Raw genomic sequence first — 242,470 nt, forward strand, 5'->3', positions numbered from 1 at the left:
TGTAACGAGACAGTTGAAGATTTCTAGTAACAGAGTTATTCCTTTTGCTACAGAGTGTACCTCCATGCAAGCAAGGGAAGAGAAAATATCTTTGTAGGTTAACTACTTGAGAACTTACTCCTTAGGTTTTGGACAGACTTTTTTTTTTTTTTTTTTTTTTTTTTTTTTTTTGTAGGTACAAGAACTTGGTCAGGGTCAGCAAAGACTGAGAATGCATCACTGAAGCTGATTTTCATGGTCCCAGTCTGCATGTGTAGTAGTAGTCAGTTGTATTATGATAACCCAGATGTATTACTATAACCCATGCCTAACAACATCAACAACAAACATATAGTTGCATTAGATTTACCACACATTTTAAAACCTCCAGTGTTACTGCATTATAAAGTACTGTGTATGCAGGCATTATTCACATAACTTATTTAAGTTATTAATTTAATCATATTGTTCATAGCATTGCACTGTAGTTAGCAACTAGGAATTTTGAAATGGTATAAATCTCTTGAGAAAAATCAGTTAAATCATACTGCAGATTTTCTCTGAAGTATACTGTAGCTTGCAAAACAATATTTTTAACATGTGTTGAATACTAAAAAACTCCCTCCAATAAAATCCCATTTTACTCTGTACTATACTTACTAGTAGAAAACTATTCACTGTGCAGTTAAACTCATGACTTCTGATTGGCATCAGTAAAGATTTTCTTTGAACTGAAAAGAGCTGAAAACTTTTTCAGATTAATTCTTCTGTTCCTGAATTGTACTTTTAAAGTTGGCCAGATTTGAAAAAACAAATACATGTCTATCAAAATTCTTACTAGATATAAAAGCCATATCTTTAACATTACAATTTTCCATAATGTTTAGGGTCATCAACGTTGTAATTCCTTCTCCATCTGGAGGTATTTCCCAAACATTCACCCACTTCAGGAAGAAAAAAATCTTTTCTCCCCTGACCTAAGCATCAGAAAAAAGTTCATTATTATAAATCCATATTAAAAACAAAAGAGAAGCAAGGTATTTCTTCATCATACACAACAATCCCTCAAAACAATAAGGTAACACCTTCCCCCACTTCTCCAACTCCATATTCCAGAAGATATAAACATTATAAATTAACACACTATTCTGCAACGGTAACCCAATGCACAGTCATAAGGCCAATGTAGAAAACTGCCAATACTATTATTATTACTACATGAAGTGAAATTGTCAGCTTTCACACAAACTGGATTTCAACTGCAGATTAATTAGATACAAATTTTTCATCATGCACTTGAAGGGTACTTAATTCTTTGCACATTTATGGTCACATTGTGGCCTTTGTTTTTCCCTAGTATTTCCAAGGGCTGAGTAAGCTCAGAACCTTCCTGCAGCAATGTGCCTGTCAAAAAGGTTTCTGAGAAGCATGTAAAAACATTAAAAGCACTCCTTTGTCTTCAGTGGAATCTGTACCTGTCTAAGAATAAACACCTAAATCACAAGGCTACTTGCCCATAAGGGGACATCAGAAGAAGAAAGATGCCCAGTAAATCCTGTCAAATATGTATGTGTCCAAACTTCTGCTTTGTTGGACAACCATTAGTAGAGTCCTGAACACCAGAATACAGCTGCCTGGAGCAACTGCTCCTCCTCTGCAGCCTACCAAGTCTTGAATCCTTTTGCTCCTTGAGGCTGCATGCAAGACAACAGGAAGGCACTCTCAGAAAGATCATCCCACTACCTACTGATAAGGATCTTCACATGGAGTAAGAGATGTGGTTTAAAATGTCCTCAGGCTGAGGAATGCCTGTAACTTTTGTCACGCTGGGGAGGCATTCTAGTAATCTACTTTTCAAAAGTAGATTAGTACTGGACATCCCACATTCTTTTGCAGCTGGGCTCCAAAAGGAGTGATCTTTGCTTGTTTTTCAAAATGAGCCTCTTAACACTGCTTTGCTACAACCTCCTAAATTCTCTTTCTTCTCTTTGATGGTATCAGTGCATGATTCCTTATCCTGGCCAACAGCATACTCCCTGTGGAAAGCACTCGTTCCCCTCCCACCTCTATCACCCAACCAGTGTCCAGAGCAAGTGTTGCAAAACCTATCAGTAAGATAGTGTTAGTTTTGAAGCCCCTTTGCAATAAAACATGTCAAGACAGATCAAGAACTTTCCATGGCTCTTCCAGCACCCATCATTTGGCTCAGCAGAACATGTGTACAAATATATCTAGTGTATCAGATGCCACACACATACCCGATGAGCATTAAAGCAAACACCTCCTTCGAACATTGAGCTGACCCAAATTACCTTGCTAAACCTACAAAAAATCTTGTAAAGTTTTAATGTCTGCTTCCAAAGCTGCTATGCATCTGGATGTTTTGGTTTCAATATTACTCTGTACACAGATTTTCCCACTTTCAAAACAGGAAATTCACTAGTCCAACAGGTAGCTCATTAGTATGAAGAGTCTATCCTAAGTTCCTTTGTGTTGGAAGCAGCTCCCACTGATGTCATTAAAAAGTTTTCTTGAGTAAAGGCTACAGGAATGGGTGTGCACTTAGCCACATATTTCAAATTAGTCTCTGTGAGCCATGCTATAGACATCTGCTCCTTTCTAAAAACCTTCCTCAATAGGCAATGGGTGTGCTACTGAATGACTAATAAGTTTTTGCTGCAAGCCCTGGATTAAAAGGAATGCTTGTTCTTGGCAGGGAGAAGCATTATGAAACTATAGTATACCATGTCTAATAAGTGGGTGTGCAGAGTATGCTGACCTATCTGTTGAGATAATGCAAGTGGTAACTTCTATGGTAAGAATAAAAACCTCCTCCTCTCTTTCTCCCCCTCTTGCCCTTCCCCCCCCCCCCCCCCCGTCCCCCCTCCCCTCCCCTTTTCCAACTTTTTGGAAAAGTTGCCCAGACAGGTTGTGGATGCCCTATCCCTGGAGGTGTTCAAGACCAGGTTAGATGAGGCCCTGGGCATCCTGATCTAGTGGGTGGCATCCCTGCCTATGGGAGGCAGGTTAGAAACAGATGATCTTTAAGGTCCATTCCAACACATGCCATTCTATGGTTCTGTGATTTTTTTGATCACTTAAGTCAACAGTTAGATTACACCTTGAGACTGTGAAGACTGTTGTATTATTGGGCCTCTCCATGACATAACATTAGTCAGTAATCAGTAATTAGTCAGTAATCAGTAATATTAAAATTTCATAGATGGATGTATTTATTAATACGATATACAAAGGTTTTTTTGATCATATTTACTTTGTGACTACGGTCTCTGAGTTTAAGATAAAACAAGATAATATTGGCTGCAGCTTGTTCTGCACAAAAGGTGTGAATCTGGTCTAATTAGCAAGAGGCATAGTCAGGAGGATGTTTCTGACTTTGGTGGAACTCCGTTCCTTTAAAATCATAGAACCATACTCCAGTTTGGGTTGGAAGGGACTTTAAAGGTTATCTAATTCTAACCTCTCTGCCAAGAGCAGCATTAGGTTTAGAAAGATTCCTGTGAGGTGTGGGGAGCAGCAAACTGGCAAGAAGTTCGCTGCCGTAGGGTTTCCTGCCCTGGTGTGCCTATTGTAGAGATATCTTTTAAATTATTTTTGTGGTATCTCTGCTTCTGTTTTCCCTGTTGTATCGTGAGTAGTGTGGGGTAATTTTGGGAACCAAAGGAACTTTTTATATATGATACTAAGGATTTCTTTTAATAGTTTCAAGTTCTACATGTGTGAATTAGTGATTTCAATTTCTGTCTTGTTGGTAGCTTGTTGGTAAATCATTGCATAATTAGAGTAGCTGAGAATAACTGCTTACAAATTTAACCAGCTACTTGCTCTTATATCCATTCAGGTTGGGGGAATTAAAATGCTTTTTGGTGGCGAATATAGTTCAAAGCCTCAGTAAACCTTACAGATTGGTTGAGGCAATATATGTTCTTTTAGATAATCTAGTATGACTAGTATGTCATAATAGCACACCAGTTTGTGTTTCACCAGGAGATTCTCCTCAGCTCTTCTGACTCATTACTGCATGACCTAGTAGAAGAGCTTCAGTTGCTGTCACACCCTTGTCTTTGTGAATAAAAGTGTTTTGTATTCTCACAATGTAGTCAGAGTAACTACAAGCTACTTGACCTGTTACATGAAATCTCCTCTTAATTCAATGAGGTCTTTATATCCAGTTTCATCTTTTTATATTGGTGTTTTTACTGACTTACAAGTCTCTTTAATTTGAATATAGACCTCATTCTGTACATTTGACGATAGTGCTGAAACATGTTAAGACATACTATGTATGTACATACATGGGATATAATTGCCATTCCTCCAGAACTCAAGCAGGAGGAAATTATTTGAGATCTGGATGCACAGCTGTTTCAGCTTGTGCATTGAGCTTTCATGCTCACAGACACACAAATGGTCACAGGTAGAACAGAGTGCTTCCAGGCACAGCAGATCTGTGCTTTGTCTTTGTCAAAACTCCAGTGTTTTTTAACAGTATGCTACTCTCATGTTTTGTCTGTCTTTACTTACTTTCTGCATTATTTTTTCTTTAGTGTTTTAATAAACCATTCTATTTCATAGAAAACCATTTGTTAAAGCATCACAAACTAGTATAAACATCTCCCCACCTTTCTGTGGCTGCATTTCTTCTTTATAATCAAGTGGAATTTAATGGGAATATTGTCAAACTTGAATTTCTAAAATTATTCACCTATAATGTCTGCTTAGGCAACAGAGTAAGTGACCTAAATTTCAAGGTGCTAAATATCCCAGTACTCTAATTAAAGTCTTTGGGATTTTGTAAGTGAACTGCAACTGACTTTCCAAATTAACTGCCACTGGAACATCTATACATTTTTCAGAAACAGCTGAACTATTACTGAATACATTATACACACTAAGTGTACTTCCTCTTTGAAGAAAATGCCATTTCAGTAGCATGGTAATCATTTTCTTAGTTTATTACCCAAGAGTTAAAATTGGCACACTGCTTTTCTTAAGGATTTATGGATCTGTCTTCCACAGATCACTTAAATCACTGAAATTATAAAATAATACTGTTTTTAGCACATATTATCCTCAAAGGTTATTTTCTCCTGGAGACATTTAAGTCCCTTTCAGGAGCTTGCAGTATCTGGCAAGAAAAGATTGTTTTGAAGGTTAGGTTGCAGCTGCTATTTCAGAAGTGGTTTAGACAAATTGATCTGGAAAGCAGCTTAGCAGAAAAAGCCCAAGAGATCCTGGGTGGCACCAAGTGGAACATGAGCCAGCAGTATGTCCTTGCCACAAAGTAAGCTATTGGCAACCTGAGCTGCGTTAAGAGTGCTGCCATCAGGTTGAGGTGATCCTTTCCCTCTGCTCAACACTGTCAAGCCTGCACCTGGAGTCCATTTCTGAGCTCCCCAGTACAAGAGAGGCATGGAACTACTTATGAGTCCAATGTAGGGTCACCAAGACAGTGAAGGGACTGGAGTACCTCTCCTACGAGGAAAGGCTTGATAGACCTGGGGCTGTTCAGAGAAGAGAAGACTTGGGGAGATCTCATCAATGTCTATAAATATCTGAAAGGAGGGTGCAGAGAGGATGGAGCCAGGCTCTTTTCAGTGGTGCTCAGGGACAGGGCTAGTAGCAATGGGCATACACAGGAACACAAGAGGCTCCATCTGAACACAAGGGAACTTACTTTACTGATTTTATTTATTTTGTTGTAAGGGTGACAGAACACAGGAACAGGTTACCCAGAACATTTTTGAAGTCTCTCACCTTGATGATGTGCAGAAAACTCCTGGACACAGCCCTGGGCAACCTGGTCTGGGTGACCCTGCTTGAGCAGGTGGGTTGGAACAGATGAACCCAGAGGTCCCTCACAACCTCAAGTTGTGATTTTGTGATTTTTGAGGAGTGCTGAGTTCAGAAGATTTCAAAATCCTCAATGTTAACACCATTAGATCAATTTTCAAAATTACATAGTATATTGACAATTCTTTGCCTAAGCCTGATCCACTTCACAGCACTGCACAGGTTGGGTTGTCAAATGCATGTGCGTATGCATTAATTTTTTATGTGGTTTATAGGGTTGATAACACTGTTAATTTTCCATACAAGTAGCTTCTAGGCATGCAGTGTTATATTTGCTCATTAGCTGTGTGTTTGCTGTTTGCTTGTAGAAATTTTGGAATTTTATACATCTAATCTGGTATTTTTTTTTCTTTCTTTTGGTTAGCTAATTAATTTAAAATTAAAATTCAGACACTGATTTTCAACTGGCAACACTTTCAGATGCTTGATTTTGTTAGCCTGATTCAGATGCATCTTCATGCAAAAATACCGCAAGCTAATGAGCTTTATAAACTTTGAAAAAGTATTGGAGTAGTGGAATGCTAATATTTTTAAAGAAAATCTAGGTTGTAAGGAAACAGGAAAGGAGGAACATTTTCTTCTTGTTTTGTTTTGTTTTTTTTTTTTTCTTCCATAGCTTTCTGAATGAGTGAGAACTTTTTGATGGGCTGTTATTACTGCTATGATAAAAACAGAGAGGGGAATATGTTGATCAGACAGTAGAGGTGAGGTCAGTCACCTTGAGACTTTTCCAAAGGCATTTATCTAAACTGATGCTTGTAAACATCTTCTATATCTGGGGCAAAACAGTTTTCTTTTCTCTGGGCAACCTGTTCCAGTGCCTCGCCACCCTCTGAGTGAAGAATTTCCTTCCAACCTCTAATCTAAATCTCCTCTCTTTTAGTTTAAAACCATTCCCCCTTCTCCTGTCACTATCTGATTGAGCAAACAGTTGCTCTCCATCTTTTTTATAAGCCCCCTTTAAGTACTGAAAAGTTGCAATAAGGTCTTTATCTTTAGGATGAACAGCCCCAGCTCTCTCAGCCTTTCTTTGTAGGAGGGGTGCTCCAGCCCCTTGATCATCTTCGTGGCCCTTCTCTGATGGAGGCCTCGATGATCAGTACTCAGTGGTTGTCACCCCTGTTCAGCTTGGAAACAAGGGATCTTTTTAATGCTGCTGATAGACCCTGGAAATGATTTTTCTTGTTGGTGTTACATTCTGGTGTTATCTGTAATGATGTGCAGGCAGATGTTTTCAGAATTGTTGTTAATCATTAAAAAGTAAAGAATCCTTTGCTCTCCCCTTTACAGGGAATACATTTTCATGCTTAAAGTATTAAAAACATAGCAAAAGCAGAAAGGGAAATAAATCAAAGCTTAACTTGCTGGAAGGAGAATAATTGTCTATAATTCACTGTGAGTTTTTTTTTTTCCTGTTTCTGCAATACAAAGTTACCTTCAGAAGCATTTCTCTCATCAAGTTCTTTTGCTCACTCAAAGATTATAGAGGGTTGCCCTCCCTTACCTTGTACAAAATCTAGGTCCTTCTACATCCAGACACCAAGGGCTGGGACTACACAGAAGCGAGCTGTTTCTTTAATTGCAAAAACATGAGTGAGCAGATCAGTTCATCATAAATCAAATCCTAGTAGGTTTACATCAAGACCATCATCCCACAGCTTTGTCCCTGTTCAGAAAAGTGCAAAAAAGGGGGTAAGCAGCTCTAGTTTATTTGTTTCTCCTAACAGTTTGGACTGGCCTGGTCTGGAGCCCTTTTAGCAGATTAAAAGTGGCAAGACCTGCTGCAGCCTCTGTCTGACAGGCTAAGTGGTCAGGTCCACAGCAAACCAGTATGAGCAGGAACTCCAACCCCACTGTTCCCAATTCTCATTCTTTAGCCAAAGAGCAGCCAGCAGAGGATTTGAGGAGAAAGCCAGTGACAGGTGAAGTCCAACCTGGACAGGTCTGCATCACCACCAGCAGAGACAGGACAAGCATGGGCAATGGTGACAGCCAGGGGAACAGCTTGTGGAACAAACCAGTGCCTGGGGATGGGAAAGCAGCAGCAAAAGGAGTGTAGAATGCAGCAGATCTCAGGCACTGGTGATAGATGGAAATGCAGGCAAAAGATGGTGTGAGAGACAGGGGAAATGCAAAGTATGAGATCTAAGGACTGCTACAGTCCCTTAACTTCTGTTTGACTTCAAAATGGTCAGGATATTTTTCACAATGAGATAGAGAAAATTAACTAGAATTATTTCAAATTTATTTATTTATTTCCTGACCTATCACTTTTTTTTTTTTTTTTTTTTTTCCTAATCATTACCAGCAAGACCAGAATTGGGCTCTCTGAATCTTAATGTTTTCAACATTAGGATTCATCACAGACTTTACACAAAGGTGAATGCGATAGAAGCACCATGCCTTTAAGGACCACACAACACAGTCTATCCTAGATACCTGATATTGCAGCAGGAGATGCACCATCTCTCAAGACAATGTGGGAGTATTCTGAGAGTAACAGGGTACAGCCTGGTACCATACTGTTAAATATTAACACAAGCGATAACTGATTTACTCAAAGTGAGTCAACTCTTTCCTGAGATAATTTTATCCATTTGGGTAAGGAAAAAAAAAAAAAAAAGAGAGAGAGAGAGAGAGAAGGAAGACGTGAAAAAATCAGAATTTTTATTTCATGGTTTGAAACAAAATGTTTTGTATCCAAATTTAAGCTTTTAATTGTTCCAGTTATTTGGACCAATCGAGTCATTTGCATTCAAACTGGGTTACTTCCATGCCTTTGGAAAACAAAACAAAGCAAGAAAAACCTTCAGCCTACACATGATATACCTCTGAAATAAACAGTGTCTCTCTGTGCCTTCCAATTGCATAGTAGCTAACATCAAATTTGAAGCAGAAACAGGAGCAAGAGTTTATTTATAGAATAGATTAACGGTTACCTAGCTTTAGTCACACTAGTAAACACAATAAAATTTCAGAACACATTTCTAAGAAAGAAAACAATAAAACAATGTATTATGTTTCCTACAGCTGTGATCCTGTATGTGCTTTTAGTATGGATGAACTGGCACAATCAATAGGCTCTCACTCTCAATTACTTATTTATTTTTGCTGGCATTTGGTTTTCAGCAACCAGTAACATTACATTCCCTACACAATGAGGTTAAGGGCCTATATTTATCTGCTCATAATATGGAACTTTATTGTAGTTCTCCACTTACTACTACACAGAAAAGCCTATCTTCCACCCACTTCAGAGTTACACGTACTGAAACAAAGTTATCCAGGAAGCAGAAAAAGTTGCCATGAATATAAAACCAATTTAACAGAGGCTGTTGCAAAACCTCTACTAATTCATTTATGGAAAAAAAATAATATATATATACATATATATATATACACACACACACACACATCTCCTCTCATTAAATGTAATCTGTATAATTCTTATTATGCAATAAAAATTAATCTGCTCTTCATTTCTTGTATAAACCTTACTTCAGCAAGAAACTCATCAGCATGCAGTCTTGTACCTTTTTTATGCCTTGTAATAGAATTTAAAATTAGAGTGGTGGAAAGGAAATCATGATTTGTGCCAACTTTGAGCACACCAGTGTTACAGTCCATCTATAAAACTGAGCATAACCTTTTCCTGAAAAGGAAATCAAGATTTTTGTTTCAGATATCCAGATTTTGAAGTTTTTTTCAGAAAAATGTATCTTAAATATTTTCAATAACTATATTCATAAAATGAAATGGCTCATGTCAAATCTCAGGAATAAAGGAAACAAAGTATAGAATATAATAGGAGACAAGCCTGTGAAATAGTGAACACATTCCAACTCTGCTCGTTACAGGATATTTGTATGTTATACTTGACAGCTATGTGCTTTCAGTGAGGAAATAGCTAATACTTTTTCAAGCTGGGACAAACTTTACATTTAAGCAAAGGGCTTTGGGGGAAAGTCATAACTATAAAAAAAGAACAGCTAGAATATCCTTTTGCTTTGTTTCAGCAACAGAGCCTTTGCAAACAGATTCTGCATAATGACAATGACTAGAACTATGTTAGAAGGACAGATGGAGCATACAGAGAGGCAAGATTTTCAGTGCCAAGGATCATTTGAAATTAATGTGGATGCTGTTACCAACAACGTAAGTCTACTCTTAGCCTCATGAATTTGTTAACAAATCAATAATTACCAGTCAAATAGCATGTAGTACAAAACAGTTAACATGCCTTATACCATCTGGATGTCTATTTACAGAGCAACCAATTTGTTGCTGTACCTAATGCTAAATTCACTACTGCAAGGTGATTTGGCAGAGATAGAGGAGTATAAATAATGCACCCCTCACATGAATGCTCTGAAAGCAGGAATAGATTGCTAATTATTTAAGCTTGCAAAAGCTGCAACAGCAAAGGAAGAAGTTAAGAGGCAAAGAGGTCGGGAGAAGCTGTAGGGGGCATTCTGTCCTCCCTCCACACTCTAGCCAAGATATGTGACCTAAAAAATGTGTTCATAATCTGATAGCAGCAGTAGCATGTAATGTCCTTGCCTCCATGGGATTTTCTTCGGATAGCATGGGGCTATCTGCAGTGAGTATACAGCTATCCTAACAACCAAGATTTTATATTACCTTTTTCAACTGGTTCATAAAAAGAACAGTTCAACTTTCACAGAAATGGTGAGAAATTAGACTTACTGTTGCATGATTTATCTCATTTCTTAATTTTACTTAGTTGTTAATTAAGAGATCAATAAGCAGAGATGAATATGCTCGTGTTTTGCTCTCAACTACAGAAGTGACCAAGAAATAAATTCACTGCAGATAAGGATGCAAACATGTAGTCACATATCGTCTATAATGATAAGCGCTACAGGAACCTGTGGAGCCTAATGTTGACATCAGTAAGCACTGATGTCACAAGGTCAAGCTGCTAGCAATTTGAGATATGGTGGGAAATATCATGCACTGTGTTAATGACATGAAGAAAGATTTCAGTAAGACAGTTCAATTCTGTCTTTCTTCTCCAACAAGTCTTCCCACAGAAGTCAGTGGGAACTGACATACATGCAGGATATGTAATTAGGTCTTCAATGCATAACTAAAAATTAAATATATTTATCTGAAAAATAAGGAAAAAACTGACAAATGCTTCCTTTAGCATTTCTTGATTCTAGCCATCAAAGCAGCTCAGCATGGAAGAAAATACTCTTCAGTCATGCAAATCTCCCTTTTGAACAGAATTCAAATAGAGGGAAGTTAAACAAATTGACAAGGAAATGTAAATATGGACTCTGACCCCTTTCTTAACAAACGTGTCTCCAGTGAAATCAGCACAGGAGATGGATTAGCCAGCTGGAAACATGGCTGTAGTTAAGCGTATGATAAATACAGAGTATTAAATGTCCCAGTGTCACAGCAAATGAATTAAATTTAATGTGCTATATAATAACAATTCTTATCATCAACCAAAAGCTGTACAGAATTGCCTTGAAGTACACAAGACATATAGCTTGGAAGATATGATCTCTTAACGAACTCTAAAATTTTGATAAATTTGATAAATTCAAAACCATAGCAGTCTTTCAAATTTGATCCAAAATGGGAATGGTCTTTATCCACTTCCACAGAGGAAAAAAAAAAACAGTGTTCCCCTCTTTTTCCACTCTGTCTCCCTACACAGTCATCAGTTTATGATCCGTAAGAAGTGCCCTCATTTCAGACAGGTGATCTAAAAGTAGAACTGAACCTATCCATGTCATCCAGGTATCAATAGCATCATATAAGATAAACATATTTTTCAGTGTATGAACTCTTTCTGGGGTTCATTATTTTGCTCTGTGACACATGAACCGTTTCTATGTAAGGAATTTTTAAGCAAGGATGTCCTTAAGGAAGATGCATCCCTTATAGAAAAACGGGTTGGAGAAGCAAGAGACAAGGAGCCACAAGTGTATAATTTTAGTGGAACATGTGAACAATTGAGCTGAACAATGCAAATGGAGGATACAAAGCCAAGAAGCTGAAACATAACTGGAGAGAGGCACTTGGTTCAAATAATGTGCAGTTCACATCTGACTGCCACAGTAGCCCAAATGGTGGTGAAGAGCCAGCATTCAGGAAATGCCATTTATCAGCAACACAGACAAGCAGTAGGAATTATTCTAGTTCCCCTTTGCTCTCTTCTCCTCCACTAAGTCTAGAAATAAAGATGAGAAAGAGAGATGGGTATTCTATGACAGGCTAAAAGCAATGCAACTCCATATAAATTTGTAGTATTACTCCTGCTTTATGTCTGGGGCCACTTAGGCCACAAGTTGTTCTCAGGTAGAGTGAGTTAATGAATTCACAGGAGGATTTTCCTCACAATTGCTTTGGTATCTAGCATGGGATAGGAATGCCCAGACTTTTTCTTTGACATTTACCTTCTGATAAGACCATGCTTGCATTATAATAAAAACAGGAGCAATCTTTAACTTCATGAGCACTGTCAGGGTCAGTGATGTTTAGAGTAACAGCCACAGCAGCACCTGCTGCATTGCCACCATTCTTTAAAGTTGCTGCATGAGAGAGACCTATCAAAATCTGAGCAGTTTGAATGTGCCCTTGAAGGGAGAGTAGAAGAAACAAACAAACAAACAAAAAGAATAAACAAGCAAAATAGTTCAGCCACTGCATGAATAAAGATTTGAGTGTTTCCAGATGCAAAGAAGCAAATACCACATTCAGAAACAGAAGTTGTGAAAACTTCCTATTTTAAAGATGTTCATTATTGTAGAAGACACAAATGTATGAGAATTTAGGTACATAGGGAGAAAGCAAGACAGACGTAAAAAAAAAAAAAAAAAAGTTTAAAAAAAAAACAATACAAGCATTAAAATCCACTCTTCGATGACTTTGTTGGAACTACTGAACTATTTGAACGTATAGACAAGATTTTACTCAATCAACAGTATTTTCAACTTCTCATGTTTTCAAGGCTTTACAGAACTTGTACAAATGTTGCTTATAACTTAAATTTTCTTGTGAAACAACAGATTCTATGACTGCTAGAGAAAGAACTAAAGTAGACCAAAGCATGTAGGACACTGATTTTAAGAGGGGTTAATACATATGGAGGCATGGTGTATATTGCTTCATTCTTCAGAAACGTACAGTGTCACAGTGAACACTACAAGGCTCTGAAGACATGTAATAAGTGAATGACAAATTATCACTCTGAGAAAGAAGCTACACAAAATCAAGAGGAGTGATAGCACCCAAAGAAGCTTCTCATGCAGGACAGAAAAGACATTCACTAGAAGAACAAAATTACCTGGAAAAAAAGATTAATCCATTTTGCAAAATTAAATGAACTGGACCATTTTTCCCAGGCTTTTCTTGCCTGCTTACCTAATTATTTAATGTCAGGAGGAAAAAGAAAACTTAAATGATGCTCAGCAAGAGAATGAAGGTACCAGACAGGAATTTGTAATTGTAGACAGTCACAAAACTGCAAATGGTTCTCAATTTGACACACACACACACACACACACACACACAAACAAAAACACAATCAATCAACAAAACAAACAAAAACCTATAAGGTACATACACCCCCCCACAGAAATAATTAACTTATATAACCCTAAATAAAATGGTTCCTTTTCCTATTTTGGTAATCACCCCTGGTGTTTGCTACTATCCCTACTAATTATTAAATGTACATGTATTTCAGTGGTGTTTAGATGGCTTATGGCAGCATTAAAGTTCTTTTATTTTTTTGCTTCAGGCATTGTGGTTTACAACAACCAACCAATCAAAAACAAAACCGAACAAACAATACCCACCCCCACCCCCCAGTTGTGATTAATTAATCACAAAACACCAAAACACCTGTTCTGCAGAGGAACAAAAATATATACCACAAGACTCAACAACTATAACAGTAGTAAAAAGAAGTTTTACGTAAATGTAGTTACATAATTTTTACCTACTTAAAAGTAACATCATAAATCAGAGAAATATCAGACATTGTTTAATGGCCACATGCCTACTTGCTACTGGTTGACAGTTACTTTTGGTCTCATGGTTAGATTATACCTTGAGGAGAATGAAGGTATGAGTTTATTAAAACCTTAACAGAAGAAGTTACATGTAGAGGAGAAATCTTGAAGACATTTGTGGGAAAGGTGGTGAAGTGGCAGTGGAAGCAACTTGATCTTTGGTAAAATGGAAAGCAACATAACATCACTGAAAAGAACAGCAAAACAGCAAAGAATTATAAAGCTGAGCTACAAAAAAGCTGTAAAAATCCAACTAGTTTCTGTAACATTTCACTTCTAATGTGAATGTCAGTAACACAAATAGTTCTGACATTGATGGAAATCAAAACTTCTTATCTAATATCTTTACTTAATGGGAAAGGACTAGGCTAACAGATATCATAATGATAGCAGGGAATAAAAACTTTACATAGAATAGGACATTAAAATTCAAGTTTCTTCATCTGACTTACTTCCATTCTCAAGCACAGGAATCTCTTATCCTAAGCTGGCAATTATCTACTTATAGTTTATACTCAGTCTAGATCCTTAACATCAAGCTGAAATCATAACTAAATTCAGAATACTGATGGCAGAACTGCCCACACAGTACATGAATCCAGGCTTATTTGGTTCTAGTATGCCCTCCAGCCCACTCCTCTTGTTTCTCATTAGCATACTTTGCTTTTCACAATGATATTCACAGTGATATCAATTTGCGACTTAAAATACCACCTGTGCCAAGCTACATCTGTCACAAGTTCTTATCTGAACAGAAACGTCAGGAAGAGAACAAAGGTCAAACAAGATACTAGGGAAACTGTATGTTATCATCCTGTCCTGATAGGAGAGCTGAGATGGAAGTTCAGCAGCTGGGCTGGGACAGGAAAACATTGTGAAAGGGAAGCCTACAGTACCTAGTTTCCTCTTGTCTACTTTCACATACCTCACCACACAGCTAGATGCCAGGACTGACAGAAATCTGTAAATAAAAAAGTGAATGTATTTCTCCTCTGTCAAAGCTGTGTACAGAGTTGTGATGATGTTTTTTACTTTGTGCAAACATGGCCATGGTAATTAAGCCCTGCACTTGTAGCATCTCCCCACTGTGTGTTCCATATCCACACATTTCATATAGAAGGGGTGGCTGCTTTGTATCATCAGACAAGAGGAATGGAGTCTGTCCTCTCTGCATGTCTACAATGACATCAGAGCAGAGAAGCTTCCCTGTGTTCTCTGAAGGAGGTTGTGCTAATGCAATCAATCCCTCACTGCAATGAAGATAGGGGTAATGTGAAGGAAGACATTTCTCAGCTCATTTTCCTTCGTATCCTTTCCAAAGAAAAGGGACTTGGTCCACAGTCAACCAGTCCTCAATGGAATGGCAATACACAAAAGAAAACAGAACACCATGTAAAGTGTTTCTGTAAAATGATTGTTTGAATCACTTAATGCAGGAACTTCCTTCAAGATTTCTTGCTTGTGATCAGTGTTTCACCACATATCTACATAAATACACACACACACAAATTTACATGCAGCAGCAGAGGCTTGAACAATCTTGTTTTCAGTTATGCTACTGCAAATCTAATCCTCCTTGTAAATTCTTAGCAAAATCCTCCCTGGTTTAACTGAAAACAGAATCAGAACTTCTAGTAGAAGTTTATGAAGCTCCATGTAGCCAAAACTACATTTAAGATATGGAAGTAGTAACACAGATCACAACAGCAAGAACTCATTGTCATGGGTCATAACCTTCTAATGAGATTAGTCATCAATGCAAGAACTGATCAAGACACGCTTATCTACAATTAGTATATCAGTAAGATTAGTAAGAAATGCAGAAATGCATGGTAACAACAGCAGAAAAAAAAAAAAAAAAAAAAAAAGAAGAAAAAACCCCTTCTTATGATGATTGTACTGGTGATACCCCAGGTGGCTATCCTTGGTACCAAAGACAAAGGTGTTTAATTAGTGTATGCTGCATACAGGATAATTTACACTACTATTCAGGTTACCATCTAAGCTACATTAATTCCTGTTTCAGCATCACTCATTCAAATCCTTTTGATTTCTCATTTATATCTACCATGTACTGTGCATTTTTATACATAGACACTAGGCATGTAGTTGTATTTACATGTATATTTATCCTTCACATTTATCAAATTCTCTGTTCCAGTCATTTCTCAGTCTCCATGTACTTTGCAGATCATTGTCTGACTAATTTTAAGAAGCCAGGCAAAGAATAAATATCAGCACTGCTTACATCTTCCTGAAATAACCAAAACTTTATGAGTAACCTTTCATTGTAATTATTTTTTCCATAGGAAAATATGTAATTTCATCTTTCTCTGCATAGCATGGACTCTGTATGACTTGGAAGATAAGGAAAGGAGGAAACACCCTCTCACAGGATGTCAGAAAGGAGTGCCTTCCATCGTGACTCCACAATTGTTAGGAAAATGTATTGCATGACACAAAAATTCAGACTGGCTCCACCCCAGTTGCCAGGCCTCAGAATCTCCACAATGGAGTATTGAAGGACAAGCAGCTGTGGCTAAAGCTTGACAATGTGTTTACTGGTCCTAAACCTAGATAGACGGACAGAGTTAAAAAGAACATGGGCTAGGATGGAAGTGAAAGACCTCCTTGAGGACTTGAGTGTGCAAGTCACTCAATTTTTCAATGGAAAAAGACTTGAGCCAATGTGAGTGTTTTCCAGCTCAGGCTGAATGCCATTTCCCCTTGAGTCATCCCTGCTGACACAGAAATGTAGCTTAAAACCTCACACAGATTTTGACAGTGCTTTAAAAATGCCTGGCCTAAATAAAAGTATAGTTGAACAGAGGAGTCTGCCCAACCTTCTATGCTATTGACCATGTTGGTGAGTGGAGTGAGGGTAAGAGTAGGACTGTTGCCCAGGTCAGTAGCCTCAGCTTGGAAGCGTGGTAAGGACTTTGTAGAAGACACCTGAGGTGTGTTGGGGTGACAGGGTGCTGGATGCAATACAGTTAAAACTTCTCCCTTTACTACAAGCCAGAATTCACAACAGGAAAAAAAAAAAAAAAAAAAAAAAAAGCCACATTCTAGTCTGACAGGAAAAAAACATAGTAAGATTTATGTTCCAGCTACAGCAAATATTTTCCTTATGTCTGCTGCTGAGTACATATGCCATAATTGGGAGCCAAACTACAAACACTCTCTACTCACTGGGAACATCATGGAAGTCTGTTTAACACAGTGCATGAAATATGGAGAGTTTTCAAGTTCTGAATATCTTTGCCACAGAGGCAATGGCAGGCCATAATAAATAAATAAATAAATAAATAAAATAAAAATAAAAATAAATAAAAATAAATAAAAATAAAAACTGCCTACATTGGCCTAATTCTGACATCTGACTGACCAGTACATGTAGACTGCTGTCTGTCATTCAGGACTTCATTTGTCCCTCTCTCTGCTTTTCTGTTGTGTAATAGTTGTCTTTCTTGGAATGAAATGTTCAATTAACAAGCAGGAGCTTTTCAAAATGTACTCTTGGGAAATTTCTTGACTAATAAAATATAAAATGGACTCTGTGATAACTTTGCTGTTAGTTGTTTGCATATAAGTTTGTATATAAGTCATAATGCCATATCTACTACACAGGATACAGTTTCCTGTATACTGCAGTATAAAGCTCCAAGCTGGTGATAACCAGTCTAGTTTATGTCTTTTTTTTATTTTTTTATTTTTTATTTTTCATCGCTAACATCAGTAGTGTGTGGTGTTTCTCTTTCTCATTCTACTGCAATTCAAAAACATTTCTGGATTTATGGATGAGTGTCTTTACATGTCTCATTATAATGTCTCATCTTTGTGTCAGTTGGTTTATCTACTATTTCAGATACAAAACCATCTAAAATATTGTGTAAGAAAACTTTGGACTGTTAATACCTAATTGTAACAGAAATAACTCATCAGTGGAAAGGAAAGGAAAGGAAAGGAAAGGAAAGGAAAGGAAAGGAAAGGAAAGGAAAGGAAAGGAAAGGAAAGGAAAGGAAAGGAAAGGAAAGGAAAGGAAAGGAAAGGAAAGGAAAGGAAAGGAAAGGAAAGGAAAGGAAAGGAAAGGAAAGGAAAGGAAAGGAAAGGAAAGGAAAGGAAAGGAAAGGAAAGGAAAGGAAAGGAAAGGAAAGGAAAGGAAAGGAAAGGAAAGGAAAGGAAAGGAAAGGAAAGGAAAGGAAAGGAAAGGAAAGGACAAAAAGCCCACCACTAGCCTTTATTCTAATATGTATGTACTTAACATAAATTTGACTCCTCTAAGACCTTTGATTCAGGTTTGTGCTAAAGGCAGAATATCAATTGAGAAGTAAAATTGAACTGAGAGCAACAGCTAATTTTATACACCCGCTAGCAACACTGTTACACAAAAATTTTTACAGAACCTCAGGTGCTGTAGTTGAATGCACGTAGCTAAACGGATGATAAAATCTCCACCTTGCCTTCCCCTGTGTGATTCACAAAAGACCTTGTACAGTCTTTATCTCACAGTCTTAGAACATATGACTATGACAGCTGCCTTTCAGTAGCACCCAGGATAATCTCCTTTTTATTTATTTATTTATTTTTTTTTCAGGATTGAGGTTATTTTAATTAAAGCAATAATAGAAATATAAGGAATTATTGATTAACCAGTCAAAGCCTTTGATATTTGTGTGGTTGATTCTCTGTATCTAGAGGATAACTTTTTGGAAAAAGTAAGATTTAACTGTAGAAATTGCTCTGCTCAAGGTGAATAATAAATGTGTGAGTTTTGTATCATATTTATATCAAATCACAATGTGATATTTTTCTTAGTCTAAGATCAGGCTCCCTGAAGTAAACATGAGCATCAAAAGTTTAATATTGTCTGACATGAAAATGGGTTTCATAGTTTCATCTTTTTATCAAAAAAACAAGACCTTGATCCTTTCTGCCTGAAGTTATACAGAATTAAGTTGTTAAGAACAATAGAAATATACCAAGTACCCATCTTGATTAGTAATAACTGATTTTCCTAAATTTTGGTGCTTATTTTGCAGCAGAACCCCAAACTTGCGGTCTCTCAGGGGCAGTACCTGTCTGTGTTCAATCATACTTTAAGACCTTTAAGAAAAATGTCAGTTAGTTCTCTCAGAAGTTAACCACCCTTCTAATTGCACTTTGCAACTCCTAGAATTATGTACAGAGATAAATATGATTTCTAGTATTACTACTGTCACTTAAAAAGACATTTCCCTAAGAACAACAGATCTGACGCTCCAGTCTGATACAACTGCTTTGTATCTTTCTGTTTCAGCAGAAAGGTAAAGTTAACTGGCCCAGATTCTGGTTCCAAATACATTTCTTCAGCATCAGTAAAGACTCAAGAGGTCCCTGTCCCTGTATTTTTTTTTTTTTTCTCTAGCTGCACCATTTCTGTAAAAAATGGTGGTCTGCTTAAACCAGCTTATTCAGCATTGCCACTTAACCTGAAGCTTCAGCTTTGCATATTTTCAGACAGTTTTGGACAGTTCAAGATGATGTACTTCATCATAGCACAAGTTTTGCAAGGCAATATACCAAGTCTAAGCATCCAGTGTCCATTAGAGAGCTGCAGGACTTGGTTTAACAGCAATACTTGCTCGAGTAAAAAGCTGCATGCTCTGCTTGAACTCAGAAGTTTGTCTGCCGCACACAGTACAATTTTAAATGTAAACTTCATCTGAGCACAGATGAAATGTTAGACTTTGATAGAACAAAAATGACAAACCATAAGAAGCAGGTCTGCTGAAACTTTTCTGACCTTTATTTTTATTTAGAGATACCAGCTGCAAAGCACAGCTTTCATATTAATTCATTATATATTGAAAATATGCAAGCTGTCTGTTTCAAAACATTAAATGACTAGCTCAAACTTCCCAAAGAAAAGAAAATTCACTAGAACTTTTCTATTATACACAGCTGTTACTAACATAAGCTGATTCATTATGTGTTTCCATGTCAGTCTCTACAAAGTAGTTTGTAGAATGAAGGACACTGTATTGTAAAAATGACGATCCTGAACTAAAAAGAATTTCTACCCACAACCTGAGCCCAGATAACCAAGTGTCTCATTCACATTAGTAAAATATTAACAAAGGTCATCGGTTGTCATAGCAAAATGAGCAGTTGCACTGAACGTAATTTCATTTATGGAGGTTCAGAAAATTGACATCATGGCTGTGAGAACGTATAAATAACCAGAATACAGCATTTCAAATCAAAGGCAGCAACGTCTCTGAAGGGAGCATTCTATAGGTTAAGTTTATCAAGAGGCACAGCAGAAACTGGATTTTGCAAAAGAAACTGAGAAGCTTTTTAGAAAACATTTCTGAGAACATCTGAGAGATTTTTTCCTCTGTCTTTAGATTTGTTTGCAATTTCTTTTTTTTTTTTAAAAAAAAAACCTACAACAACAACAACAACAACAAAAAAAAACAACAACATGTGCACTGGAGGCTGTGCTAAGTGCCTAGGAATCACTCTTATCCCTTTGGCTGTGCTATGTACACTTGCTAATATTTTGCTGTTTTTCCCTGGAGGAAAAGTGGTTGAAAACAACCAAAATATTACAGATGAGGTTTGGTACTTCGGAGGGATCTTAGGATCTGGTGTACTGGTGAGTATATAAATTCAGATATTACAGTCTTTTTTGTACCACCTAAACCATGACTTTTTATTGTTGAATTTTCTCAAATGCAGGCTCCAATACTGCAAATTCTTCTTTGATAAGCAAATAAGTTAAAAGTCACCCAATAGTTTAGCAATAAGTTACTTAATTTAGTGTCAAGGAAATAAAGACATAGAACTATTGCATTTAAAAGTAATTGTAATTTGAATTCATCCCAACTCAAACTGTATTTCTGCCTTTGGTAGATGATCTTTCCTGCTTTGGTGTTTTTGGGCCTTAAGAATAATGATTGCTGTGGATGCTGTGGTAATGAGAGCTGTGGAAAGAGGTTTGCGGTAAGTGAGAAGAAATGTGGCAAAAAAGTAAAAGATGTATTATTATCAATAAGAATATATACATCAGGGTAGACCTGTGTGGTGTCAAGAGTTGGACTTGATGATCCTTAAGGGTCCCTTCCAACTCAGGATATTCTATGATTCTATGGTTCTATGATCTTCTGCTCGCAATCATTGAGAGACTAGACAGATGCTCTCCAAATTGTAAGACGCAAATCTTACGTCTTGTCATTTGTTTGAGCACTTAAAGGTATAAATAGCAGGTTGTCAAAATGGTGTTGTACCTTTAATGTTGTGTCACAGGTACCAAATCTGTACTGCCTTGATATATTTAGCAATCACAACATACTAACAGTTGTGATCACAATTAAAATGAATTTCTGAAAGATCTGCACTTGGTTTTGCACAGCACAACAGTTCTCTCTTCAGCCATTTTTTTGCTGGCAGTTTTAAAAATTACTTTGACAGTTGGGCATTATATTCCCAGCTGATTGCAGGGCCATGCGGGAGGCTATGAATATCTTAGGTTCATAAGAAACTTCTGGTTGGAACAAGCCTTGGGAATTTACCTAACTCAACATCCTGCTTAAAGCAGTCAGCCCTAAACTGGGCTCTACTATGATTTACATAGTGGATGTAAATCCTTTCTCCTTTCACACCACAAGTGAAAAGTTTCAAATGGATACATTTAGCCACTAGTAAACAACTCAAGCATGTTATTTAAAAGATGAGATTAGATATAAAATCGGCATATTCCTCCGGGAAAGTCTGTCCTTCTGAGATAAATTGTTTGGCACAAATTGATCATTACACTCTTTTACAAAGGAACAGATATTTCACTTAAAAAAAAAAAAAAAAAAAAAAAGAGTCATGGCTGCGAGATTAACAAAGTGTTTTCCCTAAATTCCCTATGATTCTGTCTCCCTGCAATCCCAAGAAAACTCTTTAGGAAAAAAAATGGAGGCACATATTTCTCTTTGTCACACTGCATTACTAACTTTCTGTCAACAGTGAACAAAGCTTAGCTTTCAAGACCACATATAACTCGGCATCTACCAAACCACTAATGTTTTGCTGCCAGACTTCCACTCACCACCCTGCAATTCAGAAATTCAGATGAACTTGGAGAACATCTATAGAGACAGAGGTGACCCTCTGAGCTGTGAGCGCTCTCCACCTGTGGTCATGCTGGCAAACGTAAGATAAAGCATATGTAAGGATATTGCTGTTCATACAGCAACCTCCATTCCACAGTGCCATACCTTGCTGATGAATCCTGCTAGTGCTGTAGCTGTCTGAGTGACTGCGAATATTAGTACAGTCACAACACTATATTAAGAGTCCTGGTGGCCTTACCACAGCATGACTGAGAACTGAACTTGCTCTTGTATTTTAGCAGAAGTATCATTACTATGATGTCTACTACATTAATATAATTTTTGTTAGCCTCATCAGATATGCCAACATAAAAATGCATACCTGTCCATGTTTATGAACCATTTGGACAACTCCCTAATTAATATCCTTTGAGGATGGTTAGCCCTAAAGTGGTCAGGCAGTTGGACTTGATGATATTTGAAGGTCATTTTCAGCTGAACGGTTCAGTTCTGTTCTGTCTCAACACTCACAAAAGATCCTTGTGATGACATGTGTATAAGCACTCAGAGACTGGAAAGTACATTTCTTTTTTTCCCCTCACCTATATCACTTTGATCCAGTAAAAGATATCCCCTGTACCTACAAACTGCTGTGGCTACCTCTATCTACAAACAATTAGGGTTTGAATTTTAAGTGATTAAAAACCAAGTAGGGCATTTTGGATATATTTGGGCAATTTGCTTACATATTAGTGTATGCGAGAATGTACTAATGGAAAGCCAGAAAAATGAGGAAAGCCTTCTGTTAATTCCAATTGCACTACTAGAGCTAATGGCAATAAGTACCTGTGAGAAGATAAAGAAAAATACACTAATACGAAACCTGAAGGGAAGTCTCAAGAAGGAAAAATAAAATTACTTGGTCCAAATATGACTAAGATAAAAAAGTTAACTAGTAAAGGGTACTGTAGATTTTTATTTTATTTTTTTTTAATGCAGTAAGTGGTCCAATACTTCAGTCATGCTTATAATCTTCTGTGAAAGACAGCTTCTTCAGTGAAACACTGTACCTTGAACAAAGAAAATGCTTCGATACATACTGTATAAACGGGAAGAGTGCCATCTACTGTGTAGGTACCAAGTCCATGAATCTTCAGGCAAAGACTGTCCTCACCTAACTCTTTCAAAACTTCTAAATACCAGTGCCAGTATACATTATATATTTATCATGCAATTGCAAACTAAAACATTTCAGCTATTCAGCAGCTGACTGTTTTGACCGTTAAGAGCTGAGCTTAGGGAATGTACCTTTACATTAATAGGGCACATTTCATTGTTCGAATGAGAATAAAAATAACATAATTTTTCTCTGTCAGATGTTTTCCTCTATAATATTTGCTGCAGTTGGAGTTTTGGGAGCTGGATATTGCTTTGTTGTGTCAGCAGTAGCCCTAAACAGAGGCCCTAAATGTGATGATGGAAAAGATTGGCTCTATCCCTTCCAGGATGGGTAAGACAAGACAACAGGGAACAAATAAATAATTAAATAAATAAGTATGATTTAACTTTGTGATACTTTGTGATATTGTTAAACTTCCAAATCTATTGTATAACAATAGGAATTTTACTATTAATCTAAAAAATATGCTCTTTGAAGACCCAGCAATGCGCAGCAATACTAATTAAGCAACAAGAACAGATAGATGCGTAAAGAATACGATGACCAATCAAAATTATTGAGTTTCAAAGGAGCCAGTAAAGAGTACAGCACTCTAGTTTATTCTTGGGATTATAAACAGTATTCGAGGATAAATTCAGTCCCTTTGATTAGCAGTGACATCTTTTATTGAAATACAATGTTTTTCAAGTAATTCATGTTTATATCATTTTTTATCGTGGTTATGGAATTTCAAAGTTGTCTCTTCCTCCCACTACAAGTAAAACGTTTGCTATCATTTATATTTATCACTTCCACACAGATAGCATGAAGGAAAAAATCTAATGCTGTAACCAAAGAAAAGCCCGGGGTTTCTGCTAGAGGGGGAATTACAGAAGATGCCATATTCCTCGGGAAACCCTACGATTCTTCCATGCTTTGTAGGTCCATTTAATGCACCACTAGATGTCAGCACTGCTTCGTGCAATAGCAGAACTAAACCGACAGTAGGAAAGCCACTTGACTTCAGACAAGATATTAATAGGGATGAACATCATTTTGGAACATACTTGGCTATGGTTTCGTAATGTCTTCTTCCCAATATACCACGAACGATTAGATTGTATCTACCACATTATTATCTTTGATTGTGTTTTCTCTTTTCAAATCAATTACTTCAAATGATCTAGAAACTACAAAAACTAATGTTCTAAACAAAATGTGCTGTAATGGGAATACTTTTTTACAATACTGAAGGTAACAGAAATTCAGTCACATATTACAAGAGTCACAGCTTGTCAGCCATAACAGGTCACCACTTTGGGAGCTAACATCATCTCCATAACTGTTGTTTCCTTCTGCACAGGAATTATTTAGGTAACCACACAATATGGACTATGTGTAAATCACCTGCCACTATAGTTCCTTGGCACCTGACCCTCTTCGCCTTGCTGCTAGTGATGAGTGGGATCCAAGCAGTGCTCTGCGGCATTCAGGTTGTGAACGGACTCTTTGGAACGATCTGTGGGGACTGCAAATGTTGCGGATGTTGTGGGGTAAGCAACCGATGTTTTTCGCTCATTACTTTGTGTGCTGATAACAGCTGTATATGCACTTGATTGGCTGATGGTTTGAAAAACTAAACAAGCCTTCATTCACTTCACGGTGCTTCACAGCACCATCATCATGTTTTCTAAAGTACAGTTAAAATCTTACAGTGTTGTCAAGTGATGAAAATATGATCTCAGTCCTTATTTGTGGGGTTTATCTGACAGCTTCCTGTAGCCACTGGAAAATAATAAAATCCTTTGGACGTCACAAGAACATTACCCACCAAATAATCTCCATATTTTTGATCTTCTAGGGAGATGGAACTGTCTAAATAATATGAACAGTGCAGAGAACCTTCTCCTCTTGGGAAGCTCCCATCTGAAACTGCTCTGGAGAGCAGCCCTCAAGATGTGTTGCCTCTGGCTAAGAAGATCAGAATGAAGGCCACTTCGCTCCACTGATGTTACGAAGCCCTGACTTCCCTTCTAGCTAGCCTTCCTGAAACCTCGCTTCATGGAATAAAATAAGTGAAATTCAACTCTCACAATCATATTTATTTTTGTAAAACAGCTTCCATTTAATATTTTGCCTGAAAATACTCTTTTTATTTTTCTCTCCCAAATCAGATTTCTAACTTTGGATCACAAAACAGTGCTGGTACAAGTTCAGTTGTTATGCAATTTCATCTAATTTCTTTTGAGATTTATCAAACGGCAATGTCACAAACAAGTGTAACTGCTCATGATTATATGTTTATGTACATGGAAAAGCAAGGACTTCTCTCTTCCAGACTGCTATAATTAAAATGCTTTTTATAAAGAGACTCTGTTACAAAAAAGATTCATTAATCTCATGGTGAGGTCTCTTTTCTTGAGTGAGTCTCACTGATGGGTGTATTTAGCAGCACAACTGTGCCTGTCAGCATATGGTCAAAGCAATAGGCTGGAGAATAGACTGCTGTGGATCTCTAGTTGGCAGCATTATGAACCTGCTTGGACACCACTGTACCCAGCTTCAGGAATTCATTGAGAAAGGCCAATGCATAGCCATTTCTTAGCATGACAGGGTACTGACTTCTCCCAGCATTTTATTTCTCTGACCCATGATCAATTTTCACCCTTGAAGGAGGAAATATAACAACACAGCATAACAGTAGAAGATGAAACTGAAAACTGAGAGTATAAGGAAATTTGTAGAGAGACTTTCCCAGAGTACTTCCACAGACTAGAATTCTTTGTATTCCATGAATATCCTGAGAAAAAGGTTCCATCTCTGTATTTAACTCTTCTTGACAAATATCTTCTCCACAAAGCTGTCCAGTTGTTTCCTGAATCGCAATATCCCTTCTATACCTGAACTTCATGTTGTGGGAAGAATATCCTTTGTTCTGACTCTGCTGTCTGCTTATTTCATTTAGTGCCTCCTAGTTCTTGTCTGCAAGAAAGATTATACATTTTCCCCATGACACCTAATTTCACAGGTTCTCTCATATTTCTTCTTAGTTGTCTCTTTTTTACCCTGAGCAAAGTTGGTTTATTTATCCAATCATATAGAAGTTGTTTCGCTTTTTTTTTTTTTCCCCACTTTTTATTTTTTTCATCTTTCCCCATTATACTCTGAGATAGAAGGGACAGAGCAGCAGCATTTCTGATAGTCACACTGCCCTAGCAAATTTATTCCATTCTTTTTAGAACAAATTATACTTTTAAAACTTAAAAAGAGAAAAACATTTCCCTGAGAAAACAAGAAGAAAATATGGGGACTGAAGAAGACACATTTTTTCCCTAAAATTTCCTCCTGCAATAATAATTCTGTGCCCTGTGCTCAGGAGAAAAAAAAAAAAAGTTTTACATGCATTCTGTATCTATGCTAGAGATGTACAAAGAACTTCAAGGACTTAAAAGCAGTAAGAGGTGGTGAACACTATGCACAAATGTTAAATAGCTAGATATATACAAAGAGTTACATTAATAAAGGCAAAGGGGCCTTAATGATACATTGTGCAAGATTAAAAAAAAAAAAAAAAAACTCTTTAGAAACAGCTGTCTCTCCCACCTGTTCTACTGCATTGCTAGGGAATTTGAGGGTACACTTTATATCACCACCCACTGATGCAACCATCTTACATTTACTCTTTCATCTGTGGCTAGCAGCTGTCCAGCACCTCATCTTGCATTTGTCTTGTTTTATTTATATGAAGCCTTTGGGAATATGGAATGTTTTAGCATGTGCAATTGTCAACTGTTACACTGAGTAGAAATCCTGGTTGCTTAAAGGAAAAACACTATTGTTTGAGAAATCTCAGTGATGCATCTGTTATTTGAAACTTCATTACTCACTCAAAAACCTGGCTGCTCAGTGACTTGAGTGCTGAGAGTATGGTGATTTTGACATTGTGAGGCGCAGTTTCAGCTGAGAGTTTACATAAAAAGAAACATAGGTAATTTAATAACTCTGATTACATCATCTTGACCATGTGCATGTGATTTTAAGCCTGAACATTTCAGCTTTCACCTGACAATACCGGTGCCCCTGCAGGGCTAAATTGTGTACAATTGGAGCTCTCTTTATTTATTGTCTGCAACAAATGGCTTGTAACAAGATGATCACGAACCACAGGACAGTGTTGCCTGTCAGGGAACGATGCTCTAGCTGGCAACTCTTCGCAAAAAAATTGTTTCTAAAACTGGGAAATAGCATACACAAAGTTAAAACTTTTGTGCTTCCTTTATAATGTTCACATCAGCTGGGTGCAAAAGATGGTTTCTAGCATCATTCTATCCTTGAACATTCATCACCTGCCCTCAGTTCATCTTAGTTTCCCCTTGATGGCTTCTATGTTACTCAGCATAACTATCAACAAGGCAAACTGTTGGTGCAGCCTGTACTGCCCGAGAGTGGGGAACAATGATTTCTTCATGTCATAGATATAGGTGGGTTCTTTACCCCAGAGACATCACAGCGATGGCCACGAGTGAAAAGCCACTGTATTTGTGCTGCCTCCCTCATGCTGTGGTTCCATCTTTCTCCCTTCTCCATGGGCAGTTATGAGGCTTGGCAATGAAAGTTCCAAAGCTGAAGCTGAAATGAAGCAGCCACTGGGGATGGGAGCATTGGAACTGAAGGCAGTGCTGTTAGTTTGCTCCAGAACTCTTGCACTGTTGCAAAAATTGAGAAGATAAATATTGAAATTCTGCAAGACATGGTTTACAATAATGTTAGTTTTTAGAAGGAAACAAAACAAACACCCTAACCACAAGGTCTTGATTTTTCTGGACTACTGCACTTGAAAATAATAATCACATCGTAAAGAGTTAAAAGACAGCTGGGGGAACGGACACACATTGCTGATGACAGAGGATAGTGTGAGCTTTGAGGACAAGATAGAAAAAACGCCTAGCACTGCTTAAGCACTGCACTGAAAATAACATTGTCAGAATGCCCTCCTGACAGAACTCTATGGAGACAATGTTAGAAGTAAAGCTCCAAGAAGACACATGCACACTATTTATTCACCCAGTAGAAAACTGGCAGCAAAGTCTTCTGTAGATGTGCAGCTGTTGGTGTAGCCGGAACAGGCTTTCTGAACTTATGCAGGAAAAAAAAAAAAGAGAACAGAGGGCCCACCAGTGGCACTGTTACATTAAATTGTTGTCTAGGAAGGTCAGACTATTGACACTCTTCCTGCAAAATGGCTGGGCTTTTGAATTCATCACAATCACAGGAAGTTCCTCCCTAATGAACAGTTTTATTATAGCTCTTATATGACAAGACGCAGGGAGTGGCAATCTGCACAGAACACTGCTGACCAAACTGGAAGGAAGGCAGAGATAACTTACCAGCTGTGAGTCAGCATCATTATGAAAAAACTGAATGACCTTCATAAACAAACACACACTCAGCATTTCTGCCAAAGAAACCTGATTAGTATGCCTGAGTAAATTAAGAAATGTTTCTCAAAACAGGTTCACAATCTAATGCAGTATTATTGCCTAGGGACATGGTATATATCACTTATGTTCTATAAAATTACATACACAGAAGACTCTGGTTCTGTAGTTGATCACCTAAAACATCTCTTTAAGTCATCTTGAGCTGCATCAGCAAACCAGAAGATACATATAAATCCTCTGTAGATTTACATAAACTTCTTAGTCCTTCAGTGTTAAGAAAAGGGGCCCTGCTTTGCTGCAACTGATTGATAGGGAAAAAATGCATAAAGAGAGCAAAGAGTCTAATTTTGGATAAACACTCATTTTCAGTTTGGAGACTAGATTCATATACTTTCATGTATATGAAGGCCAGACAGACCAAAGTAAGCTGATAAAAAATTACATTTATATTTACACCTGCTAAATGTAGGAGATCCTCAGAAGTCTGTGTGATGCATCCTCCATAAAATGGGTGATTTCAGACACTATTTCTGAGAGCTTTGGTGCCCATATATAGCATACCAGTTGGCATGGTCCTGCATTGGGAGAGTGCTTTCCACTGACCAGTTCATTTGCAAACACACAACAGTGAAGTAAGTATATAAACAAAGTATTCCCATTTTATATGTGGAAAGACTCACTCAGAGGAATGACACGAACTGCTGAAGCCTCAGTAGTAAATCTGCAGCAAAGAGGACAGAACAGTTCCTTCATTTTCCCTGCCCTTTGCTCTTTGCCCCAGTCTGTGGCATATGCCATACATAACCTTATCCAAAAGCACTTTTTCATCCAACTGGAAAGCAAGTATTGCCCCATATTTTCTTACCCTAAGATGGGTGAAATATTTTGGCTAATACTCGTCTTCCATCTTTAATTTTTTATTTATTTATTTTTTTAATGAAGTAATACCATGTTCCCTTTGGAACAAAAAAAAAAAAAAAAAAAGGCATCTTAAAATGGATTTTTTTATAAATATTGCACATACTATTTACTATGAGGACCCCAAAGCAAGAAGCTGCAAATAGTTGTCCTTTTATTTTATTTTATTTTTTTTTAGGTTAAAACTAAAGTAAAATAAATTACTACCTTTAAATTTCTATTTGGTGGAGATTCCAGGGCTTTTTCACGTAGTAAGCAGAGGATATTGTTACAAGCATTCTAACAATTGATTAGAATAAATTGTGTTAGGAAATGATTCTAGGAAGAGTATTAAGTTTACTTAACAGTGACAGTTACATTGAATCTCAAATCACCTAAGAGCCATATAATTTTTTTCTACACGATATAAGAATTGCTATATAAATTAATCTGAATGTTGCTATTTTAGATGGTAGTTGTACAAAACTATTCTCAGGTAGGTTAAAAACACTAAGCAATAGACCTGCTTCCAAGAGTGTATTAGATTACTACCTGTATGTGGACATAAATCACAGCATGTGTTAGAGCACAGTAATTTATAAAATATACAGTGGCACACAGCTGATGTCTTGGGAACCCCAAAATGCCCATATTGGGTCAGTCATCCATGATTTAAAAGATTTTAAACCCAAAGACTGTATGTAGAACTGATGGGCTTAATAACCATAGGTGGGTGGCCTTGAATTGGGCTCTGTGGGAACCCCTTTATGGCACCTATGGGTGATGGATGTGTGCGTACATTAGCACATGCTGTAGAGTGGATCTATAGAAAAAATCAGTACCCGAGGCTCAATGTCCATGCTACACACATTTTGGTGGCTTTGTTTCAGATTAACTGCAGCTTGGGCTGTTGGCCTGATTTAGTTGTAAGGGCACAGTAGATGCACTCCTGAATTCAATGTTCTATATAAGTTAAATTTGAAGTGAATCCCATTAATGCAAACAAAGTAGATAGTTGAGAGATTCACTTCAAAATCAGTCTCCTGATCCAGAGAAAGGTACTAAAATATTTGCATTCTACAATTTAATTACATGCTATGGGACAAAATTCCCCTTTTTGTTGTCTAAAATCTACTACCAAACAATCAAATTAGGTAACTTTCATTTTTCATTGTTACCTTCCCACCGCATTCATGTTAAGGACCTTCCTAGTCTTGTCTAATATTGAAAATGTGTCATTATCTCTGATCAGATTGATGGCGTTTTTTAAAGATTTATAGAAGAACATAATTGTATTTATTTTCCTTCACATAATAAAGTATACAGTTCTGTAATTTGCTGTTTTTAATCCTTTTGATAACAAAACTAATCTCTTGCAGAACTAGACACAGTCACTTCCAAATTTCTTTACTAATCAATAATGGATACTTCAAAGCACAGCATTATTTATGCCTTGTTAGGCCTAATTTTTCCCTTAGACATTATTGCAAATTTATTAGTACATTTCAAATGAAATACAATGCCATGTCATTCTCTATTATGGAATACTTCCAAATGTCTTTGTGATAAGATTTAGCCTTCATTATACTGCATGATTTCATATCATCTGTAAAATTTTCACCTCACTCTTCACGTGTTTTCCAGGTCATTACAAGTACATTCCATAGCATAACTCCCTGTGCAAACTGTGGAAGAGACTGATACTACCTCTTTTTCACAGAATCACAGAATTGTCTAGGTTGGAAGAGACCTTAAGATCATCGAGTCCAACCTCTGACCTAACACTAACAAGTCCTCCACTAAACCATATCTCTAAGCTCTACATCTAAACGTCTTTTAAAGACCTCCAGGGATGGTGACTCCACCACTTCCCTGGGCAGCCCATTCCAACGCCTCACAACCCTCTCAGTAAAGTTCTTCCTAATATCCAACCTAAAACACCCCTGGCACAACTTTTTTGAGACAATATATCATTTTATTGCTGCTATTTACAGTGTTTCAAATCAGTCATCAATTCATAGGTGAATATTTCTATTTATGGTGTCAGAGTTCTGTTTCTGCAGCAGCCTTTTAAAATTTTATTGAAAATCTGAGTACACTTGATTGATTGGATCTCTTTTTCCGCATTTCAACTCTCATTAAAACCATTAAGCATCAACAGACTCAAGTTTAGGACATCTTCAGAATTATTCTGTAAAAGTAAAGAAAAGATATTCAAATCCAAGCCCATGATATTTAGGTTTCATGGCTGTTTCCTAGGAAAGAAGACTGTAATTTTCTTTATGCAGAATTTGAGAAACTTCTTGTTCTTTATCAGAGTGAGACCAATGCACTATTTAAGTCCTCCAAACAGAAATTAATGGAAATGGACTCTGTGCTGACTTTTCTGCTTAGTGAAAATTTTATTAAACAGATTGTAACCCAGCCATTGTGTTAGTGAATTACAAGGGACCACAAAAAGAAACAAGTAGTGGTGGCACTGGGAGCATGTTGGAAGTATTACATGTAAAACTGTAATTGTAACCAATGTCCAAAACAACTACTATTAAACTGAAACCGTAAAATAACATTTATTTTGCTAAGTGCCAATCATTTAATTTAATGTGTATCTTTTCCACAGAATAGATGCCTTTACCTTTATTACAAGCATGTACAGTTCTCCAGGAAGCATACAGTAAAATCCTCAAGGGAAAAAAAAAAATAATTAACAAACAAATACGTATCCAGAATTTTAAAATTCGTTTTATTTTTCAGGTACAACATGAAAGAAATAAAATAATAATAATAAAAAGCAGATTCAAACCCTCAATACAACAGTTTGATCTGATTGCTTTTGATACATACAATCGGTTGCGAGGTACTCTAAATTAATAACAAATATAACACGTCATATAACAAAATGGAAAAAGTAAATAAAAAGTTAAAGTATTAGCATGTACATGGATGCACTATATTAGGAAAGAAGTTTATTTGAACGCTCATGTTTTTCTGTATTCAAAATAGACATTTTAACCCTCTCCTTCCCCCATATAGCATTTGTTTTCAAAAAGTCAAACCCAGTCCCTCCCCAAATTACATTCTCATGGTATTACCAAAAACCAAACTGTAATTAACAACACTCCATTACTCTGTATCATCAACACTTCTGTATGCCACCCTCAGTGATGGTCAACAGTGCAGCTATACAGCTGGCACATATACTGCATTTATTCTACATTTAGATGGCATACATTTAGTGAAGTAACTGTTCAAAACCTGAAATAGTACAGTAAAATATTGTCAACAAAAATTAAGTTTCAGAAGAATTAAATGTGCTTTGAATAAAAGTTCTACCATAAGCCTGTTTAAAGCTAGAAACTGTTTTTAAAGAAGAACTTAAAATAGATTTTGCTGTTGCTGTGCTTCATCTTATATATCCTCTCCATTGCAAGAAAGAAAAGCTTACAGTATAAATAATGACTTTTAACTTAACCATGGTTTGGCTCATGACTGAGTGAAGATCCAACCTAAGATTCTGGTAGTTGCTTTACACTGACAATAACGTTTCACATAGTAGCACCTTCTTGTTTTATTACAGAATATGGAAAACACGGTTTCTGATTTTTTACCTCTTTAACTTTTTGAACGTAGACACCTAACCACTTGAAACACTTGAAAGAGGAATCAAATTTCCAGCTTTGTAATTCTGATAAACGTATGTGACTTTAACAGAAAACTGTATCAGTTTTCATTGTAAGAGCTGTCACCTCCATTTGATGAGAATCAGTGTAGCCAAACAGAAGCCAGTACAGGCTAGCTAATTCACACCAGATGAAATCTTGACCTGCTTGGAATATGATGTATTATGACAAAACTTAAATTTACAGTAGTACTTACTTACTAGCAAATTAACAAACTGCATTTTCTAAATATAATCTAATGATGAGCTTTATCAACTGAATCATACTGGAGCACTGATCTGCAGCTATTTTAAATTGTTCTAGCACTAATGTCTTTCAGTCTGTTAGGCAAATAATGCAGTGCTGAAGAGCTGACCTTACAAGTTGGCACCACAACCAGATGCCAAAACACCAAAAATTCTTTCACCACAGTTTTTCATACAGTGAGTTATGCCAAAGAAAAAGCCATTTTTCACTGTGGCTGACAACCTGAAGTAATCTTAAAAGAGATTAATCATAGCTACAGCAACATTGGTCAGCCCTGCCCGGTCCCTTGTTTGTGGAAAAGAAAATTCTGTTACCTCAACAGCACTAGCAGAAGTTAAAAAAAGAAACAAAACCAACCAACAAACAAATGAACAAACAAAGAAGACCCCCCGAAAGAATGAAAGAAACACAGTGACCATTCATAATTAAATTCTGTGCACACGTATCTCTGCTGTCACATTGCATTTTATATTAAAAAAAATATATATATACAAAAAGAGCTACTTTTCATTATGTAATACAACTCCATGACTGTAGGATGTTGCCTTCCCTCTCCTTTTTCTAAATTTTGATGTGAGCATTTTAGGTTTCAGCTTTTGGTATAATGTACACCCATCAGTTCATCATCTGCAAGGTAGTTTACTGTATCAAGTTTACTATGTCTTCTATTGAATGCTGGTGACTTATTTGGTGTGTATCCCATTTTGCAGTGACCCTTCCCAATATGGATCAAATTTTGTTACATAATCATTCTACTTCCAAGCCTTCTCATGCTCCCATAACTTCATCTCTGACCTTTTCACCTACGTTCATCCCACCAGATGGAAAAAAGTCTTTAGTGATCAATACTCTAGCTCATTGGTAGTATCTTACTAAGTGTTGTTAGATCTGAAAAACACACATTTACACTGAGTGCTACATCTCTTTCTCTCTCTACACAATCCAGATTAAGCTCAAAGAAAAGTTTTCACGCTTTTCATAAAAAGACATTTTTCAATATAAAAAGCTTAAACTCATAGATTATAAATAATATATCCTCAAAATATTTAAGAATTTTAGGACTTCATTTGCATTTCAGGGGAACTAGATGCTTAATGTCCTTGATGCCTTCTCAGTCCCAAACCTCTGAGAAAGAAGTATTTGTAGGATATACAATAGGTAGAAGTGCAAAGAGAACATTATGCCTTGTGTCCTGTACACAAATTACAGTAACTGAAAGACTTAAGAACTATGCAACTTTACAAGACAAGTAACAATACTGCTTAGCTTTGCCCTGATAAAGTTACCATCTTTTTTCATGTATACAACTACATGTACAGTTTGACATTGTCAGTTAAGCACATTACTGAAAACAGTATGAGCAAACACTTTTTCCCACTACATATGATATTACCAAGTTGTGCCACATTTTTCTGTCTTGATTTCAACAGCAGCTTTTTGCATTATTTGCCAGATTTTTATACATAAAAATTGTTTGTTCATGTGTTAATTTACAAAATTGTAGTGTTTAATATAATAAACATCAAAATCTAAGATCCATTAAAAATTGCTTTTTTGTAACACATTATTTTAAAAAGTGTGCAGTTAGTACCAGTCTGTTTTATTTTACAACACTATAGCAGTGTGAAACTGTTGCTGAACAATCCTGGTACTTTAAAAATGAAAGCATATTTACTATCTGAAAACTATACAGTAATATACTGAAAAAAACAAACAAACAAACCTGCAATAGTACTGTTTGTGCCTTTACAAATATATAATGAGAATTACTATGGCTGATATGGATCAGATTTAATCTATAGTCCACACAGCACAGTTTTGCTAATAAAAAATATTTTTAAAGCTTAAAGAAGTTGATAAAAGAGTCTCTGATAGTATTGTCATAAATATAGTAATAAAACTGCTTACATGGTCTGTTGCTGTGCTGGTTTTCTGAACCAAGTGACCTAGTAGTTAGCTTTTGTGATTCATTAAGGGTTTGTGATGTTAATCAATACCTAGAAGATCAAAGACATGCACAAATGACACCGAATTTCTGTCCTTAAAGTGAAACATTTCTGCCTGATCTGAAAAGTAAAAGAATTATACAAATGCGTAAACTAGTGTGTGCTCTTCTGAAGAGGAAGAAATACATATTTATGTATGATATTCATGTATGTGTATCCATATATGTATTTTACATTTAAGTTAGTGTCAATCAAATCCACGCAGAGATTAAACTAACAAAAGTCATTAAGGCAGTAATCTCTGAGGATTTTCAGATATTCTACCTCTATCTAAAGAGGAAAAAGAAACTCTGAATTACATTATAGGCTGAATCAGCATTGAATAATGGATGACTACAGCCATGTAAGGAAGGGCTCATTTTTGTTGAGTACTGACTCCACATCGTTCAGGATAGGGATCAAGTCTTCTGACTCTAATGTCCCAAGATCAACATTTGTTCCTGGAAGACAGTCGAGGAAATCAGGGAAACGTGTTTGTTGTGTATTTATGTTCATTGTTGTCTGTGCTATAGTTTCTCCTGGGAAAAGTAAAGAAGAATTTTTATACCAAACTCTTCTTTGAAGTAATTTAAAACAACACACTTGATATAAAAATTACCCTCCCCGTTTCCCATAAGCATTTAAAATAATGCCTATCCTCTACAAATGTTACCTTAAAAAATTACACAATTATAAAACATTATTACCTATAATAAGACATTATTAATATCATTATACTTTAAGGTAAATCAGGTTATTCTACCTGTATCCATCTCATCTACGTTGCTGAGGAAATCTTCAGGTGTTGTTGGTATACTGTAGCACCCTAATCCCAAACCACTGTCTGTACTCTGTTCCCTGGAATGGTATGGCCCACTATAAATAGAAACAGAAATTGCTTTAGAGAGACAACTTTAAAAGTGTAGATTGTCTAATATGGAGGACATGAACTTGCCTGTTCAAGAAAGGATCAGATCCATTATTTGTAACAGGTCTCATGTCTTGTGTCATGGCTGCTGTGCTCACAGCTGTTTGAACTGGGGTCATGTTTTCTGAGTCCATGGGAAGTTGCCTGCACAGTGCAGCTTCCTGAAAAGGCAAATAAATAAAAGAGAAAGGTTATTCCAACAGCTCAGAATCACTGCAGTCTCACAAAAGAGAACCTGCAATATATATACCTCTTTTTATTCAGGAAAGTAATTCTAAACAATGTAACTGATGACAACTCTACAGCTTTGCTAGCCACAGAGATAATAGCTACAAAGTCAAACTACCTATGTTGTAATTTAGGACAACTTGTATGTTGCCCCACCATAAACACTGATAGGTCTGCACATTACCACCAATTATTAATTGCCCGTCCATACTTCAAGGGCCAGCTAAATCCAATTGAGGGTTTTCACGTGTCTATGAGAGCTGTGCAACATTCAAATTATAATTTCAGTTTACTTTTCAGTGAGGTCGGCTACTCTGAGAGCTGAGTGTCCAACTACCCTCTCAGTGAACAACCTCTTCCTGATATCCAGCCTGACATTCCCCTGTCCCAGCTCCATGCCATTCCCTTGGGTCCTGTCACTGCCCCCAGAGAGCAGAGCTAGCGCCTGCCCCTCTGCTCCCCTTGTGAGAGAGCAGCCCGCCACCACAAGGCTCGCTCCCCTCAGTCTCCTCTTCTCTGGACTGAACAAATCATGGGACCTCAGCTGCTCCTCATAACATCTTGCCCTCCAGACCCTTCGCTATCTTTGTTGCCCTTCTGATGACAAACTAGATGATATAATTTGCTAGATACCAAAGAAGAATAATCCAAGTTGCAACCATAAAGTACTTAGCAAATTAGAAGAAAACCACTGCAACCAAGAATTTAATCCAATAACAAACCCTCTGCTTAATAATAAGTATCTGCCTAATGATCTGTCTCCTGTATACTGTCTTAAAAATGACAAACAAGCAATTAGAGCCAAAGGGAACTTTTTTCAACTCTTCCTGGAAGATAAATCCTCCTTGTTGTAGCTCCATGAAACAACCATGACATCTAGTGGTACAGAGTTCTAATACAATTATTGTTTGGCTCCACAGAGATGTTCCAAACATCCCAAGACCTTAAAAATACTGAAGCTGTATCAGTAAACCTGTTTCACTCAACCTAATCATTATTACATATTTTTATGAAATAAGGAAAATAAATGTTTTATTTAAAGTGTAGTACAAAACCTTTCTCTGCTGAATCAGTCACTCGATCATTCTCCCAAATACAGAAAAATAAACAATTTTTTGAGGCTAGAATGTAATGCTTTACTATGTTTGCAATTGATTTGTTCACTAAGGAGGACCAGTCTGGTCTCTGCATTAATAATGCAACCATTATGCATTGGGAACTAAAATCTATTGATGCCCATTATCATAATGCTTCACTTATAATCAAATTGCCGGTAACTGACTGATAAATAGTAATCTCCATTAGATTATGTAATTATTTAATAAATGCTAAAAATACACAGACTGAATAGTTTTAATAGTTTACGCATGATAGCTTATGTATGTCTGTGAAAATATACAAATCTCAGAAAATGGGCAGACCTGCTTTTTTAACTGTCTACATGAAGATGGTGAAAATACTTTTTTAAATATAAGAAGTAAATAGCAACTGCAACAACACAAGCAAAACTAACACTAGCAAGACAGAGAGAAAGAAATAGAGAAATAGAGAAATAAATAGAGGAAGGAAGGAAGGAAGGAAGGAAGGAAGGAAGGAAGGAAGGAAGGAAGGAAGGAAGGAAGGAAGGAAGGAAGGAAGGAAGGAAGGAAGGAAGGAAGATACAGGAAGAAAGATGAAAAGGAAGAAAGATGAAAAGGAAGACAGCGAAAATGATGCAGGACATACTTTGCCAAGATTTTTTTTTGTTAAAAGTCCAATCCAGAGATGAAGTTCATGTCTTTAATACTTAGGCATTGAATTTTCAAATCTTACTGGAAAGAGTTCCACGCTAAAAAAGGTAAGAATGGAACAAAAAGAAGAAATAAAAGCCTTTCCCCTAGTTTGACAATATGTAAAATACATGTTTGTTACCACTTGGCTGTCATTTCTAAAAATCAAATGCTATTACTAAAAATAAAGTAATAAAATTTTTCTGCGCAGGCTGTAGCATGCAAGTGACCTATTCTTGAGCCACAAAACCGTGATAAATTTTCATCTGTGTCCCCCCACACCACTCCTTCTACAGCTGCTTTTGAGCCCCTGTACCTTTCCATACACACATTCGTGGAATAGGATCAGGGGATTAGAAAGCTACCTATGAGATGCGTTGCTTTTTTGTGACTATTCTTGCCCTTCCAGACGAGCTGAAAGATGGCATTTGTACATGCAGAGAAGAGCACTTGGATATCTTTCCTATATGACGCTTTCAAAGATTTTTTACTGAAATCAACTCTAGTTACTTCAACTTCCAAGAAAGCTCTTCGGCAGCAAGCAGATTTCTCCCATTTCCTTTGGAAAGCTGAGAAAAACAAACCAGTAAGAAAGAAAACTCTTTCCGGAATGACAAAACTGAGCAAGGAAACTTTTAAATGGAAGTTCAGTCATACTGGCTTTCTGAAACACAACGCCCTTCCTGCATGCACTGAGTTTGCTGTTCTAGCGGCTTTACCAACTAATGCAGAGAAGGACAAAGCAGTAAACAAATCCCCTAAGCAGAGTGCCTCCAGGACCACATGCTCCTTCAGGCTGGGTGTGCTGCTCCACCCGAGCAGCTGCAGCCAGGAGTGGCTACAGGGAGCCAGCAGCTGCTGCCAGACTGAAATCGGATTTGTTAAAGACTGAAAGAATTCCTCCCCTCTTGCTCAAGCTCTCTGCACCTCCTTGGAGTCACCTAGCAGCAGTGCACACTCTTAGTCAGCATTTTTCCCTTAGATAGGTCACACTAAAAAAGCAAAACCAGTAGCAAAAGGGTCCTGTTCCAGAGTGATTTGCCACATTCTTAGATGCCAGGGTTCACTGCTATTCAGGCTAATGGCAGGAAGTGTACAAAGTTCTGTTGCAAAGGATAGATTTTACATCTTACCTTCCTTGAGTTGCAAATATGTTGTCTCCTAGAAGCTAACCCAGTTCTGGAAATTTTAGTAATGCAAAGTGATACTGTCCTGCTTTGTATAATGTGTATCTTAAACAAAGAGCATCAGTGCAGGGTGCTACACAGCATAATAAGCATAAGAAGTTGAAGACTTTATTAAGCACAGCACAGCTGCATAATGTTTTACAGGTATTAGTTTCAAAGTACAACAGTCAGCAGGGCAGGGAAACCAGCCATTATGTTAATGGTTCAACTGTTCTGAAGCTTAATTTGCTCTTGCTCTGGAGCAAAAACAGGTCCAAAGAAAGTAGAAATATCTAGCTGCATTATTAGCATGATGACAATATGACTAAACTCAGAGCAAATTAGGCCCACTCTCTTCCTATGGCCAGCACTATTATGTTCTGAGCTCTTGATAGTAAAGAATGTATGCGCAAGACTTGGGATTACTGATCAGGTCAGAGAACACTACCTTGAACGCAGTTATTCTGCACACACAGGTGATATAATGTAATGTAGCTCCCAGAAATTAAGGTCAATGGAAATTGAACATGGGCACAAGACATTGGTGTCGGCACAGTTTTTAGACTCAGGTCTGAACCATAAAAGTCAAATTCAGCCCTGAGACAAGTAGATAAAAAATTTCAGAGACATTAACGGACTTGTATCTGCCTTTCACATGCCTGTTCAGCAAGAGCACTGAGCACATGCTAATTTTGAGCGTGTACAAATATTCACCAAAGATGTTGGGAATAATCACATGCAAAAATAGGTGTTTCCTCAGGATTTATAAAAGGAACATAATTTATTTTTTTTTCTTTTTTCCTTATTTTCAAATGCTGTTAGATAGTGCTGTACAGATTCAAAAACTATAAATGAATTTTAATTAATTTTGTTAAAGAGAATTTCTTTAAGTTCTTATACATACATTTAGAGGAAGGAGGTAAAAGAGTGAAAATATAAATGTTGCAAATATATTATCATAAATAGTTTTTACAAATATTCTCACTAAAATTTTTGCAATTCTGCTTTTTTTTTCTGTTTTTTTTTTTTCTTTTTTTTCGTTTTTTTTTTTTTTCCAGAGAGGAAACCAAAACACTGGTCACTAATTCAAGATTTTCATAACTGCTGCTTATAAAATAAAACAAATTATTTGTGAGTATATTTCCCTTTTGATAAATCTACTCTGATCATCCAGATCTCTATTTCACACCCACTAAGTGGGTATGTCCCCTTTTCTCTGCTACTCTACAATGCCTGCTAGAGGTCATTTAGATGTTCCAGTCTGTTTTCAACACTGATATATTTTTTCTCACTCATTCTCCTCCAACTAGTCAGAATATGAATGAGTACCACTCTTCACTTACTTGTGGCTACCCATCCTTTACACAGACTCTGCTACTCTCCCTCAAAGGTCATCTAAGTGTGAGGATTTTTCTAAAGTTTCTTTTTGCATTCTACAGAAGTCACTACCATTTACAAAAATTACAGCAACTTAAGGTACTCTAACACATCAGAAAAGTTCAGCCTATTGTCATCTTTAACCTGGTCACAAACATGTTTTTACGTGCTGCCAAGACTGGTCACACTGTATTTATAAATACAGTATAAACAATTGTTACCCTGAAATGACCCAAAGGCAAAAGAGCTGCAGACATGAAATAGTAATTCCACAGAATTATTAATTTCATAGAGGCTGTCAGTGAGGACGGGTGACCAGGGAGGAATACAGAGACATTGTCCAAGCATGCAAATATGACATCAGGAAAGCTAAAGCCCAGTTAGAATTGAATCTGTCCAGGGATGTAAAAGACAACAAAGAAGGGCTTTACATATGTGACAAAAGGAAGACCAGAGGAAATATGGGCTCACTGCTGAATTACACTGGCCACCCAGTTACAGAGGACCTGAGAAAAGTGAGCTACCGAATGCCTTCTTTGGCTCAGTCATTACCAGAATGACTGGCCTTCAGGAATCCCAGGTCCTGGAGACCAGGAGAAAAGACTGAAGCAAGGTAGATGCACCCTTGGTGGAAAAGGACCAGGTCAGGGAATATTTATGCATGCTGGACATACTAAATCCATGGGCCCTGACAGGATGTAGCCATGAGTGTTGAGGGAGCTGGCAGATGTCATTGTGAGGCCACTCTTGATAAGCTTTGATCAAACATGGTGACTGGGAGAAGTGGCTAAAGACTGGAGGAAAGCAAATGTCTCTCCTAACATCAACAAGAGCAAGAAGAAGGACCCAGGAAACTACAGAGTGATCAGCCTCATCTTGATCCTTGAGAAGATGATGAAGCAGCTAATCCTGGAAAACATTTCCAGGAACAAGAAAATCATCAGCAGTTGTCAGCATGGATTCCCCAAGAGGGTCATGCTTGACCAACTTGATAAACAACTATGATTATGTGACTGGCCTGGGAGAAAAGGCAAGAACAGTGAATATTGTATACCTAGGCTTCAGTAAAGCTTTTGACACTGTCCCCTATATTTTCCTCACAGAGAGGCTGTTAATGTGTGGGCTGGATGAGGTGAGGTTTCAAAACTATCTGTATGGCTGAGCCCAGAGAGTGGTGACCAGTGGCATGATGTCTAGTCTGAGGCCAATTTGTGATTCTGTGGTTTTTGTGAAAATCACCATTTTCAAAGCTATTTGGACTTGTAATTGTAGCATTTACAAGGTCACTGGCCATAACGGTGATATCCTTGATAAAATTTACTTAGTTCACATTGTTCCTAATGGAAACAGGTTGTTTATTTTCTCTAAGGAAGCTGATTAATATACTGCGCAAAGCACAATATCATCAGTAGAGTGGTCCCTAGCAGAAAAAAAAGACTCTGTTTATTTCCTTAAGGCAGTGTAAAGGAAACTACCTATTTTATTCAATATGAGTCATTATACAGAGCTAAAACTTATGAAATAGAAAAAGAAACAAAACACCTACAGAAACACATCTCTGAAAAGTCAGCAAAATTGGGGTACTCATGTAATATATGAATGTGTTTTTATTTCACTTAAAGGTAAAGGTTGCAAATTATAAAACTGGGATCAGATTCAAGAACAAGCCTGTATGTTCTGCCTTATCTTCAATGAAGCATGAACATGGTCTTTTACGGAAATCAAAGTAGACTGAGAAATAATCAGTGATAGTTGCTCTAGATTTATAAACAGCTGTTAAACAGAATTTGGTCTTTACATTGCCATCATAGAGAGTAAGAAACAGTTGAGGCCTGTGACTCTTGAGTCTCTTTCCTTATACTTTGTTTTCCAAGAACTGCTATATGACATTTTGTGCTCTGCTCAATGCTAGTTGAGAGAAAAAATGAAATGTTCTCTGTTCATGAAGACTCTATTTGTATTAGTTTTTCGGTTATCCTTACCTAAAGCAATATTTAACCTTGACATAAATTAACAATGCTACTAATTGTACCTGCTAAAAATTTGGATGCATCAAACGAAAAGCTCTTGAACAGAATAGAAGCGTATCCTTGGTGTTACCTGTCGCAGTAACTCCTCCTGACGCATCCTAATTCGCTCCCTCTCCATTTGGATTCTCTGGAGCCTCAACTTCTGCTGCTGCTGCTGCTGTGTGGTCAGTGCACTGGGCATGTTCAACAGCCCTGGCTGTGGGGTCTGGGGAGGACGACTTTGCTGTGAGATAGCTGTGCTGTGTGTTATTTGGTGTTGGTGATTCATAACTGTGGGAAAGAAAAGAAATCAAGTCTGATTAAGAACAATTGTACTTTAATGTAACAGAATGCCTACGACACATATTGCTCATCTACCGTGAGTATAGCATCATTAGAATTATTTACTTCTAATGATTGAGAGAACTATGCTACCGGGCAAGATCTGATACTAGTAATTACTTAATAAATAATCTGAAATGTTTTATATGTGTATAAAACTTAAATACTTAAGATACAGCAAGTATTTAAAGTCATATTTTGAGTAATCCGATCCAGTGGAAGTTGTCCCTGCTCATGGAAGGGAGGTTAGAACTGGGCGATCCTTAAGGTCCCTTCTAACTCAAACCATTCTATGATTCTATGATCCTGGTATGTTCAAATATTTACCTAGTCATAGGTAGTAAATGATATGCAAACTTTTTAATTGAAAACTTCTCTATAAATGTGTACCTATAACATGCAGTGAGCTAGCTAGATGTTTTTGGTAATCATGCCACAAAGCCAAAATAATCAACTGGAGCTTTTACCAGGAGGTATCACTTGTACATAGAAACAGAAACGCCCCATCTCTCTAAAGATGTTTCCCTATTTGTAGTGGGGAAAAAACAGGAGGAAAATGAGACAAAGCAGGGTGGCTGCACAGCCTCTTTTGTACCTCCATTTTGTTGATAGTATGTGACAATGGTTAGTATTGGTAGAAAGAAAAGTAAGTTACTCTAAGAGTTAGGTTTCATTGGACCTCCATTTTATTTTTGAGTAAAATACATCAGTTCTCAGCAATGCAATGCCTTTTGTGTGCCATAGAATGAACAGTTCTTTTCTTCCTCCGCATTTCCAGTAAAAAATACATACAGTGCCTAAAGCCAGTCTGGATAACAAGTGATAGCCACATCATGCTTTAAAATTGACATTTGTGCAAGGATTCTTTCACTAGTGAGGCAATAATATAATTAACAAAGCTCTACTGTTTTAACAAGAATATCCCAGGTACTAAAATACTTCCTAAAAAAGGTACAATGTCTTTCTTTCCGAAGGACTATGATTTGTATTTTCCTTTTTGTCTTTCACTCATTGCTCTTACCATATGAAAACAGAAATCTCAACTCAGTTCTCTGCTTCTCAGACCTGGATATTAATGTTGTGCATATCACTGACCTTGAAGGATATGGTAGAGCAATCCCTCTTGAAAGTGTGCATTGAAAGAAATGGGTTGATGATTTTAAAGCCTGGATCAAATGTATGATACCCATACAATGCAACATATTGATCTTAACTCACTCTACTAGTCCCAAGTTAAAAAATTAAAAGAAAAAAAAAAAAAAAAAAGAGAGAGAGAGGTTGACTTCTTGCTAGTTAGTTTTTTGCCAAATTGGGTGTTGTTTGTTTTTCTGCAATTGGAATAAAGCAGGTACACAGGCATTGGGACAGCATAAACTTTGCCTTGCTTCATTTGACAAATTTATTGACATGTGCTCACATAGATCTGAACTGACTTTTAAATTCTGGGTGATCCAGCAACACTTAGGTCCAGCACTATGGAACCACTTGGGAGTGCAGCTGCATGACATTTTAGCTTCAGAAGCAAATTCAGCTCAAGAAATAATCCAAGCTAAAAGCAGCTCTGCAGCAATATAACGTTCTTACTGATTCAGTGTATGTGTGGCCCACAAACAGCTGCATCCACACAAATGACATCATGCTTCCACATGAAACCAGGGTTATTGACTGCAATCACCTCTTGCACATTCATCTGCTTCCTCCTCCCCATGTTATCCTTTTTCTGTGGTTATATTTCTAAGAAACAACAAAAATTCATGCTACTTCCAATAAAAGGGACTTACATCATCTGTGTTTGATAGAGCTACAGCTATGAGAATTTTTTACAAGTTTCAGTACAGGAGATATATAGAAGGCAAAGGACTAGGTAGGAGTGATCCTCAACCAACTCCATACCATTTGCGTTATTTGGCAATGCTCCTGTTTCTGTCAGTGCCTTTCTTCTCAGAGGTTTGTAGGTCTGAAACCTCTGGACATACGTCCAGAGAGAAACAGCTCTGTTCAAAACTGCCACTAATTGGAATGAGTTCTAAAAAGCCATTGAGTTGAGTAATAGGGACAAATTCACCAGATGTCATTTGAACCTGCTGACACCACATTTTTCTCCAGCATACGCTGCTTCAAGAAAAAAAGGGATTCAGGTAACTCTTCATTCACTTTCAATACCGGACACCTATCTTAGCAGCAGACTTTATGAATAGACTCAGAAACAGCAAATATAGAGAAGTCATGTGTCTGTGCTTTCAAATGAGTACAGATAGTTTTGTTAAGGTATCTTCTAAAGTACATGTATGACAAAATCTATCTTAAAATGTAGCATTAACTTGATACAGTGATAAAATCACTTTTTTTTCTTTTTTTTCAAAACCAGGTAATAAATGCACAGATGTTAAGGCCCAGGTTTTGATCTTATTAGCCACATAACAGCACTGTGCCACTTGAATTATTCTTGAGTGCATCACGATCACGTTGCACAGACAAATTTAGGACTCATTTAGGACCCAGGTGGTCTACTTTTGCAAAGACAGATCTAGTTTGTGTGTGCATGCATGGACACATAATGCAAATCAATCTAACCTAGCTCAAAACAAATATTAACTGGAAATAAAAATAGTGTAAAACGGTTATGCAACTCATTATAGAAAACAAAATGAAACTAAAATCTGGGACATTCCACAGCACTTTCCACAGCAACTGCTGCATTCAGCTGTTCTAAAAATATATCTGAAGGGTCAAAATGTTACTTGTACAGTAATAAAACAGCTGAGTCTGGGAATGAACTGATGTGTAATTAAATAACAGCAGGTTTGCAAGTGTTCTTCTGCTTCAGTTCAACTGAAAGGCAATATACGTTGTTATGAACAAGCCTTTAATGTGTTAGGTTTTAGAGCTTTTCTATACCAGCAGTTCAAATGCTATGGCATGTGGAATGTGTCTTCAATTTCCATGCTTAGCTTCTTCTTGTTCATAGTGTTAAGAATCGCATCCAGCATTGATAACATCCAGATAGGTCCGGAGTGAAATACAGTGAATTTTGAAAGTGCCAACCATAAGGTTTAGTCATGGTGCAGATTTATTTTATTACTTCTGCAGATCAGGACTAGCCATATCTAATAGGCATGGATTACTCATGTGCTATACCTAGTTTGGGTCTAGAAAGAGCTTTATTACCTGTAGGTGGTGCAAAGCCCACACTAGTAAATCCTTCCAGGGCCTGTGGAAAGCAAGCAGACATATCTAAACTTTCTTTGCAATGTGCTTCCAGAATCAGAAGTTCTGGAGAGTATAGCACAGATATGCCAGTGTGTCCTTCAATGTGATTTCTCCAGAGGCAATGTAGATGCCATCTGATCCCCAAGTAAAGCCTCCTGGAACCCACAGACTGCAGCACAGAGCCACCCACTTCATTCTGTGGAAGTGCATTAGCACCAGCTTTGAGAGGACCATAAGAGACTTGGGCTAGATCTTCACACAGTTTCAGATTTGTGGTTCGCTACATGATGCTCCTAAGTTAAAGACAGCTATACTACATGAATACAGACAGGCTTGTGCTGAAAACTGCAGCTTCCTACATCAACAGCTATTATCTGTAAGAAATTCTGATGTGAGAAAATCAGGAGACTTAAAGAAACATCCAGGTCAAAGAACATAAATTAAGTTTACCAACGATAAGTGATCTTTCCAGGTTCCCTGCAGACTTAGTGATAGCTGGAATACTCAAGATAAATGATGCACAGAAAGGAAATGCCATCATGTTACAGACAAATCCAGAGGCAACAGAGAGAGGCGCTGGCAGTACTAATGCAAAACTTCCAGCTCTCTTAGTCTTCCTAAATGAACTAACAGCCCAGAAATCCTGCAGTTTGGCAGAGCAGTTAAAGCTACTGAATGATCCATCAGAAAACCTAATGAAGTAGTGCTGTTCAAGCTGCAAACAATGGCATTTGCCACTGGAGTTTTGACAGATGAAGAAAGGGTAAAAGGACTTCTTAGTGGACTGAACAATTCCATTACACAAATAGTTGCATACAAAGCTTTGAGATGGTTCGCAGAAATGTGCATATGTTGCACATTGCATCTGAGTACATGGGACAAATACAACAATTTGGAGTTTACTGGGCAGGGGTTGTTCAATGTGTTCTGAATGTGCACTAAAGCCATCCAGAGCTTTGAAAATCACAGTCACCATGCTATGGTGGGTTGGCCACCCCCAGGCAGCAATTAAACACCCACCCTGTCACACCCTAGCCCCACACAACGGGGTGGGGGAAAGGATTGGAAGAATTAAAGCATGAACAAAATGTGCATTGAGATAAAGACAGTTTATTAAGTGAACCAAAGCTGTGCATGCAAGCAAAGCATAATAAAAAAAAATAATTCAGTATTTCCCATTGGCAGGCAGTTTAGCCACTTCCTAAAAAGGAGGGCCCCAGCACTTGCACAGGTTACTTGGGAAGACAAATGCCACAACCATTAATGTCCCCCCCTTCCTCCTCCTTTCCTTAGCCTTTTATGGCTGAGCACAAGGCCACGCAGTATGGAATGTCCCTTTGATCAGTTCAAGCCAGCAGTCTCCTCCCAGCTTCTGGTGCATCCCAGCTTGCTGGTGGCGGGGCAGCTGTGTGTGGTGGTGGGAAATAGTGGGGTTAAGAAGAAAGCCTCCATCCACACTGTGCAAGCTCTGCTCGGCAACAGCCAAAACACTGCTCCGTTATCAGCACTGTTCTGGTCAGGAATCCAAAACACAGCACCATACCAGCTGCTATGAAATTAATTCCGTCCCAGCTAAACACAGTACAAAAGCACAGCAAATGCATAAGACATTAATTGTTTCTGTCAAGTGCTGGACTTTCAGTTCAGGTACAATATAGCTGATCTGGTGTAGCCTGCAGCACCTTCCAGTCAGGACGCCGGAACTCATAATTCAAAACAAATATAAAAAAATCTTTAAGCTCTACCCAAGTGATGTCTGGATAAAAAAGGAAGCCAGATCTAGAGACAACTGGACATACTGCAACTCCACTGAGGCAGCTTCTCCACCGGAGATGAGGTTGCAGATGTTGTCTAATATCTCAAACTTTTTGACTGCACACAGTGACCATGGCAAAACAAATCTGGGCATAAACCGAAATAAACTAGCAAGTGATTTGCATTTTGCTAAATATGAAAAATTATCACCCCAAACCAATCTTCTTTGTTAGAGAAAACATCTTTATAAATTGTAAAGCTAAACAATCTGATCTTACTGGTCCTGTGTATGCTTCTCAACATTTTATGACAGAAAATATGACTGCCTCCTTTCACTGCGGCAAAAAAAACTATGGAAGCTCTGACATGATACATTTAATATGGTTGAACCTTCTGTAGAATAAATTAAAAGCAAGATTCAGTTTTGCTGGAAACTCTTTCTGTGACCTGTTTTGTGTTGAGCATCATCACATATTTTTACCTAATTTATGCTTGTGAAAATGACACTGAGGTTTACAAATCCATGCAAATTAAAACTGCCTTAGACAGGGCAATTCCAAAAGTCTCAACAGACTATTTGATTCTTGCTATTATTACACCCTAGTTAGTACAGTAATTAATAATGAAGCATGCTTTCATATATAATTACTTGCATCCTTCTAGACATTTTCTTTACAGAATCAATACCAATAAAATCTGTGGTCACATTTATCTACCATACAATTGTGGCAACACTTATGATCACTTAAAAATACGTCCCCCTCTTTTTCCTCTACAGCTTCCCTTCCCTACCCTCTTCCCTGCCTCGTATTTCCTGTTCAAAACACTGTATGTAACACCAGGTAGGTCTTATCCCACAAAGCTATCTACCTGGGCAAAAACCACCATCCAGACAGAACTCCAATCTCTTCAAAAGCAAAGTATGATCACATATTACAAGACAAAGAGTTCTCACTGCTTTCAAATTCTTACTATGTGAATTCTTCAAACAACAAGAAGAAAAATATTTTTGAGAAGAAATTAAGTTGCTTTTCTGAAAGGTAAGCTACAATGATATGCATAGGCATAACGAAAAATTACAGTACCTGAAAATATCTTCAGACATGTTTGGTATGTCTTATATTGCCTAGATTTAAAATTATTAGCGAATCTGTAAATATACAAGTTGGAATAAAAATAATCTCAACAATGGAAAAACCACCCCTGGGTGGTATATATGCAAGCTTATTTTGGGAAAAGTCTTTTACTTCACTGCTTTTCCTGGAACTAGCCCAAACTGTTACTGATTCTCTTTTACCATTCTCAAGTGAATTCCTGTACTGAAAAGTCCAGTAACACTTTTTTGTATGTAGCTGATAACTCTTTGTCAATGAAGGTTTGAATGAGCCCAGCCAAGTCAAAGGAAGGTCTTGTGCCAACTGCTGTGTGCAACGTAACAGTACAACAACATTCTACAAATCTCTGTTCCATAGGATATAATTGTACGCCACATTTTTGTGCTACTTACTTGGCTTTATTATTGACTGCTCTGTTATATTTGAATTCTGAATTTACATTAGAATATTATGAGGAACATAACAGAGTTTGAGTTAAAATAGAAGAACTTGCAGTTTAAGCTCAGACTAGGTTGTCCAATATGAATACCAATTTCAGTTCAACGACACATCTAATAAATAAGTAATGCCTTAACAGCTCTTTTCAGCCTGTGTTTTGGGAGGCCTTAGAACTTCTGGACTGATTCCGAGGGGTCCAAGGATAACTAACATCTTCAGAAAGCTTAAATTCCCTAGGCAGGGTTTGCTATTCCCACTGGAAGATTTCTAAGGTTCTGCAAACAAACAAAAAATTTAAGAAGAAACATTCTACCACCATATGGTAAAGGAGATTGGATATAACATAGCAGATCAAAAGTAGTCATCCTTATAGCAGACTGATTTAAGGTGCCCTTGAATTCAGTTCTCTTGGGAGAAACAAATTTGTTTTGTAATATGAAATAAGTCTTTTCATTAAACAGTTGTTACACAACTTTCTAGCTCAAATTAAAGTGAATAAAAATGTAGAGCTAAGTTCCAAACCTGGAGTATTTGGTCACAGTCGCACTGCAGTCCATGGAATTATGAAGACTTATTTCACATCTTGATTAGTCCTATGTAATTCCCTTTTTCCAGTTAGATGAAACATGAAACAATTATTTTATTGGTCTTATTTATTTTTAAATTAATAATGGTATTCTAGCAAATCAGGTTTTCTGGCATTGTGTGAGACCTTTCTGTTACATACTAAGTTCTGGGTACATACTAGGCAAGGATTATTTTGTGGGCAAGACAATTTGCAAGTCATGGAAGCCAAAACATGCAAGCATAAATTGTTTCTGACACACGTGTTGAACCGATTGTAACAACTTTTATGATTTTAGGGTCAAAAGTGTCTCAATGCAATTCAGGATCTTTTTCTCTACGCTGTTTACGGGCAGTCCAGAGACTAATTCATACGAGCTGGCCAGTGCCTGGTGTCCTTTACACAACACCGTTTGATGAAAACCACGTCTATAGAAGTGAAAAAAATACAAGAAAAAATAAAGAACCCAGACATATTACAATTTTGACTTAGTCACGATATTGTGAGGAAAAAAAGACTAGGCTCCCCTCCTCTTCTCTCTCTCTTTCTGCCAACAAAGAACTGCTTGTTTCACTTATTTCCCAGAAACAGCATTAGCCTTCCAACAAGGTCAGCAAAAAATGCTGCTTTTCAGTTCTAGTGCATTTTGTTCCAAAAATCTGCGAAGTATTAAACCAAAAAGTTGTACTAAGCAGTTGTACTTTCTTTATGGACCCAGTACATATAGAGTCCATTATTCAGATTTCTGGGCAGAAAATAGCTATGCAGAAATTTCTCACAGTTTGAATCGTTATGTTCATTTCTATGATATGCACATGTAACTACTTTTTCCTGTCTTCAATGTGTCAAGATTAAAAAAATAAAATAAAATAAATGCAGGTGCAGCATCAAAGCTATGATTTAGCAGGAAATTATTTCGAAGTTTACAGATTGACTCTGTAGGAACTTAGGTACTTCCTTTTAAATAACCTAATTAAAAACAACAAATAACAGTGGGGAATGCTTGACTGAGGAAGGACAGCATTGATGTTAACGACCAATTATTGATAACCTTTATTATTTAAAATATGTATTAAATATTTTTTTTTTGCTTTCAATTGTTTCATGAAATCTTTAGCTTTTACATTCCATCTAGTTTTCAACTGTGAAAATGACTAGTCTTTCACTAGCACGTTTAGATTATTACTAACCCTGAAGGGAAATGCTTACAACAACTGGAACCTCTTGATGTTGAAATTAAAAATTGCTAGATTTTTAAAAAAATACCAACATTTCTTAAACACATCAACTTTTAACATTTTAGATTTACTAGACAGTTGGCTGCTGGTGTAAAGGTCTTTATCAGTGTAATAGGCAGGAAAGGTTTATCTCACAGGGGCAAATGGGTTCTGGGACAGGAATCAGCAGGGTTCATTTGGAGAACTTTAAACCAGCTTCGAAGATGGATAGGGTTGTAGCTGGGCTTGCACCAGTGGGGCAGTGCTGTAGCACTGAGGGAGACCATGAGGTCTTAGGACCATGCGGTCCCTAGGGTGAAATCATCGTGCTCAGCTTACTCCCTGAAGTGCCTGTACACCAATGCATGCAGTATGGGGAATAGGCAAAAGGAGTTAGAAATCCATGTTCAGTCAGGAAATTATGATCTTGTGGCAATTACAGAGGTGGCAATTACATGGTGGGACAGCTCACATGACTGTCATAGATGGATATGTCCTGCTCAGGAAAGACAGGCCAGCAAGGCAAGGTGGTGGAGTTGCTCTTTATATGAGTGCTTACTTGTATTGAGTACTGTCCAGGGCCAGATGAGGAGTGAGCTGAGATTCTGTGGGTGAGAATTAAGGGACAGGCTGGTGTGGGTGATACTGTTGTGGGTGTCTATTATTACAGACCACGAGATCAGGATGAGGAAGTTGACGAGGCCTTCTACAGGCAGCTGATAGCAGCCTTATGATTACAGATCCTGATTACAGATCCTTGGGGATTTCAACTATTCTGACATTTGCTGGAAGGCCTACTCAGCCATCCATCTGCAGTCCAGGAGGTTCCTCCAGTGCATTGATGAAAAATTCCTGATGCAAATGGTGGATGTGCCAATTAGGAGAGGAGCGCCGCTGGATCTTGTCCTCACTAACAAGGAAGGCCTGGCTGAAGCAGTGAAGGTTGATGGCAACCTTGGTTACAGTGACCATGAGATGGTGGAGTTTGGGATCTCATGTGGCAGAAACAGAATACAAACCAGAATCACAACCCTGGAATTCATTAGGGCGAAGTTTGGCCTTTTCAACCAACTGCTAGGGGAAATCTCATGGGACAAGGTACTCAATATATTCATCGACAACTAGATGAGGGAATAGAGTGTACTGTTAGCAAGTCTGCTAATGATACTAAACTGGGAGGAGTGGCTGACATAGTGGAAGGCTGTGCTGCCATCCAGTGAGACCTAGACAAGCTGGAGAGTTGGTCAGGGAAAAATTGAATGAAATATAACAAGGGCAAGTATAGAGTCGTGCACCTGGGCAAGAACAACTCCAGGCACCAGTATAAATTGGGAACTGGCCTGTTGGAGAGCAGCATAGGAGAAAAGGACCTGGGGGTCCTGGTGGACAGCCAGATGACCATGAGGCAGCACTGTGCCCTTGTAGCCAAGAAGGCCATTGGCATCCTGGGGTGTATCAGAAGGCCTGTGGTTAGTAGGTCAAGAGAGGTTCTCCTCCCCTTCTGCTCTGCCCTGGCGAGACCACATCTGGAATATTGTGTCCAGTTCTGGGCCCCTCTCAGTTCAAGAAGGACAGGGAACTGCTTGAGAGAGTCCAGCACAGAGCCACAAGGTTAATTAAGGGGGTGGAGCATCTCCGTTATGAGGAAAGGCTGAAGGAGCTGGGTCTCTAGCTTGGAGGAGACTGAGAGGTGGCCTTATTAATGTCTATGAATATGTAAAGGTGAGTGTGATGATGGAGCCAGGCTCTTCTTGGTGACATCTAATGATAGGCCAAGGGGCGGTGAGTACAAGCTGGAACACAGGAGGTTCCACTTAAATATGAGAAGAAACTTTTTCCACAGTGAGGGTGACAAAACACTGGAACAGACTGCCCAGGGGGGTTGTGGAGTCTCCTTCTCTGGAGACATTCAAAACCCACCTAGAGGCTTTCCTGTGTGACCTGATCTAGGTGTTCCTGCTCCAGCAGACGGATTGGACTAGATGATCTTTCAAGGTCCCTTCCAATCCCTAACATTCTGTGATTCTGTGTGTCATACACACATCTGAATTTAATTTACCTGATATCGAAGTTAATTTCTGTTAATCTCTATAGCTGCTAGCCTCTGTCTTCAAAACACATGCAAATTCTCAAATTGAAATCAGTTGTTGGTTTTAATGATAAATAACAACAAAGAAAAGTCTTTCCTAGAGCTGTGATGTAAAACTGATATTCCCACAGAATGTACTAGTCCCCTACAACAATTCCAGCTCTCCTGTAAGAACTATTTTATTAACCAGAAGCAGGTGCCAAAATTATTCACATTGACCATAACTGGGTTGTGTCAGCTTCTTTCAGGATGTCCAGTAATTAAAAATGACCTGAAACAGGAAGCCTTTCCACCATGTAGGTGGTGTGTGGGTATGGGCTACAGAGGGGGAAAATGTGTTCCTGTCAATGTTACCTACTTGTTGCCACACTTCCAGCCAATGCAAACCATGTATTGCAAAATCTAGACCATTTAATGTATGATAGTTGTCACTAAAACACATACTGACTGTTTTTAAACACCTTAGGGGTTTCCTATCTCCAGATCACTTTGACACAGTAACCAGAACTGTATTTTATCATCTTCAAACAATAGTAGCTACACCTCTTTTATCCTGGCAGGATATGGAAACCTTGCTTCATGTGTTTATTGCTCTTAAACAGGTATACTGCATTGTTTTATTGGTTGGATTTCCTGGCTGACTCAAAAAAAAAAAGGAAAGCAGATGCAAAGTGCCATAAAACCTGTTTGTCCAGACCCAGTTCAATTACCTAGAGCAATACAGCTGAAAGCTAAACTTTTTAGATTTGTGGATGAATTTCTAGAACAGAAACAGTTGTCAGTGTGTAAGAGATTCTCCACATTAAACTCTATTGTGTAATACATAATGGCTTTCACATTACAGAACCAGTGTATTTAATAGTTAAAAGTATCCTGCTCATATCACTTGGATCATATCTACTGGTGGAATTTCATCACAGAATCACAGAATGGCTGAGGTTGAAATGGACTTCTGGATCACCTGGTCCAACCTCCCTTCTGGATCCCTGGTCCAACTATGTAGAGTTGATTGACAGAGTAAGCTTCTAAGGCAAGAAGCTTTCTCTTCTTCAGTAGGAAGAAAAAAAAATCAAACAATTCTCCATTTGGAGTTTAACTCAGTAAGTTAGTATGGTTCATCTCTTAGAATCAATGCATACGTTCACCATGAACAGAATAACATTGGGCCTTCCATTGTCTTATGCCTGAAAAACCTGACCTACTAAATGGAGATAATATTACCAGCTCCTACCACAGATGTGCCACGATGTTTTATTTTTCTTACAGTCTATATTTACACATTATATAATCAGGTGAAAGTGCAGGTATCAAGAGCAGACAAAAGTATATATAGCAACCTTCTCCCTCTGCCAGAAATCACTGTCTATTATTATGTACATATTACACATTCTAAAACTCTACCATCTAGTATTGATTATTCAGCACTCGTTTTATTTATGTTGCCAGGCTCCAGTCTAATGAAAGCTAAGAACTGCACCAGGAACCTCAAATCTGTCACAAAGGTTTTCAAGACCTGACTGCATGAAGTCTTGAGGAGCTTGGTGTGACCTCAAAGCTGACTGCTTTGAGCACAAGGTTCAGTTACAGACCTCTCAAGGCCCCTTCCCACCTGAATTGTTCTGTGATGGCTAAGGTTTTTAAGTAACGAGGTTTTTGAAGTAACTCACACCTATAAATTCAAGTCAATTGATACAGAAAACTATAAGCTTTTTGTTTTGTTTTGTTTGTTTTCAGAATAACTTGCAAACTGTAAAATTTAAAAAGCATTTAAATGAAGATCAGGCTGTTCTCACCAACCAGGCAAAACTACAATGACAAAAGAAATCTCTTTAAAACAGTCTGAAGGCATCAGGATGAAAATAAAAATGTTTCTGAGTGTTGCATAATGTAGAATAGAGAAAAACTACAAAACAATCAGAATTTAATTAAAAATAATTGCAAAAGACAAACTTTTATAAGGATCTAATTTTTTCCCTTAAATTTTGCTACACAAAAACAAACAACCAAACCAAACCAAACCAAACAAACACACACACACAAAACACATACTGCCATCTCTTTTCAGTGACTTTCCAGTGACTGCCATTAATGCAGACTAGCTTCCTTAGCTTGGACTTAGGCATTTACAGAGAACAGTTTAGTCCCTTAAGTGAGGCAGTAGTTTGATCATTAAACTGGGTGCACTGCAGCTGCTCTCTGCCTCCTTTCATTTACAGGAAGCCCATGGAGCTTAGTCTCCTAATTCAGGGATCTACATCTGGTGCCAAAAACGAGGCTGCACAAATACATCTCCTTCCACACAGGGTCTGATTCTAAAACACTGACGGAGCTGACTGGTAGTAGGTACATAATAGTTTATCAATCAGTTGGAAAAGGCCATGTTTTAGACTGGGCAGACAACATATCCACGTGCAGATTCAGAACTGAAGTAAATAGCATTTATGAAGCACTCATGAAGAAATAAAAAATGCAGTGCTTCTGGTTGTCTTCAGTCAGAGGCTGATCATTTTCCATTTGGCATTCCAACAAAAAAATAGTTAAAAGACTGCTGTTAATTTTGCCCTTTCCTTAGAAAAACAACAAAGGTAAAATATTTAAAAAGGTTAGACCGAACAAGTCTGAGTGTTTGCTAACCTGCAACAATATGCTTTCAGTATCAGAGACAAATTTCCCTTTCCATTCAAGAAACTTCACTGAATTTTGTGGTCTTTTGTAAGTAAACACAGAAACTCACCTACCATGTATTATTAGTTTTATGTAAACTTAACGTGATGCATCAAAGAAAGAAATGCCTTCAGATGCCTTTGTTATACAACATTTAAAAAGCAATGCTTTAAATGTTGGTGAGAAAACAAACACTGCTAATGTTATAAGAAAGCCATTATGTGTAGCTCAAAACAGAAATAATAGATCTGCAGTAAGAAGGTAGAAAAGTACAGCAGATTTTTTAAGGTATGTCTACCAATTTGAGTGAATTCTCACTACAGGTTTCTCTCTGTCTCAAGCATAAGCATATTACAATGTGGTATCACTTAGCCACGCTGTGCTTTTGACAGAATGTTTATAAGTGCCTTTGTACACTTCCCAGCAAGTATTGCTGAAAGGAGTTTATAAACCAAAGCAACAAGCTGTACAGAACACAAAGTATTTTCCATCTCTTTATAAGAAGAATACCAAGGAAAGCACGTGTTAGTAATTGAAAGTGCAGACCAGCATGCAGACCTGGAATACTTAGATCCTTTTCTTGTAGGTGGCACATCTTCAAAAGAAAACTTTTTAAATTCCTACAGTACCAAAAAATGTGAAGGCAAAAGACAGTTGCATAGACTTCAATTACTAAAAAGTTACAAATTATGTCCAGAAGAGTTTAACTTGTTATCCAGTTTCCATTTTTCCTCTGATGTCTGTAGGATGTTGGCACAATCACTTCTGGCTAGAGGTCTCACCACCAGACCAAAGAATTGCTGCTTAGTTCAGAGTCTGAGCAGACCCAAGAAAACAACTTCAGAAGTTAAACTTTTGTATCACAGAAGAGTAGAAAGGTATCTCCCCTCCTTTTGGCCAGGATAATTTCAAAACAGAGATGTTCTACTTTAACACCAGAAACTGCACTCATACATATTTTAAACAGTCACATGAATAATTGAGAAGCACTACATCCTGTACAGATATGTAAGTACTTATAAGTACACACAGAAATTACAAGATTGTGATGATGTATACGTAAGTGTTTATATATATATCCACAATTTCTAAATAAAATCTTTTGTTCTATTTAAAAAAAAAATAATGTTATACTTGGTATGTTCAAGCAGGTGGTGGACTGGAAAATCATGCACAGTGATGCTGAATTTAATAACAGGGTGCAGAAAGTGTTACTCTACTGCGTAACCAGTTTTTTGCTTCCAAAGAAGTGTCACAGCATTCCTTTAGAAAGCCAAAGGAACAAGGAAAAGCTCACCAAAACATGTTGATAAAATATTTTCTTGACTAAATAAATATGGACATTATGGAAATTTCTGTATCTTTGTAGTGGGCTAATGTTTAATTAATTCGGTTGCAGACCAGAACCACTATACTAAGCACCGTATAAATACCTAACAACAACAGTACTTTGTCTATAATGTGAAGGATACTGAATAAAATATTGTCTGTAGTTGATGTGACAGATTTTCAAGTCTGTGGAATTAACCCTGTTGGGCATCTGAAGTCCCTTCAAGAACAGACTCTTAATTAGGTATTGGCTTCTATTTCTAATCATTTGTATCCTGAGAAATACCCTCCTCCAAGCTTCAATATGCAAGTATTTCAGTACACAATTTGTCTTTGATTAACCTCACTTCACTTCCATTGATACATTGGGGGAAAAAGCTTGTTGAACAGCGTGCTAATTTACGGGACTTCCTCTGTTTCTTAATTATAGTGAACAGATGTCAATGTAAGCTGAGGAGATGGTATGAACAAACAAAAAAACACTGTCCTACTCTTACCTCTTGGCCATTTCAAAATTAGGATGGCCAGATCAACATAAAGCAGTTGTGGTTTGAAATAACGTGCAGACCAACTGTTAGTTTTGCCATGTAGTATGACAGCCTACAGTACACCCTAGCCTTTCATTCTTTACTTCGTTTTTTTATGATGACCACTCAGTATATGACCTGCTGCTATGTGCTGACTCACATAGCGTAACCAGCAATGCCTTTGTAGTGAATATAGACAAGCAGGACTGATGTTGAGAGAAAGTATGAACTAAAATGATCTGCTTCAGGGGACAACCTAGATATTTAGTATAAATTCAAGACATAAATAAAAATGCATTTTGTATTACTGCTATCGGTGACTATCATCAACCAAATGTTTTCTCAAGTTTTCTTGGTAAATGTGAAGACACAACCCCAATGAACTGCAAATGAGTAATCATGAAATTATGAGATCCACTTAACAAAATTAACTTGAACAAGAATCAGGTTTGTGGTTTTATGACTGCCTATTTGACCCAGTTTTGTGATCTTGAGCCTGTAAGCTGTCCTATCTCATTTTCTTGAGAGCTAGAGAAGTTAAAACTACTGGGCTTTGAGCTGCAGAAGCAAAAAATTACAGAAAAAATGTCATTCTTAATTATACACAAAAAAAGGCTTTCTTCCATTTACATTTTTTCTTTAATATTTTCAGAATTTTCATGGTTTTATTTTCACTAACGTTTATAACAGGCAACTTCAGATGAACATAAGTTGATGCTTAAAGTTAACCTTGAAGTGCTAAGCAGAAACACCAACAAAACCACACAACTTACAGAAGGTCTTCAGTTAATTCTTACTGCAAAATAAATTTCTAGCATTCTGCAAGTAGATTCCATTACAGAACCTAACTATGCAAAACAAACAACAAAAACAGCTACAACCTCTAACCTGAATAAACACAGGAAAGACTAGAGACAGATTTCTTAATGCAGGACTTCATGCAGTAAGCTTTGAAAATGATATAGTAGGCTTGTAGAGGCTTTATACCATCTCTGAATGAAAAAGCACAGGAAGAGTTTATTTTACTATATTCACTACTACATCAAAATTTTTTCACAGAAGCTCTAAAATAAAATGCATGAAATGTCAGAACTTCAAACACTTCAAGCAGTGCAAATTCACTTGCTGCCAATTCTGCAGAAGGAAAAAATAAGAAAGTAGAGAACATACTGTTTGGCTTGATAGCAGAATCAGAGCTATCCATTTTGGACCAAAAATTAATTTGGCAAACAAATTAGTAAAAGGTAGCCCTCCTTTCTTGTTTGAATTTCCACCACAGAAACGACATCCAGTACTCACCGAGATTTGGCTGAGACATTGCCATAGACCTTTGTGGTACAGGTGTGGAAGTAGCTGCGGGATGGTGGCTCATGTGATTCAGTGGTTGGTTCATTGTTTTTCGAGGATCTTGCCAAGTTGTAATTTTTTCTATGTGACTGAGAAAGTAAAGATAAAGCATAAGTTTAACACAAAATGCCCAAGTGTATTGCATACATGGTAATACATAATGCCATGAAAGTCCTATTCGTGTTTCTTATCCTGTATCTTTCTACCCTTATCTCACCCCAAACCATTTGAAATTATCTACCATCTTGTCATTTCTTTAGCCCTTGAACTTTTTTTTCTTTTGATCTTCTACCCTTTGCCATTCTAGTACTTCATATGCTACTCATGTATCAGTTACTTTTACTTGAACAAATGGGGATATCCATTGTGATTTTGAAAATCTGTAATAGACATTTATCTTCCAGACTATTTAATTATCCAAAAATTTTATTCCTGATCTAGCCATCTTTTTCTCATATACAAGGCCATTATTCATGAACCAATAGTTGGTCATTTTGCTGAGTACTGAAAACGTGTTTTGCTAGATCTGATTGCTTTATTCCTTACCAGCCCAGAAAAACTAGTCTGTCCTTACGTCTCCAAGAATATCTGAATATATTCTCATTGCCAAAAGGGGCAGATTATGTCCTATTGACTAATGTGTAACTGCTAATTTCTCTGTAAAGGCACTAACATTTTTTACTGAAAGATAGACAACGTGGGTCAACAATGCACCCACCACTCTAGTTACATAAAGCTTCATGTACCCATATTACACTGAAAAATATAGTGAGGTAATTAAAACCTGTCATTTCTACAATTTTTTTTTGCTAGAGAATAATTATTGTGAAGGGACTGTGTTTTCATTGAAGTGTATCAGTTTAGACAGTAACTTAACAGGACAAGGATTTTAAGTATCAGCATGTATTCGATTTGAAACAAGAGAAAGACAAATAAGAAAAAAAACAACAACAAAGGAATCACCTTAAAGCAATCACCAAATCACCAGTCTGGTATATACCTAGCGATGCTCTGTTTGCATGTGGTTCCATCTTGGCACATCCAGCCTTTTGCCCAACTGACTAACCAGGCAACAGATCACAAATTACTTTTTGTACTCAAATAGGTTTTCCTCTTTTTTTTTTTTTCTTCTAGAAAACTTTAAAAGAGGAAAGTCTTTTAGTAGAACATGTAAAAAAGGATAAAACTTTTAAATGCTCTGTGTATGGAAAACCATTCCAATCCACCTTTCATAAAAGCAATGTCTAACTTCATCTTTACCGAACTCTAACTCAAAACTTCGCATTGCTATTTTTACCTATGGTAGCACTGCCATTAACACTGTGACCACCTCAGAGCTTCAGACTCAGTTGGCCACCAGTATTTCACAAGCAAGTTTCCATCTACTGCCATGTTAACATATCCAAACTCTTTACAGTCAGTCTGCGGTATTACCAAATAATGTGAATTACAAGCAGGAAAAAAACGAAAAAATACAACCTCCCCTCAACCCAAGGCATTTTTTAAAGAACAGAAGAAAGCAACACGGTCTTTATTTAGTCTGTGGCCATTTCCTTTTCTTAATATTTTACATTTAATGAACAGTTACAAAATTGCAACCAAAGATCACACTTTCACTTCTCTGCTTGTCTAAACCCCAGCCCCTAAGCAGTTAAGTCTCTTCATTTCTTCATAGCTTCTGGAATATTTACTACTTGTTATCATTGTTATTATCATTGAAACCATTTCTTTTTTAATTTACAAGAATTCTTGTATCCCGCTCAATTAAATGATCTTTCATCCAGAATTATAAAATGTCATTCTGAACTAAAGATGCTGGTATACCAATAGACTGGACAATGTTTTCTGAAGTACTAATTGTGTATAAATGAGATGAAAGTTATATATTTTTTTTTAAGTTCCATTGTTTTGTTTCTCTGGCATTTTAATTCAAAAAAAAGAAGCTACACTTAATCAAAGCTATGAATTTTGGAATACCAACACAAATACCATAAACAAATATAATAGAAAAGATTATTCCCCAAATAGTGAAACATTTCTTTTAAGCATGAGCTTTAATGATTAAATAAATACTGCCTTTACATAGCTTGTATCAAAACAGACCTCTTACTCTCAAACATTTTTTACATGTAAACCCTGTTTAAATTAATGAAAAAAACATTCAAATTAAATCAGACTTTTTTTTTCTCCTGTAACATTCGTCTGTAGAAACTGAAAGTATAAATTCCTGTTAGGAAAATCTGAAGCACAAGTTAAAATATTTATTAAGCAATCAGTAACTTGTTTGAACATATTATTCACTCTAACTACAAATCTGAAACCTTTAACTACAACTGCCAATCACGTACAATGAGCAGTAACTGAAGTGCTCTTAAAAACACAACAGAATACCAAAATGGTCAGCTTTGAAATTCTGTTTTATCACCAAAGTTCCTTTCAGCTTTAACATCCTCCTATTTCATGGACATTAAAAGACAATAAAATATGATCACTCATTTTTTGATTTGGGGGAGAGCTATGAACACATGCAGTGTCATGCATGTGAACTTGTACTTACAATTCGAGGATCCTTTCATTTTAAGCATTTAGGAAAGGAGAACAAGACTACCCAGTAGCCCAAATATGACCCACGCTGACTTCAAAACATCCTTATCATTTTCCTGGACTACCTCCTGCTGAATAAATGGACAGTCACTTGCTCAGTGAAGAACTCCACACTGGAAGCTACACTTGTCTAGCCCTGAAGAGGCTCCAAGAAGTTCTGAAACACCATATTCAGGGATGCATCCAAGAGAAAGGGCCTTTATCTCCTGGGCAGAATGCAGCTGGGAAATCTGTTCAATGAACTCAGATGACCACAAAATTCATGCAACTGGAGTTAATGAACCACTAGAACATGCACTGTTTGCTCCAATGTTTCTTTCTTGCTACCTTATTTTCTGCACTTCATATTTAGTTACATGCAAGAATTGAAAGATGTTACTTATAACACAAAATACTTTATATATAAACATCTCAGTGCTGCTATTACTGTATAGAAAATGCAGCATAGAGAAAAGCAAAAAGTAATCTGCTGTTCTTTGTAAAATAGGTCAACGAATAGCAAAACCAGATATTGATCAAGAGATAGAAATCTTCACTTAGGCCTTGATCCTGAAAATGTGAAGTCAATAGAAATTTTGCCACAGATGATGATGGAAGGTGCACAGCCTCACAGCACAGCAGATATTTAGAAAAGAACATGATATCAGGAGTGCTTGGTTGCAGTTGGTAGTCAGTTATCATAACTACAATTTTTTTTGGTCTTGCATTTTTAATACGGGCTTGCTGGGTTCACTTTATTGAAATAATTAAAAAAAATGTATTTATTGAGTATCTTTAGAAAGTAAAAACAAGAACATACAGAGTTTTGTTGACAGAAGTCATTACAAATATTCTTCAGCAATACAGTTTACATAGTGCTGACAGTAAATATTATCATAAGCTCAGCAAAACGTTGCCCATATAGTGACTTTGAAAACAAAAAAATTATGAACAGTACCATGCTAATATACTCGAAATGCCACACAATCAAGCTATAGTTACTCTTTTATGAACACATTTGACCTAACACTGCATGTGGAAACACTTTGTTTCTGATCACCAAATTAGGATAAAATGAGCTTTAGTTCTGTAAAGGATTTTTTTTTCTATGTAGTACCATGAGCCAAGTCTCCATCCTTTCCTTTTTTCTTTTTTTTTTTTTTTAAATATTCCTACTCAAAATGTCCAGCCTATAAAGGTTTATAAGCTCTGCTATTTGCTTTCTCTGAAGTGTGTGTCTTTTCTTAGTTATAGGTATAGCAAGGCAGACAGAATTAAGGCAACACAAAAACATGGAGAAACACATCATTTAGCATCTATAAACAAGACAGTATTTTCTAATCCACTGTTTTCCTAGATTGTATATTTTCACTTTAAACAGAAGTTATCATAACCTGCAGATTTTATTTTTCATTTAAAGTAAAAATATAAATTCAAAAAGGTCTTAATAAATTCATGCAGCCTGTTCTGACAGGGAAATACTTACAAGAAAAGAGAAAAATGTCCAAATCACCATACAAAGCAACTGGTCATGAAATTGCAGTTCAAAACTAATACTGCTTTTGCTCAACACCTCTTTTCTCCTTTTTATAAAGAAAACGATCTGTACTGTAATCACACATGTAAGAAGCAGGGCAGCATCAGCCATTCGGCAATACTTCTTAACATAAAAAAGAACTGAAAAAAAGGTCAAAAACATAAGGATCATAGATCTATCTGCACAGATTTAACTGCATTAAAAACTAACAACATCACAGGAATTTTTCTGTGTAAACATGATAAGCTCTCAACAGCCATAGCTGGGATCCCCAAGTGGCTAACAACTTAAGAAAACAGAACCAGGAAACCAACAAAGCCCTAACTGAATGCACTGAGACTCTAAACTAAAAGGCTTGCTTACAGGCCAGAGCAGCCTTCTGCCCTGCCAAAATTTCCACTGTTTATGTAAACATTCTCCCTTTATTTCTACACAGGTATTGGAAAAGGTTACATTAAACCTTTGCAGAAATGGGTGCTGGCTCACTCCACTTCAAATTATTGGATTTATACTTTGATAACAGAATTTGGCCTAGTATGTTTTCGTTTATACAGGAGAATAAAATAAAATATTTTATTTTATTTTTACATTCTTACAGCCTCCTGGGTATTAGAACTGATAAAATTAAATTCAGAACCATCTCTTTTTCCTTAAAGGCCAGCAGGTAAAACACTGAACATTACAGATAGATTTCAAACACCAGCATGTAGAATGTTGCCCTAAAATTCAGGATCTTCACTGTTGAAATCCATCAACAGGCAGCCACCAGCCTAAGACCAGTAGATGACCCATGGCTCCCACTCACACGCCTACTATAAACATTCGGTAACTCTGCTATATGGAGCAGCCAGGCCAGATTCAGTCACACTGAGCAGCTGTAAACAGAACATCTAGCTCTGTACTGTCCACAGGACTCTTTTGCTTTTTTGAAAGTATGATGCTTTTTTGGCTAATAATTTCTTCTTTTCTCTTTTGCCAATTCTATTTTTGGTGGAACCTCATCCATTTAAGTGATTCTATACACAAAAACAAACAAACAACACTATGGAGAAAACAACTAAACATCCTTATCTGGGATTGTATCAATCCATCTGTTTCTTATTTTATTATTTCTAGAAATACTAATCCCATAAGTATTTTTTTCTTGGCATACATCACATAGCCTGTAACAATGAGACAGAAAACAAAGCTTCAGACAAAGGTAAATAATATATGCTAGAAATCTTGTCTTCATTGCTAAACTATACTAAATGGATGACAAGCCTTGGAAGACTACAGAACTTTTGCTTCTTCCAGAATCTGAGCTTTACACTGGTACTGATGAAAAATTAAGCATTTAACCTCCAGTATCACTGAGAATTAGGCACCAGTGAATTAAAACTCTGACCTAAGTATCCCCTAAGGCCTTGTCTGTATGATAGCTTTACCAGTTTTAACAATGGAATTATATTGTTATAAATCACTTTAAGCATTTCATTCTGGTGCAAGAGAATTAACCTATACAGAAAGATACTCTACTTGCACTCTGGTGAAACCTATAAAGAAAGACACTCTACTAAATCTGTCAACATTAATAAATACTATGAAAACATCTTTCTGTCATTCAGTCCTAATAGATATATTCTGTTGAAGAATCTGCCTTCACTTCCTTAAACAGCAACTATAGAAAAAATTCTTCTTCCTTATACTTTCAATTTTTGCACATTTGTCTGTGGATTATAATAAATTTTTAATTGATTAACGGTTTTCATAAAACAGCTCCAAAGTTATGTAAATTATATATTAAATTATATATTTCAATTTCTCTTGTAATTTTTATGAAAATACAAGATGGAACAATAACACATTTTTTGTTTTAAAATGTATATGAATAAAAAATGCTGATTGCATTCACATACATTTTCTTAAAAAGATATTCTTGTATCAAGTGCTCAACTAAAGATGAACCTGAAACTCAAGGTTGGAACAATTCTGAAAAAGATCAATTTTATGAGTGCCGCAATCCAATGCAATCTTCTGTTGCATGCCATTTTCTGTTCATCATCAATACATACTATCCAAACAGTCTAGGAGTTTGAGAAAGAATTGGTGAAATGGTTTCTTATTATAAATTGTGAAGATATATGTCTCCATTACCTGTGTATGAATCTAAAGAGGAAGAGCCCCAAACTCTAAGGATATCTTGGCTAACCAATAAAATTGAAGCTTTAGTATGAGATACAGAGAACTTCTAACCAGAAATGTAATGAACTTTAAAGGCTTGTTTTTATGGAATTTTGATTTGGGGAGCATTCAAGTAGCCCCAAAACACATGCTGAAATTCTCACTTTCAATTTTTTTTTCACAAGCAATCTTTGCTTTTCCTATCATTATAAATCCTACCGTCAGAGCAGACTATTTCTCAACAAGGTCTTTACTCATAATTAAGCAGAGTGGGAAAGAAGAGACATTCATTTTAACTTCTTTATGAATCACATGGAAGACTGATGGGGGTCTTTATTAGCAAAGTTTTGAAAATATAATTTTCAGGAATGCTTAGCTGAGAGTTAACACTTCCTACTGAAATCAGAGAAAGTAAAGTATTTACAACTTGAAAGAGATACCAACTATCTGTCAAGTATGACAGAGATATGACAAACACTGCCCCAAGTTGCCAAAACCATTTGCAACCACAAAGTCCTATGATGCACAAGCTTGGCAAGCTGTAAATTGCATCCTAATGGTGTCTCCTCATTAGGAAAAAGAAAAAAAAAAAAAAGCAATATTTCAGATTTAAGTAAATCCATATTTTACCAGGATTTTTTGATTCTGTTCTTCCTGTTGTACCTAAGGCTTTTTTTGGTAAATGTTTACTGTTTGGGTGTCTGCTTCTCACTCTGAAATGAGAATGTTCTTCAGAACTTGAGCTACTGCTGTGTATTGCATTTTTTAACTACTAGGTTGTAATACCAAATCTAGCATCTAATTCTACTAGGTATTATTATAATTATTATTCTACTAGATATTATCATTATTAACTGCTAGGTTCTAATATTTTATCTAACATCTAGTTCTACTTCATGACCGTATATTTTTCTAGTATTAGCAAATTCAGACCTAATAATCTAAAAAGGAGAATTGAAAAGAAAGAACTGATTTGAAATGTATTATTCCATAAGCGTGCTCTCACCTGAAATAACACAAACAGAGCTTAGCTAACACTGTAGTGCTTGTATAGAGTTCTTTATCAGGGCTTTGTCAAAGGGACTATGAGAGGGGATTTTTTGACTGAGTTACATCAAAGTAAAGCTGCTTCAGGGCAAGTGGGAAGTTGATGACTCATTAACATGAACAACCTGCATGTTCTGACTCATTAACTTCTCCAAGCAGGATGATAGCTCATACTGTGTTGGGGAACATCCAGACATACACTTCCAGCTACACCATCATTATTGAACATTGGGAAATCTGCTTACTTCACTCTACGCAGAACCAAATCATTGCCCAACTTCACTCTGTTGTCCTTTGTAAGCAAAAAAGAGGCAAAAAAGAAGTTTGCTCTCAAATAAGATTCCATCAGAAATGCTTTGTCACTGCATGATGTAGCAGACATACTTGAGCAGTTTTTGAATGGACAAATGGACAGTTCTTGAAATTTTAAAGGAATGACCTTGGGGCCACAGCATCCCAGTCTGTTCTGTGTTTGCTCACTGTACTGAAATGCAATTTCTGGCTATAGAACTACAGCCAGATCCAACCCACACAATATTTCAGCAACAAGTAGGATGACAGATCTAGCAGCAAAAGTGAAACTGTTTATCAGCTTTTGGTGCCTTAGAAGTTTGCTTTAAAGCACGCTTACAAAGAAAAAAGAAACTATTCACACAAACCAGACGTGCTCCTGGTAACTACAAGAAAAGCTTCCCATTTCTGCCCCACAGCTGACCTCACCCAGGCTCCAAAATTGTGTGACTGCTCTCCCTGGGAAGTCACTATTGTCTCTGGCCCCCTTTATGTGATCCTGGTAATTGCAACGACCAGTGCCAGGAGGCAGCTGACCCAGAACCCTGAGAGACCAAGACCCACAGCAGCAGCTGTGATCACATGTTCAGCATGACCCCAGTGCAGCAGAAATACAACTAACAAAGGAAAAATGATGTTCATTTTTGTTAATCTGGTGTAGGAACTTAACCCACACAGGTGCCAAGCATTCAGCCCTTCATATGACATGAGTGATCGAGCAGCGTTTCAGGTTATTGCCTGTCTGTAGTGTGCTTGGTGAGGCCAAACGTAACATCACCAACAGTTCTGCACCTAGCTCATGCCCATCCTCTGCTATCTCCTCAGCTCAGCTAGTACAATAGGTTGTTCAAAAATAAATACAAAGGAGATAAATGTAGGCTCAAGCAGTTGGATTTCCTTGCCTTTGAACATGCAAAATCCTCTCACCTATTTTTCAGCAACCATCTTTTATAATCTATTATCATGTGGTAAGGCAGAGATGAAATGAACCTGTATTATTACCATTTCTCTCATTTCCTCTACAACAGCAGCTGAGGTATGTCCAGGATACTTTGTGCTCTATGGATCTTTAGGCACCCCCTGCATAAATGGATAAATGGAGCTTACAATTACCCCACAACACAATGGGCAATTGCTAAGTGAAAGTGTGCTTGTATGTGCTCCTGAGTCCACAAAAACACATTTCTGTGGAGGAAAAAAAAAAAAAAAAAGAATCAAGAGAAACTCCTTCCAATTATTTTCTGAATTAAATTTATTTTAAAAATTCAGCCTAATTCAAATATTCAACAACTCTTTGACTGGGAAATGATTCATTACAGTACATTTACATTAAAAAAAAAAAAAAAAAGAATAGTGAATTTGAAAACCAAATTAAGACTTCATCTTGTATACACTGACTGAGAAATAATGTGTGGTGGCATGCTCATTAATTACGATGGTACCTAGTAGGTGCATCTCAACTTGGACCAGAAGACAAATGCCCATCGTTTCCTTTACACCTTAGCCCTGGTACATTCATGGCTCTCCAAAAAAATTTGTCAACTGCCTTAGCACAGACCATAAACTGCTACTGAAGGAGAGAGTCCCTCATTTCCTGTTCTACAGTGGAGTACTGAATTAGAGTAGTTTTCCTTCATCTTTTCAAGCACTTCTTCTATAGTAGTATCTTTTACAAGATCAGTTCTATCTGCAAACACCTTCACTGGTTTTCTGGTATGTCAGGTTCAGTTCAAAATTACTTCTTGTAACTTTAGTACTGTCAAAGTGCTCGAGCCAGCTACCACCACAGCAATTTCTCATTTTATTCCCCTTCCCATGTCCTTTTCTCATCTAACTTGTGCTTGAACTCTCTCTCTTCCAACAACTTGTGCCAAAAAGATAAGGCACTAGCTTTCTTCTTTCCAACTCTGTCCACTAAGATAAACATCCCATGTGGTTTTACCTTGTGAGCTCCCTCAAAACTCTTAAGTCACAATTTCAATTAGATTTTCTCCTTTGCTTTAGTTTTAAACTTATTTCACACTCTAGTCCCTTTCACTATGGTTTTGACTTCATGACTGAAAAAAAAAATCAGCTCTAGATGGCATTTAGTGCAGTTTATTTTACAGATCCTATGCAACTTGTTATGCTAAAAGGGAAGCAGCCAAACAGACTGGGGAATTTAGTCAGCTGTCTTGCAGATTGTGAGCTGGGAAAAATCCTTACTAAGAAAAATAAAGAAAAGATTTTTAAAAAGTATACATCTTGCATTCTCAATGTTCATAGGGAAGATCCTTCTTCTTGGACTATAAACTCTGGTTAGATTTTCACAAAGAGTTATATTTGAGAGAGTTGAAGAACAGCTGATTCAGGTTTCCACAGACAATGAATTCTGAAGAGTGATTTCACTCAGTGCTAAATAGACACTAGACTCCCTGTGTTAAAAGATACCACCATAAACATAAATATGTTTCTATATCCAAAACAGTTTTGACATAAAAACTTTTCAGAATAAATCTGCTTTATACTCCCTGAACTATACAAAATGTAGAATATTAAAAAAAAAATGCTCCTTCCAGGCTTCTTTCTCTCAAACATATACACCCTTTCATGCAGGTTGATGGAGATTAAAAATCCTTTTTTTGTACAGTGGGAACTAAAATAGATGAACAGAGGATGAAAGAATAGAGCCTTTATTTAGGCTATCTTGTGAATACACACGGGGCTTTGAGCAACCAGATCTAGTGGAAGGTTGGATCTAGATGATTTTTAAGGTCCCTTCCAACCTAAGCCATTTTATGATTGCATGAAGCTTGATTTAATGATTCAATTTTTAGTAAACAATGGGTAAAAGTTGTGATCCTCACAAACAATATTTAGCATATCCTTATCTTTTATCACCTGTAACAGCCATGTCAAATATGAATATTCTCTGCAGAATAAATATTTCTCCACTAGTCTGACATTTTTTCAATATCATATAAAAATGTTGACAGAACTTGTTCTGTTCCAGGTACTTGAAGAATAATACTATTTCCTTTTTCATTCATATATAAAAGTGGAGTAAGTGGAATACACATTTATTTTTAGATTGGCTTCATCCCCTATATGAAAATATGTGAAAAATAATGAGTTACTGTAAAAACACAGTGTCGGCTAATAGCAGACAAGAACCTAGACAGGATGAGTCAGACTCTGTTGGCAATGGAGTATGTATGTAAAACATATGTGTGTACAACACGCTCAGTACAGGCACAGAGAATTTGTCTGACATAGACACTGGCCTACCTCAAGTGCCACATTGCAGGCATATGGCACAGTGCTGGCTAGCAACGAATGTGTAAGATTCTCCTTTCATGGGACAATACTTTGAAGTAGGAAATTAAGACAGTCACAGTGTGCTTGCTTCTTAACACTAGTGACTTGACTAACACTGGTGTTTCTTGATGTTCCAAGCCCTTGGGTCAGACCATAGGACACGTGGACTACTGCAAATAAAATAAAAAAAAACAGACTTAAGGTCTGTTCTCAATTTCTGTGGTTCCAGATCACAAAAAATAAATGAGGCATCTTAAGGTCACAATTCAACCCCAGCAGGCTGGTTTAAAAAAAAAAAAAAAAAAAAGCACAAGCAGGTAGCCTCTGTTTGTCTAACAGAATAACATTGGCTTCATGGCCATCATAATATGGAAGGGGACAGCCCACCAGGTACTCAGCTCCAGGAACCCTCTCACCATTTCTTTGTGTCAGGCCTAATGACCATGCTGGGGCAAGGTGAAGTGACCAAGCCCTTCTGTCAACTTGTTGAACCTCTAGAAACAAACCCTGCTAATTATTTCTCAGCTGGATGAACAAATTGATCTGGTGCACCCTGCAACCCCAAGAATGCTAGTCAAAACAAAATGCAGAAAAAAGTTTGGAAATATGCAGAAGGGAATGTAAGGTCAGGCCTGGACTGTTCCTTTCAGCAGCACTCTGCAGTCAGAATAGATTGAACTGTGAAATAGCTGGGTTACTTTCAGTCTATTTCATACTCAGCTCTGGTCTAGAAATTTCTGATAGAGGGCAGAATGGGAAAGATGAATGAAAGTCAACAGTGACATTTCTGTTTTATACCAAAACCAGATATCAAAAACCACATGCTATACTAGTTTTTTACTACAAAAATCTCTTACAACTCCTCTCCCTTAAATATAGGAGATACTGCTTATGCCTATGGCACTCAGAGTGCTCACCAGCACTTCGGAGTAAACTCATTTTGTTAGCCCATGCTTATAGCCACTGCAAAGCACTCAGGGTGGCCCTTCTTGATATCCTCCAGAATGGCTGTTAAATATTGTTTTCTAAATTCAGCATTTTAATTTTTGGCTGGCAGTATTCACTGCTAATCAGGAAAGCAAAAAAAGTTCGTCTTATTAAAAACCAAAATGTTACTAATATTTTATAAAAGACCATACACACAGTATATACATGAGAGAACAGAACACCTATTAGGCTGAAGAGCTTAAAGCTGCATGTTAGTGATTCTAGTTATACTGCTTATTTCAACAGTTGGAAAGAAAAAGATTTTATCTTTCATGATAACACTAGAAGCACACAAACATATAACAATCTCATAGCTCAACCTGACGATTTAGTTAAAACATTCATGGCACTTATTTTTTCAGACATTGATACTGTTTCATGAAAATTTCATGAAGCTTTAATGAGGAGACACAATGTAATTATTAAATGGACTGAACGATGGACTTTGTTTCCCTGTTGCATGTTCATCATAATTTCTAATCTTGAAGCCGGAACATTACATAAGAATTTGAATATTTATTATCCCATGTTAAGTACTAATTAAAATAACTTTTTAATGACATGAGTTGCTCTTTTACTGAATTAGTTTCAACATTACTTGCTACCATGAAGAGAACTTTAAGAATGCCCTGCTAAGCTTCCCTGTAACTGACTGATCCTATTGTGAGTATACGCTGGGGACTTAAAAGACTTTAAACTAGTTATACAAATGGAAACAAAACCCCTTTGAGTTCTATTGACAACTTAACCTTTAGAATTTGGATGAAATCCCAGTTCTTGAGAGAAAGAAAAAAGGGTACTGAATGAAACTATTATAGAGAACATTGTTATGGGATTTTTTAATGTATACAATATATAATGGTGTTAATGCATATTTGCTTGCTTGACAAATGTCTGTATCATTCATATTTAAAGATACATATTAATGATTCTATTAAAAAACATATTTATTTTATTTTGGGAAATATGTATTAATCTGAAAACAAATGCTCCCGTGAAAGGGACACATGACATTTAAAGATTCATGAAGTTACAGAAATTTTTAAATAGGTTGCAGAATGAAAAATAATTTACTGTCCTCCACTTGAGCTAGAGGCCTGTAACCATCTTTTGTTGTGACTGCAACTCTTTACTTACCAACAGAAAACCTCTGTCAAAAGTTAACATATTTATGAGCAATCAGGGTATATCTAAACAAAATATAGAATGGTGCTACCTTGTAACAACAAAAGGAGGAGCCCAATCTAATAAATATTCTTTTACCATCAAGGTGGCATTTCTAGGCAAAACTTTAATATTTTAACATATTCTGCGCTCTAGTAAGAACAACCAAACCAAAACGAATCACTAACAACAAAAAGAATGCTCTGTATCTATGCAGAATCTCCTTATAGGAAAATAATCAAAATCTCCCTCATGTAAGAACAGATTGTTAGACAAACACCCTCAAACAAAACCGGACGTAAGAATAAATATCCTTTATGGTTGTATCGCACTGCATCAGCCAGAGGCAGAGAAATGCATGGCATTGCAGAATTCAGCCCAAGAGCTCCCTGCAGCCTAAACTTTTATTTCACGTTGTGCTTTCTGAGTCTGTCAGAAAATTCACCATTTACAATTCCAGAGCACTGTACATTTTGGGTGTACATGTATATTAAAATTTGGACTTTTTTCCTAGTACCAGTGTATATTTGACCAAAAAATATATGGGGTTATCTTTATAATTATCTTACCTATAATCCCAATAAAACTCTGGTATTTGTGCTATTTAAATAACCATCATGGACTGTCTTCTCTTTGTAATTTTAAGAATAACTGTAAAGCACTCCAAGGTCAATACAACTGATCTGCAAATCAATTGCACAAATGCAACTCATTCAAGCACACTTTTAAAGAAGGCTTTTAGCTACAGAAAAAAAGTAATTTCTACTCCAAACTTCACAGCAGGCACATCGGTGGTATCATCTTTGTTTTTGATACTGTACAACTGGGATCAGCATTTCATAAAAGGACAACAAATTGAGGTTACCACAGCCTGTAGAATTTCTTTTCACAAATGCTGAGCAGTTGTTCTAACTTTTTCCTATGACAAGATTTCTTCTTCCAGTTCTGCTTGGTCAGAGTTTCCAGATGATAACAAAAATTGGCTTGAGGGATACACTTCCCAAACAGATGATTTGCCTTCACTGGAAACAAAGCTCTGGCTCAAAATACACACATTTGTGCAAAGCAGTTCCTGGTACTGCAGCTCTCACTCAGACATCATTCTCACAAACTCAACTTTCAGGTCAGTACATTTATTAACCTCCAGAAAAAGTCAGAACAGCTTCTGCTCTTTGAACTTCATCTGCAGCAGTCTTTATATTTTAACACAGATGCCAATGGTTACAGCACAACAGATGCAGAGCAAAGCTCGGACCTAAAATATATTTTCTCTGCTGTCATGGCAGCAGTTTGTTTTCCCTTAAAGCCCCAAATCCCTAATTCTTCAGACCAAGATACACTTCTTGTCAATAAGACTTGAACTAGTTTGGCAAAATTGTTTTGGAAAGGGCATTTTCTCCTAAGACTTAGTTAGAAGAAGTGAAGAATGAAGAATGTTTCTCAACAAGCTTCATTTGTATATGTTCTTTCTAATCACAGATATCAATATTCAGCAGAAGAAAATTACTTTACATTTCTATTTAGCTACCACAATAGTGGTAAACAGGAAGCTAGAATTATATTAAATTTCAAACCTCCCTCAATCTCTCAGTATTTTAGAAGGTTTTTTTTTTTGTTGTTTCTTTTTTAATGAAAACTGAAGTGCTAAGGATAACTTTAATAGTAAGCACTGAAGTTTTGTCAACTTACCACTGATGAGATGCATCACACTTTTGCAGATTTATTTAATGAAAGAAGCAGACATGGATAAAAATGACAGCTCACAGTTGCATTACAAGATCACCAGCTGTTTTTGGAAGCAAATCCTTTGATTTCACTGGGAGTGAAGCTTTGGTGGAGTACGGAATTGCTTAGAGGGATAAGAAAGAAAGCGCGCTTTATGCTGTGAATCTAACCATCAAACTCTTTTTTGGTTCCTGCTCTCCTTTCAGTGTTGTACGATGTAGAATAAGAAGCATATTTTCAAGCCTACATGTCAGAAGTTGAAGTAACATTTCTAAATTTCTTTTATAACTTGTAAAATGTACATGCGGATGCAGACATCGAGTTATGTGAAAGACTTGTACAGCCCAAGCGTCTTTGCAAGGTTCGAGAATCCTTCCCTCCTACACCAGCATCTGTACTCAGATCAGCCTGCTAGTCACTAGCTAACTACATGCAGATGACAATCTTGCAGAAAATCACAGCCGGATTGGTGGAGGATGCATACATATTTAAAACAAACATACACAGACACACACCACCTCCACCCCCAAAAAAACAACCATACAACCCCCAAACTTTTAGATCGCATTCATATTGTTAAAAAAAAAAAAAAAATACTCTGGACAGTATGGGCAGAGAAAGAGGATATGAGGATGTCAGGACGTCTTTGCCATTTCCCCCTCAAGTGGGAAAGCCATCAATCAAAATCAACTTTTGTGTGATAAGGAAAATGGAGCATAACTCTTTTCTCTTCCCCCTAAGATTAAAAAAAAACAAAAAACAAACATTAGGACTCCTGGTGTTCAAGAAACACACCCATTTTCAGAATGTGAAGAAATTTTCCATTAAAATAATGGATCAAGTCTGGCTCTCATCAATATCTTCTCTACTATTCCATACTTACCCTTCTAGAAGGTGCCCTTGGAACACCGGTGAAGGGTTTATCTCTTACCTGAATGAAAAATCCCACTGCTTCTTCCAGTGAATTGACTCACAAGAAATAAATTAAAATTGGTCTAGTTTCTTGTAGCATCTTTGGATTTACATGTTTTTATTACCTCCTTGCTTTTAATTTTGAAGGATGGCTTGGAATACAAAAAAATACAAAATAATACAAAATAATACAAAATACAAAAGTACAGAATACAAAAAAAAAAAAAAGTTTAATAAATAAACTTCTTTTTGCATTCAGTTCTGATTATCCATTGTGTTCTGCTCACACAACTTCTAACTCACGGGTTATGTGCTGCAAGGTACCTCATTCTGCTACACAAAAATGGATCAGGTTCTAAATAGCTTTTTCAGGATTGTTTTACAAAAATTCCTAAAATTTCAGTTTCTGCTCTTCAGAACATTTAGTACAAAAAGGTCAGGAGCTGTCCTATTTCAATTACTTTTTTTTTTCTTTGTGATTCATGGCAGAGGAGGTCATTAGCTAGCAGATTAATTTTTCTTGGACCCTATTTCTACCTTCCATATGATGAGCTGATTAGTTCCCATGGAAGAAAAGGCCGTACAAATAACCATACTAATCGCTGGAATTCAGAAAGTTGTCCTTTTATAATCCAAAACTACTGTGTATCCAGGAAATCCTGCCAGACAGTCACTGTTTGCAAATGGTTGGGAAATGTGATTGTTTGCCATCAAAAACAGATGAAAAGCAGGATCTGGTTAAAAGACCAAAATCTCTGCCCGAGCAAAACCTTTCCAAAATAAAGATACGATGTTTGCTAGCTGATAGTTGACCTCAGCTGAAGAAGGCTGACAGTTCTGCACTGGTGCTCACTGGTGTATAAGTTGAGCATTTTAAAGTGACACCAGGGTCTGAAATAATATTTAGTTGGAAAGGAATTGTCAATTCTGACACTGTAATAATATTCCGATCATATACATTCTATTTGAAAGTAAAGCTATCTTTTAAAATTTTAAGTACACCTGTGGACGAGCAAGATTTATTTCCCTTAAGCTGAGAATAGTGTACAAAAATATCACTTAACAGCATAGGTGCATCCCACTTATTTATAGAGGAGTACACTGCTCAGTTAAGAATTACAAACCCACACTTTTTTTGAGGATTATTGGTACAACTCTGAGAAGCTGCATATATTTTCAAGGAATATACTGTGTTGTATGTAAAAAGAATAATGTGATACTGAAGCAGCATAGTTACTAAATTCTTATTAGTTAAGACTCGGATCCTAAGCCTATTTATTTCGTAAAGCAAAATAGAGTGACTGATCAGGTTATGTTTAGCTTACATATTAAACCTGGCTAACAAATGTAATTTCTAGGGAAAAGAAAATGAGAAAAAAGTTTCCTATACTCAGGAAAAATGTGACTATCTTTTGAACATTAGAAGGCCGTACTGCAGCTACAAGAAGTGCTGACACTAATTAAAAAAAATAAAATGAAAAGGCAGTGCTACAGAATTATGTAAATTTCCTAAAGCTGCAAAACAAACAAACAAACAAAAATTTGGTCTCTCAAATATGATTTTTAAAATATAGTAGGAATGAAGTATTTTGGATTAACTTCTTACCTGGAAAACAATCTCCCTGCATTTCAATTGGACTTCCTATTAAATAAAGGTGCAATTATGTCACAGTACAAATATTTTTGATAGACTGCATTTTAATTTAGTTCAAAGCCTTAAAATCCTTCGTGGTCTTTCAAAAAGACAAAGAATTTGTAATATCCAAATTCAGTAAAATATTACATGAACTCTTGACCAAAATTAAACTCCGAAGAGGCAAAAGAAACTTTGTGAGAATGCAAGTAAGGATATGCCCTGCAAGGAGCTCTGTCATCTTAGTAAAGGTTTGTGATGTTTTATTTGCATACTGAATTCAGAGGTGAGGAATAAAGCAGTATCTATTATTTTTTAAAATAAACTATTTTAAAACTATTTATAACTATTTTAAGATGTATCTGATAAAATCTAATGATTTGTTGGTACTTTCATAATTTACAGTAACAAAAGTGTTCAGAATGTTACCTGTCTGACGGGTAAGAACAATCATTCTGCATTAAATGACAATGCCGATCACACATAACTGGAGGGGCAGCATGCAGACACTGCCAACCAGACCACAAAATGGAGGAAAAAAGGCCAGCTTACCTTGTGCACCTCACTTAAAATCTGCTCCAGTCTCACCCATCTACTGGGCTCAAGTGACTATACACATTTTATTTTTTACTTTGCAATATCACAGTTATCTTCCACTACAAAGGAAAATATTGTGCTATTACTGTCATCAAAGTTGGTGTCAGTATTTATACTAACTCCTGTTAAGATAGACTGCATCATATAATACAACATTATGTACTAAGTTGTTGACATAAGGCGTATAAATAAAAATAGGTACAGGAAAGAAACCAGAATTGCAGTTGTTTTTTTTTTTTTGTCATGGCAGCTGATTATTTTCTGTTGCCACAAACTCCTGATCCTGGGCAAAATGGAAGCTGTAGATCCTCTCCCGGTCTTCCAGACTCTAAAGTCATAAAGGTCATTACATAACCCGAGACAAATAATAACTTTCCATACTATTTCCATATAATTATTGTTTCCCCCAAACTTTTCTGTATGCTCTCTGGAAACAGTGCAACAATACTCTGAAGTATAATAAACAAGTAGACAAACAAAACCCCACAATATTACACACCAAATTTTTTCTTACAGAAATCTTAAAAAATGGAAAACTGTATATTATTCTACCAAAAGTGAACATTTGGTGGGAAAAAAACAGAAGTCTTTTGTCCACGTTCAACGTGAAATGAACATTGCATGTGACAGCTTCTGCTGAGATCCCCTAGACTTAATGAACTATCTACATGCCACCCAATTACTTGACTTCAAATGTCTCTGCTAAAAAAAAAGGACTATTTTGTGCCTGTAATTTGCAACACTGTTTTGTCACCCACAAAAAAATATTATTTTAAATTAGAACATTTTTAAGTTTATAGTTGTCTGACTGTGCCCTCAAATCAGAAAGCCAGATGATTAATTCCTTTCTTACTTTACCTGAGACACTTGGAACCTCAAAGCTGAAGGAAAACTATAGATTCAATCATTGCTTCACAGGCAATCTCTCATAAAAAGAACTGCAAAAATTGAGAAAGTTTACAAGGCTATCCTTAGGACTGGCACAACTCACGAAAGGGCATCACAGAAACCAAATTGTAGTCTGCAGTTAGTAAGGTCTGAAAACACAAAAAGAGAAATAAAATTAAGTATCTTGCTGTATTTAGTTAACTGTGAACTCTTCATCTTGTACAGTGAATGAGTCAACAAGCCAGGGAAACAATATGCAAGAGCTTAACTAAAGACAGCTTTAGCTTTAGAGCTAAAGGATTTTACAAAGGGTCAAAATAAATGTTGCATAGGGAAATAAGAACTGGACCTAATGAAGCATCAGGAACTTTCATGGAAAAAACAAAAAAAGAGATTAATGGGTCTGGTTACTATAAACATAAATGACTGAGGTTCTTCTTGCTAGTGTTCAAGAAGCATTTGGATAATGCTCTCAAACATATGGTTTAATGTTTAGGTAGTCCTGTGTGGAGACAGGAGTTGGACTCAATAATTGTCACGGGTCCCATCCAACTCAGGGTATTCTATGATTATGTAAGAAAAAGGAGGGGAAAAAAGACGGATTGAGATGTCATAACGGTTCAGGCACTGAAATTGCTTGCAAGTTAAACACGCATTTCAAGTCCCCCTGTTCTTTTTTCATGTGGAATGCATGTCTGGCTTCAATTTCCCAAGAAACAAGTTGCTAGACATCTAGTATGTAAAAAAGGCTTAAAATGCCAGCAAGACTCTTCACAGTGTAGTCAGCTGAAGACCAGTAAGTTATTCAGTACACCTTGCAGCAAAGAAAATTAAACTTTGATGCGTTCAGTATGACCATGACTGTACAAGTTAACTCATTTACTGGTGTATTTCATAGCAGACAGTTAGCTTGCTAAACCTACAGAGCATGAAGCACTGCCTACAAGGATGACAACTACACTATGTTTCGCTGAGATACATCTGCCTCAAGAAATAATTCCGTTAAGAGGCATCCAACTACAAAACCCAAGCAGGAGAATGGCATCTTTGGCAAAAACGAACAGTTCTGAGTTCAGTCCAACCAATTCAGTTACAACTCTGTGCTCAGAGAACTAGTTATTCCTAGAACAAGTGATTTTTGCAGATGTTCCTACAGTACGTAGTTGTCTTAACAAAATGGTATTATTCAACATCAAAAAGAACCTGGACTCCACGTGCATATAATCATGTCAGAAGGCATGTCATTTATCAACTATGGATTTAAATTTGTAGTAATTTTTATGGCCTAATTTGACTTGATAGGCGAGGTTTGACCACACAGAAAAGAAAGGCCGGTCCAAATTGTGTGAACTGAATAACAAGGATGCATGCCTAGCCCATGTTTAACGTGATTGCCATCTTGCTTTACGTTAAGATTATTTTAAACAGATGAGCATTATGCAAAAGTAAAAGAGAGTAGAAGTGGAATGCTAGGATGCTTAATAATGCTAACAGATTAAGGACTAAGACACAGTCTAGTCATTACACCAAATAAATATGTAATTTCAACAAAAAAAAAAATGCTATTTTGATCTCACAGAGATGTGAACCCCCCAAAACACATCTGTTAAAGGTGACTCAAAATTAGTAAGAAAATGGATCATATCCATCGATTTCAGTGGCAGTTTGATAAAAATCCTGCAACCCAGTTACAACAATAAATAATCTCCCATTCACTTTCCAGTTGAAATAATCTTTCACTCACTTTCCAGTTAAATACCTCTGGGACTCAGCCAAATTCAGCTAGCTCCAGATCCCAATTAGTATTAAAATTTCCCAGTTTACCAACAAAAAGACTGGACATAGAGTGTTGCATTCAATCATCCTGCAATGATGGACTGGAATGGAATGCTGATCAGCTAGCTCTCAGTCCTGTTTTAACCACTGGAAACCAATATGCTAAAGTACATTATAGAATTTTTCACATTGGACTAACAATACGTTACAAAATATATTGAAAGATGTCTTTGTCATCAACTTCTTCTGCCAGGCAGAGAAGGACCTGGGAGTGATGGTGGACAGTCGGCTGAATATGAGCCAGCAGTGTGCTCAGGTGGCCAAGAAGGCCAACGGCATCCTGGCTTGTATCAGAAACACTGTGACCAGCAGGGCTAGGGAGGTGATCGTCCCCCTGTACTCGGCTCTGGTGAGGCCGCACCTCGAGTACTGTGTCCAGTTTTGGGCTCCTCACTACAAGAAGGACATCGAGGTGCAGATGGTGAGAAAGAGGTGAGCCTCTTTACAGATAGCTTAAAGGAGGCTGTAGCGAGGTGGGGGTTGGTCTATTCTCCCACGTGCCTGGTGACAGGACAAGGGGGAATGGGCTTAAGCTGCGCCAGGGGAGTTTTAGGTTGGGAAGAACTTCTTTACCGAAAGGGTTGTTAGACACTGGAACAGGCTGCCCAGGGAAGTGGTGGAGTCACCATCCCTGGAAGTCTTCAAAAGACGTTCAGATGTAGAGCTTAGGGATATGGTTTAGTGGGGACTGTTAGGTTGGACTCGATGATCTTGAGGTCTCTTCCAACCTAGAAATTCTGTGATTCTTATGCTTATTTAAAACGTTAACTATAAATGTGAGTTGGCAATGAGGATTTATGCGTGCTTTGTTCTTAATTCCAAACACATAATTAAAGTCAAAATTATCTTTATATTGGATAACTGGAACAGTATTTCTATTGCCTTCTTTGTGAAGATCCCTCTGGAATTACAGTGTCAAAGGAATACTAGGATAGAATAAGCCATTTGTAAACTGCTTATCTCTCAGCAGTGAACAAGAACTTTAAAAAGCTGTAATTTATGTAAAACTTCACTTATCGATTAAAATTTTAATGACTGTCATAGCTTTGTCTCAAAGAAAATATTTCCCTTCTGTTCTGAAACACTATCTATAAAAGCAAGCTGCAACACTGACATGCATAACATGCAAACAAGAAGTCAGGTCAAATGCCATTTCTGTATCAGGTAGAACTTTTGCAGTGATATGCTCTTTCCCTGTGACCCTAAGAACAATTTCAGTTAAGACATTTTTTCCTGTTGTTCCTTTTACAGTCACTAAGAAAAACAGACAAACAAACAAACAAACAAAAACTAGCCAAATGTATTTATTAGGAGAAAATTTGTGTTCTGTAGTCAAAAGCTTAAAAGCAATTTAGGAGCTTGGGATTAAGATGCTTGAGGCAGTTGAGCTGGCACTGGTCATGCAGGTTGTCAGCAGTTACAAACTACCAAATGTATTTGATTTATTACGTGCAATGAATCTTCAAAGACTGTAAGCCAAGTGGCATCACTCCTTATTTGAACACAAATCTAAAGTTTCTTGCAGCATTACCACAAAGGAAGATTTCAGATACTTCAGCTCATTGGATCAGATTAATTTCTGATAGCTTTGCACTTTGCAAGCACTCTTTAATTACAGTCAAGATGATCTTCCCACTGAGTATTTATCTGCAGAAGTAAAGACTGAATTTCATGCTTTCAATATATCAATTTCACTATAGCTTTTAGGCAGTTCACCTCGTATCTGTCAGAAGGTAAAACTATGACATTAACAGAAGTCTTTTAGCTTGACTTTTCTTAGGATGCATTCCTGTTACATTTCTAAGCTTCCATTCTCTGTCACGGGTATTAAACTAGAAGGCCTGATCTTTAAGTTTCATCAACACGTGTTACAGGGAGAACTTCCACCAGCACACACTGCAGCCGGGAAGACTACTGCCCTCGGGATAAAGAACAGTAACAGAGCTACTAGAGTGGAGGACCAGGCTATGCATTGTCAAGGTGAGGACAAGACAGGTACTGGTGATACCCAAAAGTATCAATACCTCATCACTTACTAATTGCATATACTTATCAGCATCATCCTAATGCAGTGGCTACCATAGAACATGATTTTTATATTCCACTTTCAGCATGCAGTCATTCTGCTTTTTACAGGTGCAAAATGTCAGTGGGTATTTCCAGCAGGTAGGAAACCAGAATAGCAGATTGGCAGGTTTCTTTAATGCAAATCTGAGAAGAATTTGCCTTTAGGATTGAACTTTTCTAAAAAGTTCAAATAGCAAAAACAGCTATACAGTATGTCATTAGTAACATGATTATTAATATGCAGGCTTTTTTCAGTCTACTGAAATTAGTTGGAACATCTTACTCATTAATCATGTAATTCCATTTCAAAAAAATCTCAAACTCATACATAGCCAGAAAGAATTGTCAACACAAATTTCTACATTTGGTGTTTTCTCTTGCTTTGAAAAATACTTAGTTATAGCCAGAATCTGTACCTGTCATAGTGCAGCTGTAGTACTGAACATCACTGACAGGTACCATAGCTCACAAAGAAGCAAAGACTGGATGTTTTCAAACCACATCCTGCTGTATTGAAGCTGCTTTAATTTGAGGTTTTCATATGTGCAGATCTTTTTTGTTTGTTTTCAACAAGCTCATCTTAAATTGTTTTTCACGTGAGGTTCAGACAGCAGGAGGAAAACAGTAAAACTGTAATATCCCATCAGTGCCTGACAAATAACATTCTTTTTTTTTTTTTCTTAAAAAATTACATTGTGAATAATAGCATGCATTTCTTTTTCAGTCTGTGTTCTTTACAGCTTCCTGTTTTTTCTAGGAAAATGAATCAGACATTTGTTTCTTCAAGATAAAAAAGACGACTGGAAATACAGTTCTTAATAGAGGCCATTCTGACAGAAAAAGGAAATGTTCATGAGACAATATCCTCAGCAAAAGACATCTGTTTAGAAAAGCATACCAGACAGTATCCCATGACTACTATGATAAATGCAAACATATGTCTATACCTACAAGAAAAGTAGCACAGAATGGTAACTGGCAGTGCTCCTGTGTCTTAATTACATCTTTATTTTATATGTAAGATTATGCTTCTTTCTCCAATAATTTTATTCACTGTTACAAGAAAGATCTGTGGTAACTGCTAAAAAATAGCATATCAAAACATCAAAATTTAATGGATGCTTTGGGAAGTTTTTGAGTCTAAATATATGGCACCAAACACCACAAGCAATTACAGTGCCCAAGTTTTGGCAATTGTTTGACAAGAAAATCAACACAGGTGGCTCCATATGATAATCTAATGTGTCTCTTAAATACAAGTTTCTTTTGCTTGTTTTTAAAAAAAAAGCAGACAATCAGACGTGAATAGCATTACTGCTTTTACCCTAGCACTGCCCCAGATCACAAAAGAGCTGCTTTCTGGATGTGTATAGCTCATGAAACCACTTCTGGTGCCATAAACTGTTCATACATTTTCATGCTGCAACACTAAATAGTGACTTGTCACAGAAGCATTGAACTGCATCAAATTGGTTGCCAATGGAATGCTATAATAATTCTGCTTCCATGAAACAATTCACATGAAATGGTAAATCTAGCTGTTGATATATGTAAACAGTATTTAAGGAACCAAAGTTAGATCGTCCCTCTGTCTTCAGAGAATATCCTACCACAGGAAGAAAATACACCTAATAATACAAATCATCAAGTCACTGCAGATGACTGGTTAAAAAAACATTCCTCTAGTTCCTCTATACATGTAGATTTGGGTGAGTACTAGCATGTACGAAGAGTTAGCCTCTCCTTTACAATTTATGGACTTGAAAAGAACTGCAAAGTTATTTGAGAAGCTGTCGTACACCGAATTATGGTATACAAGTAGAACATAAATTTGTAGGCTTCTATATCATAATGTAATATTCTCATTATGTACAAAAGGAAAGAGACTGTGAAAAGTCAGGATATTATCTTCCTATCTGAAGTTTCTGCAATTATCTTAACAGGAAGAGCAGGCTTAAAAAATTAAGCAGTTTTTATGAAATATAAGAATATATGTGTTATATGAAGGAGTTATCTCTAATAAAAGGGGACTGGACTAGATTCCAACTACATCCCATGTTTCTACAAAATGACCACAGTAAATCAGAATTTACATTAAATAGTTCCATAACATTTTTTTTTTTTTTTGCAAAATTTTGTCAATGAATGAGATTTCCCATTCCTAAGAACACAAGGTGGCTTTTTTGTTGTTATTTTTGTTTGTTTGTTTGTTTTGGTTTGCTTGTTTTTGTTTTTGGTTGGTTGTTTTTATGTATCGTCATAAGCAAATGAGGTTGACAAAACACTCCTGTAATTTGCTTACATGAAAAAAGAAGTTTTCAAACTTCTGGTCTACACTTGATTTTTCAGGAAGCTACAAAGGCCCCAATTGCTTATTTGAAATTGGATGACACTTTCCATTACACTCAAGTCAGTTTTAATCTCTTCTTGTCTTAGCACTGCCTTCAGTGTCTAATACATGCAGAAGAAAAGCAGGAGAATGTGCAGCTGTACGTCATAACGCCTGATGATACTGTGCTGATTTTGAAGATGGAAAATTTACATACCTTTTTCATTTTCATTATTTCTGCTTTAAAAGCAGTTGTCTTTCCAGTCAGAGAAACCTCAGCGAAGAAGCCCTTACAGTTCGGTAATTTTACCACACTTAAAAATTTGAATGGCAAAGACATGTATATGCTCACAGTTTGGATGACTAATCTTGGGGCAAGCAATTCAAGTTACTCAGACTAACTAGCTGCTGAAGCATTCTGCTTTTCATTAGCTTTCATTAAGATAATACAGCAGAATACGAGAATTTAACTTCACTCAAAAGCAGTCTGATGGTTGGCCCCATAACCTGCAGGTGCACCTCCAGGGTGAACCATGCTCCACGCCAGTGGCCAGCCTTAAACCCCTCTACACACCTGTATCACTGACTCGAGATTCTGCTAACAGGGGTCCAGACTTTATGTACTTCTCAGCGCTAAAATGGTATTTGCTCTTGAACCTAGAGAGTAAAACTTCTACACATATTTTTAATCTTTTTCATTTTATTTTTATTCTTTCTTACTCTATCTCATGCTCTTAAGAAGTCCAATATAATTGTTTCTGTTTAAAAGAAAAACTTGTAGAATGAATTAGAGTAAGTATTTCAATACTGTACCTCTCAATAGACTATTTACTTAATTATTAAACTCAGGAAAATTACCAAGCATTTATGAAGTCCCTTTTCAGTGGTCTAACACAACTACATTAATTAATTATAACTAGTTCCATGAAATCAGGTGCTCTGCCTATCCTAAAAGAGCAATGCTGTTCTCACGAAGCGCAATACTCCAAAGAAGAAAATATACATTTGTTATGTGCATACTTGCTATGTTTATGCGTTCCACCTCTGAAAGAAATCCACTGAAAATATGACAAATATAACCCACAGAATTTTGAGGTGAGAACTACTACAGCATCCTAAGAGTTGTTTTTTTTCCTCACAATAAAATCGAACCTGTGGAGGAAAATATCCTACATTGTAATCATTGTTGAACAGAAATTATCTAACAGCATAATACAGCTGGGTGAGACAAATCGAGGCATTGGTGAACAAAAACAGATTATTCATAATGTCAACAGAGTTATTTAAATTAACTTTAAAAGCCAAGCACATCTGGTTAAAGGCCTAGCCAAGATGTCTCCATGCTATGCTGGGCTGGCTACGAAACACATCAGTACAAAGATCTTCTTACTTCAGCTTCTTGTAGGAAAAAATAATCATTATTTTGGGTACTTAAAATGGAAATTCCAAAAATAAATTCACCGAAATAAACCTCTGTCTCATATTAGCAAGTGTTAAGCACTTGCAGTATGAACTATCACCTACAGAAGTCTTGGAGAATTTACCACCTCAAACCATGAACTACCCTCTGCAACTAAGAAAACCATCTAGTGATTAGAGAAGCCTTATTTGCATTAGATGAGGAATATTGGCAGTATCAGATAATAAACTGAAATAAAAGCTTGAACCAATATGTGGAATATTAAAAAAAGGTTAAAAAGTGCTTTTGTTGATCCTTCACAGCTAGTGGAGAAATACATTTTCACACAGTCTCTAAAATCATCACATCATTTACACACAAGACTCCAAAGGCAAAGCGAAGCATAAAGTGCACTGTGAGTGCATCTCCCACACTAGAGCACATTGGCATTCTGTCAGGGAACTGACAGGCTGGAATACAAATACTCGAAGGGCATTCCTGACTTCCACGTCACACTTTCTCTGCTTTTGGAGGGGGAATCAAAGTCCAGTCACGGTCACTGGCAACCAGCTAGGAAGCCAACTGCTCAGAACGCAGAAGGGAATGCTGAGAGCTGGAGCCCACAGGGGAGTCACTCCACTAGGGCTCTCCATACACAATTCTGATTTGTGTGCTTTGAGCTATGGTCATCTAGTGCTTCTTGAGTAAGGACACAAGTCCATCGATTCAAAACGTAACGTTACAAGACTTTTCTCCTTGGGAAGAGTTGAGGGGGACCTCTTTCTGTTAGAAGGCATATTCTCACTGACTCACATACTCCAAACAAAAACAGCAGCACACCAGCAGGGTCCTGACACACTGCACTGCCACATGCAGCATGACACCTCCCTGTCCTGTGGTCCCTGCACAAGAGACACAGGGCTGTGTCGGGCAGCGCGGTGGGGGCTGCTGTGAGCCCTAGCCACGGCCCTGCAGGGCAGCCTGTCCCTGCACAATGCACTCTTAGCTCCATCCCACCGGGGCCACCAAGCATGTTTTACATCATTCACTTCATGCCTTGGTAAAGCAGCAGGGTCTGGGTCCTCTCCTTCTGGACTCAATCTTGACAATGCATTGTTAAATTCCGACTCACAAGAGTAATCCAAGCCTCAATTATGGATCTGTAGGATCAAAATTCTCATTTCCAAGAACAGAAACTAGTACAACAATCACTTAGACAATTTCATTTCACAAAGCATCTTTTGCAAAAAGAGATGGTTTTGTACTGGCAAGTTACCTAATTCGGTATTTTGCAACACTTTTTTTTTTTTTTTTTTTTTTAGATTGTAGGCATGATAAAGACACTTAAAATACCTATCAGAACAGCTAAGCTCCTGCCTTTTCATTGCATCAACTTGTTTTTCTTCCATTGACTTATAAAATAAACAGTCATAAAAGAACAAGTCCAAAAGCACTTTTCATACAAGAAAGCTTTTTTTTTATTTGATTTTTTTTTATTTGAACTATTAATTCTAAAATAAAACATTTGTCCCGTTATGTGTGGCTGAGTGTAACACTTAAAAAATGATCTGTTGCTTGATGTCTCAGACTTTGCAGAGAACTTCATTTTCCCTGTCCAGATGTAAATTAAAAGCAAGGGAAAAGGAACAATAACAAGCATTCCCAAGGCTGGAAAAAAGTACAGAATTTTGGCTGGGTGACCTTCAGCTGAGGCTCCACTGCAGCTGATCACATCCACAGTCCTTGTAGCAACTGTCTACAGAGGCCTTCATAAGGTTGTCATAACAACTTTGAAACAGCCCTTTTAAAGCTCTGTTTGGGGGCAGGAGGGGACCTAGAGCAAATCATAAATGAAAAAAATGTAAACAGAACATAATCAAAGTAAAAGTGAAATCAGTACCTCCAAAAATTTTCATAACCGGGAGATTTATTTAATTGGAAATGTGCATGTTTTTCCCCCTCTCTTTTAATGTGCTGATTGATTGAAGATTTTTCTGTTTTCATATTTCATAAAAGACCTTCAGAAAGGTCTTTTTTTTTTAACCCTGGGAAACTCAGATCACAGAAAATGATCTTTCCTAGCTTTCAGAAGATACTTTTGCAACATACAAACCTTCACTGACTACCCTCAGTGTTGAATCTTCAACAAAACCTTAATTTCTCCTAAACATAATTTTTTTAATGTTCCACTTTCAGTGAGTTGTAAATAATCTCAGTAGAAATCTCTTTTATTCAGCTTTACATTGTCCACTCTTTCGCAGTGGCATAGTGTCATTGATTCTCCACCACCATGAAGTCTTTCAGTGGCAGGCTAAATCAAAATGCCTATTACGAAACGTGAACGAAGAAGCAGAACCCTTGGTCACCCTCGCTCCCTCCCCCACCAAAAAAAAAAAAAAAAAGTGTTTTGTCTAAAATTTGTCTACAATTTAACACTTGGGTGACATCAAGGCTGAGATACAGTGATGGCAGCATCTGTGAAAAATCATCGCTTAACTGGGGAAATCTTCACTAAATAACTAGCTGTCAGAAATGCCAGCTGTACCTGATGCAATATGAAGGGATGTCAAAGTCTTCAGCATCCTGATACCACTCCTGCTCACATGACTGCCCGCTCACTCGCAGGAGCTGCAGGTTGCACCTACATGCGTTTGTTCAATGCATGAAAATCTGGTTCATGGTTTTCACAGTAACTTCACATCACATCAAATCCTCATTTTTGATTTATGCCTGTGCAATTGTCACATATATTTGAAAAAAAAAAAAAAAACAAAACACCTCACCTCTCAAGACAAAAACCATTACACTTCTGTTTGAATACATACAGTAGAATGAGTAAAATGTCAGAAGTGATTATGAAAATGTAGTGCCAAAAACAAACATGAAATTAAAAAAAACACTTTTGTGAATAACTCCCACGCTAAATCCTGCTCTTGTAAGCTCAGAAATGTTGACCTTTTACTACACTCCCCACAAAGCTGTACAGTGATGACCACACAGTGCAGGCTGCAGTCATTTACTTATGCAAAGTCTGCTTTTGTGTGGTTCCCCAAATATCCAACCTACGTGAACCACGGCTCCGGCCAGAGGCTGAAGAGAAATGAATCCACACAATGTACCTACTGGAGTGGCTCTAAAATCACACAGAACAAATGCTGAGATTAGAGAGGCTACTTTTGTCCAAACTGTCCAACTAAGAAGACAATCCAAAGCCTTTCTAAGCGGTAATTACGTTTACTCCTGAAACCCTCGAAAATACCGTATTTTGAGAAAATTCTGAAGACAACATTTGCATTTGCACCTTGACATATGCAAAAGTCTGCTTAGGCAAAACAGTTACACATAATGGATTTTGTTTCTTTGTTTCCTTCTTTTTTTCCTTCTCTCTTTCTCTCTTTTCAGAAAAGGAGGCTCCAAAAACACTAAACCAAAAACAAATTGCTTTTTAGGCAAAGTGACCTTTGAAAATACAGTCTGTAGATCTAACACACTGTAGTCAGTGAAGCTGCCTTCTTCTTAGGTCTGTAAATTCTGTTCTACGGAAGCTTTCGGGTATAGACTGTAGTTTGCACAAACTATTCATTTGACAGAAGACTGTTGCTTCGCTCTGTGACAGACCGTTGCTCATCAACCAATTGCTGAAAAATAGGAATGTAGAGCATTTAATAAAAATGACAGCAATTGAGAGACCAGGAAAGTTGAACACAGATGGGGAAAAAAAGGATTACTTGTAGTGTAGGGCAAAAACTCAAGACAATCCATGGAAGCATCCTTCTATGCATAAACCTGAAGGGCAGACAGCATATTGAGCCCAAAAAGGACTAGGGACAGATTGGTACCCGATGAAAAGAAAGGAGCATTCTGGCCAAGAAAGCAGTGAGGTACCCACAAATGGAACACTGGGTCTGGGCAGACAAAGAACTCCCCACTGCAGGCATGCTATGCCCAGGCTTCAGCCCTGCTCCTGCTACACGAGGCAGCAGCTGCCGAAGCACAAGCCACCAGCCGCCAGAAAGCACAGGACAGCCAGCTCCTTCCTCTTCACCTCCCTTTCCATCACTGTGCTTTAGGCACTATAGGCTTTACTTCAGTTTTAATGTGTCATGTTCTGCTCAGCTCTCTAAGCAGGCATTGCTCTGTCCCCGCCCAGCAGTTTCAGTCACACCCACCTTGGAAATGGCCAAAGGTAGGGAAGAGGGGACACTATGGTGCCGTGCAGCACCCTTGCATCCCACATAACATGAGTTCACACAGCAGCCGCAGGAATTAACTCTGGGTCTGGGCTTTGACTTAACCAAATGCAACAAAATCCCCCAGAACAAACAAAAACCTGACCCCCTATCACTCCCCCTCTCTCTGAAATGAGGGGGGAAATGCCACAAGACTGTATGCTGAAATTCAGCCCACATGACGTTTCCTTTGGATCTAATTGCTTCCACACAATTTGCATCTGCTAGTCACGCTAGGTCCCAGAGCACAAAATATTCTCTGTTACAAAGGAGCTCTTGTCCTCCTCCCACCTCCATAATCAGAGCAAAGAACATGTGGCTAAAACCAAGCAGAGCAAGTGAAATAAACAGGTTTTTACCTTCATCCAGAGCACCCAAGCCGTAGACAAGCCCAGGCCATACTGCTGACTCCCCCAGGATGTGAGGGAGCAAGCAGCGTGGGCTGGTGAGGACGGGCTGCGTACAGCAGGCAGGCTGAGAAGCAGCTGGCTCTGCATGCTGACCTCTATGCAGACTGTGCAGTGGAGATGGTTAGGGCAGGGCAGGTTGTCTTCTAGATGCCGCCTACAGCAGCTCACAAACAGCACGAAAGCAAAACAACTGGCTGTTCCTATGTGGAGCAGTCCAAACCATTCATAAAGCCAATTCCCTTGCAGAGGTTTCCAGAAAACATCTACAGGGGAAAAATGTTCTCATGATAGCATTAACACCTGATTCTACACCAAGATTCATTCCATACACCACAATTCTATCACATCTTTCTAAAGTACACTAATTGACATTCTTTTCTGATGATTTATGCATAAAGCAATTGTATTTTAATCTTATATTATGAAATGGATGTGTGATTGTTTGCATCTGATGCTGAGCTTTGGGTTTAAAACTAAGACTAATGGGTGGATTTAAGACACATTTCACTAAACCACTGCACTTCTCTGCATGCACAATAATTGTTCACTGATTAGCTTAAAAGTGTACATAAGTCCAATACAATAAATTTTACATCAACACAACAGTGTCTATAGAAGGGTTTTCATTGATTTCCTAAATTACTTAGGAGTATGTCTATTTAAATTTAATACAACTTTCGTGTCTGGACAACCCTTCACACAAGTTTCTTATATATTTCTTCAAAGGAACCCTTCTTGGCAACACTTCTAAAGTCAACACGGTCCTGCATTAAGCTTTCTTTGCTGACACTTTACAGCTGACTAAGTGAAAATGTAGATCATATCCTAATGCAGAAAACCCAGGAAGCTTGCAAAAGGAACACATCCCCAAATCAGTTTTATTCTAGATCCGCTTGCACCCTCAGACTTTATTAAGCGCAACATTTTAAGCAGCATACTAACCAGCAATTTTTATTAAGCACTGCAGCTGATGTGATTTTAGATTTTCAGAAAACAGCCTATTGATCATGAAAAGACACTATCTTGGATTAGAAAATTAATAATTATCAACTGTCATTGAAAACTGAACTGCAGCCATTCCTACTGTTTGGATGGTATTCCTACCATCCCCAAATTCAGAGGGAAAAGGTGACTTACAGGTCCTTAGTGTTTTTGTTTTTTAATTTTATTTATTTTTTCAAGAGGGGCTATAATGTCAACAGATAAATTAGGTTATTTTTTTCATTTCAGCAGTGTTTTATAAATTTATATCGAAAGAAGTTATTTATTTATCCATGTCAAAATTTCCTCCAGTGATTCAGTCTGATTTTAAACAATCTATTCCAACCTTTTGTAACTATCAATGGAGAGAGACACTTTAATTTCCACAAAGTTAAGTCAACATATGAATAACTGTTTTCTAACCTCACTGTAAATTGAAAGCATAAGCCTGGCAGATTTTCTTGTATTCAAAAGAGACACTTTCAAACAGACCATTACAATGAGTGTCAGTAAACACGATCCATTGCTTCAGCTGCAGCAGATCTGCAAGAATCAGCCTGCAATGCGATACCTTATAACTGTTCTTTTGACTATCTTCAGTCAAGATCTAAAATAGACACCTATCAGTCAGCAGGATGTGACCCAACTCTGAAAAGAACCATCCAAAGATCCTAGAAATAATTTTTCACATTTCACTGGGTTTCTGCTACAAGTCCATAGTTCTTATAACTAAAGCTGCATGCTTGACACATTTATGTACCTTTGCATATAATGACTACAAATGCAGTCACAGCCTAAAAAGAGTATTTGATCCAAAACGAAAAATTTGAATTCATAAGCCAAAATGTGGTCCATTTTTATGTTGTGTTTTTTTTATTTTATTATTATTTTTAATATGCATATGAAATTACAAAACTGTTAATCTACTAAACCACCGGTGTTTCCCCACTTAGTTTGAATGCACAAAGTTTTAAAAGTAATCCGAAAATACTATTTGTTGCCTCCTGCCAGCAAATGAATGCTTAAACTCGTTCTTGACTTTTGAAGTTACAAATACCATTTGGTTAAATAATGATCATAGTCCAGTAATTATTAAAATGTTAGCTAAAGAAAAATACAAAGATCAGATATTCTAACATGCATGGCTCAGATATGATGTCCTGCAACCAGCTTTTTAATTAGAAGTTTCACCACAGGATCACATCTCGTATGATAAGAGCCTGAAACTTCCTGTTAAATGGCAGGGCTTTCAGTTTACCGCATCCAGTAGAAGGTCAGTGAAAAGGAAAAACTCATCACTTCATAAGTTGTGCTGAGAATGATGGTACGGTCTCAATTTTGAGTTGCATCAATTTTACAACAGACATGATTTTATCTCCTTCCCAAAGTAGCGATATGCAAGTCCGAATATAGTCAAAACTTTTTCATACACCAAACGTGACTTTTGGCTTGATCACCAGAAAAAAAAAAAAAAAGGCTATGCTCCACTTCCAAGAAATAGGTTAGCAAGTGTATTCACTTAAGGGAAGCTGGACTTTAAAGATTATGAAAAATGCAAATTTTAACTAATGAAACAGTTCAGCCATTTTACTTTAAGAGAAGCATCTAAGAAGAAAAAACTACAACTGTCTCACTTCCAACAGCAAAAATTATCCAAGCTTGCACTTTGTTCATAAAGTAACAAAACCAAGTTGATTTAATTTATTGTCTATACATTTGTTACACCGTTTTAATTAACCTTTATTTCCGAGTATTTTTGCTTCCATATGCTCCTTTGATAAAAACACAAATATATTACATTATTACAAACTTTTTTAATGTGGAATCTATTGCAGGTCTAATATAGCACCAACTATGGAAATACATCTATTAAAACTTTCAAGTCAAAAAAAAAAGAAAAAAAAAGAAAAAAAATGTCATGTCAGTAATGTTCCATGATGTACTTAGGAGCTAGTCATACAGAACTTTTCTTAGAAAGTGTATATGCTCTGTTTAAATAAATTTATATATAGATATTCATATACACTCCAAATACAGTAATTAAATCTTATATAAAAAGTCAAGACATACATGAAATATGATTGCACTTCATACAAATATATTAAATTGAGAAACTTAAAGCTGTGATGGCTGAAATGCAAGTTCTGACTGGAATCATAGGTATGCAATTCTAATGAAGCAGAACAGCCTGAAAAGTAACAGCTCGGATATGGTCTGGTGTCTGTGGCTTTTATTAGTTTGTCCCAGTAATGACTTTCAGTATCAGCAGTCCTTTAATAAAACTTATTAAATATTCTTGTGATTACCGATTCTGCTTTTCTACTGTACTTTTAAAAAAAAATAGATGCCTAATTTTTGGAGCATATTCAAATTTAGTTATATGCCTACCTTATAAGAAGCTTAGAAATATTTAGCAGTGAAATAAGACAGTTATTCCTTAACAATGTATAAGGTGAATTTCTGAAATCCTTCTGTCTTCCGTCAGGCACAAATCCTATCAAGGACAATGAACTAACGAGCAAATTTCTGTTTTGAAAGACAGCTTTCAAATTCCATTGGTTTTCTTGCTTGCATACAGTACCAGAGATTACTAAATCAAATATACTAATTAAGTTATGATTCTGAAAATGTTTTTAGTATTTTTAGTATTTTTGTACTTCATGTATTTCAAATGTTCATTTGCAGGAATTGAATCACCTAATTGCATATGCCTGAAGAGTTCTGGTGTTCATCCTCCCTCCTACCTGGCGGCAGTAGAACTTCTCTAGACAAAGCCCAAGCCCTCACGCTTTGCCAAGAGTGAGGTCTAGCCCTATCTCAAAACTGAGAGGCCAAAATTGCTCCATACATCGTGTTGGCCCTGTATAAGAAGGGAGCCAATTCTCAGCTGCACAAAAGTTAAGGAAGTTCTCTGGATTTGTAACAACATTATTGAAACAGAATTTGAACCACGGACTCCAGTTAAAGGAGCAATCAGATAGCACTTTAATGTTGTCAATCACAGCTCATGAATTTGGTTTTGATGTGTACATCCCAAAACTCAGTACTCCCTAAGAATCTTTGAAATGAGGCAGAAAGTTGAGCTATAGTTGACTATCCATTAAACAAACTCGTATTTTGTTTACGTGGTGTTTTGGCTTATCCATTAAACAAAACTCATGTTTTGTTTTGTGGTCAGAGCTTGGACTCGATGATCTTGAGGTCTCTTCCAACCTAGAAATTCTGTGATTCTGTGTGATTTTATCACAGCTTTCCTGTCTGTTAAGAACTTTAAAAGTCAGTAAACGTATGCATCAATACCATACAGACGTCATTAGCAGCAATGCATCTCAAAACTGTCTTGTGCAGTATAACTTACTTTTAACAAAGGAATAGTGGCGAGAAGAGCAGTTTGGGCAGCAGATGTAAGGAAACCACCAAGACCCCACCTGAGCAACCACTAGGTACAGGGGAAAAACACTGCCCAAAGCATGCATGAAAAGCTTTAAAAGCTCTGTTCTTTTGCAAACACCTCTCTCCAACACACAACACCAAGAACAGCAAGGATGCGTGGCTTCTTGGTTGGCACTGTTTTTCTACCAGGACCAAGGAAACTATACTGACGTGAGCCCCACCTTCCGGGGTCTGCCTCCTGCCCATTAGTAGTTGGTCATAAATGCGGACCAATATTGTAAGTGTCATATGAATAGATGAAGGTGTCAAATTTTTCATCACTTTTCAACTCAGCAGGGTAATGGTCTTGTGCACTGTCCTTCCCGTCTCCCACCTGTACTGTATGACCAGGCTCCCATGGTGGAGAAGTTCCTCTGCCCCACAGCACCTAGCAAATCAATGTGAAAACGATCGCGACCCTGCAGAACTACCATGAACTGCTCTCATGGAAGGACTGCATTTAGAAACCAGCTGGGCACTTCAACTATTTTTTTTTTTTGGGGGGGGGGGGGGGGGGGGGGGGGGGAGGAAGTATTTCCATAGCATTTATATTATTTTTTGTCTCAATGTCCTGCTGAACCTGTTCAGTAATATAAAATTGACCATGCATCAAATCAAGCTTTTCCACCAACAGAAACTAGCAGGAAAAACTTTGAACAGGTCAAGCAAATCAAACACTGAAAGAGACTAGCCTTCTTCCCCCTTGAAGAGAGTTTCATTGGCAAATACGTCCTGGAATGGCAAATGTTCACTGTAACATTTGAAGAAAAACAACACTGTATTAAGGATAACAGCCGCAACAAGTTTCACAAATCTGTTCAGTGCAAACACCATACTCTCTGTATTCTGTTTACCTTCTGGAATGAAATCACACCCTGATCAAGAAGCACTGTACACACACTGAGAAAACATTAAAACGTAAGTCTTCGCATTTGAAATATGAGGTTGCAGCACCTAAAAACAAATTGGTAGAAAGTAATACTTGAAAAATTCTTTTCAGTGAATATGTGTACACAGCTCAGCATGTGGATCGATACGCAACTGATATTCCCACTTACCAACATAAGAGCTACACAAGGCAGTTTGCCTGTCTTTCCAGAAATCTTTTTTATCAGAAATAAATCACACTTAAATTTTTTTTTTCCATGCATGCACACGGAGAAAAATGCTTTAGATAACATTGCTGTAAGCGAGTGTGTGTTTATTAGTCTGTTTTCCATCCCCCACTTCTGTGGCTTGGTATTTAATTACAGGGTGGAGTGGTCCCCAGGCTACTTATGTTTCTTCCAGCCACGGCCAGAAAACTTCTGCAGGAACAGACATGCATGAGTGTGATCACGACAAGTCCCGGCTGGTTCCTGGTCAACAGCGCTAACCATGGCTCACCACTGACTGAGAGGACCACTGCTGCTTTCTTCTAGTAGCTCTTGGAAACATGAGCTACACGTTCAAATAAGAGAAACTGCTTGCTAAACTTCAGCAGACCTTAAAGGCTTTAACAGGACCTAGTCTGGCTATGTGCTCTTCATTTCTTTCTCAATTTTTTTTTGCTAATGACTATTGAACAAATCTTTATCAGTATGCTGGAAATAAATAACTGTTTTTTTTTTTTTTTCAACAGACAGCACCTCAATATAGGTATGCTTGGTTTGACCAGATAGGATTTTCAAACTCATTGTCTGATATGAACTCTACATAATATTGCACAGTTTTAAATGATGCTTTCCATTAACAATCTTAAATTTCTGCAGAAAATGCTATTTTCAGCTGAAAGACATTACATAGCTTGCAAAACACTGCAACTCAAACATGACCGTTTCATTGGTAAGTATTACCACAAAATGCACCAAGTAATAAATACATTATTCCAATTAATTTTTAAAGAAATGAGAAAAGTTCTGTTGGGTCAATGAAACTGGGGAAACTATATAGACTAAGGTAACAAACGACACACACTATTAAACCTTATTTTATATTAAAAAGGATATTGTTAATCAGAGTATTGATGTTGACAGGATTTGAGAAAAACAGGAAAGATGCTTTGGGGTTTTATCCATAGCTATTTTAACAAGGGACTTGCATTTTTTGGCCTAAGCAACAAGAATTCCGCAGTTTGGAAAACACCATCTCTGTGCCAGAAATGCGTAGCGGGTGAAGGTGAAACCATGTGCGCACGCTTCGATATTTGGCAAAAGCTGAATGGCAGATGAAGACTACGTTATCTGATCTTCAGTCAGAGTTTGAAAACGCTTGCTGGTGAAGCCCTAGGAAGAATTTATGTAACACACTAGTTTGTGAGCAGTCTGTCGCGGTGCTCCTACCAGCAAGCCTCCTCTTCTCTGTCGTGCTCTATGGAGAAAAGCGCGCCCAAAGTACGGAGCAGCAACGTCTCCTTTACGTGATACCCCAGCTCAACGAAAGCCTGGTAAATCCAGACCCTGGGGAGCGTGCTCCCGGTGCTACACACCACACACCGCAGCGTACGGAACGGCGGCACGGGGAGGAACGCGTTTTCGCGCTGTGCCGGCAGCTCGGGGTGCGAGAGGCAAAGACGCAGACTCTGTACGGAGCAACTCGAGGTCTGGGCTCCTCGCGGGTCCCGCGGCCCCCGGCCCCGCACTCCCCCGTTTCTGCCCCAACGAGCTCCCAGCCCTCGCGGGGCCGCCACGCGCTGCCCACGTGCCGGCTGTCGCGCCCGGCCCGAGGGAGCTCCGCGGCCCCGGCCCCGGCCCCGGCCGCTCGGCTGCCGCCGGGTCAGCGGCGCCCTCTCGTCCGCACCGGCGCCGGGGCCGGGCGCCTCGCCCCCGCCGCGGTCGCAAACCGTCTCCGGGCCTACGGAGCCGCTTCCCCCCGAGCTCCCGACGCCGCCGGCGGGACGCTCAGCCGGGGCCGCTCGGCCGCCCCGCCGCGCCCCGCCCGCACGGAGCCCCCCCCCCCCCCCGCCTCCCCCTCCGCAGCGGGACCCGGCCCGGCCCCGGCGCCCCCCCGCCCTCCCGCTCCGCCCCGGGGCGGCGGCGGCGGCGGCTCGGCGCCGCGGGCACTCACTTGAGAAAGTAGCGCTGTCCCGTGTGCGTGAGAGCCATCTCCCAGCCGGGCGGCAGCGGCAGCTCGTCCGTCACGTCGTAGGAGCGCTGGCGGAGGTGCCCGTGCTGCGGCGCGGCGGCCGAGCCCACGAGAGAGGCGGGCGAGGAGTGGGAGCGGACGTGCTGCGCGGCGGCGGGCCGCGGCGGAGGGCCGCCCGAGTCCGTGCTCGACTGCCGCGAGTGCGAGCCCGAGTCGGGCTCCTTGAAGAAGGACTCGGGCAGGATCTTCTTCCTCCAGGAGCTGGGCTTGGGGTTCATGACGGCGTTGAACAGCGCCTCGAGCTCCGTGTCCAGGTCCTGCGTGACGTGGATCACCTGCTGCCCCGGCGGCGGGGCCGCGGGAGCGGGGTTCATTTTCCGCCCGTCCGCCCCGACGGCGAGCGCGGACGCCTCGGCGCGCGGGCGGTCGCCGGGGCCGGCCCCGCCGCAGGCCGCCGCCGAGGACGCGACGTGCCCTTCGGAGCCGGCCGAGCTGCTCCCCGGCAGCTGCGCCGCGGACAATGCCTCCGCGTCCCGGACGGCGGCGGAGTCCCGGGCGGCCGACGGAGGGGCGGGCGGGTCAGCCCCCGGGCGGCGCGCCGCCCTCCCCCGCGCCGGGCCGGGCCGGGCCACGCCGGGCTGCGGCGGGGCGAGGGCCGCGCCGGCCCCCTCCGCCCGCCCTCCGGCGGCCCGGCCCTCGTCCCGCCCCGCCCCGCCCGCGGTTATGCAACGGCCGCGGAAACTTCGGGTCCGCGGGGTGGCCGCGGGCGGCTTCCCGGCGTGGCGGCGCAAGGCCCGAGGGGCATTCCACGCAGCCGGGCTCTGTCAGCGCCACCGCTCCCGCTCCGCTCCGCTGCGGCCGCCGCCTCCCCCGTCCCGCCGAAGTTCGCGGAGGCCCTCAGGAAGGCGGCGCCAGGCGGGGCCCCGCTGGGCCGCAACCCCGCGGCTCCGGTGCCCGCCGGCCTGGCCCCGACCCGCGGCCGCCGCGGAGGGCCCGCGGGAGCGCCTGCCCCAGGCCCCGGCCCCGGCCCCCGCAGCCCGCCGTCGTGCCACAGGGCGAAAAGCGTCGCCTTCGTGCTCAGGGAGCCGTCGGGCGTGTTGTCACCTTAAGGCCACCGAGAGAACTTCTGTCAACCTCGTTAGCTTTGTTTTTAACCCATCGTTCAGGACACTCACGGGCAGTATTATGTGAGCAAGACGATGCTTAACTAACTTTGCTCATAATAGCACGCATAATAAGCAAATCGTAGCATAATTTAGTGATCACCTGCCAATGGGGGCACGTAACAGGGGAGGGGGAAAAGGGAGCAAACGTTCGTGGTGACATGTACTACAAATCCTTTGTAAATGAGACAAGGTTTAACCCTTTGCTGACAGATATGAATCTAGCAGAGTTGTCTCATGAATCTTTCCAACTCTCTATCCATTGGTGATATTGCAAATGCAACTGTGATTCTGTTTGGGTCTGTTCTAACTACCTGCTCGCTGTCCAGTAAGTCCAAGCTAGAAGCCAAAGCTGTGATCAGTAATTCAGTAGCTGCATCTGTAAGGAATAATGTCACACACTTTACAACTTCAGTGCAGATTTTTACAATAGGAAGCACACAGTGTCTTTATGACTGCACATATAGAGATATCGCACATTGGATATACTTACATAGAACTTTTTTCAATAATGCATGTCTTCATTCATTTTGTTTCAGTAGTTTGGACAGAAACCAGGCTGTGCTGGTTAGTAAGAACTAAGAACACATCCTCCTCAATAATCAGAATCTATATTAGAAAAGTTTCAGGTAGGTCCTTTTTTTTCTTTTTCTCCTTTTTCTCCCTCTCTCTCTGTCTTTTTTTTTTTTTTTTTTTTTTTTCTGAACTGATCTTGTGTTTGTTTCTATACTTAAGAAGTATCAACTGTTCTGAAATTCACTTGGCTTCTCCAGCTTAGAACCTGTACACAGCTCTTGAATGTTCTTTGTCCCTTGATCAGTGTTACACTGAATATTGGAAACGTAGATTTTGAGATTCAGAGTGTAAGCCTGTACATAAACTCGGGATTAGGATCAGCTCTAAGGAACATATCTTGCTTGTGTGTTTCATCATTTCCTTGCTTTAACAAATATTCTGTCACTTATTTATTTTTTCTTACACTTCCTGTTCATGTTTCCATTGACTGGGCAGATCTCCTCCTTGTATTTTTTGCCACATCTGCTATATTTCTGGTCAGGAAATCCAGTACTCCTGAGACTTGTTTATGCTTCCCTTCCCTGAGAATTTTCCATGCTATCTTGTGTACCATTCTTCTAGTGTTTCCTTACTGGGCCACTTGCTAGCATTTTACTTGCTCGGACAGCTGTGCTAATTACAACACCTGCTCCAGGATTATGCAGATATTCCATATGATATTTTTTTCTGCAATTTCCTTGTTTAAAACCCTTGGATATTAGATGATTGCCTATGTGCATATGCGGTCTATTGTACAGATAATGATCTGAGCATGAGTGCTTTTTCATACAGCTTTTACAAGGGCTTTTATGCTTCCTCCAGGCCTCTGTATCCTTGAGTAAAGACACACCCATCTGCCTATTACATTCCTTTCCGAATGACATGTCTGTTCAAGGCAGTGCTCTGACAATCTCGTTCATGGTGAGATCTCATCTACATTAACTAGACCACTTCAATGAGACAGGATTGCATCTCAACAGTAAATATATGCCCATCTGTTTTAAATGTAAGAGGTATTTATTACAGCTAGAAAATTCTTCAGACAGATACTAGTATTTCAGTCGCACTTTTTACTGAACAGAATGATTAGCTGCTATTGTACCACTTGGTATAGGCCAAAGTATCTTCATTCACTAGTCTGAAAGTGATTAAAAATATAAGAACAAATTCTCATGGTGTTGTTTTTATTACTTTTTAAAAGAAGGATAACTTCCTTCTTTTGGCACAAAGATAGGATATGACCACCAGCACTTAAAGGAAATGATTCAATATGCTCAGGTCCCTGGAAGGCAATGGCATTTCAGTGGGTATGGAATTAAGTGACAAAGGAACCGAACCAAAAATACGATGTAGAAAGCCTCTTTATCATTACTTCTTTCTTCTAACTATAGAATCATACATCATAAAAATATAACAGCATACCATTATTTTATCTCAATTTCATGTGCTATCCAAATCTTTTTGAATTGTACAGTCATTTTCTTGTTTAACTAAAGGATTTATAAATGTACAGTCCTGCAAAAGTACCCTATCTGTAGTGTTTCTTCTAGCAGCAAATTCAGTCTATACTTCAGTGGAAAGCCAAGCAAACAGATCAGAAGAAGTAAGTGCACTTTCAAATGTACCATTAGGTAATGAGCATCTAATGACTTAAAGAAAATGACAATGTTGACATTTTTAATCTGAAGCCATCGCTGCTTTGTACCAAAGCCCAACATACATTAATTTTATTTTTTCTGAGAAAGACAGCATAGGTGAAGATCCATGTATGATATCTGTTAGAAAACTTTCAGGATTTCCTTGAAAAATCTGATGGTTCCTGGGTAACTAAGTAACAATTGAACACTGCAGACCAGGAAAAGTGTGTGCACTTCCTGCCTTCTGTTTGGGTATGTGCTGTACAAAGAGACATTAAGTGGTGATTAACTACATCTACTTGCTTTCATATACTTTATCAACGAACAGTCATACATAAAAAGAAAGCTTATATTCCTCCAAAGTAAATAAGGGAGAACAAAAAATAAAGTGAAACTAAATACATTACACAAAGTTTCACTACACAAAGGTATACATGCACTTAATAGGCATATATTTAAACTTAAAACATGTAGTTTGTCATGCAAATCAGTGTTTTTTATTTGCATTCATGGCAATTGTTTATGGTTTATTAGACATTTTTATATATTATGCTATTGCTGTTCTGCATTATGCTACTATGGTTCTACATTTACCTAATTTTCAAGGGACTTCTTGCTGCAAAGGTATACTTAAGTAAATGCATTGTGTTTTTTAACAAAGGCGTTGGTGCTTAAGATTCTGTTTTTATCTGTGTGTTCAAAACGATTTGTTTATCAGCTAGCTAACAGCTTTTAGACTTTGGTTGGTACCTCTGTACCTCCGTAGTATGTAATGCATAGCCTATGTAGCTAACTCTGAAGTGGTTTATTTAATACACAAACCTGGTATATATTACCAAGTTTCACCAGAACAGCTATGTCAGCGTATCTCCCCAGCCAGTATCACCAAGCCAGCAAATCCTATACCATAGACAGTCTGCTAGAAAGAAAAAAAAAAAGCTCAGTTCACGTTGTTTTGTAAGTTAATGTAATTTTACTGGCGAGAAAGCTATGTGAATATCTATAGTAGATGACTGCTCAGATATTCATTTCAGAAACAGCTATGCTAACCAAAAAATTACACCAATATTTGTATCTCAGAGGTTATTCTCCTTACAGCAAAGTTGGTGGAATGAGACATACAAACGCTGCTCATCCACATCAGTATGAGTCAGTCAAACACTTGAACAGTTTGGAACAGTGATCTGGAAAAACCTGTAGTGTCTAGTTTGCAAACAGCTGAAGCCATGTCAGATGTCACCACACTAGAGCTGCTTGTTTCAGCTTCCGTACTGAGGTTATCATGCCTCCTCCCAAGAAGATAGTGGAAGAAAATACACAGGCATACCATAATTGTTTTTTTTCAGGTAGCTTAAACTACTGATGAAAAGAGCTTTGCTAATACAGCTGACTTCATACTTAAATGAATTAGGAGACAAATTCACATTTGTGTAAATGGTGGTAATTTTGTAAGGATAGTAAAACAGCTAGCTTTTAGAAATTTAAGTTATTCAAGACAGATATGGAAGATGGTTTTTGTCCAAGTTCTATGGGATAAATAAATCCTAAAATATTCGTGTAAAATAAACTGACACCTGATCTACTCTGGGTGTTTCAGAGTAAGTGTCCAGAATTGCGGAAAGAAAGGAATTGTTTAACACAGTTAACAACCAGTATGATCTTACTGGTCAGCATTCTGGAACTGTTATGCCCATCTGGCTCCCTATGTGAACATTGATGATGATACCAGAATAATTAGCTAGTTAATGAGACTAAAATGCACAGGAGTAGTTATAGAGGAAGAAAAACTCCAGCCTGCAAACTTCAGCAAGAGAGTAGCATAGAGCAGTGTTGAGAATCATAACTGCAGGAAAAGTATTATTTTCTAGCATAACTAATTTAACTTGCAGAAAGATTCAGTAATTTTATTTTATTTTTATTTTTTTTTTTTGTAATAAAAACGGCATGTACATGGAGAGGATTGTCTGATGTAGATTTTGTTAGGAAACAAAGCAAATTGTTTAATCACAATCAGATTTGATATTTTAGGGGAGTCTTCCAGTTTGACTTTCCTGTGTCCAATAAAGAACACCTGTGATTTGCTGTAGCTCTCCTGGGCAATTTGAAACAGCCTAAATATTCTGACACCCTATTACTGCTTACAACAGGTTTTGTGTAAGCAGCAGCTGAGGGCTTTCTCTAAAATTTTCTTGAAACACATAGCCATGGCTTCTGCTACAACCAGACCTAATGGAACAGAAGTTTTTTGGGTTATCTTATGGTAGACCTATGAACACAGGATGGTTGAAAGGTCAAGTAGAGCAGTTCCTCAACTTCTGCAGTTCTGGTATTTTAAGTATGTTAGCAATATGAGGAATACTACTTTGAGTGTTCACACACAAACACACTTTGGAGTAAGATAGATTCCATAAAGTGAAATTCTGTTTTATCCTGTTTACTTAAGTTTTCATTTACCAAAAACCAAACGAAAAAGAAAACTAAAATAAATACAAACAAAACAAAGGAAAATTTTTGACAAAGCAATAAATAGGCAAAGGAAAAGAGTAAGATCAGTGGAAGGTTCTTACATATTTAATGATAAAAAAATGTATTTACCGTGTTTTGTAGGATATTTGGTTACTACAGTTAATATCTTAGCTTGAATATTATTAATTACATGTTGGGAGAACCAGGATGCAAACATTTAAAGTGGTGGTCCTCCTACAAACTTCCAGTAATTTGATAAATAGATTGGAAGATTGCCTGTCCTTATGTATCTAGCATAAGTTGTGCAGGTCATAGTGCTGATGATCTGGGTAATTCCTAAAATGCATTCTAAAATTCTATTAACACAGTACAAACTGAACTTTTATGCATGTAAAAGCAGTCTGCTCATTACTCAAGCTTCAGTACAACTACTGGTAATGTTGAAAAACTACCATATTACAAATAAATCAAACCACAGAACCCTACACCAAAAAATAGTGTCTTCTGTTGATACAAATAATCTGATGGGTGAAATTTCAGATTTCAAGACATAAGTGCAGTCCTCAAATTGACACAATTTACATTTATCTTGAAAATAGAACAAGCAACAGTATTAACAAAAATTGTGCTGTAATATGACAGACCCTTATCCCAAAGCCAAACACAGAGTGACAGGAGACTTCCTTCCGTTTATTTAGATAAGTAAAAAACAACAGTTTTAGTCATGGAGTTTTGCCAGGTCATTCCTAATCTTGGACTTCCCTTCCTATACACTATCCATTGTTAATATTACAAAGTCACAGTATAGGAAATGGGCACTCTTATACAAACTGGAACAAAATCACCATTCATATCTTTTAGTCTGTACGTGGACACATTTCATCAACAGTAATATACTTGAAACAGGTCTAGTACATTTCAATATTAAATTCAAAAGATCATTTTAAGACAAAATCTTAGAGCTTGAAAGGTTTTCTGTTAAATGAGAACCCTAGGCCTGATCCAAAAATCAGGTACTGATTCATGTGTGTTAATGTAAACCAACTCCATACCTGTTTAAACAAAAAGTTTCCCTCATACAACTCAAAATACAACTACTGAATTGGAAAGACAGAGGAAAGGTGAAAGAGTATTCAGTCTAGTACTCTAAAAGCTTGCAAGAAAGTGTGACAGAGACAAGAAGTACAAGAAAATAAATCTTGTAGGAGAGTCGAAATGTGCTTCACAGATTGGGGAATTGATTGAAACTTGGATCAGAAACTTAGTATATTTTAAAAAATGGACAGTGATCATACATAGTTCATTAAAAAAAGATTAAAGAAAAAAAGAGGAAGAACAGCATTGTTTCTTGAGTTTAATCAATGCTTAAAAGAATACAAATATATTACAATGCTGAACGATGTCATCCTGAGTTTAAAGAATTGGGTTATATTATGTTCTTGGCTAAATGTTTTAACAAATTCTTTATTAGCAGGTTCAAGAAAAAAGACAACAAACATACAAACATTAAAACAAACATACAAACAACAACAACAACAACAAAAAACACAACTAAACAGTACTTTTTACAGCCATTTTAAATACTGAAAGTTTTATTGTTTTCAGTTTAAAATTGATTGTGAATTTGGAAAACACCAGGTGAAGTACACTCCAAGCTGAGTCCTGAGACTATGAACAAATCTTAATGGAAAACAGGTCTTGAAATTGATTTTGTAGTGAAACTTCTCCTTAGTTGATTAAACAAACAAACAACTTTCTGCCCTCTGCTGTTTAGACCAGTAAAAAAATAAACTGAGGTATGAATGAGAAGCATAGAGCAAAGGGCTGAGCCTAACTCTGCTTTTCAGAAAGTTATTTATCTTACTCTTAAAATACTTGGACTTTTAGTTGTTCATGCATGCGAAAGTCAGCACCAGCACGAAGTTTACCTGAATTTAATGTCCTATCAGAAAAGTGCCAGGACCCATTCACAAGTTGCTTACTTCATAAAACCGTAAGTTACTTGATGTACGCAATTCTTTGAGACAAAGTTATTATTTAAATTAAAAACAAAACAAACAAAAAAACATTAACAAGTTCTGTAATAAGGATAACAGGTAATATCTTCCAAACTTAATAGGTTTCTAAAGATGAAATAGTAATACATTCAACTTCCTCACAGAATATTCAGAATTTAATTGATGCTTGTGAGTTGTTTTAAGGTTAAAATGCAACACCATCTACAAAACAAATCACAGAATCACGGAACTGTAGGGGTTGGAAGGGACCTCGAAAGATCATCGGGTCCAACCCCCCTGCCAAAGCAGGTTCCTCAGAGCAGGCTGCCCAGGTAGGCGTCCAGACAGGCCTTGAATATCTCCAGAGAAGGAGACTCCACAACCTCCCTGGGCAGCCTGTTCCAATGCTCCGTCACCCTCACCGTGAAGAAGTTCTTTTGCATGTCAGTGCAGAACTTCCTGTGCTCTAACTTGCAGCCATTGCCCCTTGTCCTATCACAACACACCACTGAGAAGAGGTTGGCTACATCCTTCTGTCCCCTACCCCTCACATATTTATACACATTGATGAGATCCCCTCTCAGTCTTCTCTTCTCCAGGCTGAACAGACCCAGGTCTCTCAGCCTTTCCTCACAGGGAAGATGCTCCAGGCCCCGTATCATCTTTATGTCCCTCCGCTGGTCTCTTTCCAGGAGATCCCTGTCTTTTTTGTATCGGGGAGCCCAGAACTGGACACAGTACTCCAGGTGAGGCCTGACCAGGGCAGAGTGGAGGGGGAGGATCACCTCCCTTGACCTGCTGGCCACACTCCTTTTAATGCACGCCAGGATCCCATTGGCCTTCTTGGCCACCAGGGCACACTGCTGGCTTATGGTCACCCTGTCATCCACCAGGACCCCCAGGTCCTTCTCCTCAGAGCTCCTCTGCAGCAGGCCGTCCCCCAGCCTGTACTGATACTTTGGGTTGTTGCTTCCCAGGCGCAGGACTCTACACTTGCTCTTATTAAATCTCATTTGGTTTCTTCCTGCCCATCTCTCCATCTGGTCCATGTCTTGCTGAATGGCAGCACAGCCTTCTGGCGTGTCAGCCACTCCTCCCAGCTTTTACCAGAGCGTGAGTTTCTCCAGTGTTCACCTTGCTTCGAAGCTTTATCTTGCCCATCCTCAATTCAGCTCATTTTTGTTAAACAACACCATTCAGGGTTGCAATATGTACCTGTATGCTATTGTAATAAGCTTCAAGAAAGGGAATTTGCAGGCTTTCTAATGACATACTGTAATTCACAAAATCCACTTGGAACCATCCATTTTGCACGTTATCAGCAATTCCTCTGGTTGCCTTCTAGCACACACTTCAGGACACACATATACAGAAATTATCACTATCTGCCATGACATCAACTATCTCTGACAACTAGTTGTCAGTAGTTAAAAAAAAAAAAAAAAAAAAGCTTAAGAAACAGAAAGACAAATGTGTTCATAGGATAATAGTGAGATAAGACATAAAAAGCTTCTAAGACTTGGATACAAGCTTTTATCTTTGCTGCCATGAGTTCCAAACTATGGCTATAGTAAGAAGAGATGGGTAAAAGGAAAACACATATAGTCCATTCTTGTATTTTACCTGAAAATATAGGTGAATTACATCAAAACAAACAAACGAAATATAATGATTTGGAAATCTCAAGTAAGGAACTTTTTATCATATTTATTTACCACAGACTGTATGTGAAGAAAAAAATCAACATATACAGATAGCACATGAAATGCATTTCTGATTGATGTATGGGAAAGGAGATTGTTCATACTGTAGACATGCTATGTAAACCACTAAGAGTAAGCAATGTTGCATTCTAGAAAACTGACTTTGTTAAGTGATAGTAACTGTTATTGATTACATCACTTTTGCCATTCAGGCTTCATTTGAAGCAGTGTTTCTTGAAGACAGCATTTCTAAATAGAGAAAATAATGCATTTGGGAATGCATTATGAATGCGGGAACCCAATTACACAGAAATTTAAGGTGTCACTATGGAGGCCAATAAATACATAGTTTCTGCCAGAATCTGTATGTTAAGGTTCTCTTGCCTATTTATGCTCTCCAATATAACTTACAGGATTTCTGATACTTAGTGACAGTAGAACATTAATTAGTAATACTATTTGACCTTAGTCACAAAAGCTACAAAATACTGCATTTGAATACAAACGAAAAGTAGTTTTTAACATAACCTTTTGAGATCTTTCCAAGAAATAGAAATGCTTCATTTACTAGCTAGTCTTCCTTTATAAGCGCGCTATCCAAGTAGAGGAAAAAACTGTTGTATCACAACAGGAAGATGTGATTTAACAGAAGTTAAACCTTTTCTTAATTGGCGTAATAACCAACAATTTTACTTTTGCAACTTTTCAGATCACCTTTATGTATAGAAATAATCAGTATGCTAACTTATGCTCGGGCCACTGAGTTTTCTAGAGTAACTGCTACCTTTAGAAAGCATAAGCTTACCTAGTAGAGCTTACAGCTAGCTTTGCTTAAATGGAAGTATTAGCTTGATTATGCTTTTTTTTTTGATATAATATTTTTTTTTAATATACATGAGTTTTCCTGAAGCGCGGGTCTTACCAGAAAGCCAGGAACTAAGTTTTCATGACATACACCACTGCTTCATGAAGATGTTTCCAAGACAATTAATAGGTGTTGGGCAGAAGAGAATGGTAGAAGTGGTTTAACAGCCAGCCTGAGTTGACTGAACCCTTTGGAGGACAAGGGTGGCAGTCCCACAGATTTGTTCTACACATACATGGGTCTAAATGGAAGAAGCATTCCTGTAAAGTATCATTCCCACCAGCATAGGTATTTTTATTTCAATGCAGTAGGAAAAAAAAAGAAAGAAAAAACATGCTTAGTAAATGTAAAAATAAATGCCCAGTCCCATATAATATTGAGACAGCTCTACTTAATATATAAAAGCTTTTTAAGTAGAGCTATACTAATTAAGAGATAAAGAAATTATTTGTATAACATTCGTATAACATGCTGAATTTCTACATGAAATTTCTATATGAAATTTCATGAATTTCTACGTGTAAGTAAAGCAAAAGCAATTACCTATCATATCAGGCAGGTGCGTAAAGTTAGCACCAGAGGATATTCAGCCTATAATTACTGGCTCAAGATCCTGGCCCAGGAAAGCATTTCATCTGATCCAGATGTTTATTTTTATTGAAATGTTTTTGTGAACACTGACTGCCTAGTAAGACTAGAGTCATGAATTAATACTATTTCATGTTTCGTGCTATTCTCCTACAATGGTTTGTCTTCATTTCCCCCAAAGCTTGTTCCAATTGCTGGATTAGGTGGACGAGGGTAGAAGGGTCAGTTTGTAACACTTGTGCAGTTTGGTCTTCATTCTGATTAAGGTGTAGCTTCATTGTCACAGCAGGCTTAATTTGTTGTCTCAAACTTCTGCTTGCAAGCTGCATATAGCATAGATGAAATGGGAGTAAGGATACAAATAACAACAACAAAAAAGAAGACAGTTATCAACTTTCATATCAACAATTCACAGCAGGTTTACAGGACCTGTTTGCAGGCCTGTGTAAAAATCTTGTATATTCATCCACATTAAAGATATACATTATCTATTATTTAATTATTCCGTTTTATCTTTAAGCAATACCGATCCACTTTAAGACCAAATATATTTTAGTATATGCTAACGTTCTTAAAGCTGTTTTAAATATATGAAAATACTGCTGCCTCTACTACTTTCAAACTACATAAATTCGTATCTTTATAGTTGCTTGTGTTGTTAAAAAATACAAAGTAAAATATACTGATTACCAATAAAATAATAGAAGTTACCTGCACATCTAGTCTCCATTCAAGACTATGATAGCTGGGAAGCTTTGGTGCCAGCTCACTAAGAATGCTTCTGATCTCTTTTCTATTATCAAGGTAAAGCTGAAGCAGTAATTTGTTCAATTCTTCTGAGAATCCCAGAACACGAATGGAATCTTGGAAATCTATCTCAGAAATCTGGAAATTAACAATTCAGGCCTTACTACAGAACTATGTAATAATCGTTATTTCTTTCTCAATAAATAAAACTGTAAGTAAATGCTATAAATATGGTACAGCGCAGTTACTTTCCTGCAGGAGTGTGTCAGGTCAAGTCTATAGCTAGGAAAATACAAATCATTCACGTAAATTGCCCATTTATAAATTTGAAAACAGAATGCAATAGAAGGGTCTGAACTTTGCCATAATAAAGCACATTTCTACATAATCAAATTATCAACAGTATGTTAATGTTATGTCGATACTCAAGTTATAAATACTCTGAAATGATTTGCATATCTATACGTGTAAGAAAGCACCAGGCACGACTTCAAGGCTTTGCATTGTATTAATTCAGGATAGTCCTCAGAAACTGATTCTATGCAGTCAATGTCTGTGCTGATGAACTCAGTTCATCACTGTGGAAGCAGCTATTTAGTCAATACAGAAAGTCATATGTTACAATACAAAAGTATTCTGTGATCAACTATATTCTACCATAACACCACTGCGATTTATCTGTCAGTCAAGTTGCCTTACTTCAAGGCAAAATTCTGCAGTATTTCATTCTCCTCCATACCTACTCTTCAGAGCAATGTCTGCTTGAGTTTAATTTGCAATTGTCTCTGCATCCCTGTTCCATGTACTCTTATTGATATAATGATACTCTACCGTATCAATAATAAGAAGGCATCCCAATGGAGTTATTACCCAGCTGTCATTCTTTTAACATCTGCTTACATCCACCTGAACTGCTGATGTTAGGAGCTCTCAAGCCTAATTTATCAGACAACAAAAGGAATACTTACTAGGGGGTTAGCATAGCACACACAAAAAACATCTTCACTAAAGTTGTGTTATGTAGACAGACCTTAATTGGGAAGTGTAAACTTCTCTAATACAGATTAAATTACTGAATGTTCTTGCTATAAACAGTCAAAATGCTAAGTTTTAGCGTCAAAGACACTGAATACAAATTCTGAAGTCATTCACAAAGATGTATCATTTTAGTACGAGATAGAAGAAACACCACTTCCATTAAAAAAAAATAAATAAATATATGTATCAGAATTTTGTACTGGATTTTCCCCATTCATCAGTATTTTTGAAACAAGAATTGTTTAATAGACACCACGTGAGTGTATTCCTGAATCTACCACACAACAGTATCCTTACCATAAGCTTGGAGCTTTCAGTAAGAAGATACATTAGTCCTTCTACCCCATGCTGTATGGTGTCAACACCAGTGTTAAGTTTTCCTGTAAAGAAAGCATAAACACCTTTTAATTCCTTACTAAGCCACCACAGTGACAACACACAAAACTGCAAATTTATCCAAAGCTAACCGGCAAAATATTTACAGGAAGAAATAAAAGCGGAGAGTTGAGCGCCCTTCAAGCAGTAACACAAGGGACCAGAAGTCACGTCAGGCACTCCCCGATAGAGAAGTAAATAAAGAATCTTACGGGATGCCATGCAGCACGCGCCCGCCGCAGCTCGCCAAGCCATGCATGGACGCGGATGGCGGCAGCTGCCGCGCTGCCCCTCAGGAGAGCGGGGCGCTGCACTGCCCCCGGCCAGGGCACCAGGCACTCGCTCCCGGCCTTTCAGCGCCCGGCCGCGGCCGCCGCCCCCGTTTCGTTCCTTCTTCGCTCGCCCGCCAGCGCCAGCCCCGCCGCTGCCCGCGCACTCGCGACCCGGGGCCGGGGCCGGGGCCGCTCCGGCAGAGCCGCCCCGAGCCTCGCCGCAGCCCCCGGCTCCCCAGACCGGGGCCCGCCCCCCGGCGCCCCCCGGCTCTTACTGGCCGCCGTCTCGCAGGCCCTGGGCGCCGCGCCCCGCCGCAGCAGCTCCACCGCCAGGCGCCCCAGCTCGCCGACGGCTGAAACGAGAGGACACGGCTGCGGCGCGGGCCCGGGGCAGCCGCGCCCGACCCGCCCCCGCCCCCCGCCCCCCCCCCCGGAGAGACGGGGGCGCCGCCGGACCTGCGGCGCCCAGGGGGGGCAGGCAGCCCAGGTGCCCCCTCTGCTCCTCCGACAGCACCAGCAGCATCGCCGCGCCCGCCCGGGAAGGGGAGGGGCCGCCCGCCGCCGGGGCCGGAAGGAGCCGCGCCCGCAGCCGCGGGGGAGGCCGCGGGGAGGCGGGGGGCTGGCGGCCCGCGGGACGCGCTCCTCCGGCCCGACGCCGCGACCGGGGGACCGGCGGCCGGGGGGCGTCGCGGGCCGGGCGCCGCAGGGCCTCCCGCGGCAGCGGGGCGGCGGTCGGCTCGCGGAGGAGCGCCGAAAGCCCGCGGCTCCCGCACGGCGCCCCGCTGCCCGGTACCGGCACGGAGCGCCCAGGCCTCCCCTCCCTGCCCCGGGTGCCGACCGCGGAGGGCGGGGGCGGGTCCCCGAGCCGCCGCCTCACGGCGAAGCAGCGGGGCGGAGCCACGCGGCAAAACGCAGGGAGCGGTGGCTCCGAGCTGCCCTGCCGGCCCCACGGGCGCCGTGAAACCGCTCCGGCGCGGCAGGCAGCGACGCGGAGCCCAGCGGGGCGCCGGCAGTTGTCACGCACCGCCCGCAGCTGCGGCGGGAAACCGCCCGCCGCGCCACAGCGCCCCGCCTGCCGGCGCGGGGCTTCCCCCGCACGACGCCCGGCAGCGGGGCTCGGCAGGACCCCGCCCTCCGCCGCCCGCCCCTCGCGCTGGGCGGGGCCTCGCTCTGGGCCGCGCGAAGCCCGCCCCGCAGCGTCCCGCGGCGGCGTCTGAGTGACGGCCCGAGCGGCCAATGGGCTGCCGCGAGCCGACGCCCCCTCGCTGCGCGGCGGGGAGGCGGGGCTTCCGCCGCGGCCGCCGGGCGGAGGTGAGCGCCATGGAGGCGGCCTAGGCGCGGCCGTGGGCTCTGCGCGCCGGGCCCCGCGCCGGGCCCGCAGGTGAGGGGGGTGGGGGGCGGCCGCCGGCCCCCTCCCGGGCCCTTCCCGGCGCCGCGGCCGCCGGGCCGCTTGCGGAGCCGTCGGTCGGTTGCGCAGCGCTTATTGCCTCCGCCCCGGCCGCCCGCTGCGGTGTCGAGCGGCCGGGCGGGGCCGCCGCACGCCCCGGCTCCCGGGCTTCCCGCGGACACCCGCGGCGGGGCCGGGTGAGCGGGGGGAGGCCGCTGCGGCCCCGCGCGCTCCGGGCCCGGCTGCCGCCGAGGGGACGGTGGCGCTGGGCAGGCCGCGGGCGGGGCGCGGCGCGCAGCGGGAGGGCGAAAGGCACCGGAGGGGAGCGGGAGCGGGCCGCGCCTCCCCGGCCCTGCCGCGCCGAGTTCCGTTTTGCGCGGGGGCTGGGTTCTGCGGGCAGGCCTCAGACGCGGGGGGTGGAGGTCAGCGACGATGCGGTGGCGCCGGGACACGGGAAGCCGCAGGCAGCGAGGTGTTCGGGGTGCCCGTGAAAGCTGTCGCTGGTACTCGGGTGACTTTGTGCTGGGCCCCTGGAATTTCGGGAGGTGCGCTTCGTGGGCTGTGTTTTGGCGTGGCAGCCCCGGCTGCCCTAGTGCTGAGTTTGTTGTGGGACGGAGTTCTTATCATCTTTGTTTGATGCTTGTAATAGCTTTAGGCTTCCTAGTCCCGTTTGATACTGAAATATAACTTCATTCTGGAAAATACAGATGTGAAAAATATATTTTTTTTTCCATGAAAGCGGAACAGCTGTTTTCTTGAGAGCTGAAGCATGAGCATAAGCACGTGGACAAGGAATTGATGTTTGTCGTGTTTTGCTGTGAAGTAAATTTTGAGTTGACTGAAAAATACACTTTGGAATAGTTGATGTTTGTATGCATTTGATGAAGCTTGGTTTAAGGGTAGTTGTTGAAAGCTCTGAATATTCCTGTCTGCTCTGTGTCCCAAAACAAGCAGTTTCTTCATGTTCTCTGTCATATGTTTACTTCCAAGGCTTGTTTATGTTGGTGGATACGAGACCAGTATTTTGACAGGATGCAGGGACTGTATCTAGAAGAACCTTTTTCCCTCAGGTTATATATTCTGCTATGGGAATGGGTGTATTGGTGTTTAAAAACTGCTGTTCTTAATGCAGTGAAATCTTGAGGTGAGAAGTGGTGTTATGCTCTACTTGGGTAAAAAGCTTAATCAGAAATTTGTTTTGCTGCCCTATCTTCAAGGGAAACGCCTTGTCTGAGGTATTCTAGGTTCATGTAGTTACTTAAGGTTGTCTTGCTGCCCTCAACACATTCCCCTCCTCAGTTCTGAGCTGAGGTTCCTGTTCTGTCCTGTGACGGTGGTGTGCAACTGCTCAGCCATAGTTTTGTGAGTTCTGGGATGCAACGTGGTAGGGGGAAAAAAACAAAAGCAGTCTCAGATGCCAAGAGTAGCTCAGAGAACCCTGTCAATAGTCTGGAAAATGTTTACAGATGTAAAGTGCTCAAGATTAATGCAGAAGTTTAACCTCATTTGTTTTGTTTACAATATAATCTTTAATTACATACACCTGTATTTCGCTGTGCTATAAGCTACTTTGTTCAATTAAGTGTCTAGTCTATAAATGAACTACGGAATTTCAGGAGTTGTAGGGCTTTATTGATTGTATTTGAGGCAATAGTTCTTGGGTATGTTTGTGTGGAACTGGTGGAGAAGGTTGCATGTGCATGTTTTTTGCATGAACAACTTAGTCTGGTATTTTGTAACAGCACTTATTATTCTAATGCGTTTTGTGCATTTTAAGGTATGTACTGAATTTATTGATTATAATACTGCAATAGTTTTAAGTGTTACTTCTGTCATATTTAAAAAAGATGGCTTTTTTTGGATGGGTGCCCTTCAGTTTCACTGATGTTCTGGTTGTTAGGAATGACACGTAAGAGAAACTGGTAAATCTTAATTTAGAAATAAAAATTCACAGATTTTGTAATTTATGACAACTTCCTGTGACTGTAACTTCTGTTCTCCTAACAGGTTGAAGGTTTCCCAAAGTATCACATGTTTAAATGGCGAAGTGAGAATCATAAGAGTTGTTTTCAAAAATAACAACTACTCCTTCCCTTCCAATAGTAATAATGCATTTTAATTCATTATTAAATCAAATTCGTTATTGAAGTCAACAAAGCCATGATTTTCAGAATGAGCTATTTTCAGTATGATGAAATTCACGTAAAACTATATAAAAAGCCTCACTTGGAAGGTTTTCAGCAATGATGTAAACAATTTGGGCAACCTAGTTTAATTATTTGTGAAGTACTTTGAATTCTGCTAATAAAACTAGTTAGAGGAGATCCAGATGTTCTGATAATGCTAATATTAAGCACATGCAATTTACTTTTATAACTTCTCTGAATTTCTGTTGTAACTGGTATAGCTGTACTGTATCCAGCGTATTTGCTGTCATTTTGTGTAAGGTTTGTACCACTCCTTTCGTTTTGTCATTTCAAGTAATTTCTTACTTTGCTAGAAGTGCTAGAGAGACTTAGACATCAGCGGACCAATGTAGCACTCAATTGTTGTTTGTTTTGTAATCTGAAGGAGGTCTGCTGGATCACATGGCTTTTGTTTTGTGTGTTGGAATCTTGAATGTTTTTGTTTGTTTGTTTGTTTTACTTCATTACATTTAAATGTGAGCCTTTGCAAGGGGAATAACGTGTTCCGTACTTCTGTGTTCTAAAGAGATTGCCTGCATGTGATCACGTTGTAGTTAACTCTAAGAGGAATTGAAAGTTCCTTGCTAAACAGCTGATCAGGGTCTGTTGTAAGACTGGTTGATCACCGTAGCAACACTGCATAAAGAAATTGTCAGGTGTAACTTGCCAGTGGAGAACGTGGGTCCCAATCTTTGGTGTCAAGTTGTGAATTTGCAGGGAAGGGCATTTAGAAGCGTAAGCTCAGGGCTCAGTTCCTCACTGCTTCTTCTGGTTCTCAGTGACTACTGTGTTCTCATGGGGCTATTTCTGATGTCAGATTTTTGGGGAATTAATGATGATCAGGCCGTACACACCTGTCTTCTTGTATCCTAGGTTAATGAGTGGAAGTCTGTTGTGGGAAGGTAATTCTCCATTATTTGTCCTTATGCTGAAGAGGTTTTTTGTTGTTGTAAAGACGGTCCTCTTCAAAGACTGAAAAAGTATTTAAGTGCTAAAACGTTGCCTCCCTCCGTTAGTAGCTTTGTTCGGAATATGTTTTCAATGTGAGAGAGTTCTGTCATTCTTTCTGAATATTCTGTCCAGCAGACAGTGTGTCAGTTGTTCAGTTGGATCATAATGCGGAATCCCATTGAGAATTTACTCTGTTTGTGTGCTTGTAGTTGTCCTTCTGAAGAAGTCAGACTCGTGCAGTCAGATTGTAAGAGGATGAGACACAGAAATGAACAGTAGTTGTCTCTTAGGTTCTGTAGCTGGAAGTGTTGCTGCTACATGGCCTAGGTTATAGCGTAGTTAAAATACGTTCTTTTATAATCCAAACCTAGCAAAGTCAGTTGTTCATAACGCTTTAAAAATGCTTATGCAGGTGAGGCTTTATTTTTGCGAGTCATAGGTACAGAACGTGTTATGCTGGCACTTTGGTGAAATGGTGCATTGATGATGAGTTCAGTTTTAACAAAATAAAGTTGATATTTGCAAATGTTGCTGATTTGTTCCATGTTACTCACATTTCTGTTTTTGTGAGGTTAATGTGATGTGGTAATTTCAATTACTTCAGTAAGGGTACATGTACTGTTGCTCATACAAGGAAGGCTTTCAGGCCCTTAACTTGTACTTTTAATATTTTTATGGAAGAAATCTATTTGTATGAAAAAGGAAAAATATCAAAATGGTTGCTTTACTTCTTAATGCTTTTCCTTGCTTTTTTTTTTCCTTTTGATTAATGATAAATCAGATGCTTTAAAGAAAGGTTTCTGTTAGTAAACACGCCCTTCAGTTTCCAAAGGGACAAGTTGTTGCTTTTTGCTTGTTTTTTTTTTTTTATCAACAAAGCAAAAATAACTTTCTTACAATGTCACTAGCTTATGAAAAGCATACAAGAATGCTTTAGAGAATGTCTTCCTTTTTTTAAAAGGTTTCAAAAACACACACTTTACAGGAGGCTGAATCAAACTGAACTCTGTTGCTGTCCAGATCATGAATCATATTTAAACATTCATGCATTTTGCTGAAGTTAATAGAATTAGTTGCTGTTTGTTACCTGCTGGTATTACACTGGTTTTGCAAGTGTTTATTTAGAATAAATGTTTTTAGTAGAATCACTCCAGGCACATGAGAAACTTTGCTGATTTGGGTTTATGTTAGAGGAAGCAAAGATTAAAATGAAGAATGTCTAAGGATGATTAACAACTTGAGAAGTTCATTCCTGTATACGGCTTCCATTGCCATAAGCTGCCTAACCCTTGTTGAAGTGTTACTATAACTTTTGTGTTCTTTGCATGTATACCCATAGAGGTTACATGCCCTTAGCAAAAGGGATTTCTCTCTCTAAAACAATCATCTAAATTAAAGCTTACTTGTCTCTCAAAAGTAAATGTAGAATAACTGTTTGCATAGTTTAGAAGAAATTGTAGTTGAGACCAATAAAATGACAGAGGAAAATATTTGCTATATGTCTTAACTCTTTTTGTTGTTGCAGGTATTAAAATATGCTGTTGTCAATAGGAATGCTGATGTTGTCTGCCACTCAGATATACACTATTTTGACTGTTCAGTTATTTGCTTTCCTGAATCTTTTACCAGTGGAGGCAGATATTTTAGCAGTAAGTATAAGAAAGTTTTTCTACATAGATGAAATCTCTGTAGAACTGAATCTTCTTCAAAACTATTCTATTAAGGAATTAGTACTGTAAATTTGATAACAGGTTGTTTAGAATAGAGTTGCTTTCATGCTTTAGCTTAATACAAAAATAGAATACGTTTTCAAATGAATTAACAGATGTTGTGTGCTCTGATAACATGTGAAAGCACTCCTTAAATGACTTTAAGGGAATTCCACTATGAACAGGTATTCTGTGGCATGTTATAAATCTCTTAAATGAATTCCACGCATATTTGATTTAGATGACATCCACACCTAAACTGAAGTTGCTATCTTGTAGGGTAACCATATACAAATAAAGTAATAAATAAATAAATAAATTCTTCCCATGGTTAGTATTATGTATGGCTGTGCTGGACGTGTTGACAGTAAATTTTTTGTGTATGCAGCACCTAGAGACATGTATTTTAAAGTAACTTAATTTCTGTGACAACTAAATTTTATATTAGTAGAGTTTTAAACAATCTTTGTGATGTAAGGCTGATAACAGTAAGGCAGTATAGTGACCGTAGTGGTAAAAGTGGTAAAAAAAAAAAATTGGCAATGTTCATTGCCAATGTAAAATATCTTGTATAACTTCCTCCAAAAAAGTACAAGTATTTGTAGGATTGTGCTCAAGCCGCTGAAATAATTATATCGTGAACAGTTAAATATTGCTGAGTCAGTAAAGAATTAATAAAACTTAACAACTGATACGCATTCAACTCATTGTATAATTAACTTTTTTGAGAAATTAACTTTTTAAAAAACTTATAATGAATGCGTATTTTAGCATACGTACAGTTTCAGCTTTTTATTGTATGGATTCTCCATTGAGTAGCCAACTCGTGTTGCTACAAAAGGTGTCACGAGGAAGCGGGAAAAAGCATCCCCAGATTTAAGGTCTTTACAGCATTCCGCTATTTGGAAATGAAAGCACACTGTTAATATAAAACAAAACTGTAGATCTAGTTTTCTGTTACTAACCTAAATAGATACCAGGGCATTGAGAGGGGATAACAACATATGGAGTTTTTTATTTGCCTACAATAAGCTACTTCGTAAAAGCTGTTTGTCCTTCTCTGTATACAGGTCAATTTAAAAGGGGAAAAAAAAACATTCAGTTTTTTACTTAAAGTTCTTTTATTCTATTCTGCAACTATGGTGTTATTGGAGTTGTAGACAGTAGAAAGAGATTTATCATACAGGGTTATTATTTACTAAATAACTTCTTGCTTTGACAACTACATAAGAATGATGTTGTTGTGTGAATGGAAGACCAGTGGAAGAAGTAATTCTGTGACTTCATTGACATGGTTCCACAAGGTCCTATGTCTGATAAATGTTTTCAATTTAAAAAAGTGATATTGTTTACTTGTATTTATACTTGTATATTTCCCTTTTGTTGCAAACCGGAATTTTCTTCGAAATTTATTTCTCTTAGTATAACTTTGAAAATGGAACCCAGACCTTTGATGATCTACCTGCCAGGTTTGGCTACAGACTACCAGCAGAAGGCCTGAAGGTATTTTATAAAACTAAAACACACAATCCCATAGCCTGTTCTTTGTGTCTACTGTACTTAATAGATCTCAAATGCAGTAAGATGTGTTGATGAATAAAATTCAAAGAAGGGAAATCAAGGTGAAATGGGAAAGGACTACTTATAAATAAGATTGAACAAATGTAGCATTATAGGCAACAATGTAAAAGCATGTTCTGCTTTTTCTGGATGGCTAAGGTAGTAACCGTTCATATCTTCTGGTGACAGTAGTAAATGACTGGTGTAAAGACAAACTCACTTTTATCTGAGTTAAATAAAACAGGAGATAGCAAATAATTTATTTAAAAAAAAAAGTATGTGGTGATGCTGTAAGCTGTTAAGCTAGAAAAGTGTTTACTAGCTAGATGAATATCAATTCAGTTATAGTCTGCATGTCTTCTTAGGTAAGTTTGTTGCTGAGAGTTTGTAGCTCAAGTATTTTGTCAAATACTGGTGTACTATGTTGAATTCAAGGAAAAAAAAAGACAACATACACTGCATTTTTCTCCATGCCTTACTTAAATGGAAATGATGTTGGTATTTGCAGAATTTCATACTTCTGTGAATCTTTCAACTGTAGCAAATTTCATGAGCTCTAGGCTTTGCATATCATGGTAAATCAGCTATTTTGTTTACTAATTTAGTGTTAATAGTTGATTTCACACATTAAAATACTGTGGACAGTAGTTCCACAGTATTAACGCAAGAGTAGTTCCTTTTTATAGTGGATTGTAGCGCATAGTCTGAGTTAACAACTTCAGATGATAAAATTGGGAAAAAATGTATTTTCTTCTTAGCTAATTCTTTGCAGAAACAAAATTTCTCATAAAAATAAGTAGGGATGTTGCAGAAATTTTGTTATTATAGGACTGATTTGATAGTAAGAATTTATTTAGCTGTTGTATGAAAATGTATGTTTTTCTTTCCGTCAGCTGTTTTGTTAAGCCAAAGAAATGAAGCTGACAATATCCTGTTACTGTTTTTCAGGGATTCCTAATAAATTCAAAACCAGAGAATGCTTGTGAGCCTATAGCCCCCCCTCCGCTGAAAGACAACTCAACCAGTGTTTTTATTGTGTTAATTCGAAGGCTTGAGTGCAACTTTGATACCAAGGTAAGGTGGTTTTTTATTTTTTTTCTTCTTCTTCCAAGGACTTTAAGAATTGTGCGTAGAAACCCCTCTCTGCCAGCAGGGTAGATATTTTATGGAGTCACAGTTGGTTGATGGGGAGAGGAGACAGTGCGCTGCCTGGCAGAAACAGGCAGACATAAACAAGTGGCAGGATGAGAATGATATTCGGTACAACAGCTAGATGTTATATTGTAAAGTATTGTACAAACTTTGATCTGCAGCTGAAGTAGAGTTTTTGCTTTTATTTTAAAAATACGAAATTAGAATGATTTGCATTTGGCTGTAATACATGATTTTCTTATGAATGAACCTGATGTATGGGGCGACAAAGTATGCTTTAAGAAAGAGATTTTCAATTTGTTGTTGATTGACTTTCATGAACTAAAAGGAGATTCAATCATACTTCCTGTTAGGTAATAGAAGAATAGCATATAATTATATGAGTGTAATAATTATCTGATTTTGTTTTGAAATGTGGTGGTTGTTTTCTAAGTGAAAATGTAACTGTGCTAATGTTCATAACATCCTGAAAGTCCACTTGTCTTACAAAGGACAGAGCAGTTACTGAGGCAGCATTTTGAAGCAGTATTCTTTCTAATAAGTACTCTGTATGGCTTACAGGTTTTAAATGCACAGAGAGCTGGATACAAGGCAGCTATAGTTCACAATGTTGATTCTGATGACCTCATAAGCATGGGATCCAACGACAGTAAGTACAGGTATCACTTCTTCTCTCCTGTTTGAAAATCATTTCTCCCACCAGAGCAAACAGTATTAAAATCTGTATAAAGTATTATGGTGGACTATGACTAAAACAACAGTAACAACAGCAAAAGCCAACAAAAAACACTTAACCTAAAGAAAACAAACAAGCAAACAAAACCACAAAAGCACACATACAGCAAACAAAAACTGCCCCAAACCCCAAATCCTCCTGCATTTAATGCTTTAAAATGGGAGTTCTTCGTATAAGAACATACATGTATACTTGTGTATTAAACGTAGCGTTGAGTTTGTATGTTCTCTGTGTCTTTGGTTTACCTTTAATTTGAATTTATGAGATAGATTTGTATGATTGATGTGGAAGATAGCAAATGTATTGTTAATTATTTGTTTTGACTATTAAGTAGAAATACAGGGGAAAAATACTGTTTTGGAAGTAAATGAAACTTCAAAATATGACTACTTAATGGTTCGTGGTTCCATTTTGCTATTGAACTGCAGAGTGCATTTTTCTGTTCCTTTGAACAAATGGATTCTTTTATTTCTTATGAATACTCCTTTGGAAATGAAATCTGCTTCTGTGGAGATACTCAAAACTTGCCTGGATGCCATACTGTGCAATGTGCTGTAGGTAATCCTGATTGGCAGGAGGGTTGGACTAGATGATCTTCCAAGGTCTCTTCCAACCTTGGCCATTCTGTAATGCATATCGCATGTATGTATTATTTCAGTTTTTCATTTGTAGAAAGAATTCAAAGATCAATGTGCCATTTTCTGATTTATTCTGATGCTAGCTGTTCTGACTTTATCCTTCTTCGAGTGGTTATGTTCAAAGCATCTTGCAATCTAGTCAAAATAATGATTTTGCTTTATGGTATGTTTTTTGTCTATAACACTCTTATGACTTTCTCTGTGGAGTTTCTTTATTATGTCTAGTGTCTTCAGGTTTCTGAATATGGAGCAAGAACATGAATGAGAACAAAAAAAATCAAAGTAGAAACACCATAGAGTGAACTAGAACATTAACTTTCATCAAAATAAGTGGAAGATGAGTAGCCCAGTAAGCTGTGTGGAAGTAGTTCTAATGAGTTCCCAACCCACATAAAACTTATTTTCAGGGTTCACTATGAAATCAAACATAGAGCAAGTTCACAATAAATACAAATTGGGGTATTGTGAAGTGACATTAAGCCATGCATGCTTTTGCATTGGGGAACCAGAATACTTCGATACGAACTTAGGATGCTTTTGACCCTGAAATTTGAAGCATAAGTGAGAGGTGCAAAATCAACACAAATTGAAGCCAAGGAAGAAAAAAATCTAGAATATGGTATTTTTCTTTCAATGGTTTTCATTTCAGTTGCATCTTTTGGGTTTATTTTTGCCCACATTAGTAACTGGGAAGGGGAGAGAAGACAGTTCCCTACAGTTTCTTGAGACTGAGGTAAAGATAGGGGATTTGTTTGTTCTTTTCTTTCTGCTTTTTGACCTTTCCAGGGTGTTCATTCATTTTTAGGGTGAAAAGAAGGGAAGAAAGATAGATTAAAATTTACTGTACCAGATCGTAAGTTCACAGAAATTCTGGAAATCATTGAAGCTATGTGATTTTATCAAGTCTCTAAGTAAGAATTGATGTTCTGGTTAAACTTACTGTAATGATACCTCTTTTTGTCAGAGTATGTATTCTGTGTTCCCTTTGTAATAGTATGCTCCCTTTGTAAGGTAATATTCTGTAATGAATTTTGATTTCTATACCTGCAATAAAGCTCATAGATACTCAGTAGGAAAAATAGTACCACTTTACTATATGACGTAAAGTAGTAGCATGCATGTGCATCAGTCTGTAACTAAATTAAAATATATCTTTATGTTGTGATAGTATCACGTTGTTCAAATCTTACATTGAGTGCCCTTACAGTGCCTGTGTAATACTGTTTTTCATCCCTTTTTTATACAGTTGAAATTTTAAAGAAGATTGACATTCCTTCTGTCTTCATTGGAGAGGCATCAGCAAATTCTCTTAAGGAAGAATTTACTTATGAAAAGGGGTAAGTTATCCCCCCGCATGCAGTCATGTTATTCTTTGGATTAATAGCTTATTTGAAATAAATATCAAAAGGAGGCAATGAGTTGTGATAACAGAGGCTGTGGATATTCTAGGTGAAACCTTGTGCCTGTAGAAGTAAATGACTTGATTTGCTGCTGATTTCACTGAATCTATAGTTTTACCTTCTGTTCTGTTAATGTGTACCTTAAGCACCCACTTGTTTATAAACATTTTAGTAGAGAGGATAAACTGTGACTATGAAATAAAAGTTCTTGGAACTGTCTACTGTCATTTGTGACTGCAGTGGTATTTGATTTCATACCAAAGATGAAATCAGTCCAATTTTTGTTTTTAATTTTTTTTGAAGAATATGTACTGAGTGCTGCTTATTGACCCCTTTCTTCCTGAATACTACTTTGATGAGCTTTTTGATATATTTGACCTTATTATTGCATTATCAAAGGATACTGTGTTTTGGATATTTTCTTTGAAGAAATGCCATGTAAAGCTAAATACAACGTTTCAAGTTCTCTCTCTTACATTTCCAGTTTTCTGCTTGCTGCGCTTCAGTCTTGTAAACTAGCAGAAAATTTCAATTTAAACTAACTCAGGATGTGAAAGTACCTTAGAAGCTACTTGGATTTGAGTGAGTCTGGGAAAAATGGAGAATCACAGTGAAATTACTCAGCCATTCTGTACTGCTCAGGGGTTGAAGGAAATGAACAGCCAAGTTAGATGAACCTTGCAGGGACCATGGCCTCTTTTGAGGGAACCCTGAATCCTGTTAAAAAGTAACATGAACAGAACTTTTGTTTGTGGATTACATGGACTAAAGAAACCTTAAGGTTTCTAGCTGCACTGAAAAAGCTACAGGCCTGCCACAGGGTTGCTGAACAGTATATGGTATCCAATTTCCTTTTTAGATTGGAAGTACGTATAGATAGAGATTTTGTATTGGAGGTACTTCTATCCCTTGGTTTTATCTGAAGGCATTGTTCATGAGAGAAACAGCATTGGTATTTATTTAGTATTGTGGGAGAACAAGGGATGATTAAAAGAAATACTATTTATTGTTGTTATTTATATAATTTTGCAATTGTAATAAGTTTATGCTGTTATGCATTTTTTCTGGCTGCCTAAGTTGTAAGAAAGATGTATTGACATTGTTTACTGGTCACTAGTATTTCAAAAATTTTAGAAGGATGTTTAAAAGATCAGATTTAATTACGTTTTAGTTTCTAGAGTATCAGCTACTAGCCTTTCAGGATCAATTTGTGAATATGCTCATGTTGAAGTATGAGAAATGCCAATTTAATATTAAAAACAGTAGTTTTACTGTGAGGATGTTTGAGTGCAGGAACAGATCGCCAAAGAGAAGTGGTAGAGTCTCCGTCCTTGGAAATGCTCAAAACCCAACTGGACACAGTCCTAGGCAACCTGCTATACCTGACCCTACTTTAACGGTGGGGCTGGACCAGATGATCTCTGGAGGTCCCTTAAAATCTCAACTATTTTTGATTGTGTGAAATTTCTTTAGGTCTTAAAAAGGTAGTTTTTTTCTAAGGTGAAGTAAATATCCTGTAATTTCCAGACTAGTACCGCGTTTTTTTTACTCCCTGATCCTTCTTCATTCTCTCTTCGCTGTTTACAGAATCACAGTCTCATTGAGGTTGGGAGGGACCTTTGGAGGTCATCTAGTCCAACCTCCTTGCTTGGGCAGGGCCACCTAGAGCAGGTTGTCCAGGGCCATGTCCAAGATGGCTTGTGGATATCTCCAAGTAGAGAGGTCCTCATGAGGCTACATAGAGATGGCCCCTGTCCAGCCTATGCAGGTGTCTCTGGATGGCAGCACAACCATCTATCTGGCAGATCTGTTCGTACTTCCAGTTTCTGCAGACTTGCTGAGAGTACACTTTGCCCCATCATCCAGATGATAAATGAAGATGTTATGCTCAACTGGACTCATTATTGACCCCTGGAGTGTGGAGCTAGTTAGTGGCCTCCAACTCGACTTCATGCAGTGTCATAAGAATGACTTGAACAAATCTTGGTGTTAATTGTTCTAGAGTATGCTCATAGTCCTTCAGAGGCTAATGGTGGTAATTCTACAGCAGCTCTGTGAACCTGAACAGATGGTGACATTTTAAAATGTAATATCTGATAGGAGAACCATACATTATAAAGGTTATCATTGATGATTATGAGCCATATAATTTTCATGTTCTGTTTCTGCTGTTTCTCTTTATTTTTTCTGTTGTAACAAAATCTGGTTATCTCTGAGTAATGCAGTCTGGTGAAGGAGTACACAGTTGCTTTTCTATCTTGTACAAAGTGAAACAGTTATTTTGTATTGTGTAGCCATTTAAAATGCATGAAAGCAAACTTTAATACAAAATTTTGATCTTTAAATAGGTGAAATTGTAGATAAATGTATGTGAATTGAGCCACAGTTTGAACTATTTCTGCATACATAATTTTCTGAGTGAAGTGCAGAAGCCTTCAGCATCTACCTATATTTGAAGAGTAACTCAGGATCTTGCAACTGGGGCAAAATATGTTAAAACCTTGAATTATGGAGTTATCTGTCAAATCTGAAAGATTCAACACCTTTTCATCTAGGCACTGTACCATGTTCATTTTTGGCAGTCTTAGAAGAAAATTAATTATCTGAGAGCAATGGGCAGAAAACTTTCTTTCCTGCAAGAGGGTTACCTTAATATTTATCATATGTTTCTCCTTTTATTTTCATATAACATTAATTATGTTAGTCTAGCCAATGCTCTAAAAATTACAGAGGTTTTTGTGAGTATACGTATTACAGACCTAAGGGCTCAATCAATTGTAAGAATACAATATGTTAGTTTCCTAAGCAAGTTAGTTTGAGCAAGTTAAGTGCTTATCTTTTTATTAAATAAATATCTTGAAAGCATGTTGGACACAATGCAGTCATTAAACTATTGATAAGACAGAATTGTATATCTTAATCTATTCTTTCTGTAGCATTCTAATGTATCTATATAAGCACTGAAATGGAGAAATTCATTGGTTGATAGCTTGAGTTTAAATGGCTGTCAGTTTAAACATTTTCAGTGTTTAACTTTTCTCTGACTTAAAGTGCATTTCTGCTCTGGAAGAGACACAGAAAAAAGGGATTATTGATTTCCCTGGTGCTCTCCACTGCATTCCTTGCTCAGAAATGTAGAAAGTGAATAGAATTTGGGCATCTTTCTGAGTACATAGGTATTCATAGTATAAAGTTACTGAAGCTTTTCTTCATCATCCTTAATTGGTAATATTCTGTGCAAGGTGAATTTGCAGGTTGCATTTGAGACTAGTCCATAAGGCTGCGTGACTGTTTGCACTGCTCTTTCCTGCTTTTGGGTTTAAAACTTTCACATGTTGTCACGATGTTTTTATTAAAAAATAATATACCTTGAATAGAATGGAAAAGATATATTTCGTATTAGTCTAATGATCTTGCTTTTTCAGGTCTCTGATGTCCTTCCAGTAACTTAATTGTAACAACTAGGCTGTATTATAAGTAGATACCTTGCTGGTGAAACTGCTTGATAAGAAACTATTGTGACTCCATATGAGTAGTAGTAATAGAATTGCTAACATTTGTATCCATTGTACATTCTCAGGTGTTTGACTGTTTGTGCCAACAGAATAATAATGGGAGTTTACTTCCTTATGTATCAATAAATGCTAGTATTCAGATATCTGGTTGCCAGCTATCTGAACATCAAATTATCTGAGAAAACTTTTGGTTGCTGTACTGTAATTTACTGACTCTCCAGAGGAAAAGGGTTTGTGTTTTACAATGCCTCATGAGTTGAGACCAAACCTGCAGTGTAATCCAAAATGTAAAGAATTTATTTTGAACATTTAGTATTGCTATGAGGGTGGTGTGGCAACTGGAACATGTTGTCCAGAGAAGTTGTAGGTGCCGCATCCCTTTTAAGTGTCTAAGGCCAGGTTGGATAGGGCTTGGGCAACCTGGTCTAGCGGAAGATGTCCCTGCCTGTGGCAGTGGGATTAGAATAAGATGATCTTTAAGGTCCCTTCCAACTCAAACCATTTTATCATTCTCTGACGATTCTATGAAATAAGAATGATCACAGTATCTGTTGATAATTGGGTTATATTTTCTCATTCTGCTGTCAACAAAGCTATGAGGTTATTTTGCTGGTTGCTTTAGTTTTATCTATGATTGAATTCATTAAATAGTTTTAACTCAAAAAAGTGTTCTAAGAAAGTATAAACTCAAAATGATAAAATAATCTATGTAAATATAAGCTGAATTCTTTGTTGTACACAGATGGACATTCCTTTAGTGTGTTTTGTGATGAACTTTTGTCTTTCATTGCATTTATTCTTTAATTCACTGTTCATTAAATTCTAACCTGTTTTAGAAACTGTTCTTTCTTTCTTTCTACAGTGGCCATGTTGTGTTGATCCCAGAGTTCAGTCTTCCTTTGGAATACTACTTAATCCCTTTTCTAATAATAGTAGGGATCTGCCTTATTCTCATTGTCATATTTATGGTAAGTTTCTTCTTTTAATAGTATCTTTTCTCACAAATAAATCATCATAGAGTGGTCACCTACTGAAGTTAAATAAAGGAACAACAAAAGCTTTGTGTACTGTATATACCAATACTGTGCTTACCTGTCTGTAATCCTTTATTTTTCTCAGTACAATAAATAAAGACGCAAACTTGTGGCAAAGGGATGTCAGGAGTCTCTAGGATGTTCTATCCAGCATAGAACTACTTCCAGAGAACTGTCCTTCCTGGTACTCTACCACTGCACAAGTTCTTCCCTTTTCATTCTATAAAGAGCAACCTGTGGTCTTGTACATTGAGAATGTGTCCCACTCCACCAACCTTGCATTTCTTGATGTTGATCCCACTGTTCTACAATGCAAGTCTCGCGCTGTTTTTTTTATCACAGGTATAGTAGTCAGACAGCAAGCTCACAATTTATTATAGTATGCTGCACATATCTTACAGCATATATATTATATGTAGGGTTGGGGACGTTTCCTATAAAAGGTAAAAGAACACAGCTGTGTATTATTTCAGAATACTTTGCACCCCACTTCTTGGAATTTCTGCTGATCTGACTTAATCATGAATTTACCTTTTGATAAAAATGAAGTAATGTGTCAACTGCTGTGTAAAACTTCTTGAAATGTTTCTCTCTGTGCTAGTGTTGTTTCTGCTGTCAGTTATGTATTTAATTAAAAATTCTGGGCACATTAGGCACAAGCAGAATTACAGCAGCTTTGTGGAACCAGCATAGAGACATTATCTACTAGAGAAAATGTAAAATCTACCAATATTTTGTCTGACCTTCTGGTGATAACCTTGATCATTCCTCATTGTCCCAGTTAGTTAGGAGAAAGTATAGCCCTGTCTTTGTGTTCTGAAGGTCAACAGATTGAGGGTTGGAGAGATGGTAGTTAGAAAGGAAGGGCAGACACCAGGGATAATGTTCTGTGAACATCTGTTGTTTTGATACCATTAGAATTCTGACTTGAGCTGCACTAGCTGTCTGCTTACAGTGCACCTGAGTTATAAATTCAATCAAGATACTGGTTATCAAAGGAATGGAATGAAGAAGAGTATCAAAGCATCTTATCAAAATACTGTGAAGCACTGATCCATCATTTTCCAAAATGATACTAATTACAAAATGAAGAGTCAGTAAGAATACTTATGGGACTTCTTGTTTCAAGAGAGATTTAGATTATATTTAAAGAAAAAAGTGAAGGAGGGGGGACATATGAGTAGTGTAGTCATGAGGAGTGGCAGCTTGACTTTTCTCATATGCACCATTGTGGAAACTCAGGAATAAGAGAGATTTGTTTTACTCTCAAGGTATTTCTTCATATTTTATTTCATTTTTTTTAAAACCACTTCAGCTGCTTTTGTTTTTAGGTGATGATAAATCAGTTGCAAAAAAAAATAACCTAATGCACTCCAGAGCTGTCATCTTCCCATCAGAAAATGGACTAAATTTTACACTGCTTTGCACCAATCACATTACCAAGGAACAAAAGCTACGTAACAAACACAAGGCTGATCCATCTGAAAGGTCACCTCTCTTTAGAATTGCAAATGCTTTTCCCTTACTGTGAAAATAGCAGTTGTCTGCATCAGAAGTGGCAGTAAAAGTGTTACAGGAGTGAGATAAATAAATTTCTATAGTGTTTGTCTTTAGGGCAAATAAGGAGTAAGTGAGCCATAAATACAGATTATTTTAAATTTGCCTTTTAAGAGCTTTTTTTCATCTGCATGCTACTACTCTGAATTAAAACAATTTTTCATTTAATGTGATTTTGAAAGTTGTACTTTACTGATAGTTCTTCTCTCTATATATATTTAGAATTTCTGTATGTGCAATCTAAAGGAAAGAAACCAGTGCTAGATAGGATTGGCTATGAGAAGGAAATAAATATTTGGTGAGGAAAATCAGAGGCTCTTAAACCTGTTTCTAATTTTCTTGCTTGTCCACTGTGAGGAAACTAAATAAAAAAGGGGGGGAGGGGAATGTCTGTAAAGTGTGATTAAAAATCTATTTTTCTAAATACAGAATTTGTGAAATATTTTCCAGTTAAAAGACTCTAAGAGACCTGAATTTCTCTTCTGTTAGTATCAACGGGTAGTCAGTGCTGAAAATGAACGGTCCTTTCCGTGTCTTAGAACCATATTATAAACGAAAAACAGACAGGAACCAGGAGAATATTATCTTGTATGTCTGCAAGTCAGGGCTGCCTGTACAGAATCACAGAATTGTCTAGGTTGGAAGAGACCTCCAAGATCACCTAGTCCAACCTCTGACCTAACACTTTGTATTTGGGACAGGTATTCGGATGTTTTTGAAAATAGATTACATAAGCTGTGTAGATGGGTTTTGATATTTCAAACTTATAATAAACTGTGAGGGAAAAAAAGGGGAAGAGGTAATTGAAAGTGTTTTCGAGAGTGTGCTGTATTATTTACAAATGTATACTGACCCTACATGCAATGTGAAATAATATCCTGTATGCTGAAAGGTTGAACAATATGCAAGTGTATTGAAATATTGAAATACTTTTCAAAGTAGACTTAATAAAAGCACCCCTTAGGTGTTCCCATGTGAAAAATACTTTGGTTGAAACCTGTTATGGAATCTCAAAAATAATCTTACTCAATTCATTTACTTAATGCAGACAGTGAACTTGATCTCAGGGAGATTTCAGGTAGGATCTTGTCCATGTTCACTTGTGGTTTCTGCCCCATTTCTTTTCAGGAAGTTTTGTTTTTAACTAAGAAATCAATGCAAAACTATCTCGTTGTTAGTAAGTGAATTATACCGGAAAGACTGCAGTCTGTATGTGTAATTCATCATGTAGGCGAGGTAAAAAGAACCTGAGTGAACAGATTAGTTCCAAATACGCTTAAAAATGAAGGACAGGTATAATGCAGAAGGATAAATAAGTTATTTGTTCTCCCCTTCTCCCTCCCAAGAGTACCTTTATACTTAACTGTCTTTTTTTAAATCTTTTGTGAAAGCACAACAATGCCTTTCAGGGATTCCTAAAGTGAGAGAGATTAATGCTGTTTATGATGTTAATACTCACTCGGTGTTTACCTTATCCACAGTGTGGTCAAGTGTGTGTAGTACCTCTCTAATTTTCAAAAGACTGGTCAGTGTGTATGCATAGGTTAAGGCCACTTTGCTGTATTTGAAAAAAAAATAAATAAAATCATTGTGTTAGGACTAGAAACCGAATGGAAATAGGCTTAAGGACTATAAAGAAAATGGAAAACAGAATCTTTAGTATGGTTGAAGACAGCAAGTGACATGGCTTGAAGTAAACCCCTTCCCTGCTTCCCAGACTACTTGTGATACTATGAAAACAGTTCTTATAATAATTATTTTCGAAGAAAAATTCTTTTCTATAATTACTCTTTTCAAATAATCTTCAAAAAGAGCTGTAATAATCTAAAACTGCCGTAAGTAAAACCTGTCAAGCTTAATGGATTGTGTTTTGCCCTGAAATGTGCCATCTATATGTGGACCTCAGAAGGGGATCGCAGCAATGGCTATTATTTTATGTATTGAGAACATTCTTATCTTTTTCTTCCCTTTCCTAAAAAGATTGCATGTCACTTCAGTTTCAAGTGCTGTGGTAATCAAGAATGTTCTTTAGGCTTGTTTGGCTTCATCCTTGAGTCCATACTCGAGAAAAGGGAAGCGGTGGTTCAGCTTGAGCCACGGTTCCCTTTTAACTAACTTACAATGAAGGCTCATAAACAGAAACTTTTACAGTTCTTCTATTGTTTTAAGTTACTGTTCACATTGTCTAACATCTGTTTCCAGATCACAAAATTTGTGCAAGACAGACACAGAGCAAGAAGGAATCGGCTTAGGAAGGATCAGCTTAAGAAACTTCCTGTACATAAATTTAAGAAAGGCAAGTGTATTGTTCTTTGTCTAATTAGAACCCACTGTTATAATACCAAATATCTCTAAATGGAGGGGTTTTGGAAATAATTTTGAGTATGCTTGAAATAATAGAGTTTGAATAGAAAGCACACACAAAAAAGTGTTTTGGCCCTGCTCTCACTCAAAGTGGAGTTCTAACATTTTGTCACAGAAGCAGAGTGGACATCATATGCAGAGTGTGGGTAAAAAAAATGAAAACATTGCTTAAAATGTCAAAAACTCATTACAGAAATTCCCCAAAACTTCTTTGCAGCTCTGTCATTAACAGTGATGGCAACAGTCACTGTAGTGTATCATACCTATAATTTGTCTGGACTTAGATAAATACTAATGGCATGTATGTTGCCTGATGTGGCAGAGATTATAAAAGCAAAGATATCTTGTGGGTATAATTTACCTGCTTATCTGGAGTGTTCCCGTCATTGAATCACAGGGCTTCTATGAAGGCAGAGAGATATAAATCGAACGCCAAAATATTTGTTGTTGTGATTCTTTTTAATAATTTTTTGTATGCAATATCTAATGACGAGATCAGAAATAAAGCTGTAGCAAGTTAATTTATTGAATGAAATAAAAAAAAAAAAATGCACCGAGACCACCTCTATTGCAGTCTGCTTCTTAAGAGTAGAAACAATCTTTCTTCTCCATTTTGATTTTTAAATGTTACCATCGTATCATCCAATTGTTCATTCATAAAAACTGTTACAAGAACTAATGCTGGAAAGACTACTAAATTGAAATGATTGATTACTACAAGTCCTCGGAGATTTGTTGAGGTATGAATACCGTGTTAGGGGACATGCTTGGATTCAAGGATAGAACCACTTACCAGTCTTTGCCCTTGATAAAGACAACCTACATTATTAATAATATTGCTGTCTGTGCAAAACAGATGTTCAGTTTGAGTGGATACAGTTTTTGTGCAATGTTAGTCAACCTTATTTCAAGGAAACAAACAAAACACTTTGTCCTTTGCAGGGTTGACCAAATTGCTATGGATACAAAATTAACTTGAAAAAAATAATTATCTTGAGCCAATACAGTTAATATTATTTTTGCTTTCTTTTAGTGATTCCATGTGAAATCTAATTGAAATAAAAATACAAAGTGGGAGAATGTTCGGGGGGACAACACCAATGCATGGCTTTGAGAAAGCCAGTTAATGCATTTTTCAGTTAATCATACGCATGTGTGCACCTGTAATTACTATCTCGACATTACATGAGTGAGCAAGTGCACGAAGACACCTTATTTGTTGTTTTCCATATTCTTCTACCTCTTTCCCCTTGCTGAATCTTACACAAAATCAATTGTTAGGAGCTCAGTCAGTCATCCTAAAGCAAACCTGTCTTTGACTATCCAGCTATTCATTGCATTTAGTAGCTTATGCAAAGCAGAACGATAAGCGTGTTTTACTTCAGAGCTTCTGCACTAGGCCTATGACATTACTAGCAATACTTTCTTTTTTGCTGATTTCAGTAGGCTTTAGATAAGACACTTTACATTTCTATACTATGTAGAGTCCAGTAACAAAAATGGCATTGACTCATTGACTGTCTTTGCATAGAAGTAGCTTTTTTTCCTTTTTTTTAACCTCATAAGTATGTGTCATCTGTGCAGTAGCTTCTGTGCAGTTCTAGTCAACGAGCCTCTCACCTTTGAGTAATCCCACAGAATGCAATGCATGCTGTGTCCAAAATCTACTTTTTACACTGAAGGTGTTTTGTGGCAGTTGCGGTTCTTCCCTACCAAAAGGACTACATTTTGGCCATATAAAAGTTAATGGGAGTTGATACACTTTGTGATGTTCTTACAACAAAAGTGAACCTAGGGAAAAAAAAAAAAAGAAACCCGTATAATATTCCTATAATTTCATCATTAGGAAACCTGAATACTCTGAAGAATATTAGTTTAGAAATGATATAGGTTAGAAATGTTGTGAGTTGGTATGTATTGTAGAATACAACTTATTTTCAGAAATATATTATTTCCAAACTACTTTAACTTTATACTAAAATGAAATTTAGGCCAAGAATGAAAAGATTTTAGATCTTACCAGCAATGAAATGATAGTGTAACCATTCACACCGGCAGAATAGAAGGTATTGTAAGAAGATAGACTGCTGGAAAAGAAAGAGATATGCAGACATACTATTAAGAAATTAAAAACTCATTAAGTTAGTTTTCCTACATTCAGTGTCAAAGGTTAGGATCCTAAATGTGTGATAAAGTATCCAGAATGTTGGAGTTGCTCTGTCTATGAGACTTAGTGGAGCTGTTTGGTTAAGTGCTTAAATATGAAATGAACTTAATCGCAGGCAATCGGCTGCCCAAAGTTGTATACATGTATATGCGCGGGGGGGAAGCCCCATGCGTGACAAATAATAGGCTGTAGGAGTACATATAATTTTAAGCAAAGACATTTTTAAGTGTGATGGATATTGAATTTTTATGTATATACATCTATATGATGTATACGCATGTTGATGCATACGATTGAGAAATAATGGGTAGTAGTGGTATGTGAATGTCTTTTAAAAATCTGCTCCAGAGTATGCATGGTTCTGCAGTTTACTAGTTATTCCTAAGCTTTTTTTTTTTTTTTTCTGGAAATGGGATTATAACTGATCTAATTACTGTTCGTTACTGACCCATCTGCCTAACTGCATAGTGCAGTGTAGGTTTAATAGACAAAGCAAGTCCTAAGGTCTGCTAGAGTCTTGGCAGAGTTTTTTCTGGTGTTTTTTTTTTTTCATTTTAAATTGTTCATAAGTGTACAACTATGTATCCAGATGGATAATTCTGTTTCTGAAAACACTGTGTTTGTGTCAAGTAAAAGAGAATTTTGCTGACTGAAGATGTTCCACTTGCTTTATCTAAGCAAGATACTTCATTTTATGTTGTACTTTACATCTTATTATGTAAAACCTTACATTCTTTGAGAGGCACATAGTCATGGAGGTAAAAATAACTTGGAAACTAATTAACTAATTTAGTTAACATAGTGTTAACTAATTTAGTAGTAGAGGCTCCAAGATGCACAGAGAAATCCTATGAGTCTCAGAGCGCTGGGGAGGGCTGGCAGTTCTGGTCTTTGCTACTGTGTAGGCTTGTCTTTCTGCCCCAAGCCAGGATGAGAGCAAGAATCAGCACATTAGTTAATTTCTCTAGTAACTTGTTGGGGAAATGGAGCAGGTGGACTGCACCTGATGGAATCCGGTGGATGCAGATGAAGCAGTTGCGTAGAGGACCTGTTCAGATCTGGTGTGCAATTGAAAGATGGGACCCAGACGTTGGGATGGGGTAGGCCTTGAGTACAAGCCCATGGCAAGAATCAGGAAAATGTTGCAGTTAGCCAAGGCGGTGTCAGATAGTTTCATGGCCTCTGTATTTGAGAAGTTCAGCATAGTCCTTCCTGAGAAAACTTTTTTTTTTTTTAACTGGCCTGAAAGTGGATGCTTTACCACTGTGTCTTTATTAATAAGAATGAGAGAATATTACAATAATTGTGCTTCACACAGTTGAAAATATTTTTATTAACCTGAATGGAAAATGAATATAGTCCTAATAAGTAAAGAAATATAGCAAAGTCAACAGTATAGCTTCAAAGATAGTATAGTCCATTGCAAGGTCAGGGAGGAACAATAGTTTCTTCATCCCATGAAACCAACAGAGAACCTATATGCATGTGTTTGTCTGTTGCAAATTTTTTATAGTTAAACATATTCTCAATTATGTGCTGTAGGAGATGAATACGATGTATGTGCCATTTGTCTGGATGAATATGAGGATGGAGACAAGCTCAGAATCCTTCCATGTTCTCATGGTAAGCAGCTGTATTTTAGGTCTGGTATTTGCATTAAAATAGCTATCAAAAACATCATGCCTAGAAATTGCAGTTGAATATGTTTATTGACAAATCTATAAATTTTTTTCATTTGCTAATATCCCTGAGCACATACACAAATTGGGAAAAGAGTAAACTTTTTTTTTTTCTTTTTAAAAGGAAAAAAGGCTAGGATTACCCCTCTGCATTTTTCTTTGGATATGCATATGGAAAAAATAAAATAAAAATCTGGGCTTGACACTGTCCCCTAAATGTCTGTTTTTAATAGGGAAGTACATTTCAGAGTTCCCTTTTACATAAAACTAAGCTTTTACTTTCTCCAAGACAATTAATCCATAAAACTTAATTTAGTTGATTACTAGTGACATAGACAATGTGGATGAATGGGTATAGTCTGTCCTGTAGCCTGAAGCTATACAAATTATTGCCTTGACTGCACTTGAAAGCCAGTGTTGATGATTTTATCAAACATGGCCCATTGCAGGGCTGCTCTCAGATTGATTCAACAGAGGAAATGGGTATTTACTGCAGTATTTGTCATAGTGTTAACGGTCAATAATTAGGTCCTAGATCCTAATCTATTAGGTGTTTTGTACATAAGGATATACAGTCTACATGCCAACAAACTTTTAAGTAAAATTCTCAATATGAGTTAAATTCTAAGATATTTATGTTAATTAAAACAAAAACAATTTAGCAGGTTTAATTGTCCTTTTGCCTTAGATAATAACGTACTTGTATTTTGTTTTCTAACAGCATATCACTGCAAGTGTGTGGACCCCTGGCTGACAAAAACAAAAAAAACATGTCCCGTTTGTAAGCAGAAAGTGGTCCCTTCTCAGGGAGACTCTGACTCTGAAACAGACAGTAGTCAAGAAGAAAATGAAGTATCTGAAAATACCCCCTTGCTTAGACCATTAGCCTCAGTTAGTACTCAGTCCTTCGGGGCTTTGTCAGAATCTCACTCCCATCAGAACATGACAGAGTCCTCAGAATATGAGGAAGATGACAATGACAATATTGATAGCAGTGATGCAGAAAATGGAATAAATGAAGAAAGTATAGTGGTTCAACTACAGCCCAATGATGAAAGGGATTATAGAGTGACAAATATTGTTTGAGACTACTATTGATTAATAGTGTATGAACAAAAGAGTTCTTAAGGTCATACTTCACAAACATTTACGTAGGTAATACATTTTAATTTGTAATCCATCTGGTTTCTTCAATAGCGGTTCATGTAGTAGTACTATGGTTTAATCATTACAAATAGATTTATTTTTGATTCAGGTATTCAGTCACGTGTTCTTTAACAGTTTAACTGGATTTCACAATGCTAATGAATAATGTTAATAGTTTATATAACTAGAAATATTACACAGACTACTTTAAATGTCAGTGTCTGTTGAAATGGGATTTAGCTGGAAATAATTTTCATCCTTTTTGTAGCTACAGCTGGGTCATACCAATAGCAATATTTATTATGTGTATGGTATGTGTTAACCCTTAAGCCCAACAAAAACTGTATTTGCATGTTTGTATAGAGTTTGCCTAAAAGCTGTCACCACTACTGAAAAAAAAAAGGTAGAACAGATCAATATTCTGTATGTTGATGTATCAAACGAAGCAGAAGAAATTCCACTTTTATCTCAAAGCACTGATTCCAAATAATCCTTTGGAGTTTGCCACTCTAGTTGAGTTTAAGCAGTCCTGTTGAGCAGTTCGTAGGATAAGGAAACTTAGAATATATATATGTTTAGTTTTAAGTGGTTCACAAGGTAAGATTCATCTGTAACATGTTAATTTAGCTTTGTTTGCTACTATGATGTAATCTGGTTTTCAGTGATGATGTGGGAGCTGGGGAGAGGGTGACTAAAACAGGGAAGGTTTTGTTCCAAATAGAATTTTAGGTAAGTATTCTATTGATCCTCAAGTCATACACCTCTTACTAAAGAGCATTTTGTGCTACATTAATCTGCTAAATTATGTATATAGAAAAAAAAATTTTCCTTTCAAATACCTGATTTGAAAACAAGTGCTTATAACTATTAAACAGAACTCAGTACTTACCAGTGTATCATGAAAAAAGTAAATTATATATAATACCTCTGTAACTATGTAGAAAGTAACAGCACATGTATAATCAAAATGCAGAGATTTTTTTTATATGGCCTTGAATAAGGAAAGCTTGACAGAATGTTAATAAATGTTTTCCACTTTACGTATCAAAAGGATTTTATTTAACTTACGCCTTACATTCATTGTGTACTTACACATTTATTACCATGTAAGGTTAAAGAATTTTTAAAGATCCAGAACATGGAATTGTGAACATCCCTTAGTAACATTAACCTTTGTTGTACTGTGTATCACAGTACAAATCTTATACTGATCAACACTATGCAGTGGAACTAAGCTACATCGTAAACAGTTTTTGTTCATTTAGTTTGATGAGAAGCTTGAAACAGTCCAGGTCTATACATGTAATCTATATGGGGGAAATAAGGCCAGAGTCCTATTCATTTTTCCTGTCTGCTGTGCCAACACCTTTACAGCTGAAGACTAAGTGTTTGTGTTCTGAAAGTCAGAAAGTGCCAAATTCTGGGCTGAGGAGATCACAGGTGAGGTGTTTCCATTTGTTATTTCTGACTTAATGTGCAGTGCAGCTACATACCCTCCTTCCTTACACCTGGTAGTGGAAATCAATTCTCTTGAACTGGTGAACAGCAAAGAGGGTTTCATTTTCGGAATGAGGCATGGGAAAAGGATAATGAAGAATAATGATTAATATACAAACCACTGCCAATCCATGGGGTAAACATAATGTATTTGATTTTGCTGTGTAAAATTCCACCTCAAATGGCATATGTCTAGTTAAGACCAAATATGAAAACCTAAGCTGTAAGATGTTTCTTAAAATAGGTTTCCCGCTGTTAATATGTAATAAGTGCATGTGTTTATTCATAATTGCATTTCAGGCACCCCAAAACTTGAAGAGATGCAGAACCATGAACAGAAGTCAACTTTTTAACATATGCTACATTTAACACTGAGTGTAGTATTTGCTGCAATGACAAAAAGTGAAAGGAGACTTTAGTTTGCCATGCTCCATCCTATACAGAGAAATGCAGGCAGCAAGAGATACTCTGTTCCCATCCCAAACCTGCTGTATGTTTCAAAAAAAAGTCCAATTTCCTAATGCTATTAATGTAAATTTCATTTCAGCAGGCCTTGGTAGTAAACACTGAGATGGCATTTCTCCCCCATGCCCCTCCTCCTGCCTTGCACCACAGATAGTTTACTCATCTGTTGCCATTGCCAGTGGGGATGTGAATGAAAAGAACAGCACTTCATTAAAGGAATCGCTGCATTTCTGAGTATAACTTGTATATTTCATTAAAACTTGCTGGATAAATCTTCTGTCCCAAAAGGCAGTGTCTTCACAAACCTACAGGAAGAGATAAATATGGATTTTTCTTTGGACTATGACCTCCTCGTTTACCATGTGAAGGAGCATAGTTTCCTCACCTTGCCACAAACAGCTGACTACCAGTTGCTGTTTTTATATAATTTTTTTCCTCCCTTTATTATAAGCCCATCAATCCAACTTCAGTCTCTAGCTATGTTCCAAATAGCACACTGGTACTTGAAAGAGGTTCATGCTTGGTTACCTAGCTGAAAAAAAAAATCTAGTAGATAGCTACATGTATAACTAGTGTCTGAATTTAAAATACTTCATGAGTCCTCTGAGGTGTATGTCTACATAAAATAGCATAGTATCATTGACTGTTATCACAAAACGTAATTATTTGTATGACCAGTATAAATAGCTTCTTATAAGTTTGAACCAAACCTTTCATTTACATAAGGAGAATAAACTACTCTGAAAAGATGCCAAAGACAGGAATTAAAACTCACCCTTGAAAGGAAAGATAAGTCCTCATATTTTCAGAGGTGGGAAGAGTACAGGAAAAAGTGACAAGTCTAACAAGTGTTTTTCTTAACAGGTCACCAAGGAACAGAGAAAGGATTTAATGAGCAAAACAAACCAGTACATAATACTGGAAGAGCTCCAGGGCAGTGTTTGAATGAACAGAAGTAATGGGACAGCTAGGTGTAAAATAATAGAACAGGGTATTAAAACAAAATGCAATTCCTTCTGTAAATAGTTAGAATTCAGTAGAGGCAAGAAACATCTAACAGAATTCTAAGTAGCATTCATTATAAAAAAAATGAATTTAGTGAGAAATCAATATAATGACCATCTAAAAGGCTAAGTCCTAGTGGCTGGTATAATTGAAACCTGCCAGTGAATGATTAGGATGGAGAAAGTGAACACGCTGGCATTTAACTTCAGAAGTGTTATTTCAGGGAAAGTAAGGGACTAATTAGAATGGCCTGGAAGTTAGCATTACAAGCTTGTAAACTCCTGGTAGTCTGCACATAAATCCAGCTCTCCCTTATCTCCCAGTGTGTGCCATACAGGGGCATAAAGAACTAGGGATAGAGGAGGGAGAAGTGAATCTTAAAATAGTGAAGCAGTTTGGTCAGTAGTGAATTATCTTCCTTCCTGAGTTTGGGAAGAGAGTGAACAACTTTAGAACTACCCTTAAAAACACCCCCACACCCACCCCAACTTTAAAGCAATTCTGCCTCTTCTCTGCATTAATTTTCCTGAGTGGTGAATTGTGAGTAGTGGTATGACCTAATAAACTGTTACCTCAGAACTGGCTGGAGCAGGACTATATTGAGGAACATTACACTGTTCAGGGTCTAGCCTGCCAGTTAATGCTGCTAATCACCAAGAGAAGGGCAGTAAGTACATCGCTGTGCATGTGACTTTGTTGTGTCAATAGAATTAAACTGATAAAGTCTAAGATAAAGTATTTTATTGTAGCTCTTTTAGTACCTTTCTGCAAGGAGGAAAAAAACCCAACAACTTTGAATGCGGAATGAACCTCTGTCAGAAATTAAGCTCTTAGCATTGGAGAATTTAAGTTGTTTTTAAGTTGTATATAATCTGGAAATTAGTAGAGGGGTTAAACGTGATGGAGTCAAATTTGATGAGCATTCAGGCTATTCAAGAAATATACTTTAGGTAGATTCTGTTAAATAATGTGTGCAGACACCATTTTGCTGTGGAAATCGAACAGCATTTGGGAAAGTAGTTTTAGCAATGATTTCTCACAAGAAGTAGTAGCTATAGCTAGGTGACAATGTAGATGCCTCTGGACATGTGCTCAGAACAGGGGATTGAGCATAAAGAAACGTTAGGTTGAATAAGGAATGGGAGGGTAAGTACTTGGTATGTGCTTATGTTACTCCTGCCTCTGAGGTGCCATTACAGGTAATTCCTGATGTGATGGCCTCATTATTGAAAAATTTCCATCAAAAATAAAAATCCTGTAATCAGAATGTAAGTGCAATTTTAAGTTTGGTTTAGGCAAAATTTAGATACAGAGCAAAACACATTCTGATATAACAATTTCACTGTAAAAGTGAGAGGTTTGCATCCTCTGTATTAGAAACTACCAAAAGTGAACTTGTTCTGGGCTGTGGGTTTGTTCTAGTCTGTTTCAATTTTAGCACTGTAACAGACATTAAAGGTGGAAGGTACAGCTCAGACCCTAAGCCACTCAAGCAGCCAGAGGAGATAAATATTGCGTACGTGAAGGCTTCAGTTAGAGGGGGCGCTAGGAGCAAAAGTAGGTGCAACGGTTACACTGAAGATTAAGATGAAGGGAGAGATAGGGGAGAGCAATGCCATCTTGATGGTAACATCCAAGCAGCAAGTAACTGGCACTGTCAGGACTAGGAAAAGCATCACCTTAGCTGAAGATTAACCTCTATCTAAGGTCTGGGCTTTTCTTTCTTCTCCCCCTCCCTCAAATTCCCATTGTTTACTATCAGATCTTAAAAGGCACACTGCTTTCACCTGACTCTTGCTTTCAAAGTACTTTGGTAGCAGACACACCAGAAGCCTCATAGATGCTGTTTAGCTGGCAGACCTTAAGCCTCTTCCCTACCAGAGGGGAACAAGCTCTAATCCTACTGAATAGATTGTGTGGCAGAGGTCTCCTCTTGCTTCTGTTTTTCCTCTTTTTATTTTTTATTTATTTTTTTTTACATTTTCATAGGATGGGAAACGCTGTAAAACAGCTGGGAATGCACTCCCTCTTTTGTCTGGTAAACGCAGAGGTAGCCAAAAGGAATCTCGTAATTTAGATATATCTACATTAAAGGCCTTTTATAAAGGCTTAGAATTTTGTCCTTTAACTAGAGTGGTATTATCATACTATTACTATTTCACAAACCTTACAACTGCACTTTGATCAAGTATTAGAGTAGTCAGCCATGCAATGAGGAAGGGCTTCAGAGGATAGTTGGAGGGGGAAAAATTACAAACAGTCTTGTTTTGTTTGGTTGGAATAAATTTATTTCATCTGTCTGTAAACAAGGTGTTTTTAATAGTTATGGCATTTTTTGAAATGCATATTAAATCAGATGAGTTAGACTGTATCCCAGATGTAACAAAGTGCAGGGAAAGAAATGGACAAATCAGCAACAAGAATTTGTTTAAATCTGTACATTATCCACAAGGCCCAACAATAGAAGCAAATACTAGAATGTCCCTAAAGTAGTGCCATTCAAAAGAAACCCTTGTAGTCAGTTAAAATCCATCTCACAATAGCAACAGTTCATTTTTTTTAAACAATAGTATGGCACAGAATACATATTAAAAAATTCATCACAAGACAGCCAAGTCAGTTATTCCAACCAATACCATCTCCCATTTATTCTTTTGTATACAGAGTTCTGCAGTTCTCTTTAAATGGACATACAAGTTAGTACCGTGCCTGAACTGAGAGTTTGGTTACAGACATTTCAAATGACTAGTGCACAAGGCAGTTCACTCCATGATTTCTGCAGCAAGGGTGTGACAGGCCAAATGAAGATTTTAGATTTGAAATGGCATCATTTTGACAGGTTAGCTTTCAAACTACCAACCTTCATCTGAATAATGGCTTCAGAGCAGCAGAACTCTTTAACCAGTAACTAATCTGGCAGAAAGACTGGAGTCAGTCAGCACTCCCAGAATAGCTGAAGGTGGCAGTTTTCCACAATGATATTGCAATTTAATTTAAAAAAAAAAAAAAAAAAAAAAAAAAAAGAACAACCCAAGCTGCAAATTAAAATTGGTCCTATGAAAAACTGAAACCAGACACACTCCAGATGGTTATGTTGGGATATCTAATGTCCATAATGGCAGCCTTTTACAATTTAACTACAGAACAGGAGCTGGCAAAAAAAAAAAAAGTGCCTGAGCTATTGCAAAGATGGAATGTCCCTGGGGATTCATTTGGGATGGTGGTTGTAAGGTCATGGGAGGAAGTGCATCTGTACCCTTTGATAGTTTTGCGATTGCACTTATTAAGCAGTACAAGCTTCATATATCATGAAGAAAAAGTGAGACTTAAACCTACAGTGAAGTGCAACAACAAAACTAATTTAACATTAATAGCTTTTGAGTGGCAAATTGGTTAAACAAACCAGGCACTATAAAAATAGGTGTAAGCAAACATACGTGGATTAAAAAAAAAAAAAAAAAACACAACAAAAACACAAGAGGGGAAAGGGACAGAAATAAAGATATGCATGCACTTTTTCCTCCCAACCATGCTCTATGAAAGGAAGACTAGTGAGCTGTGTAATTGCTCAAAGTGCTGAAGAGGCATCGATCAAATTAGATTGTACAATCGGCACCTTGTTTAGTATTTAAGTTGTTTTAGTTGTCAATACACACTAATTGCTAAGACAAAGCAAAGCCTACACTTGGCATATTCCCCTCCCAATAGTTTTTCAAGGTATCATGCATATCATCTTTGTGGTGCAGTAATGGTGCCAGATACGGGATTTGGTTACACACAGTGGTTAACATACAAATGAACAAAGGGTAACTGGAATTATGACATTAGAAAATGGGTAAATAAAAAACGCAAACTACCATCTACAGTCTGGTAGCACTGAACACAACTGGATGGTGATGAAGACAGTTGCTAGCTGGATGGGGAGAGGCTGCTTAGACGTCAGACCTCCTCAGGTATAAAGCCAGTTCATATGCTTTCTTGTTGAGTGTCCCTCCATGGACACCTTCCTTTCCCATGACTATAACCAATGCTGGAGTACACAAGGAAACAAAACAGAAATGAACAGAGTTAAAGAAAAAAAAATAACACCTTTCCCCACCAACAAAGGGATACAAAGGAGACACAGGTTCATACCCCATCACCCTGCATTGCTAATAAAGTTTCCAGAATGTAAGGTTTAAAGCTCACCGCCAGGAAAGTTTAATAGCAATCTTCCCCTAGTACTTAACAGTCTGCCTAGCAACTAGAACCCAGAGTCTCTCAAGTATTTTGCCATTGAGTATGCCTTCTTATTCAATCCGCCTCCATGGACCCCTTCTTTGCCCATTACAAAGACCAAGACTGAAAGAGAAAAGAAAAAAGTTTTAAAAAGTGCGTGTTAGACAAGGAAATAATGCAAGTTTTAGGCAGCGCAATAAACACACTCAAATTCAAGATCTAGTACTTTGGTATTAAGCTAGTTTTACAGGAATCTTGTAAAAAATACAGATGTAGACAGGGCTGGGAGAAGGCACAGGTTATTCTTCGGGTAAGCCATGAATTCATCACTTAAAAAAACATATAAAAATTTAAGAAATGCCACCAACTACCTCAAAAAAGAACTGTAGTGCCTATCCACCATCTGCTATCGCCCAGCCAGGAAACCCTGGCTACATGTTAAAAAACAAGGGGGAGAAAAAGTGGTGTCAGGGACAAAAGTAGGTGTACACGTAGAAGAACTGTGACGCTGAGGAGCACAAAAGGTAATAGTCATGTCTGTAGTGGACACTGCCAGTCAGTCTAAGAACCAGAATAACTCTTATTGCTAGCAAAAAAATCCATAGGGTCTGACCTGGACTAAGACTTAATCGTGCAATGATATGACTATAAAGCATGCTTCACGTTTTGCATAAGACAAAGATTTTAATGCTGACTCCAACTAATCTCAAAACTCTGGTGATGAAGTGTCCCAGCTGTCTTGCCAACAAGAACATGGTAAGGCTCTTCAGCAGTACACACCATCTGCAAGTTGCCAGCAGATGTCACTAGCAGGTACACAGACACACTAAGCACTGTTCTCTCAGAAGCCCAATTGTTTCCCAAGTTAAGCACAGTGTAATTGGAAATCCTGCAGTCAGCCTACCTACAGGTGATTGTACATCTCCATAGCAATTCACTCAGAAAAGGCTTAAGACAGACAGTTCTCACTAGCATTTCATAATTTGCAGCAAGGAGTCAGAACTCTGCTCGTTTTATTTAAGTGCTGCGAACACTTGCCACCTGGCTTTAACTTACAGACAAATTTTGCCTTTTTTTTTAAAAAAACTTTATACGCAGAAGTCCAGTAATCAACAATTTATTCTACAGCCAGATAAAAAACACTAAGCTAGGTATTCTGAACACAATGCATACTGCTTGTAGCCAGTATTTTCAGGCTCTTTTTTTTTTTTAAACATTCGAGTATAATGCCTTCTCAGTAGCATGTTTTGCTGGAATTTAAGTGAGGAGCACAAGGAGTAGACAAACTAGCATAAAGCAAGTTTCTCCCTGATACCAAATTGGACAGGCATTTTTTCCCCAAAGACAGACTTCAGAGAGCTCAATAGTAAGTGCAAGAAGAGTTAGTGTAGAACTTGTTAAAAGGCAAGTGGAAGTAGCTCATACAAGAAATTCACTTCTGTGCAGAATAAACTTTCAGTTGAGACATGTTCAATGTAAAAGCTTATTTCACTATAAATCGTTAATGTGTCCCTATGGTATTCTACTGTAAACTTCAGTTGCTGGAGTAAATTTGCCAACTATATTGCAATAACCAGGTCCTTCTTGCCTGAGATCTCGTCAACCGTTTCACAGCCTAGCACCCAACCGTGATCACACATGGGGGAACCAGGACAAGTGTTTAATCATAGGCAAAAGTCTAGTTAATCAGCCAGACCACCGCCACCCACCCTGATTAACCATTAAATACAAGATTTTGGATTTAGTAATCGGAGCCTATGCCCATACTGTTAACTGAATGATCTACGAGTGAGTTAAATCCCGCTTACCTCGGCCAGCTCTGCCTACAGCAACGTTGTATGTCGGCTCACCACCTTGACTCTTTGTCCTGATGTCCATTGTGCAGTCACCATCAACATACAGGCTATCTCTGATCACAGAGCACTTCTTTGCACCAAGGGTCAGACCGTTGGTGAAGAAACCCTCTCGGTCTTTTCCTACAATCATATCTATTTCTACTGGCTGTCAAAGAAAAAAGTCCAGAGTTAGTGCTCCTTTATCTTATCGCCCAATCTCTATTTTAAAAGCGTCCTGTCCCTGGCCGAGAGAATTAGACAGAAAGCTTCCCCTCGTTCCCACCAGGAAGTACTCCAGCACACACCGCTTTGTTAGCAGCAGTATGCACTGCGCTGCTCTGCTGCCCCTGGAAGCGGTGGAACTGCTGTCCCGAAACCCTTCATGGCCTACGCGGTGCTGGGTACCAAGGCGCCGTCAGCGGAAGCACCGGCGGCTGAACTTACGGAGTGCCAAACGCGTTTCGGTGCCCGCAGGAGCCGGGTCCGACCCCGAGCACAGCGCGGGCGAGCCGGCCGGCCCTCCGCCCCTCGCGGCCGGAACGCCGGCTGCCGGCCCCCGGCGCCTGCCCTCGCCGAGCGGCTGCCGCGGCCCCTGCCGGGCGGGGCACGGCCCCGCAGCGGGGGCAGCCGCGGCACGGCCCGGGAGGGGGGCGCCGCGGGGGCCGGGCCCCGGCCGCGACACGAGGCGGCGGCCGCCGCAAAGTGCAGAGTCACGGCAGGCCCGGCCCAGCCGCCCCGCGCCGCGCTCGGCCCCGGCCCCGGCCCCGACACCGGGCCCGGCGCGGGGCGGGAGGGGAGGGGACGGGAGGGGGCCACGGTGCCGCAGGGCCCGCCCCGCGCGGCGCCTCCGCACGGGCAGCGGGAGCCGGGCCCGGGCCCGGGCGGCAGCGGGGGGAGGACGGGCAGGGCTGGGGGAGGGGAGGGAGGGAGGAATCAATGGCAGTGCGCCATCTTGGCGATGGAAAACATGGAGCCAGCGGCGAGGTGGGCATTCACCAACGCCGCCTACGCCGCGCACGTAAGCCTCGCCGCAGCGCCGGGCCCAGGCGCGGGCAGCCCTACGCGAGCCCCGCCGCGCGCGGCCTCTCCCGCCGCGCCGCCGCCTCCCGCGGCCCCCGCGCGCCGGCACCGGCCCCCGCCCCCGCGCCCAGGCCCGGCTGCCACCCCCGGCTGCCACCCCCGGCTGCCACCCCCGGCTGCCACCCCCCGCGGCCGCGGGCGGACGGAGACAAAAAGGCGGCGCCGCGCCGCGGCTCCCCCCCCCCCCCCCCGGCCCGCCTCAGCGGCTCTGCGGCGCGGGCCTGCCGCCGCCCCCCCGCCTCTCCCCCCCCCCCCCAACACCCCGGGGCGGCCGCCGATCCCCCCCCGCCCCCCGCAAGGTGCCCCCGTCCCCGGGCCCGCCCGCGGGCGCCCCATCGCCCGGCGCCGCCGCCGCCCTCACCGTGATGCTCTGGAAGATGCCGCCGGCCGTGGCTGCCCAGACGTACTTGGCGTCGCAGTACCCCACAATGGCGGCCTCCTGGCAGCAGCCATCGCACATCAGGTTGTCCACGTAGCTCTGCCAGCCGGCCATCTTCGGCGCCGGGCGGAGGCGGGAGCGAGCGGGGCGGCGGCGGGCAGCGAGCGGCGCGGCGCGGGCCGGGCGGCTGAGGCGAGGCGAGGCGCGGCGCTCCCTCTCCTCTCCCTCCTCCTCGGCGAGCGGAGCCGAGCGCTGCAGCGAGCGGCGCGGCGCGGCCCAGCCCAGCCCAGCCCAGCCCAGCCTCCCTCCTCCTCCTCCTCCTCCTCCCCCTCCCCTCCCCTCCGCGCTGCCGGCGCCGGGGGGCGGGGGCAGGAGGGGCCCGGCCCGGCCCCGCCCCCCCCCCGGCGGGGCTGCGGCGGGGCTGGGGGGGGCCGGCACCCCGGGGGCGGCCGAGCGCGGTGCCCCCGGCCCGGCCCGGCCCGGCCCTGCGAGCGGTGCAGCCCCGCTTCCGCCGCCCGCAGCCCCTCGCCGGCGCTCCGAGCCGGGGAGCCGCGAAGGCTGCGCTGGCGCCCCGCGCCCCGCGCCCCGCGCCCCGCCTCGGCACGCGCGGTCGCTGCCGGGGTGAGTGCCCGGGGCGGCCCCGGGGCTCCGCGCGGTGCCCGCTCGGAGCCTGCCCGGGGAGCGCGGGGGCTCCGCGGGCCCTGCCCCGCCCTGCCCTGCCCTGCCCTGCCCTGCCGGCCGGAGCGCCGTGCTCCCGGCGCCTCGCCTCGCCGGCAGCAGCTGGCAGCGTCCTGCGGGAGAGCGCCGCCGCCCCGTGCCGCCGCCCCGTGCCCCACCGCTGGCTGCGCGTCTCGGTTCTGTGTCGGGGGGGTTCTGTGTCGGAGCGTTGGTGCTGTGCGGAGGCGGCGGGCTCCCCACCGTAAGTACTAGCGTGGCGTATTTTATTCCTGCGTGATTTTGTAGGCGGCGGTTTGGGGTTGTGTTCCTCCCTCCAGGTTGCACCGAGTTCCTGTAGAAGTAATGTATTTTCCAGCTTTGTTTAGGAGAGGCCCAGATTTATCGCCACCGTTGGCGTTTGGCTGCTCAGAGCCTGCCCCGCTGGAGGCTGCAGCGGCGTCCTCCGAACGGGCGTGCTGGGGCGGCTCCTGGGTCGTGCCCGCAGTCGAAGTGGGGAGGGTGGGGTGGCGCCTCCCTGCCGAGCGGGGCAGCCCGGCCTTCCCTGGGCTCCATTGGGGTTCCTGGGAGGCTGTTGAACTATGAAGTGGCCTTCCACGCCGTTTGCTTTGGAGCTTTAATTCAGGAAGTTGGAGCTCATACCTGAATTTCCCGAGGCATAGAATACAGCGATTGAAACTGTCTTTTCCTGTGGCTACATCTCCCAGTAAGAATATTCACCAGCTTTTTACAGTCAGCATACCTACAACATACTTGAGGGTGTTCTTAGTCCTTTTAAAACCTAATTCAGTTGTCATGAGATTGACTGTTGTTCAGGTACTAATAGAGTTTGCTTAGATTACTAGATACTTCTAAAAAGAGCTTATTTTGCATCTTTTAGCTTAATTCCATAAACGTTTCCTCTATTTTATTTTCACAGTGCCTTTGCCCCTCTGAATTTGGACCACACCAGAACTTTGCTTTATACTTTTCCTGCCATCCATGGGTACCAAAAATGTTTTCATGGCCTTGCATGTGCTAGCAATGTATAGACTGTAAATTTGCTTTTGGCTTTTTAAATAGCTAAAACTTTCTGTGACGTTTGGATGGATCTCATCATCCTCCCTCCTGATTCTTTTCATGGGAGGGAGAGAAAGAGAAAGTTTTCTTCTGTTGCTGTTGAGGGCCACTTCTCATTTTTTGTGCTCCCTTCTAGGAGGTTAGGAGGTCCCAGTTCAGCTTTATTACCTGCATAGAGAGAATGCATCATTCTTAAACGAGCAAGAGTTGCCTCAGTTGGTTGTAGTGTATGTTAGCTTATGTAGTCATTATGGTGCTGTTTTTATGGATGCTACTGCAAGAGCACATTTAAGACTGTTGGGTTTAAGAAAATGAGGATGTGCTCTATGTGTTAAAGACTAAGCGAGAGGATTTCCAGTTCTATTCTTTGATACAAGCATAATTTGAATCTTTGACCTTGTTCATTGTTAAATGAAGAATATAGATATATTAAAAATATCATTAAAATTGGTAGATGTGGATTGTTTTAACATCAGTATCTGTATGTATGAAGTGGTGCCATCTGACCATAAGCTATATAGTTAGGCTGAATAGTAGCTAAATTGTGATTTTCTGTGCACTTGTCTCTTTTTGCATTCAACCTGGTAGTTCTACTTTCTGGAAAGTATTTGCACACTGCTGACACGTTTTTTTTTATGCAGCTTGTAACAGTTACTAGTCTTCAATTCAGAACTTCGTCTAAAATTTATATTGGACCACATCAAAGAAAAATAATCATTTGAAATAGTTTGAAAATATAGACTGTATTTAACTAGAACACATGATTTATAACTTTGTGAGAAACTTTACTTTTATATCAGTAATGTAAAAGTTGAAAATGACCAAAAATCTGAAGCAGTGTGTATATTTTGTGAGTAAAATAACGTGCAGTGTTCTATCATGCTTTGTAACTACCAGAATTGCTGCTGTGCTCAAAATGGTTGGAGAGCTAAAGGTAAGACTTCTTGTGATATCCCTCATTCTTCCAGTTTTTCACCAAATTGACCCACCTGGAGAAAACATTAAACATCACTTATTTATAGACAGGAAGAATAAGTGGCCAGTAAAAGCAAGATCGTCTTCTGTGTGAAAATTAAACCTTACAGAGCTAACAGAAAAATATCCAAAATATAGTTTTGCTTGGTTTTTGTCATTTTTATTTTCATTTTTAATACAGAATCTACTGAGATACAGAATTTTCAAATGAAAAGTTATTTTCAAAGTGATTGTCTTACTGCTGTTAATCGAAAACTTAGCATTCTGGGGGAAAAGAATCACGGCTACAATCAGTCTACCTGAAATCATGGAAAGAAGATTCCACACCATGAATTTCCAGTGGCTTGACAGCGGCATTTCATGTAGGACCTGTGAGCTAGAGTTCATTCAGCATTAACAGTTACAAGATTAGCTTGTGGTACTGCTCTTGTCACTTCCTCTCTAGACCATATTGTGTTTCCTGTGGCAATCTTTGTCTTCACCACAAGTGCTTTCGGAAGTACAGAGGGTAGAACTGATTTAAAAGTGTTATGAGTTAGCAGATTCAGTTCTGTTGATTAAAAGCCAGGCAGCAAGAAGTATGCTGCCTCGTGACCTTGTGGTGATAACCAGAGAGCAGTGTGCAGAGTGCTTCCCCAGCTAATTAAGTAACTTGGCTAAAAAACAAGGAAGCCGCCAAAGGCTGGGATGAGTGTTAACTGAAATAAATGGTAGAAAGTTAATATTAATGAGATGAAAACTTAAAGCTAACTTTGAGAAAATAGGGTGTTACAAAATGCAACAAAGGTTAGATTAAGAGTACAATGCAAAGTTGTTTTGCGTAGCTACATCTGCACTTAAAGTCATATCAAATGCTAGCATAGTTCTACTTGCACTAAGAAGAGCCCTGTGTAACAGCACTTGAAACCATCCAGAAAGATCTGCAAAAAGAAAAAAAAAATTCTGGCATCTCCTGCACCATTTGGGAAAGATGGGTTTAACTCCCTGTACAGATGTTGGTTTCTTTTTTGTAGATCAGGCTTGCCTGATACAGCTTTACCATGTAGGTACCTCAGCAAAACCTTTGTCTTGCTAAGGATTAATTCATTAGGTAAGAAGTTGAGAAGAATTTCTCTTCTTTGTCGTTTACTCAGCCATCAAATTAAAAAATAACAAAGCTAACATGTAACTTCTAAATCAAATGCAGGCTTAGGGGTGCTTGCGATGTCAGATGATAGGGGTATGAGATTGCTTCTATTTAAGTTGCTTCCAGAAACAGTGGCTTTAAATCTGAGGACAATTCTTTGTGGGCCAGATTTATAGGCTGTCTAGTCAGGGAACTAAAAAGTATGTCCAGAATCATGAAACTTTGCACAGCTTTTGGATTTTTAAGATAAGTTTGTGATCTTGTCAGCAGCCAACAAACAAAAATCCTTAATCCTATAATGTCTTTTGTATGTAAATTCTAACTTGGGTGTGTGAAATTTTGAAATCTGGTCAGTTTATAGGTAGCTTGACGCAGGTGAGGGAGAGTGGGAGCATGTTCCGCTGAAGCTATTTTATTTTATTTTATTTTATTTTATTTTATTTTATTTTATTTTATTTTATTTTATTTTATTTTATTTTATTTTATCCAAGTTCATTGGTGATTCATTTCATGCCTTTGTTAATTGATCTTTTCGGTGGGTGAAAGGTTGTGTAGAAGTGATCTGAAGAATGCAAACTAAAACTAAGAAATGCAGTAGGGAGCTGGAAAAGTATGAAGTAAGAGAGAAAACAGAAAATTAGAAAATGGAACATAATAAGCATGGGTTCTAAAGACAGTTGTTTTTTCATTGTTTGGGGTTCAACAAGAGTATCTAACTTATCACTGCATGAAGTCCATGCCTCCACTCTTTGTGTAGAGCACTGACTGAGCTGAGAAATGATGTTAGATGAGAAAGAACAGCATTTAAGTCTTCCCAGGCTTCATCTGTTTGTTTGTTTCCCTGTCAAAGTTAAATGGAAGATAATTCTGCCTTTTTAACAAATCTGCATTTTTGCACTGTTAGCAGGCATTAAGGAAAAAAAAAACAACACACTTTTCCTAATGCAGCATTACACTGAGGGTGCACTGCAGTAATGCCAGGACTCTTTCATGCTTAAAATGATCCAAACGTCAGCAGCAGCTTCCTGGCAAACCATGTATTTGTCACAATCTGGCTCCAGTTTTTGGCTGTCTGTGCAAGGTCATGTTCCAGTTACTGAACTGACAAAACTTTGTTTTTCTAGCTCACAATTTCTTTATATGATTGGTTTTGCACTGCTTTCTGCTGCTTTTTCAGTCTACTGCATTGCAAACTAGGAAATTTGAAGTTTTTTTTCAGTACATTATTTCCTTCATTGAGCTTTCTTTCAGTAAAAGTATCTGTAAATATGTCTATCTGGGTGATATTTCCTTTTATGATCATAAATAATTTTTCTGTTGATGCTTGTTATTTGTTAAAAGTGCAAAGGGTTTCTGGATCACAGATGCATACATTTGTTTATCATATGTAATGTCTACCCAAAACATTCACTGTCTACAAAAGCACTTAATAATTATTCTGTAGTACGGAAAGCAATATTTTTCCCAGATAAATTACATAGTTACAACCTTACACTGCTCTGTAAAATTACGAATATATATTATTTTTGGAATAAACCAGAAACTACTAAATGCTTTTTTCCTGCAATTCTTTTTTTAACTGAGTACCCAAATTCTCTCTAGCCAGAAAGTACTTCATTTTAGCTATGAATAGCAGTCAAACTTCCTGCTGTCTGTTCACCAAAGAAGAGCCAGTCTATGTATATTTAATATTTAGAATCTTTCTGTATTAATTTATCATATGAAGTAATATTTCGTTTCAGCACCCAGAGAATTATTTCTGCCATAGATGTTGTGGTTTTCTCTCAATTACATCAATGCAAATAAATACTGCATTTTTGAGAAACAAAGTATGTGAACATTATTCTGTTCAAATTTGTCTACCTAGTCACCAAAGAAGATCAAGGAAAAGTTTTAAAATACATGAATTATGTGCTTAGAAAAGGTGTACTTATGAAAATCTAATGTTGCTGAACTGTAGGGTGTCAAATCTGGTGTGGATGAAAGAAAACATTAAAAACAAAAATGAGAGGAACAGGGAAAAGTATAATTGAGTAAAGGGGAAAGTAACCTAAGAATTCTCAATTTTTTTTCTATTTTCGTTCATAAAATTTTCCATTTTTTGTTTTTATACCTCACTGAAGCTAAGGAAACAGTACTACATCTCAATCAAACAGCTATTAGGATAAGTAAACATGTTGAAAATGCTAAGTTGAAGAAATTCTACAAAGGGTAAAGAAAACTTAGAGTGGGAGAGTGAAGCAGGCCCATTTCAATATTGCAGTTAACTGACATCTGTTTAGACCTGGTTAATGGCTTAAGAAAGACAGGCTTACATTTGTGTGCCATTTTTGTGTATGGATTTTGCTTTCCACCTGCTCCCCTCCAACTCCCTGGTTTTAAACCAGTATACATTTTCCACGTGGTAAGTGTAAATTGAGTCTGAATCTTGGCTTATGTGCTGTTTTGAAGTGGGCACTGTTTTTTTTATTACCAATGTTTACAGCAGCTGGGAGCGGGCCTTTTTAATAGCGTTATGAGTGGTAGGAAGAATCCAGTCATCTGCTATGTGATTCTTGTTGCACTCTTGTCCATCTTCCTGGAGTCCTCATACAGAAATTCAGCTTGCACAAAGTCATTGGATCACATTTAGATAGGAGCAATTGTGGAGCACTCTGCTCTTGGTCATGCACATTTCAAACAGTGCGTGCTGAGGTTATGTGGAAATGTACATGGGAAAGATGCATCTAACACAACTTGTCTGTACTTACAGTTAAGGTAAATATGAAATGGCAAAGGGTACTTTTTAAAGATTTGTAACTCAGGTGTGTTAACATTTCTCTAGAAGAGTGAAAAGATTCCTCCTCTTTCAGTTTTCTTTGAAACTCAAATGTAAAATGCAGAATGAGGACCACTTTTCTTCAACAAAAATACATGACTTTGATATACCAAAAATTCATATATATATCATAATCAACAATCCATCATATTATTGCTTTGGTTGTTAACAATCTGAGTTACCATCCTGTTACCATGTCCTGCTGGACAAACCTGTGTTTTAACTATTAGTTTAGAATAGTGTGCATAACACAGTTGTAACATAATGCGTTTTTGGTTGCAGAGTTACTAACAGGTACAGTTTTAGCACTTTGCATTGCAAAAAAATGTGGAAAAACATTGGAAGAGAACATTAGCACCAACTAGATTTTTTTTTTTTCATTTTCTTTCAATAAAGACACTTTCTCATGGCGTCATCAGAGGATGTCTTTTGAGAAAATAATGGTAAATGCTGGCTAGTAGTCAAGCCATGTATAAAACCATTAGGGCCCAAGTTTTTCAAAACCATTAATAACCTATTTGTAGATATGGCTTAGTTGGATGAATTGGAATATGTGCTCTTTGGAAGAAAATGGAACTGCTTTACTAAAATAGGACAGCTTGGAGGCAGCATGTAGACAAATGCGTATTTTTTTCTCAAAATCTACTGTTGGTGTAGAAGTTGAGACAGTCATCAGTCAAATGATGTCTGCAGCAGTGGAAATGGCAGTTCCTCAAATGCCAGCTTATACGCTTTTCCATCGTATTCTTTTATAATGTATTTCTATTGGGCACAGTTTTTTCTCGTTCTTCACATATTTGTCTCTAGTTCCAACTTTTTTTTTTTTTTTTTTTTAAAAGAGAAGTAGTTAGTGGTGAAAAATTACATTTCACTCTCCATGCTTAAAGCATTGTAACTGCTTGGTAGTAGTTTCTGATATTTATTAGTTTGAGAGAATAATAATTTTTATCAAATATCATTAAGGACTAATCAGAAAATGTGTGGCTTTGTGGAAAAAAATGTTTTTAATTTAAATGAGTAAATATTTTGTGTATATATATTTGCTATTTTAGAAACTATATCCTGTAACAGGAAATAGAAATGCCACAAAAGGATTTGCAATTTTAACCACAGTACAAACATGATCGCCTTACAGCATGCAGAATGGTAAATTGAGTTTAACAAAGATTAATCGAACCATTCTGCTAACTTTGCTGAAGTTCCTTTGTTTCTTTCTTTCTTCTTCCCTTCTGTCAATTCCCCTGCTCCCTTTCCCTGTGCTTTATCTTTCTTTTAGCTGTGGACTGTTGTTTTTTTGTGTTTTTTTAGCATTAATTGGGAATTCTCTTTTTTTTTTTTTTTTGCCATTTTATACATACTATTAAATACCACTACAGTAAATTCCAGAATTAAAACAAAGATTTTATTTATGAACTGCTTTGCTGAAAGAAAGGAGAAAGTAACCAGGAGGTACATCCAAAAAACAGAATATAGGCACTTGCTCATAAGTTTCTGTCCTGATGCCAGCTTTGTTTCTGGCCTGGCTTTGGGTGGCAAAGCCTGCGAGGGCACACGTTGCAGGTGTGCAGGTGTCAGGCCCTGTGGGATGAAGTGGCCTCTGCAGCTGGGCTGAGCCTTTGCTGTGTAGCAGTTTGGAAGCACTTGGCAAGGAATGGGAAGTCCAGGAGTGGGATCTGTTTTTCTGAGCAGTTTCAAACACGGATTTTCCCCTTCTCTTGAGAGCACCCTAGCTCCAGGCAGTGGGCTTCAGGGAGGAGTGCTCTGTGTTCCCTCCCTGCCTGCACCCGCTGTGTTTGGATCAGGAGAAGGTCAGTAGTGCAGAATATTACCATAATAATTGTACATTGCTGCCACGGAGAGAACTGCCTGAGTGGAAGCTTGGTTCCACAGACTGGGATGTGCGCATTTGGAGAATGTTGTCTGTATCCAACAGGTATCTTCTGTTTGGTACAAGACACGGCATCTTTAAAATTAAGCCCTTATACAATGTAAGAGTAATTCCAACTGACTTCCCTTTGTGTGTTTGAGCCGTTAAGCTTGCTGCTTCTTGATAGTTTGGTAAGCGTGTTTGCTATTTTTTGACTGCAAGTCTTTCAGTAACTTCCAGGACCCTGGCACTAGATGGAGCTTTAATCTACTTGCACTTCCAGGTCTTAAGTTTAGCTGCAAGCTAAAAAGATGGAAGAATAAATGAAGATATGTATGCCTGCTGTTAAATTTACAGTGCCCTTTTTTCCATTTGTTAGCAGAGTGGTGTAAATGATAAAATAGCAGAACTTCCTCTATCCAGTAGGTGGTTTATAATCATGCTTACTAGCACACTTTAATGTACTCTCAAGCTCATGGGAGAAGCTGCTATAAAATAGATGTACTGAAAATGTGCTGTATATTTAAGCTAATAATTAGGCTGTTCTGAGTAAAGGTAATGCCATTTTCTGAATGAAATCTCTGTTTATATATCAGGATGGGGTGGGGGTGACCAAGCCGTCTGTTTGCTGTGCTCATTCAATAATGCATTTGCATTTTTACTTCGTGCTACTAAAGCCAACAATTTAGAATCATCTGTTATCAGTCACTTCATTTTTTTCTCCATGTGTTACCCTTGAAAATATTGAACAAATAAAAACAAATAAAAAACAGCTTTGAAACTGTAGTGTTTAATACTTTTTATTTAGCAAGCATCATGTCTCACAGGCTGCACAGTCCATACCAGAAATTTAACACTGTCTCTGCCTTCTGCAGAAATAAAGGGAAGTACACGTAGATTTTTTGTTGGTTTCCAATGTTCATATCACCAAAAGACTAGTTCAGTCTAAACCATTTTCCAGACAGCAAAGTATCAAATATGTAATCAGTTCCCATTCAGTGCCACTCTGCTCTTTTTTTAAAACGATTTAGTAAAGTAAACCGGGAGATAAATACTTGGAAAAAATCCCAAAGCATACTTGGAATGCTGGATATGATAAACAAGGTTGCGTGTTTCAGCATCTCACTGCCATCTCCTCCTCAAGGTCTAATCTCTCAGTATACTTCACCTTTTATCAGCAGAGCTGAGGGACTCCATGCATACCACAGGATGAAAAATCTTTGTGGAAAACTACATAAATGCAGTATTGTCAGAGAGATGCTTTTGCTCGTATTCGGAGATTTCTACTACAGTACAAAACTGCTAAAGATCCATATTATATAAGGAAGAGGGCATGCTATATTGTGGACAAGTGTTTGCATGTGGCAATCTGTTCACAGTATTGGCTGTTCAGAAGAGGGAAGTATCTCAAACAGTGTTCAGAAAACACCTGTTTAAGAAAGTAATTTTAAAGGGGTGTTTAGTAGCTGACCTGGGAAAATTTGAATAGTTACTTGTGCCTAGATATTTATGTGTATTCGAAGTCATAATTTCCAAGGGAATCAATGGAAGTTTGATGCTTGAATATCTTTTAAAACTGTTTTTGTGAGGTTGTCACCAGTTGTTTTTCAACTGTAAAATGTCATTAGTACTGGTTTCAAAGGAAAAAGTTTGCCACTTTTTGAAGACAGAAGCAAGGGATATACTGGTATATCTGATTCCTCAGCTGCATTTGGAGAGCAGTGAGAAGTTATAATCCTTGGTGACATCAGTGATACAGGGCATAAAAAAGTTAAATGTCATTATTTCTTTACATTTTCTTTTCATTTTACAAATTGTTAGGAAGATTATTAAGGATAAGAACATGCAGGAACAATCTCTGTTACAAACCTAGCAGCTCCTCTGCTGTATGTGGACACCGTGACATTGATTGAGCAGTCTGTTGGCTCCGCTAGGATAATATAAAAAGCTTATCTACAGAAGTAAGCATCATAAAATCTGCACAATACGTGAACTGACTTTTTAATTTCTTCTTAAGAAGTTCTTTAACTCCTTGTCCCATATAGCAATTAATGTGCCTGGACAACTCTTCCTCTTCCCTTGCAAGTGGAAAAGAAGATGCATACTCTACGTTTTTAAAGAGGGATATAGGATTTACCCACAAAGCTTCCTCTGACCTAAAGATGGGGTAAAATTTCCTATTTGTAAATGGGGATGATAGGTTTTAGATCAATGTAAATGTTTACTTAAATAAATGGAAGCCCTGATGTTTGTATAACATCTTGACAATAGGTTCTGGCAATGCAGAATAAAAGAACCTCTGGAAACTAAGGGCTGATTAGTTCATTAGTACATATAGAATGTATACATTATATGTATATACACACACAGGAAGACTATATGTAGGTCTATGTTGTCCAGTGCTTTGTTGTTAGACATTTAATTGATGTCCCAGGTATGGTTTATGCCATTGCTTTAAGAAATCCTTTACAGTTTTAGTAGAACTTTCTTAAGAAAATTTACTTCATACTCGTTCTTTTCCTTCCTTAGATGAATTTCATTGGACCATCCTCATCAAGGTGATTTGTTGGGGGGATTAATATTTGCATGGAGGAAGATTTATATCTGCATTTAGGGTAGTAGAACAGGTGCTAAAGTAAGGTCATAACATTGAATAGAAGGGTACAGAGTAGTCATTTTAAGACAGGGTAAGAGCTTGCAGAAGGGAAGAGCTGTCTGAAATGTCCCAGGTACTGATTCACTGTTCCTGAGAGTGTCTGACCATTACAAAATCCTTTAGCATCATTCCAGCATTTTCATTAGCACTTCATCGCTTTCACTGGCAGAATGATCAAGGCTTTAACACTTTCTCTGCTTCCTGAAGATTTGTTTCAAGATCGGTTGTTTCCTCAGAACTTTTACAGAGGGGAGGATATCCTGTTCCTTGATCCTTCTGTCCTGTTCTGGAACCATTCTGTGGTGTCGGAGTACATCAGAAACCTGCAGGAGGAAGAAAAAGGGTTGTGTTGTGTTTACTCTTCTGCAGCTGCACTGCTGTTTTGCCGCAACACTGCACAGTTATAAGTCCGCTTTCCCAGTTCTTACTATTATCATTTCTGTCATTTCAGAAGGCACTCATTTTTTGTTTCGTTCTGCTTTTAGCAGTTCAAATAAATTTGTATTTGAAAATATATTTGTATGAACACTGGTGTATTCAAATACATTGAGTTTAACATAAGAATGATCTGAGAGCTGCTCCAGCTAATTATATTTAATGTGGTATTTCATAAAGTAAGGTGTTTTTTTTCTTGTATAGGAAAAAAGTTAGGTGTTTTTTTTTTCTTGTATATTATTCAGCATCATGGAGATAAAAGATCCCTTAAACTGAGAAGAATCTCATAACATGATGTTTTCACTTGATTTAATTTACTGGCAGATAAAAAATAGCTATTATTTCAAGTCCTGATTGACATACCGTAATATATTGCTTCTAACATTTCGCTCCTTATTTCTTGTTTGATTCTTTTCCAGTAAACTAAAGAGCTTTTTAATCTCCAGTGTTTTCTTCCATTGAAGCTATATACACATAATAACCAAGTTGTTACTTTATCTTCATCTTAGTAAGGTATAGACAGAACTGCTCGTGCCTATTGCTGTTAGTCATTTTCCCCTTACTGGGACTGCTGTTGCAGCTCTTGTTTGTGCGTCTGACTTTTTTAGTGTCCACTTCAAATGTAGACACACAAAGCTGTAGTCACAGTTCCAGCATTCTTTGTGCCAATGCCATATGCAAAGCTAAAATCACTGCCTTGTTCCTTATTAATAATTTGCATTTGCTGAAGCACAACCAGTTACTGGAGAGTCACAGGTCCACCTGAGACTTCGCACAGGCAGGTCCATTGTGCTTGGAAGAACTAGGTTATGCTATTTCTTTATCTCATGCAGGAGACTAAATCTACAGTTATGGATATTTGAAACATAAAACTGATTGGGAAAGGAATCCATATTTTTCTGTAGCATGCTGGGGAATATATTCCTGTGTAATTAATGAGGTTCTCTTTAGGATGGTACACTTTAAAGACTACTACATCAACAAAATGCATTTAAATGTGCAGTATTATAAATTCATACTGACCCCAGAGGGAAATTAACGTAAATCACTTAACTATTCAAAATGATCCTCCTAACTTGCAGTGGTCAGGCTAATGAAATCAAGCAAGGAAGTAGCAAACCTGCTCTTACCTCTGTTGATGGAAACCCAAAGTAATACTACAGCCATGAATGGAATGAGTTTGGAGCAGTATGTGTTAGCATACTCTGTGAGGGAAGCATTGCTTTCCTAGTTAATTATTAGAATAATTAGAATAATTAGAACTAAGATAGCATTAGTTAATTATTATTAGAAAAAATAGAACGAATCAATTATTAGAATTCGATTCTTGTAATATTTTATTTACTTTCTGTAGCAGATGCTTTTTGAGTTGGATTCATCAGGACAAGGCACTCTACAAATAGCATTACAAAAAAATTGTACTGAATTCTTTCCATTTGTTGTGTCATCAGCATGGCAGGATGACAGTACTGAAAACGACAAGTAGAAAAGGCAAAAAGGTATGTTCTTTAGCCACTTGCAGCCTGAATCTGATCATGTCCTGTGCCTTGTTATGATACATCGCATGATCTCTGAATGGTCCCCGATTCAACAGGACTAGGTCCACAGTAACTGTGGCAACCCAAACCATAGAAAGTTAAGCATAAGCTTATGACTGAAAGCTTAGGTCCCGTCTCTTTGAGTATTAATGTCTGGGTTTTTTTCTTTTTTTTTTTTTTTTTCCCCTATATAAGCTATGTTAATTGGCTGATGAAAAAAGACTAAACAACTATTCATTGATTATGACAATGATTTAATGTTTGTATTTTACTCAGATTTAAACTCAGTAACAGACAAAAACCAGAAGTTGGTAACTGAAATGATGACACCAATAACAAACACTGTCATTAAAGCATTGAATATTTTTTGTTGCTTCACTACAAAATCTGTCCTTGAATTTTGATTTTCTTATAGGCCTATCTTTTCAGAGATTGCTTTGACAGTAGGAATGGAAGAATAGGGTGCAACTGGGAGTCCTCAGCAAGGTATGCAGTTGTTTGCACATCAAGGAGCAGAGAGATTGTGTTTAAAGCAGATAAAGCAAGAACATTAAAGGGATAAGTATAGAAAAAATACTTTTTATAATAGGTGAAAAAGACAGATCTAAAATTGTTGGCTATCCAATAATTTTCAAACGTGAAATAGCTCCATCACCTTAAAATGAAATAACTGAGCCCTGTACATGATACAACACGTGTTTACCCATGATCTCAGCTAGAGTATGAAGTTAGATGTGACTTGCAAATAACATACAATAAATAGTCCTTCTGTTCTTTTCTCACCTTCTTTTTGATATGTAAAGAAGGCTTGAAACTTTTTTGCTTCTTTAAATAATTGAGTTATTTATCTCAGGAATGCCAGCAATGCTGAGTCTATGACATTGGCAAAAAAGCTTTTTGAAACGTCACACATAAACTTTACAGGTTTATTCCATCATTTGTCATTGTACCAGCTCTTAGTCACGTTCAAGTGAAGAAGGACTTAGGTTTCTAAGGTAAAACAACAACAACCACCACCTTTTTAATTCAAAAAGGAAACATATTTGACTATTTTGTTTCATCTTTATTTCTCTTCAATCAGCAAGTGAGGGCATGAGCTGAAATCTTTTGTCTCTATCACAGCTGAATATGAATAGGTAAACAGGAAATATTTTTGTCGTGTTGCTCCTCCCTGGAAGAAACAAAAACACTTCTGGAATATGAGAGGCTTATTTATGAAATAGACGCTATGTTGCTCTGCAGCATTAGGACTCTTGCTTCCTAGTAAGTTCAGATCTTTTTTTAGGTGTCCTGAAACTTTAACTTAGAGATGCAGCCTTATCTGAGTTAGGCAGCTGGTAAGCAGGAATACTGGAGCTTAAGTCTCTGAGGTGGCTGGACCCTTTTGGAAAGCTGCTGTGAGAAAGAGAGCACTTGCCAGAGCAGGAATTGAATGTAAAAGCAATCGTAGTCCTCTAGCCTTTGAGTGTTCTGTAGCAGCTGATTTATCTCTGTGTCTTTGCACATCACATACCGTTTGTGCTCAAGTTAATTTCCAGACTAGCTGGCATGAAACAGTCTGCCTGAAATATGGAAAGCCCTGTCTTGTGTATAACTCCCAATCTGACCATTTATACCAAGCCAGTTATGAAGAGCTGGAAAAAGTCACATCATCAAAGCTTTCTCAGTTTAATAGAAGAGTGCAGCTGCTTTTAGTGGTTTCCTGGTCAAAGTAGGTGTGTTCGGCCAGCATACAGCATGGTGAGACTGTAGTAGGTATCTCAGCAGACCTCATACCGTTTTGTTCTTTTTTTTTTCTTTTTTTTTTCTTTTTTTTTCTTTTTTTTTTTTTTTTTTTTGAGATTTCTCGAGTTGGCTCCTCAAGGCTTTTCTGGTGCCACTTGCTGTTATGTGACATGACTGCCTTTGCCTCCTCTACATAGTGCATAGTACTAGTTTTGGGGCAAAGACACAGGAGGGTAGCAGACTTTTTATCCTTCAAAGCCACTTTGTAAAAATGGCTAAAGACTGATTTAATCTTGCTTTTTTTTTTTCTTTTTGGTGGTATCAAAATAAACCCATTAAATAATTATAACACCTTCTCCGTATTTCTGTTAGATTTTTTTTTTCCCCACAGACCACAAGGCACATTTATCTCCCTGCTATTGCAATTTATTCCAAATACAATAGAGCATCTGAGCCTTGTGTAGTAATACTGATGCTGCACAGGTGTGTTTCCATCTAGAACAAGTGTATGTTGCTATGATTACCTTATCTTGACTGTAGAACGTTGGTTTTGTTTCTTGTTGAAAGTAAAAAATAGGAATTCAAGGAGGACAATTATACAGTTTTACACTAAAGTGGCTTCTTCTAAAGGAGCAGAAGGTTGTGTTGGGCAAGCATAATTCGGGATACTGACATAATTCAGTACTGGCACCTAGCACTATGCAGGCCCTTGCTACACAGAAGATCCTTTGTCCTTCCATGTGTTAATGAGGTATTCCTTTCCACTTTCAGCTCTGATAATGGCAAATATAACACTTGCTATAGAAGATGACCTAGCTGAGGAAGCAGTTGTTCTATTTGTTTCTTGAAGGCTAATGTGGTGCTACTGCTAAATCTTTACAGCTCTGTCATGGTAATGCCAAAAAAAAAAAAAAGGCAAACCAACCATAAAACTTGCTTTTTCTGGTTAGCCCCTGACAAATATGTAGGACTCTGTTCAGTTCTTTCTATTGAATAATTTCAGTGTAAGGTCCTTGTAAAGCATGGTGTAAAAAGGATTCAGTCCAAACCTTTTGCCTGTTAGTAAAGAACCAGTTCTGGGCTTTAGATCTTCCTTTCTTATTTAATACATTTAAGTTCCTTTTGCAAGCTCTGTCCAAAGAACATTCAGTTAATTACTCAAGGCATCTTGTTACTTGGAGCCACTGCTTGTAAGGGAAGTGAAACTGCTGCTTTTGAAAAAGAGCAGGCAGTTCTTTGTGATGTTTTTTGTTTCCCCTTTTAAGGCCCAGCTGAGCACTGCTTGTTCCTTTCTCATTGCAGGGAAACCCTTGCTGTGTCTGATTCTCTCAGGGCTCTGGTGTGAGGAGCAATAACTGAAGTCAGGTGAGCCTGGCAGCAGAGCAGCATTAGAGAAGTGCCTCAGCTGCTGCCCAGCTCCATCCTTGCTGAGGGGAGCTGGGCTGAATTCTGGCATTAATGTGTGGCCAGGCTTTTCCACACAGGAGCAGAGCTGGACGTGGCTGAGGAGGGGGTGCCTGCTCCCATGGGATGCTGTGCACTTGTCTCTTGCAAAGTGGGTCACTGATGTTCTCAGGTAAGTGCTGCAAACCTGTGTTAGTTCAGATCTGCTTTCCAGCATAGCTGCAAGCTGATAATGGGCAGCATTCTGCTTTTGGCAGAGCCTGGCTGCTCCTGAAAGGGTTGGTGTGTAGCTTCCTTGTATCCCGTTCGTTCCAGCCTATGTGAACAGTAGCTGAAATCATGGCTTTGCTGAAGGGTCCTCACTGAGGGGACTCCTATGCCTGTTCCTTGGAAGTGCTCAGAAGGGGTGTGCTGGGGGAAAACATAGGTGGAAAGGACTGAGTGCAGAGATGTGGGCAGACTACGGGGTTTCTGCCCTTCTCTTAGCCCTGTTGCTGATCTCCAGCTACACACCAGGAACTTCTGTGCCACAAAGTTCTGTAACATCTCTGCAGCCTCCGTTACCACCTGGCAATGGACACGGAGAGCTTTCCTACAGCCTAAGGGTGCTAGTCTCCCCATTGCTCTCCAGCCCCCTTCTGCCCCATGCTGGACACAGCAAGGTGCTCACATCCCAATGCTGCCGTGGCCCAGAGACATATGCACACGAGCAGCCAACCTGCCAGGCTTACAGCCCTGAGCTGGTGACACAGGAGCTGCATTTCCTCGTGTGCTGCTTGAGTGTTCACAGCAGAGACTTGCTGCTGATGCCCTGGAGTGCCTCAGGGCTGCAGCACTATAGCTGGCCCCAAGCAAGCTGGCAGAGCTGAGGCAGTTTTGTGAAGGGAGTGGAGCTGGGCTTGGTTTTAGGAGGAGGTGTGAATCGGAGGCTGGCACAGAGGACTGGCTGTCTGGACTGCTGCTTTCTATTCCCAGCCTGGGGAAGAGTGGGGGAAGTAACTGGAGGAATTTCGGAGCCTGTCCTTTGCATAGGTGCTGCACTGTGCTCTAGGAGTGGAATGGGGTCCTGGGTGTTGCAGTGCCCTGGTGCCGGCAGCTGCAAACCTTGTTCCTCTCAGGCTCGTTTGAATGACCTCCTGGCTGTGCGTGTGTCTGGCCCTCTGCTTGTTGCAAATGTACAGGCAGAGCCACAGCATGTGTGGCCACAGTCCAATATTGTCAGAGGTTGTGCCCTCAGAATACAACAGCTCTCTTTAAGATAAGAAACAGAGAAACATACAATCACAGAAACGGTTGCTTCTCTGTAAATAGCAAGTCGAGTGACCTAGTTCAGCTGCAGCAACAGCTCCTCGGAGGCTTCCCACAGCGGGCACCACAGTGGGCAGTGCTGAAGCTGATTCATCACATCCAGTGTGGCAGAGATTGGAGTTTGCAGGCCCTAAGGATTTAATTGTTTCTTTATTAATCTTAAATTGATTAAAATGAATTTTTAAAATACCAGGAGAGACTCGCCTAAGAAATGGTTATAGAAAAAAAAGGGAATTAAGTCGGTCTGTGGGAGTTAACTGTGTGCTTAACAATCTCTGGCTCACGCAGCTGCAAGCAGCTGTTGTGACTTGGAGGAATCAGGTGTCAGCTACTCTGTGCTGCCAGATTAGCAAAAATTAGATTAATCCATTGGTATTAGAAAGAAGTGAGAATTATAAACTTCCTTTAATCAAACCCAGTGAAAAACTACTGGTGTCCTCAACCATGACAGGATAGTATTACAGGCTTCTGCTCTCTGCTGCAAGGTTTTATCCAAAGGTATCCCATCTTCGAGGGAATTTCAACCCTGCTGGAGCCAAACATGCATCCTGTTTTCTCCCAGTATCATCCAGTGCCTGAAGAATGCCATATGGTCTAAAGGCCCCCTGGGTCCTCTGTGGGATTTCTGTGTAGCAGAGCAGGATGTCAGGTCCTTTGCTCAACCTCCATCTAAGGCTGCAACAATGAGTGTAGGCAGTAACAGATGAGTAGGGGATCCCCTTACAAATGATCTTTTCTCCTGGGCCGTTTTCGTGTCATTTTCCTGTCAATCTCCTAGGTCATTTTCAATAAGTTGCATAAAAGCATCTTTGGTCTACTTTAAAAATCCCTTTAAAAGATACAGTAATATTACTCATATCCTGTTGACCTATCTGTCTCTTTTTATCTCTAGGTCTCAAAAGCTGACTTCTTCTAAAATCACTTGCCAAAGTGCAGCCTATTTTTCCCAACTCTGTGCCCTGCACTCAGATATCAGTTTTGACCGCAATGTCATAAGGCAGCTCTTGCTGTGAAAAAGCTTGGCTGATGAGACGCACGTAGTTTCTATTCACCTCCTTGAGCATCAGCTGGGATGGACCTTAGAATCCCACCTCTCTCCCTTGTCCTCTGTTATTAGATAGGATGGATTCTTTCTCAGGCATTAATGTTCCACAGTCAGCAACAGGGCTTCCTGATGGGTGGGTCACCACCTCTGCAAGACACTGTCTTGAGCTTCACCTCTGAGACCTGTGAAAGGTGGCTAAGGACCAGTTTATTTTGCATGGCATAAAAACTGATGTTTTATCAAAACCTATGCATAAGCTGATCTTGGATATGCTTTAATATTTTTTGTGTGTGACTGAAGTGCTTTCCAAATTAATAAATGATACTTACGAATCCTTCCTCTGTTTAAGCAGACTCAGATTTAATGTTTTACTCAAATTATGAAGTATGGTAAGAAGAATAGAGTTACAAAATGTTCTTGCTTCATTCATTTTGTAAATTGCTGTTTTAATTGTAATTATTCATAACAAACTGTAATGTACTAGTTTATTTACAGTAGCATATTTCAGTACAGTAATCAAATGTGTGACATGAACCTTACTGCAGCACTTGATGTTTGCTCTTTCCTGAGTAATATACATATTAATTATGTGCATATTAGAATAGCTTTAAAACATATATAGACTCAGCTGGAGCTTATTTGTTCTTCATGTAGTAAAAAATAGAGTAATCTAAGGACTGATTCTAAAGAAGTTCATGAAATCAGTGTGACTTCCATGGATGGAAGGTTCTGGCAACATGAAATTATTTCTGTAGGTTAAGGACATAACCAGCAGACATTAAAACTCCATTTCAGCGTTTTAAAGCTAACGTTCTTGTGCAAGGTTATCTTATTCCTATTTCCTTCTAGTTAAAAGACACTTAACAAGACTGCCTTCTCTGTCCCACGTCAGTTGCTGTGAACTGTTTAAGTTCTGCTGCTGTTAATGACCAGCACAGGTTTAAAGGCCTAAGAAATGTTGGCCCTGTGGACCTGAAATATGACTTTGACCAAACAAAATGTTGTCAGATTTTCAAGGCAAACAGAGGTGGAAATAGAGAAAATATTTTTTTTCACATTTTTAAAGTGTTATCACTCAGCTGTGCTATTTGTAGCAGTAGTAGACATAACAGTTGTAGAAAGAAATGTGACAGATCTATTCAGTTGGCAATACTGAGTTTCTCTTTACTGTTACCACATCTTGCCAACAATTCTCATCCTATGGTGAAAGTTGTATCTCATTACCTAGCAAGAAAACCGTCTGTCTTCATTATGCATTTCCGCTTTTTCATGAGCTGGAGATAAGACATGCCCAGCTATGCCAGGAATTAAAATAACCTCCCATGTCCATTCTTGTTTGGTGAAAATGCTGCCCCCTATTCTGAGAACAAAACTTTATATTCTCTGTAGAGTCACAGGTTCTGCTACTTACTGGTAATAGCTGTTAATCATAACAAAAAAAAGAAACGCAAGGACATTGTTCCTATCAAATGCCTTATCTTACTCCCTATTTTGCTTCTTTTAGCTCCAGGCTAATGATACTGCTTCTGAAACAAGAATGATTCACTCCCTTCCAGCTATACCAGCAGTCTGCTTCCTAGGGTTTGTTTTTTCAGCAGCCTGTTCACCCTCTCTCTTACAATGGCTTGCTCTGAAAAATGTATAATCAATGCTTTCTTGCAATCCTTGCAAGGTCTCATGAAAGCAATGCCTGTATGGAAGAACAGAACCCAAGGGGCTTTGCCCAGCAAAATTGAGCGTATTTGAATAGTTCAGATCAAGTAATGGAGCGATGCTCATTCTCCCAGAGAGTTTTCTGGAGGAAGTGAAGTTGTCCTGCTGGGAGACTGATGCTGTGCGGTGTGTGCCAGTGGGTGATGTGCTGGCTGAGCGCCCCTGTGCACTGTGGTGTAGGTGGGTGGTGGGGCCGTCAGCTGTGGGGCTGGGAAGCACCTCATGCTGGTTGTGGTCAGCCTTCAGTCAGTTTGTGCAGCACCAGCCAGGCGCCTTCTGACCACAGGAAAGGTCACAGATGCACAGCAGTAAATAAGGGGAGCAATTTGCTGAGAATATAGTCTACTTTTGAGAGGCCAAGGCATAAAGCTGTGCCATGAAACCACACCTGACCTTTACGTAAGTGTTCCTTTGGAAGGGCTGTGCAATACATACTTGCAGGTTGTTACGAACTTTCAGCTTCCCTCTTCAATGGGTTGATACCACAGACCAGTTTTCTAGAAAGCATTACTCTTGAAAAGCACATTCTTATGATTTTAGAAACAAAAAATATTCACAAGTTATTGCCACACAACACTGTGGGCCAAATTTTACCCAGGGCAGTAATTCCGCGAGGACTCAGGTATTGATTGTTTGTGAAGTTTGCATGGGGAAGGGCCGTTCCCCACACCAGGCAGCTCAGCTACAAAGAGGAACGGGGATGTAGTGCAGGAAGCCCCAGGCACAAGTACAGGGACATAGTCATTTTCAGAAAGGAGGAAATTTCATTACTTGCCAAAACATTATGTTCACATTTTTATTTTGAGCTGCTCTGCAGGGCGTGGGGGAGAGGGGAGAAGATGGAAGGAGCAGCAGGATCTGCATTCTCTATTTCTCTCCTCTAAGGGCAGAGCATCTGAGCTGAGGTGGCCACAGCCCCAAGGAGCATGTAGCACCAAGCTGCAGCCGCCTCTTGGGCTGCTCTGTGGGGTGGTGGCGGCCTCAGCCTGTCCCCACCTTGTCTGTGTCAGTTGGCCTGAACGTCATGCCTCTGCACCTCTTAATGGCAGTGTTCAACTGTCGTGGCTGTGAAATGGTTTCAGACAAGGACCAGGGAACATTTGGGATGTGGTGACCATGGCTGGCACCGTGCATCTGCTCACAGGCCATCAGCCACGCCAGGACCACATCATGGCGAGGTTGAGCCTCAGCAGGCACATTTGCCATCTCTGAGGCACTTGCTTCCCCGTTGTTGCAGGCACTCCTGCTCCGGAAAATAAGGCTCTCAGAAGAACTATCTGTTTTCTTTCAATGACATTTTATCACATGCTGACGTTTTTAATTGCATGTGTTTACAGACTTCACTAAGCTGCATAAGGCAATGTGGTTAATGAGGGGGGAGAAAAAAAGTACATTGTCTGATGCCTATGGAGGCGTTTTCCTGCTGGGAGGCCTGGGTCTGTGGCCCACCTCACTGGCTGAGGCTCCATAGCACTGCTTGCTCCAGGGCTCCCATGGCAGCACAATCTAATGGAGCACATGTGCTAAGTCCCCAGCAGCTTCAGCTGGACAGTATCCCCACTTGACTGACAGGGAAACTGAGATAGAAGAGCAAAGCTCATCATTAATTACACATTGGAACACTTTGAACACATCCAGTGCCACACTAATTTTGAGAATTCTTCATTGTTAACTAAATGTAATATAATTCATGCACACAGTGATGTATAAGAAAGATTAGGACAATGTGAGATGAACCAGGGGACCTAATACATTTTCATCAGCTCTGCAGTCTGCATGATCCTGGTCTCATGGAAGTTCTGCTCTGGTGTGGCTGCACTAACTTGTGACAGTTACACCTAATTCACAGTCATGTTGGTGAGACTGGTGTTGCTAAGCCAGGCCACTCGTTCCCTTTCTAGAAGGGTGACTGTATTCGTTCCTTCACAGCTGAGGACTGGAAAACTCTTTAGGCAAAATCAGCTTTCTGTGCTCAAATTGCACTCAAGTGCATTTCTCATAGCTGGAGCAGGAAAAGCAAGGTTTGGTGAAATCAAAAATGCAGCTGCTTCAAACAGTGCAAATCTAGAACCTCCACTTGTCATAATGTGCAATGCAGTAAGATGTGACAAATGATGAACTGTTGCTGAAGTGGTACATATTCAGACTGGTTCACAAGCAGCTGGTGCAAATTGTTTTCTTATTAATACCTCTACTTTACAGCCATCCATCCAGGTAAATGAGACTCTGAATTGTCCAATCTGTTTCTTCATTACTAATGTTTTAATTCTTTTAAAATTGCTAGCATCAAAATGCTGGTGGTCTGTAGTTGCTCATCCTTGGTTGTATATCACAGCCATTCAATATTGCATCAGTAAAAATGATCCATGCCCAAAAAGCTGGCCACCAAGGCTCTGCCTGCAGTCCTCACTCCACAGTACAGTGCCAGTGCTACTAATAGAAGCTCAGGGACTCTGGGCTTGTGCAAGAGACCAAGGGAGACAGTCAGAACTAACTGTGTGAATGGAATAGTAATTTATCACAGTATTGTCCTCTGTGCCCTCGTATTAGGGGAAAAAGCGTAACATTTATGCAAATCATTCAACACAAACTTAGGCAGGACTTTGTTAATCTGTATTGGGAGACGCAGAATACTTTGGTGGCAGTTGGTTTCCCATATATCTGTAAAGAGCATGTATGTATTTGTGTGATCCATATGTAAATACAGCAGAAAGACAGAAAATAATTGAAAGAATAACTCAGGAGGCAATGCTCTTGTGGTTTTTTTTGTGTGTGTTTTTTTGTTGTTGTTATTGTTGTTGTTTTGTTTTTTTTAACTTCTGATTTGCTAGCTAGGTATTTGTTAAGAAAGAAACATAGGCAATGAGGAAAGTAAGGAAATCTCATCAGGAACAACACCCACCTACTGGCAGATCCCAAATACCTGTATGCACCTGAATTCAACTGATGAAAAAAAAATAAATAAATTAAAATGCACTATAGAATGAAACAGGGCCAGCTGGAGGAATTTGTTTAAGAGAAAGGAAAAGCCTGGGGAGAAATACTGAGCTGTGAAGTACTTTGCCTGGCTCTAAGTAGTGGTTTTGGAAGGAGGCAAGGGTAATCTCTCATTTTGGTTATTTGGCCTAGTGTACTCTTTCCATTTACATTTTTTCATCTTGCATCCAAAGTGTTGGAAGTTTTTATATACATTTATTTTATTTTTTAGTAACTATTTGCTATTAAAGTTGCCAGAAACACTGTGCTTCTGTCTCTGAGCACACAGAAGCAATAGAAGACACAGGAAAACTTATCAGGGTTATTCTGAGCTAAATGACTTACAGCTCTGTCAGTATTTGATTTGATAAAAGCTTTTGTTGTGAGCAATTGTGCCATATGCTTTGGGTTGCTGCCAGAGTGCTATAGAGAGTGGGGAGGTGAGCACTTGACTCCCTGAAGCATCTCCCTCTGGCTCTTGCTGGGCTGAGAGCTGTTTTCCCCCTGGTGTGTGGGAAAGGCGTGGACTTGGAGAAACTGGCTGCATAGATTCCAGTGAACAGGGAGTGCTGAAAGAGCTAAAGGTGGCTGTGGAGGTTTTCAGAGCAAGTTGTTGCTGACAACAGGCACGCAGGGGCACGAGGCAGCATGTTGTGTGGTGCAGTTGTTCCCTTGTCTCATCCCTTCCTTACATCGTCATCCTGTGTCTGTGGCTTGCACCCATGTATGCATAGTGCTGGGGCTGTTTGACCCCCCTGAAATGCAGGGATTGAGGCCCAAAGTGTTGTCTCTGCCCCATACAGATGATTTGCTCGGTCAGATCTTGCTTTCCTCCAGTAGTTGTGGTGGGAAATGAATGCTTTATGAAATAATCAAACCTACAAGGTGTTTTACAGACTCATAAAGTTTCTAGATCTCTTGCATTTCCCTTACCAGGCATTAACAACAAAGTTTCTTTAAGTCGAGTTAAAATACCTTCAGTACTTACTTTGCAGCCTTAATCTTGTCATACCTCTAATTTTAACACAGGCTGAGTCATTTTCATCCTACTGCTTTAAAAATCAGGCTTTTCGGGCTATGGAGCATGGTCTTGTTCTTGCATGCTTGGGAAGCTGAACAATTTATTTCTCTCTTAGTCAGATCTGTCCTGCCAAACTGCTATCGCTTAGTGCTCTTAGATATAAAAATAACATATAGACAGGATTTGCAGAGTTAGCTTTATTACGGGAAGCAAGAAATTATAAATAAAGGACGCTAGGTTACATTTTGCAGATTCTTTATTTTTTATAAATCAAATATCTCATTGGGACTAATACTGCCACTTTAAGCTTGTTTTGACACAATTGCTTGGGGAGGAATTTGCATCGTGTATGCAGTACAGTAGTTAAGCAATATTTGCTTTCTCTGTTTTGTTTATCAGTGACCTACTGGTTCATTTCCTGCCCACTTGTTGAAGCCTACTCTGATGTTACAGTTGTTAAAGTACTATATTGTTACCCACTTCTGTTCCTCAAAATAGTTGATACATTTTTGCAGAAACTCCTCAAAGACTTCCGTTTGAAACAGACTCTTGGCATGGAAAATATAGGTGGAGCAGTTGTTGTCTGACAGCGTGATAAACTGCTGGAAACAATCATGATGTGAAACCTTGACAGTAGGTAGTATTGTTCTAAATGCTGGATCGGCAAGTATGTATGCATATGCACGTACATGGGGGGGGGGGGAGATAACAGAAAATACAAGGGGAATGTCACAGTATATGTGTGACTGTAGCACAGAATGTTGCACTTTTAGTTCCTCAGTTTAGGAACACAGCAAATTTAGAAAAATACTGAAAATGGGACAAATCCATGATCACAGGGTTGAACGCGCTTGATCCATTGGTATACAAAATCTGTTTGTGAATCTGGGCTGATGTTATGTTGCATTCACAGGTTGGTTTCTTAATATAAATTTGAAATGTAAAGCAGTGATTGTTATTTATTTATTTTTGCTTTGAATTCACTTGAACCTGCACCTTAGCAACAACACAGGTTGTAACATGATGTATTCCCTTCAGTTATATTAACCTATATAGGGTTATTTCACCACCCTGTAGGTTTGAAGACACAAGTGCTACTACTCCAGCTAAAGTGGGTGCTGCTCTGGATCATCACTGGTTTTTTGTTGGTGGGGGGATTAGGTGGGAAATAGTGAAATATGGCCTGGGATGCAGCTGTGAGACTACAATGATCCTCTGAGGCAGGCACAAGTTTCACCTGCAAATGGTAAGCATATGTTCTGGCCTATAACATGAAATGAAAATTGATGAGGATTTCCTTTATTTCTACTATCAAACAGGCATTACAGCTCTCTGACTTTCAAGCATGCATTGGTTTGCAAGACCACATAGCTTATAGTTCACTCAGCTGGTCTTGGTTAGGACTATGGGATAGTCCTTGCGTATGAAGACAGGCTACTAATTATTAGTCGCATTAGTGGAAACAACATATCTTTCAAATGGAGGAAGAGTTTAGTTAGCTTTATCTGCTTATTTTCTACCTCTGAGTGGTTTCAAATCTAATTTACTGGTCTGCTAGATGAAGATAAAGTATCTCACAGTGGCAGAGAAATCCAATATATTCCTCAATATTTTGTTGTTGTTGTTGTTTGTTTTTTTTTTTGTTTGTTTTTGTTTTGTACATCTGACACTATTCATGATCTGCTAACGAGCTGGCTTGGCTGAAAAAAATGCTAATATGTATAATTCTGTATTTCACATATATGATAGCATGTAAGCAACAACAAGGATGGTGATAGCAGACATTTTGTTGTTTCATATAGTAAGCTATGCCAGGGTTAAAGTTTGTAGTGTACAGGGAAATTTTATTATGTCTCTCTGGGTCTTATTATGTACTCTCTGTTGCCTGGGACCTTAGTAGAAATGGAATGCAGGCTTCAGATGTTCACAACAGAAAGTATGGTACCTTGCATTTATTACAGATAAGATCAAATTCCTCCTTGCTTCTAGGTGGAATAGGCTTTACTGCACTGCATTTTTGCCACAAAGTTTTTCAAAAGCCCATCACTGCTGAAATGCTCCCATTGTGCTGCACTGACCCAGTTGGAGTCTTTGCTCCCACTAGGACTTGTGAGCACTTCGTATGCCTGTGTGGATGCTCTTTGACCACCTCAAGCCCAGTCCAAGCTGTAAGGAAGTAATTCCTCTGACTTTCCATGAGCTTTTAGTCAGCTGTTTGTCCTGATGTTCAACATGCAATTAAGATTGACAGATTGATGATCTTTGGTGGTTATTTGTGTTACTGTAGACTGCAGGATCTCTAGTGAAAGACCAGAGCTGTAGTACCAGACACTGGGCAAATGAAAAGCAGGAGGCAGGAGACAAATGCAAGCAGGTGTGGGAGAGGATGTTTGTGTACCATCTGTTTGCTTGCTGACTGAGAACTAGGCTGGTATAATCTGTTTCCCTGCGCAATAGCCATCATCTGGCCTTTCAGTCATTTCTAAGCACATGTCAACCACTGAAACAGGCTGTCTCATTGCCAGCCCCCTAAACACTGCCACCTACAAAAGCTAGTTTTCTATTTGTAGCCACAGGTTCATTTGGTGCTTTTTAAAAACCTTGCACAAATGAATCTCCAACCAACTAGGCAGAGGCAAGATTGCATGCTAAATTAATTCCTTCCCCTAGTGAAAGTGGCCCTATAGTATTCCATGGTGAGCATGGAGTATTCCAGTTTTCTTAGCAGAATAAGAGGTAGCAGACAATATAGCTATGTTGACTAATGTCACTTGTCAGATGTCTCCTAAAGGACAAGGTGAGTCTAAGTGTTTGTAATATACTGGAGAGGAAACACTAGTCTGAATTTCTCAGTGGTTTCACTACAACAATAAAAATGTTTTCTGAAATACCACTTCAAATATGAAAGGTCTACTTGTTAAGACGAATAGAGACTAAAATAAAGGAATACTTTAGAAACAAAACTAAGCAAATAATGGTGGGTCCTGTGAATGATTTGTCAGAGCTGGGCTTCAGGTATGTGGTTCCTTTGCAGAATTGACTTCTAGATAACTGATTATTTATTTTGCTAGTGTATTTTAGTTCCAAATAGTTCATTGTTTGCAATATAACTGATTAAAATGCAAGAATTAGATGGAGTGAAGCTACTGTTTGGCTAGATGATGATTTTCTATTCTCAGGCTGTGTTTGGGATATCTTTAGGATATTTGATTTTTGCTTAAATGTACAGTATGCACATCTATACTGACAAGTTAAATTCATCAGTCTTGATCCAATTTCTTTTCTCACCTGTCTCTTCCATTGACCTCTAAGATTGCAAAACCTGTCTATAGGAAAAAAAAGATCTTTCTCAAGGTGTGGCAGGAAAAAAAAAGTGACATTTTCTGCTGTCTAGGATCAGTGTGTTTTGTGTGCTGCAAGACTCAAAGCAGCTAGTTTGCTGACAGGAATGAGGTCACAGAGGCTTTCCCCTCCCCACTTACCCAGTTTAATGGAGATTTTTCTTTTCTGTCATTCTAAGGAGCACTGTCATCTTGGCTTGTAGTCTGCTGATAGACAGAATGATTATACCCTCTGGCTCCTGCAGTTCTCCATCTGTCTCTGTGCACCTTCTTTCTTTCAGAACCTCTGTCTGAAGATCCTTCTTCCTTCCTGCTGCATTCTCCCTGCTGTGGTGGTGGCTCCTGTGGGAGCTCCAGTTGAGCAAGGACATGCTGAAGGCATCTGTGTTGAAGCCACCTATTATCTGCTTGGAAAGTGCTGATCCAAGCAGTAGAATCCTCACGCTCTCTGAAGACAATTAATAATCCTGAGGCCATTCCTGATAGCTGTTCACCTTTTTCCTCTTTCAATCTGCTCCTGATAGGATTCCATGGCCTATTCCAGCACTTAAATCTGTAGAAAATCAAGCTATGTCCAAAAAGCTAGTATGTTACTACTTCATCTGTCCTGGTAAAAAGAAAAGGATTGCAGTCTTCAAAAGTGTCCATTATGTCTACCTTCAGCTTTCTCTTCTTCAAATCACATTCTTCCCATTTCTCACAGAATTAAACAATAGCTAAAGTTGGAAGGGACCTCCTGAGATCATCTTGTCCAACTCTTCTCTTTAAAGCAGGGGCAATGAGAACAGGCTGTGCATCTCTCAAACATGGGGACTACACCAGCTTCCTGTTTAACCTGTCCTGGTATTTGACCTCCTTAGAGTAAATTTTTTTTTCCCTCTTATGCTTGAGCATACTTACTTGTATTTCAGTATGTGCCCATTGCTTGTTGTTCTATCACTAAGAAGAGCCTGTTTCCATTGTCTTCACTCCTCCCATCAGTATTTATGCATTGATAAAATGCCTTATGAGTCCTCTCTTCTCAGGACTAAACACTCAGCCTCTCATTAAATACGTTAAAACAACAATAAAACAACCCCACTAAATCTTTCTGTCTTTTGACTGCCATGACTGTATTAACACAAGGATAGGGCAGGACACTGAAGGGCACCTATAGACATGCTAGGATGTGCAGAGACCGTTGCATTATGAAGTACTGTTTTGGAGGTGCAGCAGAAAGATTTAGTGGGGTTGTTTTTTGTTGTTTTAATCTATTTCTGCAAGCACAGACAGGATCCTGAGGGTTTTCACATGGAGAACTTCATGTGCAAGGTAACAGAACATGAACACGTAGCTCATGGTGTACAATACTGTACCTTATATCTTCACGTGAACAGTATCTGACAGTGAGGTTAACTGCCTTGTGCTGGGTGCATGCTGAGAATGTCTGTGTGATGGGAGAGGTGAGACTAGCCATGGCTGTAAGGAAGCAGAGAGCAGGAAAGAGTTGATTGCTTGTGTTTCTGTAGGTTTATGGGATTATCGTGGTAAATACAGAGCAAACCCAAGTGATTCTTGGCTTTCAAAAAAAGATGATCAGTTGACTGGAGAGTGCTATTTTACATCCTCCGCATCAGGAGGGGCTTATTGTTCTGTCTGTAAAATAGTAATGACACTCGCTATACAGAAGCCTCACTACAGAGAGTAATTACTTAACATAAAGAAGTCTGAAAATGGGAAGGACCTGCATGGTAGCAGTCACAGAAGCTGCTGTCACTGTCTGAAGTGATTGGTCACAATTCCTTTCTTAGGAATCACAGTATTTTTGTTCAGCAAAGATATAGCCAACCTAGAAGTAAAGGAGTGAGGACAGTAGGAGTGTGAGATTGTGTGGTGTGTAGAAAGAGATGGCTTGTCCCAGTATGCCATAAGGTGGTGTGTTGAGGTGGAGCTGTGAGTCAGGTCTGCAGGATGCAATCTAGGATTTGTCTGAGCTTTAAAAAGTATATGTGGTAATCAGGAAATGGTCATGTTTTCTGCTGCCATGGCTGCCAGTATTTTGGAAAAGGGCTTTGGCACAGACAGATGTATCTGATGACAGACAACGGGTTCATGAATGTTCTACTTCCTCCACAAATTACCCAGTAGTCCTTCAACAGTTCCATACAAGACATAGTTTTACAGAGTCTTAGACTCCTGTGCCCTTCCTCTTTCCACATTCTCACATGCTCTAGTTCTGCCACTTTTAACTCTCATCTCTTCGCTTGCCTTTTCCACCTTTCTGGCCGAGTCCTGGGCCCTGTTGTTTGGCTGGAGAGCAGTCTGCAGAGCATGTGCCAGGTTTTGCAGAGAACAGTGAACAATTCTCACCTGAGCTTACAGCAAATAAAGATTTTCCAGTTCTGGTGTTCTAATATTAGAATGTGGATGTTTTGGTGTAAGCTGTGACAGAAGGTTCTGATATGCACAGAGGAATGAAATGCACAGAGGGCTACAAAGATGGTGAAGAGACTAGAGGCGAAGATGTATGAGGAGTGTCTGAGGTCACTTGGCCTGTTCAGCCTGGAAAAGAGGAGGCTGAGGGGAGACTTCATCACAGTCTACAGCTTCCTCGCTAAGGGCAGCAGAGGGGCAGGCGCCGATCTATTCTCTCTGGTGACCAGTACCCGAGGGAATGGTGTCAAGCTGTGACAGAGGAGGTTCAGGCTGGACATCAGAAAGAGGCTTCTCATGGTGAGGGTGGTCATACACTGGAACAGGCTCCCCAGGGATGCAGTCACAACACCAAGCCTGCTGGAGTTTAAGTGCTTGGACTGTGCTCTCAGGCATATGGTTTGAATTTTGGGTAGACCTGTGTGGAGCCAGGAGCTGGACTCGATGATCCTTGTGGGTCCCTTCCAACTCAGGATATTCTGTGATTCTACCATGATGCAGAAGAAGAGTTAATGCTTCTCTGAGGTCATACAGAGCTATGTTCTTGTTTTGTGTAGCCCAAGAAGTCTCTGTTATCCTGTGCCACTGAAGCGAGGGGGAGTGAGGGAGATTGTAGGTGCCTGTTGACAGTGTTTGGTTCCAATGGAACAGACTTGGCCATTTTAAGTCCACTGCTTCAGCAGCTGTGCTAATGAAATGTCTGCTGTAGTTTCCTGCTAAAGATTTGCATGATCTAAGGACCTTCTATGTTTCAAAATACACCTGATGCTATGTCCTGGAGGCTGCTGCATGTGTATAGCGCAGTTACAGGCTGCTGCAGGGTGTGCCAGATTGAATGACTTGCAGTCTGGCATGGCCAGAGACAGTTTCAGTGAAACTCTTCTTCATGAGACATCTTGGCTGACATCACGCTGCACCAGGGCTGGCTGGTGTGCCTGTTGGAACGGCGCTGTCAGCAGAAATGTGCTGTCTGAGCTGCTGCCTGGGGACTTGGTGAACATCAGCTGTGAGTGGGAATTTCTCCGTGCTGCCAGTAGGTTGCATCCTGTGCTGTTACCAGGCGGAGCTTCTTTAAAAATCACTGGCATGCATCACCAGATCCAGTGACATGGGCTATCTTTAACTATAGGAATATTCTTCTACAACTGTCTCTGCACCAAATCACAGTTATCCTACTTCCCTCATGCAGGGATGCTGTGAGGATGAATCTGCTCAGGTATATCAGAAGCGTTGGTTTCCTCAGCGTGCAGATACCTCATAAGTTTTAGAATACAGTAATGTTTGCCTCATCAGGGACATCCAGGGAACAAAATAATTGTAAAGAGGTGCTGCTTTCTTAACACTTCCTTTCTCTTCTATTATTTGGGTTAAAGCCTGTGTTCCAAATACAGTCCAAACTGCTTTTGAAATCAGAAATGTAAGCGCACCATGATGCACTGGATTATTTCTTTTCTTTTCCAGACAGTCTAATTCTTTTCCTTCCCTTTCCTGCCTCCTTGAGGTGATCAGCCCCTGGGGTGTTTTGCAGTACTGATGTTTAACGCACAGAAGCTGAGAAATGGATGCATATGATGATAAAGTCAGTTTCATGAGGTCATGTGGCAAATCATTGGCAATGCCAGGAAACAGCACCCCAAGCCTCCTGGCTCCCTAACCAACCGTAAGCACTACAGCCTGCCTTTTCCTGGTGAGCATGATGTGATTCATAATGCAGCAGTTCTGCTGTAAGGCTGGATACCTCTCTGTGAGCTTCCTCTGCTGCAGCAGAGAAAAGCAGACAAGCTCAGGCAGCAATAGATAGCATGTCTGTAGCAAAAAGTCTAAACCCTAGAAACAGTATTTAGGAGCTTATCTTATCTCCAGATAAGCTCATAAAATGTACTGACTGGTTAAAAGTAGGTTTTAAAGTTTGTGGCAAACATCTCAAACCTTATATTCTTTGTGGTTCTTTTGGTTGAGCTGTCTGTACAAAAATACCATTTCAATTATTCTGATTCATGTAGTGTTTTCTGGCCTTTCTGGAAAAATACCAAATTATTGATGGGTGTCTGTTGCTTTTAGTTGTGCTGTTCAGTGCTAAGTCTATTCCTGCTTTTTGCAGTATGTTAAGGCTATGTTTAGGCAAATGCAAATGTAAGTGGTTATTCAGTGCCTTTGGCACTCTGAACAGAACGTACTGAACTCCTGGGGCTTGTTACAAAGCCTCAGCCTCCAGCACTAGCAAAGCCTGTGCAGTCAATAGCTAAAGTATGAGAACTACATGGACTCAACGGGGGGAGTTGAGAGAATCTGGAAAGATCATAGATTGTGAACTTGAACGCAGTTTTTGTCCTGTGGAGTAGGGAAATGAAGTAAGGGAACTGCTGCTTGTGTACTCACAGTTTAGGGCTCTCTGTGCATGCACGCACTGCCTGCATCAATGGAGCTGGGTAGGTATAACATTGTGTATGATCTATGGATTCTTTTGCAGAGTGTAGTTTACTGATTAAATTCTTCTCTGGCTGTATCATTGCTCAGTTCAATGTTTTCCTGAATCATAATGGAGACTCTTCCCTTCTACAAACAATGCAGTCACTGGAAGTGAAGCAAAACTGTGATCCTGCTGCCTCCTGTGTGTCTGTTGGCAGTACCTTAGGATTTTTACAGTTGTCTCGTTACTCAACCTATTTTAAGCTCTGGTAGAGTAATAATAGCATTTGATCACAGTACTGGACACAACTGTGTGGCTTTTAAAACAGAAACTTTTTTTTTCTTTATATTCTCATGTCTTCAAATAACTTCAGACTTGGTGTCTTTAGGCTTGCACACTCTTTGGCCTCTGCTGTTGCTTGTAACAAAGGAGCCCCTGACTCTCACTTAGACTGCTGTTTACCCCCAGAGGAAGGAATGTGGTGGTGACTGGGGTTGCATGCATGCTGAACAGACCATGTACAGGCCTCAACCCTTGGTCTAGCTCCCGTGACAGGAGTTAAAAATGTCTTCGTATCTCCAGGTCTTTTTATTGAATTTTCTTTATCATTTGTAAATTTGTGACAGAGTTGTATATTCTCTTGGGTTTATCGAGCAGGGAACACACTGTAAAGTCTTTAATAGTGAGCACTGCAGAACAAATCTCTTCCATCCTGGAAATGTTCAGTTGCTATTGCTGGTTCTGTGTTCATCTGCCTCTGGTATACTGATTAAGTGGTCTCCATCTACCACATAAAATATTCTAAAACTGGTGCTTTGAGCTTTCCCCACAGGCCTGAGACTTTTCAGAGCGGCTTGTCCTGCAAGCTCTGTTCCCTCAGCTTTTTAGTAGATTAAATGCATTTATGGTTAGTGGTGAAGTTTAGTCTCATGTCAGTTCTTTTAACATTGTGCAGAGCAAGGCAGAAGGCTTGTTTCTTCTTGTAAGTGAATGTAGGCAAGAGATGAATGTTTGCCATCTGTGAGGAAAACCAGGACTGGCAGTAATGTGAAGTCAAGGCAGCAGAAGAGAAAAAGGAAGCGCTCGGTCGAGGGAGGGCCAGGGTACAGAGAAGAAAGGTCAACAGTGAGATGTGTGATGGCTGTCTCTCATCTGTAGGGGTAATAACCTAAAAAACTCAGGAAAGTAAACGCCAAAAGTGCTTACTTATCCTTGCTTCAGTTAGTTTTTGGATGGTAAGGAAAACCACAGGGCATCTTAGCTGCTTTATTCCATACAAGTGGTTTCTTTCAAGGCCCAAGAAGATAACTAATATCCATAATACTAATACATTTTTTACTCTGATCTGAAATTAGTTTTCTATCCACATATTTTCCTAATTCTGGGTTTTGATGGCCAAGTTTTTATCAGAAACCAGCCCCTTGTTTTTGTTTCCAACTTGCATGCACGCATACCTGCTTTGGGGCAGTTGTGCACCGTATTCAAATATGCAATACCTGATACTTCTGACCTCTGCAGGTGGGAGCCCAGGTATGGGACTGTCAGATCTTTGTACAAGCCAGCACTTGTGACTTCATATGTGTGGAAGAAAATTACATTCAGCGTGGAGTAAAATCGTGTCTGCTGAAACCTTCATGTCGTGTGTAATGTAGGTTAGAAAAACATCTGGAACAGTTGTTATATCACAGTAAACTACAATTTGTGATATTAGGGCCTGAGAGGCAGTTTGTTACTGCAAGTGCTATTTCCCTGTGGAAAACACTCATTTGCAGTAAACAGGCAAACTATTGCAATTCAACCAAATATACATATATATAACACACCCAAAAGCTGTATACTCAGTCACTAAGACAATACAGTTTGAGTCAACTTTTAATGTTTAAGTGGAAAAAAAAGTTAAATATTTTTTTCACTTAAAAGTCTAGTTGTGTACAAAGAATGCAGACAAATGAACCAAAAGCTAATGCAAAAAAAAAATAAAAAATATTTGCAGTGTTTAAAAAATATTTGCAGTGCACTTCATGGAGAGAGGGGAAACAGCAGTGTTTGCCACTTCTGCTACCCAGTATAACACCCAGAACTGGGTACACATCATGCACTCAGCAGAAAACAGGGCATTTCAGTTCTTAATGCAGCCTTTCTAAACCAACTTCTTTTTGCCCTGAAAAAAACTAGGAAATGCCAAAGAAACCCTGCTGTTCTGTTGCCTCAGTTTCTGTTAGAGGACCTGGAAGTTGGGAAGCTGATGCTGGAGCCTGTGAGGTTGTTGCAGAGCTCTCTGAAGCTGGGCGCAGGCATCGAATGCTTATTTTGCTGTGTGGCAGAGGGTCCCTCACTGCCTCGTGGCCCTTGGCACCTGCATGGGCTACAGGAAGCTGTACCCCTGCCTCTGGCGTGGGTCTGTCAGCATGCATTCCTCTGGGGATGTGGGGGCCACATGCCCTCCCTGATGGCAGGGTGCCTATGTCGACTGACCCCAGTGTGTCCCCAAGGTGCCTGGCCTGGGGCTCCTTGGCATGTATGTCTGACACTTCTCCCTCCCTGCTGCTCGGTGTGCACACAGGTGCTTGCAGTTGGAGCAAGCCAATGATGAGCTAAGGGGCTGTCTTGCCTCTGTGCCACAGTGGGATCTGCCGCAGAGCTGTGGTGTGTTACTGGCTGTGTGTGGGGTGGCCAGAGCACAGTGGTCCCATGTCACTGACCGCCCTCCCTGGCAGTGGTCTGCACATCTTGGGGATGAGCTCCACAGCAATGGGGGGGCCTGCCCGGCCCACTCGTGAAGTGCTGGTGCAGGTCTGCCCTGGGCCAGGACATTGACCTCCGCAGGGAGCCAGGGCTGGTGCAAGCACTCCTTCCCCGCAGCGCAGCCCCTGCTCCTTGTGCTTTGTAATGGCTATGGGGGCAACGCTGGAGTGTGTGCTGCAGGCAGCCCCGTTCTGCCATGGCAGGAGCAGGCAGGGGTCTCGGTGCATCCGTGGCCTGCCTGCCCGCTCCTGCATGAAGAGCTTCTGGAGCTGGCACGGTGGAATTCCTCAGTCTGTTGCAGCTGAGGGTCAAGAAGATTTAATTTATTTATTTTTCCCAGGATAATTTAAAAGGGAAGCGGGGGAGAATGATGCTGCTTTTGTGTGTGCCCTGCTGCTTGGGGGGGGGGGGGGAATCTCAGGCAGCATGGGGAAGCCAACCTCACCTTCCTCTGGGGTTGTGGCTCTCTGCTGGACCATGCTTCAGGACAGGGTGCAGTGAAATGCCAACAGGCTGCCTCGCAGTGAAACTGAGTGGCTTTGCAGCTTGGAACCCTCTAAGACAAAGCTGATGATGTATCCTGTGCTGTTTTTTCTAAATCTGACTTCTTTTTTTTTTTCCCCCCCAGCGAATCTTACTCTTGTGCATAATTTATTGCTATGTTGTTTTTGTTGTTTTCAGGTTTATGAAGTTTTCTGCAGCAAGAATTGAAACTGACAGATTCCAAATTAGATCAAAATTTCTAGGATTCATTTGTGTTTTCCAGTATGTCTTCTTCAAGTTACTCCTGATTAACTCTATGAAATCATATATGTATGTATATATATCTAAAATTTTGTGTCTAAAACACACAGTAGGAATATTATTTGAGGGTACTTTTTGAAAAAAGTTACAATTAGTGTCCTTCGTTTGTTATTACAGGACACAGATCATTTGGGGAAAGAAAGGAAAAAATATTTTTGTCAAAGCTTTGAAAAGTGCATGTTTTTTTTCAGTGCTTCCTGGGGTTTCTCTGACCCAAGTACTAGTTTGGTGTGAATGTGTGATGCTGGAAGAGAAACTGATTGCTCTCTGTCTGCATCTCAACTCTATTTTTCCTATTGTGCTAAGGCCCATAAAGCAGAAAAGTAGTTGAAAAACGGTAGCTTAAGACAGTTCTCCATGTGTACTTGAGAGCACTGGTTACCTTTCCGCCTCCATGCCTCTTTACTCTGCTGTTAATGGATTGGATGGAAGGCAGAAGGCTTTGTTTCACGGAGGCAGACTGGGGAGGCAGACTGGCCGAAAGCTCCTCTTGGCGCTGTTGCTGGCTCGGGATGCAGCCTCTGCTGGCCTGTGAGCTGCTGAGGTCACCACAGCAGCTGACTGCTGGGTGACCAGCTTACTTTACTTAGACTGGTGCATCCACAGGCTGTAACATGATATATTGCAAGCAGCTGAACACTTTGGAGCATATGAAGAACAATACAGAGAGGTTGGATTTTGTTGCATTTTGAGCTCTTTCTTTAGCAAGCAAAAGGAATACTGAGGTCTTGTTTTATTTGTGTGATCCTGAGGCAGAGTATCACAAGTTACAAAGAATGATTGAAGCAGACAGTGTTTGTGCTGTTAACAGTGTTTGAAATGTTTCCTGTCACGGGAAAGATGAAGAAGTCAAATCGGCATCACCTTTCTTTTCTGAGACCTGTGAGTACTGTCAGCAATGCTGCTATTTTAATTTAATCTGCTGCCCTGTGTGGTATCAATGCTGTTGCTATGCATGGACAAGTGTCACTTTCCCAGGAGTGCCATGTAGGGAGTAAGAGGGCACGAGCCCCCCTCATACTCCACGGCCTGTATCGTGTGCTTTACTTTCTGCCTGTATCATATGCTGCTGAAGCCAAAGTGTGGGCAGAAAAGCACAGAGAGACCAAAGAAGTCAGCAGAAGAGGAGAACATAAAGGAACCAAAGAAAGAAGAAATGTCAGTCTGTTCCTCATGCTGCTGCTCAGACAGGGAAGGCCAGGGCACTATCCTTGGTGCCAAAACCTTGCTGTGGCCAACAGCCAGTACTGAGGAAAGAGCAGGCCTCTAGAAGTATTCCTTTCACCTTCTAGCTGGTGACAAGCCTAGCTGCAGCAGCTTGTGCATCATGCAAGGACTGAGCCATCATTTCCTCCTCAGGCATAGAAGAGTCGGGGCAGCACAGAAGAAATTAATCCCAGGTGTGTCCCCTGTATCCAGCACTGCTGGAGTCAAACTTTCTGCTCTGGAAAGCTTTCAGGCACATCAGTGAAAGGCTAGCTTAGAGCTGCATCAAATGAGTTTGTCCCCGAAGCTCATGTACCCAACCAGAAGTGATTATTCTACTCATGGATGATGCGTTACCAATAGGTGGAGTCTCTGTAAGGATAAAATTGCCAGCTAAAGTCTGCCTGTGGAGAGCTTGTGTGTGTGGAAGATAGAAACTTGGTGGAAGCAGCTAGAAGATGCAGAACTGTCAGTCTTTTTGGCTTCTGATCTGGAAGCACCAAAATGCTAAATAGAAGAACTTGCAGATTTTTTTCTATTTATTTCTTTATTGCTACAACCTAAGGTAAGGAGGCACAGATTTTTCACATGTATATGAACATACCTACAGTAAAAGGCCTAGGTGCATTGTCCATCATTATGGACATTGGACTTGATTGAAAAGCAACTTGTGTGCATCAAGTTGTTTTGTGCACAAACTCAGAGAAGAAGATGCTAATAGCTCTTAGGGTGGTTATTTTCACAGTATTCTGAAAGGGACAGTTGGACAGAAATCTCCATTGTTGAATCTGAGACATTTGGGGCAGGAAAAAAAAAACGATGAGAACAAAATGGCTTGGCCTTTCTGTAGTCATCATCCAAACGTATGGTACATCATCCTGAGCCAGCAAATACCCCTTGCAGTGCATTTCAGTGGATACAGAGTCAGCCAAGAAACTTCTCAAAACTCCCTTTCCTTTTGCTTCCTTGCCACCCTTACAACCAGCAGGAGCTTCTCTTCCCTGGAATGATGGTTTCTTAACATCAGCAGAATTGCTCTTTTGCTCAGCCCCTCCTTATCCAGCTTGCTCGGTACTGATGAAACCAAAAACTTTCAATGGCTTGGTACCTCTGAAAGTCTCCTAAAGTACATGTGCCAGATACTGTAGGAAGAGAAGCATTGATTCAGTGCGGAAGCTGGCAGAGGCTGTTGTACTTTCTATTAGAACTTGTTCCTCTGTGTGTGCACTCATGTGTATCTCCTCCAGCACTTTAGCTCCCTCTTCTCTTTAGAGCTTTATCTCACTTAGGCTCTTTAGTGCCCATTATCTCTGGTTAGCTATCTGCATTACAGAGTGTAGGACACTATTTAGGAGAAGTGCTGTGAATCAACCTTGTCTGTCATCTCCAAGAGAACTACATGTGTGGGGGTGATGCATGTTTCACATGAGTGTGCTTCTCCTCCTATGGCAGGATAATATATACGTGATATTACTGCTGGCTACTGTAGGACATCATAGACTTTGGTCTTCCCGTCTCTGCTTGGATGGTTTCTTGCAGGCAACTGAAGCCAAGCTACCTGGCTGCTGTCTGTCTGCAGTTCCACCATCCTGATTTGTTTTCTTCTCTAATTTGTTAAAGGGGGAATACCTTATGCAGGCACTGCTGATGAACTTCATAACCACCTGTCTAAATAAGTTTCCTTCTCTCATTTGTGAGTATTTTTTCTATGCTTTTTTTTTTTTGTATTCCACATAACGACCATGGTTCTCCTCCCACCTTTCAGCAGTGTGACTTCACTGTACACAAATAAATTACGCAGGGGTCAGAGTGGAGTAAGAAAGGGAGACCCAGTCCACAGTTAGCTTTGCACAGCTACTTGAATTTATCTGAGCAGTAAGTGGCTGGTGCACAGAACAGGGAAATGCAAATGTGCGACGTGAAATGCAAATGAAGCAGTGGTATGGATTTTGGGAGAGCAGTTGAACTCAGCCAGGCAGTGTGCTGGTGAAAGACCCTTCCATGCTCCTGTGGCTTCAGGAGACTCATCTGCTAAAATGGCAACCTGGTGGGCAGAGACGAATCTGGTGGCACAAGCACGGCACTATTGCTTGTGGACTGCTGTCCTCAGCCAGTGGTTGCAAAGATGAATAGCTGACAGGAAGGTAACAAGTATGTGCTAGTTAAACATACATTGCCTAATGGCTGTATTCCCAGTGCCCAGATGCATGGCTTGCTCTAGGATGCTGGGACCTCCCTCTTTGCTGCGGTAGACACTTCTATTATTAGCTCAGTGGCAGCTTTCCATATGCTAACACTCGTGACTGCAGGACTGTTTAATTTTCACTTCTCTGAAGTATTTAATTTGTCAGCTGTTGGCTTCAGTTTATTAAAGACCAAACTTCAACTTACTTACCTAGATTTTTCTCTGTTAGGGTTGAATCACAGATCCTGTTTGAACAGACCATTATACGTGTGTAGAATTAAATGCAGGATGATGTCTTAAATCTAGAAATTCTAGCAGTCACTAGCAGGCTGAAAAGTAGGAAAAAAACATGTCTTTAAAGATGAATGTCTTGTCTCCATTCCTCTGTTAACTTTTATTTAGAGAAATGAAAAATTGGTTCTGCTAGAAATACTCCCTGCTTGTATTCCAGTGCCTGACTGCGAAGATGTGGCACACAGTTGCCAGTGCCTGTCTGCAGGTGCTGGCACTTCTCTGGTGGCTGAGGATAGCTGCTGCTGTGAGTTAATCACCCAGCAATTCACTGCTGGGGGCCTCTCTTTAATTATTGAATACCAGAATAGAGGTATATTGAATTACCTTGCTGGCAAATATTATCCAGCATCTCATGTAACTCTGCAATATTCTTGGTTTTCCTACTTGCATAACATTACGTTTTCTCCAAATAATCTTTTTTTTTTAAAAAAAAAAAAAAAGATTAAAAGATTTTAAAGATTTTAAAAGATTTTTTTTTAAAAAAAAAGTCAAAATAACTTTTAATATACTGCTTATATAGCAGTACATGTTTCCAGAGAATTATATGCTTACTTTGAAGATAGCCTTCCCTGGCAGTCAACAGTGCGTGATTACTCTTTTTTTTTTTTTTTAAAGTCAAGCCTGTACTTGGATTTAGCAGAACAAACCACTATGTGTGTAGTGCTTTATGAAGCAAACAACAACAAAAATATGAGCAGCTTAATTTTTCTCTTACTTATACCAGCTTTATTCCTGTGATAGTACATCAGCCCAGTTTCTGCTGGAATAATGAGTGGAGTTCCTGGTACCTTATGGACGAGCCTAAGAGAAGGCCATAAAGACAAGCTGTAAATACTTTGCAGCAGTTAGGGAGCATGAAATCCTTATGTGAGCTGCATATTCACCTTGCATAATTTTAAGCAGCACGCTTTCTCCAAATGATTGTAGGATGGATGAATAATATTATGATTGTCAAAGTGTATATAATATCAAGCTGGTATGTAAAGTGGCTTTTGGCTTTTAACCAGTCCCAAATGACAAGCATTCATACATATATGTAAAGTGTGTGTGTGTATGTATATATATATATATGAGAGTAAACATTTTTGACTTCTTCCTGTTTTGAAAAACCACCATATGCTGCTGCTCCAAGCTCCACCATGGAACACTTTCTCCAAAAATCTGAGCCAGCAGCAGGGTTGTCCCAAGAAGGGGAACATAAGCAGTAACAGGTATGTCCTGTTCTCCTTTATCAAGGAGACTTGAAAGGCTTTATACAAGCTCCTTTGAACGATCGTGAGTTATTATTATGCTGCTGATACCACAGCATCCTTCAGCTGAAAGCAATGGGCGATCCTAGGCTCAGCCCTTAGGCCAAGCCCTTCCCTGCTGTTTTTTCCAAGTGCTCTCATGACAGCTGGAGGTGAAAAGAGCTCCTTTAGCTGCTTGCTTTTCAGGTTGGGATGTTGTTATCCATGTTCCCATTTTCCAGATACTTGGAACTAATGCTAGAAATTCATTCATCAGAGTCAGGAGAATTACGCTGGGGGAAGGCGTTTTCTAGGTTGTCAGAGATCTCCTTGTAAGAAATGTACTTCCTTTGCCATTTCTCTTTGCCCTGATGTACTTGCAGGAGGGGTCTGAGTTTCCAAGGTCTTGATATTAAGGTCAGCAAAACCTGGTAAATCAGCTGTTTTTGCAGAAGCTCTGGCTGATATCCTGAGATATCTGTAGCCTGTAGTTCTGGTCCCATAGTGTACAACATAAGGAAAGCCTTCTGTGTCCAGTTGGAGTGTTAGTAGAGTCACTTGCAGTAGCATGTGAAGACTGGGGTCAAGAGAAAAATTAAACGTGTATTTTTGTAATTTTTCCCAGCTTGCGAAGATGCAAGTAAGTGCCAGTGTTCCTCCTCATTCCACTTCCTCTATCCTGCTATTACATGCAGATTTTAGGCATTAGATCTGCAAACAGTTTGAGAAATATGCCCCAGATCCCTTGACATTATACAGATGGTTTTACAGGAACTAACGTAGTCTCCAGTTTTGATGCAATTTTTATATAAGCTCTAAATATGGCACGAGAATTTCTCATTCCTTATTTTGCAAGAGAAATAAAACATGCCTTCATCTTGTTTCCCAAGCTGTACTGTATTCTGTGTAAGCCTGGTAACTACATACAAAAGGAAGGAAAATTTTTACACAGTGCCTAACTGAAAGGAAAGGCAATACTATGGTTGATCAAACATTTTTGTCATCCAGAAATTTCAGGGAATCTTGTGCTGCTGAATGAAGTCATGCGGGCAGCCATAGAGCCAGAGATCCCTCCTTTGTAACCATCACAGATATGTCTCATGCAGGTGCTGACAGAATTACATTGCTAGAATTTGCAGTGCTGCAGGCATTAATGGACTCCTGAAGCTGGTGAAAGGAGAGCTCCATCTACTGTTGTACTAAGAGAAGGCAAAAATAACTAGAATGGCTTTTTTTTTTTTTTTTTTTTTTTTTTTTTTGGCCTACTGGACAGCTACTGACTACCATGTCCCTTTCCCCCCCTCTTCCCTTTTCCTCCTCTTCCTATGGTCTTTAGAACCTTCCACTTCAAATCCAGTCCCCTGCCATATAGAACCAGGAAAAGAAACAGAAACTGACCCTGATTTCTTGCCCCTGTCCCTAGCAGAAGTCCATAGTCCAAAGCCTTTTGACTCTGGAAAATTTTAGGAGGGCTGCAGGCAACATTTGCTCTAGAGCTGCAGAAGCAGGGGAAAAAAATCTAGATAGTGCACAGTTCTATGGCTTTTTGCTTCATTTGCTATGGTGTTATTTCTGAGCTTACTGGATTTTAGATAGTAGAGAGGTACTTCATGCGGAAATATACACACGTATTTAAATCAAAATTTAGCCCTACGCGGAACGGGATCCCTCTTTACCAAGCCTGGAGATGCAACGAGGTATGTGAATGTGTGGGTGTGAATTCTGCAAGGAAATTCTCTGCAATACTTTGAACTAACATTCCAATCTCTGTCCTATGGTTTATGCTTTTAATAGTGGTAATGCATATCTAAAACTTAGTGTTTTCCACTGACCTTTATCTTTGCAATAGGCTGAACCAAGACCCCACTGTTCAAGTGCCAATTGTGCTGGCCTGAGATACGTATTATATATAGATAGTACTGGCCAGTCTGGGTAGTTTCTGAAGGATGTTATATAATTCAGTTCTAGAAAAATAATAATAAATCAGGCTTCATAACACTGTGGCCATATATTTTACAAATAGAAAGTGTTAGTTTTTGTCTGCAAGTGATTATCAGGTGGTAAAAACATTGTTATTCTGTGCTTGCAGGGAACAGCGGAAGTGTCTAGATTCTTAGAATTCCATGAAAGGCTTAACAGATAATTGTTCTGCACTGATATCAGGAAGAGCTTGTGCTTATGTTACTTGACTGAGAGAGCTCATCTCGTGTATTGTGAACAGATGTTTCAGATTTGAGTTCAGCGTGGAAGAAGAGAGAACAGTCTAGACCCCAGCATTTTCCATCTTTCATAGTATTACAACCACACACCTCCTGGATACATTCTGACACCACATCTCCTTCATCACTCTTTTCTGCCTTAAAAAAAAAAACAACAACAACAAAAAAAAAAAACACAAAAGTATTCAGTAGTGATTTTGTTTTTTCAGACTGAGTGCTTCTTTACCATGAAACTGAAGTGCAGACTCCAAAGGAGTGTCACTTTATAGTTTATATATATAAAAATATATACTAAAAAAAAAATATTTGGGTATAGGGTGTCAAATGTACCAAGACTAACAAAGGCACTTGATATTTTATTATTTGCTAGCCTTTGCTATATATATGGAGCTTTTTGCTGCATCTACATGTCTGACTGCTTTGGAGCAAGACTTTGCGGGACATGGGATGCATCAGGGACAGCACAGGTCTCTGCACAGTTGGGTTTCAGTTCAGAGTCATGCGGACTGCCTGTGCCAAGCTCTTCTGTTTCTGAGTTGTATCAATGGCTGTTGATCCTTTTCTCTCTGTGTGTTACAGGTAGGTGCAAGCAGAGGTCCTGCCTCCCTGCTTGGCCTACCCATAACAACAGGCTGGCCTGCTGGGTGCTGCAGCAGGTGCCTGCCTGTGTCAAGGATGGACCCTGCTGGTCCTCAGAGTCTGGCAAGGAACATGCAACTTCGCAAACTTTCCTGACTCTGAATGAATTGCTAGCATTGGGTTTTCCTTTGTGTAAGGACACAGCTGCCTGAGCACATTACGTACAGTTGTTATGCTAATTAGCCATGTACTTCTCTGTCAATATTTATTTGGTAGTTTCAGAGTTTCATTTACTTAAATGTATTTTACTTGTCATTGTTTAAACATACATAGCTGCAGATATCTCTAAAACCATAAGAAACAATTGAAACCTGCAGTAATACCCTCTCTGAAGTAATCATGTGCTTTCCACACCCTGGTGCATGTTACACAGCCAAACGGTCCTTAATGTTGCAACCCATGTGCATGCAACAACAGGAAAAACAGAAGAAATGTAAAATACTTCTCAACACAGCTGTCAACAATTAAACTGCGTGAGGTTTTGTTGGTGGAGGTTATGAAGAAGCCCTTGGAAATATGAAACATCTTTTGAAAGCAAGCACTGAAAATATGCGCCACAAACCAAGGAATAGATTGCAGATGGCAAATATATGTATCCGCAGACTGTCAAACAGTTTGGTTTGACAAATGGCTGTGATCTACCTTGAAGCTGTGCAGAGTATGAACAGTCAGGTTGCAGAGCCGTGGTGTACAAAAATAATTAAGCAAGAGTAAGCAAGCCTGATACTGTTGTTAAGGGAGAATTTATCTTTATATTCAATGGCCAGATCCCCCAGATAGCTAGGAGTTGGAGGACCTTTCACTCCTGTTAACAATACAGTTCAATTTTTGTGCCATGTTTGCCATCTGCAAACCCTCAGGATCTGCTGTAAGAAAGGAGAAAATGCAGCAGCGTTCACCTGTGAACTGGACCATGGCAGTGAAATGATCTGCTGGAGACAGGAGAGCAGATGAGTGGTGATACTGGAAGGACACATCAAGGCCTGCCAGCCCTTGGCTTGGTCCCATCAGGGCCAGAGGAGAGAATGCCTGTTGTAAGGAGAGAATGAAGAGAGAAAATTCTAGAAGTGTGTGCTCACAGCAGCCGTGGCACCCTTGCTTGGTGCTGTCAGGCCATGTTGGGTGGCAGCACCTGGCTCCCCAGGATTACAGTCATGCCAGCCAGCCTAATTGGCTTAGATAAAAATAAATTCCCATTGTTTCTGGTTTTGCCAGTGACCCCTACAGCTGAGCTGCTGGCTAAACCTGGCTTTGAGCAACCGCTCAGAAGCTGTGAGAACTTTGGAACTGGAGGAAACAGTGCTGTGAGGCTGCAGCAGTGTGGCAGAGCTGCTTCTGTACTCAGAGGAGCCTTGGCTTGGATGGGAGCTGTTGGCGGTGAAGAAGTACAGAGGCTGCTAGCTGGCTGTGGGCCTCTGATCACACTGCAGCAGGGTTGGCTGCTGGGTAGCATGCAGCCTCCAGGAGTTTGCTGCTACTGCAGTGCTGGCGGCTTGGTGCTTGTGCTTTCCTGGGGTTTAGGCATTGTGCAGTGTGGAGCAGAGCTTGCCCTTTCCTCAGTCACCCGTTTCTCTCACAAACTGTCTGCTGGATTTTCCTGAATTGATAATTTACTCAACTCTTTAAACTGTAAACTGCAGACTAAATTTTGCCCAGGATAATGTGGCCTGTTAATGACGGGTTTTGAAGAAGGCTGGAAGCTTGCCAGGTCTCAAGAAAAGGCTCTGGATTTGGCCATGCTGTTTGGTTTTGGAGACCACGAGGGTGGCTAGAGGTGGGATCTGCAGGGCTTTTAGTATGTTTAAAGTTAACTATAAGACAGCTGAACTGAAATGTTTTCTGTTGACAATCAGAAATGGTAAGAGGAGCCACAGACACTTCCTTTCTGTGATGCAGAAACTTGCAAATCGTCCTTGATTCACACCTTATAAGTAAAATTAGCCTGTGTCTAGCAGTTGCCAAACCTTTTCAAAGCTAAGATATTTGTACAAAGGAATTCAGTAACAGAAATGGAATTTGCTCATGGATCAGATTACTGTTATTTCTGGCTGGAAGCAGCACCAGAAATACTTGCAGGGATTTCCACTTTGCCTTTGGAAAGACATTGTGTATATTGTTGATACAAAAGGAGCTATGTGGGAGGATAATTCATATACACGAAGAGCCAGGAAGAGAGATGAGACCAGTGAGGCTGTCACAGCCTTGAATATGACTGTTGAGCTTTGCATTATAGCACTCAGTCTTGGTTCATTTTTGAAACATGAATCTTCAGTTGTTGAGAATATTGTGATGTGAGCTGCAATTGCTGTTATTTGGGAAAAGGCATTTCTAGCTGCAAGTCTAAGCTTTTGTACAAGACACAGTTCTTCACACTAGTTATACCTCGGTTTCCTGGAGAGATATGCCAGATAACTTCATCTATGTGATCAGGCAGATGACACTTAATGAAGTGTCATTTTGATGACTTTTCAAGCAATTGTGACACTGACCAAAGTGCTGTTACCTTAAAACAGGAACTCACCCACCAATTGGGAACTCCAATCAAAAAACATTTGGCATTTAAAATAAATCCTGATCAGAGTGGTCTGTATTTTGGAACCAGCTTTAAGTATAGCCTTGGTTCACTTGAAAATGCTCTCCTTGCTGATAGAATGAGTTGAAGAGGGCTCAGAGGATTGATAGACACGCACAGCCTGTAAAGGGGCTGCTGAGCACTAGGAATTACAGCCAGTCACCCATTTCTCTCACATCATTGGGTTGCCTTTTCAGCAGCAATAACAAAATGGGTTGGATCTATTACTTCACCCCCCAAAAATTGTACTTGGTATCACAGAACTGTAGGGGACCTCGAAAGATCATTGGGTCCAACCCTCCTGCCAAAGCAGGTTCCTCAGAGCAGGCTGCCCAGGTAGGCGTCCAGACAGGCCTTGAATATCTCCAGAGAAGGAGACTCCACAACCTCCCTGGGCAGCCTGTTCCAGTGCTCCGTCACCCTCACCGTGAAGAAGTTCTTTTGCACGTCAGTGCAGAACTTCCTGTGCTCTAACTTGCAGCCATTGCCCCTTGTCCTATCACAACACACCACTGAGAAGAGGTTGGCTACATCCTTCTGTCCCCTACCCCTCACATATTTATATACACTGAGGAGATCCCCTCTCAGTCTTCTCCAGGCTGAACAGACCGAGGTCTCTCAGCCTTTCCTCACAGGGAAGATGCTCCAGGCCCCGTATCATCTTTATGGCCCTCCGCTGGTCTCTTTCCAGGAGATCCCTGTCTTTTTTGTATCGGGGAGCCCAGAACTGGACACAGTACTCCAGGTGAGGCCTAACCAGGGCAGAGTGGAGGGGGAGGATCACCTCCCTTGACCTGCTGGCCACACTCCTTTTAATGCACGCCAGGATCCCATTGGCCTTCTTGGCCACCAGGGCACACTGCTGGCTTATGGTCACCCTGTCATCCCCCAGGACCCCCAGGTCCTTCTCCTCAGAGCTCCTCTCCAGCAGGCCATCCCCCAGCCTGTACTGTTATTTCAGGTAAATTTGAATATCAAGTCACCTTAAGCAATGACATATTTTCCTGGCTATCTTGACTAAGTTTATTCATTCTGTGGGATGGACTGGGCACAAAGAAGTGTCTCTCTCTAAGGAGTGAATTTCCTGGCTCTTTTGAAATTCATGTGAAAGGGACCAGCAACATATGGACTTAGTGTACCCCAGGGTGCAACTGCAGGAGCCTGGGAACACTTCATGCCTGCACCAAGTGTAGGAAGATGGGGGAGAAGAGGGAACTGGCTATCTGCTGTGAACAGTGTGGTGATTGTATGAATTATGCAGACATTTGTAGTACCAGGAGTGGGACTGGCACTTGGGGGACGCAGCCTGACTGCCCTGGCTGTGCAGGCTGCTCCTCATCGCAGCCACAGTGAAGTGTTCCTTCTGTCTGTGTGGATCACAGCAGAACTGGGAGATTCTTGTGAAGACATAAGGGCAATATCTGGACCAGGAGATGCAAATAAAAAATAAAATTGCTGGCTAGACCAAGAGCAACTCAGATACTGAGGAAGGACCAGAGAAGGCATTGGTTTGGAAGCATAACACCATCAGTGATCAGAGGATTCAGGTGTGAACTGAGGCAGAGCACCCTGCGGCTTTTCCAAGGAGACTTATTTATGGATCAGAAACTCCTGGTGCTATGCAGAGCAGTTTAATAAAAATATAACTGTAACATTTTCACACAAATTACAGATGAACACACCACAGGCAGAAGAGTGTACACCCAGTACTTGCATTAAAAGCCTGCAAGAGTCTGCATGCTGCCATAGACTTCACAGCAGGTCTTTAACGCATTTTCTCTATGATAGAAGCAGAGCAATTGTTTACTTCTTCATTGTTATGACTTTGCAGCTATAATGGAAATATATTAGGAATTACAGGTTTCATTATGGATCTTGGAGAACAACACTCAATATATACAATTAAATAGGGAGTATTTTTCTCTGCCTAAAATATGACATACCCTAAAAAAGTTAATTGAAAGGCTTCCATTTCTTTTGGTAGATTTGGATGCATGTGTTAAAAGACTTTCTGATTTTTTTACAAGACATACACTCATCCAGGCTGGGTTTGTTTCTCACTGTGATACCCTGATGTAGTGGTTAGCTGGAGATGTTTTATCTTCCTTGGTTGTTAACGTTAGCATCCCCCTATTTTGCTAGGAGCAGCAGCAGCAAAAACTTATCATCACTTCCAAACTTACCTGCATGTATGATCCAATGACAACACATAGTTACATCTCACGATCAAGTCCCTGCTGCTTTCAGGACACACCTGCCTGCAGGTACTTCTGCGTGTCTCTTTAGTGTCGTCTGTGTTATCCCTCATGGATATCAGCTAGCTTACATGCAATGCCTGTTGGGGCAGAAGACAGCTGGAGATGGCTGGTTTTCAGAGCACAGTTGGGAGTGTTTTTTTCTGGAAGACAATGAACATGTAGATGGGAGCGCATGGGAGACGAGTGCACAGCATTGCGGCCAGGCACCCCCATCCATTGGAAAAACTTCCACAAAATTAAAGGTTTATATAAGCATAATATCCAATGTTAATGAGCTGGACCCAGAGTATAGATTTTCTAACATTCAAAGATTGATTGCACTGAAGTTCTGCTGACATAGAGCACCTGAGCTTTATTTTCTCAGGTGAATTTGCAGGTAGGACGGAATACAACATCATGATAACTGTTAGCAGCAGTTTCAGCTTCCTGTAACATGCTCAGCCCTCTTGGAGGATACTTACTCAGGCCAGAAGATGACAGGAATGCCATAAGAGGTTTTCCCCAAAGAAAACATTTTGAAGCTAGTTCTTGATGTTTCTGAGATACATCCAATATAGTGTTCACACACGACTCCTTACAGCTCCATTTGAAGGTCAGAAAGCTTTGTTTTCTTGGAGAAAAGACCATCAGCATTATTTGTGCTGGTCTGAACTTCAAACAAAATTGCTGCTAAGAACTGCCAGCAGACTATAGTACGCAGCACAGCCCTGTCATGGAATGGATAATCCCCCATCCTTAAATATACTTTTTATTTATGTTGGCAGTGTATATAGTGCTAGGGATTTTAGCAGTTATCCCAGACATAACACTTCAAAAGTGCCACTGAGGAAACATCTATACAAATCTCTTTCTATTTCAAAACCTTAACTAAATAAATAATGTGAGCAGGCAAATATGTTGCAGCTTGTTGAAACTTAATGTAGAAAAATGTTCAAAAGTAAAAGGAAAATATTCAGAGAGCATTTTTTTTTCTATCACACATACCTGAAAATTGTATCAACTGGTAGCAGGAATTGAGATGAAACCTATATAATCCCATGGGAAACTGTAAGAAACTTCTTACATCTTCTGAATATTCATAAATCTATGGGGCCAGGCAGGATCCAATCCACCCAAGCGTACTGAAGGAGCTGGTGGAAGTGCTTGCCAAGCCACCTTCAGTAGTTTTTTAGCAGTCCTGGCTAAATGGGGAGGTTAACTGGGAATGTGACACCCATCTACAAGAAGGACAGGAAGGAGGATCCGGGGAACTACAGGCCTGTCAGTCTGACCATAGTGCAGGGAAAGGTGATGGATCACCCTGAACAGTCAGATCATCCCGAGTGCCATCATGAGGCACTGGCAGCCCCTGGTTTACAGAGTGCTCTGCAGATGGGGAATGACTGCACTGATTTCTTTACTTTGGTGTAGATAGGTCTATTGTAACAGAAGGCCTTGTGTAGCAGGTGGCATCCTCCACTCAAATGGTTGCAGTCAATAATGTCCCACCAGTTGAGCCATCTCACCATATGAATAGCCTTAAGTGCTTCATTAAAGGGCTTGTAAAGGTCTGCACCAATGTCTCTGTATTTGCACATTCCTCAGACTTGGCCTCAAGTTCTTCCAGTTCTCCTACTACTAACCAAACACGCTAAAGAGCTGCATCTGTACAAACACCAGCAGTGCAGTGTCAGATTTCCTTCTCTTCTCAGTTGTTTGAAAAAAGGAGTTAATGGTATTAGCAGAGTCAGATGTTTAGTGAGGCTTGGGAAGGAGAGGCTTGGTATTATACCCCCTTTCTTCTGTAACCATATAACAGACATTGTTTAAATTTTCTAGTAGTTGTGTTTTAAAGAAATTACCTTAAAATGAAATCAGAGCTGAATGAAACTGAGTATCTGTCTGATGAGAAATTGATATAGTTTTTGTTTTTATCTCAAAAGCAATGAATGAAAACCTTTAATTTTATTTATTTATTGGGGGGAGGGGGGGGGAAGATAAAAATCCAAACAGGGCTCAGGAATGCCTTTTTATTTAATTGAAACATTTCAACATTTCAACATTCCCAGAATCAATAGTGGTCAGTTTGTTTCTTGAACTGTCTTCAAAGTCAATTTCCATTTGAAGTGTTTTCCCTGTTAAACTGCATGTTTTGGCCAGCACTTCAGGAACCTGAATCTCTGCAAGTGTCAGGGTCCCCAGGGAGAGGGCAGCAGCTCCCAGGGCACACAGAGCAGCTTGGCGATCAAGACATCTGCATTGCATTAGAGGAAACATAATCTTCCTGGAAGCTCTGAGGCTCTAACACAATGTGCTAGTAAGGAGATGCAGCGTGTCATTTGCTCAAACTGACACATAACAGTATTTCAGAATAAATAAAAACATCATGAAATGAAATAAGTTGCTTTCATTTTCTCAGCAAAAAGATGAACATTTTCAGAAAAACTATTTTTTTCCACACCATTTTGTATAAGATGATTTTTCATCACAAAATCTTCCCAACAGAAAATTTATACCCAGCCCATGGTGAGACAAATGGAGAAGTGTGTGTGTGTGAGTGTGTGTTCCTTGTGTAGCACCTTGTGCAAGCAGGTTTGTTTGTTGTTGGCCTCATGCACTGAAGTATCAGAATCCGCTTAAACCTATGCCAATTTTCATCTTGCACTTGCTGGGAGCAAAGTGCCCCAAATACAAATTTCTGAGCAGAAGCCTGTTGAAGATCCTGGGCAGCTCAGGAGCAACAGGGTAGACTGCTGGCAACTGTGCCAGAGTGCATCACTCAAATCCTCCTTGTTCGTTAATGTCACAAGCCAGGGGTCTGGCTTCTGGCTCGTTCTTATGCTGACCGGTGCAATCAGCACATGCCTGCTTAGAGTTAATTGAATTAAATGGGAAGTTTGCCAGGGATGCCAGTTATCTTGGTTTCTTGGTTTAGTCATTAGCACAAAGACCGTGTAAGGATTAGCTGTTGTTTGCTGTCTCAGGTGTCAGTGGTGACAGCAGCTACCAGGTTATGGTCTTTTCAGAAGCAGGCTGTTCTGGAGGATATGACAGCCTTCCTGGTGGATGATATATTTACTGATTGTTTAAAATGCAAGTATTCATTATTGGTATTACTTTATTTTATTATTCACCTTGAATAACTTGAAGTATTTCATATCTTGGGTCTTTTTAGCTGGTAGCATGCACTTGCATTTCCAGGGGCTTTGCAAATCTATGAGACAGACTTACTCGTCTTTCTGACAGCCTTCAGACAGACTTGCTTTCTGACTCTTCCTGGTCAGCTTCACTGGGTTCCTTGGGGCACAGTGAGTGATGCAGGTTGCTGGTAGCGCCGCTGCTGGGCTGAGCCCTGCTCCTGGGCATCCACTGGCCTCACTCGAGCCTTGTGAGGAGGGAATAAGGAGATGGGTTTTGTGATTCTGAGGACCATTGCAGTGCTAAATGAATGAGACCAGACTTAGCTATTGCAGGAAAGAATGGCATTGTCCTGTTTTGTATTCTAGATGAGAAATTCTGGTTCTGAAAATCTGCACAACTACTGAGGAAACAGTGGGAAAAGTAACATCTGTGAGGGCCCCAGGAGACCCTATAGCAAATCAAGACAGGCTTAGCATTCCTTAAATACTTCCAAGACAAGGGAAGAAACCCAAACTTCTTCCTTCCCCTGCTCCCCAGTGCTTCAGACTTTTGTTCTGTTTAATAAACAAGGACAATTTCTGAAAGGCCCTGGGTCCATCCTGGCGGGCTGCATGGAGCAGGGAGTGGTGCCTACATAGTAATGAGGTGCAACAGTGTTCTGGGGGTTGGCAGCGCTGACCAGTGAGCAGAACCACCGCTGGCAGTCTGCATGATGTGCTGACCTCAGAAAATGTCCCTGTCCACGGCTGGTGGAGGGTGAGGGTCCCCAGACTGCAGCCGTGCCTGTGCTGAGCCCCAGAGCACAGCAGCTCCTGCCAGCCAGCAGCCTCCAGCCAGGCTGGGCCGCACGGTACCAGGTGCTGCCAGGCCACGAGGCCCAGCCAGGAGAGGCCGGAGCCATGGCTCCTGCACTTGGTGCTGGGCTTAGCCCCAGCTGGGTGAGAACAGCCCGGGGTGGCTGCACATCAGCCATTCCATCTAGGCCTCCTAACAGACTCTTGCTTTCACAAACCTCTCCTGCACAAGGGGCTTCGCAGTTGCATTCTGAGTCCAGGAGTTTGCAGCAATAATCCCAGTGCCTTCTGACTGTTGTGAAAGGCAATGTGCTTTAGGGAGTCCTTTTAAACTGTTTTTGAGACTCTTAAAAATTTCTGAACTTTCAAACTGAATTCTGGTGATTAAATATTATTGTTGAACTCAGCATGAAATATAGAACAGAGCCTAAATCTGGTGATGCTCTTGACTTCAGCAGTAAATACTGACAGAATTTTTAATATATAATGTATTTTAGTGGTGAATGCTTAAAATTCTTCCTCTGCTGTGGTTAGCCTGAGATCCTGCATTGGAATGAGCAACACGGAGATCTAAGACGTGATAAGCTTAGCCTAGACTGGTCTAATACGTGTTTTGTAGGACAGTATAGATACTTACTGGCAATGCTATTGAGTTTTCTTTTTTTGCCTGTCATGTGCAGTTCCTCCTGCATATTAATGAATAGGGTAAAGCCCACAATAAGCAGTGAACTAGGTCTAGCAAATGTGGTAGATGAAGACTGCTGCTGGTCCTGCTTGTGCTGCACCACTCTGTCAAAGTGCACCACAAGCATGATAAGCTGGCTCCTGCCAGCAGGCAGTGTGCAAGGTGCCAAGCTGCAGGCACTGACAGTGGTTCTCTGACATGCCAGGATCAGACATGCAAGCCTGTGTGCCCCGAGGCAAAGCTGCCCTGAGGCATGAGTCTACACAGACCACGTGTCCTGGTCCTTCCAGCTTGGAGGCGGCTCCAGCTCCTTCTGCATAAGGGTACACACACTGGATCAATGTGCCATGTTGACTCTGAAATAGTTTGCACAAGGCTGAAGATGTGTCCTGACAAGCCCCACAAGAAGGTTGGTGGCACATCAGGGCTGTGTCCCTGCGGGAACCTCTTTGTTGCTGACTGCAGACACTGTAGCCCTAGCCTGCCTGCTTGGTCAGAGCCTTTGGATGCAGACTTTTCATAAATAGGCAGAACAACTTCCTCTTTCATTCATGCTTGAAAGATTTCAACAGGACTCATCTCTCACCTTGTTAGACCCTGCCTGTCCAAGATCACTAAGTCTGCCCTATCACTGGAAAATTGCTCACTGTCACAGATAAGTCAGAATTAATGTTCTGTAGCACTGGGAGTGTGGTTCAGTATAGGGTCAGTGTGGTGCTGACTGATAGCATGTGGCTACATGCCTTGACCTACCGTCCAGCCTATGTGAGTTACAGTTCCTAAGGCACAGTTGTTAATTTCCCATCTACTTCAGAGTATTGTCAAGAAATAAAATACACAGGACTTAGACAAATCCCAAATCCATGAAATGCCTTTTGTACTGTATGAAAACAACACAAATATTTCTTTCATGTAAAATATACCTGGTCTTTCATTGATTTCAAAGAGAAATGCATGCAAAACTGTAACTGCAGTAAAAAGTAAATAAAATTCTTACTGCTTACTGAAATCAAAAACCCACAGTAATAATATAAGGGTAGAGCTGGTACAAAAAGTAGTCTTCATTAGAGACAAAATGAGACAGATGTGAAACATTATGCTAGTTTTCCTCAAGGGTAGCACTTAAGTAGTTCTTTACAGAAAGGAATTGCAAAAGCTTTGTATCAAAGTAACTTTAGCCTAAGTTATTTGTAAAAGAAGAGATAAACATCTCTTTTCGGTATTTCACAGATAAGCTTATCAGATATGATAAATATGGCAGAGAAGTAATGAGAGCCTTCAAAAGATGTTCTGTGTCCGTGGGCCCTTCTTTGGTGAACATAATGTCCTGAGGGGACACTGAAACAACAGTTGCCTGTATTAAGTGAAAAAGCAGATATGTTCAAATTACTGTATTAAATAAGGTACACAGATCACTGTGTACTTTGTGACCTGTGTGAGTACCAAAAATCTTCAGACTGGCATCCAAAGGCTGGCGGGTTTCATGGTGCAGGAGAACAATCTAAGGCACTTTCCAGTAACCCCCACCACCACTGCAGTGCTTTCCTTGGCTGCATCCCAGTGGTGGACCTGCTGGTCTTGCTGGCATGACTGTATACGTGGGCTTCCTTTACACTCAAGCTGTGGTGGGAGCGGGAGGATGACTGCATACCCTCTATGCCCTTGCTCAGCGTCTGGTCCTTGGCATAAAGTGAGGGGATGCAAGTCACTCATGAGTGCAACCAGTGATGGAGCTTCTGCCCAGGGAGCTGGGGTGAGCTGCCACCAGCCCCTCGAGCTCTGGGGAGCTCAGGATGGTCCCACTGCATGGGAGGAGGGTGCTAAAGGCTGGCATCAAGAAGCACGGCCACCTGGGGCTGCAGGGTGCCCAAAGCTATGTGCTCTCCCAATCTGGGTGCGTGATGAAGTCTGCTGGTCCCTGGGCCAGCCAAAAAGCGCTGAGTGCTTGGCTCTGCATCCCTCTGCTCCTCAGGCAAGAAACTGAAGTTGTGCTGGGGTGGGGAGGTTCGGGGTCCAGTTTTCCATGAGTGAATCAAAGTGAAGTAAAATGTCTCTGTTGCTCCCAGCTGATGCTTTGAGCAAGGGTTGTGAACAGGAAAAGCACGCTGCAGTGGCTGTGGTGGGCTGTGCAACCTCATCCAGGTCCAGCTGCTGCAAGTTGCCCAGGCGCAAGAGAAGTCCTGTCCCAGAGCTGAAAGTGGGTCAAGAGCCAAGCACCACTGCCTCTAGACCTCACAGTGTCCTGGCCACAGGCAGACAAGCTGATGAGTCTGCGTGATGCCTGGCTGCTGCAGAGCTTTCAGCCCAACCAGAGGCTCAAATCCCTGCGTCGTGTTTCCTGGTCAGATCAGAAAATTGGCCTCCTCCAGTCTTCAGATAGATCAATTGTTTTGCCCTGCCCAAAGAGAGGAGACAACATGGAGGGTGAAACAAATGAGCTCAGGACTTGCTAAATCACAAAATACTAAGAAAATGGTGAGCTTTCTGCATTGGTTTTGACTTGCTCTCTTTAAGAAAAAAGTCTTGATACTGGCAACGTTTAACCATAGCAGGATAAAGTACCAGCTATAAATATACTAGGAAAAAGGAAGGGAAAACATCTAAATACTAAGACACTTCAGTTGAGCCACTTTTAATTTACCATTTCTCACTGTGAATGTGCTTGGCTCTTCCTGCCTGCCACGCCACAGTGTTCTGAATGCAGCCCCAGCCCTGATCAGAGGCAGAACTGGTTGCAGGCACTTGTTGTGGCGTGGTGGCTGGGGCCTGGCATCCCCTCCCTATCAACTTGGCAACTGGGGCATGTTCCTCAGCATTCTGTAGGAAGGCAGGATTTATGTGCGCTTTGCAGTTATCTAGAAAAATACCACCCACAGTGAGGCTCTAAACTGGCTGAGAGCCAATGGTCAGAAAGTGAAGATGAGCACATTGAATGAGAGAAACGACCTACGTAGATGGGGATTTCACAGGCTGCAAATGCTGCCAGGAATGTATGGAAATTGGCAATAACTAAAATTATACTTTTTATGGTTTTTGGAATCCAGTTAGAATTTCACAAACATGGTTCCTGCATATCTTCCACTTTTCTGATGTACACTAGCCATAAAAATGACTGTTATTTAAAGAACTGTACAAAGTTGAACTGATGTAGCTGAAGATGCGTTTTGTAAGTTGATGTCAAAGCTGTTTCAAAATCCCGATTGAATTTTGCCCTGAGTTAATATGGAACCGTCTCAGGAATATTAAATTATGCTCACTGAGAGTAACTTCAAATTAAAATCACGACCTGATCTACGTATGTCTGTGTTAGACTTTATGCCAATCGAACAGTTATAGTCTACGAGCCAGTGATTGGTATAACTTGTGGCAAAAGGCTGTGATCTGTCTGGCTGTGGGCAGAGAGATGTTTCAGTTTGATCTAATGAAGTCTGACAATTTCTGCCAGTGAAACCGGGATACCAAAGAAAAGCCGCTGAAGAGCTCCATTGCAGCAGCCTCTCACACAGGTGGTATCCCAACATATTTTTGTCCCAAATTATTCCAGCTCTTCCCAGCTATGTTGTGTTGGTTTGTTTTTGATACTGTCCTGTGACATTCAAGTGTTTTATCTGGCAAAGGGAGACAATGTACCTTACTTCAGAGTCTGATTTCACATGTTGCCCTGAAAAGCATTCTCAGAAGTAAAAGAGAAGCCTTGTTCTCCAAAAGCACCTATCTATACGCAATAATCAAATTCTTTCTTTTTAATTTTTAATGAGAAGAAAATAATTTTATACATTTAATGCAAATGTGTAAAAACTGCTACAATATACCTACCAATACATGATTTTATTTTTAAGCACAGAATCGTATTAGGCTTAAAAATAGAAATTCTCTGAATTTTCTTTTACATTCTTCTCTGAGCACAGTGAAGGGGATGGTTAGCTACACTGTCACACTGTGTTGGTCATGTTTCTCAAATTCTTTTCTAAAAAGAGGTGTGACTGTTTGGCCAGCTGAAGTAATCCGATTGGCAGGAGGGAAACTTAGTTCAACGGGCAGAATTTTAAAAACACTGTGGTTCTTTGTTTAACAGCCAGATTCTACACAAATCAGCTCCAGCTCTGAAATAATTTTTCTCCCCACCCTCATGCATCAGCCTGTCCTGGTTGGTGTTGCTGCTCCTCATTGCACCCCAGCTCTGACAGTCTGAGATGGGTGAGAACACGGGCTAGCTAGCCGGCACGGAGGCTCTGCTTCTGCTCAGGGATGCTGCTTAACCTTTCTCTAATTTTTCCAGAGTACTCTTTGCTTATGCACTCCTTGGGTTCCAGGCTGTGCATTTTGTATCATCAACAGCCTTGGACCTTTTTTTTCCAGAAATATTTCTTCTTTTCTCCTTGCCTGTGCTCCTCTTTATACCTTTTCTGCTTTGAGAAAAGTATCACTATTGGTTACCAGGTCCCTCTTTAGTTGGAATGTCACTTAAATCTGTATTCCTTCTGAGGAAAATTGGAGGAAGCAGGGGAATGGTCAGGACAGAGCCAAAGCAGAGGTTGTCCAGCAGCAATGTGCAGAGCCAGAGTGAAGCAGCCGTTGTCCTGCTGCAGCCTCCAGTCCTTCCCCAGGTGTGCCTGGGCCCTGTGGTCATTTCAGAGCAGGGGCAGCAAGTTAGGCTCAGTCCCACTAGAAAGAATGCACCTCAGGAGCTGTGCAATGCGCTGGAAGATTGGTCCCATTTTTTTTTGTTCGGATTGAATGAATAACACAAACGAAAATTCCTGAAGGTTACAGTAATGGAAAATAACAATTAATATTGTTGTTTAGCCAATGTTTTACATCACGTAGAGATCAGATGTTTAGCAATAACACTGATTTACAATGAGAAATATATGACTGCCCTAATTACCTACTGCCAGGTTTTACCACCCTTTTTACTCAGTGAGTGGTTTTCCTGGCTGGGTGCGGTCCTACTGACTGTGATCAAGACAGGGACCTGGCTGATGGAAAATGAAGGTGTGCAGCAAGTATTTCTCTTGTCTCAGTCTGGCAACAGTGCTATTAGGATCTGCATCTGTCATGCACTCATCTTTTGCTTGCTTTTTCAAATGTACCTTCATAATCTTAAATAAGTGCAGCTGCCACTGAAACTCTAGGCAAAACTGCATTACAAATGTTACCTTATTTTCTGCTGCCATTTGATTTATCATTGGCTTTCCATTTCAGATCTGCTGCTTTCTGTTTGGAGCCTTTATTGTAGGAAAACCCGCACATGAAGAAAGGAAGAAACAAGAAAATGGAAAACAAACCAGAGTTATGTCCATTAAATTCTTCTGGGGAAATGCTGGCCTGCCTTCTTCAAGTATTCAGACCTGCTGCAGAATATCCAAGGTAAAAATAGCAAGCAGAGCACTAAAACGAAGAGGGAATAAAGATTAACACAGAGGACCTGGTAGCCTAAATATAGACAATTCTGCCCTTCTCCAGTGACTTACAGTAACAGAGGAATTATACAGACAGCATAATTTGGCCAATACCCAAAGTATAACACAGAGATCTGACAGCAGCTAGAAAGTGTGGCATTCTATTTGGCACAGCTGTCATGTTGTACTAAGCCCGTTACTTCCCTTTAATCCTAATTAATGCTCTCTCTTTCCACTCAGGCAGGTTCTCTGGTCAGCAGTAATTCTGGGGTCTGGTTCTGCTCTCCCTCAAGAGCTGTCAGTCTTCAGGCAGCCTGTTGCTTTGTGCTCCTTCCACACAGGAGCAGACGAGCTCATGAATGAAACATTACTGATACTAAAGAGAACTCCTGGCATCCACCTCAGCAGAAGAAACTGACTTATCATTCATTGAAGACATCTGCACGTGTACAGGGAATGCATACTCACACAACAGTGCCAAGCCAAGGCTACCATTGGAGGAGAGGGACAGAAAAGGGAGAGGAAAAGGGGTGGAGGAGAGGAGAAGGATGAGAAGGAAAAGAGGAAGAGGTGAGGGAGATGTTTCCCTGCTACATACAGATGCTGCACTGCCTGCCAAAACAGCCCAGCCTGTGGGTTGCCCTGAGAGTGCCTGTTTAGCCACCCTTGGAGGAATTGCCACCTGACCTCCTCCAGTTGGGCTCCGTTTTGACCCTAAACCTAAAAAACTTTTGCAGTCTTTAAATACTGAAATGGTTTGCTCTTTTTTTTTTTTTTTTTTAATTATTATTATTATAGATATTACTCAAAATAGACCTGCAAGTGCAAGTTTGAAATGTTTCATTTCAAACACAGGCACAACATAAATGCAGTTGGAGTGGAACTTGTCTTGCATCAAGAAATCAAAGCAGGCATGAAGGAAGAGAGTACGTTGTGCTGAACAGTGTATGACTGTTCTGTGGGGCAAGATGGATTGACCATATGTTGGTATCCAGGACTTTATGCAAATTCTGTGTCTATGAAAGTTACCTAATTAAGTTGAGTTCCTGAAACATCTCAAATGGGGATTTACACAAATTGTCTTTGAACTGATGCTCACTGCTGCTACCTGCACGTGTCCAGGAACTGCTTGGCTGCACGTGTGGCTGAGCCACCCAAGGCAGCTGTGGTGCAGCAGGAGCTGGAGGGGGCACAGCACCAACATGCCACCAGTTCCTGGTGTCTGTGTTTGCTGTGGAGACACCTGAGGAAGGTCTTTTCTCAGAAGAACCGTGCCTTACAGAGTGTGCAGGAGGGTCTGTCTCCACTTCAGCTGTCAGCCAAACAGGTGAGTAACAAATCTCCAAAATCAAAGTTTTTCAGCTCAAGAGAAATATAAGAAGGTGAAACTGGCACTGCTCAGCTAAGTGTGGATCTTTCTGTGTAAATCAACCCTGATGGCTGAGAAATTGAAGTTGGTAGATGTAGCTAAGCCTTTTAAAAGGTGTCAGAGGTAATCCATTGATCTATTGATCTATTTTTTTAACCAGACAGCCTCTTGAGAGCTGTGTATGTGTAATTGTTGATTCTGATCTTTTATGGTCTGCAGATGTTGGGAATAGTGAATACTGTCCAGAAGATTGGAAACATTTTTGAGGTCTGGTGCCTCTACTGGAAATCTTTGAAATAGTTTGCAAGAATATAGTTAAAGCAATACAGTCAGCCTTGAGTAATTTAGTTGTCTCCCCCTGAGGAATCGATAATGACAACTATTGGAGACACTGCTGGGTTGCACGGACCTCTGACAAACTTTATGTCCTTATGTTTTCAAAAGTATCTAGTACTGGAGCCAGTCTGTGTTCTCCAGAAAACCTTGATGCCAAGAAGCCACTTTCATTATCTTGATTTGTGCAACATTATCCCAGTTGTACCAGCACAGGTGCAGATCCTTGTGCAATAATGACAATTTGCAAAAGTTACTTTCTGTGGAAGCTCTAGGAATAATCAACAGATCTTAGTAACCCCAGGCCACAGGCAGGAGGAGGAAGGAACAACACACTGCTATAGAATCACAAAATGCTTTGGGTTGGAAGGGATTTAAAAAATATATATAATTTGTCTTGATTTGTTCTCATTTAGTGCATGTCCCAGAAGGATATCCCTGAGCTTTTTCCAGTCATCTTGCCTCTGACTGCTACTCCAAAAGCAACAAATGTCTAGTAAGCATCCAAGTGCCCTGCAAACCAATGAACCTTATTTTCAACTTGAATCTGGAGCAACTGTAGTGAATAAATCAGTTTTTCTGCATTTGATCTGGTATGTGGTAGGTGACTGCTTTGTCCAGTACTTCTAGTATGATGCCTTAAAAACTTGAAACCTGGGAAGAGCTGCAATATCTTGCCAGAAATTCGGATGACCATGAGGAGCCTTTGTTCAGCACTTAGCCATTTATGTACATAGACAGCATTGATCATCTGGTGTACACAGAAAACCATGTGAAGCTTCAGAGGAGAGCTGTAGATATGTTCCTTGTTCTTCAGAGGTCACTTGGCAACACTGCATGGAAGTTGGGATTATGTGACCATCCCAAGGCTTTGACACATCAGTTCATTTAAATCCAGTTTTAATTTCCTATTTATTATCACATAGCTTATTGGTTTGTTAGAGACACAAATTTGTAATGCCTGGAAGGAAAAGCTGCAGTGTCAACTCACCTTTAACTTTAGACTTTGGAGAAACCTCACAGAAAGCAATCAGAGATCTCCAGGTTTAGAAGCCCTGCTGTTTGTTTGTCTACTTGCTGTGCATGTGTGTCTGTGTTTAGAGACGTGTTTTTGTTTGTTTGTTTCTTTGTTTGTTTGTTTTCCCAAAAGCTTGGAAGTGGCTGAGAATTATAAGAATCTACTGAAATGTGTATTTGAAAATCTCATCCATTCTCAGGGCAACAGTAAACTATACCGATTTTGTAAGAACAGACAAATTTTGAAGGTATGAGCCTTTGATGCTCAGCCCCAAAGCACTGCCATGTGGCCAGGCATTCTCATCCACAGGCTGGGATTTCTCAAGAGGTGCCAGCCCAGCTGTTTGTACAATTACAGACTTCTAAAAAGCTACCTCATTTTTCCCCCAATTTGAATGTGTTTTCGTTTAACAAATAAAGTAGCTGGAAAATTACCCAGAAATATCTGACCTTTGGAAAGACCTCTAAGGCACAGTGCAATTACCTGATGTTCACTGAACTGGTTCACGTGGTTCCCACTCGGAGTGATTTTCTAGGTTCACCCAACTGTGAAGAGGGGTCTGGTTATATGGAGGAGGGCAAAGGAGAGAATAAACTTCATGAAGGAGCAAGAAATCCGTCAGGGAATTTTACAACTTAAGTTTGCTTCAAGGGAAAGAAAGGGCAAGTAAAGGTACTCACTCAAGTCAAAGAAGCCTTTTGGATTTGAACTTCAAAAAGAAGTAACAGAGGAAAGATCTGAGGTATCAGTAGCTTTTAGTATAAACTGTTTCATTGCATTAGGCAGGCATTGCAGACTACATCAAACTCAGCTTTTTTAGCCACATGACCAATTCTGTTTTTTTTCCTTTTTTTTTTTCTTTTTTCCCCAAGTATGATAAAAATCTAACAAAAATAACATTTTTCACTTTCAGCTTTTCCTTCCTTCTGTCTTTGCTTTCACCACACATGGGAGATAACTTGACTATCCCATCACCTGTGTTCACTCCAGGGGCTTGCCATGGTGTTTCTGCAGCCCTTTCTATTGCATGTTCCTTGACACTGGAACAAAGTATGTGAGTTATCTGGCGCTGCAATCTCTATTGGGCTTTAGGGAAAATACCTTTCTAAGGAAATAAATTCCATGGTTGGCACAAGTGTGCCTCTACTATGCATTCTTTTTTTTTTTTTTTTTTTCATCAGTGGAAGGTGTAAGCAGGTGTACATAAAAGTATGACTTTGATAGCTTTGTATTGTCAGGGACACGAAGTGGTGTTTTTGCCTGCTGTCCCCTCTGCTCTGAACTGCCAGCAGCACTAGAGGGGAATGCAGGGAGACAGACCTTCGTACTTCGTGAGAACTGTAATATCTGAAAACCTGAAGACTCCTTAAAACTAGGGAGATGGATTTCTGTCTTTGATGAGAGAGAGCACAGTATGCAAAAGGACGTACATTTGCACAAAAGAAAATTATTTTGAATACTTTTGGAATAGAAGGACTTCCACAAATAAAAGCAAGTAGTCAGTGCCCCTTCTGCCTTTGTTATTGAGCAAAAGGAACAAATTCTCCAAGACTGGCTAGAAAGAGAAGAACATCATCATGGAACTGTAGCAATGAAGCAGTTTCTAAATATTTGGTGTAATATCTTTCCAATAAAAGACATTTCAGAATTTACATTTGAGATAGTAGCTTCTACGTGTAAACTCTAAATCTACACAGAGACAAATCAAAAATTTTGATTACTCCAGTCTTTTAATCTTACTGTATAAAACAGCAGTAACCTCCTGAGTCCATGGAGAATCATAGTCTGTTCTACCTGAGAAGTCCTTTGATGACAGAAAGCTTCACGGGGTACAAGGTTTGATTGTGCCCACTGTGGTCTACGGCATGCATCTGGTTTATGACTGAAGTCCTCTTCTCTAGGGACTTTAACCACGATTTCCTAATGGTGAGTGCTCCCATACTCCAAGGCATGGCATCAACACCTGGAATTGCAGACAGGTGCCTAAAACTGAAGTCAAACACTAAGGTGCCTGTGAGCCTTGTAGCTGCCAGCGCAGCTGTGGGGCGCATACCACGGAGCCCAGCCTCAGCCCCACTGGGACCTACGACCTTGGCCTCCTGAGGAAGCTGTCCTGGTCCTTGCAGGTGCAGGATGTGCTTTCAGCTGCCATCCCAGCAGTCACGGCAGTTGTCTGTGGCACAGGAAACCCCAGGACCACATTTCTGCTCTGCCTGGGGGTGCGAGGGCTTCAGGCAGGGCTGGCCTGCCAGTCCCTCAGCAGGAGGGTAGTGCTGCGCCTGCTGGCTCCACTTTGCACGATACCGAGCCTTGCGTGGGGCCAGATGCTAGAACCCAGCTCTGCAGTGAGGCTGTTGGTGGATTTGGTTGTGAAGCCAGTACTGGTGTTGCTCCAAGCACGGCTGTGGCACCCAGCATGAGGTGGAGTAACTTCCACCAGAGGCTGCATGCTTTACCTCAGGATCCAGGCACTACCCAAGTGAACAGGATGGGGCTGAGTCCTTATCTAACCTCAGTTAGATCCCTGCTCCTGGTGGGAGCCCTGCCTAAGCAGTGGGTTACTCAGTGACGGAGGCTCTGTGCAGGCTGGGGCACCCACCTCCAGGAGGCAGCTTGTGACTAGGAATGGTGCCTCCACAGGAAGAGGGACAGTGGTAGGCAGGCAGTGACCTGGCTCACCGGTGAGCAGTGGGTCCCAAAGCATGGACTGATTGCACTTTTCTTGTTGACATGTCATGGGACTGTTCCCCTTACTGATATGTGGGATCAACATGCAGAGTTTAAATTTGGATCCTAAGTGTTAGCATCAAGTTTCCACAGACTTTTGTGTCTTTGGATCTGCTGCTTTTCCACACAAGCTCATGAAGTGGGAATAAAACTGTCCTTTGGGACAAAAGCAGAACATCTTAAAAATAGGTGCTCACATAAACTCTGAATCACAGAACTGTAGGGGTTTGAAGGGACCTTGAAAGATCATCGGGTCCAACCCGATGAAGGCTGAGGTGCGCTGAAAGCAGTAATCTTTCATCAGTGTTTGTTTTCAAGCTCAGGAACAACTCTGAGTGAGACTCACCTCAGTTCAGGGATACAGAAAGGAAAATAATATGTTAGAAGTAAAAGAGAACCCTGCATAAGAAGATTTTTCAGAAAGCCATTTTTTACCCTAGGTAAGACTTTCAGATCAAAGTGAATGGTTATTCAGGAAAAGAGTGAAGCACATAGCTAGAACACCAGCTCCCAGACTTTCTCTGGCAGCAGCCACACTGGAAGACTAGTTTAGTCTAAGCTCATAGCAGCATCAATAGGGAAGAGGTGGAATTCATCAGGCCAGTGCCTCCTGTTTTTGGAGGCTGAGCAATGCGCACAGGTCCATGCTCCTGAATTCACGCCCGTTCTGGCATTTTGTCTGCCTGATACTTAAGCCTATGCACTTATCTTGGTCTATGCAAAGTTCACCAAGGTCTGCCAAGCCTACAACAGTTACTTACGGGCCACATATGGATGCCTCAACTTACTGGAGAGATTCATGGAAGTTTTCTGTCTTCCTGTAATGCATACTGCTTGTTAACAGCTGATCCTGAAAAGGAGCTGACATAAGGGCATCAAGGAGTATGGTTTTACAGACATGCACTCCCTGCATTTCTGACTGAAAGAATGTGTGCTGAGTAGTTAAACTACGACAGAGAAACTGAAATATTTGAGAGGCTTATACAGGATCCTGCTTTTAACTATCTGTAGCCCTCTTTGGAGAAGGGTTGTAGTTAGTACATGCTTTTAGCTTGAATTTGCACTTCTTCAGTCTGGAAGGAAGAATGGAAGAAATGTTCTGGGCACAAATTCCATGTACATCTCACACCATCTGCTAATAGCATGTGTGAGCCACTCTGCTGCCAGAAACAGAGGAACAAAGGCAACATCATTATGGAGAAAATTGCACTGCTCCAAAAATGAGACTCGTGCTACAGATAACTTGATAGTTCCCTGCCTGTTGGGGCCAAGGTTGGGGCCAGGTCCTGTTTGCCTGACACTTGCATAAAGCCAGAATAATGTCACTGAAACCAGTGAGGGACCTTACAGAGGCAAAGCTGTTCCTGCTGAGCCTAATGAGCAAGTACATGTAAGTTTTATAATCAGTTTAGTATGATGTCCTTGTTGGAATCCCAGAAATGAAATCTGTATGTGTGTCGAGGTGTGTGTGTGTGTGCGTGTGGGATAAGCCTTAATTGTATGATACCCGTCAGTCTTTAACACTGCAACAAGGGTGATGGGACCGAGACACCCTGTTCTCAAAGTGTAAGCCCCTGGCAGGCCGTGTGTGGCTGGCTCCCTCCTGCTGCTCAGGAGCAGGGAGACAGGTGAAATCCCCAGGGCGTGAGCATGAAAACCAAGACTTACAAATGTGACTTTTGAGCTGTAACCCAATCTCTCTCCTTTCCATGTGGCTGGCATGGTAAAGTCAAAAAAAAAAAAAAAAAAAAAGAAATTTTGCTCAGAACAGCACTTCAAGGCCCTCTGTTGTGTGCTGGGTAACAAATGGGACTGGTTATGAGGAAGAAAATAATGAAACATAAACTTGTAGGTCAGGCTAAACAAGTAAGTAACGTGGAAAAAATATATACAAATGACTGTAGATTTTTTTTTCTTCCTTTCTTTGCTACAGGCTATTAGAAAAGACCCTGGTCCACAACCATCTCTCTGTGAGTAGTGCTCTCTATAACTGCCTGCAGTCAGCTGAGCTTCATCCTCCTCCAGGATCCAGACTCTGATGTTTCAGAAAAATGTTATTGGTAGATCTCAGAGGTGTTTAAGTTTCAATGTGGAGCTGGTACAAGCACTACCTGATCGCTCTGACAGTCCTCTCAAAGGCAGAACAGAGGGAAATTTATGCCTTAGCAGACTGGAGTGTGTATTTGCACCATTACTGATGGAGCAGGAGGAGGCATGAAATAAGAGGGTTTCTGCATGGCCCACACTATTTTGAGGTCCCTCTTTCTGCTTGGAAAGCTTCCTTTCTTTTTCAGTGGTATGCATAATGCTGGAAACTGGCACCAAGTTTCCTGCTTGATATTACATTATGAAGTAGTTGATAACATTTTTAGGAAGGGAGGGGGAGCTCTTTATAAATAGCCTTTGAGCCTTTGCTTCTTTCAGGTTTCTTATTTCCCTGTTCGTAAATTAGAGCAATTGTATTTGTGACAGTCCCGGATGAATGCAAGCACAAAGCCAGCCGGAACAATGCAGTTACTGCAGGCATCCACTGTGATCTGACACGCTGGCACCGAGTTCTGGGCGAGCCAGGCAGATTACGTACGTGCAGAGAATGCAATGTTTCTACGAAAGATGTGCAAACTTCTGGTTCTTGCATCACTCAAACCTGCCACATTTCCACAGATCTCACAGATACCTGGGGACAGGTTTTTATTTCCTTATTCACAGGTAATAACTCTGCTTCACCGTCATTGTAGCTTTCATGGCTACAGTTTTGTGAGTAAGTGTGAGGATCTGGCTCTTAGATAAATGCATGACCAACTCTTACGCAGCAGTGCAGACATCAGCATGTGTGCTGAGATACAATAAAAAATCATGCAACCTCCTCACCAAGTGCCAACTTGGTTCTGTGGAGGAAACCCATGTGGGAGTAGCGCTGTGACCACAGCACTCCCTGGGTGTTCTCTTTCCCCCACATGTTGCAGCAGATGGCTCGGATGCACGGGCTCCTTCCCATTGCCCTGACCAAACACGATGTCCTGTGCTTGCAGGCACCACCAGAAGGCTGTGTCTGTGCAGCCCAGATGGACTGAATTACACGGATGTGTAATCTTCCCAATGGGGATGATGGTGCAGCATCCTTACAAGTTTGATAGTCAGAATGTAAGGTCCTGGAGCTGGAGTTACTCTTCTCTTTCTTGCTTCTTCCCAGCATAATACTCATGTGTTTGCTGATGCACAGAGGCACTGATTTCCTCTCAGTTGCTCACTGAGCAGTGTGGCTGCAGTTTGGCACTCATGTTCGTGGTCCTTCATGTTAAACTGCCTGGACAGTATAAATTGCTTCAGCTGGTGGCTGAGCTTACGAGGCCGTTCTGTGGTCTGGGCTGAATATTGCTGCTGAGGCTGTGTACATTACTTCCAGGAACCAAAAATGCTGTTATTTCATCAATTTTCTCCTGAAATTATTTTCTAATATGTAAACTAATTTTCCTTGAGTTAGTTTCAGGGCTCTCCTCCTTGTAAAATCCACCTGTCATGATTTTAAATAACTCTTCCCCCTCTGATGTATAATCACCTTGGATCACATTTTTCTCCTCTTTGCTTCAAATGAAATAAATTCACCTCTTTTTTTTTTTTTTTTTTTTTAATGATGTGTCAGTGCTTTATCACTTTAGTCACCCAATGACTTGTTTTGTTTTAGATCTCCAGAAAGGTAATATTCTACACTAGTATTACAGAGTTTCATGGGAAAGTTCTTATATGTGTTATTATGTGTGTTGATGAATCACACATTCCCTCTGTACCAACACAGACCTTTCTGGATGAAATTTTCTCTGTGAAAGATACAAAGTCAGCATTCCCAAATAGTGGCATGTTCTTGTCATCAAAACAAAGTGGTCTGGTGACAGGAAAGCACCAAGCAAATCCCCCAGAGCTCAGGCTGTTCTTATTCTTCATTCAAAGCAAGCAGTTTTCCCTGGAGAGGTGAATTTGTATCCACTCATGATCCTCTCAGTGCTGAGGAGCTGTCTGTGGCATTAGTAGGCATCTAATAAGCATTAAATACTGCATTGACAGAAAGATGAAGAAGTGTCCCCCAATCCTTCATCCTCTCACACACAGGCCTGCCTGGCAGCAAGGGACAAGCCAGGCAGGTGGAGGGCGGCCAGCATGATGCATGAGGAGCCACTAAGTGTGAAGGCAGGAGCAGCAGTCACTGCAGACAGCATCTGGGAGGCCTGCATTAACATCAAGGAGCAAGGAAGGAAGGCAAGAAACAGCACAATGGAGGACAAAGGTGAAGCAGAGGGTAAGGAGGAGAGGCAGAAGGAGCACTGTAGTCTTGGGGTGAGGAGAGGTGCCAAGAAAGGAAACATGGTCATCAGATATACATGTATGTCCTCTCTTTTGATGCATTCCAGACTTTTAAGCTTCACCACTCATTTGTGCCAAGGCTTTCCCCTTCATCCTCTCTATGAAGCTGAGCCTAGTCCTCCTCCTGAGCACACTCACCAGAGCTAACAGGACCTGTTGTGCCACCAGCTAAATGCACATCCATCCACGAGCCAGGCTTTTATTTGCCTGTCCACACTGCAGGCAATAAGCAAGGGTGGCTAAGGGATACTAGCAACTGTCAAACTGCTAGGTAAATCTGCTAGTTTCAGAACTAATAGAATTGCAAACTCTACTAGGGCATGCAGCTCTTCAAAAGTAAACATTCATTTACAGCAGGATCATAAAAATCTTTGGGGAACTCAAGAGCAAGGTTGCCTATGGCTTTTTGCCCTTTCTGTCTCCGGGAGCTGTTGCTCAATGAGGGAGTATGTGGTGTTTTGTGTGAACTGAGGGGTAACTGTGAGCAGCTACTTAAATAGCCCTGATTATATTTGGAGAAGGCTGTTCCCTGAAAGTGGCTAGAATCTGTGAATAAACATGTTGCCACAGGTGACCACCTGATCTGTGCATATGGGCCTAAAAAAAGCCAGTTTACTAAGTTTAAATACCTCAAAATAATCTGAGCAGACACCAGACGCCAATAACTGTGCCTGCTCCAACACTTAACTTAATGCAAGATATAAAAAGCAGGCATTGTACAGGGGCTTTGTAGTGGCAGAGCACGCGGCTGGGGTTCCTGTGGCATTGCAGACTGACCACATAACATTCGGTCAGTCCATAAAGCACTCCTGGGGAGACTGGTGGGCTTTAAAAATAGGCATTAAATACCACATTGACACAAAGATGAAAAATTGGTGAGGCCCCGTGAAGAGAGGGATGGAGAAATCCAGTTTATGCAGCTTATGTTATTTAACGTTTTTGCAAACACAGTGAATGTCTGCTCGGCAGCTCGTACTTGTAGGAGCATGGTCCTGCTCCGTGTGCCAGGTGAGCACATGGAGGGACGGCACCATCCTGCTCCCCCCCTCAGACCCAGGCTGGCTGCTCAGCCCTCGGGGATCACTGGCATGCAGTAGGGTAGAGAGGCTGCACGAGGCATGGGGCACCCAAAATGTGCTTTCTCTCTCCGGTCAGGCTCTCTTGCCACCCAAGGCACCTTTCAGGAACCCGCTGAACCATGTGCTCCCCTCTGTGAGCTGTGGCAGGACCCAGAGGGCCAGCCCCACAGATGGGATGCAGGAAGAAGCCACCAATGCCCGGGCCTTCCTTGCTGCTGATGGGCAAGGAGGGGGTGAGTGGGCTCAGCCCATACTTTTCAGCTTACACACTGTGCCTTTTGCACTAGGCTGCTGAAGTTTTTGAAACAGCCTGTGACAGAGGGGACAACGCTGAAGCTGTTCAGCATCTGTGAGAGTTGAAAAGTTCACGGTGACAGCTGAGATAAAGCCAGCCAGGCTCCACGCCCTGCCCTGCCCGCACCCCCAGCCTCACCGTGCGAACGCCCCACAGCCTTGCCCCGCCACTGAGCATGTATAGCTTGAGCCTGACTTAAAATTAACATCTCTGTGTAAAGTCAGTATATAATTATTGTTTATTATGACAAGGAAGTAGAGAAGGTCTAGAAATATGCCTTGTGCTTTTCTGAATTAACCTTGTGGCTTTTTGAACATGCAGAAAAATTTCTGAATATTGGTGGCAGTCATCACCCTGTGCTGCCCTCCTGTCTGCCAAGAACAAGGATCACCCCCAAGGTTCCTGTGCTCAGCAGGGCCGGCAGCACTCCCAGTGGTCTCTGGGCTGCCCAGTACAGTACAGGTTTGCCCGTGTGCAGCGGCTGCTGGTTTGGCACTGACAGCCATGCCCCCTGCCCAGGCCTGCCAGCTGGGTGGCCGCGGCTGCTTGCAACCCCCAGCCCCATAGGCAGACACTGCGTCTTGCTGCTTCTTCCTCCCCAAGAGGTTGTACCAGTGCCAAAGCCTTTCTCAGCCTCCACACAGACCCAGCTTCCCCATCAAACTCCTCTTATCTGGTTATTTCTCCTCATTGCTTCCCTCTGGTATCACTCCAGAGTTATCTCTGAACTTCAGCCTTGGTTTGCAGATAGCAATGAACTGTTCTAGAGAAGCAGAGGGCAGGGGACTGTACCTGGGTCACCTCTAGAATCTGTCATAGACCAGTCAATTTAAAGACAGCCAGTTTTGAGTAAAACGTTCAGATGAATATTTCTGTCAAACTGGTGCCCGTCGAAGCCCAGGAACAATGTGGGCCCAGCAAGCTGGTGACACCACCTACGTCACTGACAACAGCACTTGGATTTTGCCAGTCTGCTGGATGGGGAACACCACAGCAGTTTTGTGAGACCCCGCACATGGAGGAGCAGACAGCAAGGACATGAGATAAGCGAGAGGAAGGGAGAAACATTCTGAATACTGATGAACAACATATTCTGGTCCTGAATACCTTGGGACCAGAGCCCACGTGTGAATGCCTGTAACATACTTCACGCCCCCAAAATACATGTAAAATAGCTGTAGGAACTCCTTGCTCTGTTTTTTGGCAACGGAAAGGTCAAGCATCTATATTTTTAGATATTCTGAACTACAGGTACCTGGGATCTCTGAAAACCAGGCCAAAGAGAATCACTTCACTTGTGGGCTATCTTGCTAAGGATTCATTTTTGCTTATGAAAGGATTATTTAGATTCTGCTGTTTGCTGTTTGGCCAGCAATCAAGTATAGTTTTTACCCCCTGACTGCATGCTCAGAGGGAAATAAAAGGTTTTGCTCTCAGAAATTAGGACGAGCTACGCTATTCAGAGTGAAGTCTGGACTTGCCCAAAATTTATCCTATACCAGTTTATTGCCTTGGACAAAAAATGCAGAATTCTGTCAGCTTTAAATTCTTTATCTCTCTCTTTTTCTTTCTTTCTTTCTTTTTCTTTCTTTCTTTCTTTCTTTCTTTCTTTCTTTCTTTCTTTCTTTCTTTCTTTCTTTCTTTCTTTCTTTCTTTCTTTCTTTCTTTCTTTCTTTCTTTTCTTTCTTTCTCTCTCTCTCTCTCTCTCTCTCTCTCTTTCTCTCTCTCTCTCTCTCTCTCTCTCTCTCTCTCTCTCTCTCTCTCCTTCCTTCCTTTCTTCCTTTGCTTGTAAAAGGCAATCTTAGAATCACAATTCAAAATATAATGTAGACAAAACTTTGTAGTAGGAAAAGTTTTAAAAGCAATTACGGAATTACTGTGGAAGTAACTTAGGAAAGAAAGTGAATGGATAGGAAAAAAAGCATTACATACATAAAAATATTAAGAAGTTCTTTTATGCAAGATAAAACTAGGGAGATGAGGAATACAAACCTGAGAGGTGAAAGGTGGGCATAAGTTATCTGAATTATCAGAGTTTATGAGGGTCTTTACTCAGTGCAGCCCTTGCGTCTGGAGAAACTATAGGCTGTTGCAACAGTTCTGGGATGGATTCAGATCAGTGCAGAGCTGTACTGGTCTGAATTATGAAGGTTACAGCTCATAGCTCTGAGGCTTTCGCAACCCTGTTATCTTGCTGCTTATGACTTGAAGAGAAGCCAGTATCGCTCAGGCTATAGGGAGAAAGAGTCCATGAAATCAATTGCCTCTTCACTAGACAAAATCTAGAAAGAAGTCCCATGCCTGAAATGTAAGGGTTTTCCTGACAACTTCTAAATAATTGCTAATTTTATGTCTGAATACCAATCAGTTGATTTTCTAGATAATAAGTAAAGAGACAATTTTTCATATTAATCAAAATATTTGTTGCTTTCTTTGCACAGTGCAGAAGCTTTCAGCAGAGCATTTGTGTAGCATTGCACCACACAGGAGAACTGTGCAATTCTGTCATCTACTAAAATCTGTGCTATTAAAGGCCAGTTGAATCTCCAATTATATTTTCATGAAACTATACTGAAAAACATGTAGGACACCAGAACACAGTCATATTCAGTGAACATGCAGAAGTGAACCCAATGTACTAGCACAGTCGTGATATAAATAAGTATACTGTTTAGCAGGACATCTTTTTTGATGCTATTCCTGAGGCTAGAGACCCGTGTCATTGCAGTCAGCATATGAAAGCAGATCTGTCTCTTTTCTTGTTTACAGAGACTCTCACATCCGTGAGTGTTAGTGATCACTCAGAGCAGTGGCTCTAAATATCCACAACCAACACCACATCCCTCTTGCAGAAGTGTTTATGAGACACTCGTCCAGACTTTTCAGCAAGGAGCAACAATTATCAGAAGGGAAATAGCAACACAAAACTAGAAGAAAAAAAAAAAACACACCCATGGTGAAAAGAGAAAACTAGATGAATCTTCAGCTCCATGTCAGAGATTTGTTTTGCTCTTAACAGATTCTCAGCAAGATTTCTACAGGCAGAAGGATGAGAGACTGGTTGTATTTTAATGGCTTTGTATTTCTTGTAAGTTTAGTCTTGGGGTAGCAACAGTAGCTGTCTCAGCAGTGACAGGCTCATGTGGTGCCAAGCTGGATTGCTCTAATATGCTGCTTCATGCATTCTTTGAACCCAACCCAGAGGCATTTTATGCTGCCTGTTCCTGGGTCCCTGCTAGAGATCAGTCTTGTTTTTCTTTCCTGGCTTCTCTGTAATTGCAGAGTGTGAAGCCAGTAAGTGGCACACAGGATCACTGCTGGCCAATTCCCTGTGCTGGAGATGTGCAGGCAGGGGCAGGGCTGCGCATACCAGCTCTTGCAGGGCAGAGGATGCATTCAGCTCCTCAGTTAATTCATCACAGTGCAGTTGGATGTGACTCGGATGCAGCTGTGGGGTGAACTGCATGCCCAAAGTTCTTATGACCAGAAACTGCCTTCCACATTGCTATCTTGGAGGCTGAGGGACCTAAAGCAAGCACAGATGAGTAGGACACACATCAGTCTCTGAAAAGCCACACTTGATGGTCAGTTGTATGACATAACATAGACCATGCTGCATCAGACCAAGCTGCTGTGAGTCCACTGTTCTTAGCCCAGCTGTAAGCAGAGACCTAGAGAACAGTAAGAGAAGGGCACACATATCTGCCATTTTCCCCCAATAATCTCCCTGCCTTTGATATTTTCAGTCCAGGGTATTTTTATGAGCTAGTTATAGTCTTTTTAGTAATTCCTAACAGCTCTATTCTGTGTACTTACCCTTTTCTCCCTTGAGTCTTGGGAAATTTTTGCATGGTTTTGTAAATATTCTTTGCAAAGCATTTTGCAGAGCTAGGACAGCTGTTTGAGGAATGACTCAGAATCACAAAATCATAGAATGGTTGAAGTTGGAAAGGACCTCTAGAGATCATCTAGTCCAACCCCACTGGCAAGCAGGATCACCTAGAGCACCTTGCGCAGGATGGCATCCAGGTGGGTTTTGAATATATCCAGAGGAGATTTCATAATCTCTCTGGGCAACCTTGCTTTGAACTTGGCTCTTATGACCCTTGGCTCCTTCTAGGCACTATCACCTACCCTCCCCACACTGCTTATTGTTTTGCAGCCCCGTGCAATCCTCTCCCCCACCCCACCCCTTGTTTGCCAGGCTGAGGAGTCCTGGCCAGCACACTCATCCTCCACACAGAAGCAGTTTGGTGGCTTCCAGCATCTTTCTTGCCTTTCTCTGCATCTTTTCCACTTCTAATTCTGCTGTATTTCCCTCTTAGTCAGTTTTTCTAGGTACTTATGCATTTCTTCATAGTCAACTCTTACTGCTGCAATATATTGCAGTAAGTGCTAGTTGCTTTTAACGTGCTGGGCTTCCCTGGGTCATGAGGTGCTAGAAGTTTTCTCTCCAGCATTTTCACTCCAGGGTAAGTAACATCCGAGAGAGTCAAGGCAGGATGGCTACAGTGTCAGTCATCTTAGTTTAATTTACTGTCAGATGTAAATCACTACTTTATTCCCATATATTGTAATAAAAAATCTTTATGATCTCCACAGTGTATAAAGCTGTTTGGTCAGGCCACATAACCAGTCGCTACAATCCCCTTTTCCACTAAAGTAGCACAACTGATTTTGTAACGACTGTATATATTAGATCACACGAGGAAATCATTCTCCTATAACTTTAGCCGCAACAGAAAACTTACTTTGGGCTCTGCTAGTATCCCTGATGGGGTTGTTGGTTTGCTTCATTCTCACATCACAGACTGCTCTGACACATAACATACAAAGCTAAGTTTCTTTGCACACTGTCTGTTACATGTGAAGAAAAAGGATTAGGCTATCACCTTTTAAAAAACTGATGAGCAAGCATCTTGATTTAGATGAAGACCGGACGTCTTGTGGTTAAACGCCCACATAGGAGCCACAGGACTTGGCTTGTTTCTGGTACCAAACAGACTTTTTATATTATCCTCGAGCCCCAGCTTCCCCATCCAGGAATTCTGTGAAATTCAAGTGATTCGTATTTCCTAAATTGATTTCTCTCTTCCTCCTGTAATTGTTTTAGCTGAGTAAGTTCACTCTTCTTTTCTTGTAACAATTGGATTTAAATATGAGTCAACCTGGAAGAAATCAGTAGCACAGGATGCACTAGCTTTCACTGAAGGAATACGCCAAAGTGTATGCATTAAAAAAATTATAGTTTAATTGTGGTATTATGGTACTGTCCACATACAAGATCAACTTCACTCTTCTCAGGTGGTACAAATCCGTTTGGCTCAGAAAAGCTGGGGACTCAGAAGATAATCACTAGGACAAGATTTGTTTTCCTCTTTGATAGGGATGGGCAAAGCTGTTGTTAAGGAATGGCTAACGTTCTCCTGGTGTGTTAAAGCAGCTTTCCAAGGATTAACCCATTCGAACAAGAGAATTCATGGGGCAGATAACAAGCCTCTAGAATGTCTCTGGATCCCTTGCTTAGTCCCAGGAAACTTTATAACTTGTATACAGTGACAATAACCTCCATTGCATTGCTTCCTGGCATATTTAATGAAGGATATGATTCAGAGATGGCCTCTTATTGTGGACAGGATGGCATTTCTTAGCTTTCACAATGAACAGCCATTAAAACATAGATGACTATACCAGAGCAGCCCTCCCCCCTCCTTTTTTTTTGGGTGGCAGTGATTATATTTGGCACATACATTAAGTTTCCAACAAAAGAAGCCCTCATTGCTTTCTACCAGAGTACAGCCTGTGCTTCCCTTCCCTCCTAGCTTGCACATTTCTCACCTGCTTTACAGTGCATGCCAGTTGCTTGCAGTGGCTTTGTGTACTGCTGGCGAGGAATGCAACCCCAAGTGGCTGTTGGCACTGTATATTCAAGCCCTCTGTATCAGCGTGTCAGGGTTCGTGACAACACAGATAAATTAATAAAGCCCCAGGTCTGCAGACCTTGAGTGCAATCAACAAATGTCTACTTTCAGTAGCTCAGTCTGGCTGTTTTTTTTAAGGAATCAAAAATCCTGTCTGTGTAGTTAATATCTTGAGTTACTATGCAGAAAAGAAAAGAAAAAAAAAAGGAATAAAAAGGAAAGAAGAAGAAAAAAAGCAACAATCTCCTACAATCTCCTAGCCAATTAATTGGGATGTAGAGTCTTGAAAGTGTAAATGAGGTAGAAGCAGCATGACTCTCGCCTGGCATACCTCAGTGCGTTTGCTGGTAGCACACAGTCGTGCGCTGCTGGTTGGACATGGGCCAAACCCACAGCTGCTCACCTGCCAGTCGCAGGATCTCTTTTGCTCCTTCCAGCCACAGGAGGAGCAGGGATGTCTTGGTAGGACAACTGCCAGGCAAGAAGGAAAATCACTTGGGTGCATGGTTCATTTCATGGCCAGGGAGTACTTTATGGCCAGGTAGGAAGCACTAATTGCACCCAGTGTTCACTGTGGTGTTGCAATTGTTTTCTCAGGAGTGTGCTACAGTGCTTCACACAATGTGGGGACTGCCAACGGGAAGTCAAAGAGCCAATGAAGCACATAAGATGACTGTCACTGAGCTTTTTAGGGGAAGCAATTTGGTACAATGTCGACCACCTGTATTTCAGAGTCATTCTTTGCAGCTAGGCAATGTAGGCATGTAGAGCAAGTGTTCACATATGTATTGGGTAGGTCCCTTTGGCGTTCCACAGCAGAAGTACATAAAATGAGGAAATAAAGACTCACAACTAAGTCACAAGTCTGAAAAGGGCAGGGGGCTGGATCCAGCCATAACTTTGACATGCAATCTGACAGACTGCATACATTTCAAGGTGCAGAACTGCAGCTTTTCGTATTTCAGTTTATGAATGCTAGAGAGTGGTTTTCATCTATCACATTTCATCCATCATATTTCATCTATCAGATTTCTCAGTTATATTCAGTTTCCATCAGGAAAAAATAAGCCCGTAATTAGCTGCCTTTCCTCACTTGTAAGTGGATGTCAAGGTCAGCTTTGGAGAGGTGATGTGATGATAATGTTGGAAGCAGCTGTGAAGTGCCCCGTCTGGTGAAGTCTCAAATGAAAGACATGATGGCTGTGCAAAGCATTATGAAGTCTTTGAAAATTAAGATAGCAACCAGGCATGTCCAAATTTGTATGTGAGAGTCAGAATTGCTGCTGAACAGCATTTTCATCCTAATAACGTGCACTAGCTGCTACAGCTGCAGATCAGTCCTTCATTTCATACCAAAGCAAGGGTTTGCTCCAGTTCTTGGACTCCTTCACCTCAGTGTCATCAGGATTTCTGCTACACAGTCATTGACAGCTCACACATACCTGCCACACCTTCTAGCACACTCATCTGCATTCCTCACCCTGTTCCAAGACATGCCCTGTTCATGTACTTGCACTCTTGGAGCTCACATTTGCTGCCTTTCTTTTTCAAGTGGCACCAAGTAGTCCTACAAAGTGCTGCTCCATTACAGAAACGATGAATTTAGACCATAGTCTCAAAAGCCAAGTGATCCTGTCCTTGCGAGAACAGATTAAGGATACATTGTCCTGCCACCTAACCAGTACTTTCTTGAAGTATTTTACAACTTACTTAAATAAAATAAATGCTAGAAATGTCTGATCTGCAGTGATGACCTCTGGAGCTTACTATGCATATAACAGAAGTTCTTCACTTAATGCATTTTGGTTTGATCTGTGACCAGCATATGCAACCTTTCTCCTAGCCTTTTCTCAGTTTATAAAGCTTTTCCTACCATCTTTTATGTTTACCATCTCCAGTTCCCAAGTGCTGTTCAGATTTCAGACTCTCAAAGTTTCTCTGGCAGACAACTCTGTCTTCCAGGTGATGCAGATTGGATGGAACAAAGCCTGAGGCCACAGCATCTCACCTTGGAAGGGACTTTGAGCCTGGACTTGAGCAGAGAGCAGCCAAAAAAATGGTTCTCCCCCCCTTCTCTTCATTCTTGTCATGCAGCAGGGCAAATCAAAACCTCAAAGCTGCAAAACCCCCATCGTTGCTTAATTTGCAGTCTAGAGGGGAAAAAAAAAAATCAAGCTCCTTATTTCCATAAAGCAAGTGGGAACCAGTACTGGCTGGCAATTGTCTAGCCTTGGCCAAGGGCAAAGGAAATAGTTAATCTATCACTACTTTGAAACACAAATCTGTTTGCTTCTGTGATTGCTTAGGCTGATTTAATTTCCCATTTTTCTGTTCTAATCTCAAATTTTATGGCTTGCTTTTTAGTTTAATCCTTTACATTTAAGGTTTACCTGACATCAATTTTTTCTTAACACAGTTTATGTCCGTTAAATAGACTAATTTACTGATGACTGAACATGTTACCTGATTATAATTAAAAAAAAAAATAATCTGTTCTGGAAAAAAATCTATGAAGTGATCTTCCAAAAAGCATTTGTTAGGTTTGTATGGTAAAGAAGGTGTCCCTGAGCTCTGGGTGGGAAGGATTTGTCACTGATCACCCTTGTTTCCTTCCAGTCACCTTCCTGCACATGCAGGTTCTGCTGGCCATCAGAGATGAGAATCATGACAGATTAAGGCATATAATTTGAGAACCTAATTATAATAAATACATTAAAATTCATAATGTGACAAAGTTGTCTAGGGTAGTCAGAGGAGCTAAGGTATGGTGACACTGAATGAACACTGGTAAAATGTTGTGGTTTAACATGAGCCACACCAAGAGGTAAGGATGTTGCTGAGAGATTCTTCTCAGACCCTTTGCACAAGCACTACATTTAGGAGAGATGCATGGGAGGAGGAATTAAGGTGCATGGCAAAATCAGAGGCTGGCTGCTCTGGCAGTAAAGGATGTGTTGTTGTCTACGTGAGAGTTTGCAGTCCTGCTGCACTGTAGGTAATCTGCAAGCCTTCCTGAGGGCAGGGAAGGATTTAGGGAATGAGCTAGTGGTGGGAAAGGGGACAGATTAGGATCTCTGGGACAGATCCCAATCCATGCCTGCTTTGAGGCTGTGCATTTCTCTTGTTGATTTACTGCAATACTGTTTTGACTTAGGAAACTGACACACCTTGCGATATATCATATCTCTGATTACAGTAGAAGCTCCTCTGATTACACACCACTGCATGCCTTTCTTGCTTTCTCAGTTTTATTTTCTACACTGAGCTTTGCAGCCTTATGTCCACGCTATATTGACATACACAAAAATGCACTGTGTCCAGCACATTTTCATTGAAAAAAAAAAAAAATCATCCATCTGCTATTTTATAGCATCAGCCCCCAGAACGAAGTCCCCAGCACTGGGAATGTGTTCCCCACTGATGTGCCAGACAAAAGTTCATAGCTTTGTCTTACTGAAAATGAAGTCTTGACTATTCATACAGTTCCCAATGAGTCACTCCACACCCTGACAGATGTAAAATGCCTTCTGCTGAATTCCTACTCCAAAGAGCCTTTTGCATGACCGGTTTGTCCGTGAATGCAAGCAGACTCATGATTTACAATGCTTCATCATCATGGCATGTGTAATACTAAATATGATGACTAGGGAAAACAGACCCACCTATTTTTTCTATAGGTTCACAGCCTGAAAAATCTCCCAGCAGCCGCACAAGAGTAGTTCACCCAGGGAAGGTGTGTGTACAGGGAGATCCTGTACTAGCTATATTAGACCCTTTTGATTCTCAGCACAGCTATGCAGTTGAAAGAAAATTGATCAGCTGAGGGTATGTGAATTCACGGGCAGAGAAGATGTGCAGATCAAAATACTATCTTGGAGATCAAAATAACTAACAAAATACTGACTATTTCTGTCACTTTTCACTTTCTTGCTCTCTTTTTGTTGCTAAGACTGTGCTTACCACTGACTAGATATTCAGCTCTGATTCAAGTAACGCATGTTGACTGTCCTTGTTTTGAGCAATCAGGACAAGACACTTTCAGCTGAACTGGAACTCAGCTCTGTTCCTTCAGCCTGTCCCTGTTGACCTCCTTTGAGCTGGAAGCACTTTTTCTGCTGTGTTTACCCACAAACACAGCCCGTGAGCGCCATGCAATACACAGTCAGAAGACACGCACAGGCCATTTCCCAAAGCTCTACAGCTTCTTCCTGAAATGAGCGATCCCTACACTGCACCTGAGAGATTTTCACAGATCTTTCTTCCACAAAGAAAAGCTCCTTCAGGGGCTTCAAACTAGGCAGAACCTTCTCTGGAGGAGAACCTCCCCCTTAGCAAGAAGGCAGCTGCAGTAAGGATGCTTGGAGGGGTACCAACGGTTCAGAGATCCCCCTGAGACCTCTTACTGCTCTCAGGTGTGCCGGCTCCATTATGAAGCAGCAACATACCCGAACATACCCGTGGTAACTCTATCACTAGCTTTGAGTTGGTACTAATGCCAGGAGGTTTAGTGTTGATGTGGTCAGATGTAATCAATATCCTGTACGTGCCACTGCATGTGCCTCATGAGAAATGGTGTGGTTTCTCATTAAAGGGGAACTCTGTTGGATAGCTGAGTACTCACTGTAAGAAATGACTGTGGTGAAATCTCTGTTGCTATACCTGCAGTTAGTGAAAGGGACTGATGTGCTTTCACTGGTGGCTGCAATCATTTTGATGACATTCCCTAGGAGCTGGCCAGTTCTAGTATAGTGCGAGAATGAAGACATTACCTCTGCGATGTGAGATTTTAGGCTGTGATTCCATATTCTTCTCTTATGGAAAGCTCTGTCATTCCAAAACAAACCAACAGCACCCAACACCATGTTAAGCTGTTATTTTTAGCACTTGTGAAATAAATTATTAACCTGGGTAATTAAAAAAAAGAACCACCACAACTCACTAGAACTTACAACTGTGAATTTTGTATTTCCAAAGTTGAAATCCCTCCCCTTCTCTTTATTCACAGATAGTTATGATACCTTTGTGCAATATGGAATCATTTTTGTGTCAGTCTTGACTTGTTTTAGGGAGTTAAATTGAGCGTCCAAGGAAATCTGTGATTGAAATACAAATTTCTGTGCATCAGGGCATGTGTGAAAGACTTCCAGCTGCATGCAGACAACCGAGTATATGTTTTTAAACATATTTTACTACCTTAAAGATAGTAAACAGGACTTTAGTAGAGGCTGATGTATCATTTCTATGCCTTGTCACTAGATGCATGGGATTCTGACAGCTGAACAGAGCCTATTAATTAAACTGTCATTTTTGTCAGTCTTTTGTCATCTTTCCTAGTTCATTCAGTTTCATTCATTTCAAGTATCTTCAGTGGGAACTTGACCAAACCTTTCCAGTTGGCCCCTAAATTCTTTGCCTCTCTTTATGAGAAGGAGGATGTATTCCCACGTTTCTCACAGCAGTAGCCCCAGCACTCTCCTGGGGTCAGTGTGTTGCAGTGCTACATTAAGGAGCAGCTTGGCTTGCGCAGACTCCTCGGGAGAGCAGCCCCGGGCAGTCTGAGGCTGGGAGCAGCTGTGCAAAGGTGCTGGTAGGAGTGGTCAGGTATTAAACTCCCCACCCTCATCAAGGTTACAGAGGATAATGCCACAAGTTTTGCAGGAATACAGAGTCTTTTTTTGTGTTTTTCAGAGAAGGATCTGTGCTAGAATAAGCAAATAAAAATTGGACCTGATTTTGCATCCCTCTGCTCCCACAGCTATCCTCACTGGGGTCAATAGCACTGCTCATGTGAACTTACGATGTGGTATAATAACTCTCAGCTATTCGTTCTTAAAGGAGAAGTGTTATTTTTAAATATAACTATGACCTATTTTTGAATTTTGCTATGTATACAAATTTTCTCTTCGTAATGTATCGATGAATCATTTGAAATACATGTGATGAAGAGAAAATGATTGGACCTTACAGGCATGTATAGAAGACGCCAAGGTTTTGTTTATTTTACATGTTTTAATCATCTCTGCCTATATTACCACTGATCACTTTCCACAGTAGCTTTTGAACATTGGTTTGTCTGGATATTCAATATTGCTAAAAAGCACTTAAAATATCAAACTTGAGAACAGAGAGCCGTTCATTTTTTCACACTACTACAGCCTAATACAGATTTGAACCACAAGCCACCTTGTTACAGCTCCTGAAATCAAAGTAAAGTTAAATAATTTATAGCATAGCACAGACATATCCTGTAGAGATACAGGTATCTTTCATGAACCCATGCCATGCAAATGAACTGGCCTTATGATGTTTTCTCATTGCATTTTCAGTACATGCTTCCTTGTGTTTCAAATGAATTAAAAAAAAAAAGTTTGGGGTTGAGATACTGGTTTAGGGTGAGATAATAACCTGTAGTCATAGTGCACGGGTCTTTTACTATACTGTTTATTTTCTGAATTATCCTCATCAGAGCTTTTCCTTAAATGTCTAATTATCTCTGGTCTGCTCCCCAGACTTCTCCAGTAAGTGGAGACTCAACTGGGTTAGTAAATGAGTTCTTATGGAACACAAAAGCAGTTGCTGGAGCAGAAACAACATTTTTGTCCCTGTAGCTGAACCCTAACAAATTTATATATATATATATATATATATATATATTTTTTTTTTTTTTTCTGTAAAAGATTATTTTATTTATTGTAGCTGAAATAAAACCAATAACAGATTCCTGTTTAAATATGATCTGCTTGATTGTTGCCCTGTAGAGGTTTTTACTCTATCTCACCAGAGAAGGAAACTGATCTAAAGAAAATCCAGAATAAGATATTGTTTAAACTGGCAAAAGCATTTGGGAAGCAAATCGTCATCAAGCTGTAACGGCCCATGCAGAGACAGACCATTCCCCCCAAGCTTGGAGCCAGCTGGGAGTGGCACGGGGTCCCTGCCCCTCTGCCCTCAGGCACACAGCCCCTCGGCAAGATCAGCTCAGACGAGTGGCATTTTGCCATTGCTCACTCACGCAGAAGGTGGTGCAACTGCACTGACCTTCCCACGTGCCACCCTCTCTTTATCCCCTCCTGGAACACCCTTTGTGCTCTAGCACCAGGGAGCTCTCTCTGGCACATTCCTGGTGGAACCTTAAATATTATAATTGATAGAACTAATTATATTAATTAATAGGATTACTCAGGGGTTGTAATATTCTTACATAATATCTGTGACTACCATCAAAGAGTCTACGCCTAAATGCTGTTGAAGATGGCCTTTGAGCATACAAGGAACCTCAGCACCTTGCTCTGAAGTACCTACACCGTAGAAAACTGGAGTTAAGTGAGCTGAGTCAAATAATTTCTACCTTTCAAGGTCAGTTGATGCTTCCCAAGCACCCAATTTTATAGCAGAAAACAAAGATTGATGATTAGATGTTAATAACCATCTTCTCACTGTCCTAGATTGCAATAGCAATTATTGCGTATGGACAGCTTGTTCAACCAGATACTGCTCATTAATAGATGGATACTCTTCAGAAACTAATTTCCTGTCCAAACAGAACAAAAGGACAAGTCTTCTTCAGAAATAATGTCAGTTCAACTTGGATACCAGAGGTTTGCCTCTGGGGCCAACCTGAGCTGTGATAGAGAGGGTGGACGAAGCTGGTTTCAGGTAAGTGTACATGCAGTTTATACACTCATGACATTCGTTGCTGATAGATTTCCATGTGGAAGTAACACCAAGAACGAATGCTTTTCTGAAGGAATTCCTATGGTGGCTTCCACAGGGGCTTCCACAGCAGAGGAAGCTCTGTAGGCAGGTAACTGGAGTCTCAGACATACATGAGGGTTTTCCCACCAGCTCACCTGTATTCAGGTGCTCATCTCTAGAGACTCTCTTGCCCATCACACTTTTTCCTCTGCAGTGTCCTCTGCATAAGTAATTGGGTAGCCAGGTTTTCTGTTCTGGGTCCCTTCTCATGGGCCTTCGCCAGGAATGAGAGGCCGTGGTCCACCTTAGGCCATCCCTTGGGTAAGGGTCAGCTTAGCTGAGGAGCTTGCTTTTATTCTTGATGCAATGTTGGCATCTCATAAGGCCACTCGCTGCCAGCTGCTGCGCTGCATGATGCAGCGTGAGGGCTAAGCACAATGCTCAATTACAGAGTGGTGTGAATAAGAGCGTCTGCCAACGTCTGCATATATACGAGGTCAGTGAGGCTACATTCCTTCAGATCAGAAAACAGAGCCAGCCTGATCTCATCCTCATGCCAGTTTCTCCGCATTACAGGGTTACCACAAGACGTGACAACACGTTGTTCCTGCACTGGGGGGGATGGGTCTGTGGGCTTGTCTCCACTGCTTGGTGAAACCAGCTGCGATGAACAAACGTGCACAAGCAGTCTGTAGGCAAGAATGCAGCAGAGAACAAGCTCTGGTTTTCCCACAGCATGAATCAGCCAAGCTCACAGCATATACCTCCCCAAAATCCTTAAATACCTGGTCTTCACTATGTTTATACCATACTTGTTCATGCTCCTTAACAAAACAAATACCTTATTTATCAGAGTCTGCAAGAGCTCCGTGACCATATTTATTTGGTGTTGGCTGCCTATTTGGGAACAGTGGTCTACCACTTCAAAGTGATGTGTGCAATCTGGTGGTCAGCCCTGATGATCACAGAGGGAGATGAAAGAAGAATAGTGGAAGGCAGTTACAAAAACCTCCACATAATCATATTTTCCTACTCCCATTTGTTATTCTGTGTGGTAATGTATTAATTCCTTCACTAAACTCTTTTGATTATTTTTATAATCCTTCATGATGTCACTCTGAATATTACTGTTATCCTTATAAATACACAACCCCCTTTCTGAAGAAATTTTATCTTTCCAGCTAACATGCCCTATGACTTTGAAACCAGTATGGTAAATTCATCAACTGAATTGAAAATAAGATTAGGTTTTGGATGAAAGCTACACTACATACCCCGAAGGCTTATAAATTCTCTCTGGTCCAAGGTATAAGTAGATGTCCCTGAAATGAGTATCATTCTGATGGGTTTTATATTTTTCTTAGGCAGAACTTGACAATTTTGGAGACATATATCTGTAGGCAAAATGAAGTTACAGCTATATTTTCATAGGTACACACTGGGAACTTCTCAGGTCCTTGGTTTTACAAGAAGTCAAATTTTACCAAGTCAAAACGTGCATAGTTTCTCTATTACTTCCATTTGATAACACGGTTGTTCCACATAGGTATCAGCAGAGTAGAAAACAAAGTATGACTTGCTCTATATTTAGAGAATTTGGAAGTCGACTTGACATGAAAATTCTCTGCATCTGGCGTTTTCTTTTAAGCATCTATACAATGAACTATTATACATTTAAATTAAACTCATAAAATATATGAAGAAAAACACTGCTGAATTACTCTTCTCATTTTAGATCATGTGAAAATAAGCTTATAAAATCCTAACATATCTTTCACTTCCACAACTTCCAAGATATTCTGATACTTTTTCTTTGCAACATAGCATGGAAGAGTTTGAGGACAAGTGCTTTCAAGTTTACTCATTATCAGAGCTCTGATGTGAGCTTGTAATTCAGGTTCTGTGTCATCTGTGGGAAAAATCGTAGAATGCTCATCTCTGCCCCTTGCACCCACACAGATGTTGTACCAGATTCTGATCTCTTTAATTGTTAAAACTTATCATTATTATTTGACTTAGCATAGTATCTGCGTAGGCTCATTATAGACCAGAACTATGCTGTATATTCCCATCTTTTTCTGATCTGGATTTGTAAACTCCTGAATGGCTTTGCTATATGGTAAGAGTTGCTATATGATATTCCATATAAACCTAACTTCAAAAATTAATGAGGAAGGATTGTCTTGCAGTCATGATCCTACCACCAGCACTGTCATAAAGCTTTTTCTGTCACAGATGAGTGGGCAAGTGCCCATAGCTGATGCACGGTGGAGTTCACCCAGACTGGGTGAGGATCAGTGGGGACCATGAGGATGCAGTTTTTCATTTTACTATTTTTGCAAGATGAGTTTGAAAGGTATCGTAACCATTTGCAAAAGAGGACACAGGGTTACAGGGTTCCTATCTACGTGTGACTGTTTATGAGTCACGGAAGGAAGCAACACACATCACACATTCTACAAGGTAAAGTCATTTGAACTTGTCGCTTGGCGTTTCTCAGCACATAACCCAAGTCCCTGCCGGTTTCCTGTTAATGACTTTTTCCATGTGCGACAGCTTAGCTATATGTATACTGGGCAGACTAAAATCCCAGATCTAACTACTGTTTGCAATTATTCTCACATGACCTAAACATAGAATCTCGTGTAAAATCTCTAGCAATCCTTTGGGGCAGCAGGAGTTTGGCTTGCAGTCCTCAAAACGCTCTGTATGAGAGCTTGGATGACCAGGCACCAGGCGACCAGCTCTGGGAAGCCACTGCAGCCCCATGGAAGCCGGTAGCACTGCCCACCAGGGGAGAACCCTACACCGCAAACCTGGCAGATTTCCTCCTTCTGGGGAATGCTTTTGATTTCACTTCTCATCTCTGCCCTTCGTTATTGGCACAAGGTAATGAATATAAATAAATAAATAAAGGCTCTGAAATACATGGAGAAATGTCCCAGTACTTAAAACAAAAAGAAAACAAACAAACAAACAAACAGAAAAACCAACAAAACAAAACAAAACAAACAAAAAAAAAGAAAACAGGGGCTTTGATCTGAGGGGAAAAAAGTGAGAAACTGAATAGCTTTTATACAGTTGTTACTATGCAAATGGAAGGCACCAATGCTGAAAGACTAAGGGATTCAGAAAGAAGCTTTTCCCTTTTCCTTCAACCAATTTGCTCTTTATCTGATTATCCAAAAATTGTGTATGACAATGCTGAAAAGAAGCCCCAAACCACTATAACGGAGAGAACACAAATAAACTGCTTGCAAGATGAATTAGTTACCAGCTGTTGAAGTGAGTTATCTGTAGAGTGTGAGTATCAGCCAGTACAAACAAGTACTATTGTCTGAGAAGGGAAATCTAAATCACTCATGATATTCAGTGATCAAACCCTGCCTGTCTACTACCTACGTAGCACAGATGATTTTTTTCCATTTTCAATTATTTTATAAAAACTGGAAAAGGAAACAAATAGAAAATGTGGGCCAAATTTGTGCTGAACTATAATAGGGTTACGCAAGTGGTAGAGTAACTGCAAAAGCATTTCAGAGCTATTCTCAAGGGAACTACGTTTAAGTGAGTCAAAATTGCTATTGTCTACAAAGAGGAAGGGAAAAAAAAAAGATAAAAAAATAGAAGTGAATAGACATGTGTAAGATTTATGAATTCAGAGAGAAATAGTCCACATTTTTTTTTTCAGAGGGAAGGTTTCCTTAATAATAGATAATGCATGGCATAATAATTGCCCAGTGTCTCATTTTATGAGGGTGGCTCATTCTCAAATGAATGTGTATTGTCTTTACAGGTTTATGACCACAATGTTGAAGTAAAAAGAAATTTTGCAATTCACTTCAGTTAGAAGGGGAATCACCTCTATATTTTTTATGGCTTCCCTAAGCCATGTTTGGTTTTAATATAAATGCATCTGATATGTTTTCTAGTATTTGGAAGAATATTAAAAAACCAGTCACAACAGTTTGATGCCTGTAGCTTAAGACAACTTTCAGACTGATATTTAATCTCTGTGTCATCTCCTGCCAAAACCAAAACACAATAGCACGATGTCGTAGTATGGGAAAGTCAATAAGAATCCATTGTGCTCATTGCAGTTCCAACAACTGCTATTACATATGTTGCGTTTGAACACTCTGGGTGTGTATTCATCTTAATTTCAGATCCAATTAAAAACTTCTTGAGAATTCCACAAGCTTTAATCAGGCTTTGTCAGCAATTCAGGTTTAAGTTACATCATCAGCAGTGCCTGCACTTGACTAGCATTTTAATGAAAGAAAAAAAAAAAAAACAACACATGAATTTATATATTGCACAGTGTAAAGTGTCTACAAACTGTTCCTTACACTAAGAGACATCCATAAAATTTGCTAAGTGCTTGCTGACATCCATTTCCAAACTGGATTTTGATTGGAATACTGCTTGAACAAGGATTTCAAGCTTAATTCCAGTATTTCATGTACACCTGCTAGTTCTAATTTCAGTTACCCCACACTAAATTTTTAGTGGAGAGCAATACAACTTCAAGACTCCACAAGATATTTGCACTATTCAGTATTTTTTTCAAATAAGAAAGTCATATCTTTGCTTCCATTTCTATCACTAAACAACCACATAAGAACCACATTTTTGATGTTACAGAACTACTTTTTTTTTTTTTTTGGCATATTTTATACAAGTGTATCTTTTTTCCCTTGCCAAAATTTTTTGCTTATTTTTAATGGCTTTGTGTGTCATGTTGCAGCAAAACGGTAGCTTCCTCTTTTGAAATGGAAGGATAGCAATTAGCATTTTATGCACCGATACAGAATTATTAGTAGTAAAATGGTCTAGCCCTTATTTTTGTTTACTAGAGGAAAACAACCAGGAAGGAAAAATATTCTCAGTCACAAAGATTTGGCAAGCCAGGAACTATATTTTGTTTCTTCACGTTTTCAGCACATTACTATTTACTTTTGCAACCATTAATGTAAGTAAATTTAATTCATACAAATAGAATAAAAAATTAACATCTGTACCTGAAATCCACTGCATGATTAAATAAACCTTTGATAATCAAAAGGGGAAAGCATAGCTGCTTATTAGAGTAACCTAAAACAAAATGTCTCCCTTTTTGTAATAGAGTAATGTGGTCTGACATCAACAAGCTCTGGATGTGAATACGTTTTTCCTATTAGGACTACACTCATGAGTGGGAAACGAATGTTTCTTTCTAAGTATTTTCCTCTGTCCCCTGATACAATACTTGTTGATGATCATAAAAAATGGGAAAATGGACTCATGTGCTTGCTGACACCAGCTACAAAAGAAAGCCAATTACCACTTTTCCAACCAGCAATTTATACATAAATCTGTGTTAGAATTACTGTGTTTCAGTGACTACAGTAAATGGCAACGGATCAGGGAATGAGGCAGTACTACATTTGGGGACTGCTTCTGGTAGTGCAAAGGAGAAATGTCGCTTTCTTATTGGAGACTTCTGGACAGCACTGTACTGACAGGGTTCTGCCTTTCCCTTGAATCTGGTCGTGGTACAAAGCCTGCCCCAAGATCTCTCTGTGGCTTTCCAGCTGAGCTTCTGAGATCCACAATTACTATTTTGGGAATGGCAACAGATAACAGATTTCTTTATTTTTATTTTTCACTTTGTTGTACACAAAAAGGGGAAGGGCCAGGGACGATAGTAGTGCCGCTCAGAGCAGGGCTCAAGGAAGGGAAGACTGCCCCTGGCACCACAGGCGGCACCTCGAGAACCTGGCCAGTCACCTGGCGCTGCACGTGTAGCGCCGGCTGCATCCCAGATGCACGAACCCCGTGTTTCTGACGCCACTGCTGTTCTTTCCTTTCTGGCTTCTGCTGTGGCAAGGACGCTCGGCCAGCTCGGCACAGGGAGACGGGACATGAGCCGCATGGCTCAGGCCCTCTGATGATAGCGCTAGCATAGGGTTTCCTTTGGGGTGAAGCCAAAGGTGCCACTCTGCTATGTCTGTACCTGCCCGGTATCTACGGCATATATTGTGCACATCCTTCCACAATTACACTTGACTGCTGTGATGTCACGTTTGCTACAAAGCAATGCTAACTTTGTGCAGTCATCTGCTACTTGGTTTTAGATGCTGGCATACTCGTTCTAGCATCAGAGAGTGTGGCTGTGGCTGGAAAAAAACAACCGCCACCCTTCTCTTTCTGTAGGAGGGAGGAAATCCCAACGACTCTCCACAGAGACCACAGCTCCTCTTGGTGACCCCTCCATACCTACAATCCTCGGTGATTCTCAGGTGCCTGATGCTTTAGCAGAATACAAAGTCCATGAAGAGCAATGACTGATGGTCTTAACTTGCAAAATTTACAACCTAATTCTTTTACATTGGGAATTACATTATTTATACTTTCCCAATTATTTATAATTGGGAATTCCCCAATTTATTTATAATTGGGAATTACATTACATATTTATAGTGCAACTGGGAAGAAATATCCTCTTCCAAACGAAAATGCTGGCAGTGAGTTTTTTAAAGTATTGTGATATTTTTCATTCAATCCAGAAGTAAATTTGTAACACTTTCCTTGGTTCACCCTGACAGGCTTTGGAATGCTCACTTCCACAAATATTCTGTCCTCCCATATTTCTCAGGCTCCCAAGACAGAATTCTGAGACTGTTTTGATCTGCACACACAGATATACAGACAGATCACTTCTGCCACCCTAATGATGGACAAAAACTTGTGTCTGTTCTTTCAATCATGTTTATAATGCAAGTGTTCCATTATAAAATAGTAATTACAATACAAAATTCAGATCATCATAAACAACTAGCTTCTCTACATCTAGCATTTTTGTTTTTGCTGAGGAATCCCTCAATTTCACTAACAATTCTATTTCAGCAGATTTCAGCGGAACTACTTATGCAAGCTTTAACATTAACAGCATAAAAACCGAGACTTATGTGAACAGAATTTAGTTTTATATTCATCATGTCATTTAGTGCCTAACAGCATGAGTGTTTCAGAAAGTGTGAAGTCATAGGCTTTTATAGTATCTGTACAGTTTGATTAGAAAAGCAAGAACTAGCCACATAAATATTATGGAGGTCTTGTGCTTTGGATACAGCTTCCACTTGAAGTCAGAAAGTCCATCAATCCATTATCCAGAAAAAAAAACAATGCTCATGCTTTTGTAGAAAAATTGCAGCTATTGCAGAATGTAAGTTTTATGTAGCATGTTTGTAAGAAGAAAAAAAAAAAAAAAAAAAAAAAGCCAGGGAACCTGTTTTTGCTAATCAGTATCCCATGACATGGTAGCGATACATCTGTCAAAAATTACTCAGAACCTAAATATGTAGAAGTTCTCACACACCTTTATTTATCTAGCTCTAATCTTTGCTCTTGAATGAATGCTTACCAAGGAAAAGGGGGAAGAAAAGGCATTGCTGCATTTAAGTGAAATGTGAGGGGCAGAGATACAGGTCCACCTTTGAACCTGCATATCTCACGTATGTCAGCCAAATGAATGTTGTCTCGACTAGAGTTACAGAGCAGACACCACACTGAACAACTGGGGCTCCCTGGAAAGTCAATTTAAATATTTATTATTATTATTATTGAGTTACAATTGCTTTAATGCCTTCTCTATGACTGTTCTCTCACCTTAGAGATGATCTACTCCACACTTCCTTACTCTTGTGCTACAAGTATTACATGAAGGCCCTCACTTTAGGAACTCGAACTGCAGACTGGTCTATAACTATAGTTCAAGTCCTGCCATGGGTTATTTGAGTATCTGACTAGCTATTTGGAATTTGTGTTCCAAATGTTTTGTAGTCTTTACTCGATAGGAGTGTGAAATGTATGAGAGTATGGTGCTGAATGCCATGTATGATATCTGAAACCATTCACATTGCACTTTTAACTAGGTTAAATGAAACCTGATCTAGATTCCATTTGATCACAAGACTAGAATGCTGAAAATGCCATAATCTATTTATACATCAAATTGAAGACATTTTAAGTATCTTTAAATGTCATTGCATGACGGTATGGTAAGCAAATATCCATAATTTACAAAATGTTTCAAGTTCATACTCAGAAAGAAAAGACAGACCAGCCTGACGTATTTATCATAAAGCCAGGATTTATTTCTTGACTTTTAAACTAAACACTGAAACCAGGTCTGCTCTACGCATAACAAGCAAAATCAATCTTGAAAACTTGAAAAGACATTTTGATACCATTATCAGTTCATATAACAACGAAAAAAAGATAAATGATTACACTCTCAGCTGGTCATAAGAATACCTCCCTAGACTTTGAAGGTCACAACTGGATACTGAGGGTGATGGGCATATTCTGCTCATCTCAACATGCTGAGTGGGTGTAATACCATAATTTTCTTTGAATAAAATTGTGGAAGAGTGAGCAATTTTGGCTTAATTCTGGACTTTGAGCATGTTGTATATGACAGAGATGTGCTGAAATAATTTTTTTCTTGTACAGCTATTATCACATATTTATAGTTGCTCCTTACCAAAGATTCTGAAGGATAAAAATTTGTCTTAGATATCAGTGAACCCAAGAATACAGCATTACAGGAATTACAGATGTTGCCTTCCTTGAAAGTGTTGTTCCTGCAGCAATAATTCATTGTTGGAACCAGCACATGGGAGCTGGCTCATAATCACTTCAAAATAGATTTATTACTTTTTAGCATCAAGAACATAATGCAATTCCAAGTTGGATTTACTGATCGGATTTGACTTATACTTCTCTTCTACCTCAAAACCACAAATGATTCAAAATACAGCTAAGAGCAAGGTTGAGAACAGCTATGGAAATGTGAATAGCCAAATCAAACAGATAAAAATCACACAGGCACTTATACAGCCCAGAAGTAGTTGAAAATAACTAGCTTACTAACAGACAACCTCAGATTCCCCTGGTGAAACAGGGCTCTTCAGGCAACAGTTCCATACTCTGCTGTAATTTGCCTAAATTATTTACATAATGCTTTAGGTGTGCACAATGCTCTTTGACACAGTAGGCTGAACAGAGGAAAAGTCCTGCCCCAGACCACCTGTCCCAGTCAAACAGCACAATCACGTGCAGCACAAAATAGTACAGAAAAAGTAAATGTATCCCTTGTGAAGAAGAGAACGTCACACTAAAGACCTGTCCATTAATTTGTACAAATGTTCATGTTAGGTTTTGACATATCGTATTTAAGTAAAACACTGATGTCATTGACATTTAATGGGCTTTGTGATTGACTTGAAAGGGGTCAGTATCAGGCTAACAGTAACCGGTGAGATTTCATATAATTTATTCATTTCCGATTGAACTTGAAATGTGTTTCCATATGTGTAAAGGTTTCCACCTGTTCTTGGTTGTTGGTCATACCGCTTTTTTTTTTGTTATTTTTTTTAGTGTCTGTTTTTCTCTATATAGAAAACAGTGAACACTGCAAAGACAAAAAAGAACAATTTTGTTAGGGTCAGAGAAAAAGGAAACTTCCATGATTTTTGTCACGTGAGAGTTTAAGAAGAGCCTGAAGCTAAATACTGTTCACTGGTTCTCCTGATAGCAGCCTTTATAAATACAAAAATCCCACTTAGACATTTAACTAACTCATCTGCCCTTTTCTATGCCCTTCTTCCTTCCAGCAGTCTGTAATCTGGAATTTGTCTCCTAGGTCTTCCAGTCAATGTCTTGCAGCTTGAAATCCAAATTACCATCACGTCTCGGTGCAGTTTGAGATTGTTTGTGGTAACTTAGACAAGTTTCAAAAACAAGAATTTGGATGTACGTCTTTCTGTCTAACATCACTAGCTTATTAAATTGTAAAATGTACAGTTTGCAGTAAAAGAAAGAATTTTCTAATATGCCTGTTAATTTTTAAATTTAAGATGTTAACTTAGGATCTTCATAAAAGAATAACCTGAAAGGGAGTTCACTCTTATAATACCATACTGCTAAACTTAATGTATGTAAAAGTTTAATTTTTAGTAATTCCTAAAATTCTGATCAAATTTGAACCTAATGATAAATGTATTTGCCACTTTTTCATTATTGTGCCAGTATGTTACTATTTCTGAGACTATCACATATATGATATGAGGCTTATGGAGGGGAAAGCAAAAAAGAGGCACCAACAGGGGAAAAATAACTTGTAAAAAGCCACACTGAAGATAAATACCAGCATTGGTGTAAGACCAAGGTTAAAACAATGATCCCCTGAACTCTTCCTACTGACTACCACAAAAACAGTATTTCAGCCTGGACTCCTGATGTGTAAATGCCCTATTTGTTAGAGCACACTGCTTCCCCAGGCTAGTTTTTAATCTTCTACAGTAATCACCTAATGTTATTAAAGGCGAGGAAATTTGAACCCATGAACTCTTTATACCAATAAATGGTCTGACTCCCTTTGGTAATTCCTATAGCTTTCTTTTAAAAGCATTGTATTTTTAGCGTTATCATTAGGGATCTTCAAAATTCTAAATTTACATATGCACTCGCTAATATGCTTACACATCTTTATACACACATGCATACATCTATAGATGTGGGAGTGTGCATACGTGTGTAAACTCTGTAAGTTTGTAGGTTTTTTAATGTACAACTTGCATAACTGCCTGGATGATACATCGACTTCAGCCATAATCAGTGGGATGGACTGCCTTCTGCCCATTTAAAGTCATATAAACAAACATACAAACAGAACATTTCAGTACCGTTTTCACTGAATCCATACATGTGGTCAGTGTCTGACTCCACAGCTTATACTCAATAAAGGAACTTATTTTTTGGTCTTCTGTCATCTGTGATAATGCTTCAGCGCAGTCAGCCTCTGAGACAGAGATTCTGTGAAGGAAGCGTGTCTTTTGTATGACTGGCAGCGGATCCTTCAATGGCAAAATACGCAAGTTCACCTGCAGCCCCCAGATGGCAGAACCCCAAGTGTGGAAATTCACAGTTGCTGAAGCTCTGCCAAGGGATCCTCGCAGTGAGACGCACGATGGCAGAAGGAGGTGCAGACTGTGGAAGAGTCACACAACGCTGTTCGTGGCGCAGGAGCACCGCCACGGAGCCCACCCTCACTGTGCCTGCTGAACCTCGAGAAAACAGGGACATGTGCACAGAAACCACTAGGACCCCATGAAGTTGACGCTCACAGAAAGTCAAATAAAAGTCATGTGGGAATTTCTTTTAACTAACTGTGGCAGATGTTATTCTTGCAGGCAAAAAAGGAATATATACATGCTTGACACTTAATAAAAATATCAGGATATTTGTGTGCAACATACTACAGTATTGTTCGGCAATAATTCAACCTTGCAAAAATATTATCAGTGTAATGCTGCCAAGGCCGTTGTGTGGATTGTTTGTGTGTATCTTGGCCAACCTGGACATAGGCTGCAGCAATTTTTATACCTGACTTTTCAGAAGCCTTTCTGTTTTGTTACTGAATCAGTTTATCCTGTTCATTCTTGTTCATCATCCCTTGCCTATTTTACCTCTTATTATTTTCCAATTCTCTTTTGCTAGACCACTCTAAATGTCAGCCAAGTAGTCCATTCCTCCTTACACGTTAGGTTCCATTAGAATGTTTATGTATATGCAGTTCATGAATGGAGTGTTCAGCAAATGACTACTTCTATATGGGATTTATAATTTTATAATTGCACGTGTTAATTTATTCTGAACAACAGGTCCGAATTAACAGATTTAAAAAAAAAAATCTTTGATGGTTTAAATTTCAGACGCATCTAAATCAGAAGACCATTATATTTTAAAAATATGCATTTTCACACACTAAAAAGTAATATAATAATTGCATAAAATGCAAAGAAAATAACTCTTAACTTTGTATTACTGCACTGTCAGGAAAAAAACTTCTGTTCTTAAAGCA

General features: G+C 39.8%; 5 protein-coding genes and 1 long non-coding RNA gene across 20 annotated transcripts; 3 read left to right on the top strand and 3 right to left on the bottom strand.

The window, feature by feature from the left end:
- The first annotated feature begins 20,112 nt into the window (after positions 1-20,112).
- On the top strand, positions 20,113-25,521 carry TM4SF4 (transmembrane 4 L six family member 4). Its single transcript, XM_068691966.1, has 5 exons — positions 20,113-20,547; positions 20,805-20,894; positions 23,368-23,501; positions 24,514-24,703; positions 25,012-25,521. The coding sequence occupies exons 1-5, from the start codon at positions 20,374-20,376 to the stop codon at positions 25,027-25,029; spliced, it is 606 nt and encodes a 201-aa protein (XP_068548067.1). The 5' UTR covers positions 20,113-20,373; the 3' UTR covers positions 25,030-25,521.
- A 6,689-nt stretch (positions 25,522-32,210) lies between these two features.
- Positions 32,211-98,890, bottom strand: WWTR1 (WW domain containing transcription regulator 1). The gene is made up of 6 exons (XM_068691953.1): positions 98,027-98,890; positions 59,427-59,563; positions 42,968-43,167; positions 36,355-36,488; positions 36,163-36,275; positions 32,211-35,938 (listed from the first exon to the last, which is right to left on the bottom strand). Exons 1-6 carry the CDS (start codon positions 98,416-98,418, stop codon positions 35,754-35,756), a joined length of 1,161 nt encoding a protein of 386 aa, XP_068548054.1. The 5' UTR covers positions 98,419-98,890; the 3' UTR covers positions 32,211-35,753.
- An 8,659-nt stretch (positions 98,891-107,549) lies between these two features.
- Positions 107,550-112,772, bottom strand: COMMD2 (COMM domain containing 2). 2 transcript variants are annotated; one of them, XM_068691961.1, is made up of 5 exons: positions 112,475-112,772; positions 111,726-111,803; positions 111,101-111,183; positions 109,730-109,903; positions 107,550-109,341 (listed from the first exon to the last, which is right to left on the bottom strand). In XM_068691961.1, the coding sequence occupies exons 1-5, from the start codon at positions 112,770-112,772 to the stop codon at positions 109,144-109,146; spliced, it is 831 nt and encodes a 276-aa protein (XP_068548062.1). In that variant the 3' UTR covers positions 107,550-109,143. The 2 variants fall into 2 exon arrangements, with proteins under 2 accessions (XP_068548062.1, XP_068548063.1); XM_068691962.1 differs by lacking the exon at positions 112,475-112,772 and adding an exon at positions 111,907-112,450.
- On the top strand, positions 112,626-142,628 carry RNF13 (ring finger protein 13). 2 transcript variants are annotated; one of them, XM_068691955.1, is made up of 10 exons: positions 112,626-112,761; positions 117,500-117,623; positions 119,106-119,186; positions 120,192-120,317; positions 120,957-121,044; positions 123,016-123,106; positions 127,547-127,652; positions 131,478-131,571; positions 135,349-135,429; positions 136,207-142,628. In XM_068691955.1, the coding sequence occupies exons 2-10, from the start codon at positions 117,510-117,512 to the stop codon at positions 136,569-136,571; spliced, it is 1,146 nt and encodes a 381-aa protein (XP_068548056.1). In that variant the 5' UTR covers positions 112,626-112,761; positions 117,500-117,509; the 3' UTR covers positions 136,572-142,628. The 2 variants fall into 2 exon arrangements, with proteins under 2 accessions (XP_068548056.1, XP_068548055.1); XM_068691954.1 differs by having other exon boundaries at positions 112,694-112,831.
- On the bottom strand, positions 142,598-147,383 carry PFN2 (profilin 2). Of its 2 annotated transcripts, none has more exons than XM_068691968.1 (3): positions 147,093-147,383; positions 145,625-145,817; positions 142,598-143,628 (listed from the first exon to the last, which is right to left on the bottom strand). In XM_068691968.1, exons 1-3 carry the CDS (start codon positions 147,222-147,224, stop codon positions 143,531-143,533), a joined length of 423 nt encoding a protein of 140 aa, XP_068548069.1. In that variant the 5' UTR covers positions 147,225-147,383; the 3' UTR covers positions 142,598-143,530. The 2 variants fall into 2 exon arrangements, with proteins under 2 accessions (XP_068548069.1, XP_068548068.1); XM_068691967.1 differs by lacking the exon at positions 142,598-143,628 and adding an exon at positions 143,697-143,939 and having other exon boundaries at positions 147,093-147,376.
- A 130-nt stretch (positions 147,384-147,513) lies between these two features.
- Positions 147,514-237,866, top strand: LOC137861013 (uncharacterized). 12 transcript variants are annotated; one of them, XR_011099316.1, is made up of 10 exons: positions 147,514-148,029; positions 148,705-148,770; positions 160,076-160,220; positions 160,675-160,745; positions 163,287-163,349; positions 163,469-163,560; positions 205,570-205,734; positions 206,007-206,336; positions 206,622-207,093; positions 207,885-210,138. It is a non-coding gene; the product is annotated as an uncharacterized lncRNA (long non-coding RNA). The 12 variants fall into 12 exon arrangements; XR_011099311.1 differs by adding an exon at positions 213,147-237,866 and having other exon boundaries at positions 147,515-148,029; positions 206,007-207,093; positions 207,885-208,061; XR_011099312.1 differs by having other exon boundaries at positions 147,515-148,029; positions 206,007-207,093; positions 207,885-208,061; positions 209,400-210,138.
- Positions 237,867-242,470: the final 4,604 nt, after the last annotated feature.

This window comes from Anas acuta, chromosome 9, assembly GCF_963932015.1.
Source record: "Anas acuta chromosome 9, bAnaAcu1.1, whole genome shotgun sequence".
NCBI classification, from domain to species: domain Eukaryota; kingdom Metazoa; phylum Chordata; class Aves; order Anseriformes; family Anatidae; genus Anas; species Anas acuta.

What these genes read in the sequence shown, in the direction of transcription:
- TM4SF4 (XM_068691966.1), top strand. Translation starts at nt 20,374, where the DNA reads ATGTGCACTGGAGGCTGTGCTAAGTGCCTAGGAATCACTCTTATCCCT. An exon ending in TCTTAGGATCTGGTGTACTG is followed by an intron (nt 20,548 to 20,804) that starts GTGAGTATATAA and finishes TGCCTTTGGTAG; the next exon opens with ATGATCTTTCCTGCTTTGGT. An exon ending in GCTGTGGAAAGAGGTTTGCG is followed by an intron (nt 20,895 to 23,367) that starts GTAAGTGAGAAG and finishes TTTCTCTGTCAG; the next exon opens with ATGTTTTCCTCTATAATATT.
- WWTR1 (XM_068691953.1), bottom strand. Translation starts at nt 98,418, where the DNA reads ATGAACCCCGCTCCCGCGGCCCCGCCGCCGGGGCAGCAGGTGATCCAC. An exon ending in GGACAGCGCTACTTTCTCAA is followed by an intron (nt 59,564 to 98,026) that starts GTGAGTGCCCGC and finishes TTACTTTCTCAG; the next exon opens with TCACATAGAAAAAATTACAA. An exon ending in TCTGATCCTTTCTTGAACAG is followed by an intron (nt 36,276 to 36,354) that starts GCAAGTTCATGT and finishes TTCTATTTATAG; the next exon opens with TGGGCCATACCATTCCAGGG.
- COMMD2 (XM_068691961.1), bottom strand. Translation starts at nt 112,772, where the DNA reads ATGGCGCTCACCTCCGCCCGGCGGCCGCGGCGGAAGCCCCGCCTCCCC. An exon ending in TCCCGCCGCAGCTGCGGGCG is followed by an intron (nt 111,804 to 112,474) that starts GTGCGTGACAAC and finishes CTCTCGTTTCAG; the next exon opens with CCGTCGGCGAGCTGGGGCGC. An exon ending in CTGAAAGCTCCAAGCTTATG is followed by an intron (nt 109,904 to 111,100) that starts GTAAGGATACTG and finishes GTTAATTTCCAG; the next exon opens with ATTTCTGAGATAGATTTCCA.
- RNF13 (XM_068691955.1), top strand. Translation starts at nt 117,510, where the DNA reads ATGCTGTTGTCAATAGGAATGCTGATGTTGTCTGCCACTCAGATATAC. An exon ending in TACCAGCAGAAGGCCTGAAG is followed by an intron (nt 119,187 to 120,191) that starts GTATTTTATAAA and finishes ACTGTTTTTCAG; the next exon opens with GGATTCCTAATAAATTCAAA. An exon ending in AATCCTTCCATGTTCTCATG is followed by an intron (nt 135,430 to 136,206) that starts GTAAGCAGCTGT and finishes GTTTTCTAACAG; the next exon opens with CATATCACTGCAAGTGTGTG.
- PFN2 (XM_068691968.1), bottom strand. Translation starts at nt 147,224, where the DNA reads ATGGCCGGCTGGCAGAGCTACGTGGACAACCTGATGTGCGATGGCTGC. An exon ending in GCATCTTCCAGAGCATCACG is followed by an intron (nt 145,818 to 147,092) that starts GTGAGGGCGGCG and finishes TTTCTTTGACAG; the next exon opens with CCAGTAGAAATAGATATGAT. An exon ending in TGTAGGCAGAGCTGGCCGAG is followed by an intron (nt 143,629 to 145,624) that starts GTAAGCGGGATT and finishes TGTGTACTCCAG; the next exon opens with CATTGGTTATAGTCATGGGA.